Source organism: Podarcis cretensis, assembly GCF_951804945.1.
Source record: "Podarcis cretensis genome assembly, chromosome: 13".
Taxonomy (NCBI): domain Eukaryota; kingdom Metazoa; phylum Chordata; class Lepidosauria; order Squamata; family Lacertidae; genus Podarcis; species Podarcis cretensis.
This window is the reverse complement of record NC_137182.1, coordinates 8,859,338-9,066,142: the sequence shown is the minus strand read 5'-3', so window position 1 is coordinate 9,066,142 and position 206,805 is coordinate 8,859,338. Positions and strand designations below refer to the sequence as shown.

Sequence of the window (206,805 nt, the reverse complement as noted above, 5' to 3'; positions counted from 1 at the left end):
CGTTACCTTAAGGCGTACGAAAAACAACAACAAGCCGAACACACCGTAGAGCTACGAAAGGTTTAGAGTGTGTCTACGGCTAGAGAAGTGACAAAGAGATCCGATAGATAGATATATGGATATCACCATAGAGCTAGAAAGTGTGGAGCGTGCGCGACCAGAAAGGAGTTTCAAGAGGACTGGAGGAAATTTAAGGACTATTTGGATAAATATTGTAATATAAAAAAATTAGAAATTACTTGAAAGAAACAAATAGGATTAAACTAAGTTATAATTAAATAAATGGGATTTAGAATGTTAAGAAAAGTGAATAAGATGGATTATAATTGGAAATTGTTTTAGTTTAATAATGATATTGGAAAGCTGTTACTACTGTAGCAGGAACCCTCCACCCCAATCATTCAGTTTGTACCAACTTTACACACACTCACACTCACACACTACATACGCTACGCTTCTGTTATAAATTCATAGAAAATCAACCATACATTGGTCTTGCACTGTTCCACTTTTATTTTACTCCATGAAATGTTGTAAATAAAAATATGCCCTTTTCCCTTATGGGGTATCCAAGAGCCCATATAGAGTCCTTACATAGGTTCCCTATTGGTAGGAGACAATAACAGAGGCCAACCAGAGAATATTGAGAAGCAAAGCAGCTAGTAAGCTTGATCTTTATTGATCTGTTGCAACAGGGTACTCCCCTCACATGCAGGAAAGGAGGTAAAGGTAAAGGTAAATTTACCCCTGCCCATACGGGCCAGTCTTGACAGACTCTGGGGTTGTGCGCCCATCTCACTTAAGAGGCCAGGGGCCAGCGCTGTCCGGAGACACTTCCGGGTCACGTGGCCAGCGTGACATCGCTGCTCTGGCGAGCCAGAGCCGCACACGGAAACGCCGTTTACCTTCCCGCCGGTAAGCGGTCCCTATTTATCTACTTGCACCCGGAGGTGCTTTCGAACTGCTAGGTTGGCAGGCGCTGGGACTGAGCAGCGGGAGCGCACCCCGCCGCAGGGATTCGAACCGCCGACCTTTCGATCGGCAAGTCCTAGGCGCTGAGGCTTTAACCCACAGCGCCACCTGCGTCCCAATAGGAAAGGAGGAGGACCCCCAAAATTGCTGTGCAAGGGCTTATAAAGACTTTTGAAATTCCCATCCTGTAGATCAAGACCACCCCCAGAAACATTATGCATTCATCACAGAAGGGGTGTAACCTAAGACCACCCCTCAGATAAGGTGATCTAAAGCAGAACATTTGCATGTTGTTTTCTCCTGTCGCTTTGTTTATTTCCTGTCTGGCAGGTTACTTGATTGGATTTCTTGGGGAGCCTGGGCAGTCTTTTGTAATGATAAGGCTCACACCCTTATTCAAACACAGATTAAGACAGGATTTGTGAGGAAAGAGACAATGGGGAGGCTTTTCCAGTTTAACCTTGCAGAGAAAGGATTTGGTCAGTTTAGGAATCAAAATGGTTCCAGGTTGGTCTTCCTGTGTTGATCTATGTATGTGTGGTTATGAACGTTGCCATATATCTAAGAACATAAAATTCCTCTCACATTATCCCCCCTTTGGGGCTAGAATTTTTCTTAAAAAATTTTGCCCCACAAATAATAACATTGTATGTTGTAAATGGATGCCTTTGTATAAATATATCATATAAAAATAACATATGTTGCATTTTGTTACTAAATTGCTTGTGGCATTCTAGCTCTTGGGAGAAACATTTTCTCAATAGTGGCTATGCTTTACATTTAGCAGGAAGGTCCACTACTGACTTAAAAATGCAGTTGGTGTTTTGTCCTTCGCCATTTTTGTGTGTTTCTCAGGTGTCAAGCTAGCTCTTCTGTGGTCTCACACTGGCATAGTGCTACAGCAACACATCCTGTCTGTTGAATCCCCTCGGGGCTTTCATTTAACCATGTCGCCTGGCACTCACCATAGCGGGCAGAGGTTTGGACATATCATGAGAGAGATGTCTTTTCCTGGCCTTTCTATGGGATTTTATTATAGGCTGTGGTCTTGCACTCATGGGAAGTTGCTCACTTGCACTTAAAGGACCAAAAAGCTAATTGCAGCCTGGATACACTTGCCCAATTCAAACTGAGTCCAATTTGAATTTATCTTGCCCCATGGTTCTCAACTCTTCAAACCAATCTGTTAAAAGAAAACCATTCTTAAAAAGGGCACTTGTCCAAATAAGTCAATTTAACTCTATAAGGGATCATTCCTGCTAAACCAAAGCATATCCACCTTCATGTATCTTAGAAGCTTCTCCTTGGTAAAGCGAGTTTCAGCACATTTTTAAAATGGGTAGGGAAGGTTGGCATAGTGCCAGGTAGGACAATCTAAACATTGGACTACACAATAGCCTGGTCTATTAGAACGCATAAAATGTATGAGAATCCTCCACTGGGGTGTAAGGAATAAGACATTAAACATAAAAACAATTACACACAAAAATAGCCCCCCCCCTTTGTGGAAATAACACACTGTCAGACACATTTCAACATTCCTACGTAATAACACATAATACAAAAAAACCTAATTAAATATCAGTTGCATATCTTGAGACAATTGTGATCTTCTCAATCCTGGAGCACAGTCTTAAGGTTCAAAAGTAAGAAAATGTCCTTGCAATTCAACTCCTCCCCTCTTTGTCAGCCCCACTCCCCCGTCAGTCTATATCATTTGAAAGAGATAGCTGTGGGCACTTTGAAAACTCTGGTGTCTGTTGTTGTCTTGTGGTGGCAAAGCTTTTCATTGCATCTGTAGTAACACATCTGTAGAAGTGATATCCTGTAAGGGGCAGGGTTTTGGGGACTTAAAAACAGTTAGAAAAAGGAAGGGGCAAAAGGCAAAAAGGATGTCCTTGAGTTTTCCGTGGGAAGCTGCAGATAATATAAATCTTAGCGCATTAAGCATTTTATTCATTTCAATATTATTATCACATTTCCATATAATTACTGTTATTATCTGCTAAGTTTGTTTGCTTTCCTTCACTTAGTTTTTGTTGTTTTTTATATTATTAAATAAAAAATTACTCCACATGTATAGAAAGAGAACTGTAAAAAATACAACAAAGGTTAAAAAATAAAAAATAAAGCAAAAAATTAGATTACCAGTCAGATGAAAACAGACTTGACACAAAGACATCAGATTTAGAAAAGAATTATTATTAAATAATACAAAGATATTATCAAAACCACACAGATTACTACTGGACTGAAAAAATGGGAAAACAATGGAAAAGGGCTTAAAATGACTTTCAATATGTGATGGACATGTCCCCAAAGTAAAACACACACACACACACACACACACACACACAATGACCTATGAGGAACCAAAAATAATAATACTCAGGCAAAAAGGTAAACAAATACCATTCCACAAACAATGTTTGGTTGTGCTTCAATTAATTTCATAGACATCATGGAAAAACTGATTAAATAAATAAAAACAGATTATTTGTAACTTAAAGTGTCAAAGCCACAAAGAGATGGAAGTCACTAATACAGCAGGGATTCAGACTTGTTTCACAGAACAGAAAGAAAGTTGCTGTGGGAGAAAAGAAGGGACAAACACTTTGTTAGTGGGGTTCACATATCCTGTTAAAAGGGAAAATTATTTCATGTGAGAAGTCAGTGGCAGTGCTTTGATATTTACCTGTGAAAAGAATTTGCCATGTTAAGATTTGAAACTTGGCAACCTCTTGACTTTTGATGGTCCAGCACTTAACCCTTTTGTCTTAAGTAGCCCCTGGAGCAAAGGACACATTATGGGTGGTTTCCCTCAATGGTTCCAAGTTTTACATAAGGAAATTTGGATAGGTTTCTCCCTGCAGCCCAAGCTCTGCAAGCTCTTTCTCTTTGTAAACTGATCTAGCCTCTGTGCATGTGCAGAGTTCATGTCTCAGCAAACCCTTTATATTTGAAAATGTTGCATCTTTTGGCTAAATTAGAATTTGAATAAGGGAAGGGTAAGGAGTAGATTTTAAAAAGGGACTGCTTCCTTTATGTACAGGAAAGGGCTAATATCCCTCTGGCCATTCGTGGAACAATCTGCCACGCCCTTATATATGGGGAAAAAATGGCCAGAGAGTCAGAATTCATAAGATTTTTAACATTCTCAGTCATTTCAGCCTTACCATTTGCAGACAAAATTTTCCTGCCCTTTATTTACAGGATGGTCAAGGCTCATTCTACTTGATTATATGAATTTGTATGTGCTTAAACTTTGAGTAGACTTTTAAGTCTGATTTTTGTAAATAATAGACAAAACGATAAACACTGTAATCACTCAAATGCCTGATATCACCAGTTCTGCTTCAAAACATCACGGCTTTCACCTCTCACCTTTAAAACAAAGAGCAAATCTGGGCTGAATTTCAACTCATCAGCCACAAATTGGGAAAGTTGAAAGGGACCTGGGGTCATCTAGTCCAACCCTAAAATACAGGGTTCATAGCAAGATTTGTACTACCAGAAACACACACATACTAATGTACACAGACACAACTGGGGAAGAGACCACAAGCCATGCACCTATCACAAGTCATGCACCTATCATGTACTAAGGAAGAGGAAAATAAAAGTACCCAACTTTATACAGAACCCTTTTAGCAGATCTTGAAGCTAGTTTGAGTGAGAGTTTACTTCCTTAGACTAAAGAGTGCAAGTTCCTAGAGAAATTATCTTTAAAGGAAGATTGAAGTGAACATATTTCCTAATATAGGGAAAGGCTCTCTTATAAAGCATAGTTAAAACAGCCATAGATTTGATTTTAAAGGAATACGAAAGTGAACAATTTTTCGTGAACTTGCAGAGGAATAGTAAGCCTAATCTATGCCCCCCCCCCCGCAGTTTCCTTTAAAGGAAGCTTACTCGGGAGTAAATTTACCTGGCACAGAAGTAAGAAGAAGGAAAAAAAACCTGAAAAAGACAGAATGAAACGGGGGGGGGGGCATTTTCTAAGAAAAGAGGCCAGGAAGTCTTATAGAGACCGATATCAGGAGCCTTACAATAACTCTTCTGTCCAACCAAATCAAAGTTAAAACTGGACTCAGATTTTTTTCTTAGAAGGAAGACCATACTTTCATAGGCATATGCTTAATGAAGTACATACAAGGAGGAAGACTCTTTTGAGCCTCTCTCAAATAACAAACATTCATATATATATATATATATATATATATATATATATATATATATATAACATAACAAATAACAAACACTTCATTCTCATTTTTGTCTTGATTAAGATTGATAAGGCCCAACATGGCCTTCTTAGATTTAAAATTTTGGAGCAAGCTTGCATTTTTATTTTAGATGGCACATTTAAGATAAGCAGCTGCTGGATGTTACCTAAGTACAATTTAAACATAGGAAAAAAGTTTCTTAAACACAAATTGAAGGGGACTGTCAGAGTCCAGGCCGGAAATAAGCGCCAACTGGGCTTCTTTCCCATCAGGAGTCTGCGGGTTCATTTCTTTTGATTGAGGTGCACCCATTTTAAGAATTTTAATAGCGCTAGCTTTTACTTTTATACTGCAGTCGGGGTTTTATCCCCACTTTTCAGGAAACACAATAAATAACCCATAGTACACTCAATTTGGACAACTCCGAGAATTAGTACTGTGACACACCGCCGTTCGTCTGGCCTGACTTACTAGGCTGGTACAGCTGTTGGCCTTTCCTGGCTACTAAGCTAACAGTGCGGTCAGCGATCTCAACCCCCCCCCCTTTGGTCATTACTCAGCCAGGGAGCCCACAGCAACCTCCTGCCTCTTAAATCTAACCTGAGAGTTCCCTACTGGACGCTTGCGTAGCGCAGTGCCAGACTGGGACTCAGAAATGACAAAGAAGGAAAGGAATCAGGTGCCCTTGCTTTCTCTGCTCACAGGTCATCTCTAACAAAGATCGCCATGGCAGAGGTGCAGCTGCACCTGGGAGTTATAGTTTTCAGTACAGAAGAAAAAGCACGACCTTTTTCTGGGCAAAACTCCGAAGGAATAGGCGGCATATAGACTGTAGAAGGGAAATGAAAGAAGTCACACACAACTTTTGCCTGGGCATACTCCGAAGGGCTAGGTCTGGTGTTTAGATCGAGGGGACAGAAAGGAGAAGGCAATTTTTAGATGAGGAAAAAAGTAGAAATTTTAGATTTGAAGGGAAAAGGAAGAATTAAAGAATTTTGGTTGCTGTGGTTTAGAGAACTCAACCCACTACCCGTGTTTCCTACTTAATACTCACTTCCGCATGCGCTGTTCCTGGTGATCCCACGATCTCTTGACTGGTTGTTTAAGGCCGGCCTGATCAAGCGTTGCTTCCTCTGGTTAGCCCCGCTGAACCTCCAGTTATTTCCAGACCCTGGGATCGATGGAAGACTGGCTATTCCTCCTGGCAAACTGCCTGGTGAGCGCTGGATAACCAGTCCTTCCTCGCTTCCAGAATCCGGGTAACCAAAAGTCCCTTCGTGGTCGCCATCTGTTGTAAATAAAAATATGCCCTTTTCCCTTATGGGGTATCCAAGAGCCCATATAGAGTCCTCACATAGGTTCCCTATTGGTAGGAGAAAATAACAGAGGCCAACCAGAGAATATTGAGAAGCAAAGCAGCTAGTAAGCTTGATCTTTATTGATCTGTTGCAACAGGGTGCTCCCCTCACACGCAGGAGAGGAAGAGGACCCCCAAAATTGCTGTGCAAGGGCTTATAAAGACTTTTGAAATTCCCATCCTGTAGATCAAGACCACCCCCAGAAACATTATGCATTCATCACAGAAGGGGTGTAACCTAAGACCACCCCTCAGATAAGGTGATCTAAAGCAGAACATTTGCATGTTGTTTTCTCCTGTCGCTTTGTTTATTTCCTGTCTGGCAGGTTACTTGATTGGATTTCTTGGGGAGCCTGGGCAGTCTTTTGTAATGATAAGGCTCACACCCTTATTCAAACACAGATTAAGACAGGATTTGTGAGGAAAGAGACAATGGGGAGGCTTTTCCAGTTTAACCTTGCAGAGAAAGGATTTGGTCAGTTTAGGAATCAAAATGGTTCCAGGTTGGTCTTCCTGTGTTGATCTATGTATGTGTGGTTATGAACGTTGCCATATATTCCTCTCACAAACTACAAGGAAACTCAGAAGGGAGGGACTTGAGGAAGTCAACCAAGATGTTTAAAAGGTTGGATCTGTGAATGATTAAGTTTGTTGTTATTGTTTATCTGTTTATTATTTCCTTTTTTTCCTTTTTCCTTTTCTGTTTTTGTGTATTATTCTGCTTTGTGGTTTGTGTTATCATTGTGGAAAATCTAATAAAAAATTTTTAAAAAAGAAAGTGTGGAGGGTGTATATAGAGCGATGGATAGTCTGGAACTGTAGCAGGAACCCCCCACCCCAATCATTCAGTTTGTACAAACTTCACACACACTCACACTCACACACTACATACGCTACGCTTCTGTTATGAATTCATAGAAAATCAACCATACATCGGTTTTGCACTGTTCCACTTTTATTTTACTCCATGAAGGAAGGACTACAAAATGGGGAAGGTTTGATACAGGGCAGCCATAATCCCTTCACCATCCCAGCACATCCACAGGAGCCCTGCCCAGTTGCTATGCCAACCCTGATGGTCCTAGACAGAAGACAATCAAGATCACAAAGAACTTGCATATGGGAGTGGATTCAGCATGGACTGAAACAAAGGACAATGATCCGCTCTTCCCTCTGGGGGCAGGAAACTGCAAACTTCCCTTTGTCTCCTGGAAGTGACTCATGGGGAGGGGGAGAGAAGGGAACCAGCCAGGTGACAAGACACTCAGGTTACCACCACAACACCTCCCTCAACCCCTCCTTTCTGTTATGTATGCATGATGTTTCTGGGGGTGGGCTTGACCTAGAGGAGGGGAATTTCAAAAGTTTTTATAAGGTCTTGCACACCATTTTTCTGTGTCTTTCCTCTCACCTGCAAGTGAGGGGAGCACCCTGTTGCAACAGTCAATAAAGGCCAAGCCTACAGGCTGCTGATTTGCTCCAATTTACTCTGGTTGGTGTCTTTACTTTTTGTCCAAGGGAGCCCTCGGATTTTTCCGGTAACAGAGTCAACTCGCCTAATAAAATATTTGAAGGGGCCGCTCCCCACCGCCAGCTGCTGCACATTGGCGTTCACATGGTGTGCGTGTGCCATGTCATGTGGTTGGTGGTGTGAGGCGGGGCTTACCTGAGGCCCCACCCCCACCCCAATATCTTAATTCACGTTGGCACCCCTGAGAGATCTTGGGGGGGAAACAATGACAAACCTATACAGCGTCTTAAAAAGCAGAGACATCACCTTGCCAACAAAGGTTCGTATAGTCAAAGCTACGATTTCCCCAGTAGTGATGTATGGAAGTGAGAGCTGGACCATAAAGAAGGCTGATCGCCGAAGAACTGATGCTTTTGAATTATGGTGCTGGAGGAGACTCTTGAGAGTCCCATGGACTGCAAGAAGACCAAACCTATCCATTCTGAAGGAAATCAGCCCTGAGTGCTCACTGGAAGGACAGATCCTGAAGCTGAGGCTCCAATACTTTGGCCACCTCATGAGAAATGAAGACTCCCTGGAAAAGACCCTGATGTTGGGAAAGATGGAGGGCACAAGGAGAAGGGGACGACAGAGGACGAGATGGTTGGACAGTGTTCTCAAAGCTACAAACATGAGTTTGACCAAACTGTGGGAGGCAGTGGAAGAAAGGAGTGCCTGGTGTGCTCTGGTCCATGTGGACACGAAGAGTCGGACATACTAAATGACTAAACAACAACAACCCCTGAGAGAGATGGAGAGCTAGAACTCTGAGCGACTTCCTACAAATATAAAAAACACAATAAAGCATTAAACCTTACGAAGCTTCCCTATACAAGGCTGCCTTCAGATGTCTTCTTCTTTTTATATATTTATAAATTTATAAATTTATTGTTATGTACTGAGTTGAATAGGATCCAAAAGGCAGCAGTCTGATTGGTCCTAGAACAATAGGATTCAGAATGCAGCAGTCTGATTGGTCCTAGAAAAATAGGATCCAGAATGCAGCAGTCTGATTGGTCCACAGGAGCCACCCAATCCAGCTGCAGGTGGAAGTGAATCCTCAAGGTGGAAGTGAATCCTCAACCTGATTGGCCTACAGGAGAATCCCGGATTTAGCCAATCTCATGGGGCCCTTTGTGTAAATAATGTATATAAAGCAGACATTCTGGAGGAACTTCCATTCCTCCTCCTCACCACTATGAGCTGAATAAAGAGCATGAAATCCACTCTCGACTCCGAGTATATTTCAGCAGCGATGCTGCCTTCAGCTTCCTCTCCCTTATCTTTCTCCAGGGCAGAGATGAGGTTTCTACCCTAAATCCAAGTTGTGCTCTGTTTAGGGTACCGTGCTGCGTTGCCTTTTATTATAGTGCTGCTGTCCTTATGAAATTTAGCTATACCCAAGAGCTGTTGCTGCCTAGGAAATTTGCACAGTGCAGAATTCGGCGCTAGGTGGTGCTACAGCCACAGGCTCCGGTATAATGCGGCGCAGCAGCTCCGGGAGGTTAACCTAAGAGTGAATGAGAAGCAACAGAAATGAGGAATGCAGGAAAAGGCGACTTTTGCTACTCTGTCCCTACTTAACCCTTGCAATATCTTGCCTCTTGCAATGTCTATCCATGCTTTGTCTACATCTGAAAGCAACTACATATACAGCACTACCATTGTCCAGATATCCTGCCCCTTTCACTACCTTTCAGTAATTTTTTTTTTTTACTTTGCTCGGTTATAAGGCAGTTTGACACACTAAAAAAATACAGTACCACTGTGATCCCAGCTGCCCGCCATCTTGCTTTGCCCAGAGGAAGCTATCCACATAAATGAGAATATGCAAACTTTATGCAAGTTCCTGTCCCAGGGCAGTGCCCTGAGTGCTTTAAGTAGCTAGCAAGCGCCCAGCAAGCGCTAGATTTAATATTCCCTGGTTGGATGAAAAGGATTGGGAGAGCTGGCTGTGGGCGGTTGTACGCTGTTTGCTCTCACACAAAATCTCCATGTGCTCTTTCCCATAACATAGCAAAAATGCAGTCTGCACAGGAGTATCAGGCCTAAGGAGCACAGTCACCTCCTCATCAGGGTGTCCCCCCCCCAAACAACTGGAGACTGTCCCCGGATGCCTCTTTTGCTCCTCCCATTTCACGCCTCTTCTGGTTCTGGGGGACAAACAGGGAGGAGAGACACCCATGACTCTTCAGCAGCCTGATTCATTTCTGCCCCTTGTCCCCTCTCCTCCTACCCTCCTGCTTCAACTTCTGCCTCTGATTCTGTACTTCACACCACTGCCACCACATGTGCAGGATCCTCCGTTCGCTGTACGTAATGCCGCCGCACATACCCTGTACATAGTGGTTTGCCACCGGCGCTGCTCGAGCGCTGTACAAACGGTGATTGGATCCCTCCATCGCCGCTACAGCCAAAAACGGAGGATCCTCCGTTTGCGGCTGCAGCTGTGAGCAAAGGATCCCGCCACTGTCCGTACGGTGCTGGAGCGGTGCTGCCAGCAAACCGCTATGTGCTGCACACGATGCCTTTGTCCGCCCCTGCTTCTGTGCCCGTAGACCTCTTTACTAAGAACGACAAGGGCAACGCTGAGACTATCTAAGAAGGACGATAGCCAGGCAGGCAGGGTCTGGCTATGGGCAGAGTGAGGGTGGAATAATATAATTGTCAAGCCGCAAGGGGCCACAAGGGTCATCTAGTCCAACCCCCTACAATGCAAAAATATTTTTTCCCCAATGTGCAGCTTCAACACACGACCCTGAGATTAAGAGTTTCATGCTCTACCAGCCTTCATTTGAGAATGAATGGTAATTACATGGGTGGGTGGGTGTGTCTTGAATACAGAACACATTACTGCCTCCCTTAGAACAGCTGGAACATGACCCTCTGTCACCAAGGTAGCAATTACATCTGTTGTCCAGACAGTCTCAGTTTAGCAGATTTAATCAGCCAGGATGGGGGGGGGGGGAAGGTTGAGCAGGCACCTGGTCCGCTGCACCTCTTCAAGAATCCTGCCCAAATTCTCAAGCGGAACAATAAACAAGAGCCATAGGCATCTGCAGCACACGCTTCGAATTACTGGAACCCAAACTAGACTATACCAGTGATTCTACCCTGTCGCTTTCATGCCTGGCTTGTGTTCTGATAGGCAAGCTGGCTGCAAGCAGGCTGGACCTGCCTCATTGCTTTGCGGGTGCTTCGCTTGCAGCCAACGAGAGACAGACCCACGGAAGCGTCCAAGATCAAAGAAGAAACAAGGAAGTTCGTTTTTAAAATTATTTTATTCAGCAATCGAGGAGCAGAACAACGAATCTAGACTTTGATACGGAAGGAAGGGGGGGCACCTTTCCTCACCTCCTCCTCTTTGAAAGGGGGCCCGAGGCGATGACCTCGACGGCGCCCAGCTCCTGAAACCTCACACTGCTGCACAAGCACCACACTATACCCCTTAACTTTATAAAATTATATTCTTCCCTCCGGACTCCATGATGCTACCCTCAGCGCCATAATCCTCGAACCAACAGGTCACATACACAGGAAAACCTTAATCCTGTCAGATGGTCCAGTCAAGCCCTTCCTCCGGGCAATGCTAAGTAACGGGCGATGCATATCTGTGCCATTGTCTTGCCATCACCTGTACTCAGGAAACGTTTATGCATATCTCTTTACTCTATGCAACCCCTACCTTACTGAAGTGCTGATCTATACAACCCCTACCTTACCTACCTTACTGAAGTGCTGATCTATACAACCTCTACCTTACCTACCTTACTGAAGTGCTGATCTGAGCGACCCCTATCTTACTGAAGTGCTGATCTGTGTAAACCCCCACCCACTTTCCTGAAGTGCTGATCTGTGTAATCCCACCTCTTGTGATGTATTTGTGACGTTTTCTGCACTGTATTCTGGGACTTGGAGGGAACTTTTAAAAGTTTATGTCGCCCCATTCTCACTGTTCAATCTCGCCTTGAACCTGTTGCGCAATAAACTTGGATCATCTGCTGTTTGCTCCTGTCTCCGGCTGAGCTCATTTTCCTCCGCAGGGACCCACGGACTTAGTCCGATGAGCTGGGTGGCAGAGCAGCCTCGCACCCAGATTTTGCCGTAACAACTTGGATGCCATTATGACAAGACATCACCTTGCCAACAAAGGTCTGTATAGTAAAAGCTATGGTTTTCCCAGTAGTGATGTATGGAAGTGAGAGCTGGACCATAAAGAAGGCTGATCGCCGAAGAATTGATGCTTTTGAATTATGGTACTGGAGGAGACTCTTGAGAGTCCCATGGACTGCAGGAAGATCAAACCAATCTATTCTGAAGGAAATCAGCCCTGAGTGCTCACTGGAAGGACAGATCCTGAAGCTGAGACTCCAATACTTTGGCCACCTCATGAGAAGTGAAGACTCCCAGGAAAAGACCCTGATGTTGGGAAAGATGGAGGGCACAAGGAGAAGGGGGCAACAGAGGACGAGATGGTTGGACAGTGTTCTTGAAGCTACCAACATGAGTTTGACCAAACTGCGGGAGGCAGTGGAAGACAGGAGTGCCTGGCATGCTCTGGTCCATGGGGTCACAAAGAGTCGGACATGACTAAACGACTAAACAACAACAACATGAAGTTGCTCACTTTGAGCCCCTCCTTTTCCTTCCCCAACAACATCCTGTGTCCTTATGGAAAATCTCACATGTCTCTGCATTCTTTGCTCTTGACTCCTGATGGACCGGCGTGTCCTTGGAGAAGGGGGGGGGGGGTTTCTCAGGCTCTCTAAGGATGTGTCTTCTATCTGTTCTCCATCTCCCCCTCCTTCTCTCAATACCTCGAAACTTGGCAGTTCTCTGTCCTGTCGTAAATCAGTCCTATCTCTGTTGCTTCTTGCAGCTACTGGAGAACAGGGGCGGGGGGTGTGGACTTTCCCCTCCCCCTCCAAAAGTGGGAGAGGGCATTTCACAGCCCCCCTCTTCAGACCAGTCCCCGACAGGACCAAAATATGGCTTCTCAGTCGCCTTACATATGTACACCAGGGAGTAGCTAGTTAAAATGTGTACGACAGGCAGGTGATAATTAGCCATAGTCTGCCTTGATAATTTGCAGAAGTTTTGTTCTTTCGTCTCTTGTGCAATTCCACTGTCACACATCCAAGAATTGGCCTTGCTTACCCCCATAAACACCATTCATCTTCAGGTACGAGTTACCAAGCTGGAAGTTTAAGAGGGGAAGAGAGTGAGAGCCTTTGGTCACAATTGTTGCAAACTCCCTTGTGTGAGCCAACAGAGGTGTGAAGGATCTGTAAAAGATAGTCATATTCTTCTATGCATGCCCATTCATTTCGATGAGATTTGTGAGGTAAATCTTTTGGCTTGATTAGGACTTCTGTGAAGGAAGAGGGGAGAAATGCTTCTTTGTTTGCATTTTGATGGGAAACTATTTCAATGTTCACTCCTTGAACCAATAGTTTTCCTTCGAAATGTGCACATTTTCAGATTTTGTCATGCAGCCCTCCAACCAAATCACTGTACAACGATGCATACATTAGAGGAGAGGGTGCAGAAAGTAGATATACTGGTGAAAACAGCAGACTAAAATACCAGATGGGCAGGGTATAAATAATAAATTATTATTATTATTATTAATCACTTGCAATCACTTGCAAACTTTGTTAAGCAAAACTGCACACAAAACACGTTTATTAGGAGAAATCAGTACTACAATGCTGACAAGTTTTTTTTTTTTTAAATGCAAATTGCGTCAGAAATGTGGAGAACTGAATTGTAGGCTACTTAATTCCTAATCTCCTTTGTGGTGCAGAAATGTAGTTTCTCAATGTGGATTTGTTCAGGCTCTTCCTCTCCATGCTGCTTTCAGTCTAGGGACTCGGCTACACAGCTGCAAATAAAACGTTTTAAATGCGTTGTAAAGTGCAAAATACAAGTGTGACACTAGATGGCGAAAGTGAGCTATGTAAAATTCAATGTGTTTTTCAAAACATTTTTTAGAAAAGCATTTTCACAGCGTTTTTTTTTAACGTGTGTGTAGATTCCACCGACATTGATTCTAGATGTGGTTACTTGACACATGTTTGAAAACCCTTCCCTTGATCAGGTTATCTCTGCCTTTTCCTCCCTGCGATCTTGGTACAGTGGTACCTCGGGTTAAGTACTTAATTCGTTCCGGAGGTCCGTTCTTAAACTGAAATTGTTCTTAACCTGAAGCACCACTTTAGCTAATGGGGCCTCCTGCTGCCGCTGCGCCGCTGCTGCAAGATTCTGTTCTCATCCTGAAGCAAAGTTCTTAGCCTGAGGTACTATTTCTGGGTTAGGCGGAGTCTGTAACTTGAAGTGTCTGTAACCCAAGGTCCCACTGTATACATCCACCAACTGGGGGAGTAATAAGGTATCTGCAATAAGTGCAATTCGGTATCTGAACCAGTGGGAGGTGACAGACAAAAAGACAACCAGTTCTCCCCTTCTCACCATTATCTTTTAGTAACATTTTGTTGGTGAAGGTGATTACTTCCTTTCACCCTTTTTTTAAATAATATTTATTCAGATTTTGAAAGTTACAAAAAAGAAGAATAAAAAAGAAAAATAACAAAAACATAAAACACACACACACATAAACAATTAAAAAAACACCAACAAATCAGACCTTTACATAGCTTTCTTCCCTTTGCTTATTTCCTTGACCTCCTCACACCTCTCTTTTTTGTATTCTAGTTCAATTAGGTGTTTCAGCAAATCCTTTCCAGCTTTGTTTTTATCCTAATAATTTATCTTAATACTTCCTTCCTGCTTCTTCTCCAGTTTCAGCCAGCATTCAGTATGAGCTGGCATCTGTTAGCGTTCACATCCTGGATCCATCTTTGCTGCATCTAAAATCTACCCTTAGAATGGCTTTGTTTGCCACGAGAAATAAACTTTGAGTTTTCGCCATTCTTTCAACCAGCAGCCTCACCTAATTATGTCTTTCTGCACATAGCTGTAGTATATTTACTAAACTCCAACAGTGTTGTGGACTGCGGCGATAGGCGGGTGGCACTTTTTCCTCTCACGCTGTTGGACCAGCTCTCACTTAGACAGTTTGCCCCCACCCCACTGAACAACCCTTTAACTGAAGGTCTCTCTACCTTTCCCCTTAAATTTTAATCCAGAATGCCCTGCAGGGGACCTTTGTGAGCGAGTAACTAGTAAGTTGGAGTCTCTGAGAGGCTTTCTTTAAATTAACAATAGAGATTTATTTAAGGCAAGATACAGTGGTACCTCGGGTTAAGTACTTAATTCGTTCTGGAGGTCCGTACTTAACCTGAAACTGTACTTAACCTGAAGCACCACTTTGGCTAATGGGGCCTCCTGCTACTGCCCGAAGCACCATTTCTGTTCTCATCCTGAAACAAAGTTCTTAACCTGAAGCACTATTTCTGGGTTAGCGGAGTCTGTAACCTGAAGCGTATGTAACCTGAAGCGTATGTAACCCAAGGTACCACTGTAGTAAATAACACAAATGGATTAAACTTAGGTTACTTCAGGAATGGAATGCGATTTCACTTTAATTTGCTCTCAGCTGTTTTTGGCATTACAGTGGTGCCTCGCAAGACGAAAATAATCTGTTCCGCGAGTCTCTTCGTCTTGCGGTTTTTTCATCTTGCAAAGCAAGCCCATTAGCGGCTTAGCGGATTAGCGCTATTAGCGGCTTAGCGGATTAGCGGCTATTAGCGGCTTAGCGGCTTAGAAAAAGGGGGGGGGAGGGAAAAAACTCGCAAGGCTCGCAAGACGTTTTCGTCTTGTGAAGCAAGTCCATAGGGAAATTCGTCTTGCGAAGCGCCTTGAAAAACGGAAAACCCTTTCGTCTAGCGAGTTTTTCGTCTTGCGAGGCATTCGTCTTGCGGGGCACCACTGTATAGGTTTGGTTCCTTTGTATGGTGATTCTTTCAGTTATCCACCCCCTTTAACAATCCTGCTCCTGAGGTACTTTAAGTAATAGACCCAAGGGCTCTCCACACACCCTCCCTTTACTGGGTTTTGGGAGTTTCTTCTTTTGCTTGGAAGAATCTCTCCCCTCCAGACTAGATTTGAGTCCCAAATAGGCTGTTCCTTTCCAGCTCCTACTTCTCCTGGCTCAACTTCTGCCTCCCAGTGAAATTCCGGTCTATTCCTCCTGCAGGACACCACACTCTGTCCTTCACAATATGCTCAGAGTGGAAATTGTTTTTCCCCAGTGATGCACATAGAGACTTATAAGCTCAGCTAACTAGCCACAGTGTGGTGTAGTGGTTACATTACTTTCTATGGGAAAAAACACACCTTGGTTTTGGAATGCTTCGGTTTTGGAACGGACTTCGGGAATGGATTAAGTTTGAGAACCAAGGTACCACTGTACTGAATGGTATATATAGTATTTATAAAATATGCAGGGATTCATGATATATAAAATGAACCATGGAAAGAGCAGAAGGGAAGTCACTGATATTATAAGGCTGTAAAATGAGTATTTTAAATTGTAAAACAGAAAGTTTAATCAAAATTATATATACACACACAGCAGAGTAGCTCCCCCCTTTTGTGTTTCATGTTGCATTTGCACACTCCTTTACACTCCTTTACACACCGGTGTGTGTGTTTTCTTCATACGATGATCACTACCTGCTTGGTTTCCCTGCCCCTGGTGTGTAGCACTTTTTGCAACTGCCACCAGGAAAATTAGAAAAATATATATAGCCGAGATAGCTATCAACTGTAAAGGAGATGAATTTATTTGACCCCATCTAGACCAAGCTGTGGATGGGACGCAGGTGGCGCTGTGGGTTAAAGCCTCAGCGCCTAGGGCTTGCCGATCGAAAGGTCGGCGGTTCGAATCCCTGCGGCGGGGTGCGCTCCCGCTGCTCGGTCCCAGCGCCTGCCAACCTAGCAGTTCGAAAGCACCTCCGGGTGCAAGTAGATAAATAGGGACCGCTTACCAGCGGGAAGGTAAACGGCGTTTCCGTGTGCAGCTCTGGCTCTGGCCAGAGCAGCGATGTCACGCTGGCCACGTGACCCGGAAGTGTCTCCGGACAGCGCTGGCCCCTGGCCTCTTAAGTGAGATGGGCGCACAACCCCAGAGTCTGTCAAGACTGGCCCGTACGGGCAGGGGTACCTTTACCTTTACCTTTAGACCAAGCTGTATCTTTCTTACTAAACTTTGTCTATTGTATTATTTAATATTACTTTTAATATATTGGTGGCCCCGCAGTGATTTTAGCTTATAAATTTTATTGTCTAATGTTTCAATTTGTATATTAAGGGGTTTCTATAGTTTTGTGCAGATTAGGTCATGTTTTGACAATGTAAATGTTTTAATTTTTTGTATCAAACTAGTATGTATTTTATTGAATGATATTGTATACAGCAGTCTTTGGCTATAAGCAATAAACTTGACTCACTGACTGGCATGTGCAATGGCTAAATCAAAAGTACACACTTCAGTGTATGGTAACTGCGAAGTGAATGTGGCTTACATTTTAAAACTGGATGAAAGCTGGTTTGAAGGAAAACGCACCAAAGAGCTGTATTGATCAAGAAACTCAATTTCACGGTCCGGTTTACGGGTGGTCAAACTCCTGGCGAGGACGTTGGGACCACGGGCAAGATGATGGGGTGGGAGCAGGAATGAGAGTCCAGAAGCCAAGGGTCAGAACTGGGAGTCAAGAAGCCAAGTGTCCAAGGGTCAGAAAAGCAGGAGTGAAGAAGCCAAGTCTGAGGATCAGGAAGCAAGGAGCCAGGAAGCCAAACAGCAAGTCAGGAAGCATGTTGCTATGGCAAAGAGCCAAGGGGAAATGCTGACCTTATATCCCTTCCTGGCTCTTGCCACCAGGTGCTGTGAGTTACCAGTCAGCCTCACCTGCGCCTTGCCTCTTCAGAACAAACTTAGGAAAGACCCAGTCCTGCGAAGCCCTACTGGTCACAGGGCCTGGCTCCTGCACGCACTCCTGACACTCCAGAATAGATGTGGATTGTGACTAACACCATGTGTACACGGCTTCAAACTCCAGCGGCGAGAGTACACTGGAGCTGGGGTAAATGGTATTGAGTGCACAGTCCTTATGTGGGCTAACAGGAGGGAAGGAATAGGGGTGCCCCCATACCTGGAGGAGTGGATCCACTTGAGACCTTCCCACGTTGAGAGATTCTAAGCATGCTTGAATGAGCCTGTCTAGAATCCTCCCTGAGATCAGGAATCCTGCTTGACCAGAGTGCTGAATTTACTCCAGAATGCAGGTCACATACTAAATTTAGGTTGATGAATCTGTCGCTATGTCAAAACTGAAAAATTCAAAGTACACCTAACTTCTAGATCTCTCTTTTTGGAAGGCAGGAAAAACAACAACCTGGTGGAGGTGAAAGAACAAGATCAACAACAATCGTTAACCTCAGGGATGAGCACATTCAGTAATGACCGCTCCTCACATCAAATAGGGGGCGTACTTTGCGTGGTCGCGCCCAGCACCCCTGATCCTACACGGCTCCTAGCAGTATTGCCTGGCATCGCCCTCCCCCCCCCCGACTGGATACCTGGAGGTTCCCACCCAACCTTGGGCGGTCAACCAATCCCGGTGGAGGAGGCGTTGCCAGGGGAGTTGGCCAGGTAGGGGGTGGGACTTCCCTACTCATACAACAGAGGGTGGAACTTACCTGGGAGATCACAGTCGGCTCCAGAGCTTCTCCCACCCCCCCTCAGTTAAGCTTTCTTTTGCAGGTTAACTACTTCTTCACAGGTATGCTGGTGCTGCTACGTCAAGGTCGCTGTTGAAGGGCCCGAAAGGAATTTGCTTGCATTCGCAGGTTTTGCCTTCCCCGTAGCAAAACGTCACAACTTTGGCGGTTTCAGGCCTTGGGCGGAATCTTTTAGTCTTTCTTCCCTAAAATGGGGGGGGGGGGTGAAGCGGTGATCCATGCCCCCCCCTTGCGGTGGCGATCCCAGGGTTCCCCGTTAAAGGGGTTGTTCTGGGGGAGGCATTGGCCATATGCCGAGAGGTTGTCTTTGGTCTCCCTTCTGTTGCGGCAAATTGGGGGGCGGATTCTCTGCTTGAACAGATGTTCTCCAGAGTCGGCCCAATCCCCACTCAATCTGGATAACCCTGATGTTCCCCAGATCCCCAGCTGGGGACTGGGAGGAATAAACGCCCAAGGCCTAAGCCAAGAAGAAGAAGAGTTTGACTTTGATATCCTGCTTTACCGCTACCCGAAGGAGTCTCAAAGCAGCTAACAATCTCCTTTCCCTTCCTTCCCCACAACAAACACTCTGTGACGTAAGTGAGGCTGAGAGACTAGCCCAAGGTCACCCAGCAGTTGCATGTGGAGAAGCGGAGAATCGAACCTGGTTCACCTGATTACGAGTCTACCGCTCTTAACCACTACACCACAAGGTCTCCCTACATCTGAATCTTAAATAAAGTTGTGGCCAATTTTAATCCCATAACACAGTGTCGTGTGTCTTTATTCCACGCGGGAGCCAACCTGGGGTTGGGGGGGTGGGGGTCTCCTCCCGTCCGCGCAAAACAGAAAGCCAGTGAATGTAAGAGATTTGCCAATGCAAACAGACAAGACCTACGATAGTCAAGGTATGTCCTTACTGGCAACACAAGCCTATGCACACAGGAACAAGAACTTAGTAATAACCTAGGAAAATGTATATCTTTGGATTAACAATGGTTGGCTTCTATTATGTAGGCATGTCATTATCTAAAGCAGTAGGTAGAGAGCCAGGACTTTTTTTTCATTTCCCATTTTGTTTCGCAGATGTGTTCTGCAACATGTCGTTGGGAGCCTCTAAGTGACCCATTTGCCAAGCAATTGTCCTGATTTATTTTCAGGGAGATGCGCAGATTAGGAGGAACTTGCACTAAAATGATGACTGTTTTCATGAGTTAAAACAACAACAACAACAACGAAAAACAAGTTGATGCAGAAATATGGAGAGCTGAAGAGTGGAAAAACAAGAAACTGAGAGGAGCCCAAAATGACTGATTTGTCTGTCCCTTAAAAACAAACAAACAATAGACTTTTCCAACAGGAAGCCTGTTGGAACCTATATTGCGAAGGAGACAAATTTCTTACTCTCTGTCTTTTAAAGTGTCTCTATGTAAAGGCAGCTACTCCCTCTTATTTCATCCTGTCACCTGAAAACAATGAAACCAGTTGATTTTCTTTTGTCCATTTCTGCTTCTGGCAGATGACTAACAAACCACAAAGGACAACACCTAAATTTCAGCAAGACAAGCTAACGAAACACAAAATGACAAAAAGAGTTACACGGAGGGTGTTCCCAGGACTTTTTCACCACAGTAATGCAATCTATATTCTATAGGTCTATTAGTTCTTTTCAGAAAGGGGGGGGGGACCCAGTGATGCCAAGGTAATTTATTATGATGGAGGTGGTTTCTGTTGGCCTGTTTTGTGCTTTTGTTCTATTACAATAGGAAGGAATCGTTGACTCGTTTCAGCTGGATGTCCTGCCTTCCTCTCATCCTGGCTTGGTACCCAAATAAAGGATTTGAACCCAAGTCTCCCCAATGAAAGCCAAGCACTTATGTGACTGGACCACACTAAAGGTAAAGGTAAAGGTACCCCTGCCCGTACGGGCCAGTCTTGACAGACTCTGGGGTTGTGCGCCCATCTCACTTAAGAGGCCAGGGGCCAGCGCTGTCCGGAGACACTTCCGGGTCACGTGGCCAGCGTGACATCGCTGCTCTGGCGAGCCAGAGCCGCACACGGAAACGCCGTTTACCTTCCCGCTGGTAAGCGGTCCCTATTTATCTACTTGCACCCGGAGGTGCTTTCGAACTGCTAGGTTGGCAGGCGCTGGGACCGAGCAGCGGGAGCGCACCCCGCCGCAGGGATTCGAACCGCCGACCTTTCGATCGGCAAGTCCTAGGCGCTGAGGCTTTAACCCACAGCGCCACCTGCGTCCCTGCAGACCACACTAAAGGTAAAGGTAAAGGTACCCCTGCCCGTACGGGCCAGTCTTGACAGACTCTGGGGTTGTGCGCCCATCTCACTTAAGAGGCCAGGGGCCAGCGCTGTCCGGAGACATCCCACACTAGGGATGGCATAAAAATGCAACTGAGGAAGGGTGGGAGGAGAAATAGATCAAGCTTCTTCTGGCCTCATTAAGTCTATATCTGGTTTTATTCTCTCTCTCTCCCCCCCCCCCCCCCCCCCGCTTCTATTTTTTTTTTAAGGGGCAAAGCTTTATGACAGCATTTACTATACATAATAAAACAAAAACAAACACATTTAAAAAGCCATAGAATGCCAATCAACTATTCTATGGGAGAGATTATTCTCTGTGTTTGCACCCAAGTACTATTACTATTACCCAAGTAAAGTAGAGACATCACCTTACCAACAAAGGTCCATATAGTAAAAGCTATGGTTTTCCCAGTAGTGATGTATGGAAATGAGAGCTGGATCATAAAGAAAGCTGATTGCCGAAGAATTGGTGCTTTTGAATTATGGTGCTGGAGGAGACTCTGGAGAGTCCCATGGACTGCAAGAAGATCAAACCTCTCCATTCTTAAGGAAATCAGCCCTGAGTGCTCACGGGAAGGACAGATCCTGAAGCTGAGGCTCCAATACTTTGACCACCTCATGAGAAGAGAAGACTCCCTGGAAAAGACCCTGGTGTGGGGAAAGATGGAGGGCACAAGGAGAAGGGGACGACAGAGGACAAGATGGTTGGGCAGTGTTCTCGAAGCTACCAACATGAGTTTGACCCAACTACGGGAGGCAGTGGAAGACAGGAATGCCTGACATGCTCTGGTCCATGGGGTCGTGAAGAGTCGGACACGACTAAACAACTAAACAACAACAACTATTACTCTGCCCAGGTAGATTCATTCAGGACTGAGCGCAGCTTTCATACTCTATACTGGTTAAGTCTTCCCCAACCTGGTGCCCTCTAGATGTCATGAGATTACAGATCTCATCATCTCTATTGGTCATGCACAAGATTGGGGAAGTATGGATCCAATTGGCTGATTCGCATGCTGCAGCTTTCCTGTTTGAATGCTCTCCTGTGCAGAAATGCCCTTCATAAAGAGAATTACCACGTCAGGGAGAGATCTCAGAACTAGTTTTCTGCCCGCCGTTTTTCACAGGCATGCAACTTCCTCTGTCTAGATGACTAAAGTGGTGTAGTCCAGGAAAAGCTTTAAGCTACATTCTGCTGATTGCATAACCTGGTTCTAAACCTCTGAGGTTTTAAAATTACCGATGTGTGGATGTGTGAATCAGACTAAATGTACAAAGGCAGGAATCAATTATGAGTGTCAATGAGGACACTGACCCAGTGATTGATGTTATGCTTTCTGCATCTTCACATTTTGTTCTCCCCTCTTCTACCCAGCATTCAGTACCATTTGCCCAACTTTCTGTTCTGATTGTACCAACAGCCTAGCTATTTTCTGTTTCGACAAATTCATCATGGCTAGGCTATTACGAAACAGGCTTTCATTCAGAAGCCGGGAGATGTTTGCGGTACAAAGCAGTGCGATTCAATTGCAGTCAATTGAGTACACTAATCCAGCGGTTTTAAACGTCTGAGGGTGTCAGAATAAACCTGAATGAGTCATTAGGTCTTTCAGAGTTCACTGCAACAGCTGTGGTTATGATGACACCACAGAATGGTAATGATAGGCATTGTTAAATGCATTCCTCCCTCTGCTGGTTCGCAAGTTGGGACAGCCCCACACCTTCCACATTTCTCGCTAAATGTTGACAGAGGAGCATCGCTCGAGCCCAATTTGTACAGTTAACGGCTAGCATTTACACAGGACGGGACTTGCTAAGAACATCCTTCCCCCCACTATGAAAATAGGAGGCTACTTAAGTACACGTTGCTCACTGATTTCTCTTTCTCTTGTAGAACAGAAAACAACAGACTTTTTTTTTGTATTTTCTAAGGACAGCAGCATTTCTTCTCTTGTACTTCCTGGTCTAGGGTGCAGAGTTGTACCTGTTTAACCAAGCAAGGGTTGTCTTGATTGATTTCCACATGCAGAATCTTGCAGTTAATGTTGCAGCCAGAGAGCAAATTCTTAGTCAGATTAGGCAGAGAATTATTATGGTGCAATAGCTTCCAAGTTCAAGCTTGTTTAATTGTGGTGCACGTTAAACTATCAGTTCACCTGTATCAGGTACCCATACACCCTGGGGGCTGATGGGAATTGGCATCCACCTGGACGACAGCAAGTGCCCCACAACAGACATGAAGAACAACAAACAGACATGAAGAACAACAAAAGTCAATTGTTCGGTCTAATCTTCCTCTTCTTCCTAGAACCTCATGGCATCATACATAGTATCCTCACAACAACTTTATGAAGGCTGTCAGATTGAAAAATGGTAACTGGACTGAGGTCATAAAGTAAGTTCATGGCGGAGGGGAATTTGAACCCAAGCATTCCAAGCCTTTTGGGGGGGGGATGCAGGTGGCGCTGTGGGTTAAACCACAGAGCCTAGGACTTGCCGATCAGAAGGTCGGCGGTTCGAATCCCCATGACGGGGTGAGCTCCCGTTGCTCGGTCCCTGCTCCTGCCCACCTAGCAGTTCGAAAGCACGTCAAACTGCAAGTAGATAAATAGGTACTGCTCCGGCGGGAAGGTAAACAGCGTTTCCGTGCGCTGCTCTGGTTCGCCAGAAGCGGCTTAGTCATGCTGGCCACATGACCCGGAAGCTGTACGCCAGCTCCCTCAGCTAATAAAGCAAGATGAGCACTGCAACCCCAGAGTTGGACACGACTGGACTTAATGGTCAGGGGTCCCTTTACCCTTTACCTATTCCAAGCCTTTATCCACTCCTCCACTCAACTGCTGAATGAAAGAGACTAGATACCAGTGAATAATGGCACTTGAAGGATTACTGTTGCTCCAAGAATTCTCCACACCGCATGAAGCAGAATAAAATTGTGATTAAAAAAATCAGAGAAGACCCCCCCCCTTCAAGCAGCAGAAATGACCAAAAACTCAAAAATGAGCTGGAGGAGTTGACATGAGACTGATCACAAATGATGTTCAAACGAAGAGCAAGGTTTACATCGCTGTGCAGTACACAAAAATCAAGGCTGAGGAATCTGTGGCCTTCTAAATGTTGCAGAACTACCAGCCCCATCATTTCTGACCTCTGGCCAAACTGGCTGGGGCTGATGGGAGTTGGGTTCCAACAACATCTGAAGGGCTGTGGGTTCCTCGCAGCAGACATAAAAAGATTAGCTGTTTGAACTCATGTTCAGTCTGTTGTTTTTAGAAATGCATACTAACATGGCAAGTGCAGCTGAATTGAAGGCATATACAGTGGTACCTCGGGTTACAGACACTTCAGGTTACAGACTCCGCTAACCCGGAAGTAGTACCTCGGGTTAAGAACTTTGCTTCAGGATGAGAACAGAAATTGCGTGGTGGCAGCGTGGCGGCAGCGGGAGGCCCCATTAGCTGCTTCCGGTTAAGAACAGTTTCAGGTTAAGAACGGAGCTCTGGAACGAATTAAGTTCTTAACCAGAGGTACTACTATATAGGTATTACTGGGAAAAGATGCGTGGCTACCACAAAAAGAAGAAAGTGCACATCTCTTCCATTCCCTGATATAAAATGCACGCGCTAAAGCTGATCCAATATGCTTTGCTGCCAAGGAAGCAGCTCAGTTCATGTGTGCTTTCCATGTGAACTTTTTTTATATACAGAAAAGACAGTGCTGTATAGTGGTCAGAGTGTGGCACATGTTCTTGTCCTGCATTTCAGTTATGAAATGCAGTCTGTGGCTTTGGACAAATCACACTTCCACAGCCTGACTTACCCCACAAGGATTAAAAAATGATAGAACCTGATGCCCCAACAGATTTGTTTTGATTTGATTTTCAAGTGAAATCTTACCATAAAAGGAAAATAATAAGCTCATATTGTTACTTGAACCATAGAATCATAAAATTGTAGTTGTGGTTCGAGGACCCGACCCCGCGAAGTGAAATGAAGACACAAGGACACGTGATATAAGGTTAATGGGCTAGAAAAGGCCACAACTTTATTGATTACAGCAATGAAAAGGTATTGGCTTAGGCATTGGATTGAAACAAGTGGGTTTATTCACCAGTAGGTGGAGCCTGTTGATGCTGATCCAACTATAGGCTCACCTCCTGCTGTCACCGAGGGTCGTGCCATGGCCTCCCGCCAAGCAGGCATCGGACAGAATACACGACCGCCAGATTCCTTTAACGGAATACCCCTAAACATTGAAGGCATAGGCGATGGCCACACCTAGCACTTCGTCACACCACAACACATTATTCCAATGCCTAACCTACCCACCAATACCACGAAAGTTGTGACAATTGCTACGAGGTAGGCGAAAAAACCAAAAAGCCTAATGCCAAATGGAAAAACTCCTACCAGGCCCCCCGGACAACCAGGGCGACCAACCTAAGGTCCATAGCAAGGCCAATGACCTAGGCCCTAACTAAAAGGGAGTGGAGGGTGGGTGACTCGCACAGGACGACGAAGAGAAATGAGGCCAGGGAAAGGCTGGCGATGCAGCAAAAGGCTGCTGAACACGCCCCCTCCGTGGCACCTGGTTGGATGGCCACAGGGGGGGTGTGAGCGCCAGCCAGGTGAGCTGGAGGCAGGGGGCAAATGCCCCCTGCTGGGCGGTGCTCGGGCTCCCGCCCACAACCACTCCCCTCTCTTTCAGGGAGGAGAGGCTTTGGAAAGGACTCCAAAGGTCACCTACTCCAACTCCCTGTAATGCAGGAATCATGTTCCATTAGAGTTTCAAATTCTTAACAACAAAAAACCACTGCAGTTCATACGCTGTCAAAAAACCCCCATGCTGTTTGTTTTGCTGACCAGTGTGGCAAAATCACACACCTTATGTGATTTACACAATTAATTATGGAAATCACACACTCCATAAGTTATTCCACCCCATTCATTTCAATGCAAATGAATGTAAATAGGGGTGGCAAGTGTAATCAGTCACGTGGTTTGCAGACTGAAAACAACAACAACAGCAAATACTGATCATATTTGCTGGAACGATTTCCATTCTGGACCTGGGATGAGTCAGAACATGGGCAATTTCCATTTCCATCAGAAAATTCTGACATCCTAGCGACTGCGCTACCAGCCCTGTTTCTCCTCTGCCTCCTTCAGCCACCCACCTCCATCCCTTTTCTGCTGTGGAATAAATGAAACCCTCTTTACTATCATAGCATACAGAGTGAGCTCCTGTTGCTCTGTCCCAGCTCCTGCCAACCTAGCAGTTCGAAAGCACGCCAGTGCAAGTAGATAAATAGGTACCTCTGCGGTGGGAAGGTACACGGCATTTCCATGCGCTCTGGCTTCCATCATGGTGTCCTGCTGTGCCAGAAGCGGTTTAGTCATACTGGCCACATGACCCAGAAAGTTGTCTGTGGACAAACGCTCAGGGGCAGAGGAATGGGGGTGTGGTGGGGGCAGTTCGTACTGGGTGTCCCCACCGAGGGGGGTGACAAATTGCCAGGCGGCACTCACCATGGGGCCTGCAGTGCATCCGAGCCATGTGTCTTTACTGGGAGTGACTCAGTGGCTTGGATGCCCGCAGGCTCCATGTTACCCCAAACGGCCCTCCCACCACCTTCCCCTCAGCTGTAGGGCGGCTGAGTGGGAGGAGTCAGGCAGACTTCTCGGAGGCCCCGCGTGTGGTTGGCCCCCCCCCCCCGGGTGCAGGGCACGCACGCTGCCCCAGGTGCCTGATTGGCTTGCTCTGCCACTGCAAACCCTGGCTCCCTTGGCCTGAAAGCGAGATGAGCGCCACAACACCATAGTCACCTTTGACTGGACTTAACCGTCCTGGGGTCCTTTTCATTTACCTTAGGAGGAGGAGGAGGGAGGGAGGGCAGGCAAGTGAAGGAGATGCATTATCTTCCCTAGTCTTGGGACTTCCAAAGGTATGCCCAGCCACACATTTCTTTTTTACGATACGATATCTTTATTGTGAGGACGCAGGTGGCGCTGTGCGTTTCCGTGAGCTGCTCCGGTTCGTCAGAAGCAGCTTAGTCACGCTGGCCACATGACCCGGAAGCTGTACACCGGCTCCCTCGGCCAGTAAAGCAAGATGAGCACCGCAACCCCAGAGTTGTCCGCGACTGGAGCTAATGGTCAGGGGTCCCTTTACCTTTATCTTTTATCTTTATTGTCATTGTCCCATACAGAACACTGAAATTGAAAAATCTACATAAGACACTTAAAACCCCCTAAAAACTCTGAAGCCCCATTTTAAAATACAATATACTATAGAGACTCTTTATACTGCATTTGGAACCAGAATTGCATTTGGGTAGAAACTGTTTCTCAGGCGGCTAGTCCTGGTCTTTATAAACCTATACCTTCTCCCAGAAGGCAGAAGCTGAAAGAGATCATTTCCGGGGTACACACTACCCTGCGCTATCTCTGCAGCTTTCTTATGGCACCTGACAGCATAGATTTGTTCTAAGGTGGGAAGAGCGCACCCAATAATTCTCTCTGCAGAATAATTATTTTTCAGTATTTCAAATTGTCTGGCCATCTGCATAGCAAAAGGGGACTTCACTGTCTATGCAATCCTCTTCATATTACACCTTATTTGGGGAGTGGGGTGAAACGAGGGAGCTGCTCCTGGACTCTGAGTTTGAAGCTAAAGCACTGAAGAGGAAGCAGGAAAAGCCCCAGTAAAAACACCCTTACAGGAGTTAGCGCCGCATTTTTTAATTTTATTTTTGCACCCATTTTTTAATTTTATTTTTGCACAGCTCTCACTCATTTAATCAGGGCTTGCTCAAGAGAACTCCCAGCGGATCATGTCTCCATTATGCATCCTTTCCTTAATTTATCAACAATGCGTTTTCCAAAATATCCGCAGCGGCTTTCAGTCTGCTGAGAATGGTTTCCTCTTCCCTCCAACTGACATCCCATCGGTTATTCCGTGCTGACGCGGCGTTCTGTGAATCAGATCCCACAATGCAAAGACGTGTTGCCCAAGTATTTTAACTGGAAATCTAGGTGCAGTCCTAATTAAGACTCTGGCTGTAATCACTGCTTGAGTCAAAGGCTCCCCAGTGCCTTTAATAGCTACATGACAAGGGAGAGGTTTAAGAGGTGCAGCTTTGCCTGCCACAGACTGAAATGGCAGCAGAAGCCGCTCCACCCACTCAGCTGCTATCTGCATGGTAAAGCACTAAGAGATGAGGTGGCAACGAAACCTCTGACAGTGGTTAGCTGAGTTGCTCTAAAGAGGTACGATGGTCAGAACACGTCCCTGGCTGCCATTGGTTGCCACTTGTCCCGAAAACAATGGGATTTGGACAAAAGCATCTCCTGTCCTGGTTGAACTTCCGCTTGCTGCTCATCAAAGAGGCAGGACAGGCACAGGAAATTAGAAATTAAAAGGAAAGCTTTTAATGGCTTTTATAGGTCTATTAAATTATAAATAATACTGTTCCTTTCCAGAGGTTAATTTTGTGTGGATGCGCAGCTCATAATTAGCAAGAATTACATATGGGCTTGCTGACAAAGGTCAATATAAGTAAAGCTATGGTTTTCCCAGTAGTGATGTATGGAAGTGAGAGCTGGACCATAAAGAAGGCTGATCACCGAAGAATTGATGCTTTTGAATTAAGGTGCTGGAGGAGACTCTTGAGAGTCCCATGGACTGCAAGAAGATCCAACCTCTCCATTCTTAAGGAAATCAACCCTGAGTGCTCACTGGAAGGACAGATCGTGAAGCTGAAGCTCCAATACTTTGGCCACCTCATGAGAGGAGAAGACTCCCTGGAAAAGACCCTGATGTTGGGAAAGATGGAGGGCACAAGGAGAAGGGGACGACAGAGGACGAGATGGTTGGACAGTGTTCTCGAAGCTACCAGCATGAGTTTGACCAAACTGCAGGAGGCAGTGGAAGACAGGAGTGCCTGGCGTGCTCTGGTCCAGGGGGTCACGAAGAGTCGGACACGACTAAACGACTAAACAACAACAACATATGGGCTTCGTTTGCACATAATGCTACAGCTAAACCATGCAGTGGGGGAGGAAAGGGGGTGCGGTGGGTGTGGTCCACCCCAGGTGTCCCCACTGAGGGGGGTGACAAAAATACGAGTTTTAAAAAAATTGGGCTCATGAAACTTTTTAGTTCAGTCAAGAAACGTAAGGAAATGCGGCTGGCACTGGGCACCACACCGCAGAGGCTGGCACTTACCGCGGGGCCTGCAGTGCGCACGAGCCAAGTGTCTCTCCTGGGAGTGGCATAGTGGCTTGGGCACCTGTAGGTTCCGCGCTGCCTGAAACGGCAGTGTGGGACTTGCGTCTGCCCACCACCTCTCCCTCAGCCGCCCTATAGCTGAGGAGGAGGTGGCAGAGAGGCTCCCATAGGTGGCTCGCCTCACCCCGGCTGCAGGACGCACACGCCGCACCAGGCATCTGAGCGGCTAGCTACGCCACTGAAGCCATGGTTTGTTTTAACCATTGTTTGCTTAATCAAGTAACAAACACAAGTTGTTTCAGGGATGAAGGCTTGTTTCTCCGGAGGTCAATTTGTTGTGCAGATTCTCTTGCCTTGTGCCTCTGCAGATTGGTGGTTTGGTGGGAGTGGCCAGACAAACCATGGTTAAGCAAGCCCACTGAAACACACCTTGGTTGGCATCCATCTGTCTTGGAAGACAATGGAGGAGTGAGTGCACCTTTGGGATTGAAGTCAAACTAGTCACACTGAATCACACCAAACCACTATCAAAACAAGCCATTGTTTGTAAGCCAACAACAAACAATTGCTTTGCATTGTTCTTTTTGGCCAGAGAATAAACCAGGTCGATCTGCTAAGGTGGGTTTGGATGTTTTTATAAACCATGTTTTAGTATTATGTACGAGCCCAGCCATTGTATATCTCTATTTTAATAATAATAATAATAATAATAATAATAATAATATTTATACCCCGCTCTCCCCGACCAAGACCGGGCTCAGGGCAGCTAACACTGAATAAAAATACAGTAAAACATTAAAAACAAAAACAAAAACAAAAAACAGTTGATTAAAATATAAGTTAGAATACAGTTTAAAATCCAGCCTCGTTTTAGTGGTAGCCTATAGATCAAAGCCATACGGGGAGAAAACGTCAAATATGTACCGGCGCCAACTATCCATGCTGGTTCCACATGGGCCAGCAAAAAGAGCCGAGGGAAAATTTATATACAAATCCCATATAAGGGGTTCCATAAAAAAAGGGGGGGTGTTAGACTGCGTCCAGCCTAAAGGCCAGGCAGAACAGCTCCGTCTTGCAGGCCCTGTGGAAGGGTATCAAATCCCACAGGGCCCTGATCTCTTGCGGTAGGGCATTCCACCAGGCTGGGGCCAGAGCTGAAAAGGCCCTGGCCCTGGTTGAGGCTAATGATTTTGCAATGTTTTTTGCAGATAAAATCGCTCAGATTCGGGAAGAGGTAGACGCCACTGTGGGAGCAGGGCCGGGGCGGGAGAGTGCTAGAGTTCTGTCTAGTCAAGTTGAGTGGGATCAATTCCAATCTGTTACCTCCGAGGATGTGGACAGGCTGCTTGGACGAGTGAAACCAACCACCTGTCTCCTGGATCCTTGCCCATCCTGGCTTATAAAAGCTAGCCGGGAAGGACTGGGCAATGGGCTTCGTGGGGTGGTGAATGCTTCCCTCCGTGAGGGAGCCTTCCCAGACCCGCTGAAAGAGGCGGTTATTAAACTGCTTCTTAAAAAACCATCTTTAGATGCGGCCACGATGGCCAACTATCGCCCAGTCTCAAATCTTCCATTCTTGAGCAAGGTGATTGAGCGAGCGGTTGCTGAACAACTCCAGGCACGCCTGGAAGAAGCGGACCATTTGGATCCCTTCCAGTTGGGATTCAGGCCTCATCATGGGACTGAAACTGCCTTGGTCGCGCTGGTTGATGATCTCCGGCGAGCTAGGGACAAAGGTGAGAGCTGTTTCCTAGTTCTGCTGGATCTCTCAGCGGCATTTGATACCATCGACCATAACATCCTTCTGGACCGTCTTGAGGGGCTGGGAGCTGGGGGCACTGTCATACAGTGGTTCCGCTCCTTCCTCCTGGGCCGTGTTCAGAAAGTGGTGGGGGGGGGATGAGTGTTCAGACCCCTGGGCTCCCACTTGTGGGGTGCCTCAGGGTTCTGTCCTCTCCCCCATGCTTTTCAACATTTACATGCAGCCGCTGGGAGAGATCATCAGGAGGTTTAGGCTGGGTGTTCATCAGTATGCGGATGATACCCAGCTCTACCTCTCTTTTAAATCAGAACCAGTGAAGGCGGTGAAGGTCCTGTGTGAGTGTCTGGAGGCGGTTGGAGGATGGATGGCGGCTAACAGATTGAGGTTGAATCCTGACAAGACAGAAATACTGTTTTTGGGGGACAGGAGGCGGGCAGGTGTGGAGGATTCCCTGGTCCTGAATGGGGTAACTGTGCCCCTGAAGGACCAGGTGCGCAGCCTGGGAGTCATTTTGGACTCACAGCTGTCCATGGAGGCACAGGTCAAATCTGTGTCCAGGGCAGCTGTTTACCAGCTCCATCTGGTACGTAGGCTGAGACCCTATCTGCCTGCGGACTGTCTCGCCAGAGTGCTGCATGCTCTGGTTATCTCCTGCTTGGACTACTGCAATGCACTCTACGTGGGGCTACCTTTGAAGGTGACTCGGAAACTACAACTAATCCAGAATGCGGCAGCTAGACTGGTGACTGGGGGCGGCCGCCGAGACCATATAACACTGGTCTTGAAAGACCTACATTGGCTCCCAGTACGTTTCCGAGCACAATTCAAAGTGTTGGTGCTGACCTTTAAAGCCCTAAACGGCCTCGGTCCAGTATACCTGAAGGAGCGTCTCCACCCCCATCATTCTGCCCGGACGCTGAGGTCCAGCGCCGAGGGCCTTCTGGCGGTTCCCTCATTGCGAGGAGCAAAGCTACAGGGAACCAGGCAGAGGGCCTTCTCGGTAGTGGCGCCCGCCCTGTGGAACGCCCTTCCAGCAGATGTCAAAGCGATAAACAACTACCTGACATTCAGAAGACATCTTAAGGCAGCCCTGTTCAGGGAAGTTTTTAACATGTGATTTTACTGTATTTTTGGTTTCTATGGAAGCCGCCCAGAGTGGCTGGGGAGGCCCAGCCAGATGGGAGGGGTATAAATAAATTATTATTATTATTATTATTATTATTATTATTATTATTATTATTATTATCTCCTTGGGGCTCGGGACTTCCAAAGTGTTGTTATTTATGGACGTTAAGGTTCTCCACGGGTCATACCAGGAGAATTTTGCCCATACAGTATGAATACAGAAAGAAGTAGAGTGGATTTTCTTCTGACTCAGTGTTGTTTAAACTGGACTAGACCTTGACAAACTTTCATGTAGGCTTAGAGACTACAATGAAAATGGAGAATACTTACAAGCCAAAGATCTATTTCAAGTTTCAGCCACACATAAAAATGCAATTAATGGGTCAATTCTTCATGAGTCAGCAGAGAAGACTCATTCCCCACAATGCACCTGTAGGCATAATGTCTTATCAGTGTTGCTGGGAATATTTGGCAAGTAACTTTGTGTATATAAGGGCTCAGGTTGCAGCATACTGTGTGGGTTGTGGTAGGAGATTGCAGGAATTGCTGGAGGCTAACTGTTGGAACTGCTGATTTGATTGAAGGCTTTTTGAAGAGATGGTCTGGGGAAGAAGGTGGAAAATTGCCAGGCTTCAGATTTTAGAGACCTCTCTCAGTTGCAGGACTTTGCAAGCAACTGAATTTAGGACTTGGCTGTGGGCTTTAGCACAGCAAGGACTTTGAAGCAAAGAGCCCTCTCTGGGTTCTGAGAAAGAAGACTACTTGTAAATAGTGTTTGTGTGGTGGTGTATGCTGGTGTTGGTCAAGTAAAGACAATTTTGCTAAGTGACTGTTTTCTATGGTGAGTGTAACTGTTTGACTGAGCTACTACAACACGTAAAACACCCAACGGCAGGTTCCAAAATAGACAAGGAATTAAGAACAGGTCTTCTCAGCCCATAGCAATGGTGACAGGACTGGCTCCTAAATTCCTCCTGAGACTTGTACTAAAATGACCCCCTTCTCCTTGTAGTGTCTTGTCTCATCTCAAGATTGTGGGCGATCTGACCCTCTGGGACATAGCAGAACTTAAAAGTTTAATATAATACTGTTATGTGCTGATGGGGTGATCACACAGTAATCTTTGGTGTGAGAATATGGGTATTATAAGTACACCAACAGAAATGGGCCCATTTTCATTTACGAAATGTTTAGGGGGGGTGTAACACCAATTGTGTGGCTATGTGATTAGAATCATACTGTCTGGGTTCACACCTAATGGTAAGCCAAAGATGGCTTAGTGCAAACTTGCAGGCTCCTGGAGAGATCATGGTTGTTTTCCCCCCTCCCCTAGTTGTTCTGCTGCTGTGCTGAGTTAAGCCGTGGTTTGGCTTAGCATATCATCCAAACTGGGGCTTGTGTTTTAGCTCTCTCTAGACAAACAGTGAGCTGTATCCAAGGTTATTCCTATCATACACAGCTTGTGTTTTGTCTGGGAGAGCGAAACCAGGAGCCTAGTTTTAGGTGATATGCTAAGACGAACTGTGACTTAGCTCAGCGCAGCGCAGCAACAGAATGACTGGATGAAGACCAAAGCATCTTCAAACTCCTCCCTGGGAGCCTGCATGTTTGTTCATTCACACTAAGCTGTGGCTCAGCTTAGTGTTATATGCTTTCCTCTGTCTTCACAACACACACAGGGCTGTGTGTACTCCACGCTAAATTAAAACAACAACAACAACTCTGTCAAGGTAATCCAAATTCTGAAATTTACTGTAAATTACAGACTGAGGAAATGTGTCCTATTTCTCTTGTATTGCATAATTTATTCTGCAAATTTTACAACTTTGCATAATTTATTATAGATTTGTTAGTTGGGGGGCATGAAGCTATACAGACCATTGTTGCCCCCAACTATTCAGCCTCTTCTCTGGCTTCTGAGATTTTTGCTGGCATTGCCTGCACACTTTCAAACATATTTTTTGCAGCCATATTTTACAGAAACCTCTTGTTTTTATGAATGATTGTGGCAGCTTAAATCTTCACCTGATACCAAATTTCTGTTGAGATTCTCAGGTGAAATACCCATACAATGGAAGTTACCCCAGTTCCGGTCACTATGCAGAGGCAGCCTAAGGTCCAAAATAGTTTACTGCTGCAGAAGATTAGGCTTCAGTAACACAGTTCCAGACATTGATATACATGTACAGTCTGTGGGCTTTACAGATACAGATATATACATGCACAAAGTATCTCTGTCGCTCAAACTTCAAGATATAACACCAACTCCAACTCAGTCACTTACCGTATTTTTCGCCCTATAGGACGCACTTTTTCCTCTCCAAAAATGAAGGGGAAATGTGTGTGCGTCCTATGGGGCGAATGCAGGCTTTCGCTGAAGCCTAGAGAGCGAGAGGGGTCGGTGCGCACAAGGTGGGGGGACAGCGGGGAGGCGGAACGCCGCCATACCGCTGTCTCCCGATGTGGTTTGGAGGCTGACGGCGGGGAGACGCGTGCTTCTCCCTGCCGCCAGCCCCGCCAGCTCCGGGGATAGCTGGGAGGTGCAGCGCGTCTTCCCGCTGTCCCCGGACCTGGTCTGAAGGCGGGCGGTGGGGAGAAGAGCTCTTCTCCCCGCTGCCGGCCCCACAAGCGCCTGGGGGGGGGGAAAAATAATTTTTTTTTCTTTTATTTCCCCCCCAAAAAACTTGGTGCGTCCTATGGGCCGGTGCGTCCTATGGGGCGAGAAATACGGGTATATAGATGGGACTGGTCCATTGCCATAGCAACCTGCTTGACTCATTTTTGCACCTGTCGCCTTATCTCATACATGGGGTGATTTGTGCCCATGAAGGAAATTAACCCTTTCCTAACCCCCCCACTTCCTCCAACAATTTCTGCACATTTTCTGAGTTTCTACAGACAATGCACATCCCAGAACACAGCTGTCCTTCACCATCAGCATCAGTTCGGGAGTCATTTGACTTTGAGCCTGGGGTGGTGGAGGCGATGATTTTGGGGGGGGGGCGGGGCGCCCGTTAAGGGTGGCAGAATGAGAGACAGATTTGGCTCTGGGAGACCCGATCCATTCTGTGCTCCCTTCTATGAAACACCTGCGTCCCATGTTAATTACGGAGGGCTTGCCCTTGGGGATTCCACTTTGGGCTGGGGCTGTACATATCCCATAGTTTCAAAAGAGGTGCCGAGGGAGAGGCTTTTAGCTTTGGTACGTGATCTCCTGGTGCACAGCTGTTGTGTTCCTGGGAGTGGCGCCATGCTGTGCCTTCCATGCTTTGCAGGTTGCTCAGAGTTCCAACTCCCAGGTCCTTTTGTTTCCACCATGGGCTGGATTTTGCCACCAGGAGCCCTGCCCAGCTTTTAGGCAGGCCTCCAACGGCAGCACTGCCCCACCTTGAGGGAGCTCAGCGAAGGAATTCCGCTGCAGGGCGTTCCTCCTTAGGCTGCCTGACACAAAAGGGAACACCCACCCGCTGGGTGCTGACAGACTCCTGCCAGGACAACAGCCGAGGCTGCAGCTTACAAATTGGGAGAAGCAAGCTTCGCGTTCTCTGCATACAAAGCCAGCGCCAGTTCAGTCCAATGGAAGGAGTGGCTCAGAGCAATGGAAGGTTCAGCCACAGACTCAGCAACATCTTATAATCCTGCCTCAACCTGGATCCTCGGGCAGGTCTGGTGGCGCCAGGGCGCACTGATTCTTTTATTTATTGTGTTCTGCATATTGTTTTTCAGCTCCTGCCTTTCAGCATCAAAGTCGGTCATAAGGAGCTGTTTTACAGCTGGGCTGTGTACTCACCATACGTGTAAAGCATATGGCTTTAATAAAGGTAAAGGTAAAGGGACCCCTGACCATTAGGTCCAGTCGTGGAAGACACTGGGGTTGCGGCGGTCATCTCTCTTTATTGGCCGAGGGAGCCAGGGTACAGCTTCCGGGTCGTGTGGCCAGCATGACTAAGCCGCTTCTGGTGAACCAGAGCAGCGCACGGAAACGCCGTTTACCTTCCCGCCTGAGTGGTACCTATTTATCTACTTGCACTTTGACGTGCTTTCAAACTGCTAGGTGGGCAGGAGCAGGGACCGAACAACGGGAGCTCACCCCATTGCGGGGATTCGAACCGTCAACCTTCTGATCGGCAAGTCCTAGGCTCTGTGGTTTAACCAACAGCACCACCCGCGTCCCTTATGGCTTTAATAGTCCCCCCCAAATAACTGCAGTTTACCCCTCACAGAGCTACGGTTCCCAGCACACTTAACAAAACTACACTCTAGATCAGGCATAGGCAAACTCTGTCCCTCCAGATGTTTGGGACTACAATTCCCATCACCCCTAGCTAACAGAACCAGTGGTCAGGGATGATGGGAATTGTAGTCCCAAACATCTGGAGGGCCTATGCCTGCTCTAGATCCCTGCTCGGTAAGACTGATAACGTCTAGTGGGAGGGGATTGACTGTGTGGGCCCAGGGGGTGTTCACTGCCTCACCGTGAGAGGAAGTTATACCATCAGGAGCAAGTCAGTAGTAAACCACACAAAGTAAGTGGAGTTAACTCTTTATCTGAAGAAACAGGATCAGCTCAGGAGTGTCAGGCCTAATGAACACAGCTACTCTTCTTGGGTAGGGCTTGCCAGTATGAAGCAGTTGCAGACACTGAAGGTCCTCACCTTCTCACAGCTGCCGAAGTCTCTTCCTCTCCAGAGCTTTCCCCAAGCAATCTGAGACTGAGACTGAGTGCCTGCCTTTGCTCCTCCCGCTTCATGCTTATTCTGGGAGACAAGTGGGGAGGGGAGCTTGTTGCAGTAGCAAGAGGAGACACCTGTTCCACTTCACAAACTGGACTCCTCTTGGCCTCCCTCCTCTCCTGCTTCTGCTTCAGCTTCTAATTCTGTACTTCATTCCGCCACAGAGTCTCCCAGCTAACTAAGCCCTGTTACCTCTTCGGCTTCCAACACATCCTCCCCCCGGTTTTCTCCCTCTGACCACTCATCAGTGTCCCACCACCAATTCCCGGGCTCTGCGCCTTCTTCCCTTGGGGGTTCTCCAGCCAGTGCCTCCCACCATTCCTCTGTGTCTAGCCAGTGCCTGACATATGCCCACTGCTTTGAAAGACGTTGTGATGTGGGCATTCCTCCCTGGATCCAGAGATTTTGCAAAACTACTGTCCAGTTTCCAATATTCCTTTATTGGGCAAGGTGATTGAGAAGGTAGTGGCCAGCCAGCTGCAGGTATCCTTGGGAGAAGCAGATGACATAGAGTCATTCCAGTCTGGTTTCAGCCTTAATCATTAATTACCTGAATTGGGAGAGTGACAAGGGGTTCTCCTTGCTGTCTCAGGTTTTGATACTATGGCGTTCTTCCGGAACGACTCAGGGAAGTAGGAGTTGGTTCTGCTGCTACCTGCAGGATCAATACCAGAAAGTAGCACTAAGAGTTTGTTGCTGGCTCCATGGCTTTTGGGTTGTGGGGGAATCTCACAAGGATCCATTCTGTCTCCTGTGCTATTAAACATCGATATGAAATCATTGTGGGCTACCACCTGAGGATTTGGACCGTGGTGTCATCATTATGATATGCATCTCTATCTCTCTGTTCCATCAGAATCAGGAAAGGCTGTGAAGGTGTTGACCTTTCTGGAGGCACTGATAAGACTGGATGCAGGGGGCAATAAACTGAGGCTGATGGAAGTGTTGTGGGTAGGTGGTTCCTATGTCCAAGAATGAGGTGTATGACATCTTTCTGGGAGGGGCTGCACTTCCCCTTTAAAGATCAGGATTGTAGTACTCCTAGATTTGAACTTGTTGCTAGAATCTCAAGCAGCTTCTGTGGTGAGGAGTACTTAAGCCTAGCTTTGGTTGTTCCTGGACTGGGTTGGCTTGACCTCAGCTGGCTATGCTCTCGTGATCTTCTGCTTGCACTACTGTAATGCTCTGCCCTTAAAGATAGTCCAGAGGCTGCAGTTAGTGAAGAATGTGGCTGTTGGGTTGATAAGTGGGGCAGCCCAATGGGACCATGTGGCTCTGGTTCTGAAAGTGCTCCACTAGGTGCTAGTGAGCTACGAGAGGCAATTCAGCATGGTGGTTGGTTGGTTGGTTGGTTGGTTGGTTGGCATCCATCTGTCTTGGGAGACAATGGAGGAGTGTGCCTTTGGGCATGAAGTCAAACTGTTGGAAGATCACGGTGCCTGCTGTGACTTAGTAGCATTCTATAAGGCCTTAATGGTTTGGGACCCAATTTCTTAAAAAGGTTTTCCCCAGCACCAAGCATCTTGGACTGTATGACTGGCAGGTGAGGCTGCCCAGTTGACAGGGCCTTTTCAGTGGCAGTTCTTCGGTTGTGGGATATGCCTCCTGCCCCAGTGAGGCACGCTTGTCTCCATCATTGCAAACTTTCAGGAGGAATGTTTACCCAGGAATTTGGTGACTGAAGAATACTGTTCTTGGCAACCCCAAGATCATTGGATAGAAGAATGTTGTTGTTGTTTAAGTGTAGCTGCTTTTAGATGTTTGTTTTCAGAATATTTTAACTGTTTTAACTGTTTTTGCTTTGTTTTTGCTTTTAAATTGTGTAACTGTTTGCCCCTCTGGGTTCCTTGGGGAGGAAGGGCGGGATATAAATTCAATAAACAAACAGGAAAGTGTGACATGCCATATAAGTTATGTCTTTTCGCCTTTGTCAGTCAAAGAAAATGCTACTTCCTTCCTCCTCCAAGGTATCACAAGCTTGCGCTTTGGAAAGCTGTGTACATTGTGATAGCGCAAGTCACACAAATATACCTGTGGATCAGTTCCAATGACATCACTAGGGATGAGCCAAACTCCCCAAATATCACAACTTCCTATTCTGTGAACTGTCTGCCTTTAAAAAATAATAATCAACTGGATTTCTTGAGAGACTGATGGTGAAACTACATGCTACATTAGCTAGGTTGAAGCGAAGGTTTGTTGTGTTAACACAATTTCCAGTGCAGAGCTCCTGATCCAGGCATTAGTATCAGGGAGTAGAGGTTTAACCTTTTCTTCCTTTGGTGTTCATCATCAGCATCATCATAAACTTTATTGCTCTAGCCAAAGGCCACGGCATCATTCACAATGGGAACAAAAAGAAAAGCAACAATAAGCATAAAAACCATGAAAACATCAGGCACTGCAGATACAATAAACCACAGTCACTATTTTATCTAGTTCTTTTCCCCTGATCTTCTTAGCTGCCAACGCATATAGTGCTACTTTATAAGTTACAAAGTCATCAGTATCAATCAGCAGCCATTTCACCCTTTCCACCCTGTTCGAGTGTGTTCCATTTGTGAGAAGGGGTTTTATAATTCGGTCTCTTGGTTCTCTGGAACCAAGCTGGACCATAAAGAAGACTAATCGCCGAAGAATTGATGCTTTTGAATTATGGTGCCGGAGGAGACTCTTGAGAGTCCCATGGACTGCAAGAAGATCAAACCTCTCCATTCTTAAGGAAATCAGCCCTGAGTGCTCACTGGAAGGACAGAACCTGAAGCTGCGGCTCCAATACTTTGGCCACCTCATGAGAAGAGAAGACTCCCTGGAAGAGACCCTGATGTTGGGAAAGATGGAGGGCACAAGGAGAAGGGGACGACAGAGGACGAGATGGTTGGACAGTGTTCTTGAAGCTTCCAGCATGAGTTGGACCAAACTGTGGGAGGCAGTGGAAGACAGGAGTGTCTGGCGTGCTCTGGTACATGGGGTCACGAAGAGTCGGACACAACTAAACGACTAAACAACAACAACTCTTGGTTCTCTATATAGCGGGCATTGCAATAAATAGTGGTACAGGGCCTCTACGCAAGGTTGCCCACACAGACAAAGTCTCTCCTTGTACTGTACTTTGCCATGCCGACCATCCACCACGCCAAGGGCATCAATTGGAATCGTAATTCTGTAAAAGTAATATGTATGAAAAGTGTTTAGCCTATGGCACCTGGTATTCCCAGGCGGTCTCCCATCCAAGTACTAACCAGGCCTGACCCTGCTTAGCTTCCAAGATCAGACAAGATTAGGAGTGTTCAGGGTATTATGGCCGTAGACTCCTTTGGTGGTCCTAATTCAGACTGAGGCCTATTTGTTTACCATTTGAATTGGGTGGGGAAAGCTCCCTCTGAAGTGAATGGAATTTTCTTCTCAGTAAACATGCAGAGGCTCAGCCCATCCTACAGCTTGACTGTTTTCATTTGAATGGGGGAAAGCTGGCTGTGGGAGCTGTTGATTGGCTAGTACCTATGACGTTAATGCTTGCAGGGGCAGATCATTAGTTGAACGGTATCTGAAGTCGGGAAAAAGCCCAGCTGCCTGCCTGAGGTATATACAGAAGGTAAAGTCTGGTGGGCAAACAAACATTAATGGTTGCTCACGCAAATGCAGACTCTCCAAATGTCCCTATTTTCCAAGGATAGTCCTGGATTTACAGAAGCCATCCTGGTTTCTGATTTGATTCCAGAATGTCCTGCATTTCCTTGTTGTTGTTGTTGTTTAGTCGTTTAGTCGTGTCCGACTCTTCATGACCCCATGGACCAGAGCACGCCAGGCACTCCTGTCTTCCACTGCCTCCCGCAGTTTGGTCAAACTCAGGCTGGAAGCTTCAAGAACCCTGTCCAACCATCTCATCCTCTGTCGTCTCCTTCTCTTTGTGCCCTCCATCTTTCCCAACACCAGGGTCTTTTCCAGGGAGTCTTCTTTTCTCATGAGGTGGCCAAAGTATTGGAGCCTCAGCTTCAGGTTCTGTCCTTCCAGTGAACACCATAATTCAACAGCATCAATTCTTCAGCGATCAGCCTTCTTTACATACATCTATTTTTATCAGAGAAATGTTGAAGGGTTTGGAGTTATGCGACCCCCGAGCCAAGGAGATAAGTAACTATACAACCTTTGGAAGACATCTGAAGACAGCCCTCTATAGGGAAATTGTTGAATGTTGAATGTTTTATTATGCTTTTATATGTGTTGAAAGCTGCCCAGAGTGGCTGGGGCAACCCAGGCAGATGGGTGGGTATAAATAATAAAATGATGGTGGTGGTGATGGAATAGGACGTCCCTATTTTCATCATAGAAATGTTGGAGGGTATGCAAATGTGTAAGGCACTTTGTGCTAAAACTGTATTTGTGTTGTTTGCAGAGAAAGTGCTGTGATTTATGACCCAAACTAGAAATTATGGGGAAGTGTGACTTCTGCTGACCTGTATCTTTCCAGCAACATCTAGTAAAAGGAAATGTGTGATGTAACATAATTGGAAGGCTGGATGAATCTCTCAGTTTCGGTGTGCCTTAGTTTCTCATTTTTGCAATCTTAAGTTCAGTCAGCATTTCCCCAAAGTAAAAAAAGCATAAGCACTTTCACAAACATTTCTCCTAATATAGTCCCTCAGTGAAAATAACGTGCAAAAATGCGTTAATATCATACAGATTTTTGTGTGCAATTTTCTGCAATGTATACATTTTTGTACACATTTTTTTCTAAGAAGGAGGCAGCTGTGTGTTTCCTATACTGTCTAATTTGGACTATCTTATGTCTGCCTTCACCCGAGGATGGACTTTGCTGACAAAAGTCAGATAAAATTTCTCACTTGCCGGATTTTCATGTGTTGCAAAATTTGACACTTTTCTAACTGTTACAAATGCAGGATACTGTTGATTCCTAGACTCTTGCAGTGTAGAAAAGACTAATTGCTTTATTAAGATTGCTACTGCCCAATTCCCCTATAAATGCAATCCCACAGATTTAGATACATGTCATGGAGCATGACCGGATTATAATGGCGCAATTGTAGCAATTGCACAAGGGACAATGTCTGCAAGATTCTGAGCTTTTTCTCTATTCTTTTCAAAGTACAGTCATACCTCGAGTTGAATATGCTTCATGTTGCGTGTGTTCGAGTTGCGCTCCGTGGCAACCCGGAAGTAACGGAGCGTGTTACTTCCGGGTTTTGCTGCTCGCGCATGCGCAGACGATCAAAATGACATCACGCGCATGTGCAGAAGCGGCGAAAAGCAACGCGTACGTGCGCAGACGTGCCGTCACTAGTTACGTTTGCTTCTGGGTGCGAACGGGGCTACGGAATGGATCCCGTTCATATCCAGAGGTACCACTGTAATTTTCTAGCCCTCCTGGAAATGAAGTTATAAAGCAAAATTTCAGGCAACGAAGCAACTTCTATAAGTTGAGACAGCCTGACTACTACTGCTTTTCAATATTTTTAGCCACTGAGTGAAGTCACAGCTGTGATCAGTGAATGATTTGTTTGGACACCAGACCATAGAAATCGCTGAAGTCCCCCCCCCCCCCCGCCTTTAGTGCATTTTTCTTTCCTACTTTTCATTTTCTAGTCTTTGGATTGCCGTAGTGTGATCACCCCCCTCCCTCTCTAGTAATTAGGTTTCATCTTTCTTATGATGGCTTCATAAGAGATCAGGTCTTAGATATTATTTTCTGCAAATACTACTACACAATGAGTATATGTTGTTGTTTAAATTTGTTTACCACCCTTCATCTGAAGATCACAGGGTGATTCTCAACGTAAAAATACAAAACAAGAACACAAAAGACATAATAAAACAAAAACAAACCAGTAAACCGCCCCCCCACCAAACACATTAAAAAGACCATAGGCTGTTAATCCGCCAAAGGCCTGGTTATTGAGAAATGTTTTCACCTGGCACCTAAAGTTAAGTAATGAAGTCGCCAGGTGAGCATCTCATGGGAAAACATTCCACAAGCGGGGAGCCACCATCAAAAAGGCCCTACAGACCTCTCATGAATGGGGCATACAAAGAAGAGCCTCCGATGAGGACCACGGGTTCCAGGTCTGTTCATATGGGGAGAGGTGGTCCTTGAGGTCTTGCAGTCCTGAGCCATGTAAAGCTTTTAAGGTCAAAACCAGCACTCTGTATTGGGCCCAGAAACTAATTGGCAGCTAGTGAAGTCAGGCCAGGATCCGTGTAATATGCTCAAACCGTCTTGCCCCGGTGAGCAACCTGGCCTCTGGATTCTTCACCAGCTGAAGTTTCCAAACCGTATTCAGACACACGTATAACGTGCTGCAGTTGCGTGTTGAGGCCTTTAACCCGCTCCCTGAAATAAATTCAGACAAGACTCAAATTTTGGTTTGGTTTTTGGCAGAATTTAGGCCACAACTTTATTGATTACAGCAAGTGACTGGTTGCATAGGCTCTGGTTCAACTAGCTCCCTGCACCTGTTGCAGGTAGCACTGACCCAGGGCACCAGCATAGGTGAGCCAAGGGTGAACACCTGGATAAGCAGAAAGCTGGGAGCAGGCTATATCCGCCACCCAAATGCCCCCCTGGACTCAGGCACGGGCACAACCCCCTCACAGGGTTGACCAAACCATCGAGTCCCTGGATTCCTTTAACAGAATACCCTTCACATAGGGATGGTGAGAGCCATCTCCCATCCCTATCACCTGAACCAGAGCCTATCCGCAACCTTACAAGTTGTGATGATTTGCTACACGGCAGGCAAAACCCAAATGGCAACAGCCAATCAGCCAAGTGGGGAAAATTCCTGCCGTGCCCCTGTCCCAATGACAGACGACACACGGCGGCATAGTAAGGTCAAGCGCACAAGCCCTAAAAATAGGGAGAGGTGGGCGGGTGTTCCGATGCACGAGCCAAAAGAGGAAGCTCTGGGTCACGTGCATGGGCATAAATAGGTCTCTTGATCCATTTAGGCTGCGTCCCATTGGCCTGATTGAGCCCTGCATCAAGGGACCTACCAATCGGGTGTTGTGACTGACCAATGTACCCACCCACAACACGGGGTTAGGTTGCCAGGTCCCACCACAACACATGCTCTCTTTAAGGGAGGACCCGATTAATCTAATCTATATGTTATTAGAGCGTAGGCCCCAGAAGTTATACCTGTCTGGATAAGGGCGCAGCTGGGCCACCAGTCGAAGCTGATGGAAGGCACTCTGCACTGCCGAGGCCATTTGGCCCTCAAGCAGCAGCAATGGATCCAAAAGCTGCATATCGGCTCCTTCAGAGGAAGTGTAACCAGTGGCGTAGCGTGGGGCATGCAGGGGGGGCCGGCCGCACCGGGCGCAACATCTGGGGGGGGGCGCGCTCGCCGCCTCCGGAGTTGCCGAAGAGCCTCGGGCGCAGGCTGTAGCAGAGCCCCATGTCTCGCGGAATCGACGAGCTGTGCGCACGTCTGGGCTGAAGGCGTCCGGCAGGCAGCGGCTCTCAGCACTTGCTGCGGTCCCCGCGCGTCAGGGCCGCAGAGGGCGCGCCAGGCAGCCCCTCCTCACAGCCCCGCTGCTGCTGCAGCTGCTGGGCCATGTTGCATTTTCCTCGCCTCTCTGCCCTCCTCCTCCGGGCAAGCGGCGTCATTTGGGCGGCAGCGCCAGCGGCAACTCGCCTCAGATCACCTGACACGGACCCGCCACCGCCGCCGTGGCTACCTTACCGTATATACCCCAGCCCAGGCAGCAGCAAGAAGAAGCTGGCAGTGGCGGCAGGTTAGGGGTTAGGGGCGCAAATTACTTGCCTTGCCCCGGGTTAGGGGGCGCAAATTACTTGCCTTGCCTCGGGTGCTGACAACCCACGCTACGCCGCTGAGTGTAACCCCATCATGCGCAGGCCACCCCCATCCCTCCAGTCTAGGGAACCACCTACTCACAGTGTCTCAGTCTCACCTGGATTGAGCTTCAGTTTGTTGGCTCTCATCCAGTCTATTACCGAGGCAAGCACACTGGCATCCAATTAAAGAGCACTGCCACCCAATCACAAAGGCAAAATGTGAAAACTTGCAAAGAGAATTAGGCACGCATGCTGCTGCAAAAAGCACCAGTCTAGTTGTGCAGTGGTATATATGTCTTTCTGGAAAGTACCATATTTTTCCGTGTATAAGACTAGGTCCCCCCCCCCCCAATAAATAATGTCAAAAATTAGGGAGCCTCTTATACACGGATAGTGTATTTCCCCATTTCCTTAAATCTGAGTCTTATACATGGGACCGTCTTATAGACGGAAAAATATGGTAAGTTTCTTTGTGTACACTGAGGTTTCCTCCCAGGCAAGCGGGCACAGGTTTGCAGAATCGAAGGATAATGTTAACAACATTTATTAGTAATATTTTTTTTTAAAAAAGGATTTAAAGAATTCTGGTTTTAGCCAGCAGAAGGAAGTGTCCCACCTAGTTGCAAAACTTTCTACTCCTCCTTGGATTTTTTATTTACCAAAGGATTTATCCAGTGCTATTTTTATAGAAAAAGAGGAGCCAGAACTCACAATGAACGCCTCCTTTGTTCTCTTATAATGCTCACCTAAGAGGTGCTGGAACTGAGTTCTGGCTGGGAAAAACAAAACCCTGGTTTTATCTTTGAGGCAGAGCTTTGGAAAGTGGGAGCAGGTTTTATTCTTTTACTGGGCAATTAGGAAAAAATAGTGGCCTTATTCTTTTCCTTACTATTTTACTTGCAAAAGCAAAGTGGGGGGGGAGGGGGGTTGTTTTAAAAATGAAAGCACGTCACTCTGATTTCCAGTTTGGCAAAACTTTTTTTGTTTGTGTTTCTCTGCAAGTTCTGAAACCTGATGGGCTCGTCATATTTTTGTAGTTCCTGAAAGTTTATATCATTATAAACCTCATAGCATTTAAGTTACCACAAGACATATTTTATGGTACCTTGTTTAATGCATTAACCTGGTTTTGACATGGAGGTAAAGTCGAATTCCATGGGAATCAATGGTCCAGATTCCCAGCGGTTATAAATCTGTCTGGTTCCTTTGATTTACAGGTGACCACACTGATTTACCTAAATAGACATCCATCATTTTCTAATGCCAGCTTCCTGGGAACTCTTTGTAAATTCTTTGTTTCATTCTGTTCTGCCAAATGTCTTCTTTATTTGATCTTGCTTGGCCAGCAGAAGGGAGTCCCCCCCCCTCCGCTCCCTGAAAAACTTTCCATGGCTCCCCGTATTTCTGTTTACCAACCTCTCTGCGGTTGTGTTGCAAGGCGCAATGAGTTATTGCTTGTCAAAGTCACCAAGATTCTTGAAAGAAAGGCATTATTATTAAGCATAAGGCACTGTTATGGTTATGAGTCCTGCCTTGAAATCTTACAACGAGGTGAATCGCTTGTCACCGTGACTTGTCCAACTTGTTTTATCTATCGTGTTGGTGGCTTCGTTTTTTTAATCCTAATCCAGCCCATAAAGCATCAAATGTGCAGAGTGATCATGCCACACAACCTGCTGTGAATGTCGCCCAGTGGAGGAGAGGGCTCCTCAGCTACAACCAGTACCTGCAGGTAAGAACTCTTTTACTTTTTAAAAACTGTGGATGGTTTTCGACAAGGAGGCAGAGGCCGACATTGCAACAGTTTGGATTCCCTGCCAGAGTTGGGGAGGCTGTTTCCACATCACCCCCCTCAAACTGGCTGTGCCTCTCTGGGTGTATAATTTGTATGAAAAGTAGACTTTGCTAGTAGGTGCTTTCTTTCTTTCTTTCTTTCTTTCTTTCTTTCTTTCTTTCTTTCTTTCTTTCTTTCCTGTTACTGGAAGAAAGTATTAAGGCAGCGAAAACGGCTGAGGAAAAGGCAAGAAGAGACCTTGCCCCTGGCTGGCACTCATTCAGTGGACTGACCACCCTGTGACTGCTGTATACATTTACAAGGGATATGGAAGTGTGGCAGACATGTGAGAATGCATTGCCTCATATTTCTCTCTCTCTCTCTCTCTCTGCTGCGGAGGTTGCTGTCTGTATGGGATTTCAGGGGAGAGGAGCAGTTAAGAAAACGAGAAAATGAGGCTGCAATTTGGGGCACAGACACTGGGGTTCAAACCCAAATTCATTGGGACTTCTTGTGTGAACACGTCAATGCTCTCACTGTACTGCATTTTACTACTGGATATAATGATTCCTTTATCTTTCTGTAAAAATTTCCCCTCTGTTCAGGACTTTCCCCTGATGAATGAACACTTGCTTGTGACAACTCAGTTCTGCAAAGTCTCTGTGTCCAGGCTGTCTATATATGTTGAGCATCAGGTGTTTGGGAGCGGGGAAAGCACAGGATTTATTTGTTTGTTTTATATTCTTGGCATTTGTTTTATTTGTTTCTTTCTTTCACAATATTGGCATACGATCCTTCAGCAAAGTGGCTATCGAAAGAACAAGGAGACTTTGCTTGTGAGCTTTGAAAGGCATCTGGGCTGCTGGATAGCCTTAAATGTGCTTTCTCGATTGCTGCTGCTGACATGATGTTCTGTTGAAACTATTACAGTATTGCAGTGATTCTCTCTCTGTGTTTTGAATTATTATTTTGCAACGTTTCCCCGTGAGGTCTGAAAGTGTGTGGAAAAGAGGGCCTTAAACATTTTAAATAGTCTAATTACGAATGATTGTCAGAGAAGTTGAGGGAGGTCCAGTAAGCTAAAATATGTGATGTGTAATTTGATATGACTGGAGTTTTTCATGAAAAATTTTATAATAAAAAAAATTTAAAAAAAAAAATAAACATTTTAAATAGTCTGAAGGACTGTTGCTGGAGTGGAAAAGTTGAATTAGATGGATGCCTGGATCAAGTCAGGCAGCCCTTGTGTTCGTAGGGTTTCGGATGTAGGATCCAGAGATTTTTCCTCGAGGAAGGACTGTCTGTTGCACAGATAAAACTGGTTCCCAGAATTCCAAGAACAATAGTTTGCCCCTAGGAAAAATGCTGTTCTACTTGTTCATCCAGAGGCATTTCTTATGGCACTTACGTTATGGTTGTGCACCTGTTGGATTGTAATTTATTAAATTAATGCATTTAATAAACCTCATGTGACTCTCATGCACAGACTGTCTGGTAGCTTACATTGCCATATGTTGATTGGCTAGTCTTCTATTGTTTGGTTATCGTTCTGCCCTCCATCGTTCTGCCTGGACACTGAAGTCCAGTGCCGAGGGCCTTCTGGCGGTTCCCTCGCTGCGAGAAGCCAGGTTACAGGGAACCAGGCAGAGGGCCTTCTTGGTAGTGGCGCCTGCCCTGTGGAATGCCCTCCCACCAGATGTCAAAGAGAAAAATAACTACCAAACTTTTAGAGGACATCTGAAGGTAGCCCTGTTTAGGGAAGCTTTTAATGTTTAATAGGTTATTGTATTTTAGTGTTTTGTTGGAAACTGCCCAGAGTGGCTTGGGAAGCCCAGCCAGATGGGTGGGCTATAAATAAATTATTATTATTATTATTATTGTTCCCTTTTCTAGTTATGTAGTGCATGCATAAATCCAGGTGTGCTGGAAAGCCAAAATGGGAGTGGGGAAGCTTAGGTAAGAGACACCCCCACAAAAAAAACCTTTGCATGAAGGTTTGGGACGATAGAAATATCCACCTGTCCCGCTACCCTGCCCTGCCCCACGGTCACCCAATGACTGGCTACAGGCTGCTTCTATGCTGCGGCTTTGGTGCATTGGCAACAGAAAGCAGTGCAAGGCCACAGCTGGCCAGGACTGGGAGTTAAACAGAAGGGAAGCAACCAGCTCCCCATGCTTGAATTAAGTCGTGAGCAAGGGCTGCACCTTTGCAGTTTGGAAAGCCACTGCCTTGCACGAACTGCATTTCCCCACTTGGTTTGTGAATGTTGGAAGATTCAAGGCGGATAAGAAAGCACTTCTTCACAGAATGCATAATTAAACAATGGAGGCAGCGATGGCCACCAAGTTGGGTGGCCTTAAAAGAGGATTAGATAGATTCCCCAGGGAAGAGAGGGCTGTCAATAGCTACTAGCCAGGATGGCTATTTTCTGTATCCACAATTGGAGTCAGCTATGCTTCTAAATGCCAGTTGCTGGAAACCACAAGAGGGGAAAGGGGTCTTGTGTTCGAATCCTGGTTGCTGGTTTATCCCAAGCAACTGTTCAGCCACCATGAGAGAAGAACGCTGGATCTAGCAGGCTGTCCTTACCTTATTGTTTTTAGGATTTCAAGTAAAAATGGCGCACATCCTTAACACACATCAACTGAATCATTCGGCTTTACCAGAGAGCTTACTTCGGAGAGAGTTTCAGCAATCGCAGTGCAATCCTCGCAGTGCTGTGCTCTTAGCTCCCTTCCTTCCTTTTTCCTCGTTAAAAAAAATTCTTACAGCCCTTTCCATTCATCTTCCTTCTGTCTCGTGGCTTTCTTCCTCTCCTTTCTTCCTCAGTATCTTTGAAGTCTAGTCCTGAGGGGAAGGCTTAACAAACTCTACAAACTTCAAAACCTAAACAAGAAAATGAGCCGAAGCCATAGGGTACAAAAGTTGCTCTTCCATCTTAACCACAGGCTTAAATCCTCAGGATCCAATCTACCATGCACACCGTTCGGCTTAGACCTATAATTGCAATTATTATTTTTTTTAAATTGTATGGAGAAGCGGAAAGCTCTAATTGCTTTGCCATGTTGCCTGTTCATCACCATCTTTTGTTTTATTGCTGCCTGCAGCTCTGTTGCCCAGCAGGACAGAGATAGGTCAGGCAGCAGAGCACATAAAGTATGAGAGGATATGATGGAAAGTCAGTCTGGCTGCTCCAAAGTCACTACTCTTTTAGCCTGTCTATTTCCACCACTGTAAGCAATAGAAGAGTGAGAGATTTTACTTTCTTGGGCTCCATGATCACTGCAGATGGTGACAGCAGCCACGAAATTAAATTAAACACCTGCTTCTTGGGAGAAAAGCAATGACAAACCTAGACAGCATCTTAAAAAGCAGAGAAACCACCTTGCCGACAAAGGTCCGTATAGTTAAACCCATGGTTTTCCCAGTAGTTATGTATGGAAGTGAGAGCTGGACCATAAAGAAAGCTGGTTGCCGAAGAATTGGTGCTTTTGAATTATGGTGCTGGAGGAGACTCTTGAGAGTCCCATGGACTGCAAGAAGATCAAACCTATCCATTCTGAAGGAAATCAGCCCTGAGTGCTCACTGGAAGGACAGATCCTGAAGCTAAGGCTCCAATACTTTGGCCACCTCATGAGAGAGAAGACTCCCTGGAAAAGACCCTGATTCTGGGAAAGATGGAGGGCACAAGGAGAAGGGGATGACAGAGGACGAGATGGTGGGACAGTGTTCTCGAAGCTACCAGCATGAGTTTGACCAAACTGCGGGAGGCAGTGGAAGACAGGAGTGCCTGGTGTGCTCTGGTCCATGGGGTCACGAAGAGTCGGACATGACTAAATGACTAAACAACAACAACAAAGCAATAGGAGGTTTTAAAACCACGGATTTGATGATGATGATAATGATTATAGATCTATTTATACACCACCTTTTTCCCTGACAAGGACTCAAGGCAGCTTAGAGATAAAATAAAAGCAGCTAAAAACACATGGGATACCATAATTGAAATTAAATCATAATAGAATTGAACTCAATAGAGTTATAGAATTAATTTGAATAATTATAAACTTAAAACTATACAGTCATACCTCGGGTTACAGATGCTTCAGGTTGTGTTTTTTTGGGTTACGGACCCGCCGAAACCCAGAAGTACCGGAACAGGTTACTTCTGGGTTTCGGGGGTCGTGCATGCGCAGAAGTGCTAAATCAGGCTTTGTGCATGCGCAGAAGTGCTGAATCGCAACCCGCACGTGCGCAGATGCGCCACTGCGGGTTGTGAACGCTGCAGGTTGTGAACGTGCATCCCTCACGGATCACGTTCGCAACCCGAGCGTCCACTGTACAGTCATACCTTGGTTCTTGAACGCCTTGGTACTTGTACATTTTGGCTCCTCAATGCCGCAAACCCAGAAATGAGTGTTCTAGTTTGCAAATGTTCTTTGGAAGCCGAACATGCGGTGCGGCTTCCGATTGAGTGCAGGAAGCTCCTGCAGCCAATTGGAAGCCACACTTTGTTTTTCGAACGTTTTTGGAAGTTGAGCAGACTTGCAGAACGGATTCCATTCCAGAAGCAAGGTATGACTGTATATAAACAGAAAAGATCTGTTAAAAACGAAGATATATTTACAGTAAAAAACTAGTGTTGCTGTACTGATATAGGAGTGAGGACTATGGGGTAGCTCAGGGTTCCAACATAGGGCCTTTGGCAAGCGCAGTTAGCCTTGAGGCAAGGCCGTTGTGGGGCACAACTGTGAGGGTGGGGTGAAAAGGTGAGGCCCTGCTCTCCTCCCTCACACAGAGACTGCGACATGTTTCAGGATGGCGGAGTGGGGCTTTTGCCGTGCGTATGTACAGGAAGGAAAGAGGGCAGGTCACACGCGTTCCTACTAATTCTGTCAGACTTGAGTGTGAAGTCAAATCTTATCTGCTACATCTTCCTGGAGCCAGTCACCTTGAGCAGCCTCAGGTGAACCCTGGAAACTCTGGATGTGATGTTTCTTGAGGCAGAGGCAGCTCTCGTTCCACCTCTCTCTGCTGGGTTAGCCCTGAGGAAGGTACACCTCATGGTGCTTACATGAATCAGAACCTCAGCCCCGCGTTACGCAATGGCAATGAAAATGCAGCCACCTCAGCGCCCGGTTTGCCTGCCATGCCCTGCCTTTTTGCTGCGCTGATGGTTACAGTAAAAACAATGGGAATTTAATGGTTTAGTCATAGCTAGCATACTGGTTTTCCCAGTAGTGATGTATGGAAGTGAGAGCTGGACCATAAAGAAGGCTGATCGCCAAAAAACTGATGCTTTTGAATTATGGTGCTGGAGGAGACTCTTGAGAGTCCCATGGACTGCAAGAAGATCAAACCTATCCATTCTGAAGGAAATCAGCCCTGAGTGCTCACTGGAAGGACAGATCCTGAAGCTGATGCTCCAGTACTTTGGCCACCTCATGAGAAGAGAAGACTCCCTGGAAAAGACCCTGATGTTGGGAAAGATGGAGGGCACAAGGAGAAGGGGACGACGGAGGACGAGATGGTTGGACAGTGTTCTTGAAGCTACCAGCACGAGTTTGACCAAACTGCGGGAGGCAGTGGAAGACAGGAGTGCCTGGCGTGCTCTGATCTATGGGGTCACGAAGAGTCAGACACAACTAAACGACTAAACAACACATCCAGCTGGCCATTTTATGGAAGGACTAAAAGCAGAGCTTTCAGGTCAGCCCTCCTGAGGCAAAATTTACTACTGCTTGTAGTAGTAGTATTAATATTTGCTCATCCTCTAATGCCCCCAGGGCAGATTGAAACCATTTTTTAAAAACCTTAAAAAATGGTTCAGAACATATTACAATCACAAGAACAGGGTGGGTTCAACAAATATACAGCTTAGGTGTCAGAAGTAAATAGGTACATCGTCAGCATTGGAAGAAAACTCTACAGTGGTACCTCGGTTTACGAACTTAATCCGTTCTGGAAGTCCGTTCTTAAACCGAAACCGTTCTCAAACTGAGGTACGCTTTCTCGAATGAGGCCTCCCGCTGCCAGTGCCCTTCCACTATTTGGTTTCTGTTGTTAGATCAAGGTAAAGTTCGCAAACCAGGACACTTCTTCCGGTTTGCGGAGTTCATCAACGAATCATTCATAAACAAGGCTGTTCTTAAACCGAGGTAACACTGTATAGCAAAGGTGCCAGATATGGTTACTTGATACCATTTGAAAACTCTCCCCTTCATTAGGCTAGCAGAAGCTCCAGGTGAATGAAGAAGGAATTGGTGACCCAAAATGTCATTTCAAAGGGGCATGCTGCTGAGCAAGGCAAAATCAACCAGCAACGAGCTTTCCTTTTCAGAATGAAGCCGGTTTCTCAAGAAGCACTTTTAAGGGACGCAAAATATGCCATAGATCTAGAGCAGGCTTCTTCAACCTCGGCCCGCCAGATGTTTTTGGCCTACAACTCCCATGATCCCTAGCTTGCAGGACAAGTGGTCAGGGATGATGGGAATTGTAGTCTCAAATCATCTGGAGGGCCGAGGTTAAGGAAACCTGACCTAGAGTGTGTGTGGACTACCTAGGTAGTACTTAGTCTCCATTGAGTCTAGAATAAAATGTTGTTTGTACACTGCCAGAGCAGTACATCGGATGCTCGGGTTGCGAACGTGATCCGTGCGGGAGGCACGTTCGCAACCTGCAGCGACGCGTCTGCGCACGCATGGGTCGCGATTTGGTCTTCTGCGCATGCGCAAAGCACGATTTAGTGCTTAAATAAATAAATAAATAAATGTTATTTATATCCCGCCCTCCCCAGCTGAAGCTGGGCTCAGGGCGGCTAACAAAGACTCTCCTCCCTGAAAGAGAGGGGAGTGGTTGTGGGCGGGAGCCTGAACACCGCCACTAGCAGGGGGCGTAGCCCCCTGCCTCTAGCTCACCTGGCTGGCGCTCACGCCCCCCCGGTGGCCGTCCAACCAGGTGCCGTGGGGGGGGGGCGTGTCCAGCAGCCTTGATGCTGCAGCGTCAGCCTCTCCCCGGCCTCATTTCTCTTCGTCGTCCTGTGCGAGTCACCCACCCTCCACTCCCATTGAGTTAGGGCTTAGGTCACTGGCCTTGCTATGGACCTTAGGTTGGTCGCCCCGGTTGCACGGGGGGCCTGGTAGGAGTTTTTCCATTTCAAAATAATCCAACGATTCTAAAAACATTTCATTATAAAAATTAAGTAAAATCAAATTGATGGCAACCAATAAGCAAAATTCTGTGCAGATTGCCGGGGGGGGGGGGGGGTCAGGTTGCGCCCTGACCAAAGGCCTGGTGGAACAGCTCTGTCTTGCAGGCCCTGCGGAAAGATGTCAAGTCCCGCAGGGCCCTAGTCTCTTGTGACAGAGTGTTCCACCAGATTGGAGCCGCGGCCGAAAAGGCCCTGGCTCTAGTTGAGGCCAGCCTAACCTCTCTGTGGCCTGGGATCTTCATGATGTTTTTATTTGCAGATCGTAAGTTCGAATCCCTGCGGCGGGGTGCGCTCCCGCTGCTCGGTCCCAGCGCCTGCCAACCTAGCAGTTCGAAAGCACCTCCGGGGGCAAGTAGATAAATAGGGACCGCTTACCAGCGGGAAGGTAAACGGCGTTTCCGTGTGCGGCTCTGGCTCTGGCTCTGGCTCTGGCCAGAGCAGCGATGTCACGCTGGCCACGTGACCCGGAAGTGTCTCCGGACAGCGCTGGCCCCTGGCCTCTTAAGTGAGATGGGCGCACAACCCCAGAGTCTGTCAAGACTGGCCCGTACGGGCAGGGGTACCTTTACCTTTACCTTTTTAAGTTCCTCTGTGGGACATACCAGGAGAGGCGGTCCCGTAGGTACGAGGGTCCTAGGCCGTATAGGGCTTTAAAGGTTAAAACCAGCACCTTAAACCTGATCCTGTACTCCACCGGGAGCCAGTGCAGCTGGTATAGTACCGGATTAATGTGATCTCGCAGCGAAGACCCCATAAGGAGTGTCGCCGCAGCATTCTGCACCCGCTGGAGTTTCTGGGTCAGTCTCAAGGGTAGCCCCACGTAGAGCGAGTTACAATAATCAAGTCTGGAGGTGACCGTCGCGTGGATCACAGTGGCTAGGTCAGGGCGAGAGAGATGTGCGCATGTGCGAGCACCGAAACCCAGAAGTAACCCATTCCGGTACTTCTGGGTTTGGCACAGTGCACAACCCGAAAACGCGCAACCTGAAGCCTGAAGTCTGTAACCTGAGGTATGACTGTACATTCAAACCACTTGACACCCGTTGCATAACTCCTATTCTTATTTATTTATATCCTTCCTTTTTCCTAATGCAGAGCCTAAGGCAGCTCACAGCATAAATTAAAAGAGATGCAACTAAAAAACACACAATGAAGATAAATATTTTTAAAAGCAAGCTAAATAAATAACCCTACTAAAATCTGCACTAAAACACTAAAACCACTTAAAAGCAGCAATCCCTCTCTTTTTGTGCATGTAACGCCTGTCCTCAGAAGACCCTGCCACAACAGCCCAAGACCTGTTGGAACAAAAAAAAACAAAAAAAAGATTTGCCTGCCAGCAAAATGAAAGTAGAGAGGAGGTCAATCCAGCTTTCCATGGAGGGGAGTTCCACAACCTGGGAACAGCCACTGAGAAGGCCATCTCTCATGTCCTCACATGCCTCTGAAGGTGGCAGGATCAAGAGAAAGGCCTCCCAGAAGATCTCAAAGCCCAGGCAAGTTCACATGGAGATGTGTACCTCCATACAACCTGTAACTCCACCTGTTCTGCCTGTAATTTGTCTTTGAACAAGCTACTCCACCTCGCCTGGCAACTATGGAAATATTTCCTCGAGACCAGAAATGAAGGCCCAAACCATATTGCCTGAACCTGTAGTGTCCACATAAGGCATGAGCCCCGACGTAAAAAATTGTATCCAAGGCTTTTGCTCATATGAACCGCTGTGTAATTATCCTCTTAAAAGTGGGGGTCTTGAGACAAACATGACCAATGGTTAATTGTACCTCTTGGTCCTTCCATCTTCCTGGTCAATGTATCTTAAAGGTGTTGGCTTTGGTGAAGAGCAGTTGCTCTCTAGGAATCCAAGTGTCAAGGAATCTATTTTACTAAGGGTTAAACTAAGGTAAAGGTAAAGGTAAAGGGACCCCTGACTATTAGGTCCAGTCGTGGACAACTCTGGGGTTGCGACGCTCATCTCGCTTTATTGGCCAAGGGAGCCAGCGTATAGCTTCCTGGTCATGTGGTCAGCATGACTAAGCCGCTTTCTGACGAACCAGAGCAGCGCACAGAAACGCTGTTCACCTTCCCACTGGAGTGGTACCTATTTATCTACTTGCACTTTGACATGCTTTCGAACTGCTAGGTTGGCAGGAGCAGGGACCGAGCAACGGGAGCTCACCCTGTTGCGGGGAATTGAACCGCCAACCTTCTGATTGGCAAGACCAAGAGGCTCAGTGGTTTAGACCACAGCGCCCAATAAACTTCAGCGGAGGGCAAATTTATGCAGGAAATTAGAATGTATGGCACATTAAAAAGCATTTTACCTTTTCGTCTGCCTGAGCAGTAATAATTCATCAAGAGGTGTCGTGCTCCTGTTTATTTCAAGGTGACCCATGTAGGAGACCTTCTCAATGGATTGTTCCATATTCTCAGAATCTACCTTGGATTCAGCTGGAGCTCAGCATATCTCTGTTAAAGGGTCAGTGAAGTAGCACCTGATCTGCTCTTGTCTGTCTGTATAGGGAAGTCTCCCTGTAACCCCTTCCAGAGTTGGCAGGGCCACCTTACCCATAGGTGCTGGGGTGCAGGGCACCTGGGCACCGGGCTCTCAGGGGCGCCAGGCCGAGAGTCCAGGGCCTGAGAGTTGAGTCCAGGGAAGAGCCCACCCGTTGGTCTGAGCACCATGGTGGGCTCTTCTGCTGTGGCTCTGTGCTGCGAGTTCAGGGGCGACCAAGCCAGTAAGACACTGATGTGGCCGGCCACCTCTGCCTTCCTGCGTGCCTGGGACTGGGCAACCGGGGGAGCAAGCGGATATTTGCACCCCGGTGCCACATATGCTTAAGACGGCCCTGAGAGTTGACTAAATTTATTTATTTTATTATTAAGCCACCATTTCCCCCACAGAGCTGCAGGTGGTGTCCATGGTTGGGTTAGGCTGAGAGATGGTGTCTGGCCCAAGGTCACGGAGTGAACTTAGTGGCCAAGTAGGGATTTGAAGACTGGTCTCCCAGTTCCTGGTCCAACACTCTAACCATGACACCACATCCTTCCTCTCTCATACTATATGTTCAAGACCCCTTTTGGATCCTGTTACACGCTGAAGGAAAGTGTGGTAGGCTAGGTTTAGACTTTGAGAGAGACGAATTACATTTTAAGAACTGTGCCCCAAATCTCTCGGGACTCAGGAACGGAGTGTGGTGCAGTGGCGGAGGGGGGGGGGGTTGATTGCGGCACAATGGTGCAATCCTCCCGGCGGGGGTCCGATCACGCCAAGGCGGCACAATCGTCCTGGCAGGGGGTTGATTGCGGAAAAGCGACGCAACCTGCCCTGGGGGGATTTTGTCACCCCCCCCGGATGACACCTGGGGCGAACCACCCCCACCGCATCCTCCTTCCTATTCCCCTGGTTTGGTGAGGTCATCACTTTGCTGCTTCTTCCCTTACTTACCCCGTGCTATTATTATACCGCTTTGAGGAAGAAAAACAGAATCCGGTTGCAGAGAGGATTAATCCGCCACTAAAGGCCACGTCAATGTGCATCAGGTGAACCTGGTCTCTTTCTCTCTTGGCAGTAGTTCAACTGTTGTGAAAGAATGACACCAGTGCTGTCAAGACAGGGTGCCAAGAACCACACTTCCTGCAGTGTTCTGGAGGGGGAAAAACCGAAACGCGTTTGCCAAAGAGGAAAGAAAAGGGGGCAACCTTTGAATTTTATTTATTTTAGAAACCAAGATGGCACGGTTTCAGCATGCAAATGTTCCCTTCCTCATAGACTCTCTCGAAGGGGTAGCGAAGTGCCTTAGCATTATAACAAAGACAAATCACATGCATTTTATTTATTTATTTTAAAAAACCTCTCCCAGTTTTTATTTTGACTGGTTTTCTCACAGATCATTTTTCCTACTCTTGGTGCCAAACTACACAAGGTACACAGTGGCATTTAAACTCTCCCTAGATATATATATATATTTAAAAGCAACAGCAACAACTTGCTTCCAGACGGAGGTTGCAGTTTTGCTTGCTTGCTACATCCAGACCTGCAACCCAGTATTCTGCACACGAGAAGTATCACACGTACATTCTATAATGTTCTGTCCACTCAGTGGGCATGACCTGGGGCTCGCTCACACTTAACCTTTGGTCCTGTGCTTGCTAGGCTTCCTAGTTCGTATCTGTGTGCCATTTTTTGCCCTGTTGCTTTCCCCAGGAAAACCCAGTTGTTACAGCTGAATCAGAAAAAACAGCAATTTGGGTTTTTCAAGGTAAACGTAGATGAGCCCTTAGTCGGTGAGAACCTGACCGCTTTTCCTTTCTCCCACCTCTCATGGTGGCTTTTATTATTGCTTCCCTGGTAGATGCTGTTGCTCAATTTTCCTGCCCTTTCTCTGGAGTAGAGTAATAATCAGTCAGTCAGTCAGTCAGTCAATCAATCAATCAATCAATCAATCAAGGCATCAACACCTGGTTCCCTTCCTTCTCAGCACATAGTACTTTAATTGGGTGGTTGTTTTTCTCCTGCCCTTCCTTGCTGTTTACTTTTCTTAAGGTAAAGGTAAAGGGACCCCTGACCATTATGTCCAGTCGTGGACGACTCTGGGGTTGGGGTGCTCATCTCACTTTATTGGTTGAGGGAGCTGGCGTACAGCTTCCGGGTCATGTGGCCAGCAGGACTAAGCCGCTTCTGGCGAACCAGAGCAGTGCATGGAAACGCCGTTTACCTTCTCGCCGGAGCGGTACCTATTTATCTACTTGCACTTTGAGGTGCTTTCGAACTGCTAGGTTGGCAGGAGCAGGGACCGAGCAACGGGAGCTCACCCCATCGTGGGGATTCGAACCGCCAACCTTCTGATCAGCAAGTCCTAGGCTCTGTGGCTTAACCCACAGCGCCACCCATGTCCCTTTTTCTTATTTTATTGTTTTATTTATACTTTTCTTGTTTTATTGTTAATTCACAAAGATTTCCCCTTTAGTAAAACAGCACTGATGGTGATTAGAGTCATCATTTTGGACTAGAGGACTTGTTGTTTTAATAGAATTGCTGGAAGAGCACTTCAGGAAGCTCTATTAATTGTACTCCGTTTTCTTGTTTTTAATTTTTTTGTGGTTTTTGTATTCCATGAAGTTGTAGGTTGCTTTGAGACATCTGTTTGTATTGGGTGACAAGATGCTGCTGCTGCTGCTGCTATCGTTATTTAGTGCCTTGTCTGATTTCCTCTTGCTTGCACCCCCAGAATTGTAGCTCCCCATTCCAGATTCTAATACAGTGTCTTGGTTGTTGTTGTTTTTTTTAAGCACATTTTAAATCTCTTTTAATGCCACTTTCCCCAGAATCATGACTGCTTTTGATTCCATTTTTTTAAACCAACCGCTTTTCTGGGGTTTTTAAATTTCATTTCAGCAAGTTCTAACCACCTTGCCTTCAGATGTTGCTCTCCTGCTAAGATGGGACGGTCATCTCAAGGTGCAAGGGAGGAGGGATATGTCATCTTTGGCTTCACATTTTCCTAGTCTTGAGTTCACTATTTCTGCATCAGCTCGCATTAAAAAACAAAATCCTCATGAAAATTCATCACTATTTTAGTGCAAATTTCCTTACTCGTTTTTGCAAAGCAATCTCCCCTAGCATAATGCATTCTAAGCAGCAAGAATACTTATCGCAAAATATTGCAAGACACAAGATCTACCCACGCTGGAAGAATGGTAGAAGAAGATGATGGACTATATGGGACTGGCAGAAATGACCGGCAGAATCCGAAACCAGGGAAAAGAGTTGGCGGAAGAAGACTGGAAGAAGTTTAAGAACTATTTGCAGAAATACTGTAAAATTAATGAATGTTAGAATGATGTTGGACAGAAATTAAATGGTTTCCAGCTGCAATGTTTAAGAGATATGAAAAATAAGGTTAGAAATAAGTAAAAACTAATGGCGAGGATTTGCTGAACGAACAATTTCAATTGGAATACAAGAAAGGGAGGTATGAGGAGGTCTGGAAAATAAGTTAAAAGAAAATAAGTAACGGAAATTCTATGTGTTTTTCTTTCCTTTCCTTTTCTTTTTTTTTGGTTGTTTTTATTTATTTATTTTTATTTTTGTTGTTTTTTTTTCATTGTATTATTTCTGAAAACTTTAATAAATATTCTATAAAAACAAATGCATTCTAATCTTGCATGCTTTGGCATATGCCTTACTATGCATTCCTTGCTCAGAAGATTGTATGACAAGTTTGGGAGAAGTGCAAACTTCAAAAGGTGGATATGGTTCAGTTCACTTCCAAAAGTGTGAATTGACTTAGTAGGCTAATAATAATAATAATAATAATAACATTTTATTTATATCCCGCCTTCCCCAGCCGAAGCCAGGCTCTGAGCAGCTAACAACAGCATTCTAAAATCAATTCATTATAAAATCAGTTTCCCTTTAGATGATGATGATGATTATTTATACCCTGCCTATCTGGCCAGGCCTCTCCAGCCACTCTGGGCGGCTCCCAACAGGATATTAAAAACACCCTAAAACATCAAACATTAAAAACGTCCCTAAACAGGGCTGCCTTCAGATGTCTTCTAAAAGTCAGGTAGTTGTTTATTTCCTTGACATCTGACAGAAGGGCGTTCCACAGGGCAGGCGCCACTACCAAGAAGGCCCTCTGCCTGGTTCCCTGAACCTCCCTTCTCACAGGGAGGGAACCGCTAGAAGGCCCTCGGAGCTGGACCTCAGTGTCCGGGCAGAACGATGGGGGAGGAGACGCTCCTTCAGATATACTGGACCGAGGCCGTTTAGGGCTTTAAAGGTCAGCACCAACACTTTGAATTGTGCTCGGAAACGTACTGGGAGCCAATGCAGATCTCTCAGGACCAGTGTTATGTGGTCTCGGCGGCTGCTCCCAGTCACCAGTCTAGCTGCCTCATTCTGGATTAGTTGTAGTTTCCGGGTCACCTTCAAAGGTAGCCCCACGTAGAGCGCATTGCAGTAGTCCAAGCGTGAGATAACTAGAGCATGCACCACTCTGGCGAGACGGTCTGCAGGCAGGTAGGGTCTCAGCCTGTGTACCAGATGGAGCTGGTAGACAGCTGCCCTGGACACAGACTTGACCTGCGCCTCCATGGACAGCTGTGAGTCCAGAATGACTCCCAGGCTGCGCACCTGGTCCTACATAAGAATTGTAGCAAGTCTATTCCCCATCTCTATGTGCTATCTTTCTTTACTGCCCCTGCTACCGAGCCTTAAGGAAACAATGGCCTGGCTGACACACAGAAATGTAGCAAGTGAAGCCTTTTCTCACCATGGGCTTCACTTTCATGTCAAGAAGCATTCAACTGCTTCATGCTAAAGGCAGAGAGACAATAAAACTAAAAAAGGGAGCAACCTTACTAATCTCTCCACACTCAACTTTTGCCCCACTCTTTCAATATACAGTTCCGTTCTTTAAAAGCTCAGCATTTATTTATTTTATTTGCCCTGATCTATCTCTGTGAAAGCCCGCTCTTTATCACTCAATCATAGCAAATGCTAGCTTGGGTTTTCCACAGATTTCTGTTTGCTCTGGTCGTGCTTTAGAGAGAGTGTTTTTCTAGGGAAATCTCCGGAGCAAAAGAAAAGGGGAGGCGCCCTTGACATGGAGTTTTAAAGCTTGCACTCGAGCCTGGAAAGAGCAGGGGAAAGCTAAGTGCGGATAAGCCAGTGTGGTGTAGTGGTTAAGAGCTGTAGTCTCGTAATCTGGTGAACCGGGTTCGCTTCCCCGCTCCTCCACATGCAGCTGCTGGGTGACCTTGGGCTAGTCACACTTCTCTGAAGTCGCTCAGCCCCACTCACCTCACAGAGTGTTTGTTGTGTGATGGACTATATGGAATTGGCCGAGATGACTGGCAGAATCTGGGACCAGGGAGAAGAGTCAGTGGAAGAAGATTGGAAAAAAATTAAAGTATATCTTCAAAAATATTGTAAAATTAAGGAGTGTTAGAAAGATGTTGGAAAAAGAAAATTAGAGGGTTTTGGTTGAAATGACATAAAGGACTGAGTAAAGATGAGTTGATGAAATTGATGAAAGAGAGGACGATAAATTGAAATATATTATATTAAATTACTCAAATGAAAATAAGTTTGGAAGGATTTGCCAAAATAATGATTTGAATTAAGAATACAAAACTGGGAGGTGAGAGGAGGTCAAGGAAATAAGTAATGGAAGAAAGTTATGTAAAGGTTTAAACAGTTTTTTTTAATATTCTTTAAGTGGATGTATTTTTTCTTTTTTTTGGTGTCGTTATTTTTTTTGTATTTTGTATTTTGTATTTGTATCTTTCTTTTCTTCTTTTTGTTATCCTTAAATTTTGAATAAATATTATTTAAAAAAAACAACAGAGTGTTTGTTGTGGGGGAGGAAGGGAAAGGAGAATGTTAGCCGCTTTGAGACTCCTTCGGGTAGTGATAAAGTGGGATATCAAATCCAAACTCTTCTTCCTCCTCCTCCTCCTCCTCCTCCTCCTCCTCCTCCTCCTCCTCTTCTCTCTAGCAAACATGCCCAGATTACAACCTGTCCTGCTCCTTTAAATGCTCCAAAAGCAGTTGGAGGGTGTGTGCCCTGTGCATCTGAACATTTTGAAGGCATGGGTAGGGATGGGGCAGTGGCGTAGGAAGGGGGGGTGCGATGGGTGCGGGTCACCCTGGGTGTCATAACTGAGGGGGTGACAAAATGGCAAAAATATGTGTTTTTATCATAAATAAATAAAAATTGGCCTCACGACACTTTTTTCATATACAGTGGTGCCTCGCAAGACGAAATTAATCCGTTCCGCGAGTCTCTTCGTCTAGCGGTTTTTTTTGTCTTGCGAAGCACGGCTATTAGCAGCTTAGCGGCTTTAAGAAAAAGGAAAAAAACTCGCAAGACGTTTCGTCTTGCGAAGCAAGCCCATAGGGAAATTTGTCTTGCGGAACGACTCAAAAAATGGAAAACTCTTTCGTCTAGCGAGTTTTTCGTCTTGTGAGGCATTCGTCTTGCAGGGCACCACTCTATATAACTCCTGCACCCACCACACACCCTTCCGACACCACTGGTAGCTGAGTGAGGCGCGGGGCACCGCAGCGTGCCTGAGCCCACGTCTCTCCTGAGGGGGAGTGCAGCAGCGGACTGTCTGCGAGCTCCGCGGTGCTTTTTCGAGCAGTGTGGGGCTTGCGTCTGCCCACTGCCTCAGCCGCTCTACAGCTGAGGGGGAAGCTGAGGAGAGGCTCCACGCAGCACAGCCTACCTTGGCTTGCCCAGCCCCTGGCTGCAGGGCACGCACGCTGCCCCGGGCACCCAAGCGAGTAGCTATGCCACTGGGATGGGGTGAGTCTTTAGTGCAAGAGTGCTCAACTACTGCAGAACCCCTGCTCAAATCCCTCCATATAGAAATCGGGGGGGGGGGGCATCTCAAGCAGACCTCCTCCTGCCATGTTTCTGCTTATACCAAGAAAAAAGCACACCAAGAACTCAGGCCAATGTAAATTTCAATAGTGGGAGTGGTCCCTACAGTGGTTCCTCGCAAGACGAAATTAATCCGTTCCGCGAGTCTCTTCGTCTTGCGGTTTTTTCGTCTTGCGAAGCAAGCCCACTGACGGCTTAGCGGATTAGCGCTATTAGCGGTTTAGCGGCTTAGCAGCTATTAGCGGCTATTAGCGGCTTAGCGGCTTAGAAAAAGGGGGGGAAGGGAAAAAACTCGTAAGAACTCGCAAGACGTTTCGTCTTGCGAAGCAAGCCCATAGGGAAATTCGTCTTGCGAAGCACCTCAAAAGACGGAAAACTCTTTCGTCTAGCGAGTTTTTCGTCTTGCGAGGCATTCGTCTTACGGGGCACCACTGTACTCGCAAATCAGTAGTCAATAGTAACAAAAACTAATCCATTCAAAAGTATGTGTTCTGACAAGGATTATAAACTCAAATAGGGATTACAAACTCTAACAGAGATTACAAATTCAAACTCATAAAGATATGTATAACACAATAATTTGTTACATTGTGTTATACATATCTTTTTTTATATATAATAATATTTATTAAATTTTTAACAAAAAAGAGTTACAGAATAATGACACACACAAAAAAAAACAAAAAAACAAAAAAAAATACAAAAACCAAAATTCAACATAAAAAGAAAAAATAACATCTAAAAAACCCCTCTTTTATAATATCTTACATTCATTTACTTATTTTCGTGACTTCCTCACACCTCCCTTTTTTGTATTACATTTAAAGATTTATTCAGCAAATTCATAGCCTCATATTTTACCCTTAATTATTTATCATCACATATTTTAACTTCAAATTTTCATCCAAAATCCATCCCTTCTTGCCTATTCTTATTTTACCCTATTACTAGAACCACTTCATTTCATTCCAACGTCATTAACATTCAATAATTTTACAGTGTTTCTGTAGGTAGATTTTGAATTTCTTCCAGTCTTCTTCCACCGACTCTTCTCCCTGTTATACATATCTTTGTCTGAATGGATTAGTTTTTGTTACTATTGACTATTGATTTCCGAGTAGGGGCCACTCCCACCATTGAAACTTACATTGGTCTGTGTTCTTGGTGTGCTTTTTTCTTGGTATATTTAATAACAAGAACTCCAACTTGTTTAAGGTTTCTGCTTATGCCTCAGCTGCCCCTTCTGAGGTCTCCAAGGATGGGGTAGCAGACCATGGAGGTCTCCCATGATAGTAGGAGAGACCAAGGCAGGCATCTGCTTCAACAAGATGCTTCAACATCATTTCGTGGTACAGGAGAGGTCCAGCCAACTCTCTCCTATCACTGTTGGAGACCTCGGACATCTGCTCTGTCTACCTTCTCCAAGCGAAGCCTTTTTATCCTGGGGTGGGGGAAGAAGCAACAAGGCAATTTCAAACCTTCTGTTTCTTCCATTCTGAAATGCCCATGTTTGCATTTCGGAGAGTACCTGGAAAACAGCGCAAAAGTCAAAGAGCATCAGGGACAGCTGAGACAAGCAGGTTCAGGGTAGCAAAGTAGGAGTTTACTTCCTGCAGTGTATGGGTAAAAGAACAATGGGAATTAAGTTGCATCACTCTTAAGGCCGAGTGGGTGATTGGTCAAAAAGGATCCAATCATCTGTATTGTTTTTAACACTCGATTGGGAGCCGCCCAGAGTGGCTGGGGAAACTCAGCTAGATGGGCGGGGAATAAATAATAAATTATTATTATTATTATTATTATTATTATTATTATTATTATTATTAGACCCCTCAAATTTTGGTCAAGTATTGTTCATGCTTTAACACCATGAGAACAACACGTAAGATACAGATTTGATACGCGTGCTAATTCCAAGCACACAAAAAAACACAAATTAGCTGATGTTATGAAATAATTAAATTGGGTTTAAAAAGCAGCAGTGAATTATTTATTTTGCCATCTTTCCATTTTCCCCTTCCCCTGTGAAGCATACGGAGTTTCTTGCCTCCATGTTGTTCTCCTGACTCAAACTGGGTGATTGACCCAGTGTGGACTTCATGGCTGCGTAAGGTTTTGAACCTGGGTCTTCCTAATAATAATAATAATAATAATAATAATAATAATAATAATAATTTATTTATACCCCACCCATCTGGCTGGGTTTCCCCAGCCACTCTGGGCGGCTTCCAAAAAAAAAATTAAAATACTGTAATATGTCTTCTAAAAGTCTGGTAGTTGTTGTTCTCTTTGACATCTGGTGGGAGGGCGTTCCACAGGGCAGGCGCCACTACCAAGAAGGCCCTCTGCCTGGTTCCCTGTAACTTGGCTTCTCGCAGTGAGGGAACTGACAGAAGGCCCTCGGCGCTGGACCTCAGTGTCCGGGCAGAACAATGGGGGTGGAGACGCTCCTTCAGGTCTACTGGACTGAGGCCGTTTAGGGCTTTAAATGTCAGCACCAACACTTTGAATTGTGCTCGGAAATGCACTGGGAGCCAATATAGGTTATATGTCCTGCTCTCCCTACCTGCTAGGCAGGTAGGCCTTTGCCACTGGAACCTGCATGTTGTTATTCTGGTCACAGCAGAAAAAGCTCTGCTGTGCTACGAGGTTTGCTCCCTGAGTGCTGCAGGATGAGAATGTAAGCGGCCCTTGCTTCTCCTCTTGCTCTTGTAATTAAATAAATCTGCTGCCCGCCAGCTTCATGGGATGGCTGGCAGTATTTGACTGGTCAACTAGGGCAAGGATTCAAACAGAGCAGGTCTTCTGAGATCATACTTCCAGCGCCCAGCCTTTCCAAACTTCAGCATGATGCATTTCAGTATTTTGCCTCCCGTCTCATGCCCAGAAAAGGCATCCCCTGCGGCCTACATAAATTGTGCCAACCAATCAAGTTTGCGTAATTTATTCTTCACCTTTCTCTATTTTGCATAACTTAGTATTTGATTCTGAGGGGGGGGTGTTAAGTTGTGGGTGAACATATCAGACGACACGGCAATTCTTCAGACAGCTCTTGTTTATTCACAGGCCAGAACAGAACTGAACTGAAGGGTTCAGCCAACCTGCTTATATAGAGCTCAACTACAAAGCAACAGTAACCACTTTCTGTAACTATCCAATCACTGAACGTCACTTTCAATCCCTTATTTGCATATGTGGATCTGAGTGAAAACTATCTACAGTATCCCCCTGCTGGCCCAGGGTGAGAACTTCAGTACATAACGGGGGGGAGGGCAGGAAGTTATGCAGTACACCCAAACTGAACCCCAGGAGATTTTTTTCAGCAATGCTCTCTGGCTTTGCGATATGAAATGCACAGATGCATTTAAAGGATGTTCCCCCCTCCCTTTAACTGCAGTAGCCATGAGCTGGATTGGGACCATGGCATGCAGGGAGGGGGCTTAACTCTTTCCTCTCCTGCTGAGAATTGCTCCCCACCCTCCAGAGGGGAAGCATCTATTTGCACCAACGGAAGCTCTCAAGAGAAGGATACTGGTCCAGAGTTTATATGCTTGCATTAGTGTGCTATGAGAAAGGATGCCTCATCCTGTCAACTACTGTATTTTTCGCTCTATAAGATGCACCAGACCACAAGACGCACCTAGTTTTTGGAGGAGGAAAACAAGAAAAAAAATATTCTGAATCTCAGAAGCCAGAACAGCAAGAGGGATCGCTGCACAGTGAAAGCAGCAATCCCTCTTGCTGTTCTGGCTTCTGGGACAGCTGCGCAGCCTGCATTCGCTCCATAAGACGCACACACATTTCTCCTTACTTTTTAGGAGGGAAAAAGTGAGTCTTATAGAGCAAAAAATACGGTAAATAATAACCAAGTAGGCAACAGGAGAAGTTCCTTTGAGTTGGGAGTTCCATGGCAGGGTTGTCGTTGCTGAACAACTGAAGGCTGCCGATGTTAGAAGAGATCAGCGGCTGGCAACTTTAATTTTTAGGCATTATAATGACATGGGCATTATAATGACATAGGGACATGGGTGGCGCTGTGGGTTAAACCACAGAGCCTAGGACTTGTCAATCAGAAGGTCGGCGGTTCGAATCCCCGTGAAGGGGTTGAGCTCCCGTTGCTCGGTCCCTGCTCCTGCCAACCTAGCAGTCTGAAAGCACGTCAAAGTGCAAGTACATAAATAGGTACCACTCTGGCGGGAAGGTAAACGGCGTTTCCGTGCGCTGCTCTGGTTCGCCAGAAGCGGCTTAGTCATGCTGGCCACATGACCCGGAAGCTGTACGCCGGCTCTCTCAGCCAATAAAGCGAGATGAGCACCGCAACCCCAGAGTCGGTCACGACTGGACCTAATGGTCAGGGGTCCCTTTACCTTTACCTTTAGGTAACAGGAGAAGTTCCTTTGAGTTGGGAGTTCTATGGCAGGGTTGTTGTTGCTGAAAAACTGAAGGCTGCCGTAAGAAGTTAGAAGAGATCGGCGGTTGGCAACTTTAATTTTTAGGCATTATAATGAGAGGCTGGGACATGGCTCAAACAGTGATTTCGTTGTGACAAGGCTTGGGAAACTATAACTGTCTTGGCCAAACAGAGTATGAGAATAGTACTTCAGAAGCAGCACCAGAGGGGGTATGTTTACTTGCAAGTTTGCAGGGGAACAAAGAGGAAGTTCAATTCCATGTATATACCCTTAAAGGTAAAGGTAAAGGTAAAGGTACCCCTGCCCGTACGGGCCAGTCTTGACAGACTCTGGGGTTGTGCGCCCATCTCACTTAAGAGGCCAGGGGCCAGCGCTGTCCGGAGACACTTCCGGGTCACGTGGCCAGCGTGACATCGCTGCTCTGGCGAGCCAGAGCCGCACATGGAAACGCCGTTTACCTTCCCGCTGGTAAGCGATCCCTATTTATCTACTTGCACCCGGAGGTGCTTTCGAACTGCTAGGTTGGCAGGCGCTGGGACCGAGCAGCGGGAGCGCACCCCGCCGCAGGGATTCGAACCGCCGACCTTTCGATCGGCAAGCCCTAGGCGCTGAGGCTTTTACCCACAGCGCCACCCGCGTCCCTTATATATATACCCTTAGAAACTAGCAATAAAGACATCTTGTTGCTTTTTATAAGCAATGACGTGAGCCCAACCTGAAGAAGGAAGAGTTATGGGCTTTTTAAAGCTCCTATTGGCACACATCATATAAACTTTAAATAGAACATAATCTCAACATTTGATAACTTCCCTGCTGAGTGATTTAAGACCTTTACTGGTGTCATTCATGAGCGTATTAAATGTATGCTTAATGTACTCCGAATTGCATGATGCATGGAATGATGCCATAATCTTCATTTATAAAAATGGGGAGCATCCAAGGTTGTTGACGGACAGGTTAAACAGGTCCATTATTAGTTCATTTGGAATCTGCTAGTGGCTGCAAAAAAAAAAAGAAATCTGATTACAAAGAAATGGCATGGACCTGCTTTTCCTATGTCAGGGGTGGTTAAGATTTGGAAATGTTGATATTAACAATGTTGATTTAAGCCAGGGGTGGTGAACCTGTCACTCCACCCCCCCAAGATGTTGCTAGACTCTACCTTCCATCATCCCTGACAATTGGCCTTGTTGGCTGGAGGTAATAGGCCTTGTAGACCAGAAGACCTTGAAGATACCAGCTTCATGAAAGTTGCAAAAGGGAACTGAAGCCAAGTCTTCTTTAGAGCTCTTGGCTATGTGTGTAGGGCTTTGATAGCCTCCGATCCATTGTCGCAATGCTTCAGCAAATGGTTGATGGACAAGTTTGCTAAGAGGATCATTTTTACCATGAAGGTAAAGGGTAAAGGGACCCCTGACCATTAAGTCCAGTCATGGCCGACTCTGGGGTTGCGGCTCTCATCTTTTTTACCATGAAGGATCATTTTTACCATGAAGGTAAAGGGTAAAGGGACCCCTGACCATTAGGTCCAGTCATGGCCGACTCTGGGGTTGCGGCCCATCAGCTGGTTACTATTCAGGATTACAGTGGTACCTTGGTTTGCATACATCTTGGTTTGCATACGTTTTGAATTACATTTTTTTTATATATATAATATTTATTAATAGTTTTTTTAAAAAAATTATAACATAATAAACAAAACATACAAAAAATATCACATTTCATAACATATTTTCTTATCCTTTTTGGACTTCCTCACATCTCCCTCTCCTACGTTCCAAAATATAAAAATTAATTCAGCAATTTATCACCTTGTCCCCACCTTATCTAATTTTCCAATGTTATATCTTAAATTTTAGATATATTCATTTGACTCTTTAAAACTTTTTAGTTTAGCCTAATCATTATCTAAAAGTTGATTTTTTCCTAAATTTAGCTTATCTTCATAGTTCAGTTTATCTAATTCAATGGTGCCAAGTTGTTTGTGATTAAGCATCCTCCTTAACATTCATACAGTTTACAATATTTTTGCAAATAGTCCTTAAATTTCTTCCAATCTTCTTCCACCGTCTCCTCTCCCAGGTCTCGAATTCTGCCAGTCATCTCAGCCAGTTCCATATAGTCTATCAGTTGCATCTGCCATTCTTCCAGTGTGGGTAGATCTTGGGTTTTCCAATGCTTAGCAACGAGTATCCTTGCTGCTGTTGTTGCATACATAAAAAATGTTCGGTCATTCCTTAGCACCCTCTGGTCAACAATGCCCAAAAGGAAGGCCTCTGGTTTCTTAGGGAAGGTATACTTAAATACCTTTTTCAGCTCATTGTATATCATTTCCCAGAAGGCCTTAACCTTAGGGCAAGTCCACCAGAGGTGAAAGAACGTTCCTTCACTTTCCCTACATTTCCAACACTTATTATCAGACAAGTGGTATATTTTTGCAAGTTTGACTGGGGTCATGTACCATCTATATATCATTTTCATTACATTTTCTTTCAAAGTGTTACATGCAGTGAAATTCAGCCCAATGGTCCATAACTTTTCCCAGTCCTCAAACATAATATTATACCCAATGTCCTGTGCCCACTTTATCATAGCCGATTTAACCATTTCATCTTGTGTGTTCCATTTTAACAGCAAGTTATACATTTTTGAGAGTACCTTAGTCTTAGGCTCTAACAGTTCCGTTTCTAACTTCGATTTTTCCACCTGGAATCCTAACTTTTTATCAAGTTTAAAAACTTCTTTAATCTGAGCATAATGTAACCAATCTCGCACTTTGTCTTTCATTTTCTCCTGACTCTGCAATTTCCAATTATCTCCATCTTTTTCTAATATTTCCCAATACTTCGGCCATTTGGCCTCCATATTGAGTCTTTTCCGGGCCTTAGCTTCCAATGGTGAAAGCCACCTTGGAGTTTTGTTTTCCAATAAGTCTTTGTATTTTGTCCAGACATTAAATACTGCTTTTCTGACAATATGGTTCTTGAAATTCTTATTGATCTTAACCTTGTCATACCATAAATATGCATGCCAACCAAACGCATTGTCAAAACCTTCCAGATCTAGTACATCAGTGTCTTCGAGAAGCAGCCAATCTTTCAACCAGCAAAAAGCTGCTGATTCATAGTACAGCCTTAAGTCTGGCAGCGCGAAGCCCCCTCTTTCTTTCGCATCAGTTAATATCTTAAACTTAATTCTGGGCTTTTTGCCCTGCCAGACAAATTTAGAAATATCTCTCTGCCACTTCCGGGAACACTCTGTTTTGTCCACAATCTGTAATGTTTGAAATAAAAAAAGCATTTTCGGCAATACATTCATCTTTACAGCAGCAATTCGGCCTAACAAGGAAAGTTTCAATCTTGTCCAACTTTCTAATTCTCTCTTAATTTCTGCCCAGCATTTCTCATAATTATCTTTAAATAGACTCAGATTTTTTGCTGTTATATTTACCCCTAGGTATTTTACTTTTTTAACCACGTTCAACTCTGTCTCTTTCTGAAACCGTTCTGACTCTGTAACTGTCAAGTTTTTCCCCAATACCTTAGTTTTCTGCTTATTTAACGTAAATCCCGCTACCCGACCAAACTCTTGAATTAATTGTAATACTTTTTTTCGTGCTAGATTCTGGCTCCTGAAGGGTCAAAACTAGATCATCTGCAAACGCTTTAAGTTTATATTGTTTCGCTCTGACCTGAATACCTTCCACCAGCCGGTCCCCTCTGATCATGTTCAAGAGCACCTCCAGAACAGAGATAAATAACAGTGGGGAAATCGGGCAGCCTTGTCGTGTTCCTTTTTCAATTTTGAACTCTTCAGTAATCACATTGTTAACTATCAGTTTAGCCTTTTGTTCTGAATAAATTGCGTCAATCCCGTTCCCAAAACTCCGTCCCACCCCCATCCCTTCCAAATTTCCCTTCATAAATTTCCAAGAAATATTATCAAAGGCTTTCTCCGCATCTATAAAAATTAAAACTGCTTTTGTGTTGATATTTGTTTGCAAAAGTTCCAAAATGTCAATTATGTTCCTTGTGTTAGCAAACAAATGTCTTCCTGGGAGAAAGCCTGCCTGGTCTTTGTGAATTACCTGATTCAAGACTTTTTTAAATCTACTTGCTAATATGTCTGCAAATATTTTGTAATCCACATTTAGGAGGGAGATGGGGCGGTAGTTCTTAAGTTGAGTCTTTTCAGTTTCCGATTTTGGTATCAATGTGATAAAAGCTTCTTTCCACGATTCCGGCGCCTTTTCCCCCTCCAAAATTTCGTTGCTAACCTCCAGCATTGGTTGTATCAAATAATCTTTCAATGTCTTATAATACTTGGAGGTTAGTCCATCTGGCCCTGGAGATTTGCCCAATTGCATATTCTGAATAGCTTGTTGAATCTCTTGTCGTGTTATGCATACGTTTTGAATTACATACGGGGATTAGAACCGCCGACCTTCTGATTGGCAAGTCCTAGGCTCTGTGGTTTAACCCACAGCACCACCCGCATCCCTTTTAACACAAAGTGTACTGCAAATATTATCTGCTATCTGTTTTTCTGGGATGGCTTTCTTCTGTTTTTGTGTGAATATAACCTGTCTTCTGAATTATGGGCAAAGATTATTTCTGGTAAGGCTTTTAAGGATGGCATTTGCGTGGCCAGGTGGAGACGCCCGACCCCAGGCGACCCCCAGGAGGAATAATGACTCATGACAACGTGTTATGGGATTAAAATTGGCCACAACTTGATTAAACTTTCAGATGTAGGGAGACCTTGGCTTAGGCATTGGGCATTTATCCCTCCCAGTCCCCATCCGGGGATCTGGGGAACATCAGTTTTATCCAAACTACGTGGGGATTGGGCTAGCTCTGGAAAACGTACGTTTAAGCAGAGAGCCTGCCCCCCATTTCGCTGCAACGCAGGGGTAGACCACTGACAACCTCTCGGCGTATGGCCAATGACTTCCCTCAAAACAACCCCTTTAACAGGGAACCCTGGGATCGCCACTGCAGGGGGGTTGTGGGTCACCGCTTCACGCCCCCCCCCCCCATTTAGGGAAGATAGACTAAGGGATTCCACCCAGCGCCTGAAACCGCCAAAGTTGTGATGTTTTGCTATGGGGAAGGCAAAACCTGCCAATGCAGGAAAATTCCTTCCTGGTCCTTCAACAGCAACCATCAGTGACTGTAGCAGCGCCCGCGTACCTGTAAAGAAGTGGTTAACCTGCAAAAGGAAGGCATAAACTGAGGGAGGGCAGGGTGGGAGAAGCTCTGGAGCCGACTGAGGACTCCCAGGTAAGTTCCACCCTCTATTGTGTGTGCAGGGCAGCCCTAACCCTACCTGGGCAACTCCCCTGGCAACACCTTCCCAGCTGGGATTGGTTGACTATCCGAGGTTAGGCGGGAACCTCCAGGTATCCAGCTTGGGGAGGCAAAGCCAGTCTGACTTGCCAGAGATTGTGTAGGGCCAGGGGGCTGCGTGTGACCACGCAAAAAGCACCCCACCCATTTGAAGTGGGGAGCAGTCATTAATAGATAGACTGGGCAATATCTGTACGTTTTGGGCTTGCCTGACATGGGAATAATAATAGAATTAAGAATTTGACCGTGAAATAGTCCAATAAGGGGCTAAGACAACGTCCTGGGAAAAGCTTTTTAAAATGTGGTTGCAAAACTCTCAGGCTGAATTGCTTCCCCAGATTCAAGATCTGGAGAATGGTATCTTTCGCTATAGATATTATTAGCCTATTTAAACATTTTCTGTGTTGGTCCGGCGTTCCTTCCTTCCTTTCTCAACAAACCACTTTGGAGCTAAGACAGATATGCCATAATTTCCCTAGAGCCTTTTAAATGTATTGTTTGAAGTTCTTTATATCAGTGCAACTACATATAAATCTGGGATCTCAAATAGGGAGATAATTTTCTGCTTTAACTTAGGTCACATAAGTTGAATTAATACTTTGGTCCAAATTGTGAGAAACAATTTATTATGTGAAAGGCAATCTGTTCAAATAATAAGAAGCAAAGAAGTTAAGGTTGGGCTTCCGTATTTTTTGCCATCTTAGAAAAATAATAATAATTAAAATGTTCCACTCCCAGGCCATGTCTCAGTAAAGCCCTTTTAGCCTGTCTGGGACAACTGCAACATTACCTCAGGGAAAGAGTGGCCTAGTTGCCAAGACTGAATGAACAAAATGGTAAAAAAATAAGTAAAATCTGGAGTGCCAGAGCTGGACTCAGCATACAGTAATCCAAAGGAAGGAGAATCAAGAGAAGTTATTCAGGCACAGAAGGAAGGCAAAGAAGAAATTGCGGAATTTAGGGTTGCCATATTTCAAAAACCAGGACACCCCGAAAGTTGTTTTTGGAAATTTCCACCAGACGTCAATTCCGCAAATGTATGGCATCCCTAGCCCAGAATTGTGTGGTTAGGCACTGAAGGGGGGGAAAGGCCACTGAGGGAACAGGATACTCGACAAAATGGGCCTTCTTAGGTCAATCTAGAATGGCATAATCATGTGAAAGTGCTACAGGGCACTCGTACCACCATTTAAATTTCTTTATGTCACTGCTGTTTGCGTGGCGAGTTCCCGCCTCCCACCAGTAGGAATAACGACACGTGACACAATTATTTTAGGTTAATGGGCTAAAAATGGCCACAACTTTATTGGTTACAGGTAAAGAGTGGTATTGGCTTAGGCATTGGTCCAATCCGACTATCCGTCTTCAGCCTGTTTGCTTGAAGACCGGGAAGGGTTAACACCAGCAGGGGGAGCCCTGCTGATGCACATCAACTAGGGACTCCCCCGGGGTCACCGCTCGGGGGTGTTCCTTAGGCCCTCACCTCCATAGGCTTCGGACTAGGCAATGCCCCCCCAGAATCCTTTACCGGACTACCCTTCAATATTTGGGGGAGGCGATGTGCTCCCCAACACATCTACATAACAATACCCCTACCCAATGCCTAACCACCAAAACCAAAGAAGTTGTGACGATTTGCTACGAGGTAGGCAAAAAAGGGACGCGGGTGGCGCTGTGGGTAAAAGCCTCAGCGCCTAGGGCTTGCCGATCGAAAGGTCGGCGGTTCGAATCCCCGCGGCGGGGTGCACTCCCACTGCTCGGTCCCAGCGCCTGCCAACCTAGCAGTTCGAAAGCACCCCCGGGTGCAAGTAGATAAATAGGGACCGCTTACTGGCGGGAAGGTAAACGGCGTTTCCGTGTGCGGCTCTGGCTCTGGCCAGAGCAGCGATGTCACGTTGGCCACGTGACCCGGAGGTGTCTCCGGACAGCGCTGGCCCTCGGCCTCTTAAGTGAGATGGGCGCACAACCCCAGAGTCTGTCAAGACTGGCCCGTACGGGCAGGGGTACCTTTACCTTTACCTTTAGGCAAAAAAACGGTGCCAATTTGCCAAGTGGAAAAGAATCCTACCAGGCCCCTTAACGGCGACCAACCGAGGTCCATAGCAAGGTCAGAAAGGGAACCGTGAAGGGTGGGTGGGTGGGAAACCAAAGAAGCTGAGCGGCCAAAGAGGGAGATCTCAGGCCACACTTGCCTTAAGTGAGGCAAGCCACACCCCCTGAGCCAGCCGATGACACGGCCCGAGGATTCCCCTGATCGCGCAGGTCTGGAAGCGTGACGCCCGCAACACCACCTCCTCCCGAGGTCGGAAGTGGCTTTAAGGCATAGAGGCAAGGCCAAAGAAATGGCTGCGCCACAAAACAGGTCAGCTCCAGAGGAGCAGCTGTAGACAGATTTCGTTCTTCTTCTCCATAAGAAAGTAAGATAATATTGATTTTTCTGGATTATTTCTGAGATCCATTGATGAGCTTCCCCACAGAATCCAGTCATTTTTTGTGCTAGGCTGCAAAGTCTTCCGAGTTCATACATGTGGTCTGACCGCAACAGGAACCTCATCTGTAATCCTAATGCATAGCTATTACTCTGATTTCTATTGTCAAGCGTAATCTCTTCCCAAAGGGTTTGGTAGCATTAATCATAATTCCCCTGCGGGCATTTGTCAAGTCTCCCAGTTATTTTCCTTCTCTGAATCTTGCTTAATCATTGCCTTAAAATATCATGTTGTAATGAGTTCCACAGACTAATTACACTCTAGGTTCCTTTTGAGAACTCATTCTGTATTGAGGCGCCAGTGCCGAACACAGCTGTCGCTGTCTTCTGCGAATATCGTTTTGCACAATTAAGTAAGAAGGGTTCAATTTTAGAAATGGTTTAGAAAGCAATCTCAGGAGAATCCTTAGAAACACATAGGATTGCGGACACTTTCTCTGCATTCTAACGTGCAGAAATTAAGTAAAGGGAAGGTTTTTTCCATCACTTTATCTCCACGATAGGAAAAACGTCCGCTGCTAAATTTCTGTATAGAAGGCAACTGGAAGGGACAAATAGGTTCTTCTTGTAATCTGGGAATGAATGTTCCACCTACATCTTGTTACAACACGTCACAGCCTGTCATTTTCCTGCCATATCATGCTGTAATGTCTGCATTTATTGCACCAGTGTCGACAGGCAAATCACTTCAAAGTATTTCTGCATTTGTGGCTGCATCATGCATTATTCGATTGCTTTAGCAGAGGACTTTTGGCTTTTTGAATATTATCGCTCATGGACTGCTTAGAAATATCATACAAATGGGTCATTTATAAATAAAATTCATCCCACTGGCTGATACTTCAGAAGATATGTAACCCAACCCACCCAGGACACTAAACTGGACCACATATTGCGTGTTACCTGCATTTTTCCATTTCGGAAGCTTTGAACATTTGCATTGCGGTTCTAGGCTTTTGTGGTCAATGCTGCCCATCAGCTGGTTACTATTCAGGATTACAGTGGTACCTTGGTTTCCATACATCTTGGTTTGCATAGGTTTTGGATTACAAACACGTCAAACCCAGAAGTGCGTTTGCAACCTTATTTTCGATTAAAAGGTAAAGGTAAAGGTAAAGGACCCCTGACATTTAAGTCCAGTCGTGAATGACTCTAGGGTTGCAGCGCTCATCTCACTTTACTGGCCGAGGGAGCCGGCGTACAGCTTCCGGGTCATGTGGCCAGCATGACTAAGCCTCTTCTGGCGAACCAGAGCAGCGCACGGAAACGCCGTTTACCTATAGCTGTCAACTTACAGATTTGAAAATAAGAGACCAGCAGCCTCAAAAATAAGGGATCAGCAGCCAAAATAAGGGATCAACAATTACTTTGATAAAATACATATTTTGTTGCATGCAAATGGCTTTAGATACCTATTAGGTCCATAAATTACCATATAGCATTTATTCAACACAAAAAAAGCAACAATTTGTTGTTGACAAAGGACAGCTGGACATAGAAAGGGCCCCATTACCTTCAGTAGCTTATTTAAGGGACATCATCAATAAGGGACAGCAGCAGGACATGGCGCTGGGATAAGGGACTGTCCCGCCAAATAAGGGACGCTTGACAGCTATGCGTTTACCTTCCCGCTGGAGCAGTACCTATTTATCTACTTGCACATTGGTGTGCTTTCGAACTGCAAGGTTGGCAGGAGCAGGGACCAAGCAATGGGAGCTCACCCCGTCGCGGGGATTTGAACCGCCGACATTCCGATCGACAAACCCTAGGCTCAGTGGTTTAGACCACAGCACCACCCGCATCCCATTTTCTTGGATTACAACCCATTATTTATTTATTTTTTTTATTACGGACAAAAAATTTCTGGGAGGCCCCATTGGCGAAAGCGCGCCTTGGGCTACAACCTGTTTTGGTTTACAAACGGACTTCCGGAACGGGTTATGGTTGAAAACCAAGGTACCACTGTATTGTTGTTTACAAATGGAGGGGTGGGGTTTGTGTTGTTGGAATAGTTGCCATGTTTTGATGCTTGATCCCTCAAATGCTTCTTCCCCATCATGTCCCTCCAGATCTGGCACCTTCCTGAACCGGTCTGGTCACCGCAGACAGAGATCTTGAGCTGCAGGCTGTCTTGTCTTGGATGAAGGGAGGAGCAAGACACAGAGTGATAACTCAGCATATTGGGTCACGTCCTTTGCATCAGATATCACCAGCAACCTGGAGGTGATGTCAGGTCTAGAGGCAACTTGTTACTGAGGGCTTGCATGCTGCAGTGGTCAGTGCGATCTGGTAGGTGGTTTTTACCCAGGGGTTTTTTATAATTATTATTTTTTTACAAGCTGGAAAGTGTGCAGAGGAGGGCAACCAAGATGAACAAAGGTCTGGAAACTAAGACTTATGAGGAGCGCTTGAAGGATCTGGGTATGTTTAGCCCAGAAGAGAGGAAAATGAGATACGATATGATAGCCATCTTTAAATATCTTAAGGGCTGTCACATGGAGGAGGGAACATGCTTGTTTTCTCTTGCTCTGGAGGGTAGGACTCAAACCAATGGCTTCAAGTTGAAAGAAAGGAGATTCTCACTAAATATTCAGAAAAACTTTCAGACGGTTAGAGCTGTTTGGCAGTGGAACAGACGCCCACGAGAGATGGTGGACACGCAATTATTGAATGTTAAAATGATGTTGGAATGAAAGGAAGTGGTTTTAGCAATAAGGCAAAAGGAATATGTAAAAATGGATTGATATTAGAGGAAAATTTGAAGTTATAATATGTGAAGACAAGAAATTAAGGGTAAACAAAGAGGGTATGGATTTGCTGAACTAATTATTAAATGGAATACAAAAAAGGGAGGTGTGAGGAAGTCATGAGAATAAGTAAATGAGTGGTAAGATAAGAGAAAGAGGGATTCATTTTTAACGGTTTTTATTTTTCTTTACTATTTTTTTCTTTTTTGGTTCTGCATTTTTTGTATTCTTTCTTTCATTATTTCTGTAATCATTTTTTCTTGTTGAAAAATTTGAATAAATATTATTTTTAAAAAAAGAAAAAGAGAGATGGTGGAGACGCTTTCCTTGGAGGTTTTTCAGCAGAGGTGGGGTGGCCATCTGCTATGGATGTTTTAGCTGAGATTCTTGCCTTGCAGGGGGTTGAACTAGACGACCCTCTCAAGATCCCTTCATAGCCCTCAACTGTTCCCTTTTTTTAAGGGAAATTCCCTTATTCCGAATAGGATTCCTCGCAAGAAAAAGGAAAAGTTGACAGCTATGGATCCCTTCCAACTCTAAGATGCTATGATTCTAAATGTGTTTCCAACACTTGATGGAAAATCAAAGGAGATGAGTTCATTTACCATTTTGGCCCACGCTAATTCGGGTAAACAACTCTGTCAATTTAAGCTGTTTCGGCATAATGAGGAATTTGCATCGCAAATTCACGAGTTGCCCATTACAAAGTCATGACTAATTTATAAGCAACAAAATGCTCGGTGAATTCGAATGCAAAGTTCACAGTTGCAAAAATGACACGATTCTCTGTTCTGTTCTGTTCTTCCTTGTTCACGAAATAGCATGTTAGTTTCTTTCGGTTCAGCTGGACAGCATGTAGGCCCCCGTTGTGCTTTGTCACAACCTGGGTGTGATGTGGGGTTTTCGTTGTTGTCATTATTGAACCCAGTAAATTGTGAGAGAATGTGGGCAAGCCCATAACAAGGATTTGCTTGAAATTACTCAACACAAATACTGTAGATGTGTCTGCAGGTAGCTTTGTAATTTGAAGAAAACATTGGATGAATCAGAGTGGGAAGTTCTCTGCTCTCATTAAAGTTCAATCAAAACCAGGAACCAAAGACCTTCTGTTTCATGGGTAGTGTTATGTACAGTGGTGCCTCGCAAGACGAAATTAATCCATTCCGTGAGGCTCTTCGTATAGCGGTTTTTTCGTCTTGCGAAGCAAGCCCATTGACAGCTTAGCGGATTAGCACTATTAGCGGTTTAGCGGCTTTTTGCGGATCAGCTGATAAGCGGCTTAGGGCTTAGGAAAAGGGGGGGAAAGGAAAAAAAAACCCGCAGGAACTCGCAAGACATTTTCGTCTTGTGAAGCAAGCCCATAGGGAAATTCGTTTTGCGAAGCGCCTCCAAAACGGAAAACCATTTCGTCTAGCGGGTTTTCCATCTTGCGAGGTGTTTGTCTTGCGGGGCACCACTGTACTAACCTTGGATCCTAGAACAATAGGCAAGTAGGATCCTAGAATGCAACAACTGATTGGCTTGCAGGAGAAGGTCAATCAGGCTCCAGGAGGGAAGCTGAATCAGCCAATCAGATGGGACTCATTGTGTAAATAATGTATATAAAAGCCTGAGGTTTGGGGGCAATTCAATCACTGTTTTACAAGCTGCAATAAAGAGCATGAAATCACTACAGGATGCCAAGAGCAAATCAGGCTCCAGGAGGAAGTTAATCAACCTATTAGGCTGGTAGGATTGTAGATTGCAACAACTGATCGGCCTGCAGGAAAAGACCAATCAGGCTCCAGGATGGAAGCAGAATCAGCCAGTCAGACGGGACTTATTGTGTAGATAATGTATATAAAAGCCTGAGGTTTGGGGGGCAATTCAATCACTGTTTTACAAGCTGCAATAAAGAGCATGAAATCACTACAGGACTCTGATAATATTTCACAGTTCATCTCCCAAATATTGGGAGGGAATATTTTGTCCTTTGTAATAGTAATTTCAGGGGGTCTACTTGTGAGTATGACGTAACATTGGCTACAATCCAATACTTTAGGTAAAGATGGCAGTTTGTTCACCTTCAGGCAGGTACAAAATTTTGCCTGGCTGGTTGCTCTCCCCAGACCAGCAAGGAAGTGAATTAAGATGGTTCTGTAATTGGAAGAAAGATTGTCAGGAGGAACCAAGGTTTCATGGGTGGGGGAACATAAAGCCATGGAAAATAATATCTGATGGGGGTACTCTGGGAAGAGGCTACCTGGCTGTTTTCCTAGTCGAAGCTGAGAGCCCAGATTCCTTGATGTTCTTCACCTAACTACAGATTCATATCCCAAATACAATGAAATGACCTCACCATTGAAATTGCTGACAGCATATTCTTGGAGTTAGCGCCACTGCCTTGCTTGGTTTCTCTTCTGCCCATCCAGTATTAGTAGGGCAGCTAAAAATTAGGCAATGCGTCACAAAGAGGAGGTGAAAGGAGGACATGGATTTGCATTAATTGTATATGCGCTAATTAAATTAGATGTAAATTAAAACAACACTTACAGTCATTTAAATAGAAGTAAAAGGCATCCCATAATAGTGGAGAAGACTGTGACCAGATGACCTGCTTTGTTTGTTGTCCAGGTGCCAACTCATGATGCACAATTTCAAGGCCCCTTCTGCTCTCCCGTCTTCAAGCTTTAAACCAGACTTAGACTGGAAAGTGCTTCAAACAGAGGACTACTTCCCATAGAGAACTGTCCCCTGATACCCCTTCAAGAGTAGAAGGTAATGTAATATGTCCATAGCCCTAGTTTTACTCAATTTTCGGGTTGATGCCTGCATTCTGGACCAAGAGCCATTTCCAAGCACTTTTCTTAGACACTCCCACTCTCAAGGTACATTATAGCCATCCAATCTGGGTGTTGCCACAGTATGGATGATCGTGGCCAAACTAGGACATCAGCTGAACTGCACACCACACCAGTAGAAATATCCCCCAGAGTCATCTGAAAACCATTTGGATCCATCAGTCTAAGGGTTGACTACTGAAATTGGTCCCTTATCCCCGGCAGAATTTTGAGAATGCTATGAGGCTACACATCACCAAATGATGATCTGCCCATGCCAGTGAAGCATATCTATGTTCCTGAGTCAAAATCTCAAATCACCTCCCACTTGTCCAGTAAGGTAAAGGTAAAGGGACCCCTTGACCATTCGGTCCAGTTGTGGCCGACTCTGGGGTTGCGGTGCTCATCTCGCTTTATTGGCCGTGGGAGCCGGCATACAGCTTCCAGGTCATGTGGCTAGCATGACTAAGCTGCTTCTGGCGAACCAGAGCAGCGCATGGAAATGCCGTTTACCGTCCCGCCAGAGTGGTACCTATTTATCTACTTGCACATTGACATGCTTTCAAACTGCTAGGTTGGCAGGAGCAGGGACCGAGCAACGGGAGCTCTCCCCATCACGGGGAATCGAACCACCAACCTTCTGATCGGCAAGTCCTAGGCTCTGTGGTTTAACTCACAGCGCCCCCCGCGTCCCATCTCCTGTTTAGTACAAAGCACCAAATCAAGGATGTGACCTGTCAAATGTGTAAGATCAGATGATCTGATCTGAGACAGACCCATGGTTGCAATGGAGGCCATGAAATACTGATAGAGGGAGCCTTTTCATAGATGTTGAAGTTCCCTCAAATCAACCAGTTCCTCCAACAGCACCCTCAAACCATCTCCATCATCTCAGACACAGAAACTGTTCGCAGTGGAACAGATGGCATCCTAAGAGAATGTCTATCCTGTCTCAAGAGCTCAGCACCGGCTACAGAGAGGTTTCGGGGCAGAAATCTGGTGGTGGAGATGGGATTGTGGTAGACTGTGACAACTCTTCTCTCAGCCCATAGAGCCTTGGCTAACACTGTACCACAATACTTGTTGGGAACAACTGAGCGAGACAAATCTTTCACTCACTATGTTCATCCAGAATTCTTGGCGTCACATGGTTTACCAGCATTGACTGATTTGATGTTAATTCACTAGTTAGTACTACTAAGATGGATAACTAATAGGACAAGCAGGGAGCCCCAAGCTCAGAGAAGGACCAGAGGGGTTCACAGCCTACAGCTGCCTGATCTCCTTTCTCCTTCGTTGGTCCATTCATGAATAATCTCCAGCCACCAACACACTACCAAGCAAAGGACTAGCCTTCTCACTCACTTGAATTCCAAGTCAACCCCACCCCACATACTGTATTTTTCACCCTATAAGATGCACGCGACCATAAGACGCACCAAGTTTTAGAGGAGGAGAACAAGAAAAAAAAATATTCTCTCCCTCTCTGTGCAGCACCTCTCCAGCGAAGCGAAGTCAGAACAGCAAGAGGGATCGCTACGCAGCGAAAGCAGCGATCCCTCTTGCTGTTCTGGCTTCTGGGATAGCCGCACCAAGCCTCTTCAGGGCAGGGGGAGCGTTCCTCCCACTGCCCTGAAGAGGCTTCGCGCGGCTATCCCTGAAGCCAGAACAGCAAGAGGGATCAGTGCGCACCGATCCCTCTCGCTCTCCTGGCTTCAGGGATAGCTTTGCAGCCTGCATCCGCTCTATAAGATGCACACACATTTCCCCTTACTTTTTAGGAGGGGAGAAGTGCGTCTTATAGAGCGAAAAATACGGTGATTCGCCTTTGCATTTCTATACTGATCCTTGGTTTCCTAGTAGAGATTTGAATCTTTTTAAATTTAATTTAATTTTTTAATCTTTTAATGTAAGAATGCTTAACAACTGAACTCACAGTAGACGTCATACTAATTATACCATCTGGTGGGGGAGATATGATGGAGGGGGTGGAATACATGGAAGTAACCTCTCAGAATGGGTGCATGTTACATTTATTTTTTTTTAAAGGCACCCCAAAAAATTCACACAAAGGCAAAAGAGCGAGAAAACAAATGGGGCATTCCTGGTAACTAGAGACAGCTGAGTCCTGTTTGCTCAGTCAATTCACAGTCATATATGGGAGAGACCCTGGCTGCCTCTGCTGGTCCTATACCACGGCTTAGCTGCTGGCCTTCCACCTCCTGACAGCTGGGGGAGGACATGTCTGTAGAGGGGAGCCTACTCTGCAAACATAAGGATCCTACCCTGAACACAGAGGTTCTGAATAGGAAATGCAGAGCAGCCCTCCTTTCATGTACATGCTCCCATCCCGCAATTCATGGACAGCGAGGGGACGAGATGTATATCTGGGACCAGCAACGTGTGGTGAGACCCAGCTTTCCCCCTCATGCGATCATGACTTGCATAAGGGATAATACCCAAACAGGGCTTTGAAGCTCATAGGATCTAAGTGAAAGTGATATCCATTTCACTTAAGTTTACGTGAACAGATAATTCATTGCATTTTTAATGTACTTACTGAATTTCTAAAATAATGGTTTACAAGAAGCCCCGTCTGCAAATGCATAGTGGGCATTTAAAATGTGATTGAAAACTCATGCTATTAATCTCTGGTTATTTTATCGTGGCGGGTGCCAATCTCCCCACTCTGTGTTTTCGCCTATAATTCTTTCATTTTCACCCACTTCTCTCAGAATGGCTAGGACGGAAACAAGAACGAGATACCTGGAGCCTTGGATGATTGCACTGATTGTCCTAGCAGCGTTTGCAGTCGTAGCCCTTGTCGTCGGCCTGCTGGTTTATTTTTTGGTATACGGTGAGTGCATCAGTTGTTACAAATCCATCTGGCCTGAACTGCTTTCTGTTTTCAAGCTTTTCAAAAGTTAAAATGGTCTCAACCAGGCTTTGTGATCAAGACAACCTCTAGCCCAGGGCATGCACCCTGGAACATGTGTTTTGAGGTTCTGCAGGGTGCTGTCGTCTCCCCAATGCTGTTTTACATCTATATGAAGCCATTGGGAGTGGTCATGAGGGGTTTTGGAGCACAGGGTCTCTATATGCCAGTGGTGGCAAACCTTTTAGAGACCGAGTGCCTAAACTCTGCAAACCAAAACCCACTTATTTATCGCAATGTGCCCAGAGTTGTTGAGATTTTTGTTGAGAGTTTTTTTGGGGGGGCTCCCCAAAATTTTGGAGCTTTTTTTGGGGGGGGGTTGCAAAAGTTGTTTTGCTTTTTTGGGGGGATGCCCCAAAGCTGCTGAGCTTTTTTTGGGGGGGGGGGAGAGAACAATGACTCGCTGGAACTAACGTGCAGCTGGAACTAATGCCCCACAAATAAAATAACCCAGAGATGCATTTTAAATAAAAGCACACATTCTACTCATGTAAAAACACACTGATTCCTGGACTGTCCACGGGCCGGATTTTATAATGAATGATTTTAGAGTGTTGTGTTGTACTGTTTTGTTGTTGTTAGCCGCCCTGAGCCCGGCTTCAGCTGGGGAGGGCGAGATATAAATAATTTTTTTTATTATTATTATTATTTAGAAGGCGATTGGGTCGGATCTGGCCCCCGGGCTTTAGTTTGCCTACCCATGCTTTAGTGTCATCAGCTCAGTATTATGAAATATTCTGCCAGTGGAGACTCAAGTACAGTGGTGCCTCGCAAGACGAAATTAATCCGTTCCGCGAGTCTCTTCGTCTTGTGGTTTTTTCGTCTTGCGAAGCACGGCTATTAGCGGCTTAGTGGCTTTAAGAAAAAGGAAACAAACTCGCAAGACGTTTCGTCTTGCGAAGCAAGCCCATAGGGAAATTCGTCTTGTGGAACGACTCAAAAAGCGGAAAACTCTTTCGTCTAGCAAGTTTTTCGTCTTGCGAGGCATTCGTCTTGCGGGGCACCACTGTAGACCCCTTCTGTGCCAACTTTAAATGCCTGACGAAAACTTTTTTATTCCACCAGGTCTATGCAGGCAATGAACTTCCCACAACAGTTAGCTGATTTCTGATTTTAACTTTTTGTCTATGTTTTTACTGTGTGGTTGTATGGGTTATTACTGTAAACTGCTGTGATACATTTTATGAATAGCAGTAAACAAATATTTCTATGGACAAATAAATATGCTTTAAATTTATGGTGTATGTATGCAGCCTGGGGCACCATACATATTCCTGGGCAAATGAAAGGCAGGGAGCAGCCTGCTACTCTCCCTTCTCTGCAGAGAGAGATATGAAAGCACTCTGTTTCAGAGTTAAAAACACGGAGAGCCTCTGTCAGGGACTGCTCACCTCTGCGCCACGTTCTTGTAGATAGCATGAGCCACATTGGGGCGAAGAAAAGAGAAGATGAACATTGTTTAACATCTTCCTTTCCTCCACTTCCTTTGCTGCAGATCAGAAGTTGTTCTTTTACAATGCTTCCTTTAGAATCAGTAATGTGCCATACCAACCAAGTTTGGAAAAACAGACCTCGAAAGAATTTAGAGACCTGAGCTCCACCATTGAGACTATGGTAAGTGAAAATGGCTTTCTTTCTTTCTCCCTCCCTCATTCTAAACGCCACTTTTTGTGCAAAAAGAAAAATAACTGACGAAAGCTGAGGTGACATGAGGAATAAACCAGATTGCCTGTGCTGATCGCCGAAGAATTGATGCTTTTGAATTAAGGTGCTGGAGGAGACTCTTGAGAGTCCCATGGACTGCAAGAAGATCAAACCTTTCCATTCTTAAGGAAATCAGCCCTGAGTGCTCACTGGAAGGACAGATCCTGAAGCTGAAGCTCCAATACTTTGGCCACCTCATGAGAAGAGAAGACTTCCTGGAAAAAACCCCTGATGTTGGGAAAGATTGAGGGCACAAGGAGAAGGGGACGACAGAGGACGAGATGGTTGGACAGTGTTCTTGAAGCTACCAGCACGAGTTTGACCAAACTGCGGGAGGCAGTGGAAGACAGGAGTGCCTGGCATGCTTTGGTCCAGGGGGTCATGAAGAGTCGGACACGACTAAACTACTAAACAACAACAACAACAAAGCCTGGGCACAGCAATCTAGAATCTGATGCAAAGTTATCAAGGGCTATTCTTGTAAGCCTGGCCATAATTTTAGCGGGAAGGTGGAGTATTCTTTTTCTGTCAGCTGTTTTATTTTATTTACCAGCCATGTGTTTACTATCCTTAAAAAAACAAACGCAAACCCTAAATGTTCTTCATAAATTGCGAAGTACAGCATGACAAGCACCACATGGTGATGATAAACAATAGCTAAGTCTACAGACATTGCAAGTTATTTTGATCAATTTTGTGGCGCAGAGATTTTCAAATGTGTGTGAAATTTCTCTGAGGTATTCTGGGATGTACTTGCCAAATATCATTTTCCTTCCTTTCTTCCTTTCAACAGATTAATGAGGCATTTGAAGGTACTCCATTGAAGAAAAGGAAGATCAAATCGCAAGTCGTAAATCTACGGTATGTAAAGCAAATGTTTTATGGCCAAAAGTGAAGTTCGGAATACAGTGGTACCTCGGGTTACATACACTTCAGGTTACAGACTCCACTAACCCAGAAATAGTACCTCGGGTTAAGAACTTTGCTTCAGGATGAGAACAGAAATCGTGCGGCGGCGGCGCAGTGGCAGCAGGAGGCCCCATTAAGCTAAAGTGGTGCTTCAGGTTAAGAACAGTTTCAGGTTAAGAACGGACCTCCAGAACGAATTAAGTATTTAACCCAAGGTACCACTGTAAAGTTAAATGTAAATCAGTTTGCCCAAGATGACTTTAGACACTGAATTGGCCTTACCTTCTAGTAGCAATGGAGAACATTTCTCCTTTTAGCCCAAGGTCTGAATTCACTCTTGTGGGCTGCACTTGCATGCCAGGAGTGGACATGGCCATCCCCATCGCTGCTCACGGAGTCTGCCTGGCACACGCAAGCCCCATAGTGCCGTTTCTGCCAGCGCAGGGCCCCGACCCACTGCGTCACTCCCAGGGGAGACACGTGGCTCGGGCGCGCTGTAGGCCAGGCCCCGTGGTAAGTGCCACCCCCGTGGTGTGCCATTTTGTCACCGCCTCAGGGATGACACCCGGGGTGGACTGCACCCCCCACCCCTCCCTTCCTATGTGTCACGGTCCGGTTCACAGGCGGTCGAAGTCCTGGCCGGGGACGTCGGGACCGGGGGCAAGATGGCAGGGTGGGAGCAAGAACAGGAGTCCGGAAGCCAGGAGTCAGGAAGCCAAGACTCCAAGGGTCAGAGAGCCGGGAGTCAAGAAGGCAAGGGTCCGAGGGTTAGGAAGCAAGGAGTCATCAAGTCAAAGGTCTGAGGATCAAAAAATGAGAGTCACGAAGTCAAGGGTCCGAGGATCAAGGAGCAAGGAGTCAAACACAGCAAGGCAGGGAACATGTTGCTGTGGCAAAGAGCCGAAGGGAAAATGCTGATCTTATATCCCTTCCCAGCTCCTGCCAGCAGGTGCTGTGAGTTACCAATTGGCCTCACCTGTGTGGCCGCGCCTTGCCTCTCCAGAACAAACTTAGGAAGGCCCTAGTCCTGCGAAGCCCTACTGGTCAGAGGGCCTGGCTCCTCCACGCACTCCTGACACTTTCCACTTCCATCAGGGAACTGTGTATATGTTCTCCTCAGCATATCGGCGCATCCCTTTTGTTTATTACTCATTCCATTTTGATTATGTACACATCATGACTCAGTTTCTGAGTCTGCTGTTCAAATGATGATGAGATATGATACTGCATTCCACTTTTACGCTGTTATTTACCCAAAAAATCAGAGAAACGTACGGGTAGTTCCTAGGCAGTACCCCATGGTAGCTGCTTACATGGCCAGACCTGCTTACTTTCGCCAGCATAAATTTTATTCCTTTCATCCCACACTGCTTCCAAAGAGCTCATTATGGTCTGTGCAGTGGGGCAAATGGGACTTGGGCTTTTCTCTCACACACCTCAGACTGGTTGTTGGTTACGGGCTCATTAACTTGATTGCTCTCCAGTGAAATTGGATGCCTGATTTTTTTTTTAATGGCTTTGCCAACAGCGTATTTAAATACAAATACCACCCTCTTCTTAGTTATAAATCCAGCTGCCGGATTTTAAAAGTAGGTGGGATGATTTAAAAACCATTAATCGTTCCGTAGCTCAATAACTTTTTAGATGTTTATAAAGATAACCGTGCCTGAATCGCTGAGCTGGGAACAGATGACTTGCAAGAAATGGGAATAAATTCCCATCTTCTTGCTTGCGTGTGTGTGCAGTGCACCTGAGGGAATGAAAATGGCAATATCCAAGGTGAGAAATGGTGGAGTCTAGAGGCAGACGCCACAAACAGTTCCGCCAGGGCTCCACAGAGCCAGGCTTTTACATTTGCATCATGTAATCTCTGACTAATAGGACGGATGAGGTGGCTGCTTCTCAGGTTCAAGGTGTCACTAAGGACAGCAAGTGGGAGAGAGACACAGATATGATCTGAGGAATACATCATGCACAAGCCCTATTAAAATGAATGGAAGCTTGCAAGGACACAGTTTTGGGGTGGTAGACTGATTGAAAATCCTACCTCCCTCAGAACAGATTGCTGCCCCCGTCACAAGGGAGGCCCATTCTTTTTCAGGGAGCTAAAATTGTTTGATGGGGTTTACACCCAATGGTTGAGTTGCCCTCCTTTCTCCCCACCCCTTTTCAACTTTTTCTTTTCTTTTTTTAAATAGTATTTATTCAAATTTTAAAGATTACAAAGATAAAAAAATAAAAGGACAAGACAAACAAACAAAAAAACAAACAAAAACAACAGAAAAAATACAAACAATTAACAAAACAAAACAGATCCAACCTTTACATAACTTTCTTTCCTTGACCTCCTCACACCTCCCTTTTTTGTATTCTAGTTCAATTAGATGTTTCAGCAAATCCTTTCCAGCTTTGTTTTTATCCTAATAATTTATCTTAATGTGCTGTAATTCTCGTCTTTCACCAATTAAAAAATCAATTTTAACCTAATCCTTTATATCATTTCTGCTAAAACCACATTACTTCATTCCAACAACCTTCTAACATTCCTTAATTTTGCAGTGTTTCTGTAGATAAGCTTTAAATTTTTTCCAGTCTTCTTCCACCAACTCTTCACCTTGGTCTCGGACCTTTTCAACTTTTTCAAAGCTCCTCTCAGAATGCAGCTCATTTTGGCAACCAGGGAAAGAGGCTTTGCTCCCAGAGGAGCTAAAAACAGGTGCTGCACCTTCCAAAAGTAAGAATCCAGGAACTTTTCAGAGACTCCCACCCTCAAGTTTCAGAGGATACACCAAAATGTCTTGTTTGAGCTGTGGTGTAGTGGGAGGAGGCATGGGGTGGTTTCCCTGGGCACAAAATTGTTAGGGGTGCAAAATTTCAACACCCAGTTCTCCCTGCGTGCCTCCGTTGCTGGTCTCTGTTGAAAACGGCTTCTCCCTGAGAACCAGGAAGTGACCTCTCCTGATTGCGTGTCTATTCCCGCCCCCTCCCACAGAATGGAATAAATAAAGACACAGGACACGGAATTTAGGTTAATGGGCGAAAAATGGCCACAACTTTATTGATTACAGGTAAGAGCGGTATTGGCTTTAGGCATTGGCCCTATCAGACTAACCGGTATAACCGGGAAGTGTTAAGCACCAACAGGGGGAGCCCCCGAGATGCACATCCCTGGGCGCTCCCCGAGGGGTTACCGCCTCCGTAGGTTTCGGATGAGGCGACGCCCCCCGGAGTCCTTTAACGAACTACCCTTCAGCATTTTGGGGGAGGTGATGGCGTTCCTCCCCCCATCTCATTTGCATAACAATACCCTGCCAATGCCTAACCGCCAAAACCAAGAAGTTGTGACGTTTGCTACGAGGTAGGCGAAAAAACCAAGTGGCTTCCAAAATATAGCCAATTAGCCAAATGGAAAAATTCCTACCAGGCCCCTTGCGGCGACCAGCCGAGGCCCATAGCAAAGTCCAGCTTAGAACCTAAAGGGTGGGAGGGAGGGAAACCGCAGCTGCTGGAAGGAAAGAAAGGGGCGAGTATGGGCTATCCCGACCTTAAATGCCCCTTACTTGCCCCGCCCCCGCCGCCAGCCGATTGGCTGGTGCGATGAATAATGCATACTAATGATCCCGGGATTCCCCTGTTCTCGCGGGGCTGTAGTCAGCCCCGCGAGAGTGTGAATGGGTCGTGAGAACCGCAAAACCCCCTCCTCCTGATGTCGGAAGTGGCATAATGGAACACCTCTTCTTTTCTTATCTCTGTGGCTGTGATCTGCTGGGTGACGTGGATGCCATTAGGCAGTCAAATGTGTTAGGCAGTTGAATCCGTTTCCCTCCCACCACCCTCTACACAGCCCCAGACTCTGGCAACCCATGCTACACCACTGTGCTTGAGAGCTATTGCTCAGCAATATTTCTTACACAGCCCCCGTTCATTCCAAAGAGGAGTTGAGTTATGTCCATTAAACTTTGATTAGTTTAATGTTAAGTAAACGTCCAGTGCGCTTCCAACGCCATAAGTCTTATCTCAGCAGAGAATTTCGTGCAGCGGCTGAAGGAGGCAGGAGAGTCAGTACCTTTTTTAAATGAAGAATCCTGGAGCAAGCACTTTGGAACTCAGGGAAAAACTTTATTCACAAAAGCAAAAAAACCCCCTGGTGATAAAGCACACATGCTTTTATCTCCGGCATAAAGAAAACTTTACTCTAAACTTAACTCATATCAGCAAACACGCCCATGGCCACAAACTGAGGCTGCGAGTCAGGTCAAGGGGGGAAGAGAGAGAAACACGGATGAACTGACTATTTATACAAACCAACTCACATTCCTGGATGCTTAATGACTTCCAGCTGCTCAGTGATTAGAGCGACTTGTTACCTCTTAACCCTTTAGTACCAACAAATTATGCAAGAGGGGAGAACATCTGGGCAGTGGGGGCTAGTCCATTAGGGCCAAGTGGGCACTCCCCCACCCATCTTAGCTTGCCCTTAGCAAGCCTCTACCTCCTTACCTACAACCAGGCTAATGGAGGTGGTAGGCAATGCTGATACAGCCTCCTCCTCCTCACTCCCTACATGTTGCCTTTGTAGAACCCAGGAAGGAGAAGAATGAGACCAAAACTCGAATTACTGGCTCTGGGCTTCACCTGCCTTCTGCCTTATCAGTCTGAATGGGTGACAGCCTCCATTGCATCCCGGCAAACTGTGTACCATATCAATTAGTAGGAGGTGGAGATGCTCTTTCATTTTCTTCCACCTCAGTTGCCCAGATGTCTCAGGCCAGCCTCGCCTGTGCAGAAAGTTCTAGTAGAAGATACCCCGGCTTTTGGGATCAGCTGTCTGAGGCTTTGTTTTTCTTTGCAGTGAAGACTACAATGGCGTGCTTGCAGACGTGGTGCTGGTGTTTAGGTTCATTGCCTCGGATAGGAAAGAGGCCCTCTGGATGAGTGTGAACGATCTTTTGCTGAGGAGGCTGAGGTTGCCAACATGGCCCTTGAGAATTGACCTTTCATCTTACAAGCTCAGAGGCAAGTGTCAGACATTATTACCTTTTAAAATCTTGACTGGATTCCTCCCCCCATGTTTTCCTTTCTCTGCTTTGTGCCCTGAAGCATATGATGTTGCCTCATGAATTTATTACCTGCTCCCCTTCCTTGCTTCTCGTGGACAAACTCCCCCCATTGATTTTGCTATGGAGCCATCTGCTAAGCTCTGCCCCAACCACAATTTCCAGCCTGCCAAGTTTACCCCTGTCTTCCAGCTCATGCCAGCTCATGCCTTGTATTTCATCTGCTCTCCCAGCTGGCTGTGCTCAGGAATTACGCAATCATACAGGACAAGGGGGACACGGGTGGCCCTGTGGGTTAAACCACAGAGCAAGTCCTAGGCTCTGTGGTTTAACCCACAGCGCCACCCGCGTCCCTATAGAATAGATTACGTAGGTACTTTATAGGACCTCTGTGACCTTTGTATAATGCCACCAATCAAAAAGTGGGTTGTTCGGCTAACTCATGCCCCAAATGAGTAGTATGGAGCTGAAAAGGTGCTTCTGGCACAACCTCATCAGGTCTGTGATAGAGGGCAACACCATTATTGACGTTGAGATGGTCTCAGAGCCAGCTCTAGTGACAGAAGTATGGATGAGGTTGCACTGTGCCTTCAATGACCTGCTTAGAAAAGCATTCCTGGAGAAATTCAAGCAGCAGTTAATACTCCTAACCAAATGAGCTTATGGACCTTCTAGGCATTTTGGCAATAAAGTTTAATGGGACGTATAATCATCTGTTTCTTCCTGACACAGTGTGGGAGATTTAACCAACAGGGCATGTGGTTCCACCACAAAATTCTCTGTAGCTGTTCAAGAACATGGCCATGCTCTTCCACAATAGTAGTAATAGTAACAACAACAACAACAACAACATATTATTTATATGCCACCCATCTGATTGGGTTGCCCCAGCCACTCTGGGCGGCTTCCAACAAATAAAATGCATTAAACACAGTGAAACATCAAATATTAAAAACTCCCCATCGCCTTCAGATGTCTTCTAAAAGTCAGATAGTTGTTTATTTCCTTGACATCTGACTGGAGGGCGTTCCACAGGGCGGGTGCGGCTACCCTAGAAGGCCCTCTGCTTCCACTCATTTCCATGGGGCTTGTGCAAGAGGGTCAGATCTGCCTGTCTCTCAAATAGTCAAACAGGGCTCAAGACTTACGTAGTTCCTCCCAACTATGGAAAAGCAGTGGTGTGGTGATTAGTGAGGTGGTCCTCATGTGTGTGCTTATTGGGCTACATCTTAATCATATTTTGAAAGGTTTATCCACACTAAACTTTTGCCCCACGCTTATGAGGCACAGGCCCACCTGTCTGAGTACCCTTTTTCCTGCCCCAGAGCTTTCCCCACAAAAAAACCTGCTCTTTAAAGCTGTAGCACAGCAAATGGCAATTCGGGTTTTTGTGGGGAAAGCTCTGGAGCAAAAAAATTAAAAAGTGTTTGGAGCTTTAATGCACAGACTGTGCCTGGGAAGAGCAGAGGAAAGGTAAGAGTTGCACGGCAACCAGTCATCCTGTAATAAATAATTAGCTAATTCATTTGGTAATTAACTCTGGTTGACTTTTTAATATCCATAACATAGTCTTTTCATAAGAGTCTTTGATTAATAAATGATTTGGATTTAAATATGTGCAATGACAAACATCGCCCATTTTTTAAAAAATGCACGAGTTGCACTATGCAAATTGCTGCACTGGGAATGAATAATACGATAATAGATTATAGCTTTATCCCTACAAATGAAAAGGCTGTCATGATGGGCAGGTGACAGTTCCACACCACGACTGGCGCAAGCTACTTGTGGGTGTTGCATTATATACATGAGGATGAGGGATGTGTGAAACTACTACTGCTCTGGTCCCCGAAGATGAGACCAAGTCTTCTGAAATCTCTTTTGGCTCCTGCTGAAATAACCTCAAACGTTTTGCCTGAGGAAGTTCCCCAACGTTTGCAATGAGTTTCACGTTGCAACAGGTCTGGGATCTGCAAGGCTCTATGCCTCCGAGAAGCCACTTGGGCAACCAGCGGGAAAAGTGGATAGGAAGAATATTTTTCTCCCTCTATCCTTATACCAGAGCCTAGGGTCATCCCAGAAAGCGGAACGGTGGGACTCAGGGCAGATAAAATGAGAGGCTTCTTCACAATGCTGCATCAATAAACTATGGCATTTGTTCCCACAAGATGGTCACTAACTTGGACAAATTTACAAGGTCCATTAGATCAATTTATGGAGGCTATCAGTTGCTACTAGTCTTGATGGCTATTTTATTTCCACTGCCACAGTCAGAATGTCTATGAATACCTGTTCTTGGGGAGCAAGAAGGGGAAGAGGGTTATTTTTGTCATGTCCTGGTTGTGGTTTTCACAGAGGTATTTGGTTGAGATCCTGGACTAGATGAAAAAGATCTTTAAATTAACATTTGCAAAGAAGACAAACATTTCTACTTGGAATTTTAGGCAGTGATATCCCGAAAAATTTAAGAGAAATATTTTTATATGCAACAGCCGCTGCCCGGTTATTAATTGCATCAAACAGGAAAGGGGGGGGGAAGTACCAACAGTAAGGGAATGGCAGAATAAGTTATTAAACTATGCAGAATTGGCTCAACTGACAGACAGATTAAGGGAAAATACAAAACAATCATTTATGCAAAAATGGGATATGTTCAAAGAAATACCTACAAAAATATAACGACATAACATCTATGGCAGTGTTTGAATGACCCTTGTGTAAATTAAATACTGCTAAGCAAAGAACAATGGTACAATATGTTATAAGAAAGTACTAGAAACTATAGTAAGAGTAAGGTAAGAAGTATAAGTATCGTATTTTTCGCTCTGTACTACACACCAGACCATAAGACTCACCTAGTTTTTGGAGGAGGAAAGCAAGAAAAAAAATATTCTGAATCCCAGAAGCCAGAACAGCAAGAGGGATCGCTGTGTAGCGAAAGCAGTGATCCCTCTTGCTGTTCTGGCTTCTGGGATAGCTGCGCAGCCTGCATTCACTCCATAAGACGCACACACATTTCCCCTTACTTTTTAGGAGGGAAAAAGTGAGTCTTATAGAGCAAAAAATAAGGTACATTTGATGTCGTAAATGTAACTTACATCAGGAAATGACAGGAAGTCTGTTTTCATATTATTTAGTTCATTGGATTTTTTACTTTGGTTTACTTTGGTTTAATTAGAAATTATAAGAAAAGAGCATGCACAAATACAAGTTTAAATCGAGAGAGAGAGAGAGATGCTGGACTAGATAAGTCATTGCTATGATCCAGTTCTTAACTAAAAGCTCAGTTTTGCAAGCATAGTCTTGCAAGTCCATTCCCATCCATGGAAAGAATTGCAAGTGATAGTACTAACACGACTGCCTCTTTTGCCTTATTTTCCAGAGATTAATAAAGCCAATGGTGAACATCTTATCAGCAATTGTAAGTACTAAAAACTGGGTGGTGTTCCAAAAGGGGGTTGCTAGAAATGGCATTGCTTTGGCACTGTGCTTGAATCTTGTTGCATTCTGGATGTCTCTTTGTTGACCGCCATGTATTTGCAGTCTGAACGGCAGATGGGAGACCATTTTAAAGACTCTCTCTTTAACGATTCCTTCTGCAGCTCTGAAGCTGTACTGGGTGTGTGGGCTGGAGAATGGAGGTTACTGAGGGCCGACTGATATTTGTCGGTCAAGATACTACAAAGTATGCTGAGTTTTAAATGGGTATCCATGGCATTTTGGTTCTGCAAAAAGTCTTTAGTATTCCCTGGTCAACGTAAAACATGAATATAGTGCACCCCACAGCAGCTGTCAAAAAGTAAAAAATTAGATAAGCAAGTCAACTTGAAAAGAAGTGTTTTAATTTAGACTGCTAGCACGAACTAGGACCCCTCTTCAAAAAAAAGAGGCCCCACGGGCCAGCAGAAAAGACATTGTCAGTGGTCCACTGTCAGGAATGATTGGTGGGTGCTAGTAGAGATAAGAGTCTGGGAATCCAGCCATATTTACAAAGATTTATTGGTTTCTTCAAGCTATTTAGGTAAAGGTACCCCTGCCCTTACGGGCCAGTCTTGACAGACTCTTGACACACTTCTGGGTCATGTGGCCAGCGTGATGAAGCTGCTCTGGCGAACTGGCACCAGAGCAGCACACGGAAACGCCGTTTACCTTCCCGCTATAAAGCGGTACCTATTTATCTACTTGCACTTAAGGGTGCTTTCGAACTGCTAGGTGGGCAGGAGCTGGGACCGAACGACGGGAGCTTGCCCCGCTGCGGGGATTCGAACCGCCGACCATGCGATCGGCAAGTCCTAGGCGCTGAGGTTTTACCCACAGCGCCACCCGCGTCCTGTTCAAGCTATTTACAAGAGCTCAAAAAGTCCATCTCCATCATGGTGAGTCAGTTGCCTCTACTGAAGAGGCTTTCCGTTTCCCCCCAGCATATCCATTTCCTGAGCCCAACCTCCTTCCTTCCTCTGTTACGGAAGTGGCTCCCCCCTCTCAGATTCATTGCCTCCTGACAGCCCTTTGCCACCTTCCTCGTCCGAGGAAGAACAGCTGCTAATTAACAGAGCCTGATCTCTGTAAGTCCCCATTCTCTCCCCCTTCTCTGCCTCCAATTCCCTGACATCCACACATCGAATTGGTTTAGAAAGTACAACCAGCCATTATAACAGATGTGATTTAAAACTGCCCAAGCAGGTATTCAGGGACAACCATGATGAACCTCAGCCTTTCTCCTGAACCCCTTGGAACCAGGGAAGATGGCACTCTGAGCAGTTGGACAGTGTAGCTCTGGGTGGCTCACAAACACACGGTACATAAATGCATCGGAAATATAATATCATATAAAGCAGCAATACCATAAAGCACCAATCCAACTTGCACACCCCTTTTATCCAAAATACGTTTAATTTTTTAATTTTTTTGAAAAAATAATATTTATTAAGAGTTTAAAGATTACAAAAAGAAAGAAAAAAAATTAAACAAAACAATATAATACAATACCAAAAACAAAAACAAAAACACAACATAGAACATTGAATTAACAAAACAAAACAAGAACAATAAAAAAAATCCAATATTCTCAATCTTATCTTTCAATCACTTGTTTCTTCGACTTCCTCACGCCTCCCTTTTTGTATTCCATTTCAATTAACTGTTTCAGCAATTCCTTTCCATCTTCCTCTGTTTTCTGTCCTGTAATTTATCTTAACATATTCTAACCTTGTTTTTTCCCTTTAATACATTAGCAATCTATCTGTACCTAGTTCCTTATAACATTTCTGCCAAAGCCATATAACTTCATTCCACCATTTTTCTAAAGCTCATTAATTTTACAATATTTCTGTAAATAATCTTTAATTTTTTTCCAATCTTCTTCCACCGACTCTTCTCCCTGGTCTCGGATTCTGCCAGTCATTTCCGCCAGTTCCATATAGTCCATCAACTTCATTTGCCATTCTTCCCGGGTGGGTGAATCTTGTGTCTTCCAATACTTCGCGATGAGTATCCTTGCTGTTGTATCCAAAATACGTTTAAAGCTGTTCACGTGAGCCAAGCTTGCAACAACCGCTAGCAACAACTCTGACCACATTTCTAGATTCTGGATTGCTACTCAGTTGCTATCTTTACCTCTAGATGTGAACGGGATCCGTTCCGGAGCCCCGTTTGCATCTAGAAGCAAACATAACCAGCGATGGCACATCTGCACACGTGCACATCGCTTTTTGCTGCTTCTGTGCATCCGCGTGACGTCATTTTGAGCGTCTGCGCATGTGCAAGCGGCGAAAGCCAGAAGTAACACACTCCGTTACTTCCGGGTTGCTGCAGAGCACAACTCGAACGTGCTCATCCCGAAGCACATTCAACCCGAGGTATGACTGTACTGACGTGGTTTTCCAGTTTTCTTGGTCTAACCTAGGATGTATAGATACTATTTTACAACTTTGCATAACATATATGGGATAAACAAAAACAGAAGAGATTCCCGTGGACCTGCCATAGCAGCATTAGCAAACAGAATATTCTCCCAAATTTTACCTTTACACTTTCTGGCACTAAAACTATAGCACAGAGGCCAGAATAATAGTGAGTCTTCCCTCTCGGCCAAGACCCAAATGTAAGCTGATTTCAGGGCATGCCATTTTTAGTTGCTGCTAGCTCCTGTTCTGCTAGTCAACACTTTCGTTAATTGTTAAAGTGTTTTCTATTTAAGACATTTCTGCCCCACCTTTATGACTCCAAGCTCTCTTAAGGTATATTCCATAAAAACAACAATATCTACCACTCAGAAAATTAATAAACCAGCAATGATAAGACAGACATCCATCCCAGAACCAAAGTATAAACATAACCAAGACCTACAGCAACAAATGAGCACAACAAATAAAGCCCTTTCAAGGGAAAGCCAGCAAAAGCAGTTGGACTGCCTGATTTTCAACAGGATATGCAGAGCCGTCTTTCCCATTGGGCTTACTGGCGTGTTGCGCCAGGGCACGGCCTCTCAGGGGCGCCCCAGTGAGTGGGGGAGCTGTGCGGCTTTGCCGGTGGCCTCCCGTTTTCCTGCACCCCCGCCAGCTGTGCCCTGTCAACCATATGGCTGGCAGGTGTGCAGCTTCCTTCCCAAGCCTTCGTGGGAGGAGAGCGATCGCCGCAGAGGCTTGGGAAAAGGTCGACAACTCTGGGAAACGGGGGGGGGGGGGCACTGGATGGATCTTTGCACCACGGTGCCAGATATGCTTAAGAGGGCCCTGAGAATATGGTAGGCTACATTCTGAGGCACCTGAATTTTCTGAGCCATCTTTAAGTGCAGTGTGCCTTGCAGCAACCCATTGTGGACTTAACTAGAACATGTACAACTTCGACTAGATCTGACTTCTCTAGACAGTGCCACTGTTGGCATACCAGCCTAAAGGGATAAAATGTAATCCTGCCATCGCCGCCACCACCTAGGCTGATGAGGCAGATTCCCAAACTACATACAGTGGTGCCCCGCAAGACGAACGCCTCGCAAGACGGAAAACCCGCTAGACGAAAGGGTTTTCCGTTTTGGAGGTGCTTCGCAAAACGAATTTCCTATGGGCTTGCTTCGCAAGACGAAAATGTCTTGCGAGTTCTTGCGGGTTTTTTTTCCTCCCCCCCTTTTTCTAAGCCGCTAAGTCACTTATCAGCTGATCCGCTAAGCCGCTAAGCCGCTTAACAGCTGATCCGCTAAGCCGCTTAACAGCTGATCCGCTAAGCCGCTAAGCCGCTAATAGCGCTAATCCGCTAAGCCGCTAATGGGCTTGCTTCGCAAGACGAAAAAACCGCAAGACGAAGAGACAAGCCGAACGGATTCTTTTCGTCTTGCAAGGCACCACTGTATTTGATCCATTGGGAGAGTGTAATCCCATTTAAAACAACCTTCCAGAGCAAGTGACCTTCTTTCTTGAAGGACCTCTGTCTTGCCTGGATTCAACCTCAGATTGTTCACCCTATTGCACCCCAGAAACGCCTCCAGACACCAGTTTAGGAATTAGGATAAGAATGGCAACAGGGCATATTCTTATCACTAGCCATAATTGCAGTGAAAGAAGATTATGATCTTTTTGGCAGCAGGTGTAACCAGTATGATATATTCCTGGCGACTCGCGTACAATATGGATTTGCATGCTTCTACGTACAAGAGAGTTGTCATTCAACCATTGGTGATATATGCTAGGAAATATGAGCTGCATCCAGAGTTCTCCCAAATAACTTGGAGACTTGGTTATGCTCCATTGGCTACTTTGGAACAGACATGTAAGTTTGAATGCCAGCATTATTGGTCCTGAAACCCAGCTACTGGCAATTGGTAATCCTGTTAGCTTCTGAGATCACAGCTCATTGACCAGATATTTTCAAGCATATATTTACATTAATTAGAGCGAGATACTTGCTTCTTTTATGAGATTTATAGACAAGGAAGTTGTGTATCCTTCATATGCGTCTGTGCTCTGTTTGCTGCTTCCACAGAATCACAGCATGCCCACAAACCTGATAAAGGGTTGCCCACCAGTTTTGTGCATGGCTATAAACTGCTCGTATGGAATTTTGCAAATGCCTGCCTGCCTGCTAGAATCTAAATGCCTGTAATACACACACAAAGGACTGCTGCCAACTCTTTTCTGTGATTTATGTTAGCTCCCATACTCTTTTGTTTGAAGTGTCCTGTTTAGAGAAAGAAAGCAAAAAAGCCCCTTCAAGCTGTGGATGAGAACTGACTCGCCATGCAGGTTTTCGGGGAGTCCATTATTCCTTTCTTGTGTGTTGTAAGAGGCAGATTACAGAAAGGGGAAAAAAAGTATCACAATGCTAAGCCTTGTCGCTTGCAAATGCTGTGTGCCTGGGGCTTAGCCGCCAGAAAGTATTTGGGAACTCCCACATCATCTTCTGAACAACTTTGTCACCTTGACATTTCATAGTACAAATGGGGACAAATTTCCTCCCCAAGGGTGCCCCTCATCACCACGGAGCATCAACATCTCCAGGAAAATGTCTCCTTGAAGCTGTAGGAAGGATTTTTGGGTTAAAGAAAGGTGTTGTTGTTTAGTCGTTTAGTCGTGTCCGCCTCTTCGTGACCCCATGGACCAGAGCACGCCAGGCACTCCTGTCTTCCACTGCCTCCCACAGTTTGGTCAAACTCATGCTGGTAGCTTCGAGAACACTGTCCAACCATCTCAGCCTCTGTAGTCCCCTTCTCCTTGTGCCCTCCATCTTTCCCAGCATCAGGGTCTTTTCCAGGGAGTCTTCTCTTCTCATGAGGTGGCCAGAGTATTGGAGCCTCAGTTTCAGGATCTGTCCTTCCAGTGAGCACTCAGGGCTGATTTCCTTCAGAATGGATAGGTTTGATCTTCTTGCAGTCCATGGGACTCTCAAGAGTCTCCTCCAGCACCAGAATTCAAAAGGATGATACAAAGAGGGAGCTGCGGCCTGAGACAGGAAAAGAGGTGGTAAGGGAATACCTAGCTATTTTAAATGAATTCAGATATTGAATGAGCTTGGGGTGTAATCTCAGAGCCTCTGTCTATAATCATTTAGAATTTTCAGAGAACAGGTAAGGTCTCTGCAGACTGGAGGTAAGCAAATGTTGTCCTCATCTTCAAAAAGGAGGAAAAAGAAGACTCAGGTAACTACCGACCGGGGAGCTTGGCATTGATACCAGGAAAGATCCTAAGAACAGATAATTAAACAGTTGGTCTGTGAACACTTAGAAAAGGATACCGTGATTACTAAGACCCATCATGGATTTCTCAAAAGCAAGACATGCCAGATGAATCTCGGCTCCTTTTTTGGTGGAACAGGGGAATCCTGTGGACGCAATGTATCATGATTTTAGTAAGGGTTTTGACAAAGTCCCCCGTGATATTCCTGTGGAGAAGCTGGTAACATGTGGGCTGGACGAGGTAACTTAGATTGATTTGAAAATGGAGGTGTTGCAGGGATTTTTTGAGGGCCTGTTGTTTTTCAATATCCTCATAAATGACTAGGATGGAGGTCTTGAGGGGATGCTCATCAAATTTGCAGATGGCACCTGTTATGTACTGAAGTTCTCACCCTGTGCCAACAGGGGGTTACTGTAGATAGTTTTCACTCAAGTCCACATATGCAAATAAGGGATTGAAAGTGACGTTCAGTGATTGAATAGTTACAGAAAATGGTTACTGTTGCGTTCTAGTGGAGCTCTATATAAGCAGGCTGGCTGAACCCTTCAGTTCAGTTCTGTCCTGGTCTGTGAATAAACAAGAGCTGTTTGAAGAATCGCTGTGTCGTCTGATATGTTCACCCACAACCCAACAGCACCAAACTGGGAGGGATGGCTAATGCCATAGAAGACAGAATCAGGCTGCATCAACAGAAGAAGTCTTGCGCCCAGGTCAAGGGAAGTCATAGTCCTGCTCACACCTGGAATACTGTGTCCAGTTCTGGGCGCCTCAATTGAAGAAAGATATTGACAAGCTAGAACATGTGCAGAGAAGGGCAACCAAGATGATCAAGGGTCTGGAAACCAAAGCTTATGAGGAATGGTTAAGAGAGTTGGGTAGATTTAGCCTGGAAAAGAGGCAACTGAGAGATGATATGATAGCTGTCTTAAAATATCTGAAGGGCTGTCACATGGTAGATGGAACAAGCTTGTTTTCTCCTGCTCTGGGGGGACGACTCAAACCAATTGGTTCAAGTTACAAGCAGAGCTGTCTTTCCCATTGGTGTTAGTGGTTCGTTGCGCCAGGGCGCCAGCCTCTCAGGGGCGTCTTAGCGAGTGGGGGAGCTTTGCTGACAGCCTCCCCTTTCCCTGCACGCCCGCCAGCTGCACCCCGCCAACTGCTGTATTTTTCACTCTATAGGACGCAACCGGACATAGGACGCACCTTGTTTTAGAGGGGGAGAACAAGAAAAAAAAATCTCCCCCTCTCTGCTCAGCACCCCTTCAGTGAAGCGGCAGGAGAAACGGAGCCCCTTCCATTTCTCCTCCCGCTTGGCTGAAGGGGCGCTGCGCAGCTCTCCCTCTCTGCTGAAGCCAGGAGAGTCTTGCTCTCCTGGCTTCAGCGAAAGGAACCTGAAGTGGGAGTGCAGTGGGAACTCATGCTGCGCTCCGAAGGCTTCAGGCGGCTATCCCTGAAGCCTGGAGAGCGAGAGGGGTCGGTGCGCACTGACCCCTCTCGCTCTCCACGCTTCAGCGAAAGCAACGCGAAGCCAAGGAGCGTGGAGGGAGCGCTCCCTCTGTGCTTCGGAGGCTTCGCGTTGCTATTGCTGAAGCCAAGGAGCCTGCATTCGCTCCATAGGACACATACACATTTCCCCTTAATCTTTGGAGGGGGAAAGTGCGTCCTATAGAGCGAAAAATATGGTATATGGCAGGTGGGCTTGCAGCTTCCTTCCCAAGCCCCCACAGAGGTTCTGTATCTGTTAAAGACGGCCCTGTTCCTGGTCGTTGTCCTCCTTCTGCTTCCTGGCGAAAGGCAGCACGCAGCCTTCCTGCATCCCGACACCGGAGAGCTTGTCTGCCAGCATGTTTTCCTGCTTGATCGCAGCCACCGCGCCAGGGATTGGGGCAGTGGGAGAGGCAGAGGACATTTTCCACCACCCCCTCCCTTGTTTTGGAGTTTCCGGGGGGGGGGGGGGCTGGAGGGATCTTTGCACCAGGGCGCCCAATGTGCTTAAGTCAGCCATGGTTACAAGAAAGGAGAATCTAACTAAACACCAGGAAAAAAACGTTATGATGATAAGAGCTGTTCAACAATGGAACAGACTCCCTTGGAAGAAAGTGGACTCTCCTTTGTTGGAGGTTTTTAAGTAGAGGTTAGGCGACCATCAGGGATGCGGGTGGCGCTGTGGGTTAAACCACAGAGCCTAGGGCTTGCCGATCAGAAGGTTGGCGGTTCGAATCCCCGCAATGGGGTGAGCTCCCGTTGCTCGGTCCCTGCTCCTGCTAACCTAGCAGTTTGAAAGCACATCAAAGTGCAAGTAGATAAATAGGTACCACTCCAGCGGGAAGGTAAACGGTGTTTCCGTGCGCTGCTCTGGTTCGCCAGAAGCGGCTTAGTCATGCTGGCCACATGACCCGGAAGCTGTACGCCGGTTCCCTTGGCCAATAAAGCGAGATGAGCGCCGCAACCCCAGAGTCGGTCACGACTGGACCTAATGGTCAGGGGTCCCTTTACCTTTACCTTTAGGCGACCATCTGCCATGGGTGCTTTAGATGAGATTCCTGCATTGCGGGGGCTTGGACTAGATGATCCTCAGGGTCCCTTCCAACACTCCAATTCTATGATTCTATGATTTTGATGCAAGTGTTGCCTGTTTTCCTTGCTTCTGAGTATGGGGTGCTCTGGTTGTCTGAGTGCAGTAGGAGTTGCTGTTGGGCATTTTGTGTCTGAAATCCTAACATGTGGCGCTTGTTAGGGTCCTAGGCAGAGAAGCATTATAAAAGTATTTAAGTTTCCTGGATGCTTGTGAAATTAGGCTGTTTTGCCACTGCCGGAGCTCCCCCTCTAAGCATGCATGATGTGACTACTCAGAAGTAGGGGTGGAAGGATGTATTCATTTTGGCTCTCTCTGTTTTCATTTTCCCCAATCTTACATCCAGTTTCTGCATTTCTGCAGCAGTATGTGATTTACCAAAAAAAAAAAAATCCTCATGAAAATTATTCAGCAAATTCTTCTCCTAATAAGCACATAATATGTATTTTTGTGGGTTACTTTCACTAATATATTCATTTTATGCACACTTTTGCCTAATTTTGCCTTTTTGTAAACAATGTTTGGTTGGAGAAATGCATGTCAAATTTGGATAGCTGAGAGTTTATCCAAGGATGGCTGTATTAAGGTTCTCATATTGCCTTTGAAAGTGCAAATCGAATCAAATCCTACCCTCCACCCTCACTTGGAGCTAAGCCCATTGAATTTTGTGAGACTTACTGCCATGGAAGTGTGCATAGGATTGTAGCCTAACTTGTTCACATGCATCTTACGCTTTCCTCTTCTCTTTCTTTCCAATAGCTACAGTAAACTTTCCAACTCAAGGTAGGCAGCTAATTCATCACTCTTCAATATTAACTTAACCTAATGCAAGCTGCAGCCACTCTGCTGTGTCTCCATTAAAACCACATGGGAATCGGGGTCAGAATGTCTCCACAGCCTAAACTAACACTCTTCCCATTCCGCCATTTTGAAGAGGAGCAACATGTTTTGCTACGACTTAGCAGAACAAACACTTAAAAAAACACCACAATGTTAGAGATGTGTGCAAATGGCTTCTGGAAATTTTCTACGCTTCTTTGTGGGCAGAAAAATGGAAGGAGCCATTTCATCAAATTTCTCCAGGGGGAGGAGAAATTTGCCAACATTTTGTTGTTGGGGGGAGGGGAGGGTGTCTGTAAGACTTTCCATTAGTGGTGAGTAGCCAACGCTCTTTCCTACAGTGTTGTTTGTTTGGTTTTGGCTGCTTCTGGAAGAAGAAGCAACAGCAGCACCAACTATGTTGTGGCAGCCCCGGTTGCCATTTTGCGTTTCCCACAATGCTCTGAGCTTCATCTGAGCTGTTAAGTTGTGAACATGAGCATTGTGTGGGGAGGTGGTGCTGGTGGTGGGAAAATGGCGGCCACCATTTGGTGGAGAATATTCAGAGGAAGCTCTGTGACACGGTCTTATTTTTCTCAGAAGAGTGTCTTCTGACATGCTTTTCCTCAGCTCTGAAAATATTCTGTGGGCTTCCCATCCTGTGTTGCTTTTGGTCACATTTTAAAAATTAGAATCTAACATGACCAAGTAAGATTTCAGAACAGGTGAGTACCATGAAGAGCATATTTCCTTGCATATCTTCTGTGCACAATTAACCAGGCCTGTGAATCCTAGAGAATAGGAGGCAGCGGCGTAGCGTGGGTTGTCAGCACCCGGGGCAAGGCAAGTAATTTGCGCCCCCTAACCCGGGGCAAGGCAAGTAATTTGCGCTCCTAACCCTTAACCTGCCGCCGCTGCCAGCTTCTTCTTGCTGCTGCCTGGGCTGGGGTATTTACGGTAAGGTAGCCACGGCGGCGGCGGGTCCGTGTCAGGTGATCTGAGGCGAGTTGCCGCTGGCGCTGCCGCCCAAACGACGCCGCTTGCCCGGAGGAGGAGGGCAGGGAGGCGAGGAAAATGCAACATGGCCCAGCAGCTGCAGCAGCGGAGCTGTGAGGAGGGGCTGCCTGGCGCGCCCTCCGCGGCGAGTGCTGAGAGCCGCTGCCTGCCAGACGCCTTCAGCCCGGACGCGCACACAGCTCGTCGGTTCCGCGAGACATGGGACTCTGCTACAGCCTGCGCCCGAGGCTCTTCGGCGACTCCGGAGGCGGCGAGCACGCCCCCCCAGATGTTGCGCCTGGTGTGGCCGGCCCCCCCTGCACCCCCCACGCTATGCCACTGATAGGAGGTACTGGAAATAAAACCAACCACCACAATCTCTCTCTTTCTCATATACATGTACCCTCTGGTGGATACATGGCAAAATGCACAGAAGCTATTCAAATGTGCAGCTGGAGTGAATGCATTTGCAAATACATTCATTTCAAAACTGTCTATCTCTTGATTTCATTCCCTCGATGAATGCTTGAATCTGTTGCTTTTTGCATTTGTTCTGTTACATCTGATTTGTGCCTAGTTAATGGAAATAAATAGTTTCCTTTGCCTGCTGGTAAAAATAGTTTTTGTTCAGATGGAGTTTAAACCTGTTCACAGACAGCTGTGAACATATTCATGCTAAAATATACTTTAAAAAAACACGAGAGTGATTGTTTTCAAATGTTGCCCTTCTATGCCAACTTGCTTGAAATGGCATATTATCCGAGGCAGGTAGATCTAGCTGCAGATTGGCGATGTTTGGAAGAAGAGGGACCCTGCAGAAGTGGATCTGAGATCAGAACCAAAATGTGATCACAATCACAACACTGGGTATTATGCATATCCAGGGCTGAAATAGGAACTTGCTGCTGCCCCATCACCTTCGTGGGGCTACCTGCAAAACAGTGGCGATGACAATGGTCTCTGATGACTTCTCATAAGACCTTGCTGAAATCTCGTGAGATTTTGTGTGTTCATTTTCTCTCAGCCAAACCTATTTCTCAGGGCTGGTGCAAAGGCCTGTTGTAAAGCCTATTTGGGAGAGGTTATACATAGTGATGTTAAATTGTCAAGAATAATCTTTTGGAGAATACAGTGGTACCTCAGGTTAAGTACTTTATTCGTTACTGAGGTCCGTACTTAACCTGAAATTGGCCTCCTGCTGCTGCCGCGCCGCCGGAGCCCGATTTCTGTTCTCATCCTGAAGCAAAGTATAACCTGAGGTAATATTTCTGGGTTAGCGGAGTCTGTAACCTGAAGCGTATGTAACGTGAAGCGTATGTAACCTGAGGTACCACTGTATTCTCGATTAATGAGGTGTGTACATTTAAAGCAGCTGTGTAGACGACACAGAATTTAGTTTGTCGAGAATATTCTCCAGAGAATATTCTCACCTCACCTCACATCACTACAGTGATACCTTGGTTCTCAAACTTAATCCGTTCCAGAAGTCCGTTCCAAAACCAAAGCGTTCCAAAACCAAGGTGTGCTTTCCCATAGAAAGTAATGCAAAATGGATTCATCTGTTCCAGACTTTTAAAAACCACACCTAAAACAGAAATTTAACATGAATTTTACTATCTAACGAGACCATTGATCCATAAAATGAAAGCAATAAACAATGTACTACAGTCACACAATCAATCAATCAGTAGCTGAACTGCATTCCACACAGTCACAAAAACAAAACGAAAGGGCCACAAAAACAAAAACGCAACATAAATAGCAAAAAAAGACAGACCTCAGCGTAACACTCAAAACGGAAGCGTAAAACTCAAAATGGGGCACGTTTGGCTTCTGAAAAAAGGTCACTAACTGGAACACTTACTTCCGGGTTTGCAGCGTTTGGGTTCCAAGTTGTTTGAGTACCAAGGCATTTGAGAACCAAGGTACCACTGTAGTTATACATGCTACTTTTGGAGTTTTATCAGGCAAGGAAGACATCATTTGACAACCATTGGGGGGAGGGCTCTCTCCACACTTTATAAAGGAGTTTGAGGGCATGTCTTCAAGCTACAAATTTAAACCAATATCATGCATGTTTGGGGACACGGGTGGCGCTGTGGGTTAAACCACAGAGCCTAGGACTTGCCAGTCAGAAGGTCAGCGGTTCGAATCCCCATGACCGCGTGAGCTCCCGTTGCTCGGTCCCAGCTCCTGCCCACCCAGCAGTTTGAAAGCACGTCAAAGTGCAAGTAGATAAATAGGTACCTCTCTGGCGGGAAGGTAAACAGCATTTCCGTGCGCTGCTCTGGTTCACCAGAAGCAGCTTAGTCATGCTGGCCACATGACCCGGCAGCTGTACGCCGGCTCCCTCGGCCAATAAACCCCAGAGTCGGTCACGACTGGACCTAATGCTCAGGGGTCCCTTTACCTTTACCTGCATGTTTACCTGTCCAAACCCTCAATCACAGAACTGTTACACAGTCTATATCTGTAGGGTCCTCCTGTCCTGTTTTGAGGTTCTGCCCCACTGCCAAAGCCTCCTTTACCTGATGGTGCCCAGGAAGCAGCAATGGCAGTTTCTGGCAAGATCTAGTCTTGCCAGAAGCCACCACTTTTTCTGGAGTTTTGGGGTGGCCGGGGGGGCGCCGCCTCTTTGGGTTCTTCTGCCTGAGGCAGCTGCCTCAGCTCACCCCATGGGCCCTGATAGTCTGGATCTGCAATAAATAGTGCCTGCTTTCACCTGCAAACCATCCCCTCCTGGCGCTGCTTTGCAGCTGAGAAAGTGCAGCCTAACATGTGAGTCAGCTAGTAGTGTATAGTTCAGGGGAGATTATGGGCTGTTGCTTAACACTGGCTTGTGCCCATTTCTCCGATGTAGCTGCCAAACAGAAGTCCACGCCTGTCGCTGGCTGTTCGATATCAATTAGATAGAAGATTATCGCAAATTGGCTGGAGCCACTTATTAAATAATCGGGGCAATTAACTCCTTAACTAAGTGAAATATACTCGGGAGTCCTGCTCTTTATTGCAGTATTGGATTGTAGCCAATGTTACGTCATACTCATGAGCAGACCCCCTGAAATTACTATTACAACAGACAACGGACTTACGGAGGCTTACAGATAAAATAAGAACAGCTAAAAGAAAAAAACAATAATTAAAAAAACAATTAAATATTCTCTCTCAATATTTGGGAGATGAACTGTGAAATATTCTCAGAGTCCTGCAGTGATTTCATGCTCTTCATTGTGGCTTGTAAAACAGTGATTGAATTCTCCCCTAAACCTCAGGCTTTTATATACTTTATTGACACAATGAGTCCCATCTGATTGGCTGATTCTGCTTCCCTCCTGGAGCCTGGTTGGGCTACTACTGCAGGCAGGGGAATGATGGGAAGACTTAACTGGGTTTTAAGATGCTGTGTCTCTCTTGAAAAGGTTTTCCATGATGGTCGCATTACACAGGCTTTCTTTGGTCGGAAGCTGGATCTATTGCATTTGCATTTGCAACCAGATGTTCAGAGAAATCTAGCTGGACAGTAACCCACCCCAAGCCACTGAAGCAAATCATCTGCAACCCCAACTGGAGGAGCTTGGAGCCTGATTTGCATGGCGAGTTCCCGTCTCCCGACACATGACACAATTACCGTATTGTCTGCTCTATAAGACTCACTTTTTCCCTCCTAAAAAGTAAGGGGAAATGTGTGTGCGTGTTATGGAGCGAATGCAGGCTGCGCAGCTATCCCAGAAGCCAGAACAGCAAGAGGGATCGCTGCTTTCACTGCGCAGCGATCCCTCTTGCTGTTCTGGCTTCTGAGATTCAGAATATTTTTTTTCTTGTTTTCCTCCTCCAAAAACTAGCTGTGTCTTGTGGTCTGGTGTGTCTTATAGAGCGAAAAATACGGTATTTTAGGTTAATGGGCTAAAATTGGCCACAACTTTATTGGTTACAGGTAAAGAGCGGTATTGGCATTGGTCCTATCCGACTATCCGTCTTCAGCCTGTTTGCTTGAAGACCGGGAAGGGTTAACACCAGCAGGGGGAGCCCTGCTGATGCACATCAACTAGGGACTCCCCCGGGGTCACCGCTTGGGGGCGCGCTTTAGGCCCTCACCTCCATAGGCTTCGGATGAGGCCATGCCCCGTGGAATCCTTTACCGGACTGCCCTTCAATATTTGGGGGAGGTGATGGCGCTCCTCCCCCCCAACACATCTACATAACAATACCCCTACCAATGCCTAACCGCCAAAACCAAAAGAGTTGTGACTATTTGCTATGAGGTAGGCGAAAAACCAAATGGCCGGTGCCAATTTGCCAAGTGGAAAAATTCCTACCAGGCCCCTTAACGGTGACCAACCGAGGTCCATAGCAAGGTCCGAAGGGGAACCTTGAAGGGCGGGCGGGTGGGAAACCTAAGAAGCTGAGCGGCCAAAGAGGGAGATCCCGGGCCGCGCTTGCCTTAAGTGAGGCAAGCCACACCCCCTGAGCCAGCTGATTGGCTGGCCAGGGGATGACGCGGCCTTAGGTTTCCCCAGATCGTGTGGGGGCGTGAAGCCAGCCTCTGTGCGCATGTTGGGGGCATGAAGCCCACAACACCACCTCTTCCCGAGGTCGGAAGGGCTTTCTCTCAGGCTTTCCCCCACAACTGGTGCTGTTTGAGAGTGATACCATGCAAACTGGGCATGCAAACAGCTGCAAACACACAGTAAACTCTGGAGCAGTCAAGACCTGTGTTTGCAAAAGGGCAACAGAAAGGCATGTCTGTTGATTTTTATACCAATTTCCCCCAAGGAATCCCGGGAATTTGTGTGGGGTTTAGTAGACCCCACACAAAGCTGTAGTTTCTTAGGATGCACAGGAAGAGGGAGCAGATATTAAAGCAGTTTAAATTTCTAGTTGAAGGCAGACCTTGAGGCTGTTCAAGCCAGCGGCATGAGTAGATCTACTGAAATTATTAAGCATGACCAAGTTAGGGTCCATTAATTTCAATGGGTCTATTCTGTGTAAAACCTACTTGACTACCACCCCTGATCCTAAGCAGCTTTGCTCAGAATTAAATCCCATTTAGTTCATTGGGCCTTAACTTTGAAGTATGTGTAGGATTGCAGCCTTAAAAAGTGTTGGGTTCACCTAATTAATGATCCCTCCCTTCTTATTGCAAGCTGTATGTGGGGTTGGATGTGTACAATCTGCATCACGACTGGAGGTGAGGGAATAGCTTTGTCAAAGAGCTGGACATGGTTTTTAGATACAGTGGTGCCCCGCAAGACGAATGCCTCGCAAGACGGAAAACCCGCTAGACGAAAGGGTTTTCCGTTTTGGAGGCGCTTCGCAAAACGAATTTCCCTATGGGCTTGCTACGCAAGACGAAAATGTCTTGCGAGTTCCTGCGTTTTTTTTCCCTTTCCCCCCCTTTTTCTAAGCCGCTAAGCCGCTTATCAGCTGATCCGCTAAGCCGCTAATAGCGCTAATCCGCTAAGCCGTCAATGGGCTTACTTCGCAAGACGAAGAAACCGCTAGATGAAGAGACTCGCAGAACGGATTAATTTAGTCTTGCGAGGCACCACTGTAGTTGCTCATGGAAAACAGGGTTTTGATATTGTTTCGAAATCATGTCTAATCAGGGGTGGGTGCTTACAACATCTCAAACCACTTTCAACTCTCCTCCGCTATGAAACACAGAGTAAACACAGGTTTTAATAGAGCCAATTGGTCTTCAAAAGGTCTTAACCAACTAAATGTTATTTGTACTTTAAAAAACACACCAAAACTGGCTGCTTTCTTATTTTGCAGTAAAGGCAGTCTCAGTATCCTATTCTGGACAATGCTCCCAAGTCAGAATGAGGCCCCACATCTCTTCTTTGCTAAATATTGCTCCCCTTCCCCCAAGGTGTTATTTATTACAAATTACACCTTTGGGAGCAAAGTGCAGCCAGGAAAGGGGCGAAGGCGAGGCAGAAAACTCAGTCCAGTATACCTGAAGGAGCGTCTCCACCTCCATCGTTCTGCCTGGACACTGAGGTCCAGCGCCGAAGGCCTTCTGGCAGTTCTCTCGCTGAGAGAAGCCAAGCTACAGGGAACCAGGCAGAGGGCCTTCTTGGTAGTGGCACCCGCCCTGTAGAACGCCCTCCCAGCAGATGTCAAAGAGAACAACAACTACCAAACTTTTAGAAGACTTCTGAAGTCAGCGCTGTTGAGGGAAGCTTTTAATGTTTAATAGGTTATTGTATTTTAGTGTTTTGTTGGAAGCCGCCCAGAGTGGCTGGGGAAACCCAGCCAGATGGGCGTGGTATTATAAATTATTATTATTATTATTATTATTATTATTATTATTATGACAAGGGCCCCCCGTTTGGATCAGGTGCACATTCTGAAGCAGACCTCACCCCCACCCACCGCAACTGCTTTTTCTTAGGCATTGATGGCAGAGTTATCTCTTTCACCTCCTAAAGGGCAAAAGGAAACAGTCCGGGGTGAGATCTCCTGGGGATCAGGGGGTTGTGTGCGCTGGATATTTTTTCTGACCCCCATCAGATTGCCATTCATTCCTCCCTGCCTCTAAAGTGAGTTTTGCAGAAATATTAAATGCAGTGGGTGGGGATCAGGGTCATTTCTTTCCTTTATGTTATCTTTCTAAAACTAGAAGGCAAGTAGATTTCTAAGTTTAAAAACCCGCTCTACAGTGGTACCTCTAGTTACGGACTCGATCCATTCCAGGGTGCCCTTTGCACCCCGAAAAGTCCATAACTAGAGTGCTGCTTCTGCGCACATGCGCCGCACGATAGAGCGCTTCTGCACATGTGCGAAGTTCGCAGAACGCTTCTGCACATGTGCAAAGCATGCAGAACGCTGCTGCGCATGCACGTGCGGCGAAACCCGGAAGTACAGTGGTACCTCTGGATATGAACAGGATCCGTTCCGGAGCCCTGTTCGCATCCTGAAGCGGATGCAACCCGCATCTGCGCGTCTGTGTGTGCGTGAGTCACGATTTGTCGCTTCTGCGCATGTGCATGACGTCATTTTGACTGTCTGCGCATGTGTGAGCGGCAAAACCCGGAAGTAACACATTCCGTTACTTCTGGGTCGCTGTGGAACGCAACCCGAAATCGCTCAACCTGAAGCAACTTCAACCCAAGGTATGACTGTATACACTTCCAGGTTTGCTGTGTTCGCAAGCCGAAAAAAGACGCAACACAAGGTATGACTGTACTTCTTCAGAATATTTATGGTAATGTTCAGATCATGACAAAAGTCTTGTTATTGGGAAAGAAGCTGGGCTAAGAAGATGTTCTTTGGCAGGTTGCGGGACACGAGTGGAAAGATCTGTGGAGAGAATCTATGGAGGAAACATTGCTGTGGAAGGGGAGTGGCCGTGGCAAGCCAGTCTGCAGCTGAACGGCATCCATCGCTGTGGCGCAACACTGATCGGTGATATATGGCTTTTAACTGCAGCTCACTGCTTTAGAGGGTGAGAAGATCTCTCCCCCACCTCCCAGCCTTGCTAAAACTGTTTCTGGGTTCTGCACCAACATTGCATGAGTAATCAGAATCTTTAAAAAGCCATCACATCACGTGCAACCTCTACCCCAGCTATATATATATATTCAAAACTTATGAAATTGATGCTTACCATATTTTTTGCTCTATAGGATGCACTTTTCCCCCTCCAAAAATGAAGGGGAAATGTGTGTGCATCCTATGGAGCGAATGCAGGCTCCTTGGCTTCAGCGATAGCAACGCGAAGCCTCCGAAGTGCAGAGGGAACGCTCCCTCCATGCTCCGGAGGCTTCGCGTTGCTTTCGCTGAAGCGTGGAGAGCGAGAGGGGTCAGTGCGCACAGACCCCTCTTGCTCTCCAGGCTTCAGGGATAGCCGCCTGAAGCCTGCGGAGCGCAGCGCGAGTTCCCGCTGTGCTCTGCAGGCTTCAGGTTCCTTTCGCTGAAGCCAGGAGAGCAAGACTCTCCTGGCTTCAGCAGAGAGGGAGAGCTGCACAGCGCCCCTTCAGCGAAGCGGGAAGAGAAATGGAAGGGGCTCTGTTTCTCCTGCCGCTTCGCTGAAGGGGCGCTGAGCAGAGAGGGGGAGATATTTTTTTTTCTTGTTCTCCTCTAAAACAAGGTGCGTCCTATAGAGCGAAAAATATGGTAGTTATTTTGCCCCCGCTCATGGTTCTCCCATCCTGGTTTTCTTACTTCCAAGTTGGACTTATTTCTGGCCGGGGAGACCTCAGTGGGGAGAACTGTGGGGCCAAATCAGTAGGCAAGGGGAGAATTCTGCCCTACACAATCCCTTCTTTTGCCTTAATATTAACTTATTGTTAAGAAAGGCTGGAGTGCAATAAAACTCTATGTGCCTGTCAAGTAGAATGGATTATTATTGTATCGCTCTCAAATGTGTTTTAGAGTGAGGGATCTCCGCAGCTGGACAGCTAGTTTTGGGGCCCGCTTAAACCCTCCACTACTGAGAAGGAACCTTCGCCAGATCATCGTCCATGAGCAATACGCCGAGAGCGTCATGAGACATGAGTTTGACATTGCTGTCGTGCAGCTTGCGTACCCAGTTCAGTTTACGGCAGCCGTGCATCGCATCTGTCTCCCAGAGGCGTCGTATATCTTTCCAGAAAACACCACCTGCTTCGTCACGGGATATGGTGCTCTGAGAGATGAAGGTCAGTAAACTATCTGTTCAGCTTAAACACAGACGTTGACTTTCAAGGTGCAGTCACTGTGGCAAGGCCAGTTCCAAGTCATGGAGTGACATTCCCCTGCTGGGCTCTCCCATAGCAGGTCCAATCCCAAACCACCAGTTAGAGAAGAAGAAGAAGAAGAGTTTGGATTTGATATCCCGCTTTATCACTACCCGAAGGAGTCTCAAAGCGGCTAACATTCTCCTTTCTCTTCCTGCCCCACAACAAACACGCTGTGAGGTGAGTGAGGCTGAGAGACTTCAAAGAAGTGTGACTGGCCCAAGGTCACCCGGCAGCTGCATGTGGAGGAGCGGGGAATCGAACCCGGTTCACCAGATTACAAGTCCACTGCTCTTAACCACTACACCACACTGGCTCGCCAAAGAGAGTTATCCAAAGTTATCTCCAAAGAGTTATCCAAAGAGAGCAAAGATATAAGCACAGGGAAGGTGGAATAGGGGTGTGGGGAACAGGACCTGTGTGGGCCCAAACCTTCCAAAGGACTCCCTCTCCCACTTTGTGGGAGTGGCTGCTACTCCTTAGAAGCACCTGATTCAAAGTTGGGTTTGGTGGACCGTCCTGAGGTGCCAATGCCATAAAGGGGACGCAAGTGGTGCTGTGGTCTAAACCACTGAGCCTCTTGGGCTTGCTGATCAGAAGGTCAGTGGTTCAAATCCCCACAACGGAGTGAGCTCCCGTTGCTCGGTCCCTGCTCCTGCCAACCTAGCAGTTCGAAAGCACGCCAGTGCACTATGTGACACTATGATGTGAAACAACTCTATTAAATTTTCAGATTTTAATGTATAGTCTACATAAAGGTTTACTCAATTCTTTTTTTCTTTGCATTTTCAAAAAGAGGAACAGAGAGCATATTTAACCCCTCCCCTGTCTCACTTACAACTTCATACCAAATACAGCATGTATGCAAATACCATATGACTTCCCTTCCACACTTTTCCTGGTTCCTTTCGCTTTTCTACTACTTTTCTGTAAGTGCTGTTTTTACATCAGTAGTAAGTTGAAGTAGTAAGGGACGCAGGTGGCGCTGTGGGTTAAACCACAGAGCCTCTTGGGCTTGCCGATCAGAAGGTCGGCGGTTCGAATCCCTGTAGTGGGGTGAGCTCCCGTTGCTCAGTCCCTGCTCCTGCCAACTTAGCAATTCGAAAGCACACCAGTGCAAGTAGATTATTAGGTACCCCTCCGGTGGGGTCATATGTGCTTGCAGGTGTCCATAATCTTGGGGTGCAAAAGGCACACAGGGGCACATTTACCCCATTCAGGACGAGGGAGTCCTCCACACCAGCCCGCCCCCTGTTCCCCAAGAACAGTACTTCTGTCTTGTCAGGATTCAACCTCAATCCATTAGCCACCATCCATCCTCCAACTGCCTCCAGGCACTCGCACAGGACCTTCACTACCTTCACTGGTTCTGTTTTGAAAGAGGGGTAGAGGTTGAGTATCTGTATCGTCTGGCCGAACCAGAGGTTTCATATTGCCAATCCTAGAGGGTCACGTTGCAAACTCCCTGTTTTGTTAGGGCTCCCAGGGCTAAGCACGCACTGCCTAAGGAACTCACTAGGCAAAGTCTAAGCACCAGACCATGAGATCCTTGCTTCAGATTTGGCATCTCTTAACAACTCCCCCACCTGCAGTGGAGGTGAAGTGCTGAGAGTGCGTTGGTAGCAGTGCTTCTGTAACTGAACGATGACTCTGTAGTCCTGTGTCGCATGGGGTGTGGGGTTATGTGGTGCTTCTGTGTGTGTTACACCACAGGCTTCCTACGAAATTTCACACCACCCATGTTATTTTGGAACTAGGTCCCAGCGTCGGTGAACTTCGCCAAACAGAAGTGAAAATCATAGGCAATGAGATTTGCAACAGATGGAACGTGTACAATGGCGCCATTTCGGCAGGGATGCTTTGCGCTGGGTACCTGGAAGGAGGAAGCGATGCCTGCCAAGTAAGTCCAATAGCTTAAAAGTAGAGGGAGGCAGGGAGAGAAATCCATGCAGCTTGCATTTTAATGCAACGTACCTAATTTGCGGACACAGGTGGCGCTGTGGGTTAAAGGCTCAGCGCCTAGGACTTGCCGATCGAAAGGTCGGCGGTTCGAATCCCTGCGGCGGGGTGCGCTCCCGCTGCTCGGTCCCAGCGCCTGCCAACCTAGCAGTTCGAAAGCACCTCCGGGTGCAAGTAGATAAATAGGGACCGCTTACCAGCGGGAAGGTAAACGGCGTTTCCGTGTGCGGCTCTGGCTTGCCAGAGCAGCGATGTCACGCTGGCCACGTGACCCGGAAGTGTCTCCGGACAGCGCTGGCCCCTGGCCTCTTAAGTGAGATGGGCACACAACCCCAGAGTCTGTCAAGACTGGCCCGTACGGGCAGGGGTACCTTTACCTTTTTACCTAATTTGCAGCTCCATGCAGCTTGCATTTTAATGCAACGTACCTAATTTGCAGCTCCATGCAGCTTGCATTTTAATGCAACGTACCTAATTTGCAGCTCCATGCAGCTTGCATTTTAATGCAACGTACCTAATTTGCAGCTCCAAAGCCAGCATGTGGCTCTAAACCAGGAGTCAGCAAACTATGGGCTGGATTCAGCCCAATTGCCCTAAGGATCCAGCCCGTGGACATTCTGTGGATCAGAGATTCTGTTTGTTAATTTTTTTCCCCACTAATTTTTTTTGGCGCCACCATTTTTTTTGGGGGGGGCGCCATTTCCCCCCTCCCTCTCACACACCGCGGCGCCTCCTCCCTCACTCCCTCCCCCTGGCTTCTCCCTGCCCTTCTCCCCGCCCTGCGTAGTGGAGGAAAGGGGCTGAGCTGAACTTGCTGAGCACCATTTTGTAACCAAACAATCAAACCCCTGTGTTGCAAACAGTCATCAGTAATCTCCAAGGCAACACGATGACCAAGTACAACAATGCGATGTCAATGTAAGCTCTTTATATAATCTATACAGAACAGTGAACAATATGAAATATGCACCCTCTGCAAAACCAAATAAACAGAAATCTTATAAATCTCTGAAAGTCACAAAATGTGCACTCTTAATGGGTTCTGTTGAAAACATAGAACCAAATAAACATAAGTCTTATAAGTCTCTGAAAGTCTTTGTGGGCTATGCAAGTCTCTGAAAGAAGCAGTGGGTCAGATTCTGATGAAAACAATCCGTAAAGCTTTGTTTTATGACGTCCACCGCTGCCGAAGTGGTCCGCAAACAGACGTAATGAACGGTGATTTCGGATATACCCACTGTTTCGTGGAATTCTTCTTCAGCACAGCAGAAGGATACGGAAATGCTTCATAAACTGCAAATTACTTATTGAAACGATGACCTGCATATGCATGGTAACTTACAATAACTCAAATTATTACAAACTGTACGCATGAACTATAATGTCAATTCAATATGAAATGAAAGCAAAAGTCTGCCCCAAAAGTTTGTTGACCCCTGCTCAAAACCCCACTGCACCAAATATTATGCATATCAAAAATGGTCTTCTTTCCTCTCCTAGGGCGACTCTGGTGGTCCTCTGGTTACTCCTGATTCTAGAGGAATATGGTACCTGGTTGGCATAGTGAGCTGGGGTGAAGAATGTGCGAAGCCAAACAAGCCTGGAGTCTACACGCGAGTAACTTACTATCGGGAATGGATTGCTGCCCGCACTGGGATATGAAGCTGCAAAGGAGGATTCGCAGGCAATGTCAGAGCCTGGAACCCCAAGACATTTGGACTATACATATATATACATATGATGCATATAGCTCCATTGTTTTGACCCATTCTGGTTTCAGAGCAGGCCTGGTGCCTCTACTGGAAGCACCAACACAATTCCATGCCAGATTACACCATGCCCACCAGCCTCATTTTATTTCACGTTCTTGGTTTTGTTTTGTTTTTTGTTTTTTTACAAGGAGAGCAATAGATTGAGGAATACAGTTGCAACCAGCAATAAATGTTTTGTGTGTGGTTCTTTACGGCGCCAATCCGTGAAACAGTTGTACTGTTTTAATACAGTGGATCTCTTACTGCCATATCTTTTTTGATAACCTAGCCGACAGTTCTTTTTTAAAGGGGTTCACATCCCGTTTTGCTCAAGGCAATGACTACGCATAGGGACTAGGAACAGCCCCATTTATTTCCTCCCTCTTTCAAGTCTAAATACCCCAGTCACAAATATCCCAGCCAGTATCTTGGAGGAGGCGGGTCCTTGAGCAAGAGGCTGTCTGTGGTCTCCTTAACTCAGGAATGGTGGAGAGGGGTGAGGCAGGAAGATCGAGAAAGCACAGAGAGCCCACTGTGGTATTCTGTTACCTTGAGTGTACCCTGGTGCAGAGCCGTCTTTCCCATAGGACTTAGTGGCTCGTTGCGCCAGGGCGCCGGCCTCTCAGGGGTGCCCCAGCTTTGCCGGCGGCCTCCCCTTTCCCTGCACGCCACCAGCTGTGCCCCACCAACCACCTTTCCCTCCTACCCTCCTCGGCCCGCCCCCCTTTGCGGGCGGGCGCATTGGCGCTGCTGCTGCTGCTGCTTGTGCTGCTCCCATAAACGCTCTGTGGCAGCCGCACGGGCAGCAGTGGACAAGGAGACGCTCCTCAACTCTTAGGCGGTGGCCGAGGACGGGCTGCCTCCTCCTCCTCCCCCTCAGCCGTAGGAATCCCATCAGCCCAGTGGCGTAGCGTGGGGGTGCAGGGAAGGCCGGCCGCACCAGGCGCAACATCTGGGGGTTAGGGTTAGGGGGCATAAATCCACGGGTTAGGGGGCGCAAATTACTTGCCTTGCCCCGGGTGCTGACAACCCACGCTACGCCACTGCATCAGCCGCTGTCGTCGTTGTTTGAGGAAGCAGTGGGAGCGGCAGTGGTGGGAGCGGCTCCCGAGGGGCCTCCTCCACATCACCAGTGCCCGCCGCCCCACCACCACCACTCCCCAGGGCACAGGCGGTGGTGTGGCCACTGCCTCCTGCTCCTCAGGCCCTTGGGCTGCTGGGCAGCAGCGAGAGCGCTGGCAGCAGGCTGTCTTCAGGCAGTGGAGGAGGAGGCACCCTGGAGCCCCGCAAGCGAGCACGGGGTTCTGGCAGTCTGGCCAGCTGCGCTGCGTCCACCACATTGACAGCGTCTTCTGTGGGCGGCGGCTCCCGGGGCTAGCAGGTGGTCCGCGAGGTGGGCCCCGAGTTCTAAATTCTGAGAAAGGGAGGGGGTGCCGGAGGGATCTTTGCATCAGGGCGCCGGATAAGCTTAAGACGGCCCTGCTCTGATGTCAAATTTCCCCTCAGATCCGTTGTCCTGACACCCAAGAGCGTAACGAAAGGTTCTATGAGCGCATTGTATTTCACAATGTGTGGTGCGCCTGCAAGCATCAAACCAGTATCGTGTTTTTGCTCTGCTTCCTGTGCACTTGAGGGGGCTGGGTGGACTTCTTGCTGCCATCATCAGGGCCTTGAGAAGGTGCCCCACAGAGGGCTTGCAGCATTAACATCCCACGAGGGACTTGCTTCTCCAATAGCCACAGCCTTGGATTCCAGCAAAAATCAGGCATGGTTTTGCAGCCTTGCTTCCAGCTCACAAAACTCAGACTCCCCACGCTGGCCTTTGTCTTTCTAACTACCAGAGAGTTTTCTGTCTGGCACACAGCCACTTCCTTTGTTACCTGACTGCCCATACTTAGATAGCCTTTGCCTCACCAGGAAGCTAGCCTGGCTTTTCCAGGAATTGAATCAGTGCTGAATCCAGGAATTAGAAGGGGGCTCAGGCATACAGCCTACTGCCCCCAAACTCATAACACTAATATGCCCAACTATGCATTTCAAAGTATTTTTCTTACGGACCAGCATGGCTGCCTTTGTTGTTTCGTTAGCCAATGTTTATCTGCATTTTAATTCATCTCTTCAGCAATAGCAATAGCAATGACTGCAGTGTTCACATAAATAGGAGAGCACCTGGCTTAAAGGTAAATGTAAGCCTTGTATTCCCATTCTAACTTCCTTCAATGCGCAGTCATTTGCTCGGAGTATACCTGAGACCTAAGTTGTTTGCTTGCCACCTCCTCTGCAAATCTGATGCAAGATTCAAGTCGCATGTTGAGATCCTTGTGTGATGCAACAGAATTAAGGTGGGAGCAGCCAAGCTTAACTCATTTTTATTTTTTTTTAATAGCTCGTCCATGGTGTGTTTTCCTTCTCACCTCCTTTAAACTATGCCTTGTGTTTGGAAAATGCAACAAATGTCATTCGCCAACAAGCGAGAATATAATAGTCTGCGGTTAAAGAGTAAGAATTAATCAATAAGGCTGCCCTGCTGGCTAATTGATTGTTGGGATAGCTCAGTTGGAAGAGCATGAGACTCAATCTCAGGGTTGTGGGTCTGAGCCCCACATTGGGCAAAAGATTCCTACATTGCAGGGGGGTGTAATCTTCAACACCTCCCTTTCCATAGAGGCACAGATTGCAGCTATAACAAAGGTGGCATTTTTTCATCTCCGCCAAGCTAAGCAGTTGGCTCCTTATCTCTCTCGCCCTGACCTAGCCACTGTGATCCACGCGACGATCACCTCCAGACTGGATTATTGTAACTCGCTCTACGTGGGGCTGCCCTTGAGACTGACCCAGAAACTCCAGCGGGTGCAGAATGCCCCAGCGAGACTCCTTATGGGGTCCTTGCTGCGAGATCACATTCACCCGGTGCTATACCAGCTGCACTGGCTCCCGGTGGGGTTTCAGGATCAGGTTTAAGGTCCTGGTTTTAACCTTTAAAGCCCTATATGGCCTAGGACCCTCGTACCTACAGGACCGCCTCTCCTGGTATGTCCCACAGAGGACCTTACGGTCTTCAAACAAAAACATCTTGGAGGTCCTGGGCCACAGAGAAGTTAGGTTGGCCTCAACCAGAGCCAGGGCTTTTTCAGCTGTGGCCCCAATCTGGTGGAACGCTCTGTCACAAGAGACTAGGGCCCTGCGGGACTTGACATCTTTCCGCAGGGCCTGCAAGACAGAGCTGTTCCACCAGGCCTTTGGCCAAGGCACAACCTGACCCCCTCCTTTGGCAATCCTCACAGAACTCTAGCCCAATGGTTGCCATTAATCTGATTTGAACTGATTTTATAATGAAATGATTTTAGAATGTTGTATCATTTTACTGTTGTTAGCCCCTCTGAACCCGGCTTCGGCTGGGGAGGGCGGGGTATCAATAAAATATTATTATTATTATTATTATTATTATTATTAATGACCCCCTTCCATCTCTACAATACTATGATTCTATCAATGCAGACATCTGACCCAAACCATCCCAAACCCCAGCATTATTCCTTCATCCCCATAGTCTCTCCTCACACCTGACAGCTCATCATCCTTCATGGCCTGGATTACAGCAAGAGGCCCTGCTCCGTGAATGATTTTGCTTGTCAGATATGGATGGATGACACAGCCTTGTGCTGCTTGCGGACTCCTGCAGGGGTTCTCCTGTAGTGGAAATGAAGGAAAAACAGATCTCAAAGCATAACTTTACGTGGTAGACCAAAACCAGCTTTGAATGCCTCTGGAGTATTTACTTCTTGCTTCTCTGGAATCACAGGTTTGCTGTCCAGCTACAAATTACCCATCGCAGACTCAAATAAAGAATCGGGACCTGCTGTTCCGCTGCATTTTTTAGTTTATTCTGTAGGAATAAGGGAATGGCACGTCAATGTTGGGCACACCCTTCTCCATCTTGCAGCCCAGCTAGGCTGATTACTGCTCAAACTATGCATGAACAAGTGTCCAGGCCAGCAGATTCTTCCCTATAGATGCCAACACCCACTGCAGTGACAATCCACAAGAGGGCACTGCTACATAGTTGCAGCTATAATGTTTAAGTGTGTTTTAAGTGCATTATACAAACGTGACACTAGATGGCGCTGGTGAGCTAATGGAAAATTCCATATATATTTTACGTTTTTAACAAAAGCATTTCCACAGCGTTTTCTTAAATATCTGTGTAGATCCATTCTCAGTCTTCCAGAACGACACAGTAAGCCCAGTAGCCAGGAACGTAACTCACCCCTCTGGTCATTGCCAGTTCCTGCAGGGGAGTGGCTAGCAGGCAAGAAAATTATTCACGCTTGTGCTATGCCAAAACCTTCTCCTGCAGTTGAAACAAAAACGAAAAATATGAAGGAGCAGGTGCGCAGCCTGGGAGTCATTTTGGACTCACAGCTGTCCATGGAGGCTCAAGGCAATTCTGTGTCCAGAGCAGCTGTTTATCAGCTCCATCTGGTATGCAGGCTGAGATCCTATCTGCCAGCAGACCGTCTCACCAGAGTGGTGCATGCTCTAGTTATATCTCACTTGGACTACTGCAATGCGCTCTATGTGGGGCTACCTTTGAAGGTGACCTGGAAACTACAACTAATCCAGAATGCGGCAGCTAGACTGGTGACTGGAAGCGGCCACCGAGACCATATAACACCGGTCTTGAAAGACCTACATTGGCTCCCAGTACATTTCCGAGCACAATTCAAAGTGTTGGTGCTGACCTTTAAAGCCCTAAATGGCCTCGGTCCTGTATACCTGAAGGAGCGTCTCCACCCCCATTGTTCTACCCGGACACTGAGGTCCAGCACCGAGGGCCTTCTGGCGGTTCCCTCACTGCGAGAAGCCAAGTTACAGGGAACCAGGCAGAGGGCCTTCTCAGTAGTGGCACTCGCCCTGTGGAACGCCCTTCCAGCAGATGTCAAAGAGAAGAACAACTACCAGACTTTTAGAAGACATCTGAAGGAAGCCCTGTTTAGGGAAGCTTTTAATGTTTAACAGACCACTGTATTTTAATATTTTGTTGGAAGCCGCCCAGAGAGTTGCTAGGGAAACCCAGCCAGATGGGCAGGGTATAAATAAATTATTATTATTATTATTATTATTATTATTATTATTATATTCTCAGTCAATTAGTGGAAAAAGAAATAATGTCTGAAAATTATCGAAAGGGAGAGAGAAGATTTCAGTGAGATTCTCACAGGTTTTGGGTGCACTTAGCTTGCTTTTGAGATCGCCGAGGGGTGCATGTGAGAATATTTTCTTTCATCGTCTCCCTGGTGGTCTGCACTCTACAGCCTTCCCAGGTGCCTGCACTTCCCAGGGAAAGACAGAATAAGATAACTCCTCCCCAAAGGCTCTTCCAGATCAGGAAGCCTAGGCAGCCAGGGAGGCTGCAGACATGTTTGCTGGTGTCACAGACTGGTTGGACGCAGAAGAGCAGCGAATGTGGAGGTGCAAAGGCGGCGGCGGTGGGTGGATTCCCTAGGGCCATGGCTGGCAGCACAAGAGAAAACCTTCCCTGGCGTCCGGGGCGGGGCCTGCGATTGGCTCCACAGAGGAGCGCGGAAGGGGCGCCGGGTGGTTGGAGGCAACCAAAGCTCCAGCAGCCAGTGCACCACGAACTTGATGGTGAACCATGTTTCTCATGCTGTTAAAAGTTGGTGAGTTTTTGTTTGAAATCTTGTTTGCCAAAAATGAAAACCACACGTACCTTAAAGATAAGTGTGTTGGCATTCTTATCGCTAATTTTTTTTTGACAGTGATGAAAAATTGATGAAGGTGTGGCCATTTCTTCAAAATGTTGTTGACTAGGCCAGGAATATTACTTACACCCGAGGAGCACATATAGCTCAATGAGCATAAAATTTGGTGGAAATCTTTTTTTTTAAGAAATTGTGGCTTATGAGCAATAGTGGCTTTCTCACAAGCATACATCTTTTTTAGGAGTAGAATAAGAAGAGGGAGAACTTTTAATTAAAATTTAATTATAATAGTAAAAGTTGTTTAGGGAAACTTTTAATGTTTAATAGGTTATTGTATTTTAGTGTTTTATTGGAAGCTGCCCAGAGTGGCTGGGGAAACCCAGCCAGATGGGCGGGGTATAAATAATAAATTATTATTATTATTATACATACATTATTGAACTATTAAAATTAATACATTTTAAAATGAATAATGTATTTATTGCAAAATGTATTTAAAATTATAATACATAATAAAAAAATTACATTATATACTTACTTATTTATAAGACTTTAGTTATCCCCAGGGTAAAAAAAGGAGGGGCACATTATCTACCTGGCCCGGGCCTCTGCCTGGCTCTGCAAGGCCCTAGTCAGAGGGAGAAACGGGAGAAGACTGGCAGGAGGAGATGCTGGTGCCTGAAGAGGTAACAGGGTTTAGTGTGCTGGGAGAGTCTGTGGCAGAGAGAAGTTCAGAATCAGAAGCAGGAGCTGAAGCAGAAGAGGAGGGAGGCCAAGAGGCAGAGATAAGGCAGGCCGCTGAAAAGTGATAGGTGTCCAATTCAGGCCAGGCTTTCCACATCAGATTTTTATTTTCCTTTTTTGTCATCATGTCAGGCTTCAAACTGCAACTCTCCTTTAGCATCTGTAAAATTTCAGCTCCTCCTTCCTTTTCTTCAGGAGCAACATATGTCTCCTGCTCCATATTGTCAAAGCTCTCAATATTGTCAAAGCTCTCAATTTTCTCTATTTGTTCAGTTGAATAGGCTTCCTGTTTCAAATCCTTATCAGATTCAACAATGTTATTTACTGTCAAGTCCAGAGTTGTAACGTTTGTAGCCAAAACATCGATTTGACCTTGTAACTTTCTCAAAAGAACAAATGTTCTGTTTAATTCAGCTTGGATTTTCCCTCCTCCAGCCATTCCTGTAATGTCACTAAACCCCTCTAGGGGGATTTTAGTTCCTTAATATTTCTTTCAGCTCAAGACCAAAAGTCAAGTTATTTTGTATCAGCCCTTCCTTATTTTCAACAGATTATAATCAATGTAACCAGCAGAAGCAACAAAAACAAGGTTCTCTTTTCCCGTCTTGACAGCTAACTTGACAGCTGTCAAACTCTTCAGTATTTCTCAACAGGCTCTCTCGCAGGACGCTCCCGGGTCCGGGGTGTGTGTGTGTGTGTGTGAAACTTCAGCTCCCAAAATTGATCTTTTATCCTCCAGTAAAAATTCTTGTAATGTCAAAACCGTGAAGTTAAAATCTTTTACTAAAAAAAATTAAAAAGTTCTCTCGACCTTAGCTAACAGGTCCTTTGCTTTAAGTTGTTTACAAAGAGGGGGGGGTGGACTTCCTTTTTAACCCTTCCCCGCTCGTTCCTGATCCAACAAATTTTTCTTTAAAGTTCGAATTTCCACATTACTCACGGGTTGATGTTTTAGAGTCCGATTGTTCCAAGGAAAAAGTCAGCGCTCTCCGATAATGGCTTGCGGCTTCACTCCGCAGAAGAAGGAATACTCTCAGCACCACGCCGCACCCCGTCCCCGTTCCGGAGCCTTTAAAAAGGCTCCTTCGCAGTTTGGGGGGGCGCAAATGGTGCGCGCCGAGTCACTATGCTCACAGGCTTCCGCGCCTGTGATTTTAAGGGTCCCCGCTTCGCCGCAGCGGCAAGACCCAGTCTCTGCAGAGCCGATTCCCTCCGGAGCTCGGAGGGAATCTGCCATTAATCGATGGCGCCAACCCGGAAGCCGCTGAAAAGTAATAGGTGTCTCCCTCTCTTGCTGCAACAAGCTCCCCGCCCCCCCCGCCCCCCAGAATCTGAAAAGGCATGTAAAGAGTGGAGGAGAGGCTGACTGCATGCAGGCACAGTTTCTGGTTGCATGTTGGGGACATGGGTGGTGCTGTGGTCTAAACCACAGAGCCCATGGCTTGCCGATCAGAAGGTGGGCAGTTCGAATCCCCGCGACGGGGTGAGCTCCCGTTGCTTGGTCCCTGCTCCTGCCAACCTAGCAGTTCGAAAGCATGCCTAGATACCATATATGCCTGAATATAAACCTCCAGCGGGAAGGTAAACAGCGTTTCCGTGCGCTGCTCTGGTTCGCCAGAAGCGGCTTAGTCATGCTGGCCACATGACCCGGAAGCTGTACGCCGGCTCCCTCGGCCAATAAAGCGAGATGAGCGCCGCAACCCCAGAGTCGTTCACAACTGGACCTAACAGGGGTACCTTCACCTTTACTTTTACTCATGTTGTTAAATGAGGTTGCATTTCCCACAATTATCTCTGCCTTTGTTATCTACACCTTTGTCGCTTCCTATCAGCCTAATCAAATACTGCCTTGGCTGTGGTTGCCTATAATGCAGGATAGGATAGGAATTTCCTACCATTGTGGTGCAAATTTAGGTCTTGCAGAAAACTGGGTTCTGGCATCCTGTATTTTAGTGAAAGGTTTACTTAACTTTAATGCAAAGGTAGATGCACTTTCTTTGTCACCAGTGCTAATTATGGAAGTAGAAACAGAATCCAGGCTGTTTTTCAGGAGCAGGAACCTTTTTAAAATAACTTTTATAAACGTCAAGACGAACTTTTGGTTATGTACAAATTTCATAAACGTTAGCAACAGCAACTTGCCAGAAAGCTTGGGCATTTATACTCTGCAACAGTTAAGACAGGCATCCCCAACCTTCAGCACTCCAGATGTTTTGGACTACAGTTCCCATCATCCCTGACCACTGGTCCTGTTAGCTAGGGATCATGGGAGTTGTAGGCCAAAACATCTTGAGGGCCACAGATTGGGGGTGCCTGAGTTAAGATGTCTATCCCTCCTAATCAGGGCCAGATTTAGGTTCAATGAGGCTCTAAACTACTGAAGGTAATGGGGACCTTTATATGTCCAGCTGTCCTTTGTCAACAAAAATTGCCGCTGTTTTTTGTTTTGAATATATGCTATATGGTAATTTATGGGCCTAATTTATGGACCTAAAGCCATTTGCACATAACAAAATATGTATTTTATCAAAGTAACTGTTGAACTGAAATACAATTAAGAAGTATATTAATAGTGAAATAATCATTAAGCAGTAACTTAAAATGATTTTTTTATTCATAACAAACTTAATAATGCAAACACATTGGCATTTGGCAATAACAAAAGTTCCCTCAGAAACACAATTTACAAAGACTCATAATTTTTGGGGGGCCCCCCAAGAGAGTGGGGCCCTAAACTATAGCTTGTTTAGCTTATATGTAAATCCGGCACTGCTCCTAATCCATTACATTTGATTTGGAGATCTTATTAGCATCAAGAAGGCATCAGAATGGCTAAGAATTGTTTAACTCACTGTTTAATTCATTGTTTAATACACTGGCGATAGAAAAAGGATCTGAGAATGACTGGCCATCTGCCAAGGATATTGGAGACCCTGGATTCAGCAGTTGGACCAAATGGTGATCCCATTATAGTTCCTTCTGACTATAAATTCTGGTTCCAGGCCAGGATGCTGCCAATCAGCTTGGCACTTAGTAAGGCTGCTATAGAACTTTACTGCCATCAAGTGGTAGCAGCCCATTCAAAAACACGTCACCTATCCCTTCTTGACATGATAGGGTAGTGGCATGGAGGGACTAGACACAGATTTCACAATGAGATCCACAACATTCTTTACTAGAGATGAAACGTCTGTGATATAAACAAGTATTTTTGCCTAGATACACAATGTGTCTTTCAGCACTGAACCTGAAAGATTCAGTATTGTGGCTTTCATTTTTTTTGCCAGTGTTATCTGCAATGTGCGTGTCTCTGGAGCAGCAACTAAGATGCAAAGCAGCATGTTCCTTCACCTCGGTTTATGAACTTAATCCATTCCGGAAGTCCGTTCTTAAACCAAATCTGTTCTTAAACCGAGGCACGCTTTCCCAGTGTGGTATAGTGGTTAAGAGCAGTGGACTCGTAATCTGGTGAACCGGGTTCACTTCCCTGCTTCTCCACATGCAGCTGCTGGGTGACCTTGGGTGACCTAGTCACACTTCTCTGAAGTCTCTCAGCCCCACTCACCTCACAGAGTGTTTGTTGTGGCGGAGGAAGGGAAAGGAGAATGTTGGCCGCTTTGAGACTTCTTCGGGTAGTGATAAAGCGGGATATCAAATCCAAACTCTTCATCTCCTCCTCCTCCTCCTCCTCCTCCTCCTCCCCTTCTTCTAATGAGGCCTCCTGCTGCCGGTACCCTTCCACTGTTCGGCTTCCATTCTTAGACAGAGGTAAAGTTCGCAAACCGGGACACTACTTCCAACTTTGCAGAGTTCGTAAACCGAATAGTTCGTAAACAGGCCTGTTCTTAAACTAAGGTACCACTGTACTCGTTTTGTTTTTTTAAAAAGGAGGGGGCATTAATGACATGTGCCACTTTGAGCTCCTTAATAAAAATATATTAGTAGGAGATTGGCGCTGCGGTCCAAACCACTGAGCCTCTTGGGCTTGCTGATCGTAAGGTCGGAGATTCGAGTCCCCGCGATGGGGTGAGCGCCCGTTGCTCTGTCCCAGCTTCTGCCAACCTAGCAGTTTGAAAGCATGCCTAGATACCATATATGGCTGAATATAAACCTCACTCCCCCCCCCAAAAAAATCCGACTGCGAAAAGTTAAAGTGTGGCTTAAATTCACGACCTTACAAAAATGGGTTTTTACGATATCGCTGTAGGATTTTCTTCTACATTTGCCATTTGTGGTTGTGAGTGTCTGCAGAATTTTAAGGATGTGGCTTATATTTGGGTATTGTCTTTCTTTCTCCCCCCACCCTTGAATTTTCAAGGTGCAGCTAATTTGCAGGTGCGGTTTATATTTGGGCCAATACGGTAAATAGGTACCGCTCCAGCGGGAAAGTAAACGGTGTTTCTGTGCGCTATTCTGGTTCACCAGAAGTGGTTTAGTCCTGCTGGCCACATGACCCGGAAAGCTGTCTGCGGACAAACGCCAGCCCCCTCGGCCTATAGAGCGAGATGAGTGCGTAACCCCATAGTTGCCTTTGGCTGGTTCTTTACCTTTATCTACAACCTTTAGAAGGTATCTGAAGGCAGCCCAGTATGGGAATGGTTTTTAAAAATGTTTAATGTTTTATTATGTTTTTATATATGTTGGAGGGACGCGGGTGGCACAGTAGGTTAAACCACAGAGCCTAGGACTTGCTGATCAGAAGGCTGGCGGTTCGAATCCCCGTGACAGGATGAGCTCCCGTTGCTCGGTCCCTGCTCCTGCCAACCTAGCAGTTCGAAAGCATGTCAAAATGCAAGTAGATAAATAGGTACCGCTCTGGTGGGAAGGTAAACAGCGTCTCCGTGTGCTGCTCTGATTCGCCAGAAGCGGCTTAATTATGCTGGCCACATGACCTAGAACCTGTTTGCTGACTCCCTCGGCCAATAAAGCGAGATGAGCGCTGCAACCCCAGAGTCGGCCACGACTGGACCTAATGGTCAGGGGTCCCTTTACATTTTTATATATGTTGGAAGCCACCCAGGGTGGCTGGGGTAGCCCAGACAGATGGGCGGGGTACAAATAATAAAATTATTATTAGGTCAGCCCCAAGATCAGGCTTCCTCAAACTTGGCCCTCCAGGTGTTTTGAGACTACAATTCCCATCATCCCTGACCACTGGTCCTGCTAGCTAGGGATCATGGGAGTTGTAGGCCAAGTTGTAGGCCGAGTTTGAGGAAACCTGCCCAAGTGTCTGGTCTGGAGAATAGCTGATCATCTCTAACCTAGAATATAAGAAGCTGATGCCTTTAAATAGTACATAGAAATTCTTCCCCTACTTGCTAACATTGTTTGCAATATTAGGAAGAAACTTAGAGAGAAATAGAGAAAGGAAGTGTTGTCTAAAGAGAAGTGACTCCTCATTGTTTGACTGATGAAAACAATTAAGAAGAGGTATTTCTTTTTTGCAAAAATATTCTACATTCCTCCCTCTGGAATCACACAGACTTGCCAAACCGTTTTGATCAACTGATTCCTTTTGCTTTTGTATCCCAATGTAATCCACAGAACCTCCAATCTATTCTCAATGCCACACAACCGATTGTGTTGTGTAGTTTGAAGTCTGTGTGTATCTTGATTGGGTGCTGCCCTTGAAAACCACTCAGAAACATCAGTTGGTGCAAAATTTGGCAATCCAAAATTCTGTCATTGGCTACAGTTCATTTCTAGGTTTGGATCAAGGTGTTTGCTATTATTTTAAAGTGCTTGACAGCTTCCATGCATGCATCAAGGCCTTTTGTGGTATGGTTGGTAGGAATGTGTGTGAAGCCTTTTCTTTGGCAGCACCCATATGGGGCACTCCCTGTTGCAAGAACATAGCACTTGAATGTTTTTCTCTTCCAGCAAGCTTTTAACTTTGCTGCAGTTTGAAGTTATTAAATATCATTATGGACTGGCTTTCAAAGTCCCCACCCCACGTGCTGCTTATAAGCTATTACAGTGGTGCTTTGCAAGACGAATATAATCCGTTCCGCGAGTCTCTTCGTCTAGCGGTTTTTTCGTCTTGCGAAGCATCCCTATTAGCGGCTTAGCGGATTAGCGCTATTAGCGGCTTAGCGGCTAAGTGGCTATTAGTGGCTTAGCGGCTTAGAAAAGGGGGGGAAGGGAAAAGACTCGCAAGACTCGCAAGACGTTTTCGTCTTGCGAAGCAAGCCCATAGGGAAATTCGTCTTGCGAAGCGCCTCGAAAAACGGAAAACCCTTTCGTCTAGCGGGTTTTTCGTCTTGCGAGGCATTCGTCTTGCGTGGCACCACTGTATTGTGCTGCTTATTTTATTGCTATCATGATGCAGATTAGTGTTACTGTTATTCTGACTGCTGCTGGATTTTGTAAGCAACTTGGAGCGCCATTAAGGATCATTAATGCAGATCGTGTTTCAGATTTTGGGGAAGAAAACTCCGTCAACTAGGGACGTACGCAGCAGAGCTCATTAACCAGTTCTTGACACACACCCCAACTGTATTAGCTGGGTTATGAAGGCACCCAAAAAATTTTAAAGCAAAGATTATGGGATAATGCACACAGTGACTTGCGATCTCGATCACACACAGTCTGTAGTCCGCTGGCAGTAGGAGTACAATATGGGCATGTCTTTAAGTTAACATCTTACATTAAAAACCTGACAGTACCAAACTATCGAAGGCTTTTCACCAAAGCCAGACTAAACGTCTTTCCTTCTGCAGTGTTGGATGGCAGGTTGAGAGGAGTTCCCTACCAGGACAGACTTTGCTCGTGTGCTCAAGACATCGATTCCATAAAACATATTTTGTTGCACTGTGCAAAATACGAGCAAGCCAGGGCTGAACTGATACTACCCTTGCTGGTACCTTCCCCGGGAAAATCAGAGGCTCACTATGTCAGGTTCCTATTGGAAGACCGGACAAATGCTAGGACATTAGCAGTGGCAAAGTTTTTATCGATGGTTGCAAGAACCAATGATCCCTATATTCCGAACAAAATGCTTGTTTAACCTGGAGGTAGGTTGTATGAATTGTGTATTGCTTTGTAACGATTTGTTGGGTCTCTGGACTGTAATAAAGATTGTTGTTGTTGGATATGTTCTAGGTTAAATTCCATAAAAGCTATGCATTTTGTGGACATCTGGTTTGTTAGTGTGTTGTTGTTTTTTTAAAAAAATGCCATAATAATTATAGAAAGATTATCAACACACATCAACCACCCTTTCTTGAAAAGCAAGGGGATTTGTGCTGACATGCATACCTCAGGCATCATTAAACAGCAAAAGGAACGTGGGAGCGCCACTCAAAATAGTGAAAAGGTAATAGGTACCCTGCAATGGTCCCTAACGTCATTAGGCTGTATGCTTCCCCGCCCTTTCTCTCCATCATTGTCACTGGTGGGAAAATACATGGCACCATGATGTATTAAAGGACACAGAGATAACTACATTCCAATCCATGCACTAGGTCAGGAGGTGTGAATCAGGTCAGGTCACGTTAGAATTCACAAAGATCAAATTCTGTAAGCAGCCCTAGAGGCACATGTGATGGAAGAGGAAGATAAACGAAACCCTTCTTTGCACCCTTCCTCCCATTGACTGCCTCCTAGAGGACACCAGGTTGGGAAAGTCTGTTGTAATAGGTAAGGTGTCAAACTAGGAGTTGATACACCTCCGACAAATCCCCACTCTAGCTGCTCAGTGAGTGGTCTTGGGACAGTCACTGTCAGGATGCTGCGAGCGGCTTCCGGCTGGTTGCCCAGGAAAATATAAAGACAAGGAAAATTTTCTTACCATCCTTTTTTATTTCAGTCTTTACAGAGAGAGGCTATAGAACCCAGCCTCAGATTCTGTATCAAATCCCTATAGGCACCTTTGATGGAAGGGAAGATAAACGAAACCCTTCTTTGCATTCTTCCTCCCATTGACTGCCTCCTGAGGTGGACCGATTATGCCCAAGAAATGTCAAGTAGGATGCAATCGCATCCTTATTTAGATGCTCTGGTTTGGACAGGAGGGCTTTCTGGAGTCTTAAAAAAGAAACCATTCAGCTCACTCGTCTATTTCCAGGGCTCAACACAGTGGCCAGCTTTTCTCCACCAAACTCCACTCATACACACATGTAGCCAGGCCTGGTCCAACCAGGAGGTGGGGTGAAGCAGCCGCCTGAGGCAGAAGAAGCCCCCAGGACAGTGCCTCCAGGGGTGCCTTGCCTGCCCTGCCACCAGCATTGATTCCAAATTCTTGTGAAATCTTGCTAGATCTTGTCCACATCTCATGATGTCAGGCTGCTGGAAAGTAATAAAGTAATAAAGGAAAGTAATAAAGTAATAAAGACAAGGGAAAGTATCTTACCGTCCTTTTTTATTTCAGCCTTCACAGAGAGAGGCTATAGAACCCAGCCTCTTGGATAATGGCGCTGTCCCAAGTGAATCTCCACACACACACACACCGCCTCTCCCACATTCCTCATTCATCACTTCTACGGGTGCTGCTATATGCCCTCTGTCTTTGAGCTCTTTGCTCTCCTACTTTTAAGGATTGCCAGGTTCTGGGAGATGAGGGGTCTGGAATGCTTCCTAAAGACACCATGTCAGCCGACTGCTGTTCCAGTCCTGCCTCGCTCTCTCCCATGATTTCCCAACTTTGCCCCTCATCTGCCTCTGAGCTGCTCAAACCCCTGTTGTAAACCTATACAGTGGTACCTCGGGTTAAGAACTTAATTCGTTCTGGAGGTCTGTTCTTAACCTGAAACTGTTCTTAACCTGAGATACCACATAATAATAATAATAATAATAATAATAATAATAATAATAATAATAATTTATTTATACCACGCCCATCTGGCTGGGTTTTCCCAAAACACTAAAATACAATAACCTATTACAGTGGTGCCCCGCAAGACGAATGCCTCGCAAGACGGAAAACTCACTAGACGAAAGGGTTTTCCGTTTTGGAGGCGCTTCGCAAAACGAATTTCCCTATGGGCTTGCTTCGCAAGACGAAATGTCTTGCGAGTTTTTCCGAGTTTTTCCCCCTTTCCCCCCCTTTTTCTAAGCCGCTAAGCCGCTTATCCGCTAAGCTGATAAGCCGCTAAAAGCCGCTAAACCGCTAATAGCGCTAATACGCTAATCCGTCAATGGGCTTGCTTCGCAAGACGAACAAACCGCTAGACGAAAAGAATCGCGGAACGGATTCTTTTCGTCTTGCGAGGCACCACTGTAAACATTAAAAGCTTCCCTAAACAGGGCTGCCTTCAGATGTCTTCTAAAAGTTTGGTAGTTATTTTTCTCTTTGACATCTGGTGGGAGGGTGTTCCACAGGGCGAGTGCCACTACCGAGAAGGCCCTCTGCCTGGTTCCCTGTAACCTGGCTTCTCGCAGCGAGGGAACCGCCAGAAGGTCCTCGGCGCTGGACCTCAGTGTCCAGGCAGAACAAAGGAGGTGGAGACGCTCCTTCAGGTAAACAGGATTGAGGCCGTTTAGGGCTTTAAAGGTCAGCACCAACACTTTGAATTGTGCTCGGAAACGTACTAGGAGCCAGTGTAGGTCTTTCAAGACCGGAGTTTAGCTAATGGGGCCTCCCGCTGCCGCCACGCTGCCACCACGTGATTTCTGTTCTCATCCTGAAGCAAAGTTCTTAACCCGAGGTACTATTTCTGGGTTAGCGGAGTTTGTAACCTGAAGCGTCTGTAACCTGAGGTACCACTGTACTGTCTTCCTCCTCCTCCTCCCTGGAGGGGTCAGGATAGGAAGGTGGTCTCCACCATTTCTCCTCTGCCCAGCCCCTGACACATGAAGCACAACAGTTCTTGTGGGAATTAAAGGAACTCCATTGGCTTCTAGTCAACTTCAGAGCACACTTCAAAGTCAATATGTACACTGTGCCAATGCAGATTTGGGGATTGTTTTTAAAGGTTGACTTGTTTTATTCTTGCTTTGTTTCTTCCTATGCTAAATGCCTTCCTGCTGTTCTGGAAAGGCAGAAAGAAAATGGCTAACATTTCCCACATGCATGCCACTTTATCTCTGTGAATCATTAATTATCAACCCCTTTCCTCTGGGGAGCATGTAAATTGGAGGGTGTGTGTGAGAGAGACCTCTCCCCACCCCAAGCCTTGCCTCTCCACTCTTTGTCTTCGCCAAAGAGCTTCTGCTGCACAAAACCAAATGAGCAATTCACTGATAAATGTACTGGCTCAATGGGAAAACTTTAGAAATTCATATAAAATCACTCCAGTGATGGATTTATACCATTCCAATGTTGTTCTATTCAGAAGGGAAATGGCTACCAGAGGAGAAGCTTGGGGTATGGCTAGGTAAAGGTAACCATTAGGTCCAGTCGTGGCCGACTCTAGGGTTGCGACGCTCATCTCACTTTATTGGCTGAGGAAGCCGGCTTGCAGCTTCTGGGTCATGTGGCCGGCATCACTAAGCCGCTTCTGGTGAACCAGAGCAGTGCACGGAAATGCTGTTTACCTTCCTGCCAGAGCGGTACCTATTTATCTACAAAAGAGGCTTGAGCCAAGGAGTCAGTCTCTTTTCTTTTGGCCTTAGGCCGTCCATTGCCCTCCCTGGCCAAGGGCGGGTCAAAGGCCAGCTCAAGCAGGTGGATGGCACCCGCCCAGGTGAGCCCCACTGGTGCCGCAAACCCTGCCCACCTGTGGGGAAGGGAGGGCGGATATTATCTACTTGCACTTTGATGTGCTTTTGAACTGCTAGGTTGGCAGGAGCAGGGACCAGGCAACGGGAGCTCACCCCATCGCAGGGATTTGAACCACCGACCTTCTGATCAGCAAGTCCTAGGTTCTGTGGTTTAACCCACAGCGCCACCCGCATCCTGGGATATTGCTAGGGGCAGCAATAATCCCTGAAGCATGAGACCACGTACTCAGCAGCCCCACTTCCTGGGTGATCACTGCTGGCATCCTGACACCTGAAAACAGGAAAATGTAAATACTTAACTTTGTTTCACCTGAGGGGTGAGACGTGAAGGTCACGTGAGGGAAAAGGCAAGCCTGGTGCTCAGGTATCTGTCAGAAGACCCCTCCCAGTTTATGACATAGTTATGACCAATATATGATGTTTTACTAAGGGTGTTATAAAAAGAAGAGCCATCCTTTGTTTAGGGCTTCTTTCTGCTTCTTCCATGTGGTAGTTTGAAGTCTTGTTGCAAAATAAATATCAGGCCTACTGGCTGCTGTTTCGCTCCTATACACTTGGCTGGCGTCTTCGTTTGACAATGCAAGTGAGCTGGGGAATTTTCGTTTAACAAGTGACAGGGATTGAGCATAGTGTTCCTAGGCTATTTTCCATCAAGGAACTACCTAGACTATCTGTCTTTAGTAGGTTGCTGCATTGTGCACCTCCAGAGACATCCTGGCAACACACCCTCCCTTTTCTACTACAGTCCTAGAATGAAGTGCATATTCCCTAAGCAGCAGGGGTTACAAAAATGGAGACAGAGATGCTTACTTCCTGCTGAGGGTTGCTAACAAAAGTTTTCTTCCTGCAGATTGCTAGCTTCTGGATAATTCATATTTTGGGAACTCTTTCCATACTAAGCAGAAACCGCTTAATGGATGGAATGTGTCCATGTTGTTGTGAAGGCAGAATTGTGAAACCAAACAAGCTTCAATGTCAAGATAGAGGAGAAAATTAGGGGTTTGTGGGATAGTCCCTAAGCTATCAATGGGGACTTTCTGTCTCCCTCTAGATCTGACGTGAGGATTAAGCAGTCTCTTGGAGGGTTGCATCCTCCTCTGTGCTCAGACTGTATCTATGCTCAACCTGTAAACAACTCAAATATTACAAAACAGTATACACCTTCAGTGACCTCCTCCCAAGGGAAACTAAACTTGGGGAAGCTGTGTAGCTCTGGAACTTCTCGCAGCTCAGAGAAGAGGGGTGAACGTAAAAATATCTCTCTATGTCAATGTGATTTTATGGGCTGGGTGTGAACCAGGAAATCCTGGGTTCGAATCGCCACGCTACCATGAAGTTCACCTGGTTGTTATGAAAATAAAATGGGGTAACAGCGCCTCACCCACACGGCTGAGAGAGTTCCTTGAAGGAGAGGCAGGGGACAAAAGTAGTAAATGAGATGTAGGGAAATTGAGTTACCAGAAGAAAACACCCAAGTCTAGAATTTGTTCTCATGTGTCACATTAGATAGTTACTAATCTATCCCTTTTCTTGCTCAGATGACTTATCTTTATATTAAAGTCATTTAAATAAAAAAATAAAAAAGCAAATGGAATAAAGCTGATAACGACACTTTTCCTGCTAAATCTCTTCAACGTCCAGTTAAGCATATTGTAGCTGATTAAATACCATACTTCTCTCCTCGTATTCCTCTTTCTGTCCTCTCCCATTTGCTCTGGGCTCTTTATGTAGGCCAATACACACATCCAGATAGCTTCAAAAAAGGACTCCCGGGGTTGGCTCAGTAACCTTTGCTGCCTGAAATGGAGGGCAAGATGGCACCCTCATTCAATGAATAGAAGATGATTGGATCTACAGGTGAGTCTTATTTCCAACACTGAAAATGGGGCAGCAACTTCTGCCGTACCTGAGGGCAGAAGCTATCTTAGAGGGGAGGCACGTGGCTCAAAGTTCTGGATTTCAGCACCTCCCACCTAAAAGGGGCTAAAATGAATGGGAAGGTGGCCCTGTGGAATGGGAAGCACCTCCCATAGGAGGCTCCCAGTCTGGAGAGCCTAACACATAATTAGGAGATCAGATACATAGAGCTGTAATAGGAACGACATAAGACTATCTGTGGAGGAGTGAGCAGCTGGAGACAACTGGACTGTATTCACATTGCTTGCTTATTTTATCCAGCATCCCTGAAAGAAGCAAAAGGAAGGAGCAATGGTGACGGAAAATCTCCTCAGAGAGCAATAGCTTATAAAACGCAGAGCTGGTGGCACATTTCTACCTTGGGAAATCTGGAAGCTGTGGCTGGTGTGGCTGCCTTGACTGATCTCCTGTATAGCTACATGAGATTTTCCATGGTGCTTCTCCGAAGGACAGAGTCTAATCCTTCATGCTGACATCTCCCTGGAGTTTTGATTTACTCTTTGGCTCACCCACAGCTTGCATTTCCACACACGGCTGGGTGTTGCACCACAGACATCCCCATGAAGGCTCTTCCATTCACAATCTACCCTGCCTGTCACACCAGTCGGTGCAAGAGCTCCATATTTCAGAAACATTCCCGGAGCGTGGATGGTTTATTCCAAACTGGGTCTGGAACCCACCTTGGCTATGAGGGCTACAATCTCTGGGGCCTGCAGGGGTAAGTAACCTGAGCTCTGTCTGATTTGTTAATTGCTATGAGGAATGCTGTTTACATGAACTTTGGGCTTGCAATTTCAGAGTGGATCCTATGTGGAGATGGCCTCCTGATCATCTGCTTTCCTCTGATCCCAACTTTTAAATTTCTGGCATAAAAAGGGGGTTTTCTACCTCCACCAGCATTTGGCCAAGAAACAATTGAGATGGGGTTGTTGCTTTTAACCAAATAATTGCCCCAGTGTGATGGAAGAATCTGCAACTACATGCCAGATTTCTGCTTATTTTCTAAACAGGACAGGGTCCCCCGTTGGGGTTAGAATTTTAGAAGTAGAATACTCTGTACCCATATTCTCTCATTATAATCCAAACATCTCTTAGGGCTTTCCTCTGCTTCTTGCCCTGGAGCTTTCCTCGCAAAAACCCACTCTTTACACCTGAATTGGAGCAAATGGCGATCCACAGAAAACTCGAATTGCTGTTTGTAGTGCTTCAACTTTAAAGAACAGGTTTTCATGCGGAAGGCTCCGGGGCAAAAAAAGAATGTCATTTGGACACGGAGCTTTAAAGCGCTTACCTGTGCCTGGAAAGCGTGGGGTGAAAGGTAAAAGTGGATAAGACCTTATTTGAGCTATTCTTTGGTAATGCGAATTTAACAGAAGACATTGTTTGCAAGAGTGGAGATAATAATAATAATAATAATAATAATAATAATAATAATAATTTATTATTTGTACCCCGCCCATCTGGCTGGGTCTCCCCAGCCACTCTGGGCGGCTTCCATAAAAACCAAAAATACACTAAAAATCACAGATTAAAAACTTCCCTAAACAGGGCTGCCATAAGATGTCTTCTGAATGTCAGGTAGTTATTTATTGCTTTGACATCTGATGGGAGGGCGTTCCACAGGGCAGGCGCCACGACCGAGAAGGCCCTCTGCCTGGTTCCCTGTAGCTTTGCTTCTCGCAATGAAGGAACCGCCAGAAGGCCCTCGGCGCTGGACCTCAGCGTCCGGGCAGAACGATGGGAGTGGAGACGCTCCTTCAGGTATACTGGGCCGAGGCCGTTTAGGGCTTTAAAGGACAACACCAGCACTTTGAATTGTGCTCGGAAACGTACTGGGAGCCAATGTAGGTCTTTCAAGACCGGTGTTATGTGGTCTCGGCAGCTGCCCCCAGTCACCAGTCTAGCTGCCGCATTCTGGATTAGTTGTAGTTTCCGAGTCACCTTCAAAGGTAGCCCCACGTAGAGCGCATTGCAGTAGTCCAAGCGGGAGATAACTAGAGCATGCACTCTGGTGAGACAGTCTGCAGGCAGGTAGGGTCTCAGCCTGCGTACCAGGTGGAGTTGGTAGACAGCTGCCCTGGATACAGAATTGACCTGCGCCTCCATGGACAGCTGTGAGTCCAAAATGACTCCCAGGCTGCGCACCTGGTCCTTCAGGGGCACAGTTATCCTATTCAGGACCAGGGAGTCATCCACACCAGATAAGAAAGAATAGATGTATCTTCATCAGAGTAAGAAGTCGGAGATAAGACTTATTGGAGTAGGAGAACAACTCTCATCAGGTGAAAGAGAGGGGAATAGCAGGTCTGATTTCATCAGGTCTGTTTCAGAGTCAGTACTTTAAAGATCAATCCCCACGGAGCAAAGGTGGTAACTCGACATTGTTTTAGATGCACTGTGAGCACTTTTAATTGGAAAAAGTGACAGAGAGCTCAGTTTTCAGGGTGACTCTGAGTTCATGCTGAATCCCCATTTATTTATCCACTGGTTGTATGGAAATTTTAAACTCTGCTGTATGCCCTCCGACATATGAAGTCTCTGGATTAGAGAATTAAAACTTACCTAATGTGGTTTGGTGTGTGTGCACACACAAACACATACAAACTTTTAAAGGCACCGAGTCTGGGACAGGGTGGGGGAAGAGAAGGGAGCAACCCAGAGTGGCTCAGTTAGTCGTGGCTCAATCCTCCTTCCTAGGGGACTCTGAGAACTGTAGCTCTCTCAGGGCGAATGGAGGTTTTCTAACAAGCTTCAGCACTGCTAACAAACGACAGCTCTTGGAATTCTTTGGGGGAAAGCCATGCAGTGCCGGATTTACGTATAAGCTAAACAAGCTATAGCTTAGGGCCCCACTCTCTTGGGCCTCCCCCCCAAAAAAAATATACTTCTTCTTAATTGTATTTCACCCTTAATATACTTCTTCTTCACGAAATTAAAAGACGCCTGCTTCTTGGGAGGAAAGCAATGACAAACCTAGACAGCATCTTAAAAAGCAGAGACATCACCTTGCCAACAAAGGTCTGTATAGTTCAAGCTATGGCTTTCCCAGTAGTGATGTAGGGAAGTGAGAGCTGGACCATAAAGAAGGCTGATCGCTGAAGAATTGATGCTTTTGATTTATGGTGCTGGAGGAGACTCTTGAGAGTCCCATGGACTGCAAGAAGATCAAACCTCTCCATTCTGAAGGAAATCAGCCCTGAGTGCTCACTGGAAGGACAGATCGTGAAGCTGAGACTCCAGTACTTTGGCCACCTCATGAGAAGAGAAGACTCCCTGGAGAAGATCCTGATGTTGGGAAAGATGGAGGGCACAAGCAGAAGGGGACGACAGAGGACGAGATGGTTGGACAGTGTTCTTGAAGCTACCAGCAAGAGTTTGACCAAACTGCGGGGGGCAGTGGAAGACAGGAGTGCCTGGCGTGCTCTGGTCCATGGGGTCATGAAGAGTCGGACACGACTAGACGACTAAACAACAACAAAAAATAATAATAATGGATACTATAGCCTCACTTCTCCTCTGAAACTGGAATCTTCTTTTCGAAAAGTTCAAGCATGTAGATACACATGCTTAACATTTCTTCCCAACTCTTTCAACTTTAAGCAAGCATCCTGGAACGGCATGAAGCAAGCCAAAGGACAGGTTGGGGGCCCAGCTCTCTGTCTCATTCTCCGGCTTGCTACTTTTCCTGCTGTACAACCTTGAGCTGCTGCTGCAATTTACAGTCCTATTTTTTTTCACCCACCCACTAAATGGAAAATTGGCACAAGTTGTGCTGCTTTACCAGTTACACCCAGACACTAGGCGAATGCCACCGTTTTCATTGCCAGGCTGCAATGGTGCCCTTTGGATGTTCCCACACACAAATGCTTCTTCCAAATTAAAACCCTCTTCTCCCCCCCCCCCAGTAAGTTCGGCTTCTGTTCCCAGAAAACAAATCCTCCAGGCCATTCCTGTCGTTTAATGCTCCTTCCTGCTTTGTGGTCGACTTTTAACCTCATCTGGGGATCGGTGCCTTTAAGGGGGAAGTGACAGAAGTTGAGCAGGCGAAGGCTCTCTCTCTCCAGCATGAGCATGCAGTGATAAGGAAAGACTTTAGTCAGCTGTCTGTCCTCCTGTCCTGAAGCTGTTAAAGGCACCAAAAATGATTTCAAGCGGAAGGCTGGCAGGCGGTGCAAGTTGCAGAGATTGCTCTTGAGCAAGACATCGTAGGATTGTGGCACACGTTTCGTTGCCTCCAAGTACGTAAGCAAACGGGAGTTGCCAAGTCCTGAAACCAAACATTCTGGTTCCTGGGTGGGCTTTGCACACAAAATGTGTCATTCGGGGTGGGGTGGGGGGAGCAGCTCTGGTGAATCTCAGGAGTTTTTTTTTTTTTTTTTGATGTCTAGAATTACCCGACATTTTCAGGTCTTCTGGGAGGGTGGCGAAGCAGAGTCCAGCACAAGAGGAGCATTGCGCCGTTATGTGCCAAATCCTCTTTATCCATCCGCACTGTGCATTTAAAGCAGTATCATGCCACTTTAAACAGTCATGGCTTCAGGGCCGGATTTAGGTTTGATGAGGCCCTCAGCTCCTGAAGGTAATGGGGCCCTTTATATGTCCAGCTGTCCTTTGTCAACAACAAATTGTCACTGTTTTTTGTGTTGAATATATGCTATGTGGAAATTTATGGACCTAATAGGTATGCTGGAAAAACACCTGGGAAGGCTGCCAACTCAAGTCTTCAGAGCATCTCTCTGGTGGTCCTCTCTGGCTGTATATCTTCTTCGGTCCAGAGAGACCGGTAATAAGCGACCCTTCTCTCCTGAAAAGAGCACGCCAGTCTTCTGGCATATCGTAGCAGAAGATAGACTCAATTGTAGTTCTAAACTACTTTATTTACAGTCTTATATACAGAGACTCCATCAGTATGTCTGTGCTCTCTGAACACCAGTACAAAACTGTGACGCACACAGAAGTGAAACTAACTTCCAATAGTACTCAGGAAGGAAGAGATAATGCAGTGGTACCTCGGGATGCGAACAGAATCCTTTCCAGAGCCCCGTTCGCATCCCGAACAGAACGTAAGGCACGACAGCAAGTCTGCGCGTGGGCGGGTCGTGTTTCGCCGCTTCTGCGCATGCACGTAACGTCATTTTGAGCGTCTGCGCATGCGCGAGCAGCGAAACCCGGAAGTAACGCGCTCCGTTACTTCCGGGTCACCGTGGAGTGCAACCCCAAAGTGCTCAACCTGAAGCGTATTTATCCCAAGGTATGACTGTACAGACTTGCTTTCTCATGCTCTCTCAGACACTCATATGATGTATACAATCAGTACCACTCGCTGGAGCAGCTCGGATAGATAAAAATGCTAACATCTAAAGCTATTTGCACATAACAAAATAACCAGTCCATGCAGAATGTAGGCACCCTATTTATAGAAATGAGCAAACCAGTGATATTTTAGGGAGCAGGCTAGCAGGTGGGGCCCATTACTCACATCATAGGAGCCTACACAACACAAAACACTGATGCTGTATGTAGGTTTTATTTTATTTGTTTTTTATCTTATATTTTGGAAATGTACCGGTACATCTGGGTTTTTTCCCCTTTAATTTTTTTGGGGGGCCCCCAAGAGAGTGGGGCCCTAAGCTATAGCTTGTTTAGCTTATACAGTGGTACCTCGGGTTAAGTACTTAATTCGTTCCGGAGGTCTGTTCTTAACCTGAAACTGTTCTTAACCTGAAGCACCACTTTAGCTAATGGGGCCTCCTGCTGCTGCCGCCACACCGCTGGAGCACGATTTCTGTTCTCATCCTGAAGCAAAGTTCTTAACCTAAGGTACTATTTCTGGGTTAGCGGAGTCTGTAACCTGAAGCGCCTGTAACCGGAAGCGTATGTAACCCGAGGTACCTCTGTACATAAATCCGGCACTGGTTGGAATGACAGAATGTGGAAGGCAGCATTGGCAGAGAAGGTAACCCAGAGCTGCAGGTCGGCTCGAGGTGACATACGCCACAAGAGAATATGTTTTCTGTTTTCTGTTATTTCATACACCAACACAGTCATCAACCTGTCAGATGTCTTTTTGGTTGCATTTACTCACCAGCTAAACTACAGCTAGCGCTCTCCTGCTATGAACTGCATTGCTTCTTACTTGTTAATTCCTGTAAGCAAAACTGCAGACATGTACTCCTTACATGTAGCAACAGGGTTATGCTGCTCCTTTGGGCTACAGAAGTCTTATTACCATAGATATTGCTCCCCGCCCCCAAGTGCTTCCTCTTTTTTTTTGCTTTTGCACTGGCAGGCTGTTAAGTTGTGGGCGAACATAGCAGACGACACAGCGATTCTTCAAACAGCTCTTCTTTATTCAGATGACAGAAAAGAACTAAGCTGAGGGGCTCAGTCAGCCTGCTTATATAGAGCTCCAGAACAATTGTAACTGTTGCCATTTTCTAAAACTATCCAATCACTGAACATCACTTTTCGATCCTTCATTTGCATACAAAACTATCCAATCATTGAACGTCACTTTTCGATCCTTCATTTGCATAACTATCTACAGTATCCCCCTGCTGGCCCAGGGTGAGAACTTCAGTACATAACACAGGCGGAGACAGAGAGAGTACTGTGCAAGGCCCAGAGGATAACTGAAATATTCTGGCATGTCCAAATGACAGCACTTGGCACTAGAGTGCAGAATCATATCCAGTAATTCAGCCTCTTGTCTGTGGTCCTCCATCTCTCTAAGAACTGGGAGAGAACTGGGAAGCAAATAGAAGGTACTCTTACATGCCACCCCAGTCTCTGAGCGGTGCAAGATTTCTGGGTTTCCAGGCATTCCCCCAGGTCCATGTTTCCTTTTGGAAAATGAGGCACAGCGGAGACTATGTAGTCTTTATGATATATGGCCTATTTACACGCGGGTGGCATTGTAGTCTAAACCACTGAGCCTCTTGGGTTTACCAATCAGAAGGTTGGTGGTTTGAATCCCTGCGACGGGATGAGCTCCCGTTGCTCTGCCCCAGCCCCTGCTAGCCAAGCAGTTTGAAAGCACACCAGTGCAAGTAGATAAATAGGTAGCACTGAAGCGGGAAGGTAAACGGCATTCCCATACACTCTAGTTTCCGTCACGGTGTTCCGTTGCACCAGAAATGGTTTAGTCCTGCTGGCCACATGGCCCGGAAAGCTGTCTGTGGACAAACAAACGCCGGCTCCCTCGGCCTCAAAGCGAGATGAGCACCGCAAACCTATAGTCGCCTTTGACTGGACTTAATCATCCAGGGGTCCTTTACCTTTACCTTTACCGTATATCCAACCTGAGCCTATGATGGAGGGCTTCCCAGCACCACACTCCTAAATACCCTTGCTTCACCCAGTGCTACGGCAGCCTTGGAGAACTCAGCCATTGCTCACAAACATTGCTCTTTGCTATCTCCATTGCATAACTCCCAACTGCAATCATAAACTCTCATCTAAAACACCAGCCTCACTTTTTAAAACTAACTCTCAGGTGAGAGAGGGAGGGCCACTCATTTGCAAATGAGATTTGTCCTTGATCCTTACTTGTCCCAATCACTTATCTCCAGTCTATTGCCTCACTGGCTTAGTCCTGGCTTAATTAGCTTTTGACACTTGTTGGTTCCAGAGGATTAGGAGCATCTAGTACACAGCTCAAATACACACATGGGTCAACTAGCCTATCTTAATTAGCTTTTGACATCCCAGGCCTTAATTAAATTCTAACATCCTGAGAAACTTAGCACCCAAGAACTCATAACAGTATATTAAATCTATGCTGGATGGTATTGGCTGGGACAAAAACGAACATGAGTTTTATCTTTTATTTCAGCAGGCTAGAAATTAGTCTCTGGTATGCAAAGTGACTGTAACATTTAAAGGTATTTCCCTCCTCCTCCACCCAAAAGTCAAAGCGGAGCAATTTCCCCTGACCCAGGATCCAAATTTGACTGTAGGGGTGTTCAGAACAGCCAGCTTAACACATTGCAACATTCCCACCACCAAATAACATCAGGGGTAGTGGAAAGGTTTGAGCAGCGAGCTGCATTTCCCAGTGTCTCTCCATCAGTAAATGAAAGCAGGAGATGACAACAGTTCCTTAGCTTCTCTAAGCTTCCCTCCCTCAGATTTCAGAGTCCTTTCTTGGGTTCCATGATCGCTGCAGATGGTGAAAGCAGTTTCCTTAATACTTCTTCTTAACTGTAAGGTAAAGGTAAAGGTACCCCTGCCCGTACGGGCCAGTCTTGACAGACTCTGGGGTTGTGCGCCCATCTCACTTAAGAGGCCAGGGGCCAGCGCTGTCCGGAGACACTTCCGGGTCACGTGGCCAGCGTGACATCGCTGCTCTGGCGAGCCAGAGCCGCACACGGAAACGCCGTTTACCTTCCCGCTGGTAAGCGGTCCCTATTTATCTACTTGCACCTGGAGGTGCTTTCGAACTGCTAGGTTGGCAGGCGCTGGGACCGAGCAGCGGGAGTGCACCCCGCCGCAGGGATTCGAACCGCCGACCTTTCGATCAGCAAGCCCTAGGCGCTGAGGCTTTAACCCACAGCGCCACCTGCGTCCCTTTAACTGTCCCTTTAACTGTCTTAACTGTATGTCAGTTCAAAAATTACCTTGATAAAATACCGTATTTTTCGCCCTATAGGACACACTTTTTCCTCTCCAAAAATGAAGGGGAAATGTGTGTGCGTCCTATGGGGTGAATGCAGGCTTTCGCTGAAGCCTGGAGAGCGAGAGGGGTCGGTGCGCACCGACCCCTCTCGCTCTCCAGGCTTCCCGCACCTCTCCGCAAACAGCGGGAGCCCAGCGCTGGGCTCCCGCTGCTTGCAGTGAGTTGCCTGCATGCTGAAGCCTGCATGCGCTGAGCTCAGCGCGTCCAGGCTTCGCGGACCTCTCCGCAAGCGGCGGGAGCGCTCCCGCCGCTTGCGGAGAGTTGCCTGCATGCTGAAGCCTACGCGCGCTGAGCTCAGTGCCAGCAGCGGGAGCCAGCGCTTGCAGAGAGCTGCCTGTTTGGGGGAAAATAATTTTTTCCCCTTTATTCCCCCCCCAAAAAAAAAACTAGGTGCGCCTTATGGGACGGTACGTCCTATAGGGCGAAAAATACGGTACATATTTTGTTACACGCAAATGGCTTTAGATCCATAAATTACCATATAGCATATATTCAACACAAAAAACAGTGACAATTTGTTGTTGACAAAGGACAGCTGGACATATAAAGGGCCCCATTACCTTCAGGAGCTTAGGGCCTCATCAAACCTAAATCCGGCCCTGATTCTGACTTTGCACAGAGAAGCTCTCCTCGGATTTTTGGAAGCTGCTGCAAAGAACTGCATCCCCTCCAAGTGTCCCGATTTCCCAGGAACAGTCCCGGAGTTACAGAAGCCATTCCAGTTTCTGATATGATCCCTGAATGTCCCACACATATTGTGGAGAAAGTGACTTGGAAGAAGTTTTTCTCCGTCTCTCAGTACTAGAACTCAGTGGCATACAGCAAAGATGCATGCTGAAAGATTCTGGACAGACAAAACAAAGAATTCCTTCACACAATGCATAGGTAAATTATGGAATTCAAAACACCCCCCATAAAAGGTAGAGTTGGCAATTGTTTAAAAATAATTAAAAATCTCATTTGCATTTAGTTTGGAAATTAAGGGCTTTATTTATTTCCGGGTGCCGACTCATTCCCACCTGGGGAAACTCAAGGTGTCACAATTAAGTAGGAACTTTTGGTGCAGGTAAACAATGTCTGCCATAGGATTAAGAAAATTAATTTTGTTTGATGCAGCAAAAAGATAACTCAGAGCTATAATCAGCCAGCTTCTTATACTGGCATTCAGGCTGCATTCACGCGGCAGTTTATTCAGTTTTCATGACACTTCCCTGTTAGGTTCTGCATTATACCGTATTTTTTGCTCTATAAGACTCACTTTTTCCCTTCTAAAAAGTAAGGGGAAATGTGTGTGCGTCTTATGGAGCGAATGCAGGCTGCGCAGCTATCCCAGAAGCCAGAACAGCAAGAGCGATTGCTGCTTTCACTGCACAGCAAACCCTCTTGTTGTTCTGGCTTCTGAAATTCAGAATATTTTTTTTCTCGTTTTCCTCCTCCAAAAACTATGGTCTTATGGTCTGGTGCGTCTTATAGAGTGAAAAATACGGTATTTGAGCTTCTGCACTACTTAAGAGCCACTTCTGGAATGATAGTGGAATATAGCCACCAGTTTGGCGCTCATTTCCATGTTTTCGGTTTCCGTAAAAACAACCCCATTTGGAAATAATATCATAATGAGTGCTAAACTTGTGCTATATTCCACAATAGTTTCACTATTTTGGCTACCTCCACCTGCCTAATGGTAGGGCCAGTGCCCCTCCCCCATCAGTCAGCATTCCGTGACCACTGAGCATGCTCAGTCCTCATATGGCTGATTTTGGCACACACCACTTGGGTGTCTCCCTCCCTTAGAGAATGTGGTTTTATTTTTATTATTTTTTTGGACTTATGCAAACCTCAGGGTCTTCTGAAGCCTACAGATACCTCTGTCTTGTGTCTGGATGGTGCTGTTTTGGCCACATGAGGATCCACACTCGGAGATTGAGTTCGCTGTTAACAAATACGATTCTGTGCGTGTTCATCCTGCTCTTACCTTCAACGAGCTCAGGGTGCCTCTCCAATTTCTCTTTCACCCCTTCTGTCCTTGTAATGATTCTGTGAAGTAGGTTAGGTTGAGAGACAGTACAGTGGTACCTCGGGTTAAGAACTTAATTCGTTCTGGAGGTCCGTTCTTAACCTGAAACTGTTCTTAACCTGAGATACCACTTTAGCTAATGGGGCCTCCCGCTGCTGCCATGCCGCCGGAGCACGATTTCTTTTCTCATCCTGAAGCAAAGTTCTTAACCTGAGGTACTATTTCTGGGTTAGCGGAGTTTGTAACCTGAAGCGTATGTAACCCGAGGTATCACTGTAACTGCCCAAGGTCACCTGGTTATCATTTTGCAATCAAACCTAGGACTGCTTGCCATGTGTTTTATTGCCGTAGTGGCAGTTTTTCATCGGACCAAAAGACAGTGCAATTAATAATAATAATAATAATAAGTTATTACTTATACCCTGTACATCTGTCTGGGCATCCCCAGCCACACTCTGGGCAGCTCCCAACAGAATATTAAAAACACGATAAAACTTCAAACATTAAAAACTTCCCTAAACAGGGCTTCTTTCAGATGTCTTCTAAAGGTCAGATAGTTGCTTATTGCCTTGACATCTGGTAGGAGGGTGTTAGGGTTAGCCCTCGGTGCTGGACCTTGGTTTCCGGACTGAATAATGGGGGTGGAGATGTTCCTTCAGGTATACTGGGCCAAGGCCGTTTAGGGCTGTAAAGGTCAGCACCAACACTTTGAATTGTGCTCAGAAACGTACTGGGAGCCAGTGTAGATCTTTCAGGACTGGAATTATATGGTCCTGGCGGCCGCTCCCAGTCACCAGTCCAGCTGCTGCATTCTGGATTAGTTGCAGTTTCCGGGTCACCTTTAAAGGTAGCACCACATAGAGTGCATTGGAGTAGTATACTGTACAGTGGTACCTCGGGTTAAGAACTTAATTCATTCCGGAGGTCTGCTCTTAATCTGAAACTGTTGTTAACCTGAAGCACCACTTTAGCTAATGGGGCCTCCTGCTGCTGCTGCGCTGCCGGAGCATGATTTCTGTTCTCATCCTGAAGCAAAGTTCTTAACCCGAGGTAATATTTCTGGGTTAGCGGCGTCTGTAACCTGAAGCGTATGTAACCTGAAGTGTATGTAACCCGAGGTACCACTGTATAGTTGAACTAGAACTGGAAAGATTAGTTCACTGGATGACTTTGGGTCATCTGGTGGCTTCTTGCAGCCCAACCTACATTGCAGGGTTGTGTGTATAAACGAGGATTCAAAGAGAAGAATTATGGACACATCCCTGACCTCCTTGGGAAAAGTCTGGGGCAGAAAATACAATTCACAACAATTGTGTTGCTTTCTTAAAAGTTCAATTTGAGATTCCAAGCGTGCGTTCATTGCTTGGAAGACGGCTAACGTGCCAAAAGTTTTTTATTCACAAATTTGATGAGCTTTATTTGGACTGGATGTTGCATGTTTTAATTAAGTAAATCGATTATATTGTATTTGTGGTTATTGTAAGACTGATCCTTTGTAAGCATGGGTATTTAGTTGTAGCCCTCCTTCCCAGAGTGCTTGTTAGGTTCTCTCCACTCAACATCCACGTTTTAAATTCCTACATGACACAGGTAACAGTTCGAAGTCTTATTGAGGTCAGTTTCATGGTTAAAGGAAGTAATTTATCCTCCAACACTCAAGACTTGGTCACATTCACATTGTTGTTGTTGTTGTTTAGTCGTTTAGTTGTGTCCGACTCTTCGTGACCCCATGGACCAGAGCACACCAGGCACTCCTGTCTTCCACTGCCTCTAGGAGTTTTGTCAAACTCATGTTGGTCGCTTCTATAACACTGTCCAGCCATCTGGTTCTCTGTCGTCCCCTTCTCCTTGTGCCCTTCATCTTTCCCAACATCAGGGTCTTTTCCAGGGAGTCTTCTCTTCTCATGAGGTGACCAAAGTATTGGAGCCTCAGCTTCAGGATCTGTCCTTCTAGTGAGCACTCAGGGCTGATTTCCTTAAGAATGGATAGGTTGGATCTTCTTGCAGCCCATGGGACTTTCAAGTCACATTCACACCATGCATCTAAAGCAGTCAGTGCCCATTTAAAGCATGCAACTTTTCCGAAAAGCTTCAGAGGGCTGTAGTTCACTCCTCACACAGCTACAGTTGCCAGCACTCTTAATAAACTTTAGTTCCCAGGATTCTTTGCAGTGTGCGTCTGTGTGCCATGTGCTTTAAATGAGACAGGCTTACCCGGTAATTTAATTTCGGATGCCTACCGAAGAAGAAGAAAGAGAAGATTGGGACAATGGTTCTGTTTATTAAATAGAATGATTTTGCTGACTTTTTCAGAGCACAGCAGTCAGCCAGAAGACACAGAGACTTTGAACCATGGAAGATCCTTCTCATCATTCTGGGCGCTTCGATTGCAGCAGCCATCGCCATCGGTCTCTTCGTATACTTCATACACTTTCCGCAAGACAGAAAATATGGTAAATATCGTGTTTGTAGAGCTGCTTTCTGAATGAAAGTATTGACCTGTCACTTTTCCATGGGGTCTGGGTAAAAACCAGATCCAGTAGAATCAAAATGGTTTCCTGCAATCAAATTAAATATTATACAGCAAATACTACAGGTCTAGTTTTCGCCAACCCCACAAAAACATTGCTCCAAGGCCCAGATCCTAATGGGTCTCATCATGATTTTTGTATGGTGATACCAGTAACAAAGAATAGAACACAGTTGTGATCCATGTGGTCTTGACTGTGCTCTTGTGAGTATCGCTTGTAAAAACGACGAGGATCCATTACTATCTGTGCCCTGGATTCATGTTTTTGCACCTTTGCAGTGCAAGAAGGCATCAGATCCATGATTTTTATGATTCAGAGAATGGAGGCAAACTTGACAGTGGTTATGGAGAGGGAAAGGGACACAGGTGGTGCTGTGGGTTAAACCACAGAGCCTAGGACTTGCCAATCAGAAGGTTGGCAGTTCGAGTCCCCACGACGGGGTGAGCTCCTGTTGCTCAGTCCCTGCTCCTGCCAACCTAGCAGTTCGAAAGCACATCAAAGTGCAAGCAGATAAATAGGTACCACTCCAGTGGGAAGGTAAACGACATTTCTGTGTGCTGCTCTGGTTTCGCCAGAAGCGGCTTAGTCATGCTGGCCACATGACCCGGAAGCTGTATGCCGGCTCCCTTGGCCAATAAAGCGAGATGAGTGTCACAACCCCAGAGTCGGTCACAACTGGACCTAATGGTCAGGGGTCCCTTTACCTTTATGGGGAGGGAACCATAAAAAAAAATCATTCAATTCCCCTAGGATCTCTTTTACTGCATCCAATGTGTCTGAGCACAGATAGATGCCTTTTCTTTCTCTCTCTTGACTCTACCCCCAGTCACTCTGCCTGCCCCCTCTACTGGTCTCCCACATCAGTCCCCTTTCCCTTCTTTTCTCTCAGTTGCTCCACTTTCTGTTCAGCTGCTCAAGGGCTGGTCTGAACCTTAAAAATCACAGAGGGTTAGATGAGGAACTCGGAAAGAGCATCACTCTTCAAGATTCCTCCTTCAGGTCCATGAACTTTCATGACAAAGGAGCATTAAGTTTTCAGAAGGAGGAGACACAGGCCTTTGTGTCTGTGTGATTTTTACAGCAAGATGAACATGCAGGTGGAACTTGACCCATCCATACCATGTTTCACCGTATTTCAGTTCAATAAGGTTATTGTGCCAGCCAAAGGCCATGACAAAACCATACAAGCGCAATCAATAAAATTACATATAGAGCGAATACTCTGCATAAACCAACAAAACCAAGCAAGGCAAGCGAGACTATAAATGGGGAGCCACCACAACTATACGCAGTGTGTTTCAAATTATACCTCCGAATCTGCCTTACAATTTACTGCAATTTTGCCTAGTTCCTTCTTCCTAATCTTTCTTGCCGCCAGTGCAAAAAGCGCCAATTTATGAGTCACTGAGGGGTTCAAGTCATTCAGCAGCCACTCAGAATCCTCTTCGCCAAGGAAAGACTGCTTTCCTGAACCAAGAGGAGATGTAGAAAACCATGCTTTATAGCAGTGGTTCCCGATTAGTGGTTTCACCATTGCCCCATCCCTTGCCAACTACCATATTTTTCGCTCTATAAGACGCACCAGACCACAAGATGCACCTAGTTTTTGGAGGAGGAAAACAAGAAAAAAAAAAATATTCTGAATCTCACAAGCCAGAACAGCAAGAGGGATCGCTGCACAGTGAAAGCAGCAACCCGTCTTGCTGTTCTGGCTTCTGGGATAGCTGCGCAGCCTGCATTCGCTCCATAAGACACATACACATTTCCCCTTACTTTTTAGGAGGGAAAAAGTGAGTCTTATAGAGCAAAAAATACGGTGTGTTTTTTTTTTTTTGCCATTTTTGCATGGTAATATCACAAATTTTGTGGTCTGTTTTAGCGCTGTGTGGCTTTTCACAATATCGGCCAAAATTGGTTTTGAAATCACACCGTTTTAACAATTTTGACCCTGCAAGACACAGCAATATACCTGTCCTCACTCAAGGGAGAGCAGGGCAGCCAATTTCAAGGCACCACCAATATTGTACAATGATCTCAGCCAGGGCCGGATTTAGGTTTGATGAGGCCCTCAGCTCCTGAAGGCAATGGGGCCCTTTATATGTCCAGCTGTCCTTTGTCAACAATAAATTGTCACTGGTTTTTGTGTTGAATATATGCTATGTGGTGATTTATGGACCTAATAGGTATCTAAAGCCATTTGCTCACAACAAATAGGAGCCTACACAACACAAAACACTGTTGCTGTATGTAGGCTTTATTTTATTTGTTTTTTTATCTTATATTCTGGAAATGTAAAGGGGATTCCAGGCACTCACACAGGGTCTGTGCTCCTTTGGAGAATTGAGACACATAGCGGAGACTGTTGTAGCTTTAAGAAATACAGTTTATTCACCAATTTGCACCTTCAGTCTGTGTGGAGGGGGCTTCAGAACTTACAGCAGTGTCATTTCAAGATGGGCTTGTACCCCACAGCAGTGCAGCCATCGAGATGAAGACATCTCTCCCAACCAGCCTTCAGCCAACTTGCCCAAGATGGACCCCAGCCTTTCTTCCTCCTTCTTCTTCCCAGAAGAGTAAAAGGGACCCCTGCCCACTAGGTCCAGTCGTGGCCGACTTTGGGGTTGCAGCACTCATCTCGCTTTATTGGCCGAGGGAGCTGGTGTTTGTCCGCAGACAGTGGTCATGTGGCCATCATGATTAAGCCGCTTCTGGCGAACCAGAGCAGCACACGGAAATGCTGTTTACCTTCCTGCCGGAGCGGTACCTATTTATCTACTTGCACTGTGACGTGCTTTCGAACTGCTAGGTTGGCAGGAGTAGAGCAATGGGAGCTCACCGCATCGTGGGGATTCGAACCTAGGCTCTGTGGTTTAACCACAGCGCCACCCACATCCCTCTGGAAATCTACATCCAGTTTATTTTTCCCTTTAATTTTTTTTTAGGCCCCCAAGAGAGTGGGGGCCTAAGCTATAGCTTCTTTAACTTATATGTAAATCTGGCAATGATCTCAGCCGATAGCACTGCTGATCTGGGCTGCCTTCCCTCATGTTGACAGAGGGCAGGGCAGCCAATTGCCCTCACATGGCACAGTGGCACTACCATCCCCTGGCACGGAGGCAGAGCAGCTTTTCTCAGCCAGCAGGAAAGCAGCAGCAGCCACAGTGGATATGCATCTTCGCTGGCTGCCCCACTGATGAAGGCTTGAAGCATCCCCCATCCCCTCGCACTCAAACCATGAGGTTGAGGTGACTCTGCTTCCTCTCCTCCCCCCACCCATTCCATCTCCACAGCCGCTCCTTCCCTCATCTCCAAACCTGATCTCCTGTTTCAGACATCGTGATATATCGGAATCTGTTTAGCTGCTGATATATCACGATGTTGCAAACCAGATCTCACTCAGCCCTACTCTGTTGTTTAGTATACCTACAATCCTTTGCTTATTAGGGGGATACCCGACATTTTCTTCCAAAAAGTGCTTTGCAGAGGTAACTGCCGTAGAGTTATCAAAAGTAAGGGGTCCGTGGCTTGGCTTTTGAAAAATAGGGGGGCCCTCAGTAATTAGCTAATTGGGAACCACTGCTTTATAGGAGCATAGGAAATGGCCTTACACCAAGTCCAGCTCAGCAGCAGCAGCTGTCTGGGGTTTCAGGATTATCTCCTGGCCCAACCTGGAAATGCTGGGAATCTGCAATCTTTCCCATGCAAATTTCATCCTCTGCCATGAGCTATGGTCCTTCCTTCAAAGTTCTAAGCTGTTTTCAAACAGCTGAGATTACTTACACCTTCCCAGGCTCAATTCCAGAAGTCTGGTGAGCCTGAGCAGGGGGAGAGAGTGGCTTAAGGTAGCCAAGTGTGGCAAGAGGGAGAGAGAATTATTTTCCCCTTCCCCGCATGCTCATTCTGAGATATTTAGTGGTATGTATTTATTGGTGGTTCTGGAGGGATGTGGACTTTCTAACACAGCAGAGGCCTTATCATTCCCCCGCTTTTTCTTTTGCAGATCAGAGATTAACCTACTTCAGCGGCAACTTCAAAATTATGGGCGTCCAGTACAATCCTGCTTTGTCTCGACAGTCCTCAGATCGATTTAGAGAGGCAGGAAATTGGATTGAGAAACTGGTATGTGCAATTTATTTGTTCATCGCAGTTGTTTATTTTCACTGTTGGAGATGCAAATCTTTCCAAGGCGGCTTACGAGTAACATGAAACGACATCTAAAAGAATACGCAACAAGCAATATCAAGAAATTGGGAAGCCCTTGGGATCCTTCCCAATGGGCAGTTGCTGGGAGATGTCCCTGTGGAGGGTGGGAACAGGCTCTGAGGACATTTTTCCTTCCTGCCTGCCACCTTGGTCTCCTGGATCTTTGTCACAGGGCAGTTGGTGGTATATGATCTCCCTATTCCAGAGGTTTCCAACCTTCTTGAGTTGACGGCTCCCTTGGCCAGCTACATTCTTTCTGCGGCACCCCTGTGGGGCTCAAGAGCCCAGTTATGTCACCCCTTGCCTGCAGAGCTGGCAGCCTCAACCTTTTTCGAACACCCTCCCTTGTGGAGTGTTCCCTCAGCTTTCTCTCCTTGGGAGTCCTCTGGGCAGCTGCTGCCCCGATCTCTGAGCTGCCCCCTCCAGCCCCCAAGAGAGGTGCCTCCTGACACTGCCCACCAGGGGCCTGGGAAGAGGATGCCCCCAGCCTTAGTGGCGCAACAGAGACTGGCCAAAGGTGAACAGGAGGCCAGCACCTTACCTTAGGAGGCAGCAGTGGGCGCTGCCTGTATGGCAGAAGGGCTCTCCTTCTGCACTGGGCACTCAGCTCCCAGGCAGACCTTGCACACAGCAAGCAGAAGAAAGGCCAGCGCAGCGCCTGCCAGCCTCCCACTTGTCTGTCCATTCCCAACAGCAAGGGCTGGCGGACTGGCTGGCTGGGCTTCCTCGCCCACTTGCCTGCTTACTCCGAGGCCGCCTCAACTCCTGGCAACCAGTGCCCCCTGACCAGCCCGAGGCACCATTCGCCTGCGGAGCTTGTAGCCAGGGCTGCTGCAACAGACAGCTGTGCAAGCCTTTGGGAGGCAGAGACACAAAAAGGCATCAGAGGAAGGGAAGGGAAGGGAAGGGGGACACAGGCCAGTGTTTCCCACGACACCCCTGACCACCATTCAAGGCCCCTGGGGTGCCATGGTTGAAAACCACTGCCCTGTCCTATTTTTCCTCCTGTCCTCGTTGCTCAGCAGTACCCATTATAGGAAATAAGAATGATGGGTGGTTGTTTTCCCCAACACCTGCTTCTCACATTGTGTCAAATCCCAGCAAAGACGGCCCATCTCACATATAAGGTCTGCTGAATGTGTTCAAGTCGCTATCTGAACAGGGGTCAAAGCTAGACTTGTATCTCTGTCCTTGGTCTGTGGCATTCATATGACGGAAAGGATTCCTGATGCATTTGGACTATTTGTGGAAGGCATGGGGAACCTGGGGGTCTCCAGATGTGGTTGGGAGTCTTCACATCACTAAATTCACAGGTAGATTGAGGGGAGAACAATAGGCTTGTTTCCTCCTAAAGTGAGCGGAAATGACTAGACTAAGCATGCCAGGACAGCTTGCTCTGTGGGCATTGGCAGGTAACAGCTGACTTCAACTAACAAGCGTAGGCAAACATTTTTAAACTGCTGAAGTTGTTCATGAAAGATATGTGTAGCTTTTGGCTCAGCCCTGTGTTTCATACACTCCAAGCAGGCATCAGTAAATTTACTATGTGAGAACAGTGTTGCTTTTCCCCTGTACAATTGATTAGTGTTCCAGTACTGGGGGAAAGTTTAAAGGAAAGATTAGAAAGGCATTTGGATATCCCATAAGTGAATTCTCGTTTATTGTACTCAAAAGTGAGTGTGCATTTTGAACGTTAAAGAGCTGCTGGCAGTTCTGTTGCAATTGGATTATCCTCTGGAAATTGGTTTTTAATCCGTGTGAATCCTTCCTTGATGTATTCATTAGCTGCCTTACTGAAGATGATGATGGCGATAATGTTTAATTGGTTACAGATTTATGACTCTGGCTTTGAGAGTGCAGATGTCTTTGTTTAGACGCCTATATACTTGTTTGGTAGGGACGCAGGTCGCGCTGTGGGTTAAAGCCTCAGCGCCTAGGACTTGCCGATTGAAAGGTCGGCGGTTCGAATCCCTGCGGCGGGGTGCGCTCCCGCTGCTCGGTCCCAGCGCCTGCCAACCTAGCAGTTCGAAAGCACCTCCGGGTGCAAGTAGATAAATAGGGACCGCTTACCAGCGGGAAGGTAAACGGCGTTTCCGTGTGCGACTCTGGCTCGCCAGATGCAGCTTGTCACGCTGGCCACGTGACCCGGAAGTGTCTCCGGACAGCGCTGGCCCCTGGCCTCTTGAGTGAGATGGGCGCACAACCCCAGAGTCTGTCAAGACTGGCCCGTACGGGCAGGGGTACCTTTACCTTTACCTTTATACTTGTTTGGTTAGTACAACAAGCAAATATTCAGTTTCCTGTTCTTCTTTAAACAATCACGTGTTCACTTACTGAGAATGTAAATATATCGAACAAATGATGTTAAAAGAAGGACAGGAAGCTGAGTATTTGCTTGTTGTACAGACCAAACAAATGCAACACAGGAGTTCTGCCCTAGCCTTTTCCTCAGAGACTAGTTTTGTATATGCAGGGATTCATTCACAAACCCACACTTGGTGGAAGCATTCAAACGTTTTTTCTACCCCTACTACAACAGTCCATAAGGTAGGCCAGGATTATTAATTCCATAGTGCAAATTGTGGGGAAAGATTGAGAGTTAGAGAAGAGAAGCTTGACTCCTCAGGCTGATTAGTGAGTCAGTGGCTGAGGTGAAAATAGGACCGGAAGCACAATTTGGGTAGGCTTGTGGTGGCATACAGGAAACCAAGATGGAAAAAACCTGCTATTGGATATATTCAAGATTGTAAAAAGGCAATGTATTTTAAGGACATGCATTGTGGTTATATCGGTGTATGTATCAACATTATCCACATTTTGCAGGGGGGGCGGACTCGATGACCCTTGTGGTTCCTTCCAACTCTACAATTCTATGACTAAGTAAACACCCCCAAACTTTAAAAAAAAATAAAAATTGAAGAGATTTGTGCATTTGGTGTGCATAACTTAGGTCCATGGCACCGTTATATAGCAATAATCTGTGACAGTGAATAGTTTGGGGTGATAAGTGATCCTGAGCAATCAGGGCCAGATTTAGGTTTGATGAGGCCCTGAGCTACTGGGGGTAATGGGGCCCTTTATACGTCCAGCTGTCCTTTGTCAACAACAAATTGCCGCTGCTTTTTGTGTTGAATATATGCTATGTGGCAATTTCTGGACCTAATAGGTATCTAAAGCCATCTGCACATGCAGAATGTAGGCACCCTATACAGTGGTACCTCTGGATGCGAACGGGATCCATTCTGGAGCCCCGTTCACACCCAGAAGCGAACACGACCTGCGTCCGTGCATCTGCGGGTCATGATTCGTCAGTTCTGTGCATGCGCGTGACATCATTTTGACACTGCGCATGCGCGAGCTGCAAAACCCGGAAGTAACACGTTCCATTACTTCTGGGTCGCCACAGCCCGCAACCCGAAATTACTTATCCCGAAGCTATTTCAACCCGAGGTATTACTGTATATAGAAATGAGCAAACCAGTGATATTTTAGGGAGCAGGCTAGCAGGCGGGGCCCATTGCTTACATTATAGGAGCCTACGCAGCACAAAATACTGTTGCTGTACGTAGGTTTTATTTTATTTGGGTTTTTTAATCTTATATTTTGGAAATGTACATCCAGTTTTTTTCCTTTAATTTTTTTGGGAGCCCCCAAGAGAGTGGGGCCCTAAGCTATAGCTTGTTTAGCTTATACGTAAATCCGGCTCTGTGGGCAATAATGACATATGACCTAAATGCGACCCACCTAAATGTGAATGCCTTCTGTGGGAGCGGCAGGCCATATATCTAAGTGCCAGACTTTCCCACTGAGCACCTAAACATAGAGAGTGGACGATGCTTTCCCTACAATGACAAAGGGGCAGGAATGTCAGGATTCCTGCCGGAAGGATGATTAGCTATGTGTACCAATCAGCTGCCGGTAACATCTGGAAAATCTGGAAAACATGCTCCTTAGGTGGAGCTGAGTCAAGGGAAGGAGTCAGTGACAAACAAAAAACTTTCTCATTTCCTAATCATTCGAATTCTCTGAGGTTAACAATGGTTGTCTCCTCTAATTCCTACTCGAGTGGCGCATGTTGCATATGTGAGGACCAAACGAGACATGCTATCAAATGTGTCTCTGCCCTTGATGGACAGGGTTGTTGCTTTTAAGAAACGGAAACATAGCTGGGAGGTTGGAAGCTGATACTTATTGGAGCATAAAAAGCATTTCTTTCACTGCTGCAGTCCTGAGTGAGGAAAAAAACCTTCTCTGAAAGTGGCATTTTCTTCTGGAGAAATCCAGTGGATTTCCCAAAAAGAAAAGACCAGCTCCACAGAACAGATATATCCCTCAGGGCTGCAGCAGGGGGGGGTGAAAGGTTTAAATCACCACCACCGTGCTTTTGGTGCTCCAATAATTATATTCCCCCTCCCGACGCTGATTTTATTTGCATTTTTAAAGGCAGCACAAATATGTTTAATGTCACAGGTAAAGGTAAAGGTAAAGGTACCCCTGCCCGTACGGGCCAGTCTTGACAGACTCTGGGGTTGTGCGCCCATCTCACTTAAGAGGCCAGGGGCCAGCGCTGTCCGGAGACACTTCCGGGTCACGTGGCCAGCGTGACATCGCTGCTCTGGCGAGCCAGAGCCGCACACGGAAACGCCGTTTACCTTCCCGCTGGTAAGCGGTCCCTATTTATCTACTTGCACCCGGAGGTGCTTTCGAACTGCTAGGTTGGCAGGCGCTGGGACCGAGCAGCGGGAGCGCACCCCGCCGCAGGGATTCGAACCGCCGACCTTTCGATCGGCAAGTCCTAGGCGCTGAGGCTTTAACCCACAGCGCCACCTGCGTCCCTAATGTCACAGGTACTCTTGCTATAAATCTTCTTGACCTGGATAATTATTTCATTATCACCTGAGATCCTTCTCTCAAGGAGTAGAGAGAATGTTGTGAAACTAGACCTTATAAGCTCAGTCCTGTGCATGTGTACTGGGAATTATTATTGTCCCTGTCTCCAGTTGGGCTCACTCCCATTTAAGCATGCATATAGCCTTCATCTCTCTCAGATCTTGCATTAGATGAAACTCCCAAGTCCTGTTTCTCTAAGGGCTGGTTTGCAAATGGCAATAGGGCGTGCTAGATTTTTCAATTTTCAATTTCCCAAAATATGAGGGGTGCTAAAAAGTTGGAACGACTTAGGAATTCAGAAGAGATTTTGGTTACATTAATATAACTTAGTTTTGCTTGTTTAGTAAAATGTGTGTAAAATTGCACAGAAAAAAATTATAAATGCAGTTGTACCTTATTATTATTATTATTGTTATTAAGCATTACCTGACATTTTCAGAAGGTAAAATCAAAATCCTTTGGTTTTCCGAAAGCAGTTTGTGGGCTTCTTCATCATAAAACTAAACTTGCCCAATCATGAAAGTTTTGAATTCAGCACTCGCAAAAACATATTTTTAAGGCCTGTCACTGAAGAAATTAGCAAAATTTAAGTTTCAGCCCTTAAACGCACCCCAAAATTTAAGTTGCACACCCTAGTATGGCAGCTCATCACTTGTTTTCAGTAGTCTTAGACAAGTTTGGTCAATACTTTATAGAGACTTGAGCCAGCAGTCTCCCTGTGTGTTGGTGTTCTGGCCATGATTCGCCACTCCCACAAGATAGCCGACTGCATGGTGCCTACATGCATACAGTCTTTCATGCACAGGTAACAACTCACATGGTTGATTTCCCCGATAAAATCCTGGTAATGTCCTGCAAGAAGGAGCTGGCCAGTTGTGTGCACGTATGTCGATCTCTTTTGTCGACCAATGTCATTCGTGCCCTGTGTACAGAATTGAGTTAGTGGAATAATATAGGTAAAGGTAAAGGGACCCCTGACCATTAGGTCCAGTTGTGGCTGACTCTGGGGTTGTGGCGCTCATCTCGCTTTTCTGACCAAGGGAGCCAGCGTACAGCTTCCGGGTCATGTGGCCAGCATGACTAAGCCGCTTCTGGCGAAGCAGAGCAGTGCACGGAAATGCCGTTTACCTTCCTGCCAGAGTGGTACCTATTTATCCACTTGCACTTTGACGTGCTTTTGAACTGCTAGGTTGGCAGGAGCAGGGACCGAGCAACAGGAGCTCACCCCGTCGCGGGGATTCGAACCACCGACCTTCAGATCGGCAAGTCCTAGGCTCTGTGGTTTAACCCACAGCACCACCCATGTCCCTAGTGGAATAATATAGAGCAGAGTAAATAATATAAATAAAATGCAAATGTTAAAGAAGGGTGCGTCTTCTTGTTGGACGTTACCAGGATTTGAAGGGTGACCAGGTGACAAAGAGGACAGGACACCCACACTTTTAATAGTTGTGTACAAGAGAAAATTTGAGCAGTTGTAGCTTGTAGTCATTACGGGCCAATTCAGACAAGGCTTCAGAGGCCCAATTTGGGTCTAACATGGAGCCAGCATGCCCACCATGACTGTTTGCTTATTCAATGTTTTTTGGGGGTGGTCCCAAATCTTTGACATTAGCAGGGAGTGGGTGTAATTCCATTTCTTCAGCAGCATGAGCCACTTTAAACATTTTCGCATTCCACCGAAGGATCAGTTTCCCGAAGTCCTATGAGCTGCACCACAGATATATAACAGCTTTATTATATTGGCAGTTTTATTTTCCGTCTTTCCCCTCATGATCCCTAGGCACAGCATTCACATATTTCACAGCTAAAGCACATTGGGTCAACATCTTCACCATCAGTTATTATTTGTACCCTGCCCATCTGACAGTTTTGGGTGGCTATCAAGTTATCAAGCTATCCCTCTGATCCCAAGGTCTTCTTCCTGGTCAGCCAGCCCCTGTTCCGACCCCATGAGAAGATATGTGAAATTAGAATGTTTTGCACTTGCTTACATTGAATTGCATTTGCCGGTTTTTTTATTGTTTAGTTATTTCATCAAATTTATATGCCTCCGGATTGCGTGTGTGTGTGTGTGGGAACCCTCAAAGTACTTTACTGCTCATTCATCCAGCTTGGGGAGACACCTCCCTGCTCTGACCCTGAACTTACAAACAGGTGGAGCTCTGACAAACCTCATTTTAGTAATTCAATCATAGGTTAATATTAAAGGCTATCTCTTCCTTCTCCAGTTTTCCCAACACAGTTTTGAATCCTAACCTATGCACCACCTTATGATATCAAAAGATAGATGTAACCATTAAAGCAACAGAGAGCTCATAGTAAGGTTATAAGAAAATATTTTCTCCCTGGTTTGCTGATACTATGCCAAGACAGATTTATATATCTCTTAGCTTCACAAACCTCAAAAGCAAGCTTTCATATTTAAACTGCTTTATGTTTAAACTCTTTGAGTTGTCACTTCAAAAGAGCACAGTACGTCTATTAACTTTTTTAATTAAAATTTTTAAAAAATCACCAGGAAACTCTGTGATCCAGTTCCCAAGGAGAACAGAACTGCATTTTAATGAATAAGGAACAACTAGATGATATTATCTCTACCATCCCATTACAGTAGTCTTCTCAGATGCTACTTTTGAGAAGGAATTCAGAATGACTCATTTCCCCGTCTGCGTTATTAACATTCCACGGTTATTTGGAAGAAACATTATTACTACCACTAATGAGGTTGTGGTGTTGTGTTTGTGAAGTTAGACTTCGTTCAGTCAGATAATGCCACACTGTACAGATACAACCTATCTATTTGGAATGGGACCCATCAGAAGCCAATTAAGTCTATGACCTAGATGAGCACTTGGGTAACCAGCACTTAAAATCCAATTAAATTTAAATTAATAAATGAACAGCACCAATTGTACTCATGATATCAGACACTTGTTGCATTACACTAGGTTTTTGTAGTTCCATACTGACTTACAATGGCCACTTCCTCATAGCTCCGGATATGGGGCTGCTGTCAATTCCCTATAAAGTTGAGGGTGGAGGAGCTTCAAGGCCAGTTTGCACAGCTGAGAAGGAGAACTCACCTCCATCTCTGGTTTTCTGCCCCAAATGCACTGTTTTAAAACTTGGTTGTTCTCTCGGCAAGAATTATTGCAGGTCATTGAGTCCCATCAGGAGCAGGTGTGTGGGGAGAGAGAGAGAGAGAGAGAGAGAATGAATTAATGAATGAACTAAAAAAAAAGCTTGTTGGGAAGTTACAGGTTGGTGGGAGTGTGATTCAACTCCCTATTCTTACCCCTGTTGCACTTTAAACCACCACCATGGCTATATAGGAAGTCAGTAGCAGACCTGAAGCATCATGGCTGGTGGGGGAGACGGCTTTCCTCACATACCTAAATAGGGTTGTATTTTGCGTTTACTGTTGCCACACAGAAAAAAAAAATTGAGTTGCAGTTTTCTCCCTGAGAAAGCACTAATCACCTACTGAAAAACAAAGCACCTACTTGGGACTTTTATTTGACTAGGAAATACTTTTAATAGAACCAAAATACTTGCATTGCCGTGTAGCAAACTTAACTGACTTATACAAGAGTGACAGTACTGGCACAAAAATCTGTGTAAGTTAATTGTATTTGCCACACCTCGAATAAAGCTGCAGTTCTTGTTGCGCTGCTTTGAAAAGGATATGTTAAGATTAGAAGAAGAACAAACAAAGGCAATTAAAATTACGAGGGCATGAAAAGTCTTCTTCATCTTGGATAGAAAGAAGACATGAAAGAGAGTGATAAAGTAATTGCGTGTGTCAGAGAATTTGAACAGGAAACTAATTTTGGAGCAGCAAGTATAAAACAACTGATTAATACTTTCCTAAAATGATCAAAAGAATGCACTCTGCAGACTTGGGGAAGTCTTGGGCAAGCAGAGGTGGTGATGGGCAACATGACTGATGGTTTTTTTAACACAACACAGAGCCTAGGACTTGCCGATCAGAAGGTCAGCAGTTTGAATCCCTGTGATGGGATTGCTCGGTCCCAGCTCCTGCCAACCTAGCAGTTCAAAAGCACGTCAAAATGCAAGTAGATAAATAGGTACCACTCCAGCAGGAAGGTAAACGGCGTTTCCATGCGCTGCTCTGGTTCGCCAGAAGCAGCTTAGTCATGCTGGCCACATGAGCCAGAAGCTGTATGCCGGCTCCCTCGGCCAATAAAGTGAGATGAGCACCGCAACCCCAGAGTCGGTCACGACTGGACCTAATGGTCAGGGGTCCCTTTACTTTTTACACAAATTCTTAAAAGAGCCTCTTGGCTGGTCTTTTAATGTGTAAAGGAGGTTATTTTAATCTGTTTCTGTATTTTAACTTTTGTGTCTTTTGAAGCAGGGTTGTAAATTCTTCTTGATTTTACTGTTTTACATTTTGTAAACCACTTTGATTATTATTTTTTACAATCAAGTGGTTTATAATTTTTTTGAAATGAAATGAAATAATGAATGAATGGTCACTAAATTGTTAACTACTTGGAACCCCAGGGATGACAGGGGATAAGGTTCTCTTTTTGTATCATGTGCCATTCTGAATTTCCTCAAACGCCCACAATAACTGATCAGGGGACTGTGATGCTGTTGCTCTCTTGCTCTCCCTGAACATGCGAGAGCAAAAAGTGTGCAGGGGTTATGTTTGTGTATGCTGCTTTACCGCCCCGCTCCCTGCATACACCAACCCATTTCGCTCCATTCCTGACTTCTGTGTGTTTAGCTCAGAGGTCGACAAATTCCCATCATCTGCCTCTGAGTTGTGACCTCCCTCAAACCACTGTTGTAAATCTATACTGGCTTCCTCTTCCTCCTCCCTGGAGGGGTCAAGATAGGGCGGCGGTCTCCACCATTCCTCCTCTGCCCAGTCCCTGACAGTCACTCTCTCCTGGTCTGATGTACCTCACACAGGATTTCATGGCTTCCATGGGGCTGACCCAACATGTCATTAACCCAGGGCATGCAGGACAAACTCTTGATTTGGATTTCTCTTGCCATGGCCAGAAAACTTCCTGTTTAACTTTAGACTTTCCACAGCTCTCCTTCCCTGCACGGGTGGGGGAACTATTAAAATGGTCCGCCCTTGGAGTGTAATGAGTCCTCTGGTGAACTTGCTGCTGTGATGCTCCTGTCAAATACCTAGTTGCTCTATGGATATGAAGATGACCCAAGTGATGGATATGCTGCAGTGCAATGGTTAGAAAGGAGATGAAGACTGGTGACGAGTTCAATTAAGTGCGTTAAGAGGTGAGCTCATTATGGAGCCTACTCAATGGAAATGCTGGTATCAAAGAGGGATTTATTTTCACCATTGCGCCTTCTCATTGTCAGCTGTCCTGACAACAGTCCATGGCCTTGTGCAATTTGGCCTGGGGAGAGATGCTGTGGAATGTTTGGTAAATTTGCTCCCAATTGCCATGATCTGGACTCTCTGCAGTTTAATTAGTGGAGGTGCTCAGATGCCTATCAGGTCCAGTTTTTATGGATGTTTTAAAGGTATTCTGAGGGTGGGGACAAGATCTTTGGTTACATCCAGCCGACCATCAATATGCTTGAGCGTCCTTGTCCACTGTGGCTTGTTACTCTAATGAAGAGGTGATGTCTGGCCAAGTCTAGGATCCATTTCAATATGATTTCAAGATCAATTTTGGGCCTGCCATTGCCTTGATCACTCTGTGACATTGGATCTGTCAACAGGAAGACAGAACGGGTGAATCCTTATTTATTATTTTCAACTTCTTGGAAGCTTTTGATGCCATCGGTCATAGTATCTTTCTGAAGAGGGTACCTGAGTAGTTTTCCCCACCTCTTGCAAAGACTGGCTGGGGAAACCCAACCAGATGGGTGGGGTATAAATAATAATAATAATAATAATAATAATAATAATAATGTTTCCAATATTCTCCCTATTGACTTCTAGAGAGATGGTCCTGCAATTGTGTCAGAGTAGAATGGTGCTGAGCCCTAAAGAAAAACAAATGTCACAATTATTAGGGAAATATAAAAAAGAGAGGGGGGGAATGCAGCCCCGTCTGGAAAGCAGCGAAGTGGCTCAGAAAGCGAAAAAATCGCCTTTGCATGCGGTTATGTGACAGGACATATATATAGGTGGCATCCTGGTTCATCTATGGGTTCATCCACACACAGTGCTTTCTAAGCCCAAGTCTAGAAAAGTCTGAGCACTTTTCCAACTTCCTTCACTTTCCCCAGGAAAATCCACTCTTTGATGCTGAATCAGAACAAACAGCAATTTGGGTTTTCTGCTGATTGCAGAAAGCGTTAAAGAATGGAGAGTGGAACTGTGGATGGGCGCAAGAAAGCTACCTCAGCAGCATCCTTGTGTGGTGTCGCTCGGCCGAGGAGAGGGGCAGAGAATTGACTCTCTTCTCCAGGCCAGGCTTGACCCAGGGGTAGAGCTGTGTGGTTCCGCCCTCCAAAAAAAGTGTCGCCCGGTGTGGTCAGCCGCCCTGCCCCCTAGCTATGCTAGTGGGGTTTTCACAGGGAAAGTGGAGGGGCAAATAAAATAAAATAAAATAAAATAGTACTCGGGTAAAGACTGGAAAAGTGCAAAGCTGTGCCTAGAAAGTGTGGAGGAAAATGAGTGTGGATGATCCCTATGTTGATAGGGATGCTGTGCAATTTGAGATGAAACCAAGATGATGAACTGCTGTGGTATGTGATAAGAATACATTGAGAAGACACCTGGGATTACTCACCAGCAATTTATCTCAGCACCTCAGCTACCAAGCAAGTCGTGTCTCCATCTAACATTCCAAAGCCTTGAGCCGCTGCTCAGGTGGCCATTAAACCATAGTAACAGCAATAACATTTCTGTACCAGAAACTGCATTGCCTCACTGTTAGGAGTCTTACAGCACACTGTTAAGTAGGGAAGCGCTATTATCTCCTTTCTGCAGACCAGGACATCCTGGGAATTTGCAGTGGGAGGAGGAAACTGAATCTTTGTCAAAAGCAGGGGTGCAGCTGCCCCCCATCAAGTAAATCAATAAAGATAATTAACTAACTGAGGTTCTGCACCACCATCCTCAAGATAAATCCTGGCTACGCCCATGGTCAAAAGACTTGGCAGTCATTAAAAAAAACAACAGATTCAACATTAAGGTTGTATTCTCTCTAGAACATAAGTTCCACTGAACTTATGGTAGAACTTGCTTCCAAGTAAACACGCGTAGGATTGTGCTCTTAAGTCTTCCCTTGATATTAAATTTTTCTTTAACCGTCTCATGATAATTAATACCAGAAATGCAAACTTTGTACAACAAGATGGAGTAAGCCTACATGCACACCACCTTGAACTCGTATAAAGCAGGATAAATATAAAAAGTCATCGAAAAGTAATAAAACTGCACAGGAAATATTTTCATTTTCATATGGGACATAAGGCTACATTTCAGTTATAAAGTGTTTGGAGAGTTTTGTAATTCAAGTCTACTAAATTTATAGATTATATGAATTGGTTGTTGTTATTTGCATTTGTTAAATCACTTTATACAGAAGTTGCAAAGCAAGTTAACTGGATAAAAGACAAATAAAACTGGACATGTCTAAAATACGGGCAGGCTTCTTCTTATTTATTGTTTGTGTTTAGAAAACAAATGGCAAGATGCTATGAATGAAAATGCATTCTTAGGAAGTGGTAGAACATTTGCAAAAGACTTTTTGGACACAGATTACGCAAGAAGACATTCCAGTCCAGCAAAGAGAATTTCAGTTCTGGAGAACTGGGCTCAAACGCTGTCTGAGATGGATAGCTTTGTGCAGGGGTCAGCAAACTTATTCAGCAGGGGGCCAGTCCATTGTCCCTCAGACCTTGTGGGGGGGCCAGACTATATTTTGAAGAAGAAAGAAAAGAATGAATTCCTATGCCCCGCAAATAATCCAGAGATGCATTCTACTCATGTAAAAACATGCTGATTCCCGGACCATCTGTGGGCCAGATTTAGAAGGTGATTGGGCCAGATCCGGCCCCTGGGCCTTAGTTTGCCTACCCATGGCTTTGAGGCTAGTGGGTCATTTACAGAGCAATCTTAACCCTCACATTTGCTGGCTGGAAAGAGCTAGGATGGGGTGGAGATGCCTTTCTGTAGGAAGAGAAGATCTTCATCAGCTTGGGGTGCATTTGCCAGAGAGGCCCTTGCTATACCTGTGAAAAGTTCTATGGGCACCAATTTAGCATTAATAGTATTTTTGTTGACAGCAACCAGTCAGCCCTGAAATGGGGCGTTCTGGGGATGGAGCAGAGGCAACCTAAAACACCTTCATTCTTCTGTAAATCTCCAGGATCAGGCTCATCAGCTATACTCGCATCAACTATACCCCACCAAAATTGATTTTACAAAATGGAAATCGGCTTGGGGGTGGGGTGGGGGAGAGAAATCAGTTTTATTCCCCTACCTCCCAGCTGGGCCACTGTGAGATGGCACTCCTCTCTCAGATGTTACAGTAAAAATGGGCCTCTCTCTCTCTGGAATGTCTGGCTTAGGCGGGTAGAAGATAAGAGCAAAGTTGAATGGGTGTTATTGTAACCCAGACAGGGGGAGACTGAAAGGGAGGAGGCGAACTGAAAAGGAGGAGGGTAACACAAGAAACAAAGCCCCATCTTATTGCTATTAGTGTAAATCACATGTTTTATGTGCAAACACGTGTCCATGCATTCTAAGGGGTATAAAAAGTGGGCGCACCCTTACTGGGGTGTGCAGGTTGCGAGCTTATCGCTCTGTACCTTTGTTCTGCATATATGCATTTCAAATAAAACCCTGTTAATAACCTGCAAGGACGTTTTGCTGCTTTGTGTGAGTCTGTGCTCCGGGGACCCAATAGCAGATATGGAACAGGTCCAACAGCACCACTCTGGAAGCAGTGGACAATCCACTTTTTCACTCCTTTTCAACCCATCCAATTCAGGAATGCTCAGCCCAGTTGCAAGCCTACACACTCACAATGGGAGAAAGCTCCGTCCAATTCACGACTTCTGGGTAGGCAGGCATAGGGTTGCACAGTTTAAATACTGAAATCACGTGAGAAATGTAGCCTTCCTAAAATTACTTCTTAATAGTGCTTGGGGTTCTGAGAAACAAATGAAGACGAACTAGGCAGCTGTTTGTGACGCAAGCTCTTGCTTTGTGCTACTGCAGCTGAACTGGAGCCAGGGGCAGGTATGATTCAGCTGAGCGAAAACGGTTTTTTCTGCATTACAGAGGACCATAGCTGTCAACCGTCCCTTATTTTGGCGGGAAAGTCCCTTATCCCAGTGCTGTGTCCTGCTGCTGTCCCTTATTGATGATGTCCCTTAAATTTCCCGGGTTTCAAAGTAAGCAGCTCCTCTCCCTCCCTCCCTGCCGGCCAGGGAGGAGGGAGGCTCCAACTGTGTTGCTTGGCTGCGTTGCTCACCCAATAAGGAGTCTAAGAATGACTGGGGGTGGAGTTTGCATGCCTTGTGCCAATCAAATCATCGGCGTTGCCTGGGAACTTGCCTTTGCTCAGCGCTTCCCAGCGGAGAGGTGACAGTGGTTTTCCTTGCTGCATCCCCTTTGCTGGGTTGCTGCGCTGTGGGAACCACCGCTTGAGGTTTCGTTTGGCTGCTGGCTGGGCTTTCTGCCTTTGGCTCGGAGGGGCTCAGAAGTTGAACATACCTGTGCCTGGAAAATTCCTTATTTTGGCTGCTGATCCCTTATTTTTGAGGCTGCTGGTCCCTTATTTTCAAATCTGTAAGTTGACAGCTATGCCGAGGATATCTCTGCAATGTGGCGCTGCAGAACTAGTATGAGGTGTTCCTCGGATGACCCTAAGTTCTCTTTGCTAAAAGAACACTTTTGCTTTCTCCCAACAGATGTACGAGACATTTCACAATTCCATTTTAAGGCCTAAATATAGAGGCTCACGGCTTGTCAAAGTGAGGTATGTAAAACCACGGTCCAAAGGCATGGCAAAAATCTTCCCTCCTCTGCATTGCAGGGGAATGGAGTGATCGATCCTCAGGGCCTCTTCCAATTCTACAATTCTGTGATTCTCCTGTGACTCAGCCAGCAGGTGGATTTGCCTGTGTGTGTGTGTGTGTGTGTGTGTGTGTAACTAACTAATGGATGGGGATGGGGGATGCATCAAGCCTTCATCAGTGGGGCAGCCAGCGAATATGCAGAGCCAGTGTGGTGTAGTGGTTAAGAGCGGTAGTCTCGTTATCTGGGGAACCGGGTTCGCTTCCCCGCTCCTCCACATGCAGCTGCTGGGTGACCTTGGGCCAGTCACACTTATTTGAAGTCTCTCAGCCCCACTCACCTCACAGAGTGTTTGTTGTGGAGGAGGAAGGGAAAGGAGAATGTTAACCCCTTTGAGACTCCTTTGGGTAGTGATAAAGCGGGGTATCAAATCCAAACTCTTCCTCTTCTTCTTCTAAGTTGGTTGCCTGGATTCCACCAAGCTGCTCCTGATACAGTTCTCTACAACACTTAGCAGAATGGTACAGGTGACCACAGTATGTTGGGGCAAGGTAGCTCATTCCAGCGTCCTTTTCATCTGTATTGGCTCTCTGAATCGTACAGATGCGTGGTAGAAAGGTTATAAACTGCTCATCTGGATCCACTTTGAATGACATCTTTCTGCATGATCCCACATCAGCAGGGCCTTAGATGTCTCTGCACTGTAACAACTGTCAGCTTTAGGTACCTTTGGAAATTATTTGCCTTGGAAATGAAATGACTTAACTTGCGTTAGTGTACCAGACTGGAAAGCTTACTCTCCTTTTTGCAATAATTTGTAGAAGACCGCTTCACAAGTCTTTGGGGGTCATCAGTAAAACAAGGCAGGACGGCTAAATCCACAAACCACATGTAATGCCGGTGAGTGCAATAACAAAGAGCTTCACCGTCACACCTAGTTTGACACTGAAGCCACCTAGCAGGTTGATAACATAGGTGATATTTCATCTGGGGAATTTACCCTATGCCTCCTCCCTGTTCAACCCATATGAACCTAATCATTGCAACCTCTCCTCTTGACATATTATTCCTGAGAGGTACCTAGTTTTTCCAGTTTGTGCTGTAACACAGATGAACATTTTTAATTTCCAAGACCGGAGTATTTCCATATTTTCCCAAAGCTGCTAGTTGGGCAGTGGGCAGTTCCTTTTGACAGTAGTTTGAAATGTGTTAAAACCTTTCAGATATTTGTTCGGTGTAAACATGTCCTTGTGACCCTCGACAGCCTCACTCCTGTCCCTTTTAAATTTATCCCAGGGATTTGAACTTGTAATGCCAGTAATGGTATTTGTACAGTGGACGCTCGGGTTGCGAATGTGATCCATGCAGGAGGCACGTTCACAACCGCAGCCCTGCCCGCGTCTGTGCACACGCGGGTCACAATTCGGCGTTTCTGCACATGCTCGCGGGTTGCGATCTAGCGCTTCTACGCATGCGTGAGTGCTGAAACCTGGAAGTAACCTGTTCCAGTACTTCCGGGTTCAGTGCGGTGCGCAACCCAAAAACACCCAACCTGAGCCATCTGTAACCCTAGGTATGACTGTATTCTATGGTATTGTCCTATCTGAAGGTAGCAAATATGTGCTATATAGACTTGGTGGCCAGGAGACTAAGACTAGCCCAAGCTAGCATATTCTTAAGAATGTAGTTAAATGTGCATTGCATTCTAGATCATGAATCTGGGCACTGTATTTTAATTGGCAGCTCTTTGATTAAAATCAGTTTTATTCTCAGATGTTTATAAACTCCCGAGTTCCTTACACTGGCAGCATAATTCCCCAGGACCCTCCCCGCACCTCCAATCCACTGAACGTATACCAGGAAGGCACAGCTGTGTAGCTTTCCTCGTTCCGTCTTTTCAAAGCAGCAGCCTAGCGGGCATTGGCAGAGCACTTTCCATAAGCCCTTAATAGCTATATTTGACAGGTCATTTCTGTGTCACCCGCAGGTGACACAGTCCTGGATTGAAATGCGTAGATTTCATTTGCATTAACACATTAAGGGCTTTGACTGTGGCAGGTGAAGAAAGCAATGGCTGAACGCTCCCTCCCCATGGACTGCACAGGATCAACTTAACTATGGTTGCCAGCTTTGAGAAGGGGAGGGTGTCTGGCTGTACTTCTTCAGCAGGCTGTGCCCCCCCCCATTTATTTGTCTTCCTGTGAGTTTATGACACTGTTCCTCAATTAGTATTTTTTTTAAAAAAATAGGCCTTCCCTTCGAAATCAATTCCACCTTCTGTGATTCTGCAACAACGAACGTTCACTCTGTACTCACATTGATTGCTTGTCGGGCGTTTATAATTTCCTGTTAATCGTTCAGCACTCTCGGGTGAATTTCCCTGCTACTTCCATAACAGCCAAAAGTCTTTTTTTAAAGGATGTTTTTAAAAGGTGTCGTTGCAACACCTTAGGGCGACAGAGCACTTTAATCCACTTTAATTGTACAAGCCTAGATTTACCAGCTGTTGCTCGAGTCTGCAGCGTGCAGCTATGTGAGGTCATCTGTAGACTGACAAATGAATAGTGGGGATTATTTTAGCTTTCTCTTTCACTTGATGACAGTACCGTTCTAGCAGCACTGGCCATTTACCTAAAGCAGCGATGGGCAGTTTCTGGTTTCCACCCAATCTTTGCCTGCCAGGGGGTCCAAACTGACCCATGAGGCCATTTTCCTCAAGCCATGCCCACCTGTCCATCAGGGAGACATCAGCTGATGCACAGGAGGGAGGGGTTCAAACCTGGTGGAATCTTCCTTCACCTGTGCAAAGTGGTCAGCAGAACTGCACTCTTTGCTCACCAGCTGGAGGCTTAAAGAACAGCACAGGTCTGTTTGGAAAAAGGCATTCAAACAGCCATGCACTACGCTTTGAAGTCCCAACTGCTGGAGCGTCAAAGGGCAGCATCCCTTGATGCCACCAGGACATCAAGGGATTTGACAGGTGGGTGGACCCGCCCACCCACCTGTCAAGTTTGGCCCTCCACCTGGGGTGGGGAGATAAGGATCTGGTCCGCCAGCCATAAAAGGTTCCTCGCTCCTGATCTGAAGAAAAGGAAGGAATGACGAAGCACTTTCCATCGGCTAATGCTTGCAATATTTCAATATTTCTATATGGTCTGAAGCTCAACATCAAAAAAATGAAGATCTTGGCCACTGGTCCCATCACCTCCTGGCAAATAGAAGGGGAAGAAATGGAGGCAGTGAGAGATTTTACTTTCTTGGGCTCCATGATCACTGCAGATGGTGACAGCAGTCACGAAATTAAAAGACGCCTGCTTCTTGGGAGAAAAGCAGTGACAAACCTAGACAGCATCTTAAAAAGCAGAGACATCACCTTGCCGACAAAGGTCCGTATAGTTCAAGCTATGGTTTTCCCAGTAGTGATGTATGGAAGTGAGAGCTGGACCATAAAGAAGGCTGATCGCCGAAGAATGGGTGATTTTGAATTATGGTGCTGGAGGAGACTCTTGAGAGCCCCATGGACTGCAAGAAGATCAAACCTCTCCATTCTGAAGGAAATCAGCCCTGAGTGCTCACTGGAAGGACAGATCGTGAAGCTGAGGCTCCAATACTTTGGCCACCTCATGAGAGGAGAAGACTCCCTGGAAAAGACCCTGATGTTGGGAAAGATGGAGGGCACAAGGAGAAGAGGACGACAGAGGACGAGATGGTTGGACAGTGTTCTCGAAGCTACAAACATGAGTCTGACCAAACTGCGGGAGGCAGTGAAAGACAGAAGTGCCTGGCGTGCTCTGGTCCATGGGGTCATGAAGAGTCAGACATAACTAAACGACTAAACAACAACAATGCTTGCAAAGTTCAGGTGAAGGAAAGGAGGGGTGAAGAGAAAGAGAAAGAGAAAGAGAAAGAGAAAGAGAAAGAGAAAGAGAAAGAGAAAGAGAAAGAGAAAGAGAAAGAAAACTTTAATGTTTTGCTTGCCTGCTCGCTGATCATTCCTAGTGTCCCTACATTTGCGGCCTAAAACACACACTTTGGGAAGCAAAATGTTACAACTTTTGCTTGTGCACACTGGTTCTGTCTATTTGAAAGACCAGGAAGGAAAGGAAAAGGAGCAGCTTTACTCTAAACCTTGCTGCCTTTTGAATTTGTAAGAAATTGAATGCAATTTAGAAGGTATCTTCAAGAGGTTGTTGACCCTGTTCTTCCCAGTCGTTTGCCTAATAATCCAGCTGCTCTTCCCTCTGAGATGCAAAGGATACCTTCTTGTGGCTTGAGCGCATCAAATGTATCATTGGTGCAGATTTCTGATGGTGTGTGAGTGGTTTCTTCGCATCAATTCATATAGCTATTATTAAGGTGAAAGAACTGCAGTTAATTTTACCCTCAGGATCGCTGCCATATGAAAAGAGTTTCCCCGGGACAAAATACCCAAGCACTGCATCCTGAAATCATACTAAAAAACCAGTTCTTCAGGATGCAGAAACTCACAGTGTTATCTTCTTGGAGGAACTTTCACAAGATCATTTTACAACATTTGTCTAGGGAGATCATTGTATGGTGACTCAACTCAATAATGGTTGGATTGGGACAGAACTAGAATTTATAAGCAACACTCCACACCTGCATACAGAGTCCTTAGTTTGTAACATTTAGCACAACACACCTTGTGTCCTGGTGTCACCACACTGGGTGGTTCATCAAGTCTCACAGTGACCGGCCAGATGGTTATGGCCAGTGCTCCCCCCACCCTAAAAAAATGTTTGGGGTACTTTACTTTTGACTCAAGAAAATCACCATTTTATAATTCAAATAGGGAAAAATAAATACATACCTTGGTTACAGATGCTTCAGGTTGTGTTTTTTCCAGGTTATGGACGCGCCAAAACCCGGAAGTATCGGAACGGGTTACTTCCGGGTTTTGGTGGTCGCACATGCGCAGAAGTGCTAAATCGCGCTTTGTGCATGCGCAGAAGTGCCGCATCACAACCCACGTGTGCGCAGATGCAGCTCTGTGGGTTGCGAACACGCCTCCCGCACAGACCACGTTCGCAACCCGAGCGTCCACTGTACAGTAAATGGTCAAAAGTATGAAAATTCACAAAAGGTTTAGGGGTATGTGTCCCCCTGCGTCCCCCCAGAAAAAAGCACTGGTTATGGGACACCAAAAAGCAGGGCCAGAGCTCAAAAGCACTCTCCCTTCCTGTGGTCTCCAGAAAGTGGTATTCAGGAGCATTGCTGTGGAAGCAGAGCAGAGCCATTGATAATCTCCTCTGTTTGTCCAGTCCTGTTTTAAAGCCATCTAAGTTGGTGGCCACCACTGTCTCCCAGGGAAACAAGTTCCATAGTTTAACTATGTGGTGTGTAACCATTGATAGCCTCCATGAATTTGTCAAATCCCCTTCTGAGATCAACACTACATCTTTATAGCAAACGCCATCATTTATGCGCTGCGTGAAGTACTTTCTCTTGACTGAATCTTCCAACATTCAACGTCATTGAATGACTTGGGGCTCTTATGATGAGAGAGGGAGGAAAACTCCTCTCTCTCCACACACACAAACGGACACACACCCTCAAATACGAGGCATAATTTTATATACCTCTGTGTCATATACCTTACTGTTTTTCCTAAGCTGAAAAGCCTCAAATGTTGCAAGCTTTCCTCCTAGGGGATCGCTCCAGCCCCTGTATCATTTTGTCTGCCCTTTCTTGCACCTTTTTCAGCTCTATGGTATCCTTTTTGAGGTGCAGCAATAAGAGCTAGACATAATATTCCAAGCACATGTGTGTCTCTTAACAGTTTAAACGTTGCATTTTCTCCCAAAGAATTCTAGGAACTGTAGTTTGGTGAAAATGCTAACAGTTCTCTTAGAGATTCTTAACCCCTCACTGGATTACCGTATTTTTCGCTCTATAAGACGCACCAGACCACAAGACGCACGTAGTTTTTTGAGGAGGAAAACAAGGGAAAAAATATTCCGAATCTCAGAAGCCAGAACAGCAAGAGGGATCGCTGCACAGTGAAAGCAGCAATCCCTCTTGCAGTTCTGGCTTCTGTGATAGCTGCGCAGCCTGCATTCACTCCATAAGACACACACACATTTCCCCTTACTTTTTAGGAGGGAAAAAGTGAGTCTTATAGAGCAAAGAATACAGTAGTTTCTTAATGTTCCCAGGGAATGACCATTAAAACAGTTTAAGCCTGTACTGTTGGTATGCTTTTAGGCCATTTTCAGGCAACATTTCTTTAAGTGCAGTAGTACCTCAGGTTACATACGCTTCAGGTTACAGACTCCGCTAACTCAGAAATAGTGCTTCAGGTTAAGAACTTTGCTTCAGGATGAGAACAGAAATCGTGCTCAGGCAGCGCGGCGGCAGCAGGAGGCCCCATTAGCTAAAGTGGTGCTGCAGGTTAAGAACAGTTTCAGGTTAAGTACGGACCTCCGGAACAAAATAAGTACTTAACCTAAGGTACCACTTTATTTCTTTTTTAACTTATTCAATGCAGCCAACATCTTTGAGTGGATGACAGATTTGCTGAATCTTATCCCCGAGAAGGAGCTTGCCTCAAAACATTACAGGAAGAAAAAATACAGCCTTCTTTCCGCACAGCTGATATTTCCTTTCCCCCTCTCTCTTGAATTGTTTTTACCCACTACAAGTCGCTTTTTTGCAGTGGCATATAGAGCAGAAATGGAATGTTAGTTCAGTGATTAACTGTATTATGTGAGTAAATGGTTGGTAACATTATATTGCCAAGAAAGGGTGATGGCATCCATCTTTACGATACATTATTTCGAGTGAGTTATTAAAGGGTGAGACACAGCGTATTGCAGTGTTTGAAGAGGTGTGTCTCCAGACTAATTTAATTTGTGTGTTTGGTGCAGCACAGGAAGAAAGGGCGGGTTTGGGGTGAGGAGAGGGAACGTGCAGCATGATACCCATTAAACAGCCAATAAGATAATGACTCGCGTGTAGATTTAGTCATAATATTTAATATAATAGTATGATGGCCAATGGTACAGAAATCCGCCTTTGGGAGTACATATTTGGAGCCATATTTTACACTCCATAAAATCAGAACTGTGCTTTACAACGGGCTGGTTCCCATGACTTCCAGCAGAACATGTGAACTGTCTCCATGGGAATGCATTCTGCTGGTAGAAAGGTAAAGGTAAAGGTACCCCTGACTGTTAGGTCCAGTCGCAGCCGGCGTACAGCTTCCGGGTCATGGCAAACCAGAGCAGTGCATGGAAATGCCGTTTACCTTCCCGCTGGAGCGGTACCTATTTATCTACTTGCACTTTGTGCTTTCGAACTGCTAGGTTGGCAGGAGCAGGGACCAAGCAATGGGAGCTCACCCCATCGTGAGGATTTGAACCGCCGACCTTCTGATCGGCAAGCCCTAGGCTCTGTGGTTTAACCCACAGCGCCACCCGCATCCCTAAATAGAAGAAGAGTTTGGATTTGATATCCCGCTTTATCACTACCCTAAGGAGTCTCAACCTTAAATGCCAGAGAAGTTCTTTCTGAGATGATTTTGAGAGCTTATTCACACACAGACAAGGGGCAGGTGGAGCTTGTCAACCCGGGAAGGCAGCTCATCCAGGAGAACGAAAACTGATCCTAAACCTCCGCTGCCTTGCGGGAAAACTTCAGGAGAAGAAAAGGCTAAGGAGTAAACCCTACACACATCTGGAGTGGAGCCTCTAAGACGGTTGGAATGCACCTTGTATGCCTCCTTCAGGCAACTCCTGCAGCCAAGCTGGTGCCAAACGTCTTGCTCTGCTTTCCTTTGGACTACACCAGAAAGGATGTCAACTGGGCAGCCCAGGACCTTCATACACACTGCCCACGCCTGTGCTCTGGGGAGGTCACTTTGGTGCTGCCAATGCCGCGGTTTGACTTCTCCCCTGGAGGCACACTCCCCAACGTGCGGGGAACTGTCAACAGGTCTCATTTTTTATTCTAAGGATGCTAAAGCTGATTCCCGAGCACAAACTTTGCTCTCATAAGAAACATATTTATTCTATAAGGGGGGAAAGCCCTGTTCATGGTTATTGATGATTGAAACTTGCCCATTCGGATTCAGAATGGAGTGGGTCTTTCTGAGGCTTTCTGGTCATTTTTGGGGGGAGAGGTCAGGCTTTTTCTGCCACTTCTACACAGCTCAAGAAGATTCAAGCTGGGGAGCCAGACCGCTCGTCTACCGGTTATGTCCTGCCTCATTTTCCTGTACAGTGGACTCTCGGGTTGCAAACGTGATCCGTGCGGGAGGCACATTCGCAACCCACAGCGTTCGCAACCTGCAGCGCTGCGTCTGAGCACACCCGGTTTGCGATCTGACGCGTCTGCGCATTCGCAAAGCACGATTTGGTGGTTCTGCGCATGTGTGAGCGCCAAAACCCGGAAGTAACCCGTTCTGGTACTTCCGGGTTTGGCGCGGTGTGCAGCCCGAAAACACACCACCAGAAGCATCTGTAACCCGAGGTATGACTGTACTTAAAAACTTGTGATGAGTTGTGGGAGAGTTTCTGAGCTCTGAATCTTTTGCAAGCTCTCTCAACTGCTAGTTTGCCTTCTTACCCTTGATAATTTTGGAGATGTGTGGGAATGGCGAAGAAGAAAAAATTACGTGAGAAGGCCAATACTGTGCCATGACAGGCTCACCTGGAATTTGGAAGGTGGGCTGGGCTCAATTCGTAATGGCTCAATGATTTGTTTCTGAACACCCCCGTTCTGAGGTTATACTCAATCAGTATTCTTGATGGGAAGGGTTGCCTTGGTCCAATAAAAGCTTGTTGTTTCCTGTGTGTTTTTCTCTTTGCATTTTGCTTCATTGAAAATTGCCTCGGTGAGGGTGTGTAAACAGAAGCAGATGCTATTCTCCTCCTCCTACCTGAATCATCCAGCGCTGGCACAAATACAGTTTGTGGTTTCACAAATTTGCGTGCTGCAACCACCTTTGGGTGGGGCGAATAAGCCAAAACAGAGAAGGAGACAGTCTTTAAGCGGAGTACTGTGCAAGCTTCATTAATTTCATTGGGGATTACTCATCGTCCTCACAAGTGCCTTGATACTGTCCAGCAGCAATTAGTGGGCTCCAGCTATTCTTTTCTATAACATTTAACCATGATGGGCATGAACAGGAATAAAAGGTGGGAAGTCATTCAAAAGGCTGCTATACCAAATCTGATAGTGATATGCAGAGATAGCTACTCCCTCCCCTGGCAACTTGCTGATACATATTTGAGAAAGTTCAATGCTCTAATGATGATACATAAATGCTGCCCCAATGTGCTTATATGTGGGAAGGAGAAATTGCTTGGTGGCTTATGTGTAAGATTATCTCTCAGGGAATATAAGTACTTACTCTTACATTTGCTTTAGGAAATAATGTCATATGGTTTAGCTCTCCATCTGTCAAATGAATATAGCAAATAACTGTCCACTGTTTTATAGAAATTGTTGCCGTCGCCTTAGAAAGCATTCCAGTCTCAAGACTTGAGGCAAATGATTTATGGCTGGAATTTACTGTACATCAATAGGTGTATTGCCTTGTGTGCAATCCGTATGTTCTCTAAAACAGGGTTTCCCAACCTTGGGCCTCCAGCTGTTTTTGGACTACAACTCCCATCATCCCTAGCTAGCAAGACCAGTGGTCAGGGATGGTGGGAATTGTAGTTCAAAAACAGCTGGTGGCCCAAGGTTGGGAAACACTGCTCTAAAATATGGTTACATGCTGTAGAATGCATCCAGATATGCATAATTTAAGCAGTGAGCGTGCTGTGGAATTACACTGTTTTAGTCAGATATACAATCTTCTCTTCATCAGGGAAAACCCATTCCTCTTGGCCAAATGTGAAGATGTGCACAGCAATGGGTTCGTGTGACAATCATGAAGGCACCTCACACCTCCCTTGAGCTGTTTGTTATCAGTTTAAAGGAACTTACCGGGATGTTTTCATTTAAAAAACAAATGATTACTAAGGTCAACTTACAAGGTGCTTGGTGTGTATGTGTACAAAGCAAAAAGGTGAACAGCTTGGGGAAAGGGTTAGATTGAACTAAGAGGAAATAAGCATTGGATTCAGAAGCAAGTATATCCATCCACTGGGGGAAAGAGGGGCAGGGAGACATTTTTCTGTCTCTCCCATAACACAAGAACCAGGTGCCATCAAATGATGCTGAACGCTCAGAACAGACAAAAGCACTTCTTCACACAGTATATGAAGTTAAACTATGGTGTTCCCTCCCACAAGATGCAGTGAGATGTCTAGGGATTGTCCACGTGCCGGTCTGAGTGGTTTTGCCTTTGCCCTGCCACTTTCTCATGGAAAGCCCTCTCTTTAGTGCTAAATCAGAACAAACAGCAGTCCACGATTGCTGTTTGTTCCGATTCAGCGCTAAAGAGTGGGTTTTTCTGGGGGGCAGTGGCTGGGCAAATGGAGGTGTGGGTGAGGCCTGAGGGGTAAATTACAGTGCCCAGACTCTTTTGAAAGAGAGAGAAATGCTTTGAATGTGCTTTAGAGGTGTAGTGTGGACACAGCCCATAAACCAATCAGTTAGGTTTTGTGTGTGCTTTGGTTCTCTTTCAGCCCAGACACAGGTGGAGTGATTGCACAAGTCGTACTGATGTTTCTCTTCTCTTCTACTGATAACACGGCACTACGGATGGCAGTCGACAAGATTTTGCAGGAGAGGTTGAAGATATATCCTGGGTCTGCTCGCATCAACCTGCCTTCTTCCACCCTCACAGGCAAGTGCCTTGAGGTTTTTTACCATTGATTGAGCTTTCTCTCCCAGGTCTTGTTATATTTATCATGTTGTATTCCTACTCAACCTTGCCAGCTTCATTTTTGTTTTTAAGAACAAGTTTTGTGAGCTAAATGTACTGGGAACTGTAGGTCTTAATTTCAACCGAGCAATATATTTTCTATTTTAGGCATATCATATTGTGAATCATAGTTCTGATTGATTTTTAAATAAGTAATGCCAAGTGCTGATATATCTGATGGTAGATTGTCACTTAAAATACATGTTTTCTCTCACTCACTTTCGATATTTTGGTTGGTCCTAATAGATTCTGGAGGGACGCGGGTGGCGCTGGGGGTTAAACCACAGAGCCTAGGGCTTGCTGATCAGAAGGCTGGCGGTTTGAATCCCCGCAACAGGGTGAGCTCCCATTGTCCGGTCCCTGCTCCTGCCAACCTAGCAGTTTGAAAGCACGAAGCGCAAGTAGATAAATAGGTATCGCTTTAGCGGGAAGGTAAACAGTGTTTCAGTGGGCTGCTCTGGTTCGCCAGAAACGGCTTAGTCATGCTGGCCACATGACCCGGAAGCTGTACGCCGGCTCCCTTGGCCAATAAAGTGATATGAGCACTGTAACCCCAGAGTCGGCCTCGACTGGACCTAACAGTCAGGGGTCCCTTTACCGTTACCTAATAGATTCTGGATTTTTTGTCAGACTTTGTGAAAATGATTTTGCATAGTTAAGAACATACCCCTAATATTCCACTCAGGCCTTCCCCAGGGTCTGATTCTTCGCCCCTTAAGCTGATGGATCACTCTCTGGAATCGGATGCCTCTTGTGGATCTGACTCAATGGTCTGCAACCAACTGAGACCCTCCCCTTGGTCTTCCAGGGCTAATTCTCTGAGCTCTTCTGACTCTCCCCCCCCCCCAGATCTAACCACTCCCTTCATGACACCTCCATGGGGCTCATGACAGTTCTAGTGCACCTGCTGAACCTTGCTATTGCCCCATAAATTTTAAAAATAAATTATATTTCTTCTATTTTTCCTCCATCACGGAACCCAAGGCAGGGTACATATGGTTCCCATCCCTATAGGGATGGAGTGAGCAGCTAATTTCAGCCTGCTTCAGTCTCACTGGTGCCCAGTCATAGGTCTGATCTGCCCTATGTTTTTGCATATATATATTTTTAAAAGGATGCATGAAAAATCCATAGTTAAATTGTATGCACTTTTACATAAAATACACATTTTTTAAAAAATAAAATAAAATATGTGCTTCTTAGTGTTTTCCATGCGTTCATCCAGGGAATACCTGTTTTGTACACATACCGTATTTTTCGCCCTATAGGACGCACCGGCCCATAGGACGCACCTAGTTTTCAGGGGGGGGGGGGGAAATCAAGGAAAAAAATATGATTCCCCCCCCCCCCCCGCAGCTCTGGGAGCAGCGGACAGGCTGCACGCAGCCTGTGCGCTACTCCAAGACCTTCTTCCTGCTTTTGCGGGAGATGGCGTAATTCCCCCACCTCCCGCAAAAGCCCACAGAAGCCACACGCGACTCCTGCGGGCTTTTCGACCAGGAGGGAGAAGGGACTGAAACGGTCAGTCAGTCCCTTCTCCCTCCTTGGGGAAAAGCCCCCAAGAGCGGCACGCTCTTTAAAGGCTGCGCGGCTCCTGCGGGCTTTTCTACGAGGTGGGGGAATTCCCCCACCTCCTAGAAAAGCCAGCAGAAGCTACACAGCCACTTTAAAGAGCGCACGGCTTTTGCCTGCTTTGCGCGACTTCCCACTGCCCCCCATCCTCTGGGGCTGGCGATGGGGGAAGCGCTGCTTTCCCCACCGCCAGCCTCCAAGCCAGGTTGGAGAGTAGCAGGAAGGCTTCGCGCACCTTCCCACTGCCCCCCATCCTCTGGGGCTGGCGATGGGGGAAGCGCTGCTTTCCCCCACCGCCAGCCTCAAAGAGCAGACTCTCCTGGCTTCAGCAGAAGCAACGCGAAGCCTCTGGAGCGCACTTGTCTATCCCATAGCTGCCAACTTTCAGATTTGAAAATAAAGGATCAGCAGCCTCACCTGTCCCAGGGACAGTCTACGGGATATCTAACAATCCAGGATAGCAGCGGGAAACGGCGCTGGAATAAGGGAATTTCCCACAAAAAAGAGAAGGTTGACAGCTATGGTCTATCCATCGACTCTTCCTGCTAGCCCTCTTCTCAAATCCGGAAGCTACTGCCGACGAGACATAGTGCATTAACAAAACGCTCTTCTAGGCAAAGCATAAATCAACAAAACCGAATCAAGAAATAAGTTCCTTCTATGATGAAAGCTACGGAATAATATTTCGAACAAATGCACGTGTTCAAAAATGTGGCATACACTCCAAATTAATCTGAATTAGATTGGGCTGCTGTAGCCTTCCTGTCTGACAGTGTTTCAAAACATCCTGCCTCTTCTCTGCTGCCTTTATCTTATTCCCAGTAGACTAGCTGTAAATTGGTTTTGGGGTTTAGTGATAGCTTCAGAGCCTTGTAGCCCTCTCTCTTTTCACAATGAAGGAAGAGAAAATAAGACCCCAGCCAGCTTCTGAACAACTCAAAATATTGCTGGCTTTTTTTAAAAGAAAAGAAACAAAATCTCTTAAATAACAAACAAGGGAAAGAGCTTCTTTTCTCCCCCGCCCCCTTTATAAGATCCTCCTTGGGTGCCATGCTGATCGCTATCTGACCTGAATTGCTACCAACTGTGTCATCACATTTTTTTTTCTCAAGGCATGTGCTTGTTATCTCACACATCTCTGCTGGCACAGAAGTGGGAACAACCTGGAGGGGGATAGTGAAATTCACATTGGAATGCGGACAACCCGTCCCATAACTCTTATGACTACTGCTTTGCCAGGCACAGTGGAAGCTGTTAATCTGGGATTGCTGGTGTGCACCGATCCCATGGCATTCCACAGCTGATGAAGGTTGGGGAAATCAGGAGACAGGATGGCTAGCAAGGCCCTTAGATTGCTATTGTGCAAACATGGCACCACTGCGAAGGTGGAGCCTGGGCGATATTAATCCATAGCTCTGAATGATACCTAACTTCCTCTGTTAGGGCTTATCCTCACTTACCTTTAGACCTGCTCTTTCCAGGCACAGGTCTGTGCTTCAAAGCTGCGTGTCCAAACACCCTTTCTTTTGCTCTGGGGCCTTCACCATGAAAACCCGCTCTTTTAGCTGAATCATAAAGGTAAAGGTAAAGGGACCCCTGACCATTAGGTCCAGTTGCGAACGACTCTGGGGTTGCGGCGCTCATCTCGCTTTATTGGCCAAGAGAGCCGGCGTACAGCTTCCAGGTCATGTGGCCAGCATGACTAAGCCGCTTCTGGCGAACCAGAGCAGCACGGAACGGATCCTGTTCGTAACCAGGGGTACCACTGTATGGTGCTCAGAATTCTGTGGCGAGAAAAATGTGTTTCGAATGAACTTTAAAGGTATAGTGTGTATGGAGCCTTTCCCATCCCTAGTTACTGAGAAATGTGCCTGTTTGTAGCAGCGACAATATAAGGTGTGATTCAGCCCAGCCAAAAGTTAAGCTCTTTTTGAGGCTGAAATATCCTAGGTAGAGATAAACACATGCCTTTATCTCCTATTGGAATCATAACTCTTTAAAGTGCAGGGTTATAGCCAACTAAGAGCTTATCCACACTTAGCTTTTGGCCTGAGCTTTCCAGGCACAGGTGCTTTAAAGTTTATAGTGTCTGAGCAATCTTTCTTTTGCCCTGCAGCTTTCCTCACGAAAACCTGCTCTTTAAAGCTGTTGTGAACTAACGGCAGTTCACGTTTTCCACTGATGATCGCTTGTCCCAATTCAGTGGTAAAGGGAGCGTTTTCGCAGGGAAAGCTCTGGATCACAAATGAGTGCTTGGACACGGAGCTTTCCATCCCTGGAAAATGAGGAGGAAGTGTGGGTAAGCCCTAAATACCCCTCAGAGTAGACTCACTGAGCTTAAGGAAATCAGCCCTGAGTGCTCACTGGAAGGACAGATCCTGAAGCTGAGTCTCCAATACTTTGGCCACCTCATGAGAAGAGAAGACTCCCTGGAAAAGACCCTGATGTTGGGAAAGATGGAGGGCACAAGGAGAAGGGGACGACAGAGGACGAGATGGTTGGACAGTGTTCTCGAAGATACTAGCATGAGTTTGACCAAACTGCGGGAGGCAGTGGAAGACAGGAGTGCCTGGCGTGCTCTGGTCCATGGGGTCACAAAGAGTCAGACACGACTAAACGACTAAACAACAACAGGTTGATGAGGCCCACTTTCTTAAATGGGTCTACTACGAGTAGGACTAATATTGGCTACAACCCTTATTCTGTGAACCGCCCTGAGATCTTATGGTGAAGGGCAGTCTATACATCCAATAAATAAATAATAAAATGAATGAATAAACAAGCCCACAATCTCTGTCTTGGAACTGAGTCTACAAACTGACTTTATGACTACAACATCTAGGCTACTTTTTTTTCTGGGTACCCCCACCCCCAGGAAGTATCTTACCACTCCCTGCTTTGTGTAACATCTTTCCTGGTAAAGAGTTCTGAAGAATAATGTTGGTCACATTATTGTGACATTTTGGTCAGTCCTAGTGAATGTATTAAGGTAAAGGGACCCCTGTCCATTAGGTCCAGTCGTGGCCGACTCTGGGGTTGCAGCACTCATCTCGCTTTATTGGCTGAGGTAGCCAGCGTACAGCTTCCGAGTCATGTGGCCAGCATGACTAAGTCGCTTCTGGCAAACCAGAGCAGCGCACGGAAACGCCGTTTACCTTCCCGCCAGAGTGGTACCTATTTATCTACTTGCACTTTGACGTGCTTTTGAACTGCTAGATTGGCAGGAGCAGGGACCGATCAACGGGAGCTCACCCCGTCACAGGGATTCGAACCACCGACCTTCTGATCGGCAAGCCCTAGGCTCTGTGGTTTAACCAGCAGCGCCACTCGCATCCCTGAATGTATTACCCAGTTGCAAACTCTGGATTCTGCCTCCTTATGAACCAACAAGGCTACCTTTGCTTTTTAAGCGATTTAAAATTCTTTTAACTTTGGGAGAAAGTATTAAACATTTTAATATTCCAAGTAAATAACAGGTTTTCATAGCATCATAGGTTTTGTCTGGAGTTGTTTTGGACACGTGAGGGCTAATCGGTGTCCCAAGGATGTGCTATTGAGGAAATTGTCGTCGTGTGGGTGATTGTGTAGTTTTTCCTTTCTTTTTCCTAAGCATTTCTGTTGCTCGCAATTATCACTACACATTATGTGGGTGAAAAGTCTGTTATGACTCCAGCATTCCCCAACCAGACACATCACCCATATAATGGGTGGTGATAATTTCTACACATAAGTTAGAGTGTGTCTACACTGGGTTTTTTGTTTTTTTTAAGTGAGTATGTTCCAGAGCTAAACTTACTAGCTCAAACTGTATGAGAATGAGACTCTGGTTAGAACTTCATGACCAGGTGCTTCATCTGGATAAGTCAGCATTTTGTTAAGAAAGAAAATATGGAATTCCTTGCCATGCCTGGACAGTCATTTCAAGGAACATTGTTCTATTCAAGTTTGTACCTGATGCATCAATTCCCCAAGTAAATGTTGCGGCTATTGCTTCTCCTGCTGTCTGCTGTTTCAAGCAACAACTTGGTGGCCACACCCATAAATGAAGTGCTTATGTATGTATGAATGCATGCATGTATTCCTAGAAGCTACCTCATTGATCCTGCCAGTAACATATGCTTGTCTCAAAGATTAAGCCATGCATGTCTAAGTACACACGGGCATTACAGTGAAACTGCGAATGGCTCATTAAATCAGTTATGGTTCCTTTGATCGCTCCCACCGTTCCTAGGAATGATCTAAGTGCCTTTAAAAATGAGATTCATGTCTGATATGGGAACATTTGTTTCCGCAACTGCAACAACAAAACGTTTTAAAGGAATCCTTAGAGGCCTGCCCTGAATAAACTGGCAATCAGTTCAATCATAAAAAAATCACCTAAATCTGCAACAACTTGGGTGGCACTATTCCTGCAGTTCCGCAGCACCACCTAGTCCTGTTTTATTGGATTAATGTCATTTGTTGATGCGTGAGGAAGTGGACAAGGTGTTTGGAGTAGTGCAGCCTATTAACTGTTGCTCAACTTTTGCTGCTCCTAGCCAATAAACTGCTCCCGTAGGAGATTGATCATCTGGCTTCATTTCCATTGAGTTTCTGTTCTGGGTTGGCCTGGATACAGACTTGGTTTCTCTGATGGATGTCCTGTATTGGGACTAGGGAGTGTGACTCTTCTAATTCTCTTGGACCTCTAAGTGTTTTTCAGTGCTGGGGTAACCTCTCTGAGTGAAGCTGTCTGGGATCAAAATTTGGGGCAACGTATTTGGCGCTGTGGGTTAAAGCCTCAGCGCCTAGGGCTTGCCGATCGAAAGGTCGGCGGTTCGAATCCCTGCGGCGGGGTGCACTCCCGCTGCTCGGTCCCAGCGCCTGCCAACCTAGCAGTTCGAAAGCACCTCCGGGTGCAAGTAGATAAATAGGGACCGCTTACCAGCGGGAAGGTAAACGGCGTTTCCGTGTGCGGCTCTGGCTCGCCAGAGCAGCGATGTCACGCTGGCCACATGACCCGGAAGTGTCTCCGGACAGTGCTGGCCCCTGGCCTCTTAAGTGAGATGGGCGCACAACCCCAGAGTCTGTCAAGACTGGCCCATACGGGCAGGGGTACCTTTACCTTTTACCTTTATTTCATTGGTTCCACTTCTACCTCATTCTAGAATGGTAGTTGAGGGAGCTTATTACTACAGCAAATGATGTTGAAATTTATGCAAAATTGCATTTACATGAAATTGCTGATGCTGAGTAAGATCACACAAAGATCTGAGGTGATATCAGTATCAAATTCTTATTTTTCACAAATGCCCCCCACAACACCTTAAAAAAGACTTGCTGCATCATTCTTGCCTTCATCTATACCCCCACATGCTACCACTTAAAGTAGACCACTTTACACTGGCGCATGGCCACTTGTGCTTCACCCGCTAGTAAACTTAAAACTGGATTACCACAATCTGTTGTATATGGGGCTGGCTTCTCAAAACTTAGAAAAAATTGTAAGTAAAAAAAAACAGGTACCAGATTGCTGGCTGGGACTAATAGGATGGAACAGATCTTTCCAGTTCTTAAGCATCTTCTGGTCCATTTCTGCACACAATTTAAAGTGATGGCCATATCCTCTGAAGCCCTATATTATAGATTATTGATGGATTGTACTTACTGGTCACTTTTTTTGGAAGTAGACTTAAAGAGACCTAGAATATGAGCCTGTTCAAATGCTGAGATTATCTTCAGAGGGCCTACTCAGGGTCTCCCTGCCTTTGGAGGTTAGGTGTATGTGGTTCATTTGTGACAACCTATTATAGAATGTTAGGGACGCAGGTGGCGCTGTGGGTTAAAGCCTCAGCGCCTAGGGCTTGCCGATCGAAAGGTCGGCGGTTCGAATCCCTGCGGCGGGGTGCGCTCCCGCTGCTCGGTCCCAGCGCCTGCCAACCTAGCAGTTCGAAAGCACCTCCGGGTGCAAGTAGATAAATAGGGACCGCTTACCAGCGGGAAGGTAAACGGCGTTTCCGTGTGCGGCTCTGGTTCTGGCCAGAGCAGCGATGTCACGCTGGCCACGTGACCCGGAAGTGTCTCCGGACAGCGCTGGCCCCTGGCCTCTTAAGTGAGATGGGCGCACAACCCCAGAGTCTGTCAAGACTGGCCCGTACGGGCAGGGGTACCATTACCTTTTATTATAGAATGTTGTCTGCAGAGAGGCTGCTTTGGCAATGAACCGTTTGTCTTTTGTTGACACCAGGTCAAAACTGAACGTTTTGCTCAGGCCTTTGACCATATAACAAGCTTATTTTTCTGCTAATGGCAACCGTCTTAAGCTGTTGTGGGATATGTCTTTCTTGCCTTGCTGTTTCAAACCTTACTGTATAGTAAGCTGCTCTGAATATTGCAAACTGAAGGGTGCAGGGAATAAATGCTATGAAATAAATAAAAATTACCGTAAGTACTGTAGAATTTTCTTTGATACAGATCTCCACCTTGTGGATATTTGGTGCCAATACATATAAGCAACTGCCTTGTGCTGAACTGGTCTATCTACCCCAGTACCAATTACTGCGCTTGGAAGTGGCTCCACCAAGATATTGGACAGGATCTTTCCCAGCACGATTACCGTATTTTCCTGTGTATAAGACTATATTTTTTCCTTAAAATAAAATTTTGAAGCTTAAAATAAGGCGGCGTCTTATACACAGATAGTGCATAGTGCATTTTCTTAATTTTGAGTCACTGAAAAATATGGTATATGAAATCTTTTTAATTGCATATGCCCCATATTAAACTGCAGACCTTATGCATTCAAGCTGTCAAATCATGTGCCCTATCACTCATTTCTCTCTCTCCATCCTAATCTTCCTGGTGTCAAATTTTATGGAAGTCCCACTCTCTTTACTAGACACTCTCTCCCCTCCCTGCCTCACACACATTCAGCAACGCTGCCTAGCTTACAGATCTTCAGCACCTACATATCTCCTGCACAAATAAAGCCTGTGTTGGCTCTCTCTTCTGGCTCCTGCACACGCCTCTCATCTCATCCTGGTCCCCAGCCTACTTTATAAAGGGTAACAGGGACAAGTAAAAGATTTACCGTATTTTTCACTCTTTAAGATGCACCAGATGGGACGCAGGTGGCGCTGTGGGTTAAAGCCGCAGCGCCTAGGGCTTGCCGATCGAAAGGTTGGCGGTTCGAATCCCTGCGGCGGGGTGCGCTCCCGCTGCTCGGTCCCAGCGCCTGCCAACCTAGCAGTTCGAAAGCACCTCCGGGTGCAAGCAGATAAATAGGGACCGCTTACCAGCGGGAAGGTAAACGGCGTTTCCGTGTGCGGCTCTGGCTCTGGCCAGAGCAGCGATGTCACGCTGGCCACGTGACCCGGAAGTGTCTCCGGACAGCGCTGGCCCCTGGCCGCTTAAGTGAGATGGGCGCACAACCCCAGAGTCTGTCAAGACTGGCCCGTACGGGCAGGGGTACCTTTACCTTTACCTTTAAGATGCACCAGACCATAAGATGCACCTAGTTTTTGGAGGAGGAAAACAAGAAAAAAAAATATTCTGAATCCCAGAAGCCAGGACAGCAAGAGGGATCTGGCTGCTGGGATCGCCTCTTGCTGTTCTGGCTTCTGTTTTTTTTTTTTTAAATGAATATTTATTAGCATTTTCAATAACAACACAAAAACAAAAATAAACAAAAAATGACAAAAATACAAAAGTACAAAACTTAAAAACAATTTAAAACACATTAAATTTCAATTGCTTATTTTCTTTTAACTTGCTTCTCAGACCTCCTCGCACCTCTCCTTCTTGTATTCCAATTCAAATTATTAGCTCAGCAAATCCTTATTACTTATTTCTCAACTTTAACTTGATAATTTATTTTAACATGTTATTATTTTATTTTTTCTCTTTCATCCATTTCCTCAATTTATTTTTACAAACCTTATTTTCATTTAATTTAGATCGTTTTGAAGACCAGTTTTAGCTTATCCAAACTTAAACATCAATACTTATACATCAATACTCATTCTTAAGCATTTTTCCTAAAGTCGACCAAAATTCCCTTCCACGACTTTCCCAATTTTCATACAAATAACAAAACAAAATAAAAACAACACAAATTATAATTATAATTATATACCCTTTGGATTCCCAAACTCCACCCACCCCCTTCCCGGTTTCAGTCCCCAGCAAGTGTCCATCAGTCTCAATATACTATTAGCCTGGAGATCTCACATCCGAGGCTCTGCTGTTCTGGCTTCTGGGATAGCCGCGCGAAGCCTCTTCAGGGCAGCAGGATGAAGGCGCCCCCTGCCCTCAAGAGGCTTCCCGTGGCTAAGCCAGAAGCCAGGATAGCAAGAGGGATCGCTGTGCAGCAATCCCGCTTGCTGTCCTGGCTTCTGGGATAGCCGCACGCAGCCTCTCCCGGGCAGCGGGAGGAAGGCTCCCCCAAGAGCCATGCTTCCTTTAAAGAGTGCGCGGAGTGTGTGTGCGGCTCTTGGGGGCTTTTCCCCGAGGAGGGTTGCCCTTCTCCCACCTCAGGGGAAAGCCCCCAAGAGCCGCACACACGCTCCGCGGGGCTCTTTAAAGGGAGCACAGAGCCTCTCGCCTGCATTTGCTCCATAAGACACACACACATTTCCCCTTACTTTTTAGGAGGGGGAAAGTGTGTCTTATAGAGTGAAAAATACGGTATAAGGAAAGACTTGGTTCCCAGTTGCTCTAGAGCAGGGATGTCCAACAGGTCGATCGGGATTTACTGGTAAATCCCCTCGAGGTTTCGGTAGATTAATTTATTTTTTATATCCCAACTTTCCTCTAAAGAGCTCAAAGTGTCACACATTGTTCTCCCTCTCCTCATTTTATTCCCACAACAGCCCTGGGAGATTGTAAAGGCTGAGAGACAGTGACAAGGCCAAGGTCACCCAGTGAACTTCATGGTTAAGTGAGGACTAGAACGGATACCAATAAATGAATCTGAATTAATCCATTGCCTTAGGCCACAGTAACAGTTCTTCTATGCTAATGTTTTAATTGTTTTATGACTTGCAGTGATATTATTTTGACTGTTATATGTAAATCACTTCGATAATAAACCCATCAATCCCTTTTGTGTCTTAACAAAAGCACAGCTGTTCTTGTAATGAATCATCTATCTATTAAATCTAATTTGAAGTAGCTCTTTCCAAAATTAATTCTAACTTGGAGTAAGATGTCAGATGAGTGCAGTGCAATCTAATCCTGATTATGTCTTTCTTCCAGATATGAGCAAAGAAATGGCTGAAAAACTCTTCAGTGACTGTAAGTTTAAATCCCTCCTATTAGTTATAAGAAATGCAGTAATTCTTTTGAAGACATTTCCAAGCTACTCATGGTGACCAGGTCTTTGACCAATCCAGCAAAGTATAAATTGGGCTTATTAGGAGCTCATAAGGGTGATTCTCTGAAAGAGGTGGAGAAATATTCTCTTCCCCCTTGGGGATTGGCCTTCTCATACAGCAAGAAGCAGAGCCAGGCTGCTGATTGGCTCCTCCATCAAAGGTGAGTGGATGAGAATCATAAAGATTGGCTTTGCCCTCTCTTTTGTCCTCTTCTTCTGCTTGTAATTGAAATGATTTTACTCAGAAAATGAATCTTCCTTAGTTCATCTTCCCCGCTAATGGTGCATAGCACCAAAGCCCCTGAACTATTTGTCTACAGTTTGGTAGGGCTACTAAGGCATCTTTCTCAGGTCTGCAATTGCCCACAAAACAAGAGATTAAACTATTCTTTTTTTTTTTATCCATCTCATATTGTAATGGTGGCTTTTGAAGTAAAACGATTGAAGCTAACCTTCTGAAAATTGACGGGATTTATGGCTTTGGAAGGGGCAGCCTTGCCTGCAAATTTCTTCCAATTCTGCCCCAAAATAATAAAAAAGTTGTAAATTTCTTACATGTGTGTGAAAACCCATTTTAGAAGTGTGCTGCACAAAAGCCTCTGGCTCTATTTGCCTGTAATTTGGTATGCTTTATTCACAGTGGTGCGGGGCTACCATGCCTGCAAATTTCATACACTTACGTCAAAAGGGGGGAAAGTTATAACCAGTTTTTGATTCCCCAATAATGAATATGAGGAGGTTAAATAAAGTGCACTAAAACTCCCAAGCCAAGTTGAGCAGCCTCTGGGTTGATCTGAGCCAAACCAGGCTATTTTACAAAGTCCCAAACTGAGGTTTGAACACAATATTGAGGTTGATGCACTTTCCTACCAGAAACAAACGCTAACGGACATGGCTTGTTTATCTATTTATGTCCAGAAACGGCCTCTGTTTTCTACATAATAGCAAACTGAAGTTGTATGGTTTGATTAATCAATGATGACATTCTAGGCTAAATAGGCAAAATAAAAATGGACAAATGGTTGGCTCTGAATGATGTTCATCCAGGTTCAAAGAACTCAAATGTGAAATTGCTGATCTTCTAACACAAAAAAAAGTGTAAATTGATCCTCCATACCTGAGAACTGGAAAGTAGCCAACGTAACACCATTTTTAAAAAAGGGATACAGGGGGCATCCTGAAAATTACAAGCCAGTTAGCTTAATGTCTGCATGGGAAAACTGGTGGAAAGTACCATTAAAGATAAAATAAGTAAGCATATAGAAGAACAAGCATTGCTGAAGCAGAATCTGCATGACTTCTATAATATTAAACTATTAAGAGTTATTTGAGAGTGTAAACAAGCATACAGAAAGAGGGATCCAGGTGGAATAGTGCGCTTGGACATTCAAAAAGCTTCTGGCAAGGTACTACATGAAAGATTCCTGTGTAAGCTTAGCAGCCATGGAATAACAGAGTTCCTCTTGTGGATCAGGAACTGGTTAAGTAGCAGGTAGCAAGGAGCAGTAACAAATGGACAGTTCTCAAAATGGAGGGCTGTAGAAAGTGGTGTCTGCTGCTGATGTTATCTTATTTTTGCAGCCATTTCTAAAGTTGTTGCAAGCCACTCTGAGCATTGTGGCTCAGAAGAGGAATCTAAACACTTAAAATAAGTAAAATGCATTTCTAGTAAAGAAAATTACCGTATTTTTCACTCTATAAGACGCACCAGACCGCAAGACACACCTAGTTTTTGGAGGAGGAAAACAAGAAAAAATATATTCTGAATCTCAGAAGCCAGAACAGCAAGAGGGATCGCTGTGCAGTGAAAGCAGCAATCCCTCTTGCTGTTCTGGCTTCTGTGATAGCTGCGCAGCTTGCATTCGCTCCATAAGACGCACACACATTTCCCCTTACTTTTTAGGAGCGAAAAAGTGAGTCTTAATAGAGCAAAAAATATGGTATCTTTATTACTATATGAGCCAACCTGCCATATGCACATATCATTTCTGCATGGGATAAGCACCATGATCTAAGTGTTTGGTTTAATGAGGTACTGAATACATATTTTGACAATGGTAAATTTGCAGAACCTAATAAGAAAGAGTACTGAAGTATATAGAATTCTGTGGGCTCACGGTGCCATACAGAGTCTGAATTAGGAGCATGTGGCAAAACTGACCCAGGTTTTGAAAGAAGGCCCCAGTAAAGATGGATGTTTTTCCCTCCCAATGATTTTATGATCAGTATACACCTAGACAGATCGGCAGGCGTATTTCATAAACCTCAACATCTACCTTTCTCTTGACATTAACAGTCTGTGGGCTTCGATATAACAGATCAACAGTCTCTCCAAGAATAACTGGAGGAGTTGAAATCTCGGGGTCTGGAGAGTGGCCATGGCAGGCCAGTCTCATGCGGAATAACATCCATCGTTGTGGTGCAACGTTGATCAGCAACACATGGCTTGTGTCTGCAGCTCATTGCTTCAAAGAGTAAGTTTTCAACTGGAATAAGAAATGTATGTACTGGTTGAATTATAAAGCTAAGCTCTCTGGTGACATGAGAGATGTCTTGCTGACTTGTTGAGAACATATGAAGCTGCTTGTAATGGTTCTAGGGGTTGCTCGTGCGTAAGTCGTCGCCACACCTGGCTGGGCTACCTGGGTGAACCCTTTCTGTCCAGACAGCCACCCATCCGTGGCTGCCTCAATCGCTGGCAGAATCCGTCAGTGGGCGTTTCTTGAACTTCTTCCAGCAAAGAAGCTCTTTGATGCCTAGTCTCCGCCTACATTCCCTGCGCGGAAGTCATCTGCGCAGGGAGGGTGTGGGCAGCGGAGGACCCGTGCTCTCCCCGCTGGTCTCCGGCGAGGAGTCATGGAGCCCCCTTGCCGATTCCCCCATCTGCCCCCCTTCTCCACTGGTGCTACGCTGATTTCCTTCCCCAGCAGATGGGCTGCCTCTCTCCCTCCTGGGACGCTCTCCGGCATCCCTCTGGAGCCCTCCCTCCTCCTCTGGCTCCGATGGCAGTTCCCTGACACTGCTCATCTAGCTTACCTTGTGGAAGGATGTCCCTGGGGAGAGAACAGAGGGGCTCTGGCTGTTGCTTTACCAGTTTCTTTACCAGTTGCTGCTGTTCCCCATTACTGTGACATTTTAGTGTTTTATTGTGATTGATACTTTTACTTGAGGAACTTATCTGTCATCAGTGCACAGGACATTATGTAAATTAAGCGGGTGGCATTGTGGTCTAAACCACTGAGCCTCTTGGGCTTGCCAGTCAGGTCAGCGGTTCGAATCCCCACAACAGGGTGAGCTCCTGTTGCTGTCCCAGCTCCTGCCAACCTAGCAGTTTGAAAGCACACTAGTGCAAGTAGATAAATAGCTGTGGTGCAGTGGTGTAGCGTGGGGGGGTGCAGGGGGGGCCGGCCTCACCGAGCGCAACATCTGGGGGTTAGGGTTAGGGGGCGCAAATCCACGGGTTAGGGGGCGCAAATTACTTGCCTTGCCCCGGGTGCTGACAACCCACGCTACGCCACTGCTGTGGTGGGAAGTTAAAAAGTCATGTTGTTCCATTGCGCCAGAAGTGGTTTAGTCATGCTGGCCATATTACCCAGAAAGCTGTCTGTGGACAAACGCCGGCTCCCTCAGCCTGAAAGGCAGATGAGTGCCGCAATCCCATTGTCACCTTCGACTGGACTTAACCACCCAGGGGTCCTGTATCTTTTATCTTTCCTTATGTTAAACTACCAACTGCCACCTTTGAGCTGGTCTCTGGGCTATGCTAAAATGCATATACTTGTGCACACTTTTCTTATCTGTTCCCTATTGTGATCCTCAGATGAAGGGTGGTATAGAAATTTAATAAAGAACAATTACTGTATTTTTTCATGTATAAGACTAGGGTTTTCCACCTAAAAAATAATGTCAAAAATTGGGGGGGTCTTATACACGGATAGTAAAATACACTATTTTTTCTTAAATCCGAGTCCCCCAAAATAGGGGGTGTCTTATACCTGGGGGCGTCTTATATACGGAAAAATACGGTAACTTTATTGAGTTAACTTGATTGTTTTGTTTGTGAACCAAACCATTCTTGAAATGAAAGGCAGTATACAAATTATTTTATTAAATAAAATTAATAGCCCAGAGTTGTCTACTTTGACCCAGTAGACAACACTGGGCTATTCATTTTATATCCAGAAACTCAGGCAGTAGTCTTTTCCAGCACACGAGCCTTTTCAGCTGGAGATGCCAACCACTGAAATTGAGACCTTCTGCATGCTGAGCATGTTTCCTCCCATGAGCTATAGTCCATCCACAGCATAAAAGTTCTTGTAGAACAGGCCTTTGTATAAAAATCAGAAGGAACAAAAGGGGTGTATTATTGCAATGAACTCATAGGCCCAACCTACAGGTGAAGTTTATTTGCACGAATCCCAGCTCGCACTTTGTTTTTACCAAAAGCAGCTGCTGCAGGGTTGTACTTTTGATCTAAGCCTAGAATCATTGAATCATAGAATCATAGAGTTGGAAGAGACCACAAGGGCCATCGAGTCCAACCCCCTGCCAAGCAGGAAACACCAACCGAGCACTCCTGACATATGGTTGTCAAGCCTCTGCTTAAAGACCTCCAAAGAAGGAGACTCCACCACACTCCTTGGCAGCAAATTCCACTGTCGAACAGCAATGGGAGAAGGAGAAATAGCAGCTTGTGCAGGGAAATAACATTCCACCAACCAAAGTGGAGGTCCTTCTCAAATCTTTTCACAGATGGGTCTTCCCAATAATAATAATAATTTTTATTTATACCCCGCCCTCTCCAGCCAAGGCTGGGCTCAGAGCAGCTAACAAGCAATAATAAAAACAAGTTGAATGAATACAACTCAAAAACAAGATTAAAATACAACATTAAAATATTGAAACATTAAAATATTAAAATTCAGCCTCATCACAGGAGGAGAAAGGAAAAAGAAAAGAGGGGGAGGGAATCAAATTGGCTCCAAGCCAAATGCCAGGCGGAACAACTCTGTCTTACAGGCCCTGCGGAAAGAAATCAGATCCTGCAGGGCCCTGGTCTCATGAGGCAGAGTGTTCCACCAGACCGGAGCCAGAGTTGAAAAGGCCCTGGCTCTGGTTGAAGCTAATCTAACTTAGGGCCCGGAACCACTAGGGTGTTGCTATTTATGGACCTTGAGGCTCTCTGGGGGGCATACTGGGAGAGGCGGGCCCGTAGGTACGAGGCTCCTAGGCCGTGAAGGGCTTTAAAGGTCAAAAGCAGCACCTTAAATCTGACCCTGTACTCCACCAGGAGCCAGTGCAGCTGGAAAAGCACTGGATGAATATGCTCCCATGGCAGAGACCCCGTGAGGAGGTCTAGACCCCGCTCACATACTTCCAAGGCCTTGTGTGACTGTGAGGATTGTAGCTTGTTGCTTTGCATTTTCTTTAGGAAAGATGAAAACAACAAAGAATCTCAAAATGCCGATTGGTAACATCATAATCAGTTCAACAGGAGCTAAAATACATGTAGCCCTTCTCTGCTTTCTCTTGGAGTTTAGTCTTTCTGTTGTGTATGAACAAGTTCAGCAATGTTGGGATTCGCTCTAATCTGTTGCTTCTTTTCAGTTCCAGTAACCCACGCTTATGGACTGTTAGCTTTGGAACCTATCTGACACCTTCACTACTTATACGGCCTGTCAAGACCATTATAGTTCATGAAAAGTACCGTTATCCAGCCCATGAATATGACATTGCTGTCCTGCAGCTGGCTAAACGTGTGGAATTCACAAATGCTGTTCATCGGGTTTGCCTTCCAGATGCAAGTGAGAGGATTCCATATAATATAGATGCTGTTATTACAGGGTGGGGAGCAATGAGTGATGATGGTAAGCACATCTACTTAGAAGAAGACAGTATTTCATATGATAAGATTAAGGGTAAGGGTGGGAACGTATCTTTCATCAGTGTTAAGATTTAAGGAGAGGAAGACAGGGATGGATTCTTTTTTGCGCAGGAGATTATGTTAAATTACCAATGCCATCTTTAAACCGGCCTCTGGGCTATGCTGAAAATGCATGTTCACACTTCCCTACTCCATCTAACTGTACATGCAGTTTTTTGAACCTTGTACAGGGAGTGGTCAGGCAGGGAGCAGGGGAGTGTTAGCAGATTGCTGAGGGCTGCTGGTTTCTGTGGAGATGAGAAAATGGAGTAGGGAAGAAAATGATAATTGTAGAAGGGCAAAGAGCCCTCCCCCAAGCTGTCAAACGAGAGAAAAGGAAGATGAAGAGAAGATGAAATAAATCTTCGCTTGAGTGGAAGGAGAAATCATGGAGCCTAGAAGGGAAAGAGGCTCAACTGCAGAGACACAAATATCTTCCCCCTTAAATCTCTTACATTCATGCAAGTTTAAGCAGTTGTGGCTAATCTTATATGACACACCATAAAAGTTTATTCTATGCCTTGCCTTACCTAGAGGGAAATTATTTGATGCACTGATGAATATTTTCCGTTTAGGTGAAACTCCTAATGTTCTTCAAGAAGCAACAGTAAAACTCATAGACTCCAACACTTGTAATAGAAAAGAAGTGTACAATGGGGCCATAACACCTGGGATGATATGTGCTGGTTACCTGGAAGGAGGAGTAGATTCCTGTCAGGTATGTCCACTCTCATCTGATAAAATTAATCCCCTGTAAACAAAGGTGACATTCCTGTGGGAAGAATATATTTAAAGGAACATCACTTCCTGGTTTTGAGTACTGTCATACCTTGGGTTGCGAACGCTGTGGATTGTGCATTTTCGGGTTACGGACCGTGCTGAATCTGGAAGTACCAGAACGGGTTACTTCTGGGTTTCGGCGCTTGTGCATCTGCAGAAGCACAAAATGAGGTCAAGCGCATGCGCAGAAGCGCCGAATCGCATCACGCGCATGTGCAGACACAGCGCTTCAGGTTGCGAACGCTTCAGGTTGCAAAGGTGCCTCCCGCACGGATCACGTTCGCAACCTGAGGTATGACTGTATTAGAAACCTTCCTCAATGCCCCATACTTACTCTTATTTATTAAAAAATATATTTATAACCTGTCCTTCATTAATACAGATACAGTGGTGCCTCGCAAGACGAAAAGAATCCGTTCTGCGAGTCTCTTCATCTTGCGGTTTTTTCGTCTTGCGAAGCAAGCCCATTAGCGGCTTAGCGCTATTAGCGGCTTACGGGCTTAGCAGATCAGCTGATAAGCGGCTTAGCGGATCAGCTGTTAAGCGGCTTAGCGGATCAGCTGTTAAGCGGCTTAGCGGATCAGCTGTTAAGCGGCTTAGCGGATCAGCTGATAAGCGGCTTAGCGGATCAGCTGATAAGCGGCTTAGCGGATCAGCTGATAAGCGGCTTAGCGGATCAGCTGTTAAGCAGCTTAGCGGATCAGCTGATAAGCGGCTTAGCGGATCAGCTCTTAAGCGGCTTAGCGGCTTAGCGGATCAGCTGATAAGCGGATTAGCGGCTTAGAAAAAGGGGGGAGGGAAAAAACCCCGCAGGAACTCGCAAGACATTTTCGTCTTGCGAAGCAAGCCCATAGGAAATTCGTTTTGCGAAGCACCTCCAAAACGGAAAACCCTTTCGTCTAGCGGGTTTTCCGTCTTGTGAGGCATTCGTCTTGCAGGGCACCACTGTACCAGGGTGGGGTATAGAACACAAAATAAAAGCAATCAATGATATAAGCAGCAATAGATGTAAAAACACACCATCAAACAAATAAATGAGCTAAAAACAAAAGAACGGAGGAAAGGCAGGAGTCCTTGTCACAGTGAGCCCTGAACTGAGTCTGTGCTTCCATCTCAAGGCTGGAAGGCTGGATCCGCCAACTGTACTGGGATGGCTTCTCTAGAGAAGCTCTTGCAGGAGATAATGCTTGTGAAACACAGCAGCACTACATTGGCTCCAGATGGTCCACCTGTACACACTCAAACTAAGCATTCTTCTTTGTGGTTTCTGCAGTTCCCCATATGGGTTCCTTGTCTGCACACAGCACAGCACACAACTAGAGCTAAAGACTCAACTGTTTTTGGTGCAAAGATCAAACCCAAGAGCAGAGTGGCATACCCAGAAGGGCAAGGCCAGCACCTTCCCACTCACTTCTTTTCTCTCTGCCTTACCAGCAGCCATTCTGATATACTAAAGTCTGTGGACTGAGTCTGGTCTCTCCCCCTCATTCTTCCTTTTGTCTTTTTTTCTCCTCCTCTCTTTCCTGCGTTTTCCATTTGTGTTTTAACTATTGGAACTCGTGGAATACCAGTTATCTTTCAAATCCAGATTTCTTTGCTTGTTCTTACAAACACATCCATGTGGGATGAAGCAGGGCCCTCTGTTTGAATGAATTACCACTATGTGTCACTAAAAGGTAAAGGTAAAGGTAAAGGTACCCCTGCCCGTATGGGCCAGTCTTGACAGACTCTAGGGTTGTGCGCTCATCTCACTCTAAAGGCCGGGAGCCAGCGCTGTCCGCAGACACTTCCGGGTCACGTGGCCAGCGTGACAAGCTGCATCTGGCAAGCCAGCGCAGCACACGGAACGCCGTTTACCTTCCCGCTGGCAAGCAGTCCCTATTTATCTACTTGCACCCGGGGGTGCTTTCGAACTGCTAGGTTGGCAGGCGCTGGGACCGAACGACGGGAGCGCACCCCGCCGCGGGGATTCGAACCGCCGACCATGCGATCGGCAAGTCCTAGGCGCTGAGGTTTTACCCACAGCGCCACCCGCGTCACTAAGAACATACAAATACATCCTACTACTACTCAGTCTAGAGTTTCTCTATCACTGGCTCTGATTCAGAGATACACACACAAAACCCTGAAAGGCCTGCGTCTAGCACCCAACACAAAGAATTCCTTCTGTTAAAATGCATGGCTATTGCAAAATTCAAAAATGGCTATCCTGTTGCCTCTGGTTTGAGGGGGAAATAACATTTGCAAAATGCATAAACATGGCTAGGGAGGGACAACAGCAAGTACAACATCTGAATCTACTTTTAACATTAACTTAAAATGAATATATTTTAGCTTGATGCTGCCCCTTTAATCTTCTGCTTCTACTGAAAATCAACATTTTATTAAAACTCCCTTTCCTCCCCCTCTAGGGCGACTCTGGTGGCCCGCTGGTTACACCTGACACAAGAAACATGTGGTATCTTGTCGGCATAGTGAGCTGGGGAGACGAGTGTGCTAAGCCAAATAAGCCTGGAGTCTACACACGAGTGACTTACTTTCGGGACTGGATTACCAAATATACTGGGCTCTGATGCAAAATTTGTACGTTTTGCACATCATAGGCGGTATGCAGGTCATACTCGTTTGTAACGTGTGCAAAAGTCCTTTATGTGAGATTGTCTGCCTTCTTTCCAAAGTTGTTGGCGTTGCTCTGGTATGTTAAGAAGTAATGGAGGCAGACGGTTAAACAGTATTTATTTACAGTATTCACACAGGCTTCCCTCACAAAATAAGGGTAACCTTCCCTTGCATAGCTTAAATGATTCCCCCCCCCCCCGCCCACTTTCCTCTGTTTTCTATTCCCCTCTCCCTGTCATGGAAGCTGCATGTTAGCAGGAACGATTGTGAGTTCAGAACATGGAAGGATTTACCCATTGGCTTCTGCCACCAAACAGCTACAACAGCAGTCAGGGCTGGCGCCAGAGGTGAACACAAAATGGCGCTCCCCATTAGGTTAGAAGGGGTGAGTGAAGTTCTGCATCGGAAACAAGTTTGCCCAATGGTTGAAGTGAGAATCAAAGGCCGTTTCAGGGTGGGGAGGGAGGGGAAGGTGCCCCCTCTGAATAATGCCAGGCGGGTGCAGAGCCAAGGAGACTCCAGAGGTCAATCCTGCCATTTCCTTGCTGGGGTAGGAGAAGACCAGCAGCACCTCCTGTTTGACAAATGGCCGCATAGGGGGAAGCTGCCAAGGAGGAGGCAGATCTCACCTCCGAGCAGTGGCGTAGCGTGGGTTGTCAGCACCCGGGGCAAGGCAAGTAATTTGCGCCCCCTAACCCGTGGATTTGCGCCCCCTAACCCGTGGATTTGCCCTAACCCCAGATGTTGCGCCCGGTGCGGTCGGCCCTCCCTGCACCCCCCACGCTACGCCACTTCCTCCGAGGAGTGTGCTGCTGCGGCCATCTCTGCCAGTGCATTTCTTGAGAGGCTGAATCTGCTCCCCCTGTGAATCCTGCCGCCAGAGGTTACCTCACCTTGCCTCATAGGTGCATAGCTGTCAACTTAGAGATTTGAAAACAAGGGACCAGCAGCCAAAATAAGGGATTTTCCGGGCACAGGTATGTTCAGCTTCTGAGCCCCTCTGAGCCCAAGGCAGAAAGCCCAGCCAGCAGCCAAACAAAGCCTCATCAATAAGGGACAGCAGCGGGACATGGCGCTGGGATAAGGGACTGTCCCGCCAAATAAGGGACACTTGACAGCCATGCATGGGTGGCTGCCCCTAACAGCATTCAATAAACACACAAGACGTAACCGGCTATATGTTTGAATAAATAAAGTATACTATTCATTGTATTAAATTGTAGATTTCAACAGAAGTAGCTCATAAAGTTCAACAGAAAAAAGTAGAAGACCCGGTGGATCAGTTCATTCTCTAATCAGTTCATGCATAAGGTCCATATATGTTTAAGTGTCTATTCCACCTGTCTGTTCATAGAGTCCAACAATCTACACGAAAGGTTGTTACAATACCACAGAATCCTTTCATGGAGTCTAAGACAAGGATTTCCAGAATATTAGCCTTGTTTCGCCATCCTGGGCTTCATCAGGATTATGATACTGTATCTGCATTATCTAGAGTTTGTACTACTGATGAAGCCCAGGATGGCGAAACAAGGCTAATGTTCTGGAAATCCTTGAATAGTACAATGAAAAGTATACTTTATTTATTCAAATGTACAGCCGGTTATGTCTTGTGTGTTGATTGAATATGTTTCACGTAACCAGAGGTTTGTTGTTGTTTTGTTCCTGACAGCAGTCATAGATAAGGTGAACAGCTTGAAGTGAACTGCATAGGACATTCTCTCTAGAGGTGGAGCATAGCGAGTTCCAGAGAATGGGCAGCAGCAGTCTCACTGCAAGGCATTCAGATTAGGCCATTGCCCTGAATTTTATCATGTAGAAGCATTGCCATATTCCTCTTTGCCTTGCATCCAGAAACATGCTAGTAGTATCTTTTCCTGCATTACGGTATCAGGAACATTATTGTTAGGCCTGCTAGACACTTTCAACCAGCAGCAAAAGTAAACTACACATTTTTTCATTATTCCTATACAGTGGTACAGTCATACCTTGGGTTGCAAACGTGATCCGTGCAGGAGGCACGTTCGCAACCTACAGCGTTCACAGCCTGAAGCGCTTCGTCTACGCATGCGCGTGACGTGACTTGGCGCTTCTGTGCATGATGTCATTTTGTGTTTTTGCGCATGCGCAAGCGCTGAAACCCAGAAGTAACCTGTTCCGGTACTTCCGGGTTTGCCGTGGTCTGCAACCCGAAAACGTGCAACCCACAGCGTTCGTAACCCAAGGTATGACTGTACCTTGGTTTACGAACTTAATCTGTTCTGGAAGTCCAAAGTTCTTAAACCAAAGCATTCTTAAACCAAGGCGTGCTTTCCGATAGCAGTGGGGGACTCAGTTTACAAATGCAACACACTCAACATGTTCTGCTTCCAAGGCAAAGTTCACAAACCAAAACACCTACTTTCAGGTTTGCAGCGTTCTTAATCCAAGTTGTTCATAAACTACTAAGCTGTTCTTAAACCAAGGTACCACTGTATTGCCTTGCTGGCACTCTAGTACAGTGATGTACGTAGGTGCCACGCATTTTGGAACTTTGTAAAATTTCACACTCTGTTTTTGTCAGCCTATCTTCATCACATACACACAATCTGATGATGGGGGCAGAGAGCTTGTTAAATTGCACAAATCTTTTAATTGCACAACCTGAATTTGCCAAAATAGTGCTAGTCTGAAAGCACCCTTAGAGTGATGATAGATGTAATATATCATCAAGCTTCCTTGGGCTTCACAGCTGAAATTAAAGTTATACGTGCTAGCAAATCAAATGCTACCTAAGGCGTCAGTCTTGTCCACCTTAAAAAACAAACAAACTGCTGCATGTATGTTAATTTGTTCTTCTTGAACAAAATTAGTGAAACAGCTGTCCAAGGAATATTAAGGGGTGGGGGAGAGTTTCTTGGCAACAGCATGGATTCCAGCCTATAAACTTTCAGGACTGGGCTGAGCATACTTACAAAACTACCTTCCTAGTCTAAAAACATTTCCGTTTGTCTTCACTCAAAAAACATCCAAGGATCAAAAGTTTATGCAAAACTAGAAAAAGTCACTTACTTGAGTGATGCAAAGGACAGTGCTTGGAGCTATAGATAGTTACTTTCTCCTAAATTGAGGTGTGGATAAATAATTCATTTTCAGTTAAGATGTAAGAGTAGTCAACTATGTTGTACACAGAGCAGGCCCACTGAAAACAATGAACATGACTAAGCTTGGTCCTTTAATTTCAATGGGTCTACTTTGAGTAAAACTTAAATCGCTATTCCCCTGAATGATTTAAGGGCAACTGGTTTTAATATTTCCAGAGATGGAGAATTGGTCATTGTATGCTCCTGCCTTTCCAATAGACCTTAGTGTAACCTGAAATGTGCATAACACCAAACAGAGTCTCATGGAACAGACTCTCTCCGAAGGTGGTAGATTCCCCTTCATTGGAGATATTTAAGCAGAGGATGGATGGCCACTTGATGGGGTGCTTTAGTTGAGATTCTTGCATTGGAAGGGGTTGGACTAGATGATCCTTGGGGTCCCTTCCGCCTCTACAATTCAGTGATTCTATATGTATGTCTGCTATCTCCTCCAACACTTCAGCTTTTCGATTCTTACCGGAGGCAGACATGGATGGCTATGTTTCTAGCCAATTTTTTCTCCTCCACACCTGCCTTGTTTTCCAACTAACTTTCACACTATTTTGTAACATTTTGGTTGGCATAATAAAAGTATTGTCCCAATATGATTTTTGGAATTTAATTTATCCTTGAATTTCATTTTAGCAGCTCACGGGTGACTTCTTTCTCAATGTCATGGGCGTTAGCATGGTGGGTAAATAAATAAAAATACTTAACTAATGACCAATTGCATATAACTTGGTTCTACCCCCCCCCCCCCCAATAAATCCAGGCTATGCCCATGCTCAGTGTCCTATATTTGAACAGCAGGAGAACTGCATGTTGGTGCTAATGATTCAATACAAGAACATTGAGAAAATAAATAAAGGAACTCTGAAGAAGGATCTTCTTTACCTTTTAAGATTAAATAATGGAAGAAACTTATCACAACATACTTTTGTTGGGTCGTCTTTCTACGTTTCTATCTCTAAATCACTCATTAAACCATTTTCTTATACATACTGAAGTATATCAGTAGCTTTTTTACTTGTCTGCAGATGCCAATCCAGTACGAAACAACAAAAACGACAAAGACAGACTTCCTTTTCAGATTGTGGTTTTGTGGCACAGAGAACTCTTTCACTGAGTTCACATGGGGGTGGGTGGCAAAATTATGTTCAGGGTTATATAGTGTCCATCTTTACACAAGTTCACCTATGCTGCTGCAGGTGAACAGATTCCTACTTGCATCTTGAGAAGGTCACAGGGAAAAGGTGTGGCTACAGAGGATTTAAATGGAGATTCTAACAAACCCTACAGCTGCAATACTAATTCCTGAAGGCCTCTACTGTATTGTCAAATCCATGACTTCCTTTCACTCAGTTCTACTTTGTCTGGTGACACTTGATGGGTTGCAGAAGCCAAAACTTTCACCACATAATTATAATATAATTTCAGACACATTTCATATTGTTTGTGGTGAGGTTTCCTTTTTCTTTTTCAAAAAATCAATTAGACCTTTGTGGATTATTTGTTGTTGTTTAGTCGTTTAGGACTCTTTGTGACCCCATGGACCAGAGCACACCAGGCATTGTGGATTATAGGCACAGCCAAATATTACATGTTCTAATGCAGTATTTTTTAGTTTTTAAACTTTGATATTTCTATTCTGATTTTTCAATTTGTTACATATACGTGTGTGTGTGTGTGTGTGTGTGTGTGTACACGTGCATGTGTATACACACACACGTATCCTAGCCAATTAAGAATGTGACCAGAATTTTAAGATTGGAGAAAGGGTTATTGTTTCACTTGTGTAAGGTATTTGCCTTTACCCATCTTAGACTGACATTCTTCAGCTATAGAATATTCTAAGGCTGTCTTCTTATCAATGCCTTGAATGAGTTTTAGATCCAAATATGCTAGATGAACTTCAGAATATTTACCGTATAGCCGACATCTCAGATTAGGACTACAAGTAGGGGAGCAACTGACTTGTCTCCAGAAGAATCACTGGTACATGCTAAGGAATATAATAAGAAACTTAGAGGAAGTATGTTGTTCCTGAAATATGTTTCAGTAGCTGTAATGAAACAGAAGGTGAAAACCAAGCACTTGGTGATAACAATTTTTCATTGGTTTCATATCTGTTGTGAAGTTGAATCACAGCAGTGATGGCCAAACTTGGCCCTCCAGCTGTTTTGTGACTACAATTCCCATCATCCCTGACCACTGGTCCTGTTAGCTAGGGGTGATGGTTGTTGTAAGTCCAAAACAGCTGGAGGGTCAAGTTTGGCCATTACTGAATTAGAGTACAGTAGTACCTCGGGTTACAAATGCTTTGGGTTACAAACACTTCAGGTTTCAAACTCCACTAACCCGGAAGTAGTACCTCGGGTTGAGAACTTTGCCCCAGGATGAGAACGGAAATCGCATGCTGGTGGCGCGGTGGCAGCGGGAGGCCCCATTAGTGAAAGTGCATCTCAGGTTAAGAATGGTTTCGCGTTAAGAACAGACCTCTGGAACAAATTAAGTTCATAACGCGAGGTACCACTGTAATGTTTCCCACCCCCCTTTTAAGATCTACAAAATATATTACCTCTGGATTCATATGGTAGCTTCACTCTTTGAAATAAAAAGTTTAGATTTGAAACATAGCGCATTGCAGATGCAGAAGGTGGTAGTGGATCATGTGATCAAATGTGCTCTCCTGCCCAATTTTGAGAAGACATGTACAATCCCACAACACTGCTCTTGATATTCTGAATCTCTTAAATTGGGATTCACTCAGTTAAAATGACAAGTGCTATAGTTTTCACCTGAACTGCATGCATCTGAGTCTGCATTATGTATTTCCAAATTTACTAATAAAAAGTACACAAATGTTGCCTGATTTGTTTTGCTTTCAATCTATATTTCAAGATCTTTTTTCCTGATAGGCTGTCAGACAGCCCAGGGGACTCCTTTATTAATTGCTAATGTGTTTGTCAGTCTGCTTTTGTCTCTGCTTGGTTTCAGTGTTAATTTATACACAGCTAATAGCATCAGTGCAGGGACGCGGGTGGCGCTGTGGGTAAAACCTCAGCGCCTAGGACTTGCTGATCGCTTGGTCGGCGGTTCGAATCCCCGTGGTGGGGTGCGCTCCCGTCGTTCGGTCCCAGCGCCTGCCAACCTAGCAGTTCGAAAGCACCTCCGGGTGGAAGTAGATAAATAGGGACCGCTTACCAGCGGGAAGGTAAACGGCGTTCCGTGTGCTGTGCTGGCTCGCTAGATGCAGCTTGCCACGCTGGCCACGTGACCTGGAAGTGTCTGCGGACAGCGCTGGCTCCCGGCCTTTAGAGTGAGATGAGCGCACAACCCTAGAGTCTGTCAAGACTGGCCCGTACGGGCAGGGGTACCTTTACCTTTACCTTTAATAGCATCAGTAAAACTATACCTGATGAATAAACAATGTAAACATTAGACCCTGTTGCAAGTGTTATTAAAAATGTATTTTAAAACATCCCTGTTTCCTTTGGTGTGAATGATAATTTTCACTGATGTTCGCAACAGTTTGTTTTCATATTGTTTATGTAGCAAATACTGCTACGAGCTAGTCAATCTATAGGTACTTACATGCAACCTGACCTCCATAGCTGTCAACTTTTGCCTTTTCTTGCGAGGAAACCTATTCAGAATAAGAAAATTTCCCTTTTAAAAAGGGAAACGTTCACAGCTATGCTGACCTCACACTTCCCTAGAAGCTC

At 45.9% G+C, this 206,805-nt stretch overlaps 2 protein-coding genes across 5 annotated transcripts; both read left to right on the top strand.

Annotated features, from left to right (window-relative positions):
- The first annotated feature begins 46,096 nt into the window (after positions 1 to 46,096).
- Positions 46,097 to 117,720, top strand: LOC307200835 (transmembrane protease serine 11A-like). 4 transcript variants are annotated; one of them, XM_079949832.1, is made up of 13 exons: positions 46,098 to 46,464; positions 77,438 to 77,657; positions 80,729 to 80,872; positions 83,670 to 83,791; positions 85,365 to 85,483; positions 86,367 to 86,434; positions 91,335 to 91,498; positions 94,922 to 94,960; positions 104,041 to 104,064; positions 112,378 to 112,546; positions 113,476 to 113,741; positions 115,577 to 115,719; positions 117,279 to 117,720. In XM_079949832.1, the coding sequence occupies exons 4-13, from the start codon at positions 83,671 to 83,673 to the stop codon at positions 117,438 to 117,440; spliced, it is 1,275 nt and encodes a 424-aa protein (XP_079805958.1). In that variant the 5' UTR covers positions 46,098 to 46,464; positions 77,438 to 77,657; positions 80,729 to 80,872; position 83,670; the 3' UTR covers positions 117,441 to 117,720. The 4 variants fall into 4 exon arrangements, with proteins under 4 accessions (XP_079805959.1, XP_079805958.1, XP_079805960.1 ...); XM_079949833.1 differs by lacking the exon at positions 80,729 to 80,872 and having other exon boundaries at positions 46,097 to 46,464; XM_079949834.1 differs by lacking the exon at positions 77,438 to 77,657.
- Positions 117,721 to 136,763: 19,043 nt separating this feature from the next.
- On the top strand, positions 136,764 to 200,594 carry LOC307200385 (transmembrane protease serine 11B-like protein). Its single transcript, XM_079948928.1, has 11 exons — positions 136,764 to 137,290; positions 149,577 to 149,716; positions 153,795 to 153,913; positions 168,770 to 168,837; positions 179,474 to 179,648; positions 189,961 to 190,018; positions 190,519 to 190,557; positions 192,933 to 193,110; positions 196,244 to 196,503; positions 197,135 to 197,277; positions 199,751 to 200,594. Exons 1-11 carry the CDS (start codon positions 137,133 to 137,135, stop codon positions 199,910 to 199,912), a joined length of 1,500 nt encoding a protein of 499 aa, XP_079805054.1. The 5' UTR covers positions 136,764 to 137,132; the 3' UTR covers positions 199,913 to 200,594.
- Positions 200,595 to 206,805: the final 6,211 nt, after the last annotated feature.

What these genes read in the sequence shown, in the direction of transcription:
- LOC307200835 (XM_079949833.1), top strand. Translation starts at nt 83,671, where the DNA reads ATGGCTAGGACGGAAACAAGAACGAGATACCTGGAGCCTTGGATGATT. An exon ending in GGTTTATTTTTTGGTATACG is followed by an intron (nt 83,792 to 85,364) that starts GTGAGTGCATCA and finishes CCTTTGCTGCAG; the next exon opens with ATCAGAAGTTGTTCTTTTAC. An exon ending in GAGGAAGCGATGCCTGCCAA is followed by an intron (nt 115,720 to 117,278) that starts GTAAGTCCAATA and finishes TTCCTCTCCTAG; the next exon opens with GGCGACTCTGGTGGTCCTCT.
- LOC307200385 (XM_079948928.1), top strand. Translation starts at nt 137,133, where the DNA reads ATGAAGGCTCTTCCATTCACAATCTACCCTGCCTGTCACACCAGTCGG. An exon ending in AATCTCTGGGGCCTGCAGGG is followed by an intron (nt 137,291 to 149,576) that starts GTAAGTAACCTG and finishes TGACTTTTTCAG; the next exon opens with AGCACAGCAGTCAGCCAGAA. An exon ending in GCAGCTCATTGCTTCAAAGA is followed by an intron (nt 193,111 to 196,243) that starts GTAAGTTTTCAA and finishes GCTTCTTTTCAG; the next exon opens with TTCCAGTAACCCACGCTTAT.